General features: G+C 41.4%; 5 protein-coding genes across 10 annotated transcripts; 2 read left to right on the top strand and 3 right to left on the bottom strand.

Annotated features, from left to right (window-relative positions):
* Positions 1-12,207: 12,207 nt before the first annotated feature.
* On the bottom strand, positions 12,208-170,103 carry LOC118104438 (metabotropic glutamate receptor 4). The gene is made up of 11 exons (XM_035151307.2): positions 169,458-170,103; positions 136,105-137,143; positions 78,386-78,602; positions 47,163-47,298; positions 46,781-46,935; positions 45,909-46,049; positions 36,496-36,696; positions 26,488-26,624; positions 24,058-24,993; positions 16,021-16,267; positions 12,208-14,045 (listed from the first exon to the last, which is right to left on the bottom strand). The coding sequence occupies exons 2-11, from the start codon at positions 136,666-136,668 to the stop codon at positions 13,996-13,998; spliced, it is 2,784 nt and encodes a 927-aa protein (XP_035007198.1). The 5' UTR covers positions 136,669-137,143; positions 169,458-170,103; the 3' UTR covers positions 12,208-13,995.
* Positions 170,104-180,530: 10,427 nt separating this feature from the next.
* On the top strand, positions 180,531-189,162 carry nudt3b (nudix (nucleoside diphosphate linked moiety X)-type motif 3b). The gene is made up of 5 exons (XM_035148662.2): positions 180,531-180,855; positions 182,263-182,373; positions 184,740-184,784; positions 184,879-184,963; positions 185,228-189,162. The coding sequence occupies exons 1-5, from the start codon at positions 180,757-180,759 to the stop codon at positions 185,422-185,424; spliced, it is 537 nt and encodes a 178-aa protein (XP_035004553.1). The 5' UTR covers positions 180,531-180,756; the 3' UTR covers positions 185,425-189,162.
* A 1,489-nt stretch (positions 189,163-190,651) lies between these two features.
* Positions 190,652-194,275, bottom strand: rps10 (ribosomal protein S10). Its single transcript, XM_035148674.1, has 6 exons — positions 194,130-194,275; positions 193,542-193,691; positions 192,254-192,428; positions 191,282-191,359; positions 190,981-191,036; positions 190,652-190,736 (listed from the first exon to the last, which is right to left on the bottom strand). Exons 2-6 carry the CDS (start codon positions 193,689-193,691, stop codon positions 190,695-190,697), a joined length of 501 nt encoding a protein of 166 aa, XP_035004565.1. The 5' UTR covers positions 194,130-194,275; the 3' UTR covers positions 190,652-190,694.
* An 887-nt stretch (positions 194,276-195,162) lies between these two features.
* pacsin1b (protein kinase C and casein kinase substrate in neurons 1b) lies at positions 195,163-219,835 on the top strand. Of its 4 annotated transcripts, XM_035148599.2 has the most exons (12): positions 195,207-195,317; positions 202,556-202,753; positions 203,087-203,213; positions 209,617-209,742; positions 212,297-212,453; positions 212,541-212,776; positions 213,885-214,040; positions 214,771-214,946; positions 215,021-215,141; positions 215,943-216,067; positions 216,465-216,661; positions 217,779-219,835. In XM_035148599.2, exons 4-12 carry the CDS (start codon positions 209,683-209,685, stop codon positions 217,886-217,888), a joined length of 1,338 nt encoding a protein of 445 aa, XP_035004490.1. In that variant the 5' UTR covers positions 195,207-195,317; positions 202,556-202,753; positions 203,087-203,213; positions 209,617-209,682; the 3' UTR covers positions 217,889-219,835. The 4 variants fall into 4 exon arrangements, with proteins under 4 accessions (XP_035004482.1, XP_035004511.1, XP_035004490.1 ...); XM_035148620.2 differs by lacking the exon at positions 202,556-202,753 and having other exon boundaries at positions 195,192-195,317; XM_035148591.2 differs by lacking the exons at positions 202,556-202,753; positions 203,087-203,213 and having other exon boundaries at positions 195,163-195,317.
* A 3,617-nt stretch (positions 219,836-223,452) lies between these two features.
* LOC118102034 (SAM pointed domain-containing Ets transcription factor) lies at positions 223,453-233,878 on the bottom strand. 3 transcript variants are annotated; one of them, XM_035148159.2, is made up of 6 exons: positions 233,536-233,878; positions 227,092-227,538; positions 226,214-226,414; positions 226,026-226,073; positions 225,732-225,866; positions 223,453-225,164 (listed from the first exon to the last, which is right to left on the bottom strand). In XM_035148159.2, the coding sequence occupies exons 2-6, from the start codon at positions 227,534-227,536 to the stop codon at positions 224,986-224,988; spliced, it is 1,008 nt and encodes a 335-aa protein (XP_035004050.1). In that variant the 5' UTR covers positions 227,537-227,538; positions 233,536-233,878; the 3' UTR covers positions 223,453-224,985. The 3 variants fall into 3 exon arrangements, with proteins under 3 accessions (XP_035004050.1, XP_035004052.1, XP_035004051.1); XM_035148161.2 differs by having other exon boundaries at positions 226,217-226,414; XM_035148160.2 differs by lacking the exon at positions 233,536-233,878 and adding an exon at positions 227,853-228,292.
* Positions 233,879-240,391: the final 6,513 nt, after the last annotated feature.

Raw genomic sequence — 240,391 nt, 5'->3', positions numbered from 1 at the left:
GTTTATGGACAGAGCTGCGTTACCCGTGGATAATGACTTATTCTTAATCTATAGCCTCTAATTGGACAGCGACGAAAGCTTTCAGGCAAACCGTTGTTTTCCCCGCTTGTTTTTATCTGTTCACCTATCAGCACTATGCATACACACCGTAGACGGAGCCTGACACACAGTTTATCACCTGTCCTGCAATTACTGTATAAGTCGGAGGGTCGGACACGTCAGATCCCACCAGATAGAGAGTGTGTTGTGGAGGCAGATGGAGACAGGGCGGAGGAGGAGGAGGAGGAGGAGGAGAAGAGCTCCAGGAAAACTCGGAATGAAAAACATTTATTTTATTTGGCCTCTGAACACACGCGTCCGTGCCTTCTTGACACTTTCTCCTGGTAGTAGCTCTTAGGCAGGTCTATAGGACTTAATATCTATTGGCAGCACAATTTTCCAACCGAGACCAGACAGATAGAGGGGCCAGGAAAACACGTGTTGGTTGTCACGCCGGATAAAAGTGAATGGAGTGAGCCGCAGTGATTTTCTATGCCGTCTAAACGCTCAGATGTAAGCAGAGCAGTTCCCTGGGCTCATTTCCTCGAGTGCTCTCCACAAGTTTGTCAGATTTGTTTGGTTTTTTAGAAAGCACGAGTTGAATTGCTTCAGAGTGCTCGTCGGGTTCCTTCGCAGAATCTGGCTCTGAATCGTTTGAAAGGCTAAAGATTGTTGTTTTTACCAGACACCAGGCGATATATTAGTTGGCCGATATGAGCCTTAAACAAACAGATTTGTTATTTCACGAAAATACAAAATGCAGAAAAGATTTCCATCTGTTTAAATTTCTATTTATTTGGTTGTGTCTATATTATTTATAGCAAAGTTTACTGTTTAAAAATATGAAGCCTCAGTTATATTTCTTAAGAATCATTGCCATTTAAATTAAAATACATGTATTGGCTGATGTATCAGTATCAGAAAATGTTCACTTCCTAATTTCAGCCCCCAAAATCCATATTGGTCAGGCTGTATAGTTTTTACATTTCAGTTTGTTGTATATATTAAATAAATGTAATACTGTTATTCACTGAGCTGCAGAGGTGTTGGTTTTTCTATTTGTTTAACAAGGCAACGCTCTTCTCATCTAACTCTCGAAAGCAGAAAGAAAGCGGATAAGCAGATTCCCAGAATGATGAACTATCCCCATTGAAGCTATTTTTAGACACAGTGCTATCATGGCTCTGTGGATGTCAGTGTTGGTCAGCCCAGTATTGCCAACAAATTTTGTAAACATGAATTCTCCCAAGAAGAGGATTTCTCTGTTGTTAGCACCAGCAGCAGCAGGGTGTCACTTTTTGGTTTTCGGGAAACGTCTGGACGAGAGCGAGATGAATTTCCATGAAATTCAGTACAGATGTCTGCAATGCACACAATAAAATGTATTCTTTGTTTTCTCTGTGCCACTGTTTGTGTGCAGGGGGGCTCGTTGCATAAGATTCCAAAACAAATCATCCTAATCCCTCAGACGCTATGCAGATGGTGGTTGATAATTAGGAGGCTGAAATATGTCACTTTTATGAGCATCGCATTCGGCTCTGCTGTACGAGGGCTCGGCACAGAAAGCAGACTGTGTCCTCTTATTGCTCACATGTAATTGACACATCAGTGCGGACTGGTGTGGTTAAGATCTTGATGAAAGATGCAGTGTGGTTATTGTGAGTGTTCCCAGTACCTCCACAGAGAACCTCTCATTGGGGCTCAGCAGCTCAGCTCACAGCCTAATCAGCTGTTTGTGTTTGGCTTTTGATCCGTGCAGGATTTCCAGTTCCATTAGCTTTTATCTGTTCCCTACAATTATTGTTCCTGAGTTCAGTTTGTCTTTTCCTGTGAAATAAGAAATACAAATATAACGTCTTTTATTTTTTTGGTCTCGATGATCGTGAGAGCAAAGTGTGAAGCCCTGAGGCACGAAATGATGTGAGAGGGAAGGAGGAACTTTGTGCTCATCAAGAGTCAAAACTCAGAGAGATTAAGTTTCACCTTCTTTACATTAGAGGGACTTAGTGACTAATAGCATTTGTCTCAGGTTGTTGAACATTCTTTTAAAAAAAAGCAAAAGTGTTGTTTTTCTTGCTGCTGGGCAAAAAACAAAAAAATACAGTATAGGTAGTTATTCCCACATCTTTAAAGTGTCATTAGTGTGTTGTGATAGATCAACTGTGATTTGAAAAGTTTAAAGACTCGATCTGAAGCTCAAACCAATGTTCACAATAAGAGGATTTTCTGTGTATTCATTTGTTTGAAGAAACACTTTCATATGGAGGAGGTGTGATGAGCAGATTCATTTATTTTTTTACAAGCAACACATTTAAATTCCACTACTTTTAGATATAGAAAATAATAAAGGAACCAAATCATTCCTGGAGACAGCTCTGAAAAACTGAGACATCAACACTGAGAAACACAACTTACATTGAATATTGGGCTCACTCTGCAAATGTCCAGAAAACAGGACTCATGATTAATGCTTTCGTCTCTGTAACTGAGTGATGTGTAAATAAACAACTCTTTCTAACAAGTGTCGATATCAATTGATCATAATTCATGCATTAAAAAAGTACATTTCAACATTTTTCAGCCTGATGTCTTATTGTGAAAATGTGTAATTTCCAGTGGAGCTTTAACTATGTCAACAACCACAGACGCTATATAAAGATGGTCATCAAATTATCTCGATCGCCCCCTGGTGGATGGCTGCAGTAACGGTCACTAATCCCACCTCCTCCATGTTAGTGGATGGGATATCGATCGACTTTTTCTCAAAGATGGTTTCCGTCATTTGAGGTAAGCTGACACTGATTCGCTATCGGTCGAGTGTATCGGTATTTAATATTATTTTTACAGCTTGTTTAAAAGCCCAATTAATCCCTGTCTATTGTTTATAGTTTGATTATTTTTCCTGTTGAATAAAAGTGAGCCTCAAAGAGAAACACAAGTACAATTTGTTTCCAGCCTCGCCTCATCCGAAAAGCAGATATCTCAGAACAGATACTTTGAGACATGATCAAAACAAGTGTAGCTGAGTGTCGACCACATTTGCTGAAGTGCGAGCGGTCATATTCGCGAGGCCTTGCACACTGTCTGCCTGGAAAGCCGGGCTGCATTCAGAATGAGGAGCAATTTCCTCTTCTGCATCTCCTGCTCTCTGTGTACATATATTACTGTATCAGCTCCCATCCTCTCCGTGACCAGACAGCCTTCCCCGCTCATAAAAGTACACTGCGGTTTTTTCTAGCCTATGCATCACATTTACTTACAGTGTCATCCGCAGTGTCACTGTGGTGAGGGGGGGTGAGGGGGGACAGCTTGACTAGCTTGCAATAAATCATGGTTTTTAACAGCTTCAGGGATTGGTCTTCACCTCCATCCAGACTTGACCCACTTCTTGGCAGAGTCCACACAAACTTAGTTATTGTGCAGTCCCCTGTGCAAGGAGGCAAATGGGAATTTTTCCTTCATATTATATATCATACACAATCACTGCTTCAATCCAGAACGACTTCTTTGCTCTGCTTTCAGACTGAACTCCGGATCATCTCCTGAATTTACCTGGAGAGGCTGAATGTGAGAACGCAAATGTCAGATTCAGTTGCTGCTGACGTTCTTTCTTCCCACAGCCCCCGATGTAAAACCTGCAGATGAGGTCCGGATGTGAGAAATGGTGCAAAATGTCGTCAAACAAAGAGAATGAGTGAAAATATTCCAGTATTAAAAAGAAAATCCATACACATAGATGATGAATATGTCATTATAAGACAGTGAGATGCGAGAGTTTTTGGAGATAAGGGCTCTGAGCTCAGACTTGACTGCTTGGCCTTAGAGGACGTATACGGTCGACTGAGCACCACTCGACTTTGTCTCTGACATTTTTTTAACTACAAAAATGTCTGTGTCTATGACATTACTGCTATTGAGGAATAGGGGCTGGATATCTGCACTTATTTGATTTCATTTAAGCCCAGAGTTGATTCTTTTTGACTCAATTCTCAAGGATTCAGTTACATCAGATGAGTCACAGTGTTGCATAAAACTTCTCAGACTTTACCGAGGGACCTTAAACTTCGTGTGGATTTAAAAGGTGAACAACAATGTTATTGTTTCCTTGAATACAAGATGTGAAAGTACATGTTTATAAATTGACTGCACTTAACGACTCAAATTGCTTTATACTATGAGTCACATTCATGTAGCTCCATCACTCAGTCCATTCAAATACTGACACCTTGACACATTTTATGGACCACCCACTCTTGGCCCACAAAGCCATTATTGGGTCAAATGTAAACGTCTTGGTTATTCAATTCAGATGTATTTGCAGAGCGCTAAATCACAACATACATTACCTCAAAGCACTTGAGTGCAGTGAAGTCGAGACCTGACAATCTTATAATGAGAAACCTGACATTTCCGGCCATGAGCAAATACTTGGTGACAGTGCAGAGAAAGAAACTCTTATTATTAGAGAGCCAGAAACACAGCAAGTGGATACAGCGCTAAGTAGTTTATTTCACTAAAGTGTATCTCTAAATGTGGGCATTTAAAACCTCCCGTACATTTACTTGAAGCAGAATCTATATGATTGTCGATGCCTGACAGCTCATACCGGAAGGATTAGGATTCAAACCCAATGCTTGAACAAATTACTTCACCTGGATTTTGGTTTGTAGATTTTGATTAACAGCTCTTCTCCTGCTGCCACCAGCTGCTGCAGCACAAGAAAGACAGGAGGTGCGACAAAAGAATGAGATTTCAGCCACACAACCAGAAATTTGACATTTCCACGACAACGCTGCTTATTATTTCCTTTTTGCAATATGCTTCTGTTGATTCTTAGCTCACGTGTGCTTTTCTAATCACGTGTGTATTTGTGTGTCACTTGCAAGCAAAGGATCAGTTTGAATAATTGCACTACTGGTCATTGCAGCATGTCAAAATCTGTTATTTGCGACCTAAGTTGAGATTCACACCCAACGAGGCTTGTCTGCCTTTTACATCATCTTTATGTAACGTTTTGCGCTTTCGTGGTTTCATTTCTTGCCCTCGGTCAAACAGTGGAGTGCGGCGCAGTTTTTTAAAAATATCATCAGCGAGCAGGAAGATCACGTGTGGATTTGTGGATGAGTGCATTCAGAAAATCCGGGAGTGTGCTGTAGCTCGAGGTGAACGAGTATGAGCATAAAGCTTTAACAACATAACAACATCTGTCTTTTCATGGCCAGCGATGTGTAGCATTGGAACAACTTAATTTGTTTCTCACCATGTCTTTTCTCTTTGGCCGGCAGGTATGAGTCACACTGTAATGACCAAGGAAGTTAAAAACAAGCCTTATATGTTTGTGTAATTGCTACACGTGGCTGCAAAGAAACTTATTTCAAATATCCTGGTAGGTCACACTCTCCTGTTAGCAGCTCTGTACGGCTGTATTTAGGTATAATGGGGCTTTTAGACTAATGCTGAGGTCAGCATGCTAACATGCACACAGGCTGTGTCCCGATTTAGGATCCTCAACTCCTCAGTGTACCGCCAAAGCAAAATCCAAATGAGACGTCTATGGACGACTTTCCATATTTGCATCATCAGCTTGTCCCGCCCTTACTATTCCATTACAGTTACTTTGAGCTGCTACATGGGCATTTACATGTGTACACCCGCTGGATATTGCTCAAGAATGGAAGGAAGCATGTCTCAGACACATTTGAAAGAGCATTTGAAATGGCTGAAACCGCTTAGTTGCACCTTTGTGATGCAATGAGGCTTCAAATGCAGCCTCCGAATTGGGAGACAACTTAAGTTACAAAGGTATAATGTTCACAGTGTTTACCATCTTATTTTAATGTCTTGGAATGCTAAAGTTTGTTAAGTCTATTAGCCCTTAACTGAGGCAGGAGCAGCTGAGAGGAATGTCGCTAGTTTTGGTCATAAACTAAATTTTAATCTCATAATGGGGACTGCATGAAGAGATCATCAAAGTTTTTCCACGTCATCCTCTATGGGGACATGAATGTCTTTAACAAATGTTATTCCGAAATACCAGTGTATGAGACTGGAGAGCACGGTTGTCTTCAAAGCGTCATAGCAAACAGTTACTGAGATATTTCAGTCAGGCCTCAGTGGTGGACTGACTCACAACACTGTGTATTTATCAGTGTACGGCTCCTCTAACCCAAACCAGTTATTTATTTAAGAAACACCAAAGAAGACAAATAGGCAGTTCATGAGTGAAAAATTCACAACATGAATATGTTAAAGAATTGAACATGAACAAAAAACAGCCTATGTATAAATATTAATTACAGGAATAACATGTTATAAGAAGAACATGTTGTTGTAGCATCAGCTTGAACATTAACATCCCGTTGTCATCATTTGATTCATCAGGATCCAGATTGGTGGAGTGAAGCAGCCTCCTGACAGAATTACCATACAGCATCATCATGTATTAGAGGTCGGCGGAGCTAAAAGAGAAATGGTGCATAGCCAATGAAAGCAATATTGGCAAGTGAGTGTGAGAGACCCTGGCTGTGGTGCACGAGGCTCTGTATTCTACTGTCACAGTCTTTTCCAGTCCTTGTTAGGATGGCCTAGTTTCATTGTAAGGACTTTACCCACCTCCTCACACTTGATTTTTTTTTTTCCCTCCCTGAGGGATGCATGCTCTCGTCTGGTCCCCCTCCTTCCCTGGAGCTCAATTAGAAACCTCGTCCCACAGTGGACACCACAGACGTGGCGATCGCCGACTGTGTGTTACAGACAGAGGACAGTGTTCTCCTTGAAACCACAGACATGGAGAGAAAGGATGAGTAATGACATCCTGGTTGGCTGTGGATGACACTTACATGTTGTTCGTGATGACGGAAACAGAAAAACTAAGTCAGCAAAGTTAACGAAACCAATTAAATCAGGATCAATTTCATCAGTGGAGTGAAGTTAATGATCACACGGGAACGCATCATCTAAATGTAATTACTGTTTGTAGTAGAAAACACAAAGGTGAAATAAACAACCATCAAAAGTGACGAGTGTGATACTGTAATACATTAATTATCATGAAGATTAGAATAAGTAAAGCACAGTTTTCACACCAAAGAAAGTACTGAAGAAACTCTATAATGTGTTTGCAGCTGATTTCAAGCATAACAAAGTAGTAAATTACAATGAAATGAACAATGTGAAATCAACATACATGCACAACATATAAGTGGCTGATAAATTATAATAATTGTTCTACCAATAAATGAGAAAATGCATTATAGTTTCATTTAATAAAATTCCAGCCAATAATTACAATCATGTACCTCGATGAATAAAATACATTTTTAATGAATTGTTTAGTCATACTCAAACAACAAATCCTATGAAAAGACGGAAAATGGAATATATGAAGTACTCCGTGCCGCAGAGCCTCATTATAGTCCAACACTATAAAAATACATCAAATATTCACACATGTTGCGTCACCAGGATGAACATGTGCTTTATTTTGAGTTTTTGTATTCGTCCATTTCTCAAATAATTTCACAGAAAAACATTTTCCTCCTGTCGAAGTGGTGTTTGCTGAAAGCTGCAGTGCCCAGATGTTTGAGGAAATTATTCATAGTTTTTTAAATAAATTACATAATATCTCTGTAACTTGTTTTCAATGATTTATGTTGTCAGAAGTTCCACAGACACGTCGGGGGAGATTGTCTTGAAAGTACTGAGAACACTGCCTGGTTCATTTTGGTCCTTTTATAGCATAACTTCACAATAAGACAAACACAGAGACACAATAGACTCTGAAAGGAAACAATAAAGAACCACTTGTGTCTTTTTTATCTTATTATCAACTGCGAACTGAAAATCCTTTACAAAGATTGTATTGGCAAATAGGAAATACGTCTTTTATTGTCCTCTCCACTTGCAACACTAATGATATTTGTTGGTCAGGATATGAATTGTATGTTAATGTATTCAATTCTAAATTAAGTCTCTGATACAAACCAGTAAACTAAATGGAAGTGTGGAAAATACAGCTAAATAGAAGGAGGTGCAAAGTTTGCATGAATGACTGAACTATCAAAACATTATTCCTTTTGATTGTGCATTAACTGCAAGATATTCATGAGCTTCTGTTTCCTAGCAACATAGTGTGTGAGCGGGACGAGCTCCAGCAGCCACGTCTCTGATCATTCGTCACTATCACAGACAATAGGTGAATGAAATTTTAACTGAATATTAGAAAAAGAAAATGTGAGGCTTTGATTCCAAACACACACACACACACACACGAGAGCCTTTTGTGTTTTTACGTAATTTCCTTCCACAGGCAGTCCACACTCCTCCTTAGTTCTTTGCCTCATACATATATTCTGAGTCGCTTCTTTCCCACCAGGATTTCTCCTCTTTCCTCCGTCCACAGTGAATCGTTGATGCCTTCGGTTTGGAGAAACCCTCGCCTCTGGATCGTTTCTATTCACAGCAAAGCAGCGGCTGTCAGTGTTGAGTGTGTTTATGATTGTATAGAATCTCTGCACAGCTGAGAGAGTTCAGTCAAAGGAGCTGGGAGGGAAGCATCGCTGTGTTGCCTCTCGCAAACCTGCTGGAGATGTAGGTGCATAAATGTGCTCATTCTGTCACCTGAGGGCAGTTGTATGGTCTCCAGCTGCACAGGGGAACAGTGGATAGGCATTTTATTTGCTCCGCTGTTCATACTGGAACGCAGGATTGTGTCGGCACTATAGCTGCGGCTCAGCCCCCGACCACTACAATCAGATACACTGTAAATGGTTAATGAAATAAAATTGGTTTCTGGTGACTAAAAACCAAAGGAAATTACTTTCTGAGAGCTTTCTTCTGTTGCACTTACACTTTTTAGGGACTCCGACTGTGGCTCAATTGTCTTTGGAAACGGCACCGAGACCATTTGGAGAGAACATGTGAAAGGATTAATAATCACACTGTGATCCGCTGCCTGCGTGATGGGTTCTGCGTACACGCCCCCTTTTTCCCAACTGCTGTGTGAGCAGTATTTGAATTAATTTACTCCTCTAATCTCGAGCAGCTGTCGATTTCACTGTGATCTTGTAGCGATGAAAAGGGGGGTCGGCGCTTTCTCTTTTCCTCTGGATTTTGTTGTCTGCGCTCACATCAATACGCCGCTTCATCAACAACGTGGGCGCGGTCGTACATGCACAGTGTCATTAGTTCATATAAGTCATTAGCCTGTGTGGATAAACCTCTTAACCTCCATCTGAGCTTTTGTGTCTTTCTCTGTTTGCAATTACACAGTTGAGTAGATTGCACTGAACCTCTCGATGGTCTTATCGTTCCGAATGCACAGAGAAACTTGTCTCTGAATGTTCTTTTGCCAATAGGCTCCTGAACAATGTCTCAAATTGTCTTAAATAATCTTTGAATTTATTGAAAAAATGCTGCTTTCAGGCTCAGATGCATCGAAGCAAAGAGAGGACAGCTGCTGGAGGAATAACACAAACTGGGTTTTCCTTCTCCACAGTTGTGAGCTGAAGTCTCTGCTGACTGGAGCTGATGTGAACAATTAGAGTGGTGCCATCATGGTTGCTTGATGTTATATGATTGATTGATAGATATACACATTCAAATCTGCATTCCATAACCCTCCTACACAAAAGACATAAAAAACAAATGAAGGTATAAGGACATCTTCAGAGCCCATCCTCTGTGAAGGCTTAACAACTCCTCTACGGGCACATTTTAAATTCACTCGATTTTAATTTGTATCACACGCATAAATATCACTTCCTCTAAACACGCCTGGTTTATTTCATCAAGATCTATGAATTATTCTCTGACAAATCAAGTAAAATGTTGAAAAATGACTCACGAGGTTAAAAGAAAAAACTGGATCCGTTCCCTGATCCGGTTCCACTCCAAAATTTAAAGGGTTCTCCCTCGACTCATATCATTTCATGTTAATCGGTCTCACAGTTTTGTTGACTAATAGAAAGACAAACAAAGAAACACAGACTGGCTGAGGAACCAACGTGTTAATGTTGACATAATTCACATAATAACTCATGAGTTAGGAGCAGGTTTATGTCATACGCACAGATTATGAAAAACCCAGCCTTCAATCACAGGAACAAAACCCCCTGTAAATGTTAGTCTCTGGTTATTTCCTCTCTTTATAGGTTTGTGTGTCTCTCTGGTCATTTTGCGTCTGTTTGTGTTGGTTTTGCGACTCTGTTGGGATTGTTTTGCCTCTTTTTGTTCTCTCCGACTGTCAAGAAAAGAAATATTGACTGTCACTTCTTCAGGGGCCCCGTGACTTCTCGGGCTCTCTGCTGTTGATGAAAAATCTCCTCCTCCTGGCAGCTGCTTCCCAGTAAACACTCGCCACGCAGCTTTACTGCTTCGGCGGCAAACACATCCATCCCGAATTCCCAAAGCCCGAGGTGACGTCTTCAGATGTCTCGTCACGTCAAATAAATATTTCCAAAACTCATATACATGGCATTTACTGACATAAACCAGAAACTATTTAAACTAAGACCAAAACAAACAAAATCTTGTTAATTTGGTTACTATTCAAATCTTAATTTACCACCTGATTAATTATGAGGTTCGACATGTGTCTTTTAATCAACTCTGTATGTGGTTGTGCTGTTTACTGAATGTTTTAGCCGTTCCGTCTGTGTTTCCTGTTGGTGATAGACTGTAAATAAAGATGGACGCGATGTCACCACTATCCAGAAATGAAGCCAATCCTGGAAACGAACGCTGCCATCTGGTGCTGATGACGCCATTTGGAACCAGAATCTGTGCAAGTAGTCATCATGGAGAGGAGCTGTGAGGTCCCGCCAATACACACACTGTCAATCATATATTTTTCAGCCCGTTTTCATAACACATCCTTTCTTCCACGAGCTTCTGCATTCTTATGCTATGGTTCATAATGTTTTTACCATCCACGCAGACAGTCAGAGCTCATAGGTGAAGCTACAGTTGTGTCATGGGGTTAGGTTCAGGCATTGCCACCATAGATTGACTTACTTCAGTGGGGAACACATATACTTTCAATACTTTTAATGTAACTTTTAAAAAATCTAAATCCTATTAGCTGCTGTGTTTGTAAGAAAAGTCAACCTGTCCCCAACACGTCTTGCGGATTTTGTTTGTGGACGTCTTCCAGCGAAGGGACTCAGTGAGATCCTGGTGGAGCTGATTATGTCTGTTTGTAGGTCCCAAGAAACAAGCCTGAAGTCATTTGCAGCTTCTGTTGGTCTGAGGCAAGTTTTATTTATCGATACTATATTGACCGACAGATTTATTTTCTTAGCCACTCACATCGCTGTAGTGTCCTACATGCAGTATTTCTTGCTCTCTAAAGTTCAGTAGTGCGGCTGAAAATGAAGATGAAGTGAACAGTCGTGGTGTGAGGTTGTGACTTTATTTAGAATTCTAAATATTTTCTTCAAATAATTCCCGGGAGAGAAATGAGCTGTGAGACTATTTTAATAAGACGATTTAAAAGCTTTTCTCTGCATCATTTCACTTAAGTTGTAACATCATTTTGTTGAAACAACAAAAAGTATGTATGTCATGAAAAACCTCGCAGTCTCAGGCCGAACACCGGAGACACCTCATTCTGTCTCGGGCCGTGTGAAGATGATATATACTCTGCTCTGCATGTTGCAGTAATCTGGTGCTTGTGCGTGCATTTAACACCCTCTCTATACAATACCTGTTATTTCCGAGCCTTTTGTTGTAGCGGGCTCGCTGTATCAGGGAGGCGTGGAGAAGATGATAGATCGTGAGAGCTTGCAGAGGGGCCTCGGTTTCAAGTAGCTGCTATACCCATTCATTTTAAATAATTTCATGTTTGCCTTCCACAATCCTCTGTCCTCTCTCTGCTATTGTCAGAGCAATCGTGGCAACATATTATTTAGAGGACGGCCGCCACTGCCTTTTTCTTCTGTAAGGCCGTTAAACTATAGATATTTCTTTAATCTATGTTATTTTCTAGCAACAGGAATAAAACTCTCACAGAGAAACGCTGCCAATCATTTCTCTGAGGATAATGTAAGTTTGCCAAAGTATCATTGTGTTTTTTCCATTCAGGCAGCGGACTGTAGAATACATGAATAGTAATAACAGGTTTGAAGATATTCGTCCTCCGCTCGATTCTCCGAAATCAGACAATCGCTGAAGTTTTAAAACATTTTTAATAGAAATAAAATTTTTGTATCAAAAAAAAAACTAAACATGCTTCAGACACTTCATTAGTTTTCATGAGGTTTTACAAATACATAGTCAGATAGCCAGGCACTGTATCTTTTTGTACATTTTCCCCAGTTTTAGGATATGTCAGGACATAAAGCAGACATCATCAATCAATATTTAATAACATACATTAACTCGCCATTTAATTTGGTCAGCACTCACGTTTTATTCTGCAACACAAATGGTGTCGAAAGTAATACAGAGGGAGGCATGAAAAGCAGCATTGACTTCACAACACAAATGACCCCCACGATATTTCCCCCCAAGACATTAGAGGGCTTTTATACTGCACAAAGCCAACTATTAATCTTTTCAGCGAGCTCAGGGTGATGGATAGAGATATTGTATACTTTTGCAATTAGATTTTCATTTGTTGAAAAGCCTTACAACTCCCTAACACCTCCTCCCTATCAGGAAAGTGCCTGGAGAGGACATGTATAGTAATGAATTTCCTCAGTGGCCGGTCCATTATGGATATCACCTTCGGGGCATATTGCACCGTCCTCTCAGGGGCCCACTTCATCTTAATTCCCCTCCTAATACCCTTACACTACGTGTGGTGGAGAGAGTAGCTGGTGGCAGTGATGGGAGGGTCATCCAGGACGTCTGCTCCCGGCTAAAACACTGTTTATTTTAACCAGGAGCCGCTTGTGTCAATGCACATACAGGTATGCTGAGTGGCAGTCTCGGGCTCGCTGGTAATACAAATCATGGCCTCACTTAAGCACAGAGAAACAATCACTCACTAGACCGTCACCATTTTGAGAACAGTTTTTAAACGCACGATAGGCTCAGGCCCAAACAATTGTTAACAACGCTGCAACAGAGTTTTTAAAAACGCATTCCAAAGATATTTTATTTTTTCATTTTCTTTGTTTGTTTTTTTATCCGGTAGTTTTTCCTCTTTTTTTTTCTTTTAAACAACACAACACAGGATGTTGAAACTGGCATGCTCAAAATTAGCAGAGATCGTCTTATACGTGGAGCCATTCTTGGTAAGTCAGTGGGAACCTGGAAGAAGAAATCAAAACACGTGGTCGGGTACAGCAGATTTGCTGCACTGTTGAGATGATCCCCTTCTCCAGTCCTTTGACTCGTGGGACCAGAATACATTTAGAGATAAAAAAAAACATAAGAACAAAACACAAACCGCTCCTGGTAAATCCAAGCACCACGTTTTCATGCCTTTCCGGTGATGATTAATCCCTTATGACGCCTTGAGAGATTTAAGATTAATTGTAGTTTGCAAAACTGGCAGACAACACCGAGAACACCTGAACATATTCTTCGTTTCAGTTCGGGTTCAGTCGGCGCCGCTCAGGACCGCGGGAGACGTCTCGGAACGAGGTCATCGCTGTAATGTAAACACTCGAAAGGAAACGCTCCATCCTTCAGTCTCCAGATCTCTGCCATGCAAGTATTTTTCATTTTCATGTTTATTCTTCTGAGGCAGACAAAAGATGGAATCTAGGAAATGTAGTGTTATCAGTTCAGGTCCTGTGATTTGTCCGTCCCTGCACGTCTTTGTGGACTCTCCTCACCATGTCGTTTCTTAGGGCAACGCTTCTCTGGTCTCCACCCGTCCAATGACACATCCTCTCATTTATTTTTTTTTCATTTCCCCCCCGGCTGTGTTAAGTTCCCCTGCGTGTTCCCTCCTCCGTCCGTCAGGGTGGAAATCCTGAATTACGATAAGAACCTCTGTCCCTTCCATTAGATTCCGTGGTTGCTGTAGCTGATGTAGGTTTGCTTTGTTGGGAATGCTGAAAGAGAAAAGAAAAAAGGGAGTGAAAATTATGATATGTGGCCATTTTTGCTTAAGATGAGAAGCTGAAGATTTGTGTCCAGTCGCTGAACAGCTCTCGTGCCGCGGCGCTGCATTAAAGCCAATAATTCGTTAGGATCCCTTTGATCTCCGGCCACATTTGAGCCTAAAACACATCCTAGCACAAGGGGGAGGTTCAGCGAGACCCCCCCCCCCCTCGCCTCCCTTTCCTTTAGCTATCAGGCCTCGACTCGCCGCTTGTCTCCCCCGACCGTGTTAGCCGATTCGCTGAGGTGGAGCAGATAAATCCTGACATATCGCCACCAGAATCTCGGCAGTTGTGGGAGCCGGCCCGGACAGGAATTTTTCAATTTCATCAAGCCATATATCCGCGCTGCCAATGACAGTGACAAATGGTGCTTATTCAAATAGCCGTGCCCCTGTAAACGCTAACCCCATCAGGATAAATTGCTGCCGGCTATCAATTCTGTGTCTTTGCCTTCTCGCCACTTACTGTAACAAAAGGCCTTATTAACCCTCCACACAAAAACTTAGAGCGAGATAGGAATTAGTGCCGCGCTGTGTGGCTGCGCTGCCGGTCCTCACAGCACGGTGGCATTGTCACTATTGATGTCTGCTTTTTGTGTTAACAGTACATACGATGTCAGCTCTTTTATTCTCCGGTGAAAGGAAAACATTCCCTCTCTCCTGTTGGTATGAGAAGTAAATACAGTTTCAAAAATGTGCAACAAAAGGTTTGAGTCCTCATTAGTAAAGTCCAGACAGAGGGAATGTATCTGTGCTGACAGACGGGACCCCCGCCTGAGGTGAAGCAGAGGAACAACGCTTTGAACGTTACATGACTAATTTCTGCTGACTCACATGCTGAAGTCATTATTTACTTCACTGGTGTAAATCCAGAGTGTGTCACTGGTTCAGCGCAGCCAGGCTCTGTTGTTGGTAAACACTGAGACACAGAGGAGAACCAGACGCCCCGCTTATTTACAACGTGTTTGAAATTAAACGATTAGTCATCAATTTGATTCTAAATCGATCGATTTAACTAAAACATGACGTAACTAAAACCAAGTGAAATGTTTCTCTGAGCCCAACGGGAGGTTTTCAAATTGATGGGTTTGTCCCAAATTTTCAAATAAGAAATGATATTCTTCCATTTCAAGCTACAGCCAGTGAATGTTTGGCTTCATTAAAAGAAACAGATTGAGTTGTTAAGTCAATAATGAGCAACTTCACAGTTTGAAGTTAGATTGAAATGTCAATGATGATTCATACGACATTAAAATTGAAGTTGCTCATCTGGCTTCAAAATGAGTTTCTTCCTTTATTTTTCATAAAACATTTGATTTTAGTTTAGCTTTTTGCTCTCAAATTAAATTAAAGCAAAATTTTTAATACCACATAGATTATAATGTAATACAGGTTGCATCATCATACTGATAGGTAGGTTTAAATTTAATAAACCCCATTGGGAAGATAAGGCAAAATATTACTCATCAATTATTCAGTAATTTAACAATCATTAAACGCAAACTCGATAAGCAGCGGAAATTAGATAATTCAACCATTTAAAACACTAGTGATTAATGGAAGTTCTACATTTTATATTAGGTCAAAGGTCAGGGGAACATTTAAGTCACTATTCGCCAAAAACAGCGCAATTTTATTACGAGCTTTACACTTAACTAGTCTGCCTATAATTGAAATAACTGCAGATACACAGACAAATTCAATATATCCCTGTTTCAATATGTGAAAGTTTTACTGATGTAGAATAGATGCATTGTTGAGACACAGAACGCCCTCCTGCTCCTCCTCCTCCTCCTCCTCCTCCTCCTCCTCCTCCTCCAACAACAGTGGCACATTTACTGGATTCAGTCGAGTGTTAAATAACACACTACACAGCTGTTTATAAGTAACACTGGGCTCCTCCTCATCAGTATTCATGCTCTTACTTTGTGTTTCCAGGCTTTCACACAGCTCGGTCTTTGCTTCTCCGTTGGGTCTGAGTCCAGCCTTGGGGTTAAATTTGTTGGACATGGTGGCGGCAGTAACCACGGCCTTGAGGCTGCGCGTGCGCTTGGGCACATTCTGCTCGGGGTGGAAGAGAACCACGTAGACTTTGGGCATGTAGAGCAGCCCCAGGGACACCGAGGCGCTCAGGCTCACCGAGATGGTCAGCGTGGTTGTTTGGATGTACATCTGCGAAAAAGGGAAAACACCAAACAGTGCACAACACAATCAGTTTAGCCTTTTTAACACTGGATGTTACACATTTCTCTGTATGGGTATAGCCGCCACGATGACATCTGCTATGTGTCATTCTAATTAGAGCGTCCAATGACCCGTTTGTTGGCCAAGCTGTTGTTGAAGTAGTTTCTACTGCGTCCAATAAAGGCTTCAGAACTATGCCGTGCAAGTGACGTGATTAAACTTGTTTTAAATCAGCATCTCATCTGCTTTTTACGGCTCCTGTGCCGGACCAGCCGCGGCCACCTTGTTTGTTTAATTTTCTGCCATGCCAGTTTTAATATTTGCTATTTGATAACGCCGGCGGATTGGATCCTATTTCTGACTCATAACAAGCGGGCCCATAAAAAAGAAACAAGCTCATGAAAATTTTACACACGGTCAAACTCTCTGATTTGCTTGGGGTATCGTTCTCATCCGTTCCTTTTTAATTGTTTGCAAAGCTGCGTCAAATTAATGAGTCATCTTCGGGGAAGCATTAAAGTAGGAGGAAAGCCTGTGTAATTTCTATACATCACACTATATTGTGACTGCTTGACTGGCCAGCTGAGGGAAATGAACTTGTGTTTGCGAAGTTCCAATGTAATGATACTGCAGAGTGGAGTTCATCCAACCCCCTCCTGCGTCTCTCTGCAGCAGGAGTCCTAACCTTTTGGAGACTGGCACAGACACGTCGGTACAAACACAAATAAAAATGTAAACATAGGAAACAGGGATCAGATGTTTTTTGTGCCCAAATCACCTCAGAACAGACGATCAAGCTCTTTCAGAGAATCCGAGTTTTCACTTGTAACTGTTTTTAATTTGTCACATTCACGTCATATTGTTCGCATCACAACTACACATCAGGAATCTGTAAAAAAAACAACATCCACACAAATGACAGGCTGTTACATTTAAATCGAGTCCAATATGAACACTGACAAAGTCAATTTGCCTAATTTAAGGACCAACTTGTTTACACGTGGTTATGTTTGTTAACAAACCGTGTGTACAGACTGTGCACCGCAAAACAAGAAAGGCTCAATTAGGTGGATTTTCCGGTGTGAATACAAGAGGCTTACCATCTGTGTAAAAGTGGGAATCACAGGAATTCTTCCTGTTCATTCGTTTCTGCCGACATCGCGTGAAAACCGACAAACAGCTGGCTCGGCATTGTGCTTGAAACTTACAGATGAGACAGAAAGCCTCCACTTCCTGTTACATGTTTTCATTTATGAATTCATTGTCAGTATCAGGATAAAACATATTTACTCCAATGTGAGCGGGAGCTGACACTTCATATGAGGAGAGGTTGTTATCACTGGGTTTTACAATGTAGGGAAATGTATTGTTGTTATTCTCAGTCCATAGATTATTGAGCCATATGTTAGAAGTAAAGAAAAGTTTCAGTGGAGTTTCTGTGGTTAAAAAAAGGAAAAACATTTGTGTTGTTCTCAAACTGCCTCAAGCAGAAGCTGTTTTTATTACTTTAAATAACATAATTGAGTTGTGCCTTAATTTGTCTGTCTTCTAAAGGCAGCTTATTAAATAGTTGAGTAAACATATAGCTTATTACTTATTAAATTAAAAAAGAAAAGAGCTACGTGTCTTTTTTTTCCATTATTGACTGAAATTAAAAGTACCTTTAAAGATGGATCATATCTCTCTGGTTTGACTGGGTGAGTCTGTATCAATTGACCCCCACTATAGGTCCCTGCTGGTTTTTCATCAAAGCTGAGTAACATTTTGCTGATGTGCAGATGTGACCTCTGCTTGAATATCCAGTTTGTTTGTATGACGTGTTGCTCTCCCTCCGGACTGGATGCATCTCATCTCAGTGCGGCCTGGTGCCAGGCTGCTGGCCTCAGAGAAGAGTGGAAGAATTGAGGCAGTATGATGGAGGGACAGCTGTGGTGGTCCTCTCCCAGCTGTGGGGAGCGTTAACCAGTGAACTGCTCTGGGCTCATTTCACTGCCGCCTCAGGGACCGACTGTTGAACCCAAGCTGTTACCACAAGAATGAAAAAAACAATCTGTGTTGCCTTTCCTCCAAGAATAGCTTCCTTCTTTGACAAGCTGTTACCGGTTACTTATAGATTCTGTAAGTATAAGTCATAATGTGAGATGACAGAGCTGAAACAAGTATTAAGATTTGTAGTATATATATAAGTGTTATATCAATATCGTAAAAGTCTCAACTATATTTTCCATTCCAATTATGAAATTCTACACTATTTCATCATCATCATCAAAACGTTTTCTCAATTTATTTGTCTATAAAACAAATGAAATGAAACCGTAATTACCAATCATCACAATTTTCAAAGGTGACAAACTCACATGTCTCAAATGAGCAGTTTTCTAAAACCAACGTCTAATTTCCCAGAATTTTTAAAGAAAATTGCAAGTTATCATATCAGTGAATTAAAATTCAAGTCAGAAAATGATTTGAGGATTTTCTTGAAATAATATTTGCCAATTGATTGATTAAATTGATTTTGTAAATATTGTATGATGACAAAAAAATAAATTATCGATGCAATTAAATACATGTCACTGTTTCACATTAAGGTCAAGTAAATGAAAACTTGATTTCATTCTTAATTAAATTAAATTATTTTAAATTATTTTATCAGAGAGAATGCTTAACAGACTTAAATTTAAAAGATATAACACAACTAGTGCTTCACTATTAGTGGCTCTTTAAGGTCAATGTGAATATTGACATTTGTTTTTTATTATTTAAATAAAACCATCTCCCACTGCACTGCCTCTGAGAGTCGCACTGTGTTTACTCACAAGCCGAGTCCTGTTCACTGTGTCAGACCTGCTCCCATGTTCAATCCATTCATTTGTTTCCTCCTGATTGCAGTGCACCTGGTCGGGCACCGGGCGCAGCACATGAAAGAGAGTTCCTGTGTTTCCCACACGCCTGACAGGCCTTCAGCGGAACGTGCCTGGGGCAAGAGGTAACACAGAAGAAGTACAGCCGCATAACATGGGAGGAAAACCACGGGGACCTATGAGTCCATACCGTATCTGACACGAGGAGTTAAAAAAGACCGCACATCACTGGCTTTAGAGAGAGCTCAGCTAAGTGAGAGCGTCTGTAATAACTGATCACATAAGATTAATCTGGGGGTTAATAAATGTAAACAGATAAACTGATTCTATTTTCTACCGGGGACTCGGGAGAGCTTCTGCTCCAGGATGCAAACTATCAAATTCATTCAAACTGCATAATTCCCTATTCTACACGGATTTACTGGGTTATTTCTCAGCATGCAGCACAAATGTTGCACAGAGAGACTTGCTGCATGAGAATTCTCTATAATTGCACACTAATTAAGTTTATAAACAAATAGGAGACCTGGGGGGACGCAATAATATACCTTCATGGGAGAGTGTCATTTATTAAGATCACAATCCTTTGGCCTTGATTAGGTTCACTGCCTGTTCAGCCATTACTGGAGCACCTGGGGGTCAATAGCCGGGACCCAGAGGGGCCGCTGTGCTTTTCGGCCTAATGAACGCAGCGACCGCTCTCTGAAGATGTGGCTCGGCTCTCTCTGTAGCATCGGTCTTCATTATGTATCATTGAGCCGGTGGGACATTAGTGTGAGTAATGCTGTTAATCTGTGGACTGAGGAGAGACAGAGAAGGAAATGGAAAAGGGCCGGGACGAACACCGAGGACGCTCCTGTCCAACATCTGGTCTCGCTGAACTCCCCCTCAACTCCCACTCTTTGTCCGACCGGTGCACCGACAGCAGTTTCGGCTGACACTGCCAAAAGTGTGATGGAAACATCGCAGCGAAATAAACAACACCGCTCAATCCGTCAGTCCATTCATGCACTGCGATGGCAGCGCCTCTTTGTGTGGGCTGATTGAATTTGAATTGAGCCTATTGTTCTGAAGCCCATTTCTATGCAGGCTATTGTGCGACGCTCCTCCTCTGGCCTCTGTCTCCGAGACAACCCCCTGATTTAGACTGTTTCTCCAGGTAAGCAGGTGTCACGTCTATTCCTGACGGCAGCGCACAGTTCAGCGATCGTGCTCCGTAGATAGAGCAGATGTCCCTGTTTGAATGATGGAAGGAGCCTCCTGCGCCGTTCGTTACGTTTATCCCTCCGCCAGATGACAAATAAATGGCTGTGCTTGTAATGCTGAGGCAGAGGCCTGTTGTAAACTGGTGATGAGAGCATAGGCGACGAGATAAGGTAAATCAAGACCCCAGAGGAAGTGGAGCATTTAATTGCTCTGAAATACATGTCAGCGTGGGTTGTGAGGCTTTGTGGGGCCTGTCATTTACAGTACGATGATTACGAGATGCGTTTGCTTTGACATGTTAATTCTTTTAATAGGTACATTGTTTACGTGACCGCTCAGGAAAATCAGTCACAGGTTTTATTTTCTTCCGTATGAACTGTTCAAGCCAAGAACTCCTAATAAAAGAACATGGGTTGTTAGTACCTGGTCTTCAGAACATACATATGTTTACAGGACACGTGTTTTTTTTATTTGGGGATGGGGTAATTTGTCATTTCAATTATTAGAGGTTATGTTTTCACCCCTGTCCGTGTGTTTGTCGATTTGTTTGTTAGTTGCTTTGTTTGTTTGTGTATCAGGATTATGCAAAACCTACGAACAGCTTTCACCGAACGTGGTGAAAGGATGGGAAATGGGCCAAGAAAGAAGTCATTCTATTTCGCTGTGAATCTGAAGCAAGCAGAAAATGCCAGGTCGGCATCGGCGAGCATGCAAATCTATACCAATATGATACCACATGTTTAAAGTATAATCCAGATAAAACTGCAGTTTTTCTTTTCACAGAAATCACGTTTTCATCACAACTATTGCTCTGTACTGCCACTAGCAAGTACTGTGTTTAGATAAGTGGAAAATAAGTGATTCCAGGTAGTGTAGCGTCAGCAGAGCTAGCTCAAATGATTGATTCATGCAGGAAAGTCAGTTTCAAGGGGTGACACTAGTGTTGACAATTACAACACTAGCAATCTCATTAAGAGAAAAACTTACACAGCTTGGTCAAACCCCACGAAAAGACTGTCTCCACCAACTTGATTGATTTATTTTTAGTCTCCGACAGTGTGGAAAGAGCATAAACAAAACACACACTGTATGACTGGTCGGTAACAAGAGGAGTTGGCAACAGACAACACCACAATTGTCCAACTGTCATGTTTTCTTGCACCACAACAAACATGGACAGCGTCCAGCAGCTTGCACTGTTTCTGTGCAGTGCAATGTGTGCTGAGAGGAGAGAAACAGGAAGGATCTGTCTGTCTGACGAAATGCTAAACAAACTTTTCTAGTCTGACTCAAAGCACTTTACACTAGAAGGCGCACTCACCCATTCACACACATTCATACGGTGCTTCTTCATTTCAATGTTTGTTCTATTACAAGTCATTCACCTGAGTGGTTAGTGAATAACCTGCACTTCCTTCTGTGCCACAGACTCTATCCATCCATCCATCTATATATACATCTGTACATACATACATCCATATATATATATATATATATCAATCTGTCCATCTATACATACATACATGCATAAACAGAATATATATGTTGGCTGACATCTGAAGATGTGGCCTTCGACAATAGGAAACTGTAATTGTTGTGTTTTAAATATACATAATAAGTTAATTGCACCATTGCACCACTTCCCCCTGTTGCTCTTGATGGATCACAGTCATAAACTCTACCATCACCACAGAGCTTTGTCATTTGAGGACTTGTTGAAAGGACTGATGCTGTATTTTATTTCTGGGAAGCCAGTCTGTTAAAAGCATTCCACTATGACAAAGAAACGTGCACGGCCTTACTTCCCCTCAACCGTATTAGAGTGTCAAGCTTTTTTTCTGATTCGACACTCAAAGGCCCTTTTAATTTTATATTAAATGTGATTTTTCTCTCTTAAATGCATAAAAGGGGAAAAAGTGGAACATTTCCCTGAAGCTAAATTTCCATGTTTGAGTTTCATTTGATGTTTTACCTTAACGCTTATGGCTCAGGGCAATGGTAGAAGTTCTCTAAACGATAAAAATAGGCCTATCTCCCAGCCATTGTGTGTACAGTTTTCGACAGAATATAAAAATTAATGAGTGACTCATAACATTTGGAGCAAGGAAACTGAGGGTCTTTGATTAGTTTTGTGAGTTTGTAAATCATCATCATTTAAATTCATCCGAGGTACAGAAGAAGAAGACGAAACAAAAAGTAGGACTTCACTTACCCTTTAAAGATTTTTTCTTTTCCCCACTTGTGTTTTACTATTCAGAGCCATGCCAGCTAATGGATTACCTCATCCTCCAAAAAAGCTGCTCAATATCTCTGTGATTGTTTAATTCTCTTTCATCTTCAGAGAGGAGATGGGATGATTAAACAAAGAGCTCGCCGGTATCCATGGCTGCTGTTGACATGCGACTTAGGATGTGCAACACTCACATTAAAAAATAATGTGGGCTTTGTACTTGGGCAGCTTTTGCTTTACTGTGTATTATAATCAAGAATGTAAAGCCATGGTAGTTTTATTGGTGCACAGGCAATTTTTATTGTCTACATCAGTGGATTTATGGGGCACGAGGAGACCAACACTCAGATTCACACAAGTTGAGGCTCCGTGGTGTTAACACAACATGCAACATATGAGAAGACGTCATTAAAGTGCGAGTCACACACTTTTACTAATCATTATTAATGAAATGCAATTGGCTGCAGCAATGTCGGTGTTTTCTGCAACGCTGTCGACTGTATAATTCGATTTTAGGATGCTGAGCATGATGCAATGCACACTCTCCATCTGTGTTTCCGCACAGGTAACCATCGCAGCCAGTTTTCTGGGCCAGGATTCTGATGCATTGTTTCGTGTAAAGGAGGTAAGGATTAATTTGTTGCATCTGTCAGACCCATGCTGGCACCGCTGATAGTGTCCATGCCAGAATGAGGCTTTTCCCTCTTGGCTTCCCTTGTAGCCACTGAGCCCCTTTCGTTTCACGGCCAAATACCTCTTTCAACTGGATATACACATTTCTACTGTGTCATTGTTGTACCCTTTTGGCTTCGACTCATCTGGATGTGCGTTCCAAGCCCCCTCGGATCCCTCTTGACCTGTAGCCTCCCAGTGCTCCCACTGGATGTGATCCAGGTCCACGGTTCACGAGGTCAGGAACATTGATTTGACATGGGAATATGAGTGTGCGCTTGTGTTTATGTAAACAGCTCATGGGTTTCTAATGCACTGTGGCATACAGCCATCACATATAAGTGAGTCACAGGTTTGTGTGCTGCCCACAGAGTTATTAGAGAATGAACTCAGAAAACTGTGTCCACACTTGGAGAGTGTTAGTGTTTTCAAAGTGTGAGACTTCCGCATGACATCCCCCTTTTTAGCTGCTGTTTTTAGCAGCTGAGTTCCATTCACTTCATTTCTGAAATTGCAGTTGTCCTAAAAAAGCATAGTTGAATATTTTGATAGGAAAATAAGCATTTGTTCTCTGTCATGCGTGTGTGATGGAGGCAAAAGTATTAAGATTGCTGAACTGTACCGTTAGTAATGGAAAACTTTTTGAGTAGTAACGGCACAATTTAAACATTAAAAGTCAAAGTACTTACTATACACAATAGTCCCAAGTATAAGTACCTTGAAATGACTATGATTTCAAAGTAATAGTTTCAATCAGTTTTATCAATAGTAGGAGAAGAGATATAAAGCAGAAGTGGTTGTAATCTTACCTTTTCCGTGGACTGTGAAGTGCCAAAGAAGATTGGGATGAATGCCAGCCAAATAATGCAGGTGGTGTACATGGTAAAACCGATGGGTTTTGCCTCATTGAAGGTCTCGGGCACCCCTCTGGTTTTAATGGCATACACTGTACAGGTGACCATGAGCAGCATGCTGTAGCCCAGCAGGCAGATGAGAGACAGGTCAGAGATGTCACACTTGAGCACACCACGAGCCAGCACGGGGTTAGACGTCCTCTGGTCCTCATAGTCAATAATGGCCTTGGAGGGATCAACGCCAAACCAGATGCACACCCCGAGCAGCTGCACTGACGCCAGGGTGAATGTGATGGCTAGCTGGGAGGCTGGAGAAATTAACTTGGGCGCACTCACGGACATGCTACCCTGCTCAAAGATGCGGTAAATACGATTGGTTTTGGTGAGTAGGGCAGCGTAGCTGATGCTCATCCCCAGACCCAAGAAGATCCTCCGCAGGGAGCAGATTCCTACATCAGGGGTTGAAATCATCAGGAATGTTGTGGCATAGCAGAGAAAGATGCCAGTTAGCAGCACGTAGCTCAGCTCTCGGCCCGATGCTTTCACGATGGGGGTGTCGTTGTGGCGGATGAATGTGACCACCACAAACAAAGTGGCCATGATGCCAACTACAGCAATAAGCACGGGGATGACCGCCCACGGAGAGCTCCACTCCAGCTTAACAATGGGGATCGCAGCACAACCCGTGTGGTTTTCGTTTGGCCGCAAATCAAAGCGGCACATCTTACAGGTGTAGGTGTCCGCCTGATACTGATAACCATCACAGCGCTCGCAGTGCCAACAGCAAGGGATACCCTTCACGATTTTCTTGCGCTCACCAGCCTGACAGGGATGGCTGCAGATTGAGGAAGGGATCTGACGGACACCACCCGGCCACTGCATCGAACGAACCTGCGACGGCGGAGAGACACAAAGATATGAAGGGACGTTAAGACAGATGAGAAGAGATTTGTGCTAAGCTGCCTGTATCCTTTAAAATGGCGGTGACAGGTAGTGATGCTTTACTGATCCCAGATGATCCGCAGCCCCGGAGGTCAAGGAAAGTCTAGACAGTTTGGTACTTATTCTTTGGTTTTTGAGCTTGCGCTAAAATATGATTTCATACTACTTGGTTATGAGCTGCAGCAGGGGGGCTGTATCATTTCCCCCCCTTTGAGTCTGTAGCAGGAACTACCACTGTGGTGGATTTGAGGCCTTGGGCATGTGTTTAAAGGATTTGTCTGCCTGCCTGCATCTCTGTCTATGTGTGGACATATTTTGTTACCGCAAAAACATCACAACATGCAATATACAGTCACTAAACTTTAAAGTTGTGAAGTTTAAATCGAAGGGTCGAGGTCGAGGAAGGGAGTCGTCTGACCCTTAATTACCGAAAGCTACAGGGTCAGAATGCCAGTGTGATATTAGGCGCTGTGGAGATAGTCTCTATTTTTATATAGATTCAGCAAAATTTCCCAGTGAGAGGTCAAATTATCTGAAGGGCAACACACAGGAGGAAAAGGGGGACACATTGTTTGCTCTACGGGAAACTGACAGTGTTTCATTCTTCTTGTTTCAGTTGTTTGTTTTCAAAAATCAATACTCAAGAGAAATGAATGATGAATTCGATTTCAGCCGACTCCTCTCTTTGGTGGACCCCTCCCCACCCCCTTTTACAGGCACACTTGTAAAGATAAATTAAATTCCTCATTTAAAACGGTGCCGCTCTCTTTAATGTTATCAATTTTTTATTCAATTGTGACTGCTCATCCAAAGCCGTTAAATGTGTCTCTAAATATGTATTTAATTAAGAACTCAAAGAACGCTAATTAAATATAGCCGGCTTTAGAGTCAGAGCTGGCACGTTACACAGTAGGTGCCCAACCACAGACCTCGCCTTATTCTCTGCATAGCGCATGTTGTCAGAGGGGTACGGCAGACAAAGCTCCTCTCAAGCTGCTTCATGTGTTCAATTGTGCTCTCCTTCGCCCGCCCAAGGCCTCCTCTTCATTTTGTCAAAACATAATTTGTTTGGTGCCTTTATGTAATTTGCAGTTATAATACCGTTACTCCATCACATCTCCTGCCCACAGTATTGTTTTTTGGGAGTCACTGATGCCGTCTGGAGAGATGATATTTAATATGTCTGTCCTTAAGCTTTCATAGCTTTCTTTTCATCACCGCCTGCTCTGTTAATCATTCAAGCGCCCTCTGGATATTTACACCTTTGAAGATGGCACTAAGCGCTATCAAATGGTTTGGGATGAGGAAGTGAGCAAACACGCAGCTGCGGAGAAGTCAAGTTTTTACAGAGGGATTTTTTTCGCTGCGGACGCCAACGTTAACACAACACTTACAAGCAGAATGGAGAATATCTGCGATGAATAGAAAAAGAGAAATGCTTACGTTAAAGTGGAGCTGGTCTGTCCAGTGGCCGATGATTTTGTATTCAGCCGTTCGGTTTTGGATCTGGTACTGGTAGATCTCGTAGCGTCCAGGGGCGTCTCCGTTTTCGTTGAAGAGCACAGGGTTGCCAGCTATGCCTAAACGAGAGATAAATCATCATCATCATCATCATCATCATCATTTACTGCACATGCTATTGTCTGTGTTGTGAGCATGAATCCGTGAAGGCAAACAAATGCGATGCCATTATTATTGCAGTTATTACAGCGATCATTCCAGCACATTATAAACCAATCTGATGTTTCTGGATCTAATTCAATAAGAACATATTTTCAATTACTGTGGATGTTTCCCTATGAAATCTGAATGGTAAGACTCATGGTCACACCGGATGATTTTTGAACATAAGGTTAAACATTCAATGCCAACATTGAAAAACCAGCGCAGGACTTTCTGTGCCTGTTGTGTTTCAAGATAAAATATATATATACGTAGTGTGGAAAGTAACATGGTGAATAGGAATGTGGCGTGTGTCTGACTTTCATGCTGTAACACATCAATCTTTTTCTCTCCAACCATGACCATGATCCTTCTAGACCTCAAATTTATAGAAACCGACATTTATAACTTCAAACACTAATCAGAAGTTATTAGGACCTGAACGAAGGGACGTAAAATAATCATTCATTAATCGTAATCGAGGTAAAAGTAAGAAATAATTGTGATATTAATTTAAAGTCATATCGCCGAGCCCTAATATTTAACATGTAAACCAAGCAGATATGTAGTTGTATAGCTGCCATAAAACAGTCTTACTACAGTCGGCTAATAATACTTCTCTCCCTGGTCTCTTCTCTCTCCTCAACTCACTCAAGGGCTAATGGCCGCCCACCCTGTGTCCTGTGTCATTGTAGGAACTGTTGGGTGTCTCTTTATACTACTGTCAGGTCATGACTTCACTATGCCAGGTACTTGAGACTATGTATGTTGTGGGGCTATGCAAACTACAAGGGCACCATAAACCTCCTCATAGGATAATAACCCATCTCGCCATGTTAGAGAAAGCGAAAAAGAAATGACTGGATCTGCCCATTCATGCAAATCTGCTCAAAATGAATATAATGGGTTCTTCCTTGAGTCAGGCCTCAAGCCTTCACAAAATCGGTTCGGTAGTTTTTAAATAAAGAGTGTGTCCGTGACAAGTAAACCTCCACTACTGGATATACGGCAAGTGGATCATACATTGTACAATCCCTGGTTCACTAGATAGATCTGGGATTAAGAATGGAGACTCCCATCTTTATACGTAGCTAACAAGCTGTAGATGCACGACAAAAACAGGCAGAAGAAAGAAAGTGACTAAAGTGGCCAAAGTGAAAGTGACACTAGTGGGACAGATATGTCGCCCACTAGTCATCAGATTGGGCTAAAGGAAACCAAATAATATACTTCCTGACATAAATCTGCATGAATGCGATGTCAGGCTCGGTGAATGATGTAAAACAAAATCAAATCAGATTATCAGGCTATATTTTAACTTCACGGTGTAGTTTATTGTGGTATTCTGCTAAACTCAAGAATACTATTGTAGAAAGCAAAACTACAATAACAAAACATTTTTGGTAATAGGGCTATCCAAATAAAGCTGCCGTTTGCAGCCAGCGCAGCCTTGTGTCCCTACTGGGTAATGTTCTGTTGGGAAAATATATTGTAAAAAAATTAATTGATTAATTGCTAAATTGAAAAAACCCAAATGACCCTCACTTGAACTCAAACTCACTTTTATCCCCATCCATGGCATCTGTCCGAGCTGTCCTCTGCTGTGATAACTATGTTTAACAATGTGCTCCCGTGTGGTGTTTTTTAAGATGGGCTGTAATGACGTGTCACGGAGAAAGCACACCAAAGATTTCTTTGTGAGCTCCCCAATGCAAAAGCAGATGAGCCTCCATTCCAGCCCAGCAATCTGTTTAATCATGATGGAACGTGGAGTGGTTCTCCTCAGAGGGAGCACGAGGGAAACTTCATGTCTAATTGCTTTTCTCATCAGCTCTCACAAACGTCTATACCTTCCAACCGATGAAAGCCGTAAGCCCTTGCATTTTAAATTTTTTTTTTTCACTGGCTGGTTTATTATTAAGTCTCCCAAAACACAATGAGCACCCCAGTTAAGAACAAGAGGGTAAACGTGGCCAATTGCTGCTGATGGATTTCTGCTGATGAGTATTTTTTTTCCCCCCCTCGCTCTTTGTTTCAACCCTGGAGGATGCGGCGCCCTAATCCACATCTCCATGAGTCAGGCCTGCTGGATTACGGCATTACCTTTTCACTCAGCCTCGCCTGCGTGACAATGCTGCCCACATCACAAAGCAGTCGGTGATCATGGGAGGATTACAGTGACTTTATGAAGCGGAGAAGCATTATGTTTATAGAAACATATTAAGCTCATCAATGGTGTTGCTAAACTGTCATATTTTCCATCAAAGATTAGAATCGTGCTGTTTTCTTCCATTTCCTCCAATTTCCGGAGCTTTTTTAAAAAAGCGTTGAAACCGTCTGACTTTTACTGTCACGGTCGGGGTTATGTGCTCGAGCCTGTAAGTGCTTATGTGGACACCGCTGTCACTGAAAGAGGAAATTGGATGCTGAATGCCACACTGGTGGTTTTTGAGAGAATAATACAACAACACTACCAGCGTAACGCCGCTGATATGATTATATTAAACTGCTTTACGGGTCTTTCGGTCATGCTTGCTTTTCAAATGAAGACCTTTCGGAGATTGACACTCGTGGCTTTGAGCTACTGTACATCTGTAAGTGTGTATGCACACGTTGCACCTGTTACCACTGCTCGTATATAACACACATGTTTAATGCTGGGGTCGGTAATCCTGGAAAAGCTAGAAAGACACTTCCCACCCCCCTCCCATCTTCCCCCTTATCAAAGCTACGCCCCCGTTGCTCGCCAATGTCTGGCTATTGTCTCTGCTTCAGTCGACCACGGGCAGGGTGCAGGCAGGCAGGCGGGCGGCCGACAGACAGGTACACCAACAAATCATTTCATTTTGTTTGGATGAAATGATTGGTTGGGTTTTATTACAATCCTGCGAGGGCAACGGAAACTGGCTTCCTATTGTTTTTTTTTCAAACAACTTTATTTATTGATCGTGAAGAGGATTTGGCAGAAAACCAATTGCAAGTAATTTCAAAGATTTTAAGATTAAAGTTTTAGGTTTGTAATACACAAGTTTATTTAAAAAATGTTTTGGACAGTATGATTGTTGACCTGTTAATCAATTTGTGAGTTGTGAGCTCTAATCACTACGGCGCAGACTCACCAACACAAGATGGCAGCCCCAAGTATCCGGGTTGTTTTGGCTTCATTTTTGTACAGTGGAGACCCGTCTTCCATTTTTATATCCATTTTTATATATCTTCTTAAGCCAGAGGGGCATCCTCTTCATTAAGGTGCATTTTGGGGCAGTATGCTCAACGTGTTGAGTTGCAGATGAGGAATTAGAACCTGTCATGTGGCACAAACTGCTTGTCTAAACAGTCGGCTCACTAGTCAGGTTAATAATGAGCCCCTCCGAGGCCTCTGCCACCACTGCATTGTGCCGCGCTCCACCACAGGCCACTCGTTTGCTCCCTGCTTTGTATGCTCTCAAATAAACGCTGGGGTTAATGGAGTGCTTGTAATTACATGTAATATTTTATGATTGTGGTATTGCTCCACCTCCCTCCTCCGCTGCACACACACACACACACACACACCTTAATAATTACCCAAGTGTGATCATTAATCCAACATGTGCTTGTTCTGCATGGATGCACAACCAGAACACCTTGGTGAACGGCAGCACAGCTTGCTGCCCTCTACACGGGTCATTAACTCTTAATGACCATTGCCCAGGTAAATCATGCAGAATTTATCATGGATGCACTTTCTTTCTGAGTGTTTGTGTTACTTTCCTCACCGTCCTGCCTCTGTCACGACATTTGAAAGATTACCCAGTCACAGCACATATGGTTCTGCTATAATGTAATGTTGCAAATATTAAATTAGCTTAAAAAAAACTTAGTTCAGCATAATGTACATGCAAATAATACGTCTCATTACTAAGCTGCATCATTTCTCCTCCTGAACAGATACACTGCTCAATGCTAATCTCCAACTGTCCTTGTCCTGCCCTTGCACTTTACTGTCAGGTGACTAATAGTACGACTTAACAGTTAGTGCAGATGCTAATGGATGGAGTCTTGCCCTCTGAGCCCCTGAAAGGTGTTTAATGTGAAGCAGCAGTGCAAGACGGATTGAGTGTATTGACGGTGACTCAAACCGTGCTGCAAAGATCTGCAGACTGGAAGTGACTTGAACTTATAACTGAGTGTTACAGGAGAGTAACTCAGAGCAGCTGCTTGGTGACCAACCTGCAGCTCTATGGGGATGAATATCACCTGAATTTGGTCTCATAACAGGAGTAGATCGATTTTTATCAGTAATTAAATGCAACATGTGAAAATAGTGTAACAGCAGCAGCAAGAGAGCTGTGTCGTGATGTCAGAAAACTGACTCGGGAATCGGTGAAGCTGGTTTCAGACTTTACCTGGGGGTAAACTCTGGAGAATTGGCTGCGGAGTTTACCCAGAGTTTGTCTTTCACACATGCACAACACAGCGGGAGGTTTTCTGCAAAGACGCGTTCACAACAGCATCAAATCCTTCACGTTTATTCAGGCGAGAGGTGGAGCAGCCAGGTGCAGCAGAAAGAGACAGGAAGTGATGTGTTAACTCCACTGACGAGATAACGTGATTCAGTTTTACAGCACCAGACACCGGCGTCAGCTCTTATCACCACAAACTCTCTCAACATCTCCGTTAATGTCGTCTACGTGTTTTACACCAAACGAGAAATTTGTTATCTTTTAGGTTTTTTTCCATCTGTTGCGTGTAACCCCCCCCAACTCACACATCTTCTTCTCCTGGATTTCTACTGACTTTATACTAGGAGGTAAGGTCAGACCAGAACAAATTGGGCTCAAGCAGCACTTGAGTGAGTGTGAGAGAGCATTAGCAGCAGGTCAATAAATCTAACCTCAAATAAGGGCATCAGCAGATCCAACTATTTAAAAGATCTTAACTTTTTATTTTTAAAATCAAAGGTCATAAAATGTCATGAAATAGTCTTTTACATCTTTAGAGATCTTAAGTTTTGAGGTGATGACTTATTGGAAATGATATCGGCCCTTGTGCATTTACCTCTAGCTACACTAAGGAGGTTATGTCTTCATCAGCATCTGTTAACAGGACAATGCAAAAACTACCAGATTACCATGACCATTAGTGGAGGTATTATTATTTAATAGAAGGCATCACACTAGAAATTATTGTTATATAATATTATCCATAAAATAATATATCGGTTGATTCAAAACACATTGGCCAGCTCTAATGTTCAGCTTGACGTCCTAAAAAGCATTTTACTTGGTTCGTGCAGATACTGGGATAATGTGATAAGACACGCTCGTAAAACTGGGAAATGGCAAATCCTGTCTTTGATGTGAATAAGCCTGTTTCAAACAAAGTCATGGTTCTCTACTGCAGCTCAAGTAAAAGCTCTATCTGAGGATGCACAGTACATTTCTTTGGTGTGGTCCTTTAAGGTGACAGAAAATATATAAACGTAGCCTCTGGTACAATGAACAGGCTTCATAGTCTTATGATGTTGGATTTTTAGGAAGAACAGGCCTGGGTTTCATGTCAGTATTGAAGTGAAGACGTTTTGCATTATGCGAAAAAATGTGTCAGCTGGAATCATCCTTTTGAGCTGCACAACAATGAGGACGCAGCACATCTTTGACAGGAGAGGAATAGGTGTGGAAAGATGGGAAAAAAATACCCGAGAACTCGCCTTTTATTCCTCACTCGACTGTCCCTGGTGAGAATGACGCTGGAAAGGCCACTGCTTTTCAGACGGCGGCGCAGCAAAAAACACTTTTCCCTGATGTGATAGCGAGAGACATGAAACACTGATGGGAAGCTTCATTCAGCTGAGGCCCCACTGAAGTCTGAATGACTCGTAGCCACACTGAATTAAGAGGTGGGAACAAGAAGGAAGGCAGCTCTAAAGAGAGTCAAACAGTGCATAAAGACGGACTGACGCCGTTTGATTCTCCTGCTTTTATCGGCCACAGCTCTCTGCTGCTGAATGAACGGGGGGAAAAAATAGCATTGAGCTTTTGAAAAGGTGATTTCTAATACAGGAACTTTAAGTTTATTCGTGGAGAAAATGGAGGAAACACACAAATACTCCCAGGCTACCACGAAATATTCCCACCAAATACTTTTATCTGACTTTTTGTCGTCTTCTCTAAAAGGTTATCAGCCGTCTGCTTCTCCCCGTGTCCCCTGTTGAGACACTGACAGTCCACCGAGATATCGCCGATGAATGTTCTTTTTTTCCGCGTCTTTGCTTCTTAAGAACATTTCGACATTTAACCTTTATAAAGTTCCAGTACATATGCAACCTGAGACACAATCCATTTGCAGTGGGTCTGGCTTTACTGGACTCCTGCGAGCTCTGCAGGGAAAGACAATACGAATGAATTTGAGCAGATGTCCAGTAAAAAACTGCTGACAACAGAAAACGTGCAATAATAGATTTTTTTGCTGGCTCTGCCCCAAGAATGAATCATCACGATGGAAAAATATTACCTGTTTTCACAAACAATTTCTGACTGCTCCTTTTTGTTTACTGGTGCGTAACATACTAATATCGCAGCACAGAGAGAAAAATATTGTCTTTGAAAATATAATACACAGGCCAGGCAAGTCCAGTCTCGGCACTTACGTTGTTTTATGTATCTGGACAAGTTCAATATACCGCTGTGTGCTGATGCAATTAGATGGAGTGTAGCATAACCTCAAGGCAACTCCCTCTGGTCAGATGGTGGTGCAACGTTTATATAGTTCGCCTGGTTCAGGAAATATTTTGTTCAATGTGATCAATAGTGCTGCACTGGAGGCCACTTTGTGAGGAACAGCACTTAGTCCTCATTGTAAAACCAATTTTTGTGGATGCAGTTACAAGGGTTAGAGTTATCCATCATTCAATAGGGGTTGTGTTCCGGAATCTAAGGCCAATCACGTAACGGTTCCTACGCGGCTGGAACATACAGGACCCAATCACAACGCAGATTCGGGTGCCTTGTTTCGGTGCTAAGTAGTTATGGAAATATGAACATCACCACACGTGCCTAGTTGACATTACACTTAACTCTGGTGGTGACACATGGTATAACAGCATGTAACCTCACTCTACAGTTAGCTAGTAGCTTCCTCAAATTTCAACACAACAACAAAATGCCAAAAGCTAAATGGTCGAAATTGTTGCAGTTTCACGCAAAAAAGGATTCCGACATCAGGACTTGCAGCAAATGTTTGAAAACAATTCAGCGTAAAAGATAGGAACACGACAAACTTAACGAAGCCTCGGCGTCGCACGCGATACATTTGAAAAGCAGAAGGATGTTGCTTGTTTGCCCCTAGTGGTGAGGAGACAGTTGACAATGAGTTTGGAGCTGAAATATTTACCATATGAAACACTAAAACCTTTATTTAGATTATTGCAGTGGGTTTATATCGTCAAGGTTACGGCACTGGAACCATTTTAAAAGAGTCGATTTATAACCCGTCTCGAAAAAAATATATAAAAAAATAGCCACACTATCATTCCACCTTTTTAGATAAAAATGTGTGTGACTTGTTGGATTTTTACAGAAAAACCTCAAAGAACACAAACATCGGTGCCAAAGGGAGGAAAAAAGCTGCCTTGTCTTCCAGCTGCATCTGAAACTCCTACTCTGAACTCTGTGCCAGACTCAGTGAGGTCTCCAAGGTAAAAGATTATATGCAGAGATGGAATAAAAACATGACATTGAGTATATGCAAATAGGAGACAAGCACATTCCTTTGCAGACAGTTGTGTAAACTTCATGAATCCAGACAGACGATAAGAGATAAACATCTTTTTTTTGTCTGAGGACCAGTGAACACAACATGCATGATGCAAACAGTGATCTGTCAGTTGTTTGTCTGCCACATGCTCTCGGATGCTCAGCCTGTGCAGTTCGGGTTTAAGGGTTTTTTAATGGTTGTTTTATTTTTTTCAGCAAATAATGTGATTTCAAATCAGCGTCTTTACATTGATGAACTCAATTAAGTCCAAACTGAGCTAATATTGAATATAGTGTTGAGGAAATGTTACGTTTATCCTACTCCAGATTTAAAAATGTACACAACCGAACCTAGACACACTTTTCCTGCTTGTTGCTATAACAACATTTATAGAGAAACACACTAGACGTAGGTGACTAATTCACATGGGTTTGTTGTGATAGTAAACACAAATAAATCATTAGCGAGTGACGCATCTGCCCCAAGGACGTCAGTGGATTCAGACGCTGCAGTGGAGTTGGCTTTGAGTAGTTGTCTAAATAAATAATTCAGCTTGAGAGGTTTTCTTTTCTGCGAGACGACTTGTAACAACCTGGAAAGCTGAATTGATCTCATCTGCACTTTTTGATTATTTGCCATTTTGGCTGGGCAGCTGGTGAGATCCACATTAAAGCAACACTATGCAACTTTTTTAAACCTTAAAAATAGAAGCTTTAAAATGAGTTGGAAGATTCACAAACGAATGGAGCCTCGATCGTTCCCATTCCCCGCAGAATGAATCACCACGTGTGGCTGCAGGGGGCGCTGTTGCTCAGTGAAAGTTACATAGTGTTGCTTTAATGTCGCCTACAAAGCTCCTACTGTTCCTCAAACTTGTAAAAACAGCCATAAATAAGCAGAAGGCTACAACTATTTGAATCTTTAAATATTGTAATAAAGCGTCTAACAGTAATTACACACTCTCATAATAAACAGCTTTCTGATTTTGAAGAATTGATATTCTACCAACGCAACATGTAGAATGACAAATGAACTTGACGGGCAGGAGTTAAATGAATAATTAATCTGTACCATCCCTGCATACTCCAGTCTCTATCAAAGAATTTTAATTGTCTCAAATTGCTTTGTGTTAAAGAGGCAGTGTCTATATAATGAAACCCACTGCTGGATCACTGCTCTTTGTGGGAGAGCAGTTCATATTAATATGTGACGTGATCCTGACTAATAGCTGGGTATAATGTGGGGCTACATGGAGGAAATTAAAAACTTACACAACAGAAGACTGCGAGTGAAGACTGGTGGAATTCATAGACTTCATCAGTTGCCAGGTTCAAAGTAATTACTATAATTTAAGATTTGACTAAATATTTGATCATTTTTTTCATGGTATAGTCTCAGTCTACTGGTCGGCCATTTTGGTCCAGACTGTAAAATCTCAACAACTCTTTAAAATGGAGTTCCATAACATTTTGTTCAAACATTCATTCTTCTCAAAGGATGAAATCCTAATGACTGTGGTGATTCAATTCATTTTTCATTTAGCATCACCACCGCTCAATATATTATATACAGAGGATGAATCAAACTGAGGGGACCCATTGTTCTTCTCTTCCATCATAGTAAAATAATAAAATAATATTTCTACAAATCCCTGATTATTTATTGTACATTGACTGTATTAGACATTTATTACAGTGCTGACGATGACTTTCACAGTCTCTTTTTTGTTTTATTGGGTTTAAATATCCACGGTTTGTATGGCCTGTTCAAATTTCTTTAGTTTATGGCACAGAAATGCTACCGTACATCTGTCATTTGTTTGTTTTCATGCAAAAATAGATCATGTTTCCTGTAGCCTGTGCAAATGTTGAAGGAAAAAAGACTCCAACACTGTGACCTTCAAGGTACAGCCTCATATCAAGAGGGCATGTGAAGATGATTTGCCTCTGAAATGTTAGTTAGAGTACCGAGTGTTTTTAAAACCCCACATTAGAATAAACCTCCAAATCTGAAACAAACATAGTCTCTCCGGCATCAATAAACATAACTCACCTGCAAAGTTTAGTCGGCGGATGAGCTTCAGCAGATGAGTGCCGTTGATGGGATCCATCCTAGCGCACAGACCCACTTTCCCTGGGCAGAGCTCCTGGTGCATGTTGTGCAGGGCATGTGCCATTGCATAGACAGCATCGATAACAAACTGCACCTTCCCTTCCTGCTCGTAGTTCGAATCCTTTCCTATCCGCTCCTGATCTGTAAGACACAGACATGTAGATATATATATATAAAGTTGACACATTACACACGTAAACTATGAGTGATTTTGTACAATCATGCAATTAAATGCATTTAAATTAGAGCCCAACAGATGCAGATCTGTGGGAGGCATAGTTTTTTCCAATTAAATGTATTCTAAATAACATAAATGAAAATAAAACATAAATACGACTAAATATACCACAATTAATAAATTGAACACATCTTTATGTAAAATTCATACATAGATGTACATTTACTGTTTTATTCTGTTAAATAAAAAGTTTCCATATAAGTCCATATGGACAAATTGTACTGATTTGTCTGTGAAAGGTTCATATGGTCAAATAAAAAAATCAGCCAACCGATAAATAGCTGAGGCTCTAATTTAAATTATGAAAACTGATCCTCCGTGGTCACCCATTGGCTCATTGTTAACCCGGTCGAGTTCGAGGCTGAGTCACAGCTTCGGATCGGATGTAGTTAAGCGATGGTGTGAATGAAAAAGGTTTTCACAAAAGGGTTTAAAATACTAAATCAGGAAAAAAGATCTGCAATTCTCTCTCAACACAATCACGCAATCAAGATACATTTATTCAGTTAGACACTCGAGTGGTTTCTGTGAGTGGCTCCATCTTAAAGAATGATCTACTTGGGAGTTTGTGCCCGACTCTTATTCGAAATGGGCGGCGCATTTAGTGCCTGTTCCAGACAACAAATATGAATAATGGTACCAGAAAGAAGCAAAGAGTAAGTTGAGGAGACTGCTTCTGTTTGCCAACAGGTCCCTACAGACTTTCATTTTCAACACTTCTCGGCTGTGTCACCATCACTCAGGGGGAGCAGCTCGGGTCGGACCCAACAGCTCAGTGCAAACCAGTTGGACTGAGCTGAACCGTCTGATGGGAGAGCGTGGCATCCGTCCAGAAAGGCACGACAGAAAATGCATCGCTCCTCGCCGAGTCTCATTCTCTCTGTGCTGAATGAGGCTTGCCTCTTGCAATTAGCTAGAAGGTAAATATCTGCATTGCTGCAGAGGAGCGAATCAATGCCAATATCTGAAGTGCAAGGTTTTCTCCCTCGGGGGAAATCTCATCACTTGAAAACAAAAAACTCTCTCTTGTCTGCCCTGCAGGAATACACAGACTTTGCCTCTGAGTGATTTTTTTGCAAACATTAAGTCTTGGACCTACACGTCTATGTCATTAACCTTTAACTACGATGTGCAGTTTTCTATTAGCAACTTCCAAAAAACGGATAAATGCTCCAAATTAATCGAATCCCTGATTCTCGACTTGTTTCACCGAGCGTCCAAATGTGAATTCTGTCTTTAGGGCTATTGCCGGAACGTATTTAGAAGTCAATACGGGGAGAGAGGCAGGAAATGGAGACATCCATTCACAGGACAGGGATAATCTGCTCATGGGCTTAATGTAATAACTTGTGATAGGAGTTTATTAATCCTGGCCCAGGTTGTTTCTGGGCTTTCTGTGATTGTTAATTGCTGAGAGAATGTGGGTTCAGAGGAGGAGATACAACATGCCAATCCGAACTTCTGCTTTGTCCTCACGAGCATCGCGTCTTAAAGCTGCTCGGCTGTATGTGCACAGCAGGTGAGTTCAATTTGGATTAACAATGGGCTAATTACCAGGGATGAGCTAATGATAGAGCTGCACATATTTATATAGCTGCCAAATGGAATCCAGCACGTTAATAAGGGCACAGTGGGGAATCTGCAGGTGAGACTTTAAAAATAATAACTTAAAATCAAGCGTGGCTCAGTTTGAATTAATCATAAACCACTGTATTGAGCAGAAATGTGAAATAACACATTATAGTTAAAATGACAATATGGTAAAACGTGCCCAATTGGTTCGGATTATGTAAAGGTTAAGAGTTTTCTTCAAAAATTACATTGTCGTGCACAATCATTTGGTTATTGAGTGAAATGTCCTTCATAAACCTGAGACTCATTTTCCTTTATTGCAAAACGTTTTTACAAACAAAAATGTTTTTTTGACTAAACCAAGAAACACAGATGAATATAATAAAATAATACAATATGTTTCAATAAATTATTATTATTTGTATTAATAGTAGTAGGTAAAGAAGGTTTTTCATAATAAGACACATAGTTGGGAAATTGGAATGATTAAACATTTATTTTACTTAATCAATGATATAGCTAACATAGCTATTACTATTCTTGTTGTTGTTGTTATAGATTTTGAATGATAAAATGTAAGTAAACATAATTCATGTTGGGATCGTTAATAAACTAACATGCACTATTTACATGTGGTTTACTAATCCTCCTATCTACTGGCTACAGTTTGGATAACCACACACGTCTCAGCAGATTAATGTGTCACTGATGTGCAGAATAATAAAAATCAACAGTAGAAAATATAATGCAAACTGTCCTGAATTCAAATGTATGTTGTTGGATTTGTATTCACTTCTTGCATGAATTCATCTAGAGATACATAAACTAATACTGACTGGAACAAGGTGACAGCAGAACACATTTATATGTCAAGTGTGTTTTAAGGGAATGTCAATTCTCACAAATTGATAAAAACATAAAATTTGAAAATATGTAAACATTCAAATAAATATGCTGTTACGCTTTCTTCCCACTTATGGTTACAGCACATTATTTTTATATAGAAATCTCAAAGGACCATCATAATGATGATAAAGCCGTGTACTATGTGACTTCAATATATTTTATGCCTCGACATTCTGGACATGTGGATCGCAGTGCTTCACATTTTGCAGCAGAAAAGTCATTTATCATGCAACATCTGTCCCCTTAAGGTTCAAGCAATTTCAAATCGCCACTTCAGTCTGAAAAAAAAGCTGTAACCCCCTCGAATCGGCAGAGGTCTCCGTCTGTCAGCCATCTTTCATCCGCCACATCTCCAGCTCCTCCGCGGGCCAGAGGCGGTTTAATGTCCCTGATTATCTCATGAGCTTTTTGAAATGCATGAATTATCGTTGGAGGTTACGGCTCGGTAATTAAGGGCCACGGGGCCTTGATTGGCCAGAGATTGTCACAGTTCGGCCGGCATTGCTCGTGCCACGGGGAATCCTGCGAGCCAGAGTGAGTGTGAGAGCGATATTTCTCTTGCATGCTTGGCAGGCCACCCACTCCAACTTTCTATCGTCTCTCTTCTCTGTAAGCCCCCCCCCCACCACCCCTCCTCTGTCCCTCTGTCTCTCTCTTTCTCCTCATTGGCATTTTGGCTCCCTCACACACACATTTTCCAGGCCGGCGTTTTGCTTTCAGAGAAATCCATTCAAATTAAGCAAAGCAGAAGCAAAGTGTTGGTGTCTTCCGCTCCGAGGTGTCACACAAGACGTTTTGTGACAGTGTGTGTGGGCTCGTGATCTTTGACCCCCTTGTTTTTTCCAGCTTGTGATTGGCCGCAGGACATTTAGTCTTTTCCTGCCAAAGCAGTTGGACAGTCTGTTAAATTAATGTGACACCACTGCCATGTGTGCTTTTATTTCTTTGTCTTTGCGTGTCTATATAAACAGTATATGATTAAACTGTGATTACAGCTCAAGTGCCTTTTTACTTTGTAAAATTCATATTGTCTAACTATGTCTTGTTATATATTTGTTATATAAGACAATAAAGACATAGAACGGAACAGCAAAGCTGGACTTTGGCCAATTACCAAATTTGTTCACAATTGACGAATCAACTCATTACAACATTATCTGTAATCTTTTGAAGAAGAAATTAAAAATATGTTTACATTATGAATTTAAAAGCACATTTCAAAAGCTACAATTTACACTGTAATGACACGTGAGCCAAGGCCCATCAGTCCCTGTATGAAACCACATTTAAATCCACTAGATCCATTATTATCAGAGGAATAAACATAATGTTGAAAATCTCTTATCTCCAGTGTTAAAGAAAGCAAAAGTATTTCCTGGATCCGCCCCCTGATCCACACTGGGTTTTTCTTTGGTTCATGCTGCCGTATCCTTCCACATCATTTGAATCTCTCAGTTAAACTTCTTGCTGATTACAAAAAAGTGCTTTTTTGTTTTCTTTTTATCTACATATGACTAAGCTCAATTAAACTCATCTTGTTTAGTACTATGTACAACCCAGGTCTATGATTTCCTTTGTAGAAAATAATCACCAGTAATTTTACAGTCATTTCCCTCAAATCCTTTTTTTATTTTTTATTTTTGGATTTAACTTCATCAAACAAAAGAATATCCCCCTGCAGCCGACTTGTAACCTGTCCAAAATACCCCCCCTCCCTCCTCTCACCCACTGCATTCTGGGAAAGGCTCCAGCCACCAACAACCCTGAGCAGGATAAGCAGTTTAAAGAGGTAGATGCTCGGATGAAGAAGCAGAGCACACGCTTGCTTTATCTGCATTGCTGCGTTTCCTGCTGCTCCCCCACAATCATTAATACACAGGAGAAATAAAAAGCCTATATGAGACGGCTCCCGCTCCGCCGTACCTCTGCCTTCGACATTAATCAATATCAGTTTTACATCTCCTTCATTCACACATGAAAGACCAGTCTCTCTCTCCCCCCAGTCACTCATGCCCTCCTTATCCTCTGATCACGTCAAGCAGCCGAAACCCACTCAGGACACAGATAAATCTGCAGCAGGCCCCCACGTGGTTCTTTCTCCGCGGGGCTCTTCAGCAGCGGAGAGGCGCGGCCGGTGTCACATTTGAACCTGAAACAAACGCTGCGAGGCAAACTGGGCGAAGCTGAGCCCGTGATGACGCTCAACACTTAGAGTGTCTGTAATGAGAAAGTGACAGAAGAGAGTCTTTACAATGCTGCTGTGGGTACGTGTGTGTGTACATGACGTTAAACCCAGCTGCTCCCAGAGATTATAAAACAGTAAATAACATCAAGTACATAAACATTTAAAGTACAAATACTTAGTCAAAGAGACCAGTCATTTACTTTTATACTGACCTTGACTGGGTATTTGATATCTTACGGTGTAGTGACATTCATTATATCTGCTGGATCTCACACACTCACATTATTCAACATCTCACGACAGATTACATCCTTAGTTCTTATTTTCTAGTTTTAGTCACTTCCACCAAAGAGTTTATGTTTTAATCAGCAGTTGTTTGTTGGTTTATTTGTTTGCATCATGATGGAAAAACTACACAACTGATTTCCATTACATTTGGCAGAAGGGTGTAACTATAGCAAAGGAAGAAACTATTACATATTGATACATGGCGAGATCGGGTTTTCCTTTGTTTTCACTTTCTTATAAAAATTTGGTTTATATCCGACCTGTTTTAAAGATTTACATCTTCTCTTATTTGCATCATTATTTATTCTGCAGTACAGTCAGTGTTTGCTAACACGTCTACCTGTTACAATATTCAAAGATTTTACTAAATTGACCTGATTTGACTTCAATTGAATTGCTTCTGCGTTTCTTTCGTGATATCTCTCTGACTCCAGGGGCGGATGTATAAAAGTCTCTTCAGATTCAAGACTACAAGCATTTGTATGAACAGCAGCAGAAATATGAATCGTCTTTCTGCCAAATGTAGATGCTGGATGCAGATTCTTCCATATTTAACATTTATTCAGTTATACTGAAATGTAACATACATTTACTCAAGTGCTGTAGTGACGTACAAATTTTAGGTTGTTTTAATTTGAGTACTTCAGTCAGACGTACCTTCATACTTCTGCTCTATTACATCTCAGAGGTAAATATTGTGCACTCCACTGTCTGACAACCAATTTTTCACACCTTCCCTGTCCAGTGAAAACCACGTTTCTCTAATTTTGGTCAAATTGAATGATTTTGATAAACTAAAGGTTTAAATGTTTCTTGATCGCTCCAGGCAAAACGATTTTAAAAATAGGAGATATAATTCTCAACCTTAAACATTTCCAGCTGTAAATTCAAACACACTTTAATAAAGCAACATGTGTGATAGTCAAACCTTAAAAAGAAATATTTCTCCTGATAATGATGATATAAGTGAGGGTTTAAATGAAGGGCTTTTACCTAGAGTGGGGTATTTTCAGAGTGGGGTATCAGTGCTTTAACTAAAGTAAGGTTTGGAACGCACGACTTTTCCTCCTGCACCGGAGTAATTATGAGCACGTGCTACGAGCGTTATCCAGGCTGTTGATCAGTCGGCACACTCCTGAACCGTCACCGCTGCTCCCCGAGGAGCTCGCTGATGTTCTCGCCTCAATCCCCACTGGCAGGTGCCCCAGGGTCACTCCTACCCATCTCCAGACTAACTCATGTATCAGTATTATCTTATCCACCTGAGGGTTGTTACCCCACACATAACCCTGCGTGTCATCTCCTCAGAGTGCTTAGCGATGGGATTTACTGCCTGTGAACACAACAGCAGCTGTTGGTTTCGCAGCCCACCTCTGGAGGAAAAGTTTTGGTCTATCGCCGCCGTGTTTGGTGAGTCTGGGGTAGTTCAGCAGTTCGACTTTATTTCTTCACTGTTTGGCCTTAAAATGTTCATGTTGAATCATGAGGTTTTAATTAAATAAATACACCTCATAAACAAAGAGTCTTACCACATTGGGCTCTTTCTCTGATCCCTGAACATTGTCACAGCGCATGTATAAAAATGATGATCACACGATTATATATAAATTGATGTCAACACATCCATTTATTACATGACGTATATTTCAAGATTATAATGCTCTTTGTGGCAGTGGCGAGATTTTGAGCCTTTCACCAACCATATCAACGTTTATGTTTTCCTATATGAAAACTTTTAATTTAACATTGCAGATAAGATATGGAGTAATGTTTTCAATTGAAAAAAATGCTTATTTTCTTTGTTCAAGTTCTATATATTTGATTGTTTTGTTAATAATAAGATTTATAGAGTTATACAATATAAAATGTCAATGACTTTGTCATAAATAGTTTGACAATGACATCTTAAGGAATCGTATATAATATCAACAATTACCCATATCGGTCAGGCTCTAATATAGTTATACAATTCTTCATGGTATATGCAATTTTATTTTATTTAGCATTGGGAATATAGTATATTTTGTGATATACTAAAATCTAACCTAATTGAGAAACGTCACAGATAAACTAATCAGATGGGAAGGTCTACTTGTGGATTATTGAGTTAACTATCAGACAAACTATCTGTCAAAAAAGATTCATAAATATAAAAAGTGTTCATAAATATAAATATGTATCTTAATCATTTAAATATCTGCATTTAAATATTTACATAAACCAGTTCTGCTCACTGATTGGTCTACTGCATAAACATTGCAGTAGACCCATCAACAATATAGCAAAACCCCAGTTACATAATATCACCCAACCATAATGGACATCAGCCTTTACTATTGGAATACAGTACTTTGAAAGCAACGCACTCAGTTGCAAGTTTATTACGTTCAGCTCTTTATAACTAATAAGAGTCTAATGCAACAGCTGTGCTATAAATCCTGAGCTATAAGCTCTGAAGGTTATGACACTCGGTTTTTACTTTGACTGTTTTAGAGATGATATTCAATTAACTTTATTGTCACTCTGGAGGCTGCAGTCTGTGGTGCTGTTGATCTGCGCTTGATAGTGAAATGGGTTTCTGATATTTCATCCAGTCCTTTTATGGGAATGATAAACTTTAAATTCTCATTTAAAAGTCAGTAGATAAACATTGCCCAGAGCAAACAAATAAAACCTGTTGGCTCATGAAGGCACAGTAAGAAAATATACAGGGGGGGTGAACTGACCTGTAGCCTCGCCACAGATAACTGTTGTCATCTAAAGTACAGTTTCCACACACAAAGCCACTGCGTGTTTGTGTTTGTAAGTACCACTGTGTGTGTGGAGAGTACTGCATGCAGATTGTGCGTACACACATCTGGCTCCAGGGCAGCGTGGTGGCTCGGTGGTTAGCGCGGCCGTCTCCCAGAACGAGGATCATTACTCTGATGCACTTGGATTCCCCGGAGTTTGTGTTGTTTTCGCCCTGAAGACACGTAATTCAGTCCGACTTCGAGACACTCGAAATGTAACTCTCGAGGATGAACGTGAAAGTCCAACATTGTATCAGGTGTGCAGACAAAACGAAAGGATCAAGTACGACTGTGTTCAATCAGGAAACGTGTTGACATGGACCTTCGTTAAACATTACCTGACAAAAACATGGTGTAAGGTCAGAGATAGACTTGCTACTATGCCTACATGTACCCATCTTGGCTGCCTTTCCTATCCTGCAGCAAATGACCACTCTGCAAGATGCAATACTCAATAGAACAGTAGAGGGAGATACGTAACGTTTTCATGATGTTCTTGATTTAAGGGCCTCACACACACCTTACTGTGGCCATGGCGTGTAACGTCCTGTGGCCTTGAGTAATATGCAAAGTACATCGTGCAAGGATTTGAACAATTATGCTCACGACAAATCTGCTTGTCTACATGATCTTTTAACTAAAATGATCACGTACATCTTCGGTCAAATGATGCAAATGTTCTTCTGTATGTGTGCGGACACGCTTTATTTTTATCTACGTAACATCTATTATCACTAACGTCCTCAATGTCCCCCCAAGAATCCGTGTGTAATGATGCACAATGGATGTAATCACTCCACTCATGTAATAAGCATGTCTTCGATCATGACGTGCGCTCATCTGCGAGATAAAGCCCCCTCTGGTCCACACTGATCTATTAGTGCAGCGAACAGTGACAGACTCCTTTCAAGTAAATAAACTGGAAATTAAGACAACGGAGGATCCTTTGAGGAAACCCCCTGATAACACAACTCTAATCCTCCTCTTTTAAACAAATGTTGAGCTGCGTAAATTGGTGTTTAAATCTTAATAAAATGTGCCAGGATTTGTTTTCCTTTTCACCTCAAACATACAGTAATGAGCCTGAAGCATCAACCAGACCAGCCGGGACATTCACATGTTCCAGCCACGTGGGGCAAACGCACTAGACTCAGCAGAAAGAAAGTGCAGCGCTGAAAATGAGCTCAGAGATGAACTGCGATTTTTTGAATATTCAACGTGCAGCTGATACACTTTTAATAGGCTGGCGGTGCTGTCAAAACACATTCACCGTGAGCCAAATAAGTCAAGTTCCCTTAAGACATCAAAAGAGTGTTTCCAGGTTGGTTAGAAATCCGAACAAGGAGAACATTAAACAGGGAGAATATCTTACTTGTGCACTTCTTGAGCCCGGACCCTTTCTTCACGGCGTGACGGCTGAGCTTGCAGCTGAAGTTGTTCTCCCAGAACTCCGCGAACCAGATATTCCGTCTGTTGTTCTCCAGCGTTCGGCTGATGAAGTAGCGATCAAACCCTAGACAGGGTTCATTGTCATTGATGCAGTCAGCGCGAGTGTGAGCAGCAGTGTTGCTTCAGTCTGTGAGTCAGAGCTCTCTTGTTTTTTTCATACACCGTTAATTAGTCGTAGACTGAATAGATCAACTGACTTTGTTTCTGCGTTTGATTGATTTTGTTGTTTTTTGACATCTGATGATCAGACGATAAGAGTTGAACACGGCACAGCTCTGTCTCACATTAACATCATGTTTCACCGATGGACTGTAAACAAAGATGGACGACATGACAGCTCCCCAACAGTGAAGCCAAAGCGTCTCCACGTCTGCCCGGTGGTTGGCTGCAGTATGGCTCAGAAATCCCCGCCTCCTCCATGTTAGTGGATGGGAGATGGACCGAATTAAAAAGTCAAAGAACGCATAATTCTTTATCAATTAAGGTAGATCTTATCACACTGATGTTAAAGTTAATTATTATGTTGAATTTGGTTTTAATTAGTTATTTGCTGCAATAAAAATGGGGTGAAACAGCTAAGACTAATTTGTGATTGGTGGAGATCATGTATCAGTTACCGCGGCTCTATCCCCTGATCGCTACTCAAGATGTTGGAATTTGTATCCAGGATATTTTAGCTTCATTTATATATAGCGGGAGGACGTGGGGATACATTGTCCATCTTTATAAACAGTGTGTACACATGGATTTATGACTCATGCAGTTCTCGTGTGTGCACAATGGCCGTCTCTGTACCTTTGATGGACTGGCGCTTGGGCAGGATGGTGACGGCTCCCTCTGCCATCTCCTCCTGGTGCACAACCGGAGAGATCTTTGAGCCCCAGCTGTCCGAGCCCACCCAGATGAAATGACCTGTCTGGTTCGCCTTTTTAGCCGCATGAAGTAGCCGCCTGCAAAGGTGAAGAAACAGATGTTGCAGTGGATAAGGTCAACAACCCCCGGCCAGCTCCACTTTGATTTTTTATTTATTTATTTTTCGCTATTTCTTTCCACAGTGGTTTAGCAGAGCTGCACTGAAGCGGCCGTGTTCTCAGACATGTTTGTGCGCTGTCTGCTGCAGCCATGATCTTCTGCTCTTCAAAGCAGTGTTGTGTAGCTGTTACCAGGGTTTTTTTACCTGATATCATCTTCGTTGGCAAAGATTATGACGACTCTTGCGTTTGGGTTTTCTCTGAGTCGCCGGATGACCTTGTCGAACTCTCCCTGCTTCGGCTCCCGGGGAATCTTGACGGACTGGGAGATGCAAACACCACCTGAACACACAGAGGTTTACAGACATCAGTTTAGAATTTAGAAAAACTGTACAACAATATCTTCACTGTGTCAGAAACATCACGGAAACAAAACTGGTTTGAACTAAACGTCCAGAATGGCACTGTACGTTTATGTTTGTTTAGCTGTCTGAATTTAATTTGAATATATGACAGTGAAATGCTGTAAAGAGTGACTGAGCAGCAGAGGGATAATTGGCATTAAAAAAAAAAACAGAAACAAGCTTTGCTGTTCACCAAGAGATCAATGTCACATGAGGTAGAGTTTAGAAGTATCAGGGAAATGTGTTGTAGATGGTATATTTTTATATAAAGTCTAGTACAAGCCCACATGGATTTAGCAACTTTCATTTTGAAAGGTACATAATAACATCTCTGGTGTTACATGCCCAGTTTTCCAATAATTCCTCAAGTGATCTTTTTGATGATCATTTAATATCATGAAAATGTGGTTCTCAGGTAGAGTTTTGCCCGTTTGCAGTAAACATCCTCCACATTTATGTCTTATTTTTGTTCTCAACTTTCCTAAGAAAGGTGAACATTTTCTTTCTGTTTCCTTTGTCTTCTTATGCCTCTGCGCCGACGACAGCCAGTTGCCAGAGGCTTTATGTTTTCAGGTCGTCCGTCTGTCCCATTCTTGTGAACACAATCATTTGGTGGTCAAAGGTCAAGATCGCTGTCACCTCACAAAACAGACTTTTTGTCTTGTGAATGTTTTACTTTCTGAAACATCTCCAAGGACTCCTTCCAAATCTGGCACAAATGTTCACTTAGACTCGCGAATGAACAGATAGGTCAAAGGTCAAGGCCACTGGGAACTCACAAACCCTTTTTTTGCCTTGTAAATGTCTTATCATAAGAACGTGTGGATGGAATCCTTTCAAATCTGGTACAAACATTCGCTTAGAATCATGGAGGAACTGATTAGAATTTGCTGCACAAAGGTTAAAAATGTGTTTGGCCTGTTGACCATTAAATCTCAAGTCTGCCTTTGAGGAATTGGACTCAAAGTCTCTTGCACTCAAAGATTAACTGATAAAATGTTAGTGGTCAAAGGTCACAGTGAACTCATATGAGTCTGAAAGAAAATGTTAGCACACTGACACTCCACTGGTTGGCGGAGATATACATCTACAGGGCAGTAATTATCTTTTGCTGTATGTGTGAGTTATGTTGAAGTGAATTAATTACTATTTCATGTTTTGGACTTAATGTTCTATTCGTTTTCTTTCCAACATCTGTTAGAAATGAAGTAGAGAAGTTTTTCGTATTTTACTGTGAAGCTCCTCCTGAGGTTTTTAACTCACAGGCACAGAGTATTCATGTGAATGTCCTGCTTCTACACAAATGCAGGAATGCTGTGTTGTTGTCTGGCTCCTTTGCTGTAAAGCCCTGAAAAGTCAGTTCCCAGAAAAGTGTGGCTCTTTACCCAAAATACATCGCAGACACCTGCACAAAATGACTAACCCGTCTGAGTCCTCGCTAACACACACTGAAATGTGTTCTGTGCAGAGTTTGCAGTGCTTCCCCGACAGGATTTCTATGGAGAGACTTACAGAGTCTCAGTGTGACGTGTTCGCCTGACGGATTGTTTCTGAGCTTCCTGCAGCTCTCAGGACATTTAGGACTCGGTGCCAAGAGATGTCTTAGTACACACTGTACACCGTAGATCCCAAACTGCCACGTACTGTACCTGTCACTGTGCTAGATAGAGACTATGGACTCAGAGAGGCTTAAATAACCCTTTTCCTACAGCGGGAGTGACTTTATTTATAGTGTCACATAAAAGTCTGACAAAGAAGTATAACTCCTGCAACCAGCGGGAGATAGTTGAACAATAAACCGAAAAATTTATTCAACTTAAACGTTCATCTCCATCAGGTGAGCCGTTGATTTAAATGCACCAATCTACACAGTGAGAGACAAAAACAGCAAACAGCAGAAATGCTTCTTCTGATTTATGTTGGGATGAGTATAAAGCAGATTACTGTCCCCCAGTGTGTGTGATTTAAAAGAACAAACTCTGTAGTGGAGACTCCTGTCGTTCTGTGGTCTTCCGCCCTGGTACCCAGCGCAATGAGGGGGCAGCTGTCCCAATTTAGCTTTGTGAAAAAGTTTGGACGTCTGAGTCCTCGTGTTGGATGAAACTGTCGTGTGCCTGCACAGCTGTCACCAAATCCTCATTAAGTTTGACAAGGTCAGCGCCAGTCCTCAGAAATGCAAAGAAATACAAGTTTTTGTCAGGAACGAAAAAATTGGCAGCAATCCTGCACGGAGAGCTGTGGAAAGACCGGCTCTGAGAGAAGTGAGCAGCACACGTTCTTCCAAAGAAAATCATTTTCTTTTTATAGAGTAAATTGGTGGACGTGTGTGTAAGAGGTCATGCAAGCTTCTCTTCTCTGTAAAGGTCAGTTTGAAAAAATATCGTAGCAAACTGAATCAGCCCAGAGGCAGATTAGAGCTTGGTCAATATATCGGTCAATATATCGGCCAATATGAGCTTCATATATATGTATCAGTGTAGGTGTTTATGTTTGATTGTATGATGCTAGTACAACACAAAATATATGAGAATAACGCTCCAGTCTAACACTAACCCTGTCCCTTTACATTCAATCAAGCTGTTATCAAGTTATCAATCCTTTAAATATGCCCCATTTTCAAGATCCATGAATTATTCCCGAGGAAGTCTCAATGTTAAAGAAAGTGATCATAAAAAAACAAAATGTTATGAGTTCTTCCCTGACTGATACCACATGATCCTACCAATTCCTGGAAATCTGTTCATTTGTTTTTGTGTATTTAGTTTAAAATCAAACCAACATATAAAAAAGGGGGTGAAAACATAACCTCTCTGCTGGAGGTAACGATGCAGAAAATACTTTTTACATTTGATGTAAAATTACTTTTTTCTTAATTCCAGTTCTTTATTTTGTTGTATTTGTATTTAATTGTATCAATTGCTATTTAGAATAAGGTTATTAACTATCAAATATCAAGATTCAATTTCTTTGTAATAATTGTTTGATAACAACGTTTTTTCATATAAGCCGATATATCGATATCGACGTCGGAATCGGCCCCAAAAAATACCCTAATGGTTTGACTCTAACTTAAATGAATAATAACCAAAACCCGGCACAGTAAATGTTTGACCCACTCTGAGTGGTACAGGGCCCAGGGTCCTGCTCCCAGCAAGTGGACGGCTCTGTCCACTGTCGCCTATTGAAAGGAGGCTTGACGGGAAGGAGCTCTCTCTGCTGCTTTGCTTTGTGTTCTTGGATGTTTGGTGGTTTCCAGTTCTCTTAGTTTTTTGTTTTGAAGTTAGCTTAAGGGAAACTCTACAGCCCCTTGTGTGTGTGTGAGTGTGTGTGTGTGTGTGTGTGTGTGTGTGTGTGTGTGTGTGTGTGTGTGTGTGTGTGTGTGTGTGTGTGTGTGTGTGTGTGTGTGTGTGTGTGTGCGTGTGTGTGTGTGTGTGTGTGTCCCAGACTCCCTCCATCTTTTTGTTCTTTTGGGCCAGCGTCCAGACGGCCAGAGTTTTGGGTTTGTTTGAATTCTGGTTCAGTTTTTTTAGAAATCATGTTCCTGCTCCTCGGGGTATAACCTCCTTTTAATATGCTGCCGGTCACAAGGTTGAGCCAAATGTTTTATTGTGCGTGAAACACATCACCAACAAGAGCTAGAAACTAGAAAACACTTTCACATTCTTTTTACTTTCCTTCTCCTCTTGAAGAGATGCAGAGTCCCAATGAAAATGAAAATTAAACCATACATTTGCAGAACTATTGAATTGTTATTTGTTTGGATATGCTAACCTGCTGCTCTTTGATTCTCATATAAACTTTTACTATTTATTTATTACAACACTGCACACACAGCTTTCAGTATGGAAGAAATACTTTCAGCAGAACTAGGAACGACATCTTCTGCCAGTTTTGGTTCCAAAAAACATATCTAAGGTTTTCTTTAAAAGACAGAAGATCTATTTTTGTTTCACCTCTTCTATTTGGGCTGTTGTCAAGTTTAAGGTTCATCAATTTCTATTTGGGAGGGAACTGCTTGTTTTTCTCTTGTTCGGCCTCATCTGAGCCGGAGCAAGTAATGGATGTGTCCTGCTCACATCATTTTCAGGAGGAACACAACAGACTGTTAAGCCATTGGTTAAAGAACAACACCATTTTGTCTAGTGGGTATTGAAAATGTAAGCATCTCAACACCAGTGAATAATTATGTGTTTAATCCAAGAAGTGATGTGTGTTTTTTTTCCTAAAATATCACTTTAATTGTCCTCTGGCTTCAAAGCCTCTTCCCGTTTATGGTCGGCTGCCGCAGGGCGATTGTGTCTCTGCTGCAGTCGACCCAGCGTTTCATCACTTCAGCCGTTTGTGTGCGATGACCCAGTTGTCCAGTTGACATCATTTCAGTCATTTTGTTGTCTTTTTTTTTTTACTTAAATTGGTTTAGAAAAGTGAGAAAAGTGAAACCGCCGCCATCGCTCTGCAGCTTCTCACATGCCAGAGCGGACGACTTTCCCCCGGTGGCATCTTAACTATGTCTTAACTAAGATTAATGGAAAGCAACAGTGACAAATAGCTGCTGTGGTGTCGGGACGACCGCGGTCATGAAGTCCGTCTTTAAAACAATGGCTGAGCCGCTCTCACTTCCTCCTCTTCCTCTGCTTATTTATTAATAGTGCAATGCGTGATTGAGAAATAAACAGTCAACGCAATTACATCAAATTTTAAAGTCAACACATGAACATTATTTCAATATTTGAATCATGTGGGTATTGGATTCCGGATCACGTCAAAATGGACAAGAGAATTTAAGGTTTGCCACATGAGCAAATAGGCTCAGGGTCAGATTTTGACAGCAGAGGGACGATGGGTTTGTAGAGAAGTGGACACTTGAAATGTCCAAAATGTGAAATGATTCATGTTTTAATGACATAAAGTCATCGGTGAATAAATCCAGGTCAGTCAGTCGGTATCCACTGTTTGGTAAAGAAACTCCAGAGCATCTTCTACATCATTACTTTTCATACTTTGGTCCTTGTGTTGTAGAAGCTCATGGCACATGAATCGTAGTCATGGCACAACAGCAGTCATTCAGGTAGTTCCTATCACATTTATCTTCATTAAAGTGTGACTTATAAATTTGGTTTAACTTAGTTATTAGATGCTCTACAGGGTGAAACATCATGATTGACAGCTGAGACGGTCGAGCCTGTGCATCTATCAGACACACAGCCCCACACCACGATTACTAATGTGCAGACTGTGGCTCCAGATGACATTAAATCAATCACAAGATGGCGGCACACGTATCTGGATTGTTTTGGCTTTGTTTTTATGCAAGAGGAGGAAGTGGAGACATCATCCATCTCTAACTCCAGTCCACGTTGTGAATAATGTCTTAATCCTGCATTTAGACTTACTGGTTTGATGCATGTATACCGAACACACTCTATGTACAAGCATGTGTATTCTGTTTTTCTTTATATCTCACGTTATAGTAAAGTATATGCAGCTCCTTGTAAAGTGATTCTGTGAGTGGTGAAGAAAGATTGAGAAATCCAGGATTAAAATCTTAAAGCCGACAAAGGCTTTTCTCTCTGTCTATATTTTCCACTTTAAGAGCCAATTTCCTGTGTCATTGCTCTCATGTAATAATCTCAGGTAGGATACAGTCATTTCAGCGCTTGTAAAAACAGCAGCGAGTTTGCTCACCTTGCAGCAGTCCTGTAAAACACCGCTTTCTAATTCCACTGCAAACTACGGCGTCCCTGCTCCGTGCTCTCATTTGAATACATTATGTAAAGACCTCTTTGTCAGCGAGTTAAGTTATTCCCTGGAAGTGAGAAAATAATTTTAAAAAGCTAGAAGACGCAGACGTCCTCATGCTGAATACTGATAGCACTAAATCACCAATAATGCAGGAGTAATGAGGACGTGTGTCAGTGGGTTAGTTGAAGGAGGTCAGATAAGAGCGGGGATCACACTGTATGTCAATCTCACTCGAGCGGGGAAATAACACCTAAACCGACACAAGTGAACTATTTTTTTACAAATGTAATGTGAACTGCAGAAAAGTCACAAAAGTTCACGGAAGGAGCTGAAGTGCTGATTGTATTCAAAGAGAGAAACCGGATCCTGGGAGACACAGTGTGATGCCAGCGAGTAAACTTTGCCTGTGATGGTTCTACCTGGCTGCTGCATTTACAACACAAGGACGGATCTTCTAGGTTTGCTGCTGGCACGCTTTCTGTCGGGAGCTTGTTTCTGCGGATGTGTGAGGAGAATTGAAACGATCTCCTCTCGGAAAAAAAAAATGACTCTCTTTTCTTGCCAAGTCTTAACTTTGACCGCCTGTGAGACTCTGACGCGTTTCAGCCCAGTGACGGCGTTTGTTTTTCACAATAAATTTGCAGAGACGTATTTTCCTCAAGCGTGGCTCGCCGTGTTCTTTAATCTGTCATGTCGCCTTCATGCTCAGTTCATGTTCAATTAAACCGAAGAAATACAATAGTATCAGGTCTGAAACACAATTTGTTGTTTCCCTGCTCCGCTGACTTTCCTAATTGTACATCTTTCCGCTGTTATTCGTTCACCACACATGTCTTTTTGTGTGTTTGGTCTGTGGCGCCACTCAAGTAAATAATTAACACGTGAGACGCGCCATCTTGACTCGTGTGTGTTTTTCCTTTTTCCAGCTCTTGACTCTTGAAAGTGCTGTTTCCTGTTTGTGCATTCGAACTCAGACTAATCTTTAACCCACAAAAAAAGGAAGAATTTGAACGGACCGCTGTGTTGAGAGACTCTAAATGTGGATATTTCTGTCATCCTGTGGTTTTCAGATGAGCTTGAGAGCTAAATTAAATTATTTGACCGACTTGTGTGCAGGAGATGTCTGAGTTTGACATGAGCTGTTATGCTGCTCAGCTTCACAATAGAAGAAACCATAAGTAGCAATCATGAAACTGCCAAGATGCCATTTACCTGATAATGTCTGTTTTTTACATCGGGCGAGCTTTTCTTTTCTTTACAGGTCAATGTCAGAACTCTTCATTCAAATGAAACATTTCCTCTATTGGTTAAAAGGGCAACGACTTCAGGCCTTTTTACATGTCGGTGTGAAAACTGTTCAAGGCCTCGATGCTTTTCAGTTTTCGTGCTTTGTCTGTTATCGTCATTTTCCTTTTATAAGAATAATCACAAACACAAAAACTCTTTCTTAGAAAGAGAAGTGCACAAGTCAGTGTGATTTGAGTTGGATGAGGATTTAAAGGTAAACATTAAGGTAATTTACAAAGTTGTGTGATATTTTTCAAAGTACACTGCTAAAATCTTTTCCCTCTTTTACTTAATAGCTTCTCTTGGAAATCTTACAAATATTGTGATGTTTCCAACCACTATTAAATGGTCAAATTCAGTAAAATTCCCTTCACTATAATAATTCTTAACATTTCATCATCACAAAATGACAAATTGTCGTTCATTATACGACTTTGAAAAAGGTATTCAGTGAATGAGAAGTTTTTTGTTGAAAGGTATTTTGAAAGCACTGTATTTTCTATCTTCCAAAAGATACAACAAAACATTTCTATTTGAGTATTTTTCTCTATAACCAGATGAACATATCAAATTTCTTTTGCACCTCACATGCAGCGATGGAAACAGTCAGAACCCGTCAGTGTTTGAAATTTTAACCTTTAGTTCGTATCGTCTCCATCAAGCTAATCACAGTGATTTTTTTAAACACCAGAACAAAGTGCCGCAATGAATCATCCCTCAAAGCAGCAGGGACATTGCGTGGAGGTGGGGTCTGCCACATCCAATTAAGGTAAAAAAAAAAAAAAAGTGAATTTAATTACGGAGCCCTCCGTCAGGACGACTCTTCTGAGAGATCGGCAGAGATATCCCATTAACACATGGATTTGACAGAAACCCCTTCACTGCAATCTTCTTGGCTGTATCATGTTTTTTATTTTTCACCTCTCCTCTAAAGCAAGGGCAGCGCTTTCAATCAAACCAATTGACTTCTGCGTGACCTCAATCCTAAGACTTCAGTCCAGAAATGCCACACACAGACCAGGCTCCGCACACTAAGCCCTGGGAACAGGAGGGTTTTACACTGTGGCCTGCCTAATTGACTCTGTAATAGTGTCATAGTTCAGTGGCACCAAATTGAACTGAATTTTCAAGCGGATACCATGAAAAATGACAAAAAAAGGCCTCGCGGTCCAAGTCCTTCGTGCACAAGAACAGTGTTGATGAAGCAGTTAATATTACACCCTGTATTTGCATCTTGTCACTTATCTTCATTTGGACCTTTAACCGTCACTGTGCAGGACAACATGAGGTTTGACTGCGTTCACATTTATTTCTTGAAGAAAGACAGTTTCTCAGTGCTCACCTTAAAAGCTCAGCTTAACTCGTCTGAGTAGAACAGTAGAACTGCCCGAGCCCACTGAGGCAAGAATGATCTTTGAGTTTGGATCAGGTTCAAGCCTACAAGATGTTCTTACACAGCAAATGTCTGTAATCTGGCAACAAGCGTGCGTGTCAGGGACAAGGACACAAACACACAGTGCAGCCACAGCAATGGGCTCGACAAACAGAAAGCCTGCCAGGTTGGGGTCAGGCTGGGACGGTTCGGACGGGAGAATGTGCAGCGTACGACCGTGACTGTAACATCACAACTAGTCTTTGAGCCAGTCATCATCCGCTATGCAAACTATGCAAATTAGACAGGTTTAATTATTAGAAATTTGGAGGATACTATGTACAGAGGGTGAATGGATCCAGTGTAGACCTTGTATCCAGGTCTTCAACTTTTAAAACGAACACATTTTCAGTTCAATTCAACCCACGTCCTTGGTCCAATTTGAGGCAGTGAGTGCACCACATGACTCACCTGTACACAAAACAATTATCCAAAGATAAAAACATTAGAAAGAGGTCAAATACAAAAGCATATATAACCATGGACAGTCCATGCAAGACTGAGAAGCAGCAGAATTCCAAAACACGTATTGTTTGTACAATAGCTGTTCATAAGTCACTAAACTTCCTTCCACATCTACTTGTTTTATATTCAGGCAACTTAAAACATTCTCCTGATGGAATTGACTCAGACTGTTTACAGAGGACATCTGAGGTTGTTGATAATCCTCTCAGCCCACATGAGGATCTGGTTCCTTTTTAAATGTGCAGATCGTTGTGTTTGACCAAATCTGTTCGAACTGAGGTGAAGGAAACCTTGAAATAAACAAAGCAAATTGATAAAAAAGTAAAGGAATAAAGTGTCTATATTCGTCTAACTAAAGGAGTTCACTTTCTGCTGAGCCTTTTTTTTACATTCACAGACTTCACATATATACTGGAGAGACAGAGTGGGAGTAATTTGGAGGATTATTAACATGCTAATTATTTTTTTTTTGTTGGGGAAAAAAAACGACATCACAGCTTTGCTCTCAACTGGCGAAAAAATGATTCAATTAAAGCTGTTTCAACTAATCATATAATTCTTCCCAAAAAATCCACACTTGTTATATCGGTAGTAATCAACACGTTTAGATCTCAATGACCTTTGTTTCACCCCTCGGACCGAACGCATCAGACGACCGGGATACTCCTCTTGATTCTGTGTGAACAGCCGGGGCCTCTTCCACAGAGAGCGTTTCTCACAACTCTGACCTGTCCTGTGCGAAAAGGGACCGCCGCTCACCAAAAGGTGTTAATTAAAAAGGGGGAGTAGTGGCCATATGGACGAGGCCAGCGAACAGCAGGCTCCCACTGTTTCAGAATTCCACTTTGCTGCTCCTCTGCTGCTCGTCTCACTGTTTCTGTGGACTTGAGGTCATCTGCAGTGACAGGCTGACAGTGATTAGGTAATAGGTCTTCACAGGCCTCTGGTGCTCTGTCGGCTCACCCCCACCGCTCGCAGATTTGGCTACAACGGTTTTTGTCAATCCCGGCTTCGCCAGAATGTGGAAGAGTGACCACCCACTTTTAAAACAGCTCCAGAAAACATTTCTAAAAAATAGTTTTTAGCCTTGAAACCAACCTGACCTGATTTGAGATGAATCCCGAACGTGAAACTTTTAATTTGGATAAAAAAACAATATTGGAAATGGAGGAAAAAATAGACAAAGGCACAAGACTGTGTATATGATTATTTTTAACCCTTTTAGACCGGATGCAACAAATACGTGTGTATGCCTTTAAGACCTGCGTGCTTCTTCTTTTAGAGTTGGCTGAGACGCATATGAAGTCAGACGTGAGTGATGAAATACATCTTGATGCTTTTTTTTTTTTTGTTAGTTAGCGCTCAGAGCAAAAAGGTGTTAAAGTTGTGTTTCAGAAAATGGCTGACAAGTGATATCGAAGCAGAGAACAGCAGAGATTCACAACAATGATGGAAATAACAAGGAGGGGAAATTCAGACCCAGACGATGTTGTGCTGACCGAGCCTCAGAGGCATTTTTGAGGAGGAGGAGGAGGAGGAAGTGGGATCTCGGCGAGTTTGGGAAAATACAATGATTTAAAATGAAACCAGATGTTTAAGCCATCAAACGTTGTTGACTTTGTGTCTCTCTCTGCTTCAGAGGCTGAGAAAGTTGTTGAGAACGTAGGAGTTTCTGTCAGCTCCTCAGAAAACCCTCAGGTTCCAGGTGGTTGTTTTCAAATGATGCTCAGATGCTTAGGTTTAAGAGAGAGAGCTGTTATCCGGCACCTTAGGTCCTATTGGGTTAAGAGAGACTACACATCCCATCAACCATTACAAACCCACATGCTGGCCCTCACTAACACTGCTCTCCAGTACACGACCTGCGCTGCAGTGACTTTTACCCCTTTGAACACAGCACGTTAGAAAGAGAAAATCATGGTTGTTCTGTCGCGAATATAATTCTGAACAATCCACACATCAGGGAAGTCGGTTTTACGCCCAAGAATTGCGGGTAATGTAGTACGACTTGTTTTTCTTAACACGCTGTTGATATCATACAAAATTGTGGCTTCTACAGGAGAATAAGAAAAGATAAGATAAAACTTTATTGATCCGCACACCGGGGGAATTCAGCGTTCAAAACAACATCATTTCATAATCTGGTGGTAAATCTACCGTGGATGGTTATGACGTTCCGGCTGATTTGACCACATTGTTGAGCTCTATTAGTCTTATTGAGAACTTTTTTTTTGTGAGTGAATGCAGTGAAAATATTTGCTGTTGTATTGTGGACGGAAAACTGCAATAACAGTGAAGAGGGTTTTTTTTAATAAGAGAAGCATCAAGAAGCGATCCGCGGCGGCTCAAGAGTATGTTCGCTCCATAATTGATGTGCCACGAGCATAATTTCCCATCATTAGAGAGACCTGTTGCCTGGGAGGACAGCCGCCTTCCCAATGAGGAAAACCCGAGCCCTTAAGCTGCCGGGCCTGAGAAATAACAGAGAATAACAACTGCAGATATATGGATAAAATATGCAGACAACAAACAAGCCCTCTTCTCCCAATTATTATGCCGGGTTGTAGAAATCATATCAGGCATTCTGTTATACATTATGCAGAGCTGGGGCGACATTTTCATAAAAACGTGGCCCAAGCAGTGAAGAATGAGTGCAACCTCAAGACTGATGTGTGGAGTAAACTGTTTAAAAAAATGGCTGAATTATGTGCAAGAACTCTTCAATGCCCGTTTACTGATGACGCTTCCGAATGAGCGCATCTTGAAGAAACCCCTCGGCCGCAGGGGGGAGCAGCGACCTCTGTCCATTCGTCACCTCCTCACCAATTAAACGCCGACAAAACACCGCAGAGGGAGCCGTCGCCTTCGTCTCCTAATTGACCGATTGATTTGGGGACGTTTCCATCAGCCTATAAGATGCTTTTTATGATGCGACGCAGGCGGCGCTGCGTTTCATTTACCGGACCTGCCGATGTGGGGAGGTGATGTAAACACCATTTGCTGGGGATGCAAACCAAAAAGGGAAAAAAAAGTCAAGTGTTTTGTTCTGCTAATTTCCTGTCGCCGCTCAGTCTGCGGAACAGAAATAGACGTAGACAGAAATAATGTAAAGCCGAGAACATTTTCAATAAGATTATAGATATCCAAATATCTGGAGCGGCAAAGGACTCGTCTGTCGTGTGGGAGTTGTTGAAAATAAGTTGCTGTTATTGTTGACGTCTGGTTGGTGTATTGAGAGCTGCCCTGAGGAGGGAACCATTGTTTAGATATCCTCCATTCATGTAGGATCGCCCCCCCCCACCCTTCAGGATAATTGATTTTCTCTTAGTCTTGGTTATGAACAAAAGTTGAAGAATGATTTTGTAGAAAGATTTTCCTCAGTACTGACACAAGGTTGATGACACGTGAAGCATTAAACTGTTTTATTTTCAGTTTCCCCTCTGAGCAAAACGGGTAAAAAAAATTGATGAATCACTCTCAAATTTTATAAGAAATTTATTCCATTTATATTTACTGGTTACTCGTTTATTTCTGTCTGCGAGAATAAAGCTCCAGGAAATTACTTATGTGGCTGTTTAAAGACAAACCATCGTTAATGAGCCAATAACCGGTGACAAATAAACGCCACTGGAGAAAAATAACAGATGAGATGAGACGGAGATGAGCAGCAGCGTCTGAATCATTTTGATCTAAACTCGTCTGAGTGTGTACACATTTGTTTGTTTAGTGTTTTTCCGTTGGTCTAATCCCACAAATATTACTGAAGGGGTTGGTGTTATTTCACAAAGGTCACCGTGTACCTGCAGCATTAAACCTCCTGAGACCAGAATAATATTATTGGTGACGGTATCTTTGGTGCTTCCGGTTCACTGTCTGAAACTGTGCCGAGATGAACGTCACATATTTAATACTATGTAATTTTGGCAGAATAACTATGAATCTATATATTCACGACTCTTCCACTGGTATTAGCTTTAGCTTCATGGGTATAACGAGTTTTGCAAAAGTGTGTGTTTTGCAGTGGATTTCAAAACGATGATGACAGGCGAGAAAATGTAATTATAAATGATAATATGATTTATGTGCAATTAGCTTAATCGGTCTGGGTCAGGTCACAACTCTCAGAGAAGCTGACTGTTTTTTTCTGAAGCAGCCTGAGCGAAGAGGATCCAGGTTTGATACCAAAGTCTTTTATTTCACTGGAACATTCAGATTTTTTTAATTATGTATTTTCACAACACATTTGGAATTAATTCAGTTATTTTTTGGACACAGGTCTGTCTGGAAATACTATGGAAATATATCCTGGTGACCAGAGGGACCACACTCTCAGTCTTGTCCTTCTTCACGCAGACAGATCCTGGTCAAAAAATGTTGGATGGCATTTTGGTTGTACTAAACTATTCTGACATTCAGTGATAATAAAGACAGAGTCGACTTATTCACATTCTCTAAATGTTTCCTGCACTAAGAGTCACTCTGTCCTCAGATGATCACTTTCAGAAGAATTATGAATTTCCAGTAATATAAGGACACTCTATGTTGGGAAGTCCTCTTCATGGGAAAATGGTTTTTAGTCAAATATCCTTGGGACAAAGACGTATGTGCTGTCGCTCACAAAGGCAGCATTCACAAACAGCATTCTGGTATTCAGTGTTTTGTGAGCAGAAAGGAAAAAATATTCCTCTCACCCTGTGATGTTGTTAAGTGCTCGACTGCACCAAACCAATTTTGCATCAAAGAAGCGAGATGAAAAGAATTCAAAGCGACAGTGATATAATTTCCCCCCGAAATCTTATGCAGCAACGTTTTTTCTTTTTCTTTCTGTGCATGCAGCAGTTTTGATTTAAACATGATTTTTCTATTCACCAGATGTCTATAAATATCCCAGTAAATAACACAAACAAGCCGTTTTATAAAGGCTATTTTTTCTTATTACTTTCCAAACTGCACCTTTACAAAACACTAGTCAAGAGCTAATGACCAGTTTCATTTTAATTACCTGCAAGACCAGCTTCGCACACTTTAGATTACATTGTTGACTGCTTAAAAATCCAAAAGCACAAAGAGGACGTAACAAGAAAACACTGCAGAAGGGGCTGGATATGTGTGTTTGCCTTTTTGTATGGGGATATTTCTGTAGTGATGACATAAAACCCATATTTGTTGCATTGTAAAAGGAAATATATATATTTATGAATGATGTATAAAAATGTGTGAAAACACGACAAATGGCTGTTAGTCCAGACACTGACTTCCACTCTTGCAACATGTGAATTTCCTGCACCTACAAAACCACCATACATGTAATTTAATCTAGTTAACGTCAAATAATAATGATTGTTGTACTTTCTCTGATATAGTTGTATAGTATAACACAAGAAAACGAGAATGGAGTTCATACGTCAACAGCCCAGGTTCTTCCTCGACCCATTCCACGTCCTCCCAACAAGTGGCATGGGAATTAGTTCTGTTGCTTTTATGTAATCTCGCTCACAAACAAAACAAACAAACAAACAAACACGCAAACCCCCAAACAAACGGACAGGGGTGAAAACATAAACTCCCGGGTGGAGGTAATTACCTAATATGCATATTGCCACTTTGCTAATTAACTAAGCGAACAATCTCATTTAGTTCCCTTTATAGATAGTGTTGTGTTTGCATCTTTACCTCTTTAAAAATTCCATTCTAGCTTTTAAAGAGAGGAACTCCACATAAAAACAGAGGACATGAAGTTTATTCCTGCGAGCACACACTAATAATTAAAAACCCAAAACAGATAAGAGCATCAGCGCTGCTCTTATCTGGAAACCATCTCCACATCTTGTCCAGTCTACATTAATAAGGCGCGTTCTTATCAGCGGCTCCTGTAAACAACATGCAGGGTTAGTGTCAGGTACACACACATTAGCACAGACGCTCGTGGGAGCTGTCCACGCTGCCACGGTGCATCTCCGCCGGGTCGGCTACACGAACGCTGAAACGGCTTAGCGGTGCCACGACAGCATACAATTCCATGCATGCATATATTACCGCCGTAACGGTGTCGCTTGCCGTGCGCTCAGGGTTCACGGATTCACCTTCGGGGTCCTTGCTCATGCACGTGATGTCTGCAGATACACAGTCAGCCTCTCCCAGCTCAGAACGAGTCCTCTGAATTTCTCTGTCACGAGCCGGGTTCCTCTCCCTCCGGGCCGCCGCTGCAACCCACGTTATTTATTTATCTCTTAATGCACACTGGCACATTAACTCGCGCCCTCAGCAAGAAAAACGTCTCGAACCACTCCTCGCAGACACGGCTCCCGCTCGTTTCATACGGTATAAACAATATGAGTAAAGTCAGATAATGATGAGACTTTAATTTGCCGGGTTTGGCCTCGGGGCTCGCTGAGGTTCTCCTGAAGACATGGCACCCACTCTGCCAGCCCAGTTTATTTCCGTGTGCTAATTTCTCTTTAGTCTGCATAATGAAGTAAATATCCCAATTTTATGACTGAAGGCGAGCTGTGCACGAGCGTTGTATTTAAAGATAATTTGGATTAGCTAATGTGCAAAATAGATTTGCTGCAGCATTGTTTGGAATAGGGATTAAATGTGTGCAGCTTCTACTTTAATAAAACCGTCTGTCTACCTTAAGAAGCCGTCATTACTGCCTCCACATAATAATTAATGTTGTTAAAATACACGGTACTTTTGTTGCACTCAACACAATCTTTACTTTACTTTTTGTGCAAATTGATTAATGATTCCTGCAGATGGAGATTTATGGGCCTAACTCCAACTTTACAGTCAGAGACAAATAAGTGAAAGTACTCTGAAGGAAAAGCTAATTAGCCTGCCGGGACAGATATTCTGCTTCAATCAAACACATGAGACATTAATTTAACAATCTTAAGTGCGTTGTATAAAGCACACGGCACGAGTGCATTTAGGACATGTTCACTTCCACTTTTCTTGTTTAACAGTGAAAAAAAAAAAAGTCCCTGCATCAGGAGCATAGTTCAGAAGAGGATGTACTTAGCCTCTTAATTATTCATGGCTGTGTTCTGGTCTTAACATCCAATAAACCAATCAGAGTGCCGTCTCCCATTAGCTTTAAAAAGTGCTTTCACCTCGGTGGATTGCTATGATAACGGCGGATGTGCCAGGTAGTAAGAAACAGATCTGCGCTGTGTACACGAGCAGATCTATGTGTGTAACTGCGTTTGTGTTGTCGGTGTATTCTACCATCTTGATAATGTGCTCTCAAAAAAAACCCCAGTAAATAACAGTGACACTGACTTCAGGCCAGGTGTCTGTTGGTCAGAGGCACAATCGCTTTCCGCTGCTTCAAGATAATAACGGTGTCAACAACGCGACTGACTGCACCTGGTTTTAGGACCAACACTTCCACTGGCACTCAGACGAGCACAAGTGCATTTGCTATTTAAACAACGTGGAGCGCCGGATGGGGAAATGACAACTGTGTCGGCCTGAAACTAGCAGAGACACTTGGGTCGAGCTCTCACATCGAGTATAAGAGAGAGAGAGGAACCGTGGAGATGCTTTATCTTCGAAGCCTTGTAAGTAATTAGATTAACACATTGCTCATCTACCAGTAAAGGACTTAAAGGAGGAACACAGGCCAAACACTGAACTGATAACAGACGACTCAATGACGTGGCAAATTACTTTAAAGTAAAGAAGTTCTTGTGTAGTGACAGTGTTCGTAAAAAATAAGTTTGTAAAAATATGACTACACCTTTAAATATTGTTTTCAAACTGCAGAACAACATAATTATGCTCCTGCAGGTACAGCAGATTTATTTTAGTCTTATAAGGTGAAGAAGGCTCAATGTTGGCGATCACAACAACAGCAGATTCATAACAACGGCAACAACAATTGATTCTCCGGTCCAGGCTTCTGCGAACTGACTCGTCCTGAACTGAACTTTGGGTAAACAGGCTGTTTGTGCAGCAGCCGTGGTGCAGCTGCAGGTTTCTGAGTCCTGCAGCAGGTCTTTTTTCTTGAAGCAGCTTAATTACTGCAGGTCACTTTTTACAGTTTCAGGAAGAAAACGCTGCAACCTGCATCAGCACAGACCAAACAAACAGCCCCTACCCAGAGGCGGGTTCACAATGAGACACCGCACCAGTTCCTTTAAAGGTTAATGTCGATACCTGGTGGATTGAACTCCACTCAAATCCATTTTTAATCACATCTCTCTCTCTCTCTCTGAATTAATCATAAATCCTCTGTATTTTCTTTCCGGGAGCTCGAAAAAACACAGCAGATCTTAATGTCTCTTTTTTTTGTTCATCTATCACCTGCTGCTCAACGGTTTTATTTGACAGAAGGAAAACCGACTTTTTTGCTTTACACTGAACAGAACCACCCCCACCCCCCATTCTTCAGAGAATGGGGGGTGGCACATCCCGAAGAAACAACTCAACTGCCGTAAGAGAAAGAACGGTGTCTTCCTCCTCTGCTTTGAGATGTAGCAGATGACACATTTTGTAAAGTCTCTAAGCAGAGAAGCTCTTTTACCGATGGGACGTTTCCTGACTAGCACGAGGACAGGCTGCACCTGTTGGTGGGGAACCCTCGCCGGCTCACGGCTGTGTGACTGATGCTGTTGTCAGCTGCGAACAGGTGGATGCACCTTTTAAAATTCATGAAACCTCCGTCGAGCCGCGGCCACGGAACAGAGTGAGGGAAAGTGAATTAAACAGAGCTTTCTTTCTTCGCTCGCCTTTTAGACTTTGACCCAGTCTGAATCATTTGTATATGTTGGCAGCTCGGCCCCATAATTGATGCCATTCATTACAGGATTGAAGGGCGGGGGGGGGTTCTAAGGTAGCCACACCATCGCTGAGAGCAACTTGGACTGAGATGATTGATAGGAGGCGAGCTGCATAAACGCTGAAGTGTTGGTTGCCTAAATGCAAGTGAGTGTTACTCTCTGTGCCGGCTCGGGGCGAAGCCATTAATAAACCCTGCAAATGATGATAGCCGTTGCATTGATTGTAGTTTGCAGCCTCTATTCCACCGGCCTCTGTTGCTCCAATACTTTGCCTCAGTAAACACAGGCATCGGAAATTGTTGACCCGACCTGTCTCCGCCATTGATCACCGCGGCGATGTTGGGGACAGCACATTTGCTTTTTGTTTGTGCAGCTGCTTAATTCATCCGCGGAGCTCGCGGACGGTACAGAACGGATCGAAGCGGGAGGAAAAATGGAAGTATGAGATTAAAAAAATATCGATTTCATCCCTGAAAAATGTGGCAGTATCCCACCCTGCTCCCCCTCGAACCCGACAGACCAGGACACCAGGAAATGTTTCAGGACTAAATCCTGCAGGGAAACGCGTCTCTCGTTAGTGTGATCACAACACAGAGGTATGTGAACGTTGTCGGATATTTTTAAAAAAGGTTTTCATTTTGAGCTCTGCTTCATCAGTGTGACAAAAGAACAGATTCACAGTAACTCCGGGCTGATGGAACAGATGTTTCTCTGCGTTCAGCAAACATCTCCTTTTCTTCCAGCCCTTCAAATCCCATCTTGCTTTGTCTCGCCCACACGTCGCTCCCCCCCGTCTCCCCCTCTCTGTTTCAAGTGACTGTTAAGCGCCTTGTCGTTTGCAAAGAAAACGACATGCCCTGAGTCAAAGTGACATTATGTCAAAGTTTTATCCAGTGATTCCTGCCAGACTAAATCACTCTCGCGCTAGACCTCATTCAGAATTCATTTAGAAACGCTCTTTCCAAGCCCCCGTAACTTCAGAAACACTCTCCAGTGTAATGTCTTCAATAACAATTGAAATCCTGAACGCGAGCCAATGTCTTTCACTCAAGTTTTACAAAGAACGTTGCAAACTTCCACGGCTCTTTAGTGGCTGCGAAAATCTCCCGGAAAACAAAAATGGAGGGATTACGTTCAACTTTTTAAATGGCAACAAACAAATGAAAGGGCTGTTTGTTTTCCCCCCTTCCCACTGAAATGCCTGTCTCTTCTTATACTTGCACAAAGGATCGACTTTCACAGCATTTCCTCAGACTCCCACTGTTTGTCTTGGAGATTGATGGGCGGTGTTACATTTTTATGAAGCTATGAAAGGTCTTTTTTTATTTCATGAAACAAAAAAATGGTTATTTTGGGTTTAAGAGGTGAAAAATGAATAAAATGAGGAAAGCGAAATGGGCCATATTTAATATGCCCAGTTAGTCAGAAAATGCAAAACCATACATACAAAACACATCAATCAGCGTTTTGCAGAGTATAAATCCCAATGGAGTGTGCTTATCTTTTTTTTTATTCCACCACCCGCTTTGAGGAAAACACCTCCACGCAATTTATTAATGCATGGCAGGAGCACTTCTCCTCAGCTGCCGTCGTAAAAGCTCAGGAATAATGCTTCTGACGTTCCCTACAATCAATTTTTGATATTTAGCCCAGCCTACACATTCTCCTGATTTCATCTGGGCTAATGGGACAATTGGAATCCTATTTGTGTCTCACTGTGCAGCCTATTACCATATGGAAATCTTGTTGAAAATACAGCATCACTAAATGAAATTTGTTTGCTGCCATCAAGGATATTTCAGCACACGGCGATCAGAAATTGCCTGGTTTCAGTCGTGTGTGCGTGCCAATGTTTTCCCATCACACAAGGCTCCAGAGCCCCTGTTGAAACCCCCGCCTCGCTAGCACCTATCCCATCACTTCCAAATACTACCCATCAAGCTCCCTGTGCAGGAATGAAAGCACATTTATCCCCCATCAGAGGAAGCACACACAATTTTAGGAAATCATTGCAACTCTGTGACGGTGGGGAACACTGCGGAGCGATAAAATATTATGGAAACAAGGCAAAAGGTTGGTTTTCATTGTTATGGGACACCGAGCGCCCTCCTCAAGCAGATGTGTGAATATTCTGCTTGGGACAATATTACTCATCGCTGCTGTTAAACTTTAAATACAGATACAGGGATGGATCAGTCACAGTTGGACAGTAAATCACTAAATTATTGAGTTTGGCTTCATCATAAGGTGCAATGATCCACATTTCAAACGGGTGCAGGGAAAGTCCAGGCCTACTGGTATAAAATCCAAGTGAATAACCTATAATATGACTGTGATTGGTTAAGATAATCGTTATTTTTTTTTATCGGAATCTGTTCCAAAGCATTTTCACTGATTAGCTTTTTTAAAGATAAATTCCAACTGAAAGGAATAGAGAAGAATCCACTTGTTTTTTCATAGTGTAAATAAAAAGGAATGATGACATTTTGATGAATCAACAGCATATTGTGGATTTAGTTTGAAATTGAAGAACTTTATCAAGTCACTTTATCCAGAACCAGCTCACAGCCTTTCACAATGAGCGAACTAGCTTTTAATTGAGATAACAAGCACCACAGTGCTAACAAGCCAACCCACTAACAGCTAACTAGCTCATAGGCCATAGCAGCATCATCTTAAGTTGTGCTGTTGGCTGGTTTGCAGCAGCAGCTCATGGATGTTATGAATAACACGTATCTAGTTAAAAATGAATAGAAACGTATGGCGAGCTAAAAACAGCAAGGCACATAAACTTTACCGGCTAGTTGTCTTACTTGCTTGGCCATATTTTCTGTATTAACATCGGCGGCCGTTTTGCTCTGTGGACTGCAATGTGAACTAAGGCTTGGTTCTGTCGTCATATTTCAGAAAACAAGCCGACGCAAACCTCGTGGAAATATTAAACCCCCCCCAACGTGTGCACTCGACTGTTTTCAAATTTCAATTTTCATCCACACAACAGAAGAGTGCAATCACACCACTCTGCACACACAGTAAATCAAACCAGCTCTCGCTCCGTGATGAAGAACCCACCGGTTTATGCTAAAGATTAAACTCCTCCGGTTTCAATAGGAAACACAGAAGTGGATGGGTTTTAGCCAAAGCCACTGTTTTTGAGAGGGGAAGAAGATGAGAAGCGGATTAAACAATATTATCCAACCAAACTCTGATCCCCTTTGATTATTTTAGATTTGTGTGAGTATATCCTCCTCTCTTCCTTTGTTAAATCGTATTATTGTCGCTGCTGGAATGACCTAATTTCCCCAAAGGGATCAATAACTCTAACTCAATAATCCAATCTCAAGACTGATGCGGCTCTACTTCGCCTATGGGGGCATGGATTTGGTAATCCAGAAGTGTGCAAATCAGAAACTGTGTGAAAACAGCAGCAGACATCACTTTAAAGGTCTTTGACAGTGTGGGCAGATAAAACCACGGAAACGTTTTGTTCCTGGAAGCAGTCCAGATAATAATTAACAATGTCCAGACGTCCCTCTGTACATTTCAGGAACCCCAAACAGAATTCCTGGAAACATTATCAGCATGGGACAAATAATTGAGTTGGTGGTCTGTTCCCAGAAGACAGGTTTGTCCGTCGCAGCGCTGGGGTCGGTCGTCTGGCCGACAGAAAGCGATGCACTTTATTTCAAAATGTTACAAGATTATTTTCCGATTCAGCGGCATTGATTTGTGTGGATTAATCCAATTAAGAAAGTATATTAGTCTGAGCAGTGGCAGCCGCCCCAGCCAGCGAGGGAAAGACTTCCTGTTGATGTGATGCAACAAACTTGTGAATAAACGGATGTCGCGCTTCTATTCACACTGATTCATTTCCAAGTGACCTCTGGGAAGCACAGTGCAAAACGCACCACAGCCAAAGAAGAACAAAAATCTCATGCAGTTTTTGTTTTACTTGCAGAAACACAGGAAGCATCTTACGCAAATTGGCAAGGAATTAGATTTTGTACCTTCTCCTCTGAGAGGAACCTGCAGTTTTGCCAAAAAGCCGTTCTAACCACAGAGAAAAGTGACTCATATAATGGAGCGACACATTTTCAAAAATCCAGTTAAATAACTGGATTTTCAGGGCTGACACGTAAAGCTGAACTGTTTTGCATAAATTGTTTTCAGAGGTTGTTGTGTCTCAGAGAAAAAAAAGTTTTGTTGATGTGTTCCTTGGAAATCCCACGTTCACAGCTCTACCCTATAAAAGAAAAATTTGTTTTAAGTCTGTCTGTGAGAGGAAGTGGCCGCCACCACATTGCATTGTGGGTAATCAGTGTCTCATTGCCATGGTTTAGAGGCAGCTATAGTGATAGCAAGTGGGGAAGAGGGAAAATAAACTGTAAACATGTTATTGACACTGATAATTCTCATATACAATAACAACATAAATAAATGAAAGAGTGCCAAAATATATGTGTCACTTTGTGGCCACTGTTTTTGGGTCTATTCATCTACACATACATATATTCATACATTCTTTATTCCTCTCATCCTTTAAGAGTCGTGGTGAGGCTGGAGCTTCTCTCAGAGGTGTGTTACCCAGTGGACCGGCTGCCCCCCCCCATCACGGGGCTGACACATTAAGACCTGAAGACAAATCCACGCCCACATTCCCACCTCTGGGCGGTTCAGACTCAACACTTGACCTTCAGACTGTGGGAGGAAGCCCGGGGACCTGGACGGACCCCCCCACAGAAGACCTGGTCTTTAACCACTGCACCACAGTGCCGCCCCGACATCTTTACAATCAAAAGCAAATCCAGCACAACCGCTCTGCCTTGATTTATTAACATCAGTGTTTCTTAAAACTTTCCAAAATGTGTTATATCATCGATATGTTAATTGCTAAGGTTGTTAGATAGAGGTACGACATTATATTAAAATTTTAATATTCTCATTTAAAATTCAGTCCTGCTCAGCAACCCTGCAAAGGTTTAATACCTGAGAAGTGAGTCAAAACGTAATCTCTACGAAAAGACAGAATTCATAACTGAGCTGTACTTTGTTATTATGAACTTTCTCTTTTTTAATTCAAAAATCAATCAAGAGATTATCTTTGAATTTAACACTGTGTCATTTTGCAGCAATGACTGACACTGACTGTCAAACGCCGTTAACTCCTGTATTTATCCAATTAGTGTTAAAATGATCATTTGTAGCTTCAATACCACAATGATGCCTTCGAGTTCAAGATATCATGTTCTCTCGTTTTCATCAAAACTCTGTAATATTGAATAGTACAATATGTAATCCTAACAGAAAGATAATTCAATTCATTTTCATTTCATTTGTAAAGCACCAAACCACAACATACATTATCACTGTGGAGTCGTTCACAAAGGGCTTAATAGAAGCTGAGAACATCTTCTGACAGAAGTGATTCTGATTCGTTGTAATGGAGAGCAGCTGAATGAGAATAGGAATTAGTTTGGAGAATTGTAATCCAGATTAGCTGCATGAGCCGTCCAATTTACATTATTGTTTTACGTTGTCAAATTAAAATCTGTTCTTGCTCTATATGGATTAGATAATTGCAGAGTCGAGCATATTTCAAAATCGAATCCCTCGGTCTTGAACCTCCGTCCGTACTTTTACAATTTTCTTTTTCCATTTCTTTCCCAAATCATTACACAGCCCAGCTTTCAATTTGTTGCATTTTTACAATACTTGAAGTCTGTACTTCTGTAAGTGGATAAAATATTAAGCCCAATAAATGTCATTTGAGCTCAATTTCCTACGCACATGACAAGGAAGCACGTTTGATGTCTTTTCGTCAGGATCCATTATCTGGTTTTTTTCATGTAACTATTTATGTACCATATTAGCTTACCAGCCACTAACCTTATCTGTACCGGTTCACATTGCTCTTTGTGGCCAATTTGTGCAGCCTCCTTCGGGTACTTCAGGATAAATTAAACTGCAGCATCGCCCCCCCATAGCCTCCCCCACACCCTAATCCACTGCTTTGCTTCTCTGTCTTTCTAATTCTCTCATCCGTTTGAATATTTATTAATATGAACCTTTACATCACAAAGTAAATGCTCCCATATCTAAAAAAACGTGTGCTTAAATCCCCATGCTGCACCTGATATATGTATATAGGCCGTCTAACATTTCCTCCGGGTATCTGGTCCTTAAGATCAAGGTCGAAGTGGCAGTGCTTGCTTAAGAAAATTGCCATTTACACTATCTCTGAATTAACGGAGATACATAACCGTTATGTCACTGACAGGAAGCCCCTGAGAGAGAGAGGGGGAGGGAGAAGATGAGTGATGATTATTCAGCCATTCGCTTTGCCCAATTAAGCAATGACACGTAATTGTTTAAACAAATTGCAACAAGACATATCTGCGGCTCTCAGGGGTCATTTGCGTGATGTCAGATAATAAATAAAGACATAACTGGCTGACGCGCCACCCAGGGGTGTGAACCGGAGATTAAGAGGCCATATGGATGGAAGCAGGAACATCACTGACTGTGCTGTGATCTCCTCCCCGGGTGACTGCGGCCACTTAGAATACAGATGTTCTCAGATGTGGTCCTGTTGCTCTGATTGGAGCCATGCTTTTCTCTAATCCAATCACCACAGGCGGCTGCGTTATCCATCGATTTACCTCGCAACCAAAATGTGGCTCTAAGAGGTTTGAGCCACAGTTTGACCACCCTTCACCAAATCACATGATAAGAAATGTGAAAAGTAAATACAACCCCTGGGGCAAAAAAGAAATTGTCAATAAAATAAAATGCATTCTTACTTTTAAATTCAGGAAGTGAAAGTGAAAAAAGTAGAAACATAATAATAACAGTATTCGTGCGTCGTATAAAAGTCGGAGGCCCCGAGGTGTCTGAACTCTTGCATATGACTCATTAATCCACAGATGAAAATAGACACACAAATATCACACTGTTCACCTCTGATCTGAGACATATTTATGTAAAACAACAGTTCTCTGCTAAAAAGAAATCTGGCGTTCACATTTTAAAGTGGCAATCTCAAAGGTGGTGGTATAACATCAGATGTGGTTTAGAACTACAGGTCATAGAATTCTGGTGTCAGCTCATGTTTTGCCAGTTAAATGCCTTTAATGCGAAGCAGCAGGAAATGCTGAGTTTATATGAGCAGTAAGTAAAGACAACTTTTTTTACCTGGAATGTCGCTGCATACACCCAGTTTGAAAATATACTATATACTATATAAATACTGCAATACTTTCATCAGTGGGCCAATTGCTAAATCACCAGTGTGTTACCTCATACAACAATATGATAGGTATTATTTAAATATCAAACATCATCATGGAAGATATTTTTTTAGCTGTTTTCTAAAGATTTACGTTGTGAGCTTAGGGCTGCGAGTTGGTAATGAGGGCTGGACTGACAAACTGTTGGCTTTGGTCTTTTCACTATTGGATTTGTTGACTGAAGAAGAAAATACATTGTCGTTAACTTTGTCCATTACTTAAATTATTTAAAGAAGGAAACTTCGGATAAACCAGCACAACTTAGACAAGAAGAAGTTAATAAAGATTCCAGTATCTAGCTCATGATTTACTTTCTATTACCAGGAATAACCTCAACCCAGTTTGTTCCTCGCATCTACCAATAAATCACCTAGGAGCAAAGCAGAGTTGTTTGTGTCCCCCCCCCCCCCTTTCTTCTTCTTCTTCTTCTTCATCTTCTTCATTTTACATTCCTCCCATGTGCTCCTTCCCCGCTCTGTGGCTAATGCTTGTAATCCTCCTCATCAAACAGGGACGGCAGCTACTCCATTAGCACGGATTCTCATGTTGATGTCAGCCAGGCCATTGGTTTGCGAGGGGAATCTTGTTAGGGCTCTTATTGACATTGTGTTTCATTAACTTGATTAATGACATCTATTGGGTCTCGGCTCCACAGTAATCAACATCTCTGCAGAGAGGGGCTGTCTGCAGCCACAGATGAGACTCTCTGGGCCTCCGCTGCCCAGTGGTCGACACTTGACTGGCCCGTCCGTCTCCTGTTTGTTTCCTAAAGGCTGCACTCACAGAGAATCTTACATTCATAAATACCAAAGTAGTGCGAAGAGCGCGAAGTAGACCCTGGATGACCATTAAAACTTTCCATTTCCTGAGTGTGTTTCAGAGAACAGGCCCTTTGAAATGGAAGAAATGTGTCCATATCGGCCAGGAACACATTAGTTAAGAGGCTCCTATGGTAACATATTTCTAAAGCTCATTCCCTAATGTTTGCTTGAATAGAAATACAATAGGTTCATTGCCAGGAGAACAGCAAGACTTCAAAGAACCCGAACAACCATATAGATCATTTGTTCCATTAATGTCTCCCGAAGTAGTGACGCAACACAAGAAACTAATTGTTAAGGGAACAATTGTGGCTTTGGCTAAAACAATTGTTTGGAATAAAATAAGTACCTCCGTATGATTACAGGACATCTGTTGTCATGGTGACCGGCATCGGCTCTCAGATTCACACGGGAAACAAACAGCTCTCTCCTGTGTTTTGTTGAACAGTTCATCCCACCACAACTTCGTAACAAATATTATGACAAATATTCCTTTTAAACTCCTTTTACAGGAGACTCGAAGTTCTGGACAAACATCCGAAAGGACGAAAAAGACACATTTTCTCACATCGGATGTTTTTCCTGAGCTGGTTCTTACACAGCAAAGTGATTTTTTTTTTTTTTTATCCATCTCCGTGTTTCCTTCATCTGCTTTTACACCCGCTCCCTTGTGGGCAGGTGAGGTCACACGCTGGGGTCGGTGAATGTGAGATGAGAAGCCGCTCACCTCAAATACCCCACGCGGAGGAACAGAGAAGGTCACTGACTCCCAGCTCTGAGCACTGTTTGCCAGTGAGGTGAGATACAAAAAGGAGAGATCAGAAAAAACCCACCTGGAATTCATATTTACGTTTCACCGTCTTGCTTCTCACTCACATCATATTTGCAAGCTCTCTTAAGGGAGCTGGTGCAGCTTCGAGCAGGTGGCTGCTGGGCTGCCGGGGAGCCAAGTCTCATAATTAGATTTTATTTTTTGGGACTATTTTCTTGCTGAATTCAGCACAAATCAGGCAAAGCGATAGCAAAAGTGCAGCCGTGAATTTTCAATATATTTGTAATACAATATGCCAACATTAAGTCAAAGGACACTAATGGCTTACTGCAGTAATGACAGTGTTTTCAATTGAGACATCAAAACTAAATGCTTATCACTTGGCAGGAAATATAACTACAGCTAATATCTGTTGATGTTCTCAGAGCCAATTATTTCTTATTTGACTTGAAAGTGTTGATTGGAGAGATATAAATATATCCACTGTGAGGTGGAACAAACCTGGAATTAACTTCATCTTCAAAGGCTGATTCATTTTATTTCTTTCACGCAGACAAAAACAAATTACCAAATGATTTAGAATTCACACTTGTAGAAGGTTACTGAGAAAACAAGCGACATTAAAACACATGTTGAGCGATAAATATAGTATAATGCTCGAGAGTCAACCGCTGATAAATGTCAGGGTGCAGCACATTAGAGCTGCAGTAAACAATCATTTCCTGCTAATTTAATAGATTTACTGTCTTCTTTTTTTTTGATTACTCGACTCCTTGTTTAGTTTCAAACGGTAATAACATATTAAAATGTTTCCCACCACATTTCAGAGCCTCGTAAACCTGATGATATTCACAAAAACAATAAATCCTCTCAGGTCAGAGGCTGCAAATTATTTAACAACAGAGACGTTGAGCTGAATAACAAAACCTGTGTTGTGTTTATGAAAGGAAAGTTACAAACATTCGAAAAAAGTGTATAAATTCTACAAATTCTGTGCAAAATGATGTTGCACTATTTCTTTGCTTTTCTTCAGCTGCAGGCTAAGTAAGTTTTGGTCGTAGAAAGATTACTAATATGCTTTGATATGATCTGTGTTGTTAGCATGTAGCAGCAGGATCGTCAGTACCAGCCGAGTGGACGTGTGTAGTTTGTGGTTTTTGTTCGAAAAGTCTGATTTAGTTGTTTGCTGTTTGATTTGTGTTTTGGTGAATGTGGTTATCATGTTCTAACCAGTTTGTCCATAATTGAGAAATCTGTATTTCGTACATGTCACCTCGTTGCTGTGTGTAATAAAAATAACCTGACTTGGGGATTTCTCTTTAAGTTGACTAAATATTTAAAGCTGTGAGGTGTTCTTGGGTCGGGCTGTTTTCAAGCATAATGTTTTCATTAGTGATGAGCACGTAACTCTGTTCTTCTTCTTTTTTTTCCAGACGGCAAAGGAGTTCCGTGGTTTTGAAACGACACCGAGACTTATTTTAAGCAACACAAGTTCCTCATTTATTTATACGTCTCTCTTTGAGCTCAACTGTGTCTCAAAAGTTTGCAAGGAAACGAATCCTCGGATAAGGAAGATCATTTCAAATTTTTATAGGTTGTATTTGATTCAACTGAAAATTATCTTTAATAGAATGTAAGGTCAGTTTTTCATTGTTTTCTCATACTTTCTCAGCCCTCTTCTGTGATACGACCACATCAGTCTTCATCCAGACTCATTCCAAACTTGGAAACAATTTGCAGGGACATGCATTTCCTGATTTTTCCACTCTGATAAAATCCCTGGCATGTTTTTCACCCAGCACGACTTGCTCTCCTTCCCTCGGCTGTCCCCGACTCGTGCCTGGGCGATTAAGTGTTCAGGCAGCGACAGACATAATTGATGAACAACCACAGCCGAGTTGGTTTTATTCTGTGCCGGCACACTGCAAACTGGAGACATTACCAGGGCACCTTTAAGACTCATTCTGCTAATTACACTTGAACATAGTCGACAAAAACACACTCAAACTGCTCAGGCGATCTTTCAGCTGAGTAAACTTTGGGAGTAAACGTAAAAAGAGAAGAGGATTTCAAAGATGCATATAGTGAGCAAAATGTTCACTGCCGAACATTTTGACTGAACACATTTATTTAACCTCAATCTCACTTTATAAACAGATGGTTTATATTTGGGGCAAAAGGGACAGACGTGTTCACACTGACAAGAAAATAACTTTTGTTTGTCTGTTATTTAGCAGGACTACGCAAAAACAAATGTGCGGATTACAACAAAACTTTAACTGGAAGGAGGTTTTGGGTCAGGGAATAACTCAATAAGTTTTGGTGTGGATCCAGATCAGGGGGTGGATCCAGGAATTGTTTTTTTCTCTTTGTGAGAAAAGATGCTTTTTTAACATTTTCCTTGATTTCTGAGAGAAAATCGCTGTGTAGTTTGATGCAGATCCAAATAAAATTCTAGTGAATTTAAATGTGGCTTTATCTGAGTGCTGTCTTAGTTAAGACTATGAAATGGTCCTGGTCCCAACACATGTTCATTACAATACCAGAGATAAACAGTAAATAGACCCAGAAAGAATCTGGGTAAAGGAGTGCGAGCGAAAGCCGTCACTGTCCAGTACAGACGATTAAAACAAGGTGTATGTCTAACTACGGTTCTCTGAATCGTGTATCACCATCAGATGTTATATTCAAGCCCTGAATACGACTGCAAACAGCTGAGAGGCTCTGGCTTAGACAGCGAGGGAGACAGAGGAGCGCTGCAGTAATGGTCTGACAGAGGTGTGAGGGGGGGCTGGAGTATCAAAGGTCGCAGGGTGCCATGGGGGAGGGGTGTGGGGGTGTGGGGGGCTTGAATCAATCTCTTTCTGCAGCGATGAAAGGGCATGTTCAAGCTAAAACGGAGTGTTAGGCTTGCACTTCAAAGTTGATCCTCAGAGGGTCCTGCAGCATTGGCAGCCCCTCCACATTACACATGAGTGTGTTAATTATGTAGCATGATTTTTTTTTTTTTACGTAACTGAACGCAGCTTCAAAGCCCCCTTCACATCAATCATAGGCGTGCGCTCCGCTGAGGTCACCCAAGGTTTAGGACCTCCGCATTGTGACTGAGGGGATTGATAATTACCTGAAAACAACTCTTCTTCTCCTGGGCTGCAGAGATGCTGCTTAATGCCAAGAAGTCACCAGTGTCACTCCTTGTGTGTGTCTGTGTGTGTGTGTGTGTGTGTGTGTGTGTGTGTGTGTGTGTGTGTGTGTGTGTGTGTGTGTGTGTGTGTGTGTGTGTGTGTGTGTGTGTGTGTGTGTGTGTGTGTGTGGGTGGGCCGTCGCTTTAAATCTATACTCAACATGGTGGATCTGTGAATGTGTCAACAAACGGGACAAGCAACTGAATCTATAGCAAAGTGTGATGCAGGGAACCTAGGATTTTAACCAGCAGACAGTTTGCTCATCTAGTGGCAGACCCATTTATTAGTTGACTGTCACAGTCGGGAAATCATCATGAATGTAACTGAGAATAAAAAAAAGCATTCTTCTCTCAGAAGTACAATTTATTGAAAAAAACTACTCAAGTACATGTAACGGAGTAAATGTGATGCGTTACTACCCACCTCCGGTATCTGTGTTTACTGATATGCACAGATTTGACAACTTTTATTTTATAGAATAAACAATGTATCATTCCTATTATTGTTATATTTCAATTCACTTTGTGTAAAGGGTTGAACTTACATGTTAAAATTGGGATCCCACTCTGTGTTGTTACCTTCGCTGCAAGTTTGTCCTGCAAATAACTATCATTTGACCCTGTGTTTACATTGTTCTCTGACAAACCAGAATTAAAAGGCTGCATCGATCAAAGCTCAGCTTTGGCAAGAGAAGGGACGAGATGAGGAGATGAGAGGAAGAGAAAGAGACGAGGTGATGAAGATGAGAGAGGAAGAGCAGGTTCCCGCTCACGCTGCCCAGGATTAACGTGTTTTTTACCCCCACGATAAACTGAGCTCATCACATTCCAACAAAGTCGGCCCTATTACTACAGAAGTTTTTGTAATGACTGTGAAACCGAATCAACAACATAATTAGCATTATTATAGCATCATAATATAGCTTCTGTATATAGTGTTAATACATTAATGTATATAAACATTTTCCTCAGGTTTATGTGCTGTACCTAATGTCTTATAATGCACATATGTAAATGCATGTAAATCAGGGGAGTAACAAATTTGTTCCGCTGTGTTAAATATTAAATATTTCTCATTCATTCATCGCTGTTTCCTATGTTCTGAGATCAAAACTAACATTTGACCTCGCTAATTGATTTCCGCTCGCATGTCTCCGGGCTTAACCGATTTTCCACAGTGCAGTACGTTGGCATGGATCGCATCTTCCCACGCTGCGGTGGAAATGATTTACGAGGCCGAGTGCACTCACCGTCCTCCCGAGACTTCTGAATAAACGCATCGACGCCGCTCTCTCCGTAGTTTCCCTCGGAGGCCACGGTGGAGACGTAGTTCCAGCGCATGGCCTTGACGATGTCCACCATGGCCTGGGCCTGGTAGGTGTCCGGAGGCACCACTCGGGAGAAGAAGTCGTAGCGGGTGTTGTCGCTGAGCTCCGGAGCCGTGGAGGCGTAGCTCACCTGGGGTATCTGCGAAGGAAAGGAAATTGATAATATCATGAGCTTGGAGTAGCCTCTAGTGAAAATAGTTTGGGAAAGAGAGTAAAGAATAGAGAGGAGGAGCGGTATTTGTGTAATACCCTCCAATAACAAGGCAATCCAGAGTGCTTTACATGAGACATAAAAACCATTGAGATATAAAAGAAACACGAGGCGAAATAATAACACACAAATAGGATTTAAAAAGAAAACAGAGGATAAGCATGAATGAGATTAAATGGAAGAATACAAATTACAGTGAAGCTACAGTGCGGTGCAAGATGTGAATAAATAGTCCCAAATTTAATTTCATAAAAGGTTTGTGGTGAGCGGAAACATCTGAATTGTTGATTTAAACAAACTGGAGCCGGAGCGAGCCTCAGGGTTCTCAGATATGTGGAGCGTAAAAAAACTAAACGCTGCTGTTTAGTTTTTGACTCCGGGAAGCAGGAGAAGATCTGTCCCCAGGAATCTGAGATTCAAACTAATGTGTAAACCATCCGGTGCTTTGTGGACCAACAGTGGCATTTAAAATTCAGAGAAGAAGGTAATATAGCGATGCTGAGATGGAACGTGGAGGAATGGGATCTAATTTACTGGTTTTAGTGAAGACGTTTTGAATAAGATGCTGCTGGGAGTTTTCAGAGACTGGTAAGGAAACAATATTCGAGTTTGATGATGTAAAAAACATTGACAGGTTTTCTAAATCTGCTGTAATCAAATTTATTTTAGTCATAATATAGTGTCAAGATGAAAGTTGACATCAACTGACAGATTTAACAAACAGTACATCACATACAAAACATCAAAACATACATGACAGGACATCTCCATGTAAGAAAACAGTTTAATGATCACATGACCATAGACGTCTATAAAGATGGACGACGCATCTCTACCTCCTCCCATTCTATGAAGATGCTGCTAAAATAGATCGGCCGCCATCTTGTGCTTTGGATGTCGCTTTGAACCTGAATCTGTGCATAAGCGATCAGGAAATGGAGCCGCGGTATCGAGTTCTCGTCGCTAGACATACTCGACCAAGATCAGTGGTCAATCATGATGTTTCATCCTGTTTTTAAAGCATCAATTAAATAATTAAAAGCAGACTCCCAACATTCATCGGTGTGATACATCTAGAATGAAAGAAAGTACTTTCACGTGACCCGTCCACTAATATGGACGAGGCGAGGTTTGCGAGCTATGCTGCGTCCAGCCACTTGGGACAGATCACTGTCATGTCGTCCATCTTTATGTACAAACTATCGTTAAAAAATGAGACGAGTAGAAATTATAACCAGATTTTCTCGGAACAGCCTGCCTCCGTTTTCACACTCACAACAGAGCCGCTGATCCCGACACCCCACCGAGTCTTTTAACGCCCCGGCCTCCGCGCTCTGCGAAGCTGCGGCACGCGGCCCGCTCCACAAGCTGAGGCGATGAACATGTCAGACTCATGAGCAGACGGCGCTGGCAAACACAAACATGTTTCTTTTACACGCCACTAAAATGTGCTCGCTGGGCTGCTGCCTCTTACCTTTCCTAAAGATAAACAAATAGTTTTTACTTGTCTTTACACTTTCCAGCGCCGCAGGGCACACAGCGGCATTTGTATTAGCAAAGCTGTATAAATGTGAAGAAGTTGCATCATGGCCAGTTTCTTGCTGCTCCCACGGCTCCAAAGATTTTTTACTGATGCGTGTGTTCAAGAAAGAAAAGTATTACATAAGAAACTTAAATAGAGAAAATAAATAGGTCAGCTGCAGCGTGAAGCCGTTCTTGGTTGACCATCATTTTATGTGAGGGTTTTTTTCTGGTGCTTCTTGTTGTTGTGTTTCTCGAAGCAGGAGACCATTTCCACTGAATGCACTGTGTCATTTTTTGGAATTGGGTAAACGGTGTTTGTGTAAATGGAATTGTTAAAATCCCAACGGCACACGGTGATTCACCAAACAGACGGGAGGGGTGTTTCCAGGTAATAACCCACACTGTGCCTTTTTGATGAGGATCTGCCGTCGTGCTTTTCTTGTGGGTCTCTCAACAAAATGAGGGGGAAGGTGCTTTCAGTGAAACACGATCCTAATGAAAAAAACAGCCCGTTCTCCCTCCAGATGCCTCTTTGCCACATGCAGCATTTCATTATCACAGACAGCAGACCTGTAGGCTGGGACACACACACACACACACACACACACACACACACACACACACACACACACACACACACACACACACACACACACACACACGCTGTGGCTCTGCGAAGTTATTTGGTAAAAAATACAATCCAGAGTTTTTCTTGAATGGCTCTTGGCGACGGAATCCAGGTTAACAAAGATGGTGGAAAAGATAACAACATTTTGAAAGATATTGATATAGAAGGGAGCTAATAAATTATACTGAAAACACTGGTGAGTCAGCATGAACCTTTTTGTGTTAGTATGTTAGTTGTTAGCATGTGAGGACACCACTTAAATGGTTGAATGCTGCAAATGTGTATAAATGTCTAAATGGAGGTGCCAGACTATTTACAGGTGTTTGTGTAAATGTCAGATATAAATAGTCTTTAATTTACAAATGTAAACAACAAAGACGTGAATCGTGGTTCAGACTTTCAAGTGTGAGAGCAATCTAAGAGTGTACTTGTTTAGCATATTCAAAAAATATGTTTTAAATAATAATAAAAATTGGATTTACTCATTTATTCTGCTTAAATATATAAATTAAAACACTTAAAATAATGTCTATTGTCTTTCTTAGGATTGTAATGCTTATTGTATGTGGTTTAACGTATTTGGTGTATTTTGTTTAATTGTGTGTTTGTCATTTTTTTGCTTAATAAAATATGTTTTACTTCATAAACACTCACCAGTATTACTTATGTATTGTTCCTATAATACCTAATATTGTATTTACTAACTACTCTAGTGTCAGTTCACCTTCATCATCCATCTCATGTTTTACCTTATGTGTCTGTGTATGTTTCATCTCATCTGTTTCTGTCCAGTTTCATTTCTGCAGGCTGAATCTAAGCAGGTTTTTAAAATGCAATGTGTTCGTACTACTGACAAAATAATGTCTGTTCAGTCAGTTGGAGTTTGCACAAAGGAAATGGAGCAGCTACTCTCAGCTGAGTGTTGAAACTGTTCCTAAATGATATGCTTTACTAAATTGTGTATTTTTGGAGTTTGTTTCTGGCCTTTTTCAGTCTCTGCCACCGCTGCCTTCTCCTTGCGTGTCCAAGTTCAGTTCGAAATATATTCACAAAGACAGGTTAGAGGCCAGAGTCGCTGAGGTACTTCCCTTTAGAACCACAGTCCTTGAGATGATCCGCTGAGTGAGCCTCAGCTCAGGAAAACATGAAATAATGATATGGAATAGTGGAAATAATGGAACTGAGTGTATTCATGGAGGGGACTTTACAAAGAAAGTATAACATTCTTGTGATTGAGGTCGTTTAGAGGAGAAGGACAGAACTCGAATCATGGCCTCGCAGTTATCCAAGTCTGACCAGACTCACTAATATATGTTATGAAGATTTAGAAGGAATTTATATAATAACTCCGGAACGCTCTGTCTCTCTGTGGTTTGCGTATCTGCTGCATATCGGCTTTGTAAAGGGCTCAAGGAAGTAATGTTAAATTTGATATGGACATGTGATATGTTCAATATTAATACACTTTGAATAAACAGGCGACCAGCAGCAGCAGCAGCTCTCTATTTGCAGCAGCTCAATTACTGCAGCTCACTTTTACAGTTTCACAAAGAAAAGCTGCAACCAGCATCACCACAGGACAAATGAACAGGCAGGTCTGCAACAGGCAGATAAAAGTTATGATAAAAGTTATAAAGTGTATTTTATCATAGGAAGTTTGACTTAAAGTCACATTAACTGTCGAACTCCAGCTTCTCCCAAGGGTCGGAAATGCAGCCACCGGTTAAATACAGAATTTAATTAAATATTTTGCTATTTGTTTAAAATTCCCCAGAGAGACTCCTTTCAAATTAAGCAAAGATGTTCAATTAGACAAATGGACTAACGGATTAGATTTGGTTGATCAAAGGACGAGATCACAGCGGCTTCGCAAACATGTTTTTGGCCTCATGCGATCTCAGGTCTGTCCTTAGTAAAGGTAAAGATCTTTTGAATCTTGGTTAATTCATTCAGATTTTTTTTCACGTTTCTATGCCTGATAACATTTGATCTTATCTACTCTCTTGTACGTCTTTTACTGCATCTTTATCTTATTTTTTATTATTTTCTTTCTATCCATACTCGTGTTGTTTTCCCTTTGCCTCGCTGGTTGAGAACTGTGGCTCCTCTCCTGATGTTTTTAATGTGCTACATTAATAAATCTGACTTGAATTCTCCAGTTAAGGCCAAAATCCCGTGTTTTGACTTTGACTCGTGACATTTGTTCGAAGTCTAATCTGCGAAGTGAACCTTTGAACCTTTGGACTAAATTTGAAGAAAATCCCTCACGGATAAAGTTGTTCCTTGAGAAATACGCAGTACTGCAATCAAGACATTTCTAATAAGGTCTCTGAGCCTCCCTGTAATGGTGAGTTCTGTGGAATTAACACCACATTAAGGGGTTTGCTGTCCCCCCCCCCCTGTGTTGGGGATCAAACGGAGACAGATGAGTCCTGCACTGCACCAACTAATCAAGTGTTTCTTTACATCATATGGACAGAACGCAGCTGAGGTGTCCTGCAGGAACTCTAATAACTCATGAGTATGCACAGCATGGTGCCCGGATTACAGTGTCGAGCTTCCCTGTTGTGTGTCTTGCATCTAAAATGAGCGAAAAAGTGCAGGAGCGCGGGAAGAAAAAGTGAATCATCGCTATAAAAAGTGAAAAAAAAAGTGCCTGGCATGTGACATTCTCAGCTGTGACACCCAACGTGCCCGCTTGCCAAGGAACTCAGGCGAGTGAGGCACTGTGTCATTGTAGTGACGATTAGCAGGTACAGATCCGGACTGAAAATAGCAGATCCCTGTAACGCCGTGTCAGTCTGACAATCTGTCACTTCCTGCGGAGGTGACAAGTTGCTGTTTACCGAAAGAGACGTGTAAACTCTGCCGTCACGACCGTAATATTCCATATTCTTGCTTGTCGACCTGAGCCCGCGTGCTCTCGGCATCGGGGGCACCTGAGATTGTGAAATGCGGTGGGAAAAAAAAACAACGCTTATTATACTAATTTTAGAAGAAGTGTTTTTTGCATGTGATTGAATGAAACGAGGCATCGGCGTGTGAATCATGCCCCGGTGCCATATTCCATTATGTCCATTTGACTGTTATAAAAAGCTGTTGGAGCAGCACCTGTCTCTGCTCGTTATTTAGTCGACTGCCTGGATTTCAACACTCAGCTTGAACTCAACACATTCTGAAAATAAATCATGTTACAAGATCCCCTCCCTGAATCTATTTCGTCTCTGGGTTTTATTTCATCCCATAGTTTACCTTTATATCAGATTTATCCTGTTCACATCTCCTTTAGCATCTTATTATTAAACCGTTATTATTTCATCTTTATGTTTTTCTCATCTCTTTCAAGTTTTATCTTTGTTTACCTGCATTTGGTGTTTCCACGTTTCAAATTGATGAGATTCCTGATAGTGTTTCCTCAGTTCCTCAGTTAATAGTGTTATGCTCTGTGCGTGGTTTAAGTGGAGGTACTGGTTTTTATTACTATTATTGTGTAAAGATCTATGTGTAACATTGCTTGTATGTGTTATACAAATAAAATTTGATTGATTGATGTGGACATGCATTGATATTTACAGTAATTCTGCAGATTTACTGTATCAGTCACATCTCCACAACCTGATATCTCACTCTGATAGCTCTGGTTTGATATCAAGTCATTTATTATTTACATTTTCAAGTGTCTTAACATCGCCTAAGGTCATAATGTCTCACTCAGAATTATATTTTTACAGAAATATTGTGTTTCATCCCTTCACATGTTTCCCAGCATCATTTAAAACCTTTAAGTGACTCTCAACTGTTGTTTGTTTTCCGAGCGTCTGCTGAGACAAAGACCAAATGATGATAATGTTTGGACCCGAGGTGTAGGTGCAGTTTTTTTTTTTCCTCTTGTGTAAATTACTGCACGCTGGCATGCAAAACAGCTGACTACATTTGCATCTGTAATTCAGACACCTGACAGATCCTTGCAACCTGCAGTGCAGTCCGACTGCAGAGCATCTGCTCCAGTGACGTTGCATATGGAAAACACGGAGGGTTAAACTTAGTTTATCCTTAAACACTTGGCAGCCTCGCTTCATCACAGAAGAGTTGTGACTTTCAACATCGCACAAGCAAAGCCGAGCTGTTTCTTCAGGACGCAGCTACATGATTAAAGAAACAACAAAACCTCTGAAACTGATTCTTTATATTTCTAATTAATAGTTATCATGGCAATATAAATATAAAAGAAATCTGTTAAAAGCTAAAGCTATAAATGGATTAACCCTTTTGTCAGACAACAGAAGGTTCCCGGAGGACTTGTTACCACTGGAGACACATTTTTTGTGCCAACATTTGAGGACAAATGTGCCCAAACACTGTAATTAACCACCACCACAGAGATGCATCAACAGAGGCACCGAAGAATGAGAGACTATGAGCGAGTAACCATGGATCCAAACCATGCAGATTTTAATCTTTACAGAGAAATCATTTGTTTTAAATGAAGGAAAATGGATTTGTTTAGTCTGTATTTGTGCACGTTTTCTTAAAGCTTAGGTTTAAGGAAGAAACAGACAAAATGGAGAAGTACCACTGGAAACCGTGGGGGTCGGTTTAGCCGTTAGTTCAAGTGAGACGACAATAATGAGGAGGACGTTTCTACTACGGTGGAACTTTTTAAAGGTGAGACTTTGCAAATTGGTGAGAACCCTTCACCACCACCGCCATGTTGTCAGATCTCTCGACTCAGCACTGCCCTCTATTGGATGTATAGCTGGGCAGTGATGGTTACATGCTTTGAAATGGACGTATCTCTTCGTTCATAAGAAAGAATAATGAACCTGAACCATGAACACAAACATGATACTTGTTTGTTTACAAAGAAATTGGACCTTTATCAAATATAATTTTCAAGGTGATGGGTCAGCACTGACATTCGAACATTTTGAGGTCCAAACTATTCATTGAATCGAGAAAATAACCCCACATCGGCTTGTACCACTTCTCATTCGAGGGTCACTGAGGGGTGGAGCCAAACCCAGCTGACATTGAGCGAGCGGCGGGGGTCCAGTCTGGACAGATCGCCATCATATCACAAACATCCAGAGACAAACAACCATTCAAAGTTATATTCACTCATGGCCATTAAGAGTCTCTCTGTGGGACGAGGCTGAAGCTGAACCGGTTTTGGAACCAACAACCGTCTTGCAGTGGGGCAACGGTGCTAGCCACTGTTCCATTGTTAATGTCAAGTGTAATGTTGCCGTAGTAACACTGTTCAAATTATTACTTATAATATGAAGCTGTTTTTCATTCCAACGATTCCCTATTTGTGGGCCAAGCAGTAATTTTGATTAAGTTCAAACTTTCCAGGGGATCCCGTTTGCTCATTATGTTCTTCACTCATGTCAGACGTCTCATTTTAACCAAACTGTCCAATAATGAAAACTCACCTTAAATTGCTCTGAGTCAAGGCTGCCCCTCGGCGTCCTCATTAGATGAAGATATATTTTTAACACTCCAACATGAAAGCATTTGGGGACAAACATTAACCTAATCAAGTCCAATGCCCCGAGGCAGTTTTACCCACATCATCAGCACTTAGCAGCCTCGGCCCGCTCTCTTTGGACGTGTAGAAAAACAAAACCGTTATGATTATCGTACACCAAAACATCTGCCAGGCTCCGAGGTCTGAGCGGCTCAACGTCTGCTTTGTGCCGGTGAACAGTGGGTGTTGACATTGTTTTGCACGGTGTCACAGAGCCACAGAGCAGCAAAGCTTGCAGTGCAGAAAAAAAAAAAAAAGCTCCTCCCTTCCTCCGAGCAGGAGCTTTGTGTTTTGGCTGCAGCACAGCAAAGGGCTGCATTATACCTCAGAGTCAGTGGGCAAACCAGCAGTGGACTCTCTTTATATATATATATATATATGTATATATATATAACGCCTGCAGTTTTCCTCTCCAGCTTCATGCATATTAAAAAAGGGGCAACGTATAAGAACTGACCGACTGCCGAATTCATACTCCAAACAAATAGGTGGGCAGCGTATTACCATAGAGTGGAGACGACCACCTGTGTCGTAGGAAACAAAGGAATGCACTGTTTGGTGCCACCCCCCCCCCCCCCCTGCACGTCTCCTGTGGTGGAATCAGACTGGGCATCGGGCAAACGGGGACAAATCCTGGTGCCAGCAACAACGGGCCGTCCAGAAAAATCCATAAAGTCTCCACTGGCTGCTGTGAACACCAGAGGCTCTGATTGCAGGTTTTGGGGCGTGGGCTCGTTGGCCGATCACAACTGAGTTTCAACCCTCATCCTCACGGCGAGCTAACGTTAGCTCGCATATATCTTACTTGGGTATAGTTCACATGTTGCCTGGGGCAGTTGTTGACATGTTGTCAAACACACATGGGTCGTGTGTGTTGCTTTTCACACAGGATTAACTTGGGATCTGGTGAAGGTTGGAGTTGTATTACTATTAATATTAATATTGATAACTCCACAAGGTCAGTTATGAGTAAACATACCATATGTCTATGTGTTCGTAAAAAATGCGTCCTCTGTCTGTATAAATAAAGAAATAGCTCTGTATGGGAGTGTAGGTGAGCAAAGTATGTGGACTGTATTTATGTTTAGCATCATCAACCACTCAAAGGGCTTCACAGTACAAGTTGCATTCAGCCATTCACACACACATTAGTGCAGCTTCTATTACACACTATTCATACACCGTCGACACACTTCAGAATGCAGACTGGAAGAGCTGGGAATCGACCCACCGACCTTAGAAGTGGACGACCCTCTATATTCTGAGCAACAGCTGTTCGTATATACGTGTGTTTTATGGATACGTGTGTGTTTAGTACCACACGTGTAAGCAACATGTGCGTAATAATATTTGTATGGTTGAGATAATCTGCCCTTTTTTTACATTAGTTATGTATCAATGAGTTTTTTGTTATAAACTTTCATATGAAATATAAAAAATATAAAAGAAATTATATAAAACACAGAAACAACAAAGAACACAACGACACCAATCACATAACAAAACCAGTAACCGTTTAGTTATAATGGGAAACGTGTTTCTCTCTCCTCTAGTAGCTCGTTTTGTGTTGGTGTACTTAGGTAAACTGGTTTTATCATTTTAACATTATGAAATAAAATAAATTTCAATATCTGCAACACAAAACAGACAAATCTCACACACAACATCATCACTCATTTCTTCATATTTTGTTGATAATCTGTGTTCGTTTTCGACTATAGTAATCAAAAATAAACTTTTAAACACAGTTACAAAGTGCTTCTTAAGAACAAAAACTAAAAGTTGAACAACATTAAACAATTCAAACCAACTTAAAGATCATTAAGAAATATATTTAGATCGGAAATATATGACACAAACATGTTGCCCCTAAATTTGCTTAAATTAAATGTGTTGACGAACGGAATCCTTACAGAAAACAACTAAAACTTTAATATTTCTTTTAAGCATCCTCAACATCTCCAATAGACACAAACAATAACTTTGTTCCAGCAGCTTTTCAGTGTAATTCGGGGTCTGGACAGAGATTCGGGGTCTGAGCAGAGATTCGGGGCCTGAGCAGAGATTCGGGGTCTGGGCAGAGATTCGGGGTCTGGACAGAGATTCGGGGTCTGGACAGAGATTCGGGGTCTGGACAGAGATTCGGGGTCTGAGCAGAGATTCGGGGTCTGAGCAGAGATTCGGGGTCTGAGCAGAGATTCGGGGTCTGGGCAGAGATTCGGGGTCTGGACAGAGATTCGGGGTCTGGACAGAGATTCGGGGTCTGAGCAGAGATTCGGGGTCTGGACTTGGCACAAACCCAACGGGAAGTCACGTTCTGTGGTTGAACTCTTTGAGTCAAACACTCCAAATTCACTATCCAGGTTTTCTCCTTAATTGCTATCAGCTGCTGTTGACACTGAGGGGAGATTAAAGTTTCACTTTGTTACTGTCAGGGTAAGTGAAGCAGCAAATAGCCCAAGCCTCCTGAATAGAAAAGCAATTCCTGCATAATGATAAAAGAAAAACAGATTCTCACGGCTGAGGGAATGAACAACAACACAGCACCGAACACAATGGGGACTTTTGGATATGATTCAAACTTATGCGTTATTGCGTAAGAGGCCTGTATAGAGGTGGAAATTAATTCATTATCTCAGCTATTTTCCATGACTTCCACGTCGGCGGTGCCTCGACTCTTCTGCCCTCTGTTTATTTGGATGCACAATAGTTATAATGAGTTTATGTCGACGGTTAATTGAGCTTTAATGGTAAACAGGGGGGGGTCAGATAATGGTGCAGAATTTCAGCGGCTGCCTGATTCAGCCTGCGGTGGAACTATCCACTGTCAGAGTTCAGCCCCGAGAGACAGTGGATATCCCTGAGCATGCTTTAGACCTTTTCATAATATTTCCATCTCTCAGGTTTGACCTTTAATATTTTGACATTCGATTGAATTGTGAGGAGAAGGGCGAGTCCATAACACACAGCTTCTCCTGCTTTGTCTTCCGCAGACACTGACCCCGCTTCAATCATGCAGATCACTCCAGGGAACCAGAGACTCTCCTCATGCCTACTCCAAGTAATAGTAACTCTTCAAAAAGGGGGGGATTGGCGAACTGAGCCGAACCTGCTGGTGATGAGACCATTAAAGATGAGGCAGGGTGAGGTGGTTGCCTCGAGATGTTTGTCCTCAAACCTGGAAAATCCTCGTCTTACTCAAACTCTCCGACACACGGTGCAGCAGGGCTTCATTTGTAAAATGTTCTCCGGCAGAAATGTTCGCTCGAACAAAACCGTTTCCTGCTGTGCTATAAAGAAGAAGAGACCATTCAAGTTTGAGGTGCAACAAAAAGTTCATTAATTGATTAGTTTATCGATAGAGCCGACCGAGACCGATAGGAAGGAAACAAATCCAAAACCAATATGTCTGCCGATATGGATCAGATAATGGTGACGGACATTTTTCCATTTTCCAACATTTTGAAGGCAGAACAATTAATAGATGAATCCAGATAAATCGTGATATTTAACCACAGATGTCATTATTGTTTGTTCAAATAAAACCATGTCCATAGTTACTGAAGCTCAGTGCAGTGTAATCAAACGCAAAAAGCTTTAAAAGGAGCAAACCACACAGTTACTGAGCTACCTTGCCCACTGTGAGTGTGTGTGGGCGGTTGTGTGTGCACGTTTGTGAATGCATGTCTGTTTTCTCCCTAAAGATTTTCCAGATATTGATTTTTTGAGCCTCACCTCTGCTCTGCATGCTCAGATTAGCTCCACGAGCTGTGATCCCTTTGATTTTGTCTGGAATTGATGAGACAAATGACCTTACAGTTACGGAGCAGAGCTTTTTATTTGACCTGCGAGTCTATGAAACATACCACAGACAGAATAAAGAGGAGCTGCTCACATCAGCCTGCATGTTCCTTCATACCTTACTGTTTTAAACAGTGATGTTTCAAAGGTAGAACGTATTTTAGATCACTAAAAGATTCAAATAGATTTTGGGTTGTAATCAAACACCCTTGACAAAAATGACGGAGGAGGCTGCAGTTATGTCTTTACAGTAAATAATCACAGCAGGAGACTTCACTCAAGTTTGCTTTAAGCCTGGCTTTCCCTTTATGTCAATCTTTGAAAAAAGTTTAGTGATAGAAAATATGGTAATCACATGGGAGAGCTTTGAAACGGTCGGCCCTTTCATTGTGACCATATGTTAATGGCCTGTTTTTTTGAAGAGTTCTGCTTACGTAGAAATTCACTTAAGTTGAAGTATAAGCGAAAAGAGGAGAGTTTCAAATTACGTAATCAAAAAGACGGAAGTGGCACAAAGTCAAAGTCAAAGCAGTGAGATTATCTCCCAGACGGCGCAGCACAGGAGAGAGGACACGCCCTGACCATTCGATAACCCCGAGACACAGAGCACCTCTCGCTGTGCAGCTTCGAGAGCAGCAGACGTGGTTCCTTTCACCCGGTAGAGGGCTCGGCAGAATTAAGCACATTTCACCTATAACAATTACCATAACTTAAGGACGAGTGTCGTGCTCTGTGACGCAAGTGTGTGTGTCCTCTGAAGCGAGAGGAACGTTAAGCGTGTGGAGGTCAGAGTGTGGAACGAATTCTCAGAAGAACAGAGGCCACCTTTTTTTTTTTTAAATCTGTATAACTGTTATCTTTCCTTGTGCTTCCAAGTTTTTTATTTACCTAAACATTAACCACAATGTATCAACATTTAAATTCACAGTATTTGAACCTTCAACCTGCCAAATCCGAGTTTTCGGCCTCTTGGTAAAAAAGGCTGTGACATAAAATCACCTTTTAAGTTAACAAGATGAACTTTTACACCTCCTGTAGCTACCAAGCAACATGGCATGAAGTTGTGTGTCTGTAAACACAACATTTACTCCCTTGATGCTTCAGTATCTTCAGCAGGAGTTTGTTCACTGCAAACTCTCAGTCTGCTGCTCAGATCAGAGCAGGTAGAGGAACACGTTCCTTTTCAGAAAACAGATGAGAGGTCGCAGGAAACTTAAACAGTGAATTTATGGTAAATCAATGAGCTGAAAGTCGCAATAAAGCTCTTTAGAGAAAGCAGGAGCTGCGTGTTATCTGTAGGTTATGAACGATCTCTTTCATATCATGAGACGGATTATTACCTCCACACTGAAGGTTATGTTTTTAGCCATGTTAGTTGGTTTGTTTGTCAGAACGGATTTCAACAAAACCTGGTTCCAAGAAAGAACTCCTTAAGTTATTCAATTATTTCCATTTTTTGACATTTTAACCAATTTCCCAAGAGATAATTTATGGATCTTGATCATTTAAAAAAGGTCAATTTAGGGGATTGATATCTATTAGTGTGCACTTCGGTGCAGCTTGATTGAATGACTGTTGAACAAGGGTTGAAGAATGAGCTCTGCTGAATTATTCCAGTTTCCTTTTCGATTATTTTACCTTTTACAGATAAATAAAATACTTTAAACATCCAGAAATGTGGCACGCTCATATACTATGGAGCTTTAATGCTATATTTGTCTTTAATGTTGATATTAACATATAGTTATGTAAAATAAGCTACAATGAATTTAATTGGAGGTTTTGGAGGTTGAGTTGTTAATAATATCATAACTAACTAAAAGGTTAGTTGAGCTGTAAGCAAATATATTTCAGTATATATATTCAATAATGCAATAATCAAGACACGTGGCAGACATATTCAAAAATACCTTCAGTGGCATCGCTCACACCTGACTTCCTCTCACAGACAGAAGCGTAGAGAACTATACACGTCTGGAGAACTAAAAAAGTAGCACAATGATGCAAAGTGAGGCAGCTACATCCTGAGAGAGCAAACTCTGTCACACAAGGCTTTTTTTAAGATTCTCCAAGGAAGCACTTTTCGTCTTCTAAACTTAGCTCCCCCCCATCTGTTAAAGACCTTATGACGAGCGTGTGAGGAATCGTCTCCCTGCAATCTGGGTCTGCATCTCCCTGCGCGCCTCTCTGCGTGCGCCGAGGACGACACCTCCGCGACCCCTTTACTCCGGGTGCTGAAGTTTGTAGAAAACACCAAACCAGAGTTTATCTGTGACACATTGAAAGAAAAAAAAGCCTGACTGCTGTTTTACTGAGGCCGGAAACAACCCCAACAAGCCCCCCCGATAGAAACGAGGACTGATCACCTCCACAAGTAAAATCTACAGCTCCATCTCTAACCGTGATTGAGTCGTTCAAATATCTCAAGGCTACAGGATGAGCGTATCTCCAAGTCTGATCACAGAGGACGTCACACCAGCTCAGGGTTTTGGCAGCTCGGCGTGTCTCAGTCAGTCCTGGTCCGGCCCTGCTGATCCATCACTGAAATCATCCTCACACCATCCATCACAGTCTCATATGGCTCCTGTCGCTGCAAGGGAAGCGTGTCATTCAAACCTCTGAGGGTTATCGAGTGCCGGCTACACTGCATCGCACGCACACACACACACACACACACACACAGAGACACCCACACGCACACACACACGCACACACACACACACACAGAGACACCCACACGCACACACACACACACACACACAGAGACACCCACACACACGCACACACACACACACACACAGACACACACACCTGCAGAATAACAGAGTGAGGAGGAAAAAGCTGGTGAAGAAGATTTCTGCTGACCCTGCCAACTGGGACAGCCACTCTTCTACTCAAACATTACTGACATGTCGGACTTTAATTATTGATTTCACAGCTCCAGCACTGTGGGTCAGATTGTGTTGAGATATTATTTATTTATTCTTATTTAAAGACTTTTTTTATTAGGCTGTGTTCCCAATAAACTGGCAAAAAGTTACTTAAAAAGACATTTATTGTGATTCCTTTTTTTTCCTGCTAACATATACTAGTGTGAATAGCATAGCATATTTAATTTTTGCCATTTTCTGTCATGACAAATGAATTCAGATGAATTACTAATTGAAGTTTCAGCCGTATAACTGAGCATCTAATTGTACAATGTAACTACAACCAAATAGTTAGTGTTAAAATACAAAATATCACACACTTTAAAGACCTTATATTCGAATTTAAAGACAAAAAACTCGTCCTTTTGAGAAAACTCATTTTAAGCCTTGACTTGAATTTTTGCATTTGACATTGACCAAGGATTCAGACCACATAAATTTAGAGACACATGTTTTTTTCTAATAAATCTTCAGAATGTATTAATTTATTCAGAGGTATTCAGCCTGAGCAGTTACATTTTTAATGGCAACTGACTGACTTGTCAAAACAGTGAAGGCAGAGGTGAAATAACATTAATGATGCACGGGTCCATTTAAATGTCCTCAGAGTCCGTCCCAGTGAGTCAGCACGAGCATCAATAGGTCATAAATTACACCTGTGCTCTTCCTGCTGTAACGTGTTGAAGATAAAGGTGAACATCCCGCTGATTTACCACCAGGATAAATGAAACCTATGATTAAAAGCTGATGTGAACACTTGTGCTGAGAGCAACAACAAATCAACCTTCGCCGGTCATTTCGCTCGTGTCATTTTTTTTTTTTTTTGTAATTGCCAGAGTTGAAGAGCAGAAACAGCCTCCGGACGGGGGTTTGAATCCTTTCCAGCATTTGTGCCACAATCAAAACAAATCCGAGCGGCCGGGAACAACAATCCGGCCACATCCCCGTGTCCTGCTCCGCAACGTACAGGACACAAGGGGGGGAACCCGACGCGGTGCATGGCTGCTCATCCGCTACTAACACTGATGCAACCGGTAAGACATCAATGAGGTTCTCACATGATGAAAAACAGCCCCAAGCACAAAGTACCCCCCCCCCTTCCACCCTACGCATCAGCAGAGGATCACAACTGCAGTGAGACATGAGTGAGTCTTCTAAAGACCATCCTGCTTCCAACAAACTGGGAAATCATGCAGTGCCATGACACCTAAGATGTATACAGTATATATAAAAGTGAGTGAGGCATTGCGACAATTGGCAGAAATTATTAATCATGGCTATAAAATAAATGGAAGAGGGTAGAGAAAAAAGGCGATCCTCTGCCAGGTTTCTTTTTCTCTGCAGTGTTGCTTAAAAGGACCCAAGATAAAACCTCGCTTCCCAATAAAATGCCACTTAATGATACGGATACAGAGCGTCCTCATAAAGACCCGGAGACATCATCAATACCCAGCCGTCAGAGTTATTGCACTGCTGGGGGTGGACTGACGGGAAGATATGAGGAATGTTTGCCTTGACCCTGAATTACTTTTTTCTCAAACTGGAGGAGACCACGGAGCAGAGGGTCACGTTCACTGACCCTTAAAATGGGACGTTGCTCGTATGTCAACCTTTAATCCGACGGAGTTCAAACACACAATATTGAGTGAAGGGCGAGTCCAGTCAGTGCTGGAAGATTGTGTTGGTTTATTGTGTTGTGTGGGGTTTACATGTGAACATCTTCAACTTGCAGCTCGCCATCAAAAAACAGGACGAGAATCGGCCGTCTGCAAATGAGGATCATTTAAAAATCTGTGTTTTTCCGTTTATTTCCAACAGTTTTTCTCTGCTTCAAACAATAGACTGTAAATAAAGATGGCTGACGCTGACCCACTATCCAGAAATGAAGCTGAGAGATCCAGGATACGAACGCTGCCATCTTGTGCCTTTGGAGTCAGAGTTTGCACACTTCACAATCTGGGGATGGCGCCGCGGTACCAAGGTCTCGCTGATACCTGAGGTCGACCAATAGTAAGTCAGTTCTCAGCTGTCAATCATGTTTCAACAAATTTTTAAAGCATCAAATAACTAATTAAAACCCAACTTATCCAACAAATTTGCAAGAAAATCTATTTGATAAGAACAACCTAAAACGACACAAACTAATGTGTACTTTGACTTTTTAGTTTCATCCATGTCCCGACTACTTACATGGAGGAGGCAGGATTCATGACCTATACTTCAGCCAGCCACCAGGGGGTGATCGAGACACTTTGGCTTTTTTTTGTAGCGCGCATTCATATTGTCCATCTTTATATACAGTCTATGCTAGAGTCTATATAAGTGACTGTATATTCCATATAAACTTTAAAGAATATGTACTGACACATCTTTACAAACTTGGATATAAATAGATTCCATTGGGATCCAATTCAACTTCAGAACGTTTGTCACATTCATTTTCCGAAAATGAAAATGAAATACTGAGTTGTGGTGGAGTTGACAAGGAGAGTCTACAATTACAAATGCCCTCCCTGCAACATCTGTCTCACTTCACTCAGGGTCAATAACCCATTATGGTCCTCTCATAAAACCAATGGATATGCACAATTGCTCATGAGTCATGACTCCGGTTTTCCCTGCTTCCTGTCTGGTGTGTGACTTTTGAACATTTTTGACTTGTGTCTTTATTCTGAGGTTTACCGATGAAAAACAACATCAGCAGAGCAGGTTCAACTTTAATTTAAATCCACATACGATGGAGTTTGTTATCAAACACATTCAGTTAATGTTCGTTGGAGAATGTCAGAAAGTAAAAAGAGACTTTGTGACGTCTACAGTTTAGCAAAGTGTATTTCATAACAACTGAGCAGCAAAACTATTTACATCTGTCGTGTAAGAATATATAAACTATTACTCAACACACTTTCCAATCACTAACACGCAACTTTTAAAAGTGGAACAGGTTTTATAGCTTGAAAACAACAGAACTACTTTGTGTAACACGGACAAACACTAAAACACAGAACTGATATTTTAGTTTAGTCGATCAAAGACAATGAATCTGACTCTATTTATGTTGTGAAATTATACTTAAAACCATTTCAAATCAAAAATGCCAAACATGATCTTGTCCTGAGGCTCTTTTTTTAAATTGAATATCATCACTGACAATAAGTATTTATCAAAATCATTATTATTATCACAATAAAAGTCACATTATTGCTGGTTTAAAAGTTCAAAGACTGATTCTTGCTCCTGAGGGACGGTTGTGGTTTTAAACTCTTCTTTATGACAAACACTTTTTTCCCATTTCCAATTTTACAAATCAGAAATAAATCACAGTTCAGTCAGACAACTCACGTTCAAACATTTATAGCAGCAGTAGAACAGGTTCAGTGTTTGGCGTCTAGGCTCCAACTTAATCACTCCCCCCATATGATTACACAGGAATGATGGGAGTGATGAGCAAATACTTGTAACCCCCCCGTCGGAGCCTACAGGTGGATGCTGGGATGGTGGAGGGGCTGAAGCAACTGGTAGCAATACTGCAGCAGCAGTGCGAGCAAAGGGGATGATGGGTATGTCACATGATGTGTGTCACATGATTGGAGCAGCGCAGCTCCAGTTGGCTGCCTGAACCAGCTCGCAGGCGTCGCTCCATTCATGTGTTATACCTCCTCACTGTGCTTAGCTACACACTGCATTAACTTTACATCAATATATATTGGACTTGTGTTATTGCTATTGATAAAACTATATCGCAATAACTTTGTTTTACTGTTCGGCCTTTGAGTTTTATCATTTGAAGACGTCTACTTTGCTTTGAGCAAATGTTAAGTGGAATTTTTCACCAAACACATTGTGAGTATAAATAACATATTCATCAATCATTGAAATAATTGCGAACTGAAAACTATAACATGAAATGATTTGTCTATCTAGGTTCCACAACAAAGACGGTGAAAAGGAATTTATAAAGAATCAAACAAAACCCACAAAGCTCGACTCTTTCAGACGAGGTCCTCAGAGACCTTCTTAAATAAATGGTTTAAAAAATGAATCTCATAAGAAGAGTCAGTGAGTGTGTAATGATTAATGGTGTGTGACTGAAGTCCCCAGTCATACTTGCTCTGTTTACGGCTTCTGTGATAAATAATAATCGCATCGGCCTCCTTAGAAGCTCTGACCTGCTTTTTCTTTTACTGTAGGTGACACAACAGAAAATAACCAATGGTAGCATTTGCATTAAAGTATGATTCATACTTCCCCAGGAAAACAGCTTCAGTAAATGTATTCTTTTTAAATTCAATCGAAATCAATTTTTAATCAGAACCATGGCGGGCAGGCTGCTGCCACCTCTACACCCCCGTCTCCCAGTCCTTAGAAAAACTGTCCATTCATCACTGAATGCATCGCAAATTAATTAAATCAGCGAGACAGCGTTGACCAGTGTCCTCCTCAAACCTACGGATCACTTTGTGCCGGCAGGTGCATCAGAAGCTTCAAGTAGAAAAACCCTATTTGTTATGTTTTTTATTAATTTTTTTCCTTTTAATGAAGTGGGAAGCTGCTCGCTGTTAATGGGGAATACATTTGAAATGCAATTATAAAAATTATTCCTCTGATTTTTCCATTAGCATACAAGGTGCAGATGGCAGCCGCTCTGTGTTTGTTAACAATATCCACTCAGTTTGCAAAGCCAAGGAAACTGAAGTAAAAAAGACTTGACTAATGGAGGGCGAGCTACAAGCCTCTATCTCCCTTTCTTCTGGAGTTCAGCTGTGAAAACAGGCTCAGGCTGCTTTCCTCTCGATGGCGATCCAGGCAGGTGGGGGAGGTGGGAGGAATGTAGCTGGTATGAAATGAAACATACGTAGAAAAATAACCCTTTACTTTGGACAATGTGGATTGATTGGTCAGCAAAAGAAAAAAGTGGATATATCGAAGACGACATTTTAATTCTAGTTGAAAGATCTGATATGAAAGGTATGTGGATGGAGGAGGACGGTGGAACTGAGCTGTCAAACTAAACGCTGATTATCTTCATTAAGTGCCCACATGACAGTTATCAGCGGCCCAATTATTCCTACCGCATATCTGTCATCCTCCAGCAGAACCTGTCTGCAAACCGCAAGAGACTCGACTCCCACGCTGCCATTCGCAAACTTGTTTAGTCCAATCACCTGAAAAGATCAGGCCTCCCTGTCGGCCGTCTTCACTGACTCTGCCCCTGTTGCTTTCCTTTTGTTGTTTAATGGATATATGGCTCAATTATTGATGATCGCCGAGTTCTTTAATTATTAAAATTGTGCCTGTACTTGAAAGCAGTGCTGGGGTTAATGTGGATGGTGGAGTGGCTAAGAGAGGGAAAGAAATCTTGAAATGTGATGATTAGTGCCGGCTGCCCACCGATCGGTTTCATGGTGGAAAACTGAAGGGAGATAAAAAATAGAGGTAAACTAAAGGTCTACGTAAAGTATTGTTGGGATAAACTGTATATGTACGATAGGTAACGTCAGCCTCTAGGGCTCTTTAAATCAGAACATTAACAAAACACCTAGTTTAATGACGTAATAATGCAGCGTGGGATTATTGGAGTGGAAAATCTACCTGAAGGGACACAGGCGCAAATCACGTTCACGGATGAGGTCACGTATTAAAGTTTTGTTCATGTTGCGCAGCAAACGTCCATTAATAATCGTTATCCATTCAAAGTGACCAACACAACCAGTGCAACTGCCGACTGGCTAAATGTAGCAGTGTGTTTTCCAGTTGGATATGAAACGTCCTGTTATTTAGACTCTATTGTGGATTTCTTGGGGTTTGAACATCGTTGGAGACGTTTACGATCATGAAAATACACATTGTTGAAGTTGTTTTTAGACATTTCAATGAAGAGTAGTTCACATATTACAGTATATCTTCATTTGCATTAAACGACTATTAGACAATGATATTGAAACCTGCAGTTACTGATTATTTCGGTCTCCCGGTGAACACAATAAACGTGACACTTTTTACTAATTATCCCCCCATGAGGTTGATATAGTGATCCTTTTAATTTCTTGCCTATACTTGCAATTCCAACAGCAATATTAAACATTTATAATAGAAACAACTGTATACACTCATCTTACCATCAAATTTCCATTTATATATATATACTACATGAACATAAAGCAATTAAACAGATAACTTGCACTTTATGTGAGAATCTCCTGCTCCCAGTTTGAATGGACTGTGTGAAGTGGCTGAAGAGCGATTATGTATCTGATGTAATGTTTCTGTCAACGTGACAAATTTAGGTCTGTAACACTGTTTACTATTTATAAGCTGTAAACAGGAATTTAATAAAAGTTTAACTCTATTGTAAGCAGATGTAAGAACATGTAAATTGTTTTTTAATCTACGAATGTGCCAGAAATCCTGGGGGGGGTGCTACAGGCAGTCAGCGTCAGCTCCGCTGGCTTTTAAGTGAGGATTCCTTCGGAGTTCAGGATCGTTCAGGAGTTTTCTTTTACGAGGAACTGAATTATGCAGAGTTCTCCTTCTCTATTGGCGCAGGACGTCAGGAGCGACTGTGAGAGGATCTGTTCGTTTCTAAGGTAACTTAAAGGTCCAGAGTTTAAGATCTAGGTGAAAGGGATCTTTTGGCAGAAACTAAATATAAAATAATCCTACTGGTGTTTTCACTAGTGTGGTTCGTCTTAATTATATGATTTCTTTTGTTTTCTTTACCCTAGAATGGACCCTTTATATTTAAATACTTAAATAAGACGACTGAAGGCTGCCACAGGTTCTCTGTCATGTTTGGAAGGAGAGGGTGAGGTGAGGGGTATTCAGCTGCAACATGCAACTTCACCACTAGATGTCACTAAATTCTACACACTGAACCTTTAAGATCCTGGTGTTCAATGACTAGAATCAGCAGTCTGGTTGCAGCCTAACAGTTACAAAGGTTATAAAACGTGATTGTGATGTGACTTGAAGCAGCGATAGCAGCTTGTTGTGAATACAGTTAGTCATGGTTATGATTGTCTTCTTAAAGCTACAGTGAAATGTATTATACAAATGTAATAAAGTGCAAATAGGGCTTATCAACATTAACCTTGGCTGAAAACCTATGTCCGTGATCCATAGAGATATTGATAAGAGCAGCTTTAACAATATGAAAGTCTGGCACTGCACACAAAGTGTATATCTGAGTGTTTCCAGCCAACGTGTCACAGTATTTCCAGCCAGTGTTACTTGTTCCTGTGAAGCAGGCAGGTGCTGGGTACTTCTCCTAATTGGCATTTTGGCAGCGTTCTGAGCCAAAAGGCAGCGTTCTCAATTACTGAGTAGTTTATCTAGCAAATCTGCCAGAGTGGCAACTCAGTGCATCTGACAAATACTACTAAGTATGATAAATATTATATTACAAATATTTGCAACTAGATACTGTCTCAGCACCGATGCACGGCAGCATTCCGTGACTGTTGCATAGAAAGAGATGATATTTCAGAGCAGGACACCACGAGCAGCAGCAACAATAAAAAAAAACAGTTGCCTTTTGAATGGGGGGGATCAGGATCTTGGATTTATCGAGCTCTCGACACGACCTCTTTGGACTTGAAATACACAAGTCCTTTGATTGCTTCAGCCTCCCTGACATGAGCTTTCAATCAGGCCTTTTGAGAGCAATTCCCCCGGCCGGGCTTTGTCATCTATATTTCAACAATTGTTTGGAGCCCCGATGTTGAGGAGCACTCAGCGACCAATCAGTTTTACCTCCCCTCACCTCCTCTCTTCTCTCCAGAGACAAAAAGATATCCAGTCACCGTCCAATACTGCAAAGGCACTCAATTGTCCACACACACCCGTTTTTTTATTTGCTCTAATGTTCAAATGGTGCTTCAACTGTTGACTAATAAAGTGTTGTTTAAATTTGGGCTGCTGGGTCTGTTTTAAAAACTTCAGCTCCGATACATAATTTTCATTAATTCACTAATTTCCGTGTGCGGAGGGAGGATGAGGCAACAAATAGAGCAAAACAATGCAAAGCAGCGGTGGAAAAGAAACGGGGAGAAGCATGAAGTCAGCAGAGGCATGTTTAAGGTAGATAAGGTGAAGCCAATTGACGGCTCCTGCTCTTCTCCCAGTGGCAAAAGACATTTTTATTGGCAAGTGAGTAAGATAGTCTCCCCGGCCCCGAGAATAAACCAGAGAATTGCAACAGCTGGAGAAAATGCTATTGGTCACAGCCAGTCATAGAAAGTGGAAGTCCCCCGAGCTGCGAGCGGCGCCCGTGAAATTCTGCTTCTCCTCTTTAGAAAAGGTGTGGCACATTTCAAATGAGATCCCTCCATCGCACTTTGAGACAGATTTCACAAAGTAATTAACACGTTCGGTATGACGTGCAGTGTCTTCTGTTCAGCCTGCGCCGACTTGTCAAACGTGTGAGATCAGGATCCCTTCTGTTCTTATTGGATTGTGAGAACACTGTCGATTTAACAGTAGGCACACTTTCTCTAAGTAGAGGATTTTCTTTTTTTATATATATATATCAGGGCTAAATAACTGTATATTGCTCACTATGGCTTGTAGAGCTAATTTATCAGTTGATATGAGCCTTTCATGGACATTTATGTATCTTTGTTTATGTTTGTCGATATGAAAACTTTACTTTTACAGAATAAGCAATGCAGAAAAGATTTGTTCACGTTTTACATAAAAAATGTAATGTTTATTTTCTTATTTCCTTTATATATTTGTGTTTGCTTTTCATTTATATTTGATTTATAACCACGAGGCAGTTTGGAACTGATCAGTTGTTGGTCAGTAGGAGAGGCACTGAATGCTTGTTGCGTTATTTTCGCACAGTACAAACATTGTCTTACGAGTTAATGCTGAATCTGACAGTGGCTGAGATGAATCACACGTGTACGTCAACGGAAAACGCAAATGCAAGATCCACAACAACTGCAAAAGCCACAATTGAACAACAAAAGCCACATAATGGAGACAAGTTGTGATTGTGTTTCCATTGTGTGGCTTCTGTATTGTGTTGTGGATTTTCTTTGTCACTTTTGCATTTTGTGGCTTTTTTCGTTCCTGTTTTCCGTCAATGCACTTGTGTGAGACGTCTCAGCCACCGTGGAGAGAGAGAGAGAGAGAGAGAGAGAGAGAGAGAGAGAGAGAGAGAGAGCTGTCCTCCAGTATTTACTCTGCTCTGACCTCCTCTGATGCAAATCTAACAGACGCAGGCGATTTCAATTTTTTTTTATATTTAGTTAGCAGCAGGTGATAGGATGTTCACCTGCACACACACAAATTCTCCATCTGCACACACAGCCCTCTCTCTCTCTTATAGGGGGTGGGGGGGAAGCGGGTTAAAAAGAGAGATGGATCTTTGGTCATTTTGGTTTAAACGGTATATAGCATATCCCCCTGATCCCCTATTGTTAAAATATCAAGCCTCAATTATCAATGTCTTCATAATAAGGGTTTGATGATCACATCTTAGGAATTAATGGTATTTTATTATATATATATTTACAATATATCTGCCAATGCATCACCATTTTGGGTTTTAGTCCCTAAAACTCACAATAAAATTGTCATTGGCCGCCAGAAATCCATTTCGGTCATGCTCTCCTTGCATGTCAGTGGATGTTAAAGACGCCGGCCTCATGCTGAGCAGGGAAACCTCCATCGTTCATGCTACAACAGGGTTCAGTCAAGGGAGGTTGAGGAAATGTGCCTCACACAGTCCTGGGATGTTTTCCCTGAACACAACAGTTGCTGGCATGATCAGCGGGGCTCGGGCAGCCTGACACACGAGCGGGATTGGCAGCTCACAGCTTGCTCTCTGGACTGGTTGGACGGATGATTAAAACAGCATGATGGGCAGCTTTATAACATAGACCGGGTCACTGTCAAGTCACAGCCTGTCAAGTCTGACAGGAAGAGGAAGGAAGTAAAAAAAATACACTCACAGAGCCACCCGTGGCTAATTAAATCTGACGGGCTGTAGAAAGTGAGTTAAAATGTAATTTATTCATTATGACGTTAGGATGAATATTGAATTTGACATGTTGCAATGTATTCAACCATGTCCATGAAGTAAGTCACGCAAGGTTACGTTAGATACCTGAGCGATATTGTAGCTTCAGCTAACACTGAAATCTGCTATTAACAACGGTTTTATGTTGACTGTGGTGTTTTTTTAAAGATGCCACTGACTCTGCAGCTCAGCTCTGTGAAGCTTTATTGTGTCTTTCAGCTCTTTGTTGATTTTTTATGAATCATAACAATGTTGTGTTGGTTTATCGTCACATTCCGTGTCATTCTACGCAGCTGTTAGCGACAAAAAAGGTGCCCAATGTTTAAGATCTACCCAAACAACGGACAGATAAAGTTAGCAGCTACCTGGTCGTCATGTTTTCAGTAACAGGACTAAAAATTATTTAGAAGCATGTTGATTGCAAAGTAGGTTTTTACATGCAAATTATTTGCTGCATAACAAATACTGAGTACAAATATTAAGAATATACACAAATATATATTAAAATTTTTAAAAAGTAAGAAATGTAAGCACAAGGAGAAGGATAAAGGTACTTAAGGTACAAGAGCAATACGTCAAAGATAAAATATATAGAAATTAATGTAAAATATATGTATGATTTGAAAATATGTACAAACCGTGCAGAAGACAATGTGTAAAGTATGCTAATGCTATTGTTGCTCTGTATTTCTGGATGTATAAGTAAGTGAATCTTTGCTAACCAGAATGGCCTGATGATAGATTTCAGTAGGGTTTTAAAAATATCTCACATTTTTTAAATATGAATACAAAACATAATCCTGTGAGCTTGCTTTTATTCTCTGGAAGACAACAACTTCTGAGTAATGATGTCAAACCGAGATTGGGCGTTAACGTGCTGTGATTTTGACAAACACCTTCATTATAATAACCTAAAAGGTCACATACACCGCAGCAGAAGTTTGTCACTTTTGATTTATCACATTTAGCCGGTTGTCAATTAGTGTTCTGTAAATCCACTAATCACTAATCGTCATTTCAAATCATTAATAAAAATCGGTTACGGGTCTCCTTCACCCTCCATAACTCAGGAGATGCTTCCAAGACTCGATTACCATGTTGTGTGACTGATTAGTACAACCTAATTACTGCAGCCAATTATGCAGGCTGCGTCTCAATCTTTCTGTAGTGGACCCCCCCCCCCCCACACTTTCTTTCTGCCTCTCTCTCCAGTCTGACTGACCCCGGCCCTCGTTCTCTCTTATTGTCTCTCCTCTCTCTCTAATACGTCAGCGGAAAACATAAAGGAACCAGATCTAAACCCCCGAGATAGAGCACAAGTTTATCCTCATATTTAATTTCATATCCGAAATCAGCTCGGCATTTGTTCATTAACACCGAGCGCCGTTCCTGCCAGGAACTCGTGATTTTCATAAGCTCATTAGCGATGGCACCACAGATCATCGGGGTCAGGTTGAGCGATTATTATGCTACAAGTTGAGCAGCCAGCTTATGAAAAATATGTTAATCAATAATGGCTTTAAGTTCGAGCTCTTGCAGCATAATAACCTGTCAGATTTTGCCGTGTTTTACCAAATTAATTAAATCAGGGGGAGAGAATATGGATTCCCTGAGCCCACCCTCCACTTCCCATCGTTTAGCGTTAGTATAAGGAACCATTAGCAACACGAGCATCGCAGCATAGAGTCGCCACAAAGTCCAAATTACAGCCTGCGAGGGCCCGGTTCCTCGCTCATCCATTTAGATAACCTGACCCGGGGAAGACTTTAAATGAGGCGCGGCAGCAACAAGGAGGACCATGGGAGGATTTCTCCTGGTCAGCCTGTCTGGGTGATTTGTGGAGGTGGTCAGGGAAACGCTAAAGGTCCTCGTGGAACTTCAACCTGATTAGAGGGTAACCAATATCATTTGTGAGAAGTAAGCTTCCTCCACAGTGTCAGTAATGACCAGAAAATGAATCCGTGACAGTTTTTCCGCAGCCTCCCGTGTCTCCCGGGTTAAGCTGTGGCTTTGAATAGTGTTTGTTATTTTGGTAAATCGTTCCTAATCCAATGAGCGTGTATTTACAATTGGGTTTTAATAAGATAAAAATGAGACGATCGAGGGTAGCTGTGTTATTTTTGCTTCTGTTTCTTTCGCCGGTTTTCAAAACGCAGACGCTCACTGGGGAGAACATGTTGCCTGATTTCCCCTCACTCATCTTTCCTTCGCTTGTATATGAGAGCGTGTTACGTTTTCATGAGGACAAATTCAAGGGTAAAAAGCATGTACTGTGTGAACTATATGCTTTTTTTTATTATCAAAGCCAAATGTCGGATCAAAATTTCATCAGTGAGGAGAGAGGGGGGCTGAGGGAAGGGTGAGAACTGGGGGAGTTAGCAACATGCGTGTGTTTCTTCTTCTTCTTCTGCCACGGTGATGCAACTTCAACTTCACACCTTCGTTTCAGTGATTCTGTTTGTGTTCACGTTGAATTTACACAAACAAACCAGCAGCTGTGCACATGTCACATTATGGTTTAACTTTAAATCTGCCTCTATAAACATGAAATTAATTATAACATTGTTATATAACAGATATAAAGGGATCTATAAGTGTTTTTCATGTATAGCTTCTCAAAAATGACAATGTAAATAAGCCATGAAGTACAATAGATTATAGAAAAAAAGAAAAGCTATAAGAGCAATTGAAAGATTAATAGTATTAAATTAAAAAAGATTAAATGAATAAAAGAAGAAAGTCAATGAAGAGGGCTAAAAAACATAATAATAATAATTATTATATTTTTCATGAAAGATGCAAGAAAATAAGTGGATAAAATACCGTAATTTCTATAACTCATATACTTAATAAACAGGCTGAAGAGATTCTAATATGTGATATAATTACACTTTTGTTTTATTGTGTTATGAACCTTGTTTCACTGTTTACTGTAGATAAATAATAAAGAGGGGGACTTCAAGCTAAGTGTTGTTATTTCATGTACTTGTTATTATTGCTGAGATGTGGTGACTGTCATCCAGCATCATCTCCACAGCGCGGACCCGTGTGGGGAATTCAGATTCTCACAACAGTGAGTCACGAAGCACCTTAATGTTTTTTTTATTTATTATCTCTGGTGTCACAAGGAGTTTATGCAAAGAACACACCTCTGTGTTTTGTTTTTGACATTTCCCTTTCAGATGAGCAGGAGAAATACCCTCGCACATCAGCAGAGGGATTTAATCATCACAGTTCAGCTTTTTGATTCACACTCTATCCAAACTTCTGCGATCGATACATTTTCTTAACTTGAACGTGAACCAAGATTCTCCTTTTTCAGACAGAAAAGTCCTCTCAGCAAACTCAAGGATTCTATTAGAGCAGATATGAGATTATAGCATGAATTCAAAGGCCGGACTAACTACCTGCACCTGACTAAACTTTTAAATAGTGCTCTGTGTGAGGAAGGAACAAACTAACTGAGTGTAGTCCAAGAACATGTGAAACTGGCTTCCCAGTTACTGCCATACAGGAACTGATGTGCCACTGAGATGCAGCATTAGGGACTGACGTATTTAGTTTTTTACACTGATGATATCATGTGGTACATCTGTGTGGACTGTATTATCAATCTAACGTATTAGTACTCGTGACTTTGTGTTTACTGCTTGAGGTCAATTTGTAAAAAAGTAAATTGAAACATAACAAAGACCAGAACTCGAAGTGAAATGAACCTAAACTATATGTGCTGGTACTCGTGGTTTGGGACAGGCTTCGATTCACTGTTCCCATAGACAATGTTACATCACAGTTAAGGCACTTCTTCAACTTGGATCAGATGAAACTCTCCTGGTTCAATATTAATCTCAAACATCATTCTTTGATAACAAGTTGAAGATATAGGTCTGTACACATTCAAACTTTTGAGGAAGACATTCTCAAGGCGTATTCCGGAGAGAAACATCCACGTTGCAAACTGCTGGTATCGGGTTGGAAAGATAATGGTGTTAAGAAAACTGAAATAAGTGATCTGCAACTACAATCAATTCACAATGTGGTGAACTCAGCAACTGTGGCACCGTGTTATGTCTTCAACTATAGCGACAAAGCAAATGTTAATTCAGCAGTGGTACCTCAAGTATAAGGGTATTTAAGTATTTAGAGCTGGAAAAACTACAACCACATCTTTGACGCTCAAAAAAGAGATGGCGCTGTGCTGCCACTGGCAAGTTCTGTTTTTAGAGCAGTGAAGAAGTGATTTGCAGGAGTGTAGCGTTAGCCAGAGCTAGTTAAATATATCAGCAATATGGCAAAATTTCACACAAGCAAAAATAGTGTTAAGTCGTAAGCAAGACTTCAGTTTGGAGGAGTACTTAGCAGGTTTATTTTAATAATCTGTGGCTGCACTTTCACAGCTATTTGAAGGAAGTAATTGTTGTGTATTCTTAAGGTGTTTCTAGGGTTTTACCCTGAGCGCTGCCGTTGAACAACGACAGCAGCCTTTGCTTCCATACAGGGTTTGTAGCTACAGCTGTTTAAACACGTCATACAAGTTATTTCTTTAGACGCACTGATATCGGACCGGTACTCGGTGTGATGGACGTTTTCCGGAAGCTGGTGAAATGAGAACTCAGGCGGCAGCTGATGTCCGATGCAAAAGAGTTTAATGTAGACTCGAGGAGTCAAGGAGACCAGAAGGTGGAACAATATATCAACGTTAACACCCTTAGCACCCTTAAGTCCTTCCCTACCCCCCTGAATTGCACAGTAAATCCTAAAGTACGTATACCCTGAATCACGTTGTGCCCATACGTTGTGTCCCTGAGCGTAGACATGAGGATCAGCCACTAGTCCGCCCTTCATCTATATGACCTGACCTTGGGTATTGCTTGGAGTGAAGAGATGGTGAACAAATAGCAGATGTAATGTGTGAGGGTCGTCAAAAATTCCTTCACACTACTGGGATGATACTGGGTGGTACTGGATTCGGTCTACGAGGCAACAAATCGAATCAGAACGTCTCTACTATGGGATCGAACATCATCCCGGAGAGTCCAGAGTTTTTTTTATTGTTAATACAAAATGGAGAAACACACTGCGGCAACCAACGTTTCTCACTTTGTAACTCTGCCGTTTTTGTGCTTTAATAACTTTCCTATATAAGCTGTGTGTTGCAGGATTGCCCAAACATCCAAATAACAAATTGTGACTTAACGAAAGAAAAATCCTCAGACACCTAAGCTTTTAATCAAAAAGGTTAGAAACACATGTAGACGTGGCTTCTTCTTTAAGGATTATATTTTCACACACTACACAAACACCGAGCTCAGCGGCAGGAGCGGCTGAAGGAGGATATATAACACCAGCCATGCAGCCCCGCAAAATGCTTGTTCCTGTGCACTGTAGTTACTAATCTCATTACAGCTCATTCAGCCCCTTGGTTCATACAGCTACACCCACCAGTTCCAGGAGCTATCTCAAGAGATTGTGCAGAGAGAGAGAATTAGAGAGGGGCACTTAGCTCTGCTTACTCACTCTCTACCCTTCCACTCTTAAATCCCGGCTCTTGAGAAACACACCGTGGAAAGATCAGATGACACGGCGAGAAGCTCCTTTTCATTCACATCTGCCCCGACTGGAAAAGTGTCACGGTTTCTCATACGGAGCAGAAAGACGGGAGTTACGCAGGAGCAGCTTTCCTGCGAAGTAACGTTGATTTGTACAAAAAAAAAAGGCGACCGGGGCGGCGGCGTTTTCCTGTGTCACACCATCGCACAATTTGTACTCGAATGTGGGAGTCGAGGAGCGACCGTGCGCCCGGCTCTTTCAGGCCGACGCTCCTGCTTTGACAGTTTGTAGCCGCAGGGCACAACCATTGATCCGGGGGCCTCAGTGTTTGAAATGGAAAAGATCAATCAAAAGCAAAAGGGTTATCAGATTGTCTGAAATCTAATAATATGACTCTCACAAGGAGAGCTCGGTGCATCAGTGTAGCCATCGATCCCTTTTTCTCAACTCGCTGTTTCAATTAGACAGCTCTTATCAATGGCCCGTCCATATGGAATAATACCAGCCTAAATAGATCAGTATCTTTTTATGTGCTGTCCGATATTACAAATAGGTCCAATAGCGCGAACACGGCCACCTGGGACGTAAACCTTTGTACCATATTGTAGTCTGTGTGTCAAACGCTGTCCACTTGACGCGGCGGAGCAAACGTGAATATCGGCAAGCGAGAACTTTTTCCAATTTTCTCGCATCGTCCCCTGCTGCAACGTTAAAGATTTCTTCTGTTATCCTCAGAGTGATGGCGAGCGTTACACATTCTGACAGCTGCGATGAGGGGCTCAGGTTGCAGGAAGATTTCTCTGTTTTTAAATTTGTTTAACTTGGGTCTTTTTAGCAAAAGCGTCCATTTGTCACCGAGAAGACATTTTGAAAGAAAGTGGTCCCTGAAGACGGAGTCATGACATCATCTCTTCTCCCACATAAGAAGATGGCACCGAAGAGACAAGTTGAGGGAAAGCCTCGCCGCAGACGCTTCACTCATTTTGTCTTCAGTGAATTTTTTTTGAGGTCGTTCCAAAAAGCATTTATACGCCTTTTGAAATCTGCCACAATAGCGTGGGAATCCATAGTTGTGCAGATACCCTCATGTAAAATCCCCTTTTAATGTGAACTTCTTTTCTTTTCACGGAACAGGGATGAGTCACAAATAGGGCGGCTCAAAATCCATTACCATGGACGCTCTGGGCATGAGCTAAAAGTGAAAACATGGCAACTCCCAGCCAGAACGAGTCCCAAAATAATTAGGTTGACTCGGATTACACAAATGTGAGAATGAGGTATTTCTGTGAGAGAAAAAAAAGGGGAATTCATTATATTCGTGAGACTTTCTTTTTTTTTGCCCAGTATGATTAAAGAAACATGCCCAACAGCTTTTTCTTCCCATTGGTAAAATATGCATTTGCTGACACCTGACAGAAATCTAATGTTGCATTTGACTTCACTCCAGAATAATAACTCTGCAGGTTAATTTTACTATTCACACCTCTCGAACGTGCCGTTGCCCCCCCCCTTCGATTCTCCCACACACGGCGGAGAATTTCTGTCTTGTTTCATTTATTTCACTTTAGTGGATAACGTCTGGCGCGACAACTTCCCTGCGCCTCCCGGTCGGCTTTCCTCACCTCCTGTTGTTACTGCATGTGTCATTTCAGGGACCAAACATGCAGCAGCGAAAGTTATCAGCTCAGCACGGTCTGGTTGAAATAGACCATGACTATCAGCGTCAGGGGGAGACAGACTTAACGTCGGCCTGTTAGCATCTTTCATGTCACTCAGGCTTATCAGCCCCCCCACACACACACACACACAAACACACACTGTGTCAGCCCTGTGAAAACTTTGACCAAAAGACAGTTTTACAGGAAGACGGTACGAGAAGTACGTTTTTTGCCTCGTGTCATATTACGAAAGCTGAATTTTATTCAGGAGGAGCTTGTTTCGGAGAATCGAGTCAAATTGTGAAGATTGAAAGTCCACATTGCATAAAGGGGAAAGTGGTGTAATTACAGATTTAAATGGCTGACGTAAACTGGGAGAATACAGAGCAACGTGTGTGGGTGATTGAATTATATGATGAATTATAGCAGAATCTGTCTCTTCATAGTCATCCACTAACAATTGATCAAACGCATATGGCTATTTGCTGATTTATCCTCCTACACCCATAAGATTAACTTAAGTCTACATGGGTATCCATGTTCAAAGAAAGGAATCATGGTTCACTCTCTTTTCAGTCGTGCATTAAACTCCAGATAATCTCCTGAAATGTTCTGGAGCAGCTGTATATGAGAATGAGTGAATATGAGTTTCTCCCTCCCAGCCCCTTAGTCAAAAGTCTGGATAATGTCTCAGGATGAAAGCGAGGTGCCATACATGTTAAAAAAAAAAAAAACAGAGATGTTTCCACAGCAGAATTCACAGCTCGTCCCTGTTTCCTCCTCCACCTGGACGCCACTTCTCACCTGAACGCTCTGGAAGTGTTCCTGTTGTTCTGAACACATCTGACCCAGACAATCTCCCGCTGTGTTCTTCACATCTAAAAGGCCAAATTTGAAGAAAAAAAAAGCCTGGCCCCAATTGTGCAGACATTCTCCAGAGTTCATTCCTGAAAACGGCTTCCGAGAGGTTATATAGTTTTTTTTGTTCTGAACTCACAATGTTTCGAAGACAAGGGGGAAGACACCGCCTCAACAATCCCTTATTTAACATGAAACTGGCACAAGAGACAGCCTGAGTGTTTCTTCTTGTACGTTTGGGGGTTTTACTGTACTTGGGAGTTGCAGTCGTATAGCAGAGAAAATACCTCCGAGGTCTGAGCATACAACATATAACAGTCTGGGCCTGAGGGACCGTGACCGGCCCCACTGACTCTCTAATATATGTATAAGCACACAACCCACCCCCACATTCATTCACATACTCCTCCTTGATGTAGGAGCGATGACATATCAGACCATTGTTTGTCACTGTCATATTTTCCGAGCCTCAGCATCCATGTGCAGTCGGGTCTCATGCATTTTTCATGAATACCCACTGGAGTTCTTTTATAAGGCCGCGTTCTATAGTCGCCATCACAGTTTGTTTTCTGAGTCTGTGATATGTGGCGGATGGAAGAAAATTGCATTGCCCCCCGATAAAGGCCACGGAAGATGAATACGCCTGACGGATGTGGAAACCTTTCACAGTGGAGCAGATTAATTAGAATAACTAACAGCAAGTCTCCCAACTTATCACAAATAGAGGCAAAAATCATTATATTATTAGTTCACAGCAGAAGTTATGGTTGAACAGACGCACATCAATCTCCGTGATACTGGGGGTCTGCGTCCGACACCCGCCTGACTGGACGGGACGCAGAAGACTGAGGATCACAGAGCGGCAGGGAACTCAATCAGCCGCCGAGACACCCGATCAACTGCATGATGAAAAATACCGTGACAGAGAAGTGCGCAACAACACATATCTGCAGATAAAGAAAACAGAGAGGTGCACATTTAAGCCACAGAAAATAGGGACGACTACCTCCGCCAGTTCCCTTAAATTCCATCAATTTGCAGCACATTTATCTCTTTTACAGCCAAATCTGCAGGTAGAAGCAGGTTTTTTAAAACTTGGGTAAACCAGTTTTTAAAAAAGGCAATTGACCTCTTTCCCATTGCCAGTAGAGGAGTTTGCTTCCCAGTTTGTTTGCCCCCAGTGCATCATGCTGGACCTTGTTCCATGGCCAAACTAGTGCGTTCACCTGGGTGTAACGTTTCCCTCACTTCCGATTTGGAAACCCGAGTCTACTGCAGAGACATTTGACCCGGGAGTGAATGCTGATCGTTCCCATCGCAGGCAGAAGAGCAGTGGAAATGGTAAATGGTCTGTGTGTATATAGAGCTGCTCTAGTCTTGATGACCACTCAAAGCACTTTACTGTACAGTTTATATTCTCATTCACCCGTTCACACACACATTCATTCAGTGCATCTACGGGCAGCACTTTTTCTATGAGGGGTAAAAGGACGACCGCTCTACCCCCTCAGCCACAGAAGAGGTTGTACATATTTGTCCTCTGAATATACAAGATTTTTTTCTTCAATATCCAGGAATTAAAACATGACCTCCTTGGTGGAGATTTTAAAAAGTGGAGAACGTTTCTCAAAAGAAAGTAAAATTCCTCATCCATTTACTCCCACAGGTCCAGAAACATGCTGTTCGGAGAAGAGGCCTAATTAACTGCATCTTGTTCACCTCTGAGCTCGGTTTCTTAAAAAATAAAGCTCTCCCTGCAAAAACGTCAAAAATACAATTATATGCTACATTTATTACTGACAATTCAATTATCATCAAACACAAAGAGTGGTAATTCCCGCTCACAGAACAGTCTCAGCAGCCACATCAGTTAAATGCTGCACGGTGCATTAAAAACGGCCAAATTAGGATCAGACGAGTTGTTACCCGTCAGCAAAACATTTGAAATAAAGTTTTGCCGTGACTGACTTGCAGCATATAGGCTTTGAGGCCTGCGGGCGACAGATAGCGCTCCCACCTCAGATCATTTCCGCTGAATGTCAGAGGTAGCCAGTGTTCGGAGCGACGGAAGGAAAATCTCCTGCCTCGGCATCACATCACACCGAGGTTTGATTTGCTGTCGCGTGTATCTGCATGAAAGCGATAAACATGTCTCATTCCGGCTTTTCAAGGGGTTTCCCCTCCTCTTGTCCTAATGCTGGGATATCGCACAGGAACCTGGAGAATTAGAAAACAGCTGACACACTGTGGTACATATGTTCCAGGGCCTGGGTTCATAATCGATTAAAACATTCGTGACAGCATTATTACATATTTATTTATGGTAGATGGATACACAGTAGGCTGGAAATAAATTGCATGCCGTGCAAGTGTAACTACAGCTGATTAAAATTACATAAGTTCAGGGAGGAAAATAAAACAATTTAATATTTAATAGCGCAAAAATTAAAGTTTTATGTTTCACCTCATCACTGGAAAACACCATTCATTCCTCGATAAACATGTTATCTAATGTCACCGTGCTACAAAATAGACTATAAAGAATTACATTACAGGGACATAAAAATGACGTGGATATAAAATCAAGTCATTATGTTTAGTCGTACATGAATGGAGATGGCCCAAGTATTTACAGATTTAAATATAAAAAAATACCAATTCATTCGCAATGTGTTCACAATGTTTCCAATTGTTAACAAATCCCATGAAAAGCACAAACCCACAATGAGAATCTCCCACTTCTTTCCAGTGTCCCCAGCCCATCTGTTCCAACTATGTTTGTTATGAATGAAGGTGTAAATAGCCAAAGGACGGCATGATGTCCTGAAAACAGCTGCCCACTGTAGTTTCTACAGAACACGGGACTCAAACACAAACAAAAAGTGTTTTTTACCTGTGGATGAATACAAATTTGGTAAATATTTAAAAAGGGACCAGCCAGGTGTGTGTGGGACTGACTCTAAATAAACGACACTCCCGTGTTCATTGTAACGAAGGACTGTGTGAGGACTGTCGCCTCACAGCAAGAAGGTTATTGGTTTGAATCCCAGGTTCGGACGGGGTCTCTCTGTGTGGAGTTGGCATGTTCGCCCTGTGTCTGTGTAGGTTTTCTCTGGGTACTCCGTCAAAAGACATGCAGATTGGAGTTGGGTCGATTGGAGACTGTAATTTGACCAAAGGTGTGAATGCACCTTCCTCTCTGTGTGTTGACAAAGTGGTTCAGATGATGGATGGATGGAAAAATGGTTGGATGGATGTGGAGAAAACATTGAGCTGTAAACTGACCAAGCGAAGGAACAAAAAGCAGATTTTTTTCCAGTCAGTTTCACTCAGAAACACAGAAACAAGAAGTGCAGCTTCATAAACAGGCTAATTATTTTTGGATTGTTATTGTTTTCAAACTTGTTTCTTTCTTTTGTCCCGATGGGTTTTCTCCTGTTTTCTTCTGACAGAGTTTGAAGCTGATTTGACCCTTTAAATATTCAGTGGTTCCTCTTTTTGTGTAAGTGTGTGTGTGTGTGTGTGTGTGTGTGTGTGTGTGATGTTTATAATTTCATAATTGGTTAATCAGAGACTCCATGTTATTACAGTGGGATGTTTTCAGTGGGACTTGTCTGATCCCATGATCCCGTGCTTTAGTTTAGACATAATGTGGTTATTCCTCTAAATTTCACTGTTAATGAATCCCACCGTACATAATATTTTTAAATTAAAGCATAATTTACATTTATTACAAGTGGGGATCTCATAACAACGTTATTCTCACAGAGATAATAGATGAGATCTGGAGACTTTAATGAAAATACGTCAGGGGCGAAAAGCACGAGCAGATCAGACGACTCCTGTAGATTTTATATGAAAATACAGGTCAGACCAACTCTTTGTGGAGGACAGAAAGAAGATGAACAGGATTTATTTTTAATTAACTGTCTGATTCCACCACATTAAGCCAAAGTTGTTCAGACAGAGGGAGGATGTAATGTATTAATTCCGCTGTGGAGATCATGTGATTTTGTTTACACCACACCGGCGTCGGTTCTGATCAGCACGAACTCTCCTGACATCTTCGTCGGTGTCCTATGAGCGTGACGCCGCTTTTTGTTAGAAAAACTGAAAGTAAGAGCAGAACACAAACTTCCTATAGTTCCACTGTCCACAAATATTATGGGATTTTCTTGCCTCGTCAGACTTTGTTGTAACACGGCTCACAAAAAATGATCATCTATTTTTATGAATTTGCAGGTGAATACGGAAACTTCGTCAGGTGGATTCAGGTAATGAATATTTCAACAAAATGTAAGAACTGTAAAAAAAGATAGGAAGCTGGAGAATGACTTTACGTTTTCTTATCTTAGCTTGTCACCGTATTTCTTAGGATCTCACATCATTAAAGTCACAGAAATTAGACAGAAATATCAGTTTCAGGTGATGAACAGAAAATGAATCACCGAGTTGAAAAGCTAATTATAATTTGTTTTTCCATTGTTGTCAAAAATCTCACATCACCATCTGTCAGAGAGAGAACATTGTGTTGATGCCGAAGTCAAACACAGGATTTAACAAGCAGGGCATTGTTTTTATAATGACTTTAATGAGAGATAAATTAATTAAACTAATATTTACGAAGTCTTGAAGGTGATGCTTACGAGACAGAGCGTCAAAAGGACAGATTTAGAGATTTTCCCTTTCTGCTCCACTTCTAGATCAGAAACGAATTTTAATCCAGTGATACACAACTGTAACAACATGCGGATATCCAAGCATCTGTTTATAATCCCTGTGTATCGCCACAACCACAAACACAAACACAAACACAATTTTTCAAAGTCACACTAACACCTGTTCCTGTGTTGTGCCTCTGTTGTGTGAATCCTTTCATTCCTCACGCCGGTGAGGCATTATCCAAGCGACTCGCAGACAAACAGACGCAGCATGAATACAGGCGTACATGCACTCCATCATCTCCTATGTTTAGCTCTCTCACATTGTCTCTCTCTGTCTGTGTCGGGGACGTGAACAGTTTGCACCACCTTGTTGCATCATCCCGCAGCTCTGCCAGAAGATCTTTCTTCTCCAACGTGCGGTTGCCTGTGTGGGTTCGACTGCGCGCTGAAACTGCAAAAACTCCAACACGTTTGATGCACAAGTGTTTGGCGGGATCGAGGCAAATGTCACTCGGTAGATAGTTTCATTATAACATCTACATTCGAGACGTCTCTCCTTCCAGCACGTAGACGGTTCCTGCTTCATATTTGTTGTTGTTGTTGTGCGTTGCTGCGACTCTCGGGTTACAGAACATTAGCAAGCGAGTCATTTGTTCCTTGGGTTTGTCCCTCAGGCTCGGTGCAGATTTAACAGGATACTTATATGTTACCTGTGGCGTGGCACTGCCCTCAAGGCTAAAATCAGGGAACAGAGGTTTCCAGGTCGCAGTAAATATCAGGGATTATTGTCCCTTAAAGATTTGTACATAATTCTGTGCAAGACGTGCACTGACACGTATGAAGCTATCTCTAGGTAGAAATGAAGTAAATCCCTCAAGCAGAGAGGTGGTTCATCCGCTAACATGCACCCCCACACCTCTGGAGCTGTGGGTGTTTAAAGCAACTTAATCACCTCCATGATGTGTGTTTCCAACGTTGTGCTGCAGCTCCGGCAGTTGACTGGTGATGTCAACATGTCAAACTACAGGAGCTGTCTTACCGTCGTCTTAAAAAACGCCATACAGCTGCTGGAAACATCTGTTCAACTGGGACCAACATCCCACAGTACAAACATTTCTTCCTTGGATGGAAGGAAAGTACGTTAAATTTATAATTTGTGCGGAAAGCAAAGACTAGGAGGCACCATCCAGTGGTTCAACCAGGTACTACAGCAAACTACGGTTACACCCCATAACCTCGTTTTCTGCAGTGTATATAAATATATTCTAATCAATGACATTATTGTGTCTCAACAAACCAGGATCCATTAAGAACATGGTTTCGATGAAGAGCATCAATTCTGTCGAGTCTCTTTTACTGGTGAGTGTGATGTTGGAAAAATCTAATCTTTCTTCAGTATTCTGTTACACGCAGAGGGCAGCTGATTGCTCAGTGTATGTTAGTATATTTGGAGCATTTTCATTTCTCTCCACAGCCTGACCACAGCTTTTGTTCCTGCTGAAGAGAAGCCCACAGCGTGATGCTCTGCTCATCTTCCTGCTCACCAGTCGCCACTATATTCGGTGGATTTGAAGGGTGTGAAGTTATGTATCCTTTTGTGGAGAATTTGCGGGGAGTTATTAGTGCTCCTGCACCACGTTGCCTTCGGAGAGGACAGCTCGTGGTTTCTGGAGACTGACAGCATCTGCTTGTGCAATTAAGATTGGACCAGCCTCCCTTTTTCCATCTCATACAGCTCAGTCCGGACCAGACGAAGCACTCACAAAGGGGGTTTTAATACCACAGGGCGGCCGGACAATACCACACAGCACTGCCCTTATCTCAAGGATGCTGTGGCTTCTTAGCTTCAACCCTTCTCATGCACCATCATCCGTCTTGGAGGGACAGTCTGACCTAACCTGGTGGGAATCCACTTCCTCCACCTTTTGATTCTGTTTCATGGATTGTCTGTGGTCTTTGAAACATGTTTTCCAGATCAAAAATATTCACCAACGAGGTCTGCTGTTAGCTTAGCTGTCATCTACGTGCCGACACTGAGGAAAATGCTAATTAAGAATTTGTTTATGTGATAATTGCTGAAACGTGTCGCTTCCTTTTCACTTTGGAATATGATTATATAAATATTATTAGGTGTGTGGATGTTAACATGACACTTCTTCAATTTATGTACAATTTATTTAAATGCAACACGTATATTCATTATTACAGTATCTTTATACGGAGATAAACCATATCTCAGTATAATTCTAACCTGGACCTTGTTTTGTTATGTTCCTCCATGTTACAGATACATTCGGAGTAAATCCCTGTTTTCCATTTCCAAACTGAAGAGTCTTTTTCATCTGGGTGTGGAGCCTTTCAGTTGAAAATGGACAAAAAAACAACGGTACAATAGTTTGCTGTGTAAGAACACAAGTCTGTAAAAGCATCAGCGATGTGGATGCCACCAGGACAGCCACTCTTTTTTTCAGGCCCTTTTCATCTCTGTTTGTAGTGAGAGTTGTGTGATCATTGTACAAAGCAGAATAAATAGGGAATGCACATCTGGGGTTTTTGGGGACGTCCCTCTGGTCTCCAGGCCACTGGAAAGCTGTGCTGCCACACTTTAGATGCATCTTTATTTCCATCATGTACATTCAGCATCCACACATAAACTCAGAAACCATAGACTATATAAAGATGGATGACTCATCCCCTTGTCCTCCCAATATCCAGAATTGAAGCAGAAAGCTGCCATCTTGTGCCGATGACGTCAATTGGAGCCAGAGTGTGCACGGCAGTGATCGGGGGATTTGGATGTGTCGCGGTCTGACCGACACATGCAATCGAACAATCAAGAGTCAGTCTCATTGAAACCGAAATGACCAGATAAATCAACACATCACAGTGTGACAAGAACCACCTAAAATGTTTTTAAAACCCGTCTGACATGTACTTTGACTTTTTAATTTGGATAATGTCCCATCCACTAACATGGAGTAGGAAGGGTTTATGACCTTAACTGCAGCCTGCCACCAGGGGGCAAATGAAACACTTACAATTATGTTGTCTATATTTATTTACAGTCTGTGGTAGAAACATGGCTCAATGGTAAAGAACCAGTGGGATTATGAAGGGCTCATTCTAAGCTAAACATAACAATGCTTAGTTCCAGGTGTTTACACACTAATGAAAACATAATTATTATAAGTACTACTAATAGATCCCTCTTAACTTTTCAAACTGGTCCCTCAAATGCTAGTTAACTAGTTATTTTACAGTTGGACCGAACCTGACCAGGGATGGGTTCTACTCCCTGACAGTTTGCCTCCCCTCTTGTTTCTCACACTCTGGTAACTTGATGTGTGAGTTTCATTAAAAGCTCAGTCGAGAGCGAGTCTGCTGCTGTTTTATCAGCCCGGAAAAAACGAGCTGTCAACAGCCGATCCGCTGCTCCGTCTTATCCAATCACGCACACGTATATATACATGATGTAGCGCAACACACCGTCTCTCGGAGTGACAGTTGAGCGGCGACAGTTGCTGTGGGTGAGACAGCGAGAGAAGCGGCGAGTGATGACGAGGAGGTGGCTCGTTGAGAAATAAGTGAATTCCGATCAGAGACGACAGCTGCACCGGCTTTGTTTATCCAAGGATCACAATATCTTCAGGACTAAAATACAGATTTCTCACTGAATGGTGGTGTAAACACGCCGAGTCACGCTCGTGACATTTGGCGAAGTGTCGTGCTAATAATATGACGGTAAACACGATGGTGATGTTTAAACACATGCTTTTTTCTGCTGGAGGGACTGTAATCCAATTTGTTTACTCTGAGACTGAAAGCAATTGGCTGCATAAGTCCTCATTCGGTTGAGGTTAAATCCATCTTTGTTCTAATCTCACATTTTATCTAATTTGCTAAAAAACGATTTGAGATGTGCATTCGACAAATTGCAGTTTTTAAGATGTAGAAATTAACATAAACTAATCTCTTTGAGTCCAGTCAACTAACAAATGTAGGAAAGAGTGAGATCACAAAGTATTAAATGGTGTTTCCTTAAGTTCTGAACTTTATTGTACGTCCAGGTCAGTCTTTTTTAGGTAATTATATACATGAACAATTGTTGTTTCAAGCAAATCAAATATATTATCACTCTAATTGTCATCACACTGCAAGAAGAAGCAGAACTTGAATCAGAAACTGTGACACGTCGAGATCTGAGCAGAATAGGAATCGGCCCTCGGTATCAAAGCCCCCTGAATCAAACTCAAGTCGTGAGAAACTTGGAGATTCCCACCCTCAGCACTCGCAGCCGCACAGGAGAAATGTTGCCTCCAGTGAAGCAGCTGACAAGATATTGGACAGAATTGATCAGACAGACATGCTGTGTGACTACTTAACATTCCCTGGCCGTCAGAATTCCTCTAATTGCTTCGCTGATGCTGTTCTCTCACACAGAACATGAGCCTGACATTTACCGCTACCACAAGTGGAACCCAGGAGATTGTTATAAGAGGAGCTATTCCTACACCCGTCTCGACACTTTCAACATAAATATCATATATCCACACCTACACATGTCTTTTTTAAAGATGTATATATATACATATACCTTTGTCATTCTCAAATAGAAGTAACTGATCAAGGGAAGATGACTACGTACTATATGTTCTATAAATACAAATATTTTAAGACCTACACCAAATATAGAAATTGTCATGAGAATCTTTTTTAAAGCTCTTGTCTTGTCAATATTAAATACCAAATTTCAGGTGTTATCTCACTTAAACTACAATACTTTGTATATATCTTGTTAACATTGTATACATCATTACTATTTTTATTTTATTTTACTCATGTTAACTTAGGGCTGGACTATATGGCCAAAAAAAATCTAAATCAAAAATCTCATATCAGTCGATATCAATAAATATCACGATAAACGTCAAACTGTTATTGACGTTTAAAGACTCATTTATGGGCAGAGAATGACAAACACTTGATAAACAGCAAAACCTGTTATAGATCCTCCTCTCTGTATTTGCACAAAGCATAAGAAACATATCAATATATATTATATTGCGATAATTATTGATATTGTTTCATTGCCTATAACCTATGTTTACACCACATTACTTATCTATCGCCTTTTTACTGATGTTTTTATCCCCTTTGCTGCTGTTTCCAGTTGAGCGACAAACAAATGATAATCTTATCTTCAATCTTTTCTACATAGCGTATGTTTGAAAGCTTTATAAAAAAATGTAAAAAAATGTATTCCCATGTTTCTCCAAAGGAGGGAACACGTTATTCATTCCATCACATCACTGACACTTGAACGCGACACAGGGCCGTCTCCTGGAGCCTCCCACCATGTGTGTGTTATGTCCCCAGACCCTGGCGAGCCTTGGCTGGGGCCTGTATCCACTGCACGCAGCAGCGTCTCAGCCAGAGGCGGCTTCCATGGGGGGATGCGTTCCCAGATCTCTTCATCATCTGTGGCGTGTTAGACACGTGTGTAATGGTCTTTCTCATGCCTCAGTGCAGATTGTATTCACTCTGCAGAAACTACATGCAGAATTTGATGGTGGGGGGTTGGTGTCAAACGGGTTTCCAGAATTCCCAATAGGTGTACTGGCCTTTTCACGAATAGACGTCCAGACGACACACACACACACACACACACACAAACAGGCTGGAGGCACAACACGAGCACCGGTATGCCCACGTTGACAATGTGCACACACACGCACACGCCGGGGCATGTGTGCAGAGGAGAAACACACCAGCAGAGTTTGTTTGCAGTTCCCCTGCACTGTTTGGCATTTGTAATACTGACAATCACTATAGGTCAAACCAAATTGCCTGTTGTCCGAGGTGTCGTGAAAACAAGTTGGCCTGAATAATTACTCACCCAGCCGCACTCCGGCTGCCTGCGGACCTCTTATGTTTACAGGGGCTATGATTTTTTTTAATCAGATGTCCCCCGCGAGGAGGAGGAGGAGGATAAAAAAATATATATATATATAAGCACCATAACAGGATTTAATCTGATGTTATAGCATCTTGACAATTGATCTCCGCTGCTCGGCCGAGCTGCTTGATAAGAAAGTGCTCCGGCTTCCCGCAGACAGCTGATTATGTTTTGTGGCCACAACCTGTCCTTTTCCCTGTCTGACACCAGTCTATAACAGCAGTGATCAGTAAGCTCCTGTAATCACCAGTGTAGGACTTGTGGGAATGATAAGGATGAAAAGAGCAAAGCTAAGCCTCCACAGACCGGCCCCCCTCACCTCCACAGCTCAATACATCATCTTGTTCAATAATAAACCGCGTCAATCTTTTTGCCTGTCAACAGATTTATTAGGTCACAGTGTGATACGGACGTTTCCTGATGAAGTGAGGATCAGTGGCTTCATCAGCACACGCACCAAGCTTTAGATATCATATGATTCACAAGGCGATTGTATATTTTAAGCCTTTTGTTTTTTCTGTCCTGAAGATAAGCTCAGAGACGTGATTGCATATGTTCGCTGATCAGTAAATCCACCCGGGGGAAAATATTTAATCAACCTTGTGTAGCTCAATATTAAATCAATATCTTTCCATTTTTTTCCCACAGCCAGATTAGCACATGTCAAAGCTAAAGGCATTGACGCACTCTGAATGCTGCCATTTGTATTCAAACCACCGACCTTCATTCTCTAGAAAATAGAAGCGCGCACACGCCTGTGCTTTCCCTTCGCTTCACGCCTACGAGCCTGATTGGTTATTAAAGACTCAACGCATGCATGCAATGAGTGAAATGGCATTTTCATCAAGCTGCAACTAATGATTCCTGACCGTGACCTTCTGGATCGATCAAATCATTATTTTGTCCATTTGTTGGAAAATTCTGATCACACTGCAAAACCCCCAAAAAGGTTTTCATGATACTACATCGTGAAAAAACAACTTAGTTACCGAAATGTGATTTTTGAATAAACTGAATAAAATAATATTTAATGACGCTATGAACTTGACTTTGCTTTATTAAGTTCCTTTAGTTTTCTAAGGTGGCAAAACACAAAATTTTAGGTGAATGTTTTCGTTTGTATGGCAGAAGTTTACTGAGACTGTTGCTTCAAATGTAATGAATCCTTTTCTAAGTAATTCTAACATGGTGGCTCAGGAAGTGGGGCATTTCGTCCCCTTACCAGAGGGTCGTTGGTTCGATCCCCAGCTCCTCACGTCCACAGGCTGTGAGAATGATGTGCAAATGTGACTTGCAGTGCAAAATAGCTCTGAGTGCTCATTAATGACTAGAAAAGGTCATGTCAAATATCTGTAGGAAACCTAGTAACCGGGTGGGAAAGGACAAATACCTGAAGATGATACAAATTATTGTTTGGAAAAATCACTCTAATTTGGTATATTTTAATATTGTGATATCGTTTTTTGAGCAAAAGATAATTAGTTGGCAAAACTTTTCTGGCAAAACTCAGGAGTTTGAGTCAAGCCTCAAATTAAAACCTTATTTCATCTAAACTGCTAATTTGTTCGATATGAATAATTGAGGCTGTTCAAAACACAATGTGATTTTTTTTATCTTTGCCGAACTCCTCTTCCCACAACCTACTTATCTACTTTCATGTGTTTACCCAGAACAACCTTTATGTGATTGTGGCTGTATTCACAAAAAGAACACGGAGGGATCCAAGGCTGCAACTACAAATAACGTTCATCATCTAATAATTATAATCACTTCTATGTTCTTGATGATTTCATTAATAATTTGCTCTACAAAGTGTCAGTAATATGTCCTTCAAAACGTGAACTTGTTGTCTAACAAATAGAACAAACCCAAAGATTTAAAATTCACTATGTGCAAAGACAAAGAAATCAATTCTTTATAAGAATTTTTGATAACTTTGAAACTTGGATAGATAATTAATCATAAGTAAATTAATAACCATTATATTTCACTGGCTATATACTTGTTAAAATAATCTATTCAAAATACTACAAATATATGAAAAATCACATTACATTGAATGAAATAAACTGTGGTCCAGTGTTACAATTAACATGACAAAACTCAATCACTGTTTGACTGCCTTGGCCCCTTATGAGCACAGCGGCTGACCATGTGCATCCCTCTACGGCCACAGGCTACTTCCAGCATGTTAACACAACGTGTCACAGAGGAAAAGTCGCCTCAAACTGAATTCATGAGCATGACAGTGAGTTCAGTGAACTCCAGTGACCTCCACAGTCACCAGATCTGAATCCAACACATGCACCTTCGGGACGTGGCAGAGCGGAAGATTGGCAGAATGAATGGGCCGCCGACAAATGTGCAGGAAAGGATGTGATGCTACTGAATTAGGACGGAGCAGGATCTCAAAGGGATGTTGAGGAATCAATGCCGCGAAGAAGTGAATGTGTTTTTTTGAGAGCAAACGGAAGAAGAGCTCTACCCGCTATTGGTGAGTTGGTCCTAATAAAGTGCTTATTTCATATGCCACCGCAGGCAAATCAGCAGGCATGTGACTGATTCCTGCAGGGAATTGTCCATTGAAGCAAGAGTCAATGTAGAAATTAGTGCATCTATTTCCTCCTCAGTTCATTTCTATATTAGATCTCGGCAACTGTCAAATAGAAAATGAGATTCGAAGGGCTGAGCGAACACCTGACATTTACCGCTCAGATTTATTTCAGCGGGTGTAGTTTTTCCATGCACACTTGTTTCTATTAAGTGCCATTTAGGGTGAAGGGGTGTATAGGCATCAGGTATAAAGGCAGAGAAACTGGTCCAACACATAAAACAGTCACTCACACATCTAGTTTACAGTCTCCAAACTGATCTGACCTACATGGGATTGGACAGTGGGAGGAAACTGGAGCATCGGGGAGGAAACTAACAACCAGCATGAGCTGAACACACAGAAAGAAACACAGGAGGAGACATGAGAGATAAATCAGATCTGTTCCCCGCACAATAAAAACACTCTGCTTTTTAAAGATAATGTTTTCCCCTGGGTAACCATGCAGAGTCGTTGTGTGTCTGTCACACCGCCAGCTGATAATAACTGGTCCAACTTAACAGAACTAGATTTTAAAAGGATTGTGCTGCTTCCAGTGTTTGAATTAAAAGTTGGATTCAGAAGCTGCAGATGGAAAAACAAATCATGGATAAACATGAGGTTGTTTTCCTGTGCAAATTCATTGCCGGCTGGAACAGCAAGAAGGTTCAGGGTTCAACCTTCCCTGGGGGGCGGGGGGGGTTGCATGTTCTCCCTGTGCCCTGTGTGGGTTTTCTCCAGGTAGTCCAGCTTCCTCCCACAGTCCAAAGACACGCAGCTTAGGTTAAATAGGAGCCTCTAAATTACCTGTAGGTGTGAATGTGAGTTATTTGTCTCTGTGTGGTTGTTCGTCTCACAGACTGATACACTTCCTCCCACTATTAAGAAATTAAGCCAAAATATTCCAAATATGAACATCGATGACCCCATTTGATGCCAGAGTCTGTGCAGGACGGCGTCACGGTAACAAGGTGCCACCGATACACGGACTCAACCAAACCTGTAAGTAATTGGGGTAAAAACGACCTAAAATGACATAAACCATCTCGGAGATAAAGTTATGTCCATGTCTCATTGAATAACATGGAGGAGGCAGGGTTTATACATATCTATACATTTGTCTTTATATACAGTCTATGGCAGTAAAACACGACAGGCTGCATGTAAAAGGACCAACCGCCAATGTAATGGACTGTGATGGACTGGCTTTCCATCCAGGATGTAGCCCGCCTCTCACCCAGTGTCTTCTGGGATTGTCTCCACCTCCTGACATGAAACTCAAGGGATAAGTGCTGTAGATAATGGATGGATGATTTAGGAGAACAAATTCCTGGTATGTAAAGGCTGTTATTGTCACACTAAACTAAAGATTTGGATCCAGAGGTCTGAAACCAGGCGAAGTTGTTATCTTGTCACTCAAAAGTATCACTGAGGATGAAATGAACATTGATTCTTTGATACAGCTACAGATCAGCCCACATGGGTTAGATAAAGGCAGCAGGAGGTGTTAGTTCTCATGTGTTTGTACTTGTTTTCGCTGCCATATTCAATGTGACACAAACACACAACTGACACGGTCACAAATTCAAAGGGACAAACCAATTCAATGGATTCTACGCAGTCAAAAAAAATTGGTATCTATTGAAAGTGTACTGAGTCAAGTGGGAATTCACAGGCAGATCTCACACTCTCTGTGTTTTCATGTTTTAAGGAAAATGTGTCTGTTAAAGACAGATTTAATTTCCATATAAACGAACAGATATACACAATTAAACGTGTAAACAAGCAGCCTGTAAGACACACATGCACATATGTGCTTAAAGCCAGACAGACACACACACACACTTAGCCACACAAACACAAGAGTGTGTCTGGCGTGTGAAGAAAAACTGACAGATGGTAGAAGGTCTGGATCTGGATTCCGGATGCACGTTTGTCAACTCTTGAAGATACAGAAATGTTGTTACGTCTGATTTGCACAGACACACAGTCACTTTTATTCGTCGGGATGAGATCACAGCTAAGGCGAAAATATAATTACGGAGCAAAACAATATAATTATACAGGAAAACACGCCACACACAGATCCGACTGAAGAGGCCAGCACTCGCCTCCAGTAATTTGTCTCTTCCGTGCAAGCGAAACAGAGTGAGAAGGAAAGAAAACATGTATCATGAAGGATCACAAGCAATGCAATCAGGAATTACTCCTGATTTAAAACATTTATTTAAGTCACATCCGATCTTGGTGAAACCTCGGGGATGCAGCTCTTATATTCTTACTTTTTTTTCGTCAGAACTTTCAGACAGAGGAGTCACTTATTCATTCAGCAGCAGAACAACACCAGAAGTGGAGAAGCAATAATAAAGATAGTTTTGCAGTGATAGTGCAAGAGAGCGTGTGTGTGTGTGTGTGTGTGTGTGTGTGTGTGTGTGTGTGTGTGTGTGTGTGTGTGTGTGTGTGTGTGTGTGTGTGTGTGTGTGTGCGCCCTGAGCACAAAGATAGCCCTTGGATCGTATTGTATCACTTCCTCCATTACATCAAAGCTCGGGGAGTTGGCCAGCTGCTTTTTAAAAGGATCGAAAATGATGTCTACAACTTAGTTTTTGGAACGAGACGACTGTTCACAACACGCTGAAGCTACTCATGTTTTTCTGTGGTGGTGTGTTAAGATAGTCAAATCAATTTTTAATGATTTTAATGTTTTTCTAATTTCCAATTCATCAGAAGGTTTTGGGGCTGGACCACAGAACGAATCGTCCCATAGGAGAAGAAGCAGTTTAGTGGCACTTCCTCTGTGTTTCCAGTTAAATAGTTCCTTATGTGATTTTTGACTCTACAAATGATTCAAATCTAAATCTCCTCTGTTTTCAACTGGTCATGTAACTGGATTAGGAACCACTGACTTCAAACATGCATGTGAATCAACAGTCACTGCCAATAGTGGAATCAAGCTAACATGTACCCTTGTTCGGATTTAGGATTTGGCCAAATCACCAAAACATCAGGACAGCCAGACCAGCAGTGTGTGCATGAGCAGAATGAAATAACATGGATGAGGCTAAAGCTCCTCTCCTGGTCCGAGGAACAGCGGGTTACCAAGTGTAATAATGTCTGACTGATCGGAATCAAAAAAACCGAGGCTGATACATCTTGTTACTGTATATTAAATATCAACAAAAGGAAGAAAGAAGGCGTGTTGGCTTCATAGCTGCACAAACAGTCAGCATTTTGTTAATGGAGCAATTGGAGGGCAGAGCAGGGTGGGGGGACACACGCTACAGGAAAACACAGAAAATGGAAAAATATCACCTCCCTGAACCGAGCGGGATGATTATCTGCAGCTCCCACAATGACTTACAGTACTGCAGCCAAAATGGCTCTCATTTTGAAATTACACACCAACAATGTCCTGTAGCATCTTTTCATTTGTGCCTCGTTTTCCCTCCTGGACACAACAATGACACGCTCCAGTCTTCTATCACATGAAGAATGTGATATAGTCTCAATGGAAATATGCTTATACTGAAACCTTTAAGTAACAGCAATGACACAATACGACTTGAATGTGCCTGTAAACACCACAACTTTGTGAAAGCATAATGTGTAACTGCATGAACTACAAACATCATATAACAAATTGATTTCACAACAGTTTGGACTCAACTTTAAACACGTTGCATGAAGTTAATCGACAGCGAAGAGGACAACAAAGTTAAAAAGGCTTGGGAGGGAATGACTCGAGTGTGAACAATCACATCGTGGCTGACTGAGTGGGTTTGGTCGGGGCGAGAAGATGCCTCGATGGGCTGATCCCAGTTTATCTTGATTTAGCTGTCATTCCCCCAAACGAGCTGCTAAATCAATTTTGACGCGGGGCCGTCATTCCGCTGTGTCACTCGAAGGTTTATGGGCGAATAAAAACCATCAGAACAAGATGAGATGAAGCATGAAATTTCATGACATCAACCATTCCCCCCCCCGTTTCAAGAAGGCACCATAAGAGGGCCATAACGGGGTTAGGAGAAATATGTCAGAAAGCGGAGGATTGACGACCATAAAAGAAGTCAGATTATCGCCTGCACTATTTATCAGGCTCCTCCAGAGTCTTTAAACTTGTGGGCAACCTACAGGCTGTAAATAAAGATGGACAATGTGTCTGCTGCAACCTTCTAGACGTCCATACACGTGCTCGACCAATCGAGAGTCAGTCTCAGCTGTCAATCATGACATTTCACCATGTTTCCATAGCATCAACTCAGTGATTTAAACCAAATGTACGGGACAAAAATGTAAATTGAACAAAGTGTGATAAGAACAACCTGAAAGGACAGAAATCATTTTCAAGATAAATTTAAGGAAAGTGTTTTTTGACATGTTCCTTTTAGTCTGTTCCATGTCCCTTCCACTAATATGGAGGAGGCAGAGTTTATGACCTACACTGTGATCAGTTGGCGATCGAGACGCTTTGGCTTCACTTGTCGGGGGCAGCTATGTCGTCCGTCTTTACGTAAACAATCTATGGTGCGACCTGTGTTAAAAAGCAGTGGTGAATCTATAAAAAGAAAAAAATAAGGTGTTGTATTAAATAGAGCCATGTGTGCTATAGATTGAAAGGACACTGTCAAATAAAAATAAAAATGTTATATATTTAGAAAAGTATGAACAGAAATGAGAAACAATTAGAAGCAAAGTTAACACGATAAACTTCTTCTTTTACATTTGAGACTAAATTCTGAATTAACACAAAAAGCGTGGATTTCATTTTGTAGATTTTATCAAATTTCCAAAGAAAGAAGACGACATGATATCATGGTTTTGGGGGGAAACCACTGCAGATGTGATGGTTTCATGTCACCTGCTGGAGAGTTGGTGCTACCTGCTGTTTGTAATAACAGTAGTTGACGCAAGGTGACGTCAGAAACATTGACTACAAAGATAACCCAACTTATTGTAATGTCTTATAAGCTGTATACGAAATAATCAAACCTTCACAAAACACCTAAAGTATCTGGAATCCCTTTGAGCGTGTGATGTCACTGCTCATTTAGCTTGACAGGCGTTGATTATTTCGTATGGAAATGTGCTTTTTGTTTCATTTTGAGAACAAAAAAATGTTAAAAGTGATGGATCGTCCCGTGTCAAACATTAACTGCCGACAATTTCATCAATGCTGCGGAAGAGCAGTTACTGCACCGTTTCTGGATCGCACCAATCAAACAGGAATTGATTTTTACCAAACTGGTCCGAAGCCAAAACGTCTGCAGGAGTCGAAGATCAACTGGGGGGAAATAACCGTTAACTTGCTAAAAAGAGGTTGCAACAAAGCAGATGGTGAGCGACCTCTGGGAGGGAGGGACGTGATGTGATGGAGCTGTGACCACAAAACAGCTGCAGAATGGATCAGCTCGCTCATTCAAGGAATCATGAGAGAGGCTGTCAGCTGCTAATGATATCTGCCATCCTCCTCGCAGGGCGCCGTGCGGCTGAGCTTCCGCCAGATGCATATATTTTGAATGAGATCGACAATGATAGCTTTTACCTTGCGAGCTCTGGTGTAATGGCAGCTTTTGCTAAGTGTTGTTTTAAAGCGTGCACACACTCAGAAGTGAGTCACGGCTGTAGCAAATGCACCAGTGAAGGAAAAAGTGAGCAGTTTTAGAATCTGAATTTTAAAAAAAGGGCCAAACTAAAGAAGTACACATCAAATAAATTATTCTAAAAGTGAGTTTCTGTCATTTTAGGTTGTTGATGTATGTTCGAGTGGTAATTTTTCTAGCAAACTTCGATTTAATTAGTTAGTCGAAACTTGCGATTGGTCAAGCAGAAGTATCGGTGGGACCTCGACACAGTGAGATATGTCCCTTTAAAAGCTAAATTATGTACATTTGCAAATAAATTACAAGTAAAATCACGATCTTGGATCATTGTATTGCACTGCAGCAATTGAAATACCTGTAAACACGTTATTTTTAATATATATATATAAAAATAACTTTAAATAATAACCTATATTGTATCTTTTCTGCATTGTTTGTGCCGTAAAATATAAATTTTCATATCAGAGAACAATGTATTAGGTAACAGTAATAACAGACTGTGCATAATTTGTAATCTGCCTTAAAAATGTATTTCTCAACACATTCACATTTGTTATTTACAAGTTTTAACCGGCAAAGCTATCATGTAAAAATAATTCATTGGAAAATAATGCTCGACAGCTCAGGGTCTCGCTCGCAATCAACAATTCATATTGTGTGGTGTTTACCCTGCACTAAACATTATTGGCTGTGCTTTTTCATGACAGTTTGACAGTTCAAACCACTTAAACTGCTTGACCATAATTTCAGCGATGCCGTGCGAGGGCAGTAACAGCCCAGGTCAGAATCAGATGTGAAAACCTTTATGAAAATCCCCGGCAGAGGATATTTGCCGGTGCAAGATGTTCGGTAAGATTCAGACACAATGTGCAGACGCATATCCAATAAGCTCAGTCCGTCGGCTTGTGTGCGTCTCTGGTGGGAAACTCATAAACAAGATCATTAACTCGGGGTAAGAGAAAATGTCAGAATGAGTGGGATGCTGAAGGCCTGTGTGCTTTTGCATGAAAAAGTCAGCCTCTTGTATTTTTCCTCCTCTAAAGTCATTGTTGTTTTGTTTTGTGTTTGTTTTCCCCGGTCTGTGGTCCCTGCGCTGCTGAAACTAACCCCTCCAGTGGACGTGCGGTGGTTTGTCCAGCCAGCAGTAAGCTGTAATGTCAGAACAAGGAGCCGGCAAAATGCTTCCCAGTGAGCATTAAGGGCCGGAGCGCGCTGAGCCTCTTATTGCTGGGTCACTGCCTCTCCATTCTGCTCCTCATGTGCACCACAGAGTGAAACTAATGAAATTTATAAAAACATTTTTTTTTTCTCTTTCAGCTGAACGAGAGCCACACTTTGCTGCAGCGGAGGTGAGAAGAATTATTATAGAGTTTTTTATAAAGATGGACGAGAAAATTGAAGCCCCCAGTAGCTGACTGCATCATAGGACCCTGTCTCTTCCATGTTAACGGACAGGACATGAACCAAACTAAAAAGTAGATGTTAAATAATTTTTTCTTTTAGATGATTTATGTCATTTTTGGCACTTTTTTAATCACCCTGCCAAATGTCCGTGCTCATTTTTACTCGAACAGTGATGCGAGTTGCTAAGTAAATAAATCAGTCGGTCAATATATCGTTAATGAATAAGCTTCTCTGCACAGAAGCTAATAAAGACATGTATACATACACATACAGCATATATACTCACTTTATTTAAATTTACTGTGTTTCAACCATAGACTGGATATAAAGATGGACGACATGACTGTACCCCATAAGTAAAGACAACCTCTCGATCGCCTCCCAGTCGCTGGCAGCAGTATAGGCCATAAGCCCTGCCTTTCCCATGTTAGTGGATGGGACATGGGCCAAACTAAAAAGTAAACTCTGGCCCCAAATTGTGTAATTATCCCAAGATGGCAGCGTTCTTATAATTTTTATCATTCTCCTTGTTTCTGGAGAGCAAGAGGAAGTGGAGCCGCGTCGACCATCTTGTTTCCCAGCTCCAGCAGAGATGAGCAGGTAGCGGAGAGGGGCAGGCCTGTGTTGTCGGTGTCTGTCAACTCTGTGAACTGAATAATGTTGTCATCTGACACGATTTATCTGTGATCTTGGATTACCCCCCCACACACACACACACACACACACACACAATTTTCCACTGAGATGTTCTCGAGCTGCAGCTCCCGGTCCGTGTGCTACAGTTACATAAGGTTGAAGTAAAATATTCATCAAGCTGCTCTGGTCCACATCTGTATGCAGCGGAGTGCTGAGGAAACACTTTTCCGTAAACCTGATAACTACACCGGGGCGGGCGCTTCTGCCGCCGCTGCTGGCTTTAAAGTGGTTTGTGTGTAAATGTGCTTGATTGCTTTTGTGTACGCTTGTATCAAGTGTTTATATACATGTTGCGTTTGAGAGGTGCAGTCATGCACGTGGTTTGTGTGTGTGTGTGTGTGTCTGAGTGTGTGGGTGAACAAGCATACAGCAGTGCACGTTTCTAAATGCCTCACAGTCTGCCTGTCTTCATCAGTATGCTGAGCTGGTATCCGTGTGCATGCATTGCCTCAATTTAAAGCAAACATTTATGTTTGGCTGCAGCGACCTGCTGGTTCCTTTTCTCGCCTGACGCTAGATCGTGCATGCAAATGTGTCGCAGGTTGCAGGGCGTGTTACGAGGCGGCAGTAAAGTTCAAACCTTCCGGGGTCATCAGCGGGTCCTCTAGGACCAGGAGGAGCAGCTGGCATCTGCCTGAGCGGTGGATCCCTGGGAAGCCATAACTCAGGACCCCACCTTGATGACCACACACCACTCTCTATTAAAGTTTTACAGTTTAATCTATATAACTGACCAGACTGCTTTACATCATGTCAGGAGCATACTCTCTTTTTTGATTGTTGTAATGACTGTTATTCAATTAGAGTGGATGTTGATTGATTGGCCCTCGGAAAGCGTTTGATTTTTCAAGTCGCGCGACTCACAGGCCCGAGTGATGGTAACTGACGATGAACTGGTGAGATCTCGCTGTGTTGATCTTCTCAACCTGCCGTCTGACTGGAGCAGCTTTCTGAAACCTCCAGCTGTCTGCATACGAGGAGGCAGGAGAGGGGGACGCTTACACACTGTACACATTGAGGATAAAGATAAAGGAGATCAGAAGAGTCCAAATTAAATATGCAAGGACACCGCTTACGTGCTTTAATGAAGAGAGGGTGAGCGCTGTGCTAATGACCAAAGATTTGAGGCTTCCATGGGAGAGTGGGATCAAGAGCGCACTGCTGGAGACGCTCATTACCGTGTCCCGCACAGACCCTCACCTATGTGAGCGCGTATATTGGCATATTTATTGTGTGGGAGCAATGTAGAGATCATGCACAGGGCTTTGCAGGTATGATTAGATGCACACATACACCGGCTTCCCTCAGATTAATGTTGACAAGCAGCATAACTCTGATGTGGTTTGTAAAAGGGTGGAATCTGAGAGATTAACAACTCATCCTGTATAAACCGTAGAGCAGGGTGGAGTTTGTGGAGCATCATATTACCCAATACACAAAGAAAGCATTAAAAACGTATAAATGTTAAAACCTACCGAAACTCAGAGGCCAAATGATTGATTTTCAAATTAACTCACATATTTACGATGATTTACTGCGACTTTTGTTACCTAACAGTAAATACTGATTTCTCTGTTGGCCAATAAACATCAGGGAATACCAGCTTCTCACAGACAAATCAGTATTGGTGGTTATGCTTTATGATGGACACTTTTACTAAATAAATAAATAAAGACAAGTTGTGTTTTTTATGTTTAAAGTTTGTGGAAAAGAATATGTAAAGTTTCTTAATGTAATTACTAGTATTTGTAAAATATCAGACATAATAATATGTCTTTGTCCTAAGGTTCGATAACAACATCTTAGGAAACAGTGCAAATACATGTATGTTTCACTGCCCCCAGAAATCCATACTGGTCAGACACTATACAGGCAATTACCTAAGTATGAGTATTGCTATAGTATTCATGCAGCAGACATATGCATGAAGTCTCACGTTTTTACCTCCAGACTCACATGTCATTGGCTTCGCTCGTACCTCGTCATCATCGGTGACGTAAAAACACCAGATTTAGACAATAAAATAATAAGTGCTTCCTGATCATGGCTCAGTAATAACATCTGATCACACTGCAGAGCCTCATTCCTGCAGAGCGCCGGGATAATGGTGTTGATCACACTCGAGGGCGGGAGAGGGAGCAGTGCCAGAGTCCGGTCTGGTTCAGTCTAACACAAGAGAGAACGAGCAGAAACAAAAACCTATTTCTAATTTCCACCACCTGAGGCTGTAACTACTTTCATTAATATTCAATCAGCCAGTAATTTCTTCAATGTATCTATTGATCTATGAAATACCCCAAATTCATCAAAGTGTCCATCTCATTGTCTTTGTCTTGTATATTTTTGTCCAAAGACAAATCTGAACAATAGTAAGTTAATTCATGACATTGGAGAAGATGAATTTAGGACATTTGTGCTTGAAATGTTTTTATTGATAAATTAATCAACTTGAATATCATTACGTAGAGTAAGTACCTCTGCCGAGCTCCAGCAGTCCCCTCATGAAACCACATTCAAATTCACTAGATCCATAAAATCCATAAATCATCAGGATCCATGAATTATTCTCTGAGGAATTGGTAAAAAAATGTCAAAAACCAAGAAAACGCCCAATCACACAATGTTAAAGAAATTGAAATATAAATCCTGGATCCACACCAAAATCTAACGGGTTCGTTCTCGGCTCATGTTTCATCCTTCTACCAAGTTACGTGAAAATCCATGCGGAAGTTTTTGCTTAATCCTGCTGACATAGAAACCAACCAACCAACCAACCAACAAATCCTCGTCCTCAGTAATTTCCTCTGATCATCATCCTTCTCTATTTCCCTTTACAGATCTTTGAGGTCTCTGTCACAGGCTGCACTCTGATCCTGTTTTGCTCCGTGTACAATGACACCGTGACAAAAAAAAACACTAAGACAGATGCTTTGACAAGATGAGGTTCAGACGTGCGGCTTCTCCGCTGAGGATTCAAATCATCAACATTTATGGAGCAGCCCGATCAAAATCCAGTCTGTAGTCAGGGAGGTTAAAACCCGATGTGATGACGGGAAACCCGGAGCCGCAGAGGACAGACAGTTAATCAGCCGCAGAGGACAGACAGTGAATCAGCCGCGGGGACCGTTTTGTGACCCAGACACACCGTCTCACCTCGAGGTGTTTATAAGCAAGACGGGAGGGAATAAAGTTTGATTTAGACATGAATTTTAATGCAATATCAAGGTGAAGGAGGGAACTCTCCGGATTATTATCAGTGCTTTAAGTCGGTTTCTGAAGTCTGAGCATTATCTGAGGAAGAATCCCTCGCTCTAATTACACAGAATTTCAATAAGCCACTAACTCGCCCGGGCCCACTGAAAGTAATTTGAGTTATATCTATGCTAAAATGTTTAACTGTCCGTGAAACTGTTTCAAACACACGACGGAACTCTGCGAAACGTAATTCCCTCTAAAGGAGAGAAAGGTGTGTTATTCTGCTGTGAGCCGAGCCGTAAATACCAATCAAACCTTCAATAGTGTAGAAATGGCTATTATGCACACCGTGGCTACAGCTGGACGGGAAATAAAATGTGTTAAATAATTCATTAAATGTCCATGTGCAATGTACATACTTGATTTTTTTTCCCATAGCGTATAATCAGATGTAAACAGCAAACCGATTTGGCGAAGGGCTATAGGGTGAAAATGAAATCAAGACGTATCCTATTAATCACGTCTGTGACAGGCAATACCTCTCACTGCTTAGCAACCAGCTCCTCCAGGGCAATAGTCAGAGAGCTGAGATTCACCAGGGGATTTTCCTATCTAAAGTTATGAAAGTGCCCATCGTGCGGCAGCAGATATCCAACACATATAGTTCTGCTCAGCGGCTCATGTTGTATCAGCCGGCGTTATTAATTATTCACACAGATATATATGAGGATCGATAAAGCACAAATAATAGTTTTCAGTATCCAAGCACAGCTCCTGCATGTTCTGTGCATGTTGGGACAATCTGTCCCAGCGTCTTACCTTAAACAGGCGGAGTATGTTGGCCACCATGATGGACACCGAGCTGGAGGACGCTCCGATGACCCCCACCACCCTCTCAGGTTTGGTGATGATGGGCGCGCCGCCGCCCACACACTTGACATCGGTGCCGTCCTTCTCGATGAGAGCCTGCACGAAGGTGAGCGACTGCTCCAGGGCGTGAGTGTCCCGGGAGCAGGTGTCCAGGATACGTGCTCCCAGTGTGATGTTGGGCAGCAGATTATTGTCATTATTGATGCGGTCAAGGGCGAAGAGCATGGCCTCCAGCCTGTGTATGCCCTTCTCCTTCTTCAGCTCCCCGCACGGCTTGCCGTCGTGCCCTCGGGCGTGCACCGGGAAGAGCCCACCTAAGGAGATGTCCCCGTCTATGCGGATGGAGTTCAAATGTGTGTGTCCTGGCCCTTTGGGTTTGGCAGCCTGGGCGGCCTTCAGAGAGCCGTTGAGTAGCAGCAGCAGCAGCGACAGAAGCAGGCCATTCCTCCGACAGCCGGTCCAATCCGGTCGACACGCCGAGGGTTGAGACATGATCACGGCCTGAGCGCACATCCACCCCTGTGCGACCGAGCCCAGCAATCAGAAAAGAGCAGAAGCCAGGTATTACTTTATGATGGCCAGAGGGTTAATTGCAATACCAGTTGGCACGGAAAAGGCTTCCTCTCATGTCTCCCCTCTCTCGCAGGCATTCAATTAACAGAGAATATGAGCTCGGCTCTTTCACTGCTTGTAATCCAGTTCTCTTCTCCTCTTCCACACCCTCACTCCATCCTCTGACCACGGCGGTGGGCAGCTGCTCTTGCGTCGGCTGTTATTCACACACTCTTCCTGTGCAGATCCTTCACTTGGGGCATCAGGAAGAACAAAGGTGAGCGATAGGCGTTTTTCTCTGCGTCCCTCTCTCCCGCTCCTCTTTCCTCTCCACCTCAATCAGAAGTTTTTAATCTCCCCCGTTCCCGTGGGCAGGGATTTGGTATATGTCAGAGCCCTCAGGCCTGCTTAGGTCCACAGGCTTCACTGCAAATTCCTGAAAGATGAAAAGGAGAAGGGTGGTGAGACAGTGGAGAGAGGAAACAGGGAAAAAAGGCAAATGGATTTATATTGGTACGAGCATTTCAATACCCCTGTTCTTTAACCTTTTTACTGCAGCATTATGTGGAATGAAGAGACTGTTCCGCCTCCGAACTCATTTCTCTTCCCGTATGTACAGTCTTCCTACGTCTACCGCTTTGAATTCAAAAGGTTGCCACGGGCTCTCAGGGCTGACGTGGCAGAGAGAGTCACATCCCCTGTGCTTCATTCTCACCCATCAACCATGTCAGCGGATGAACTTAACCTCCATCACAATAATTTGACGTTCTGTGACTGTTGCACGTCACATTTTTTCAAAAGTCAGACTTATTAATGGCTCCACGCTGTGCTGCTTCCGTTGGAGGGAATAATAAGTTGCTGTTCTGTGTTAGGACTTTGCAATGAAATTGTTATTTTGCAGAAGATGCATCACCGCCGCTGCCGCATCACATATATGTCTTCAAAAGCTGCAAATCATTGGAAACATTAAGGTTTAAAAAGAACTGATAAAGCTGATGAATGTTTTTGTGCCAACTCCAACTTCACCTACGCATTTCTTCTGACTACAGGCAAAATCTGTTACATATATTAAAATGTATTTCATGCGTTTCTCAGAGTCAAACGTACAACAGACGAACAGGTTGAGCCTGAAACTGTGATTATGGTTTTACAGACGGGGAACAGGTTTTATATCCAAAGTAAGAACAAAGGAAATAAATCCACGTTAGGAAATCGCTGCATTAAGATGGAACCTGATTGTAGCAGCAGCCGTTAACACAGCAGAGGATAAAGTACATTTTAAAAACCTGACCGGAGTATTATCCAGATCACTGACTACGTTTATAAAGACAGAAATATTAAGACTACTATTCATTTAGATTTTGATACTTGTATTAAGTGCTAAAAGAATATCCCATGCATATTCCCATTCAAAGAGCACAGTGTGATCATGATCAGCATTTGGGAAACTGCCGCACATGTCGATGTCGTACAATGATTTGAAAACACCGATAGGAATTTATAATGTGATTAGGACGTGTATATCTCTACATAATATGACGAAGGTCGTTTAATACTCATTCAGAGCATAGACTCTATATAAAGATGGACGACACGTCTCTTCCTCCTCCCACTGTCCAGAAATGAAGCTGAGATATGCTGATGGGAAATCTGACATCTTGCGCATTAGGAGTCTGCACAGTCGCGATGGAGCCGTGGTAACAAGGTCCTGCCACAACGCGTAAAATAATGTTTTTATAGCATCAAATAACTACTAAAAACCAAAATTACAGGAAAAATAAACACTTGAACAAACATCAGTGAGATGAGAGCTGTGGCTGCGGGGGTATAGCGGTCATCTTCTACCCAGAGGTAGTTCGATCCCAGTCTTAGGGGGACAGAATGTAGTGTGAAGCGCTTTGAGTGGTCATCAAGACTAGAAAAGTGCTATATAAATACAGACCAAACCATCTTTGAGAAAAAATGAATATGACATGTACTTTGACTTTAAGTTAGGTCCATGACCCGTCCAATAACATGGAGGAAGTGGGGCCAAAGACCTGTACTGCCACCAGCCACCAGGTAGCAGGGGAGCTGTTGTCAATCTTCATACACAGTCCATGATTACGAGTATTGCTTTATTCGGGTTGAGATAATCAGAAAATGACAGCGTCTTATTATTAACTCGGTTTAATATCAGATCACTGCTGCCTGTTGTTTTACTCATGAAGGGATAGGAATATTTCACACATGCTGAAACAGAGCAGCAGGACGTCGATAACCCGAAGCATAAAACCTTTCTCTCGGCTCGATGATAGAAGCTGCACCGAGCTGAATCTGAGGTGGTTCTGTCTGTTGCTTTGCAGCAGTGAGGGGGCATTAAATGCAGATTCTGTACAGATTCAAGTGTCGTGAACAAGCGCGCCAGGTAAATAATACAGATTTAAAACTGGATGTTAAGATTCCTATCTCTGTGCTGTCATGCATCTACGCACTCTCACAGTATCACTCCCACCTTTCCTCGCTTTTTTCCTCCTTCCACACACGCACAACACATGCCTGCTGGATAGACACACAGAATATGCCACTACAAGCTATCTCGCATGTACATATCTACACCCTGTTTGTTCCTGAAGCGGTAATAGGCTCTGAAGGAACAATCTAGCGGCACACAGTCACAGAGCCGGGCTGTAGACATTGGTTTTCCAGCAGAGTGGGTTGAAGCCTTGAAACTGCAACAGCCGAGATTCATTGAGAGCATATTGGAAGTGACAAGGTCCTTTGAATACACCCAACTATCTCCCACTGAGTGAGAAGTAATTTTTCAGAGTTGATTCACTGCGGGTCCACTTTAACTGCTGCAGAGCGGATGACAACTGGAAAGTCGGCCAGCTCACCTGAGCCCCTGCAACCGAATAAGCACCATGCCCGAGCATATCTGACTTTAGAGCAAACGCTGCTGCTGCTGCAGCTGCTGCTGCTGCTGCTGCTGCCAGCGTATCGTGGCAGAGAGGTAGGCAAGATAAGAATAAAAAATACAGCTGTGAACACTGCAGAGTTCAAATAAGAAAATGTTCTACAAGGCTTTTGATTTCAAGACACACGTCATCAGACTTTGTGTTTGTACAGAGAAGAGCTTCACTCTGAAAACCAGCTGACAGAGCGTCACACGTGCATTTGAAAGAAAAAAGATCTTCCACATCACAAGATTACATGAAGCATTATCCGGTTAGTCGCTGTGTTCTGTCTCGTTCCAGATGAATATCTGACAGTGTTTCCTCTCCGACCAGGATGTAGATAATTCACAATCGGAAACATCTCGTTCAGGGTGGGCTGCCTAGATCCTTTGAATTAATCACTTCATTTCATCACTCGGTGGAAATCTATGGATCCCGTTTTAATCAAGCGCGGGGGGTTAGGCCAGACCACTCCTCAGAGTTTCATTCAACATGACACGTGGTGATGTAGTAACCGAGTCGAAAAGTGCAGTATTAGCATACTCAATTACCAATGCATTCAGTGTATAGTGTGTTTCCAGAGCCCTGCTGTAACACACTCTGTGTAACCCACATTCAATGCTGTGGCTCATTTAATATTTTTTAAAGCTGGACGATTCAGTTCTGGTTTTGTTTCTGAATCGCTGTGCTCACAGAGAGAACCAGTCTCCAGATGAGAAGACAAAATGTGTGTTTGTTTACAAATGGCTCACCTCAACAAACATGTGCAACAGAGACGTGAGGAAAATGATTTCCAAAGACAAAATGTCAAAGACAGCTGCAGGAATTACTGGAGATTCTGTCGGGAGAGAGCAACCTTTCCGCAGGTGCGCGAGCGTATTTCAGGATGCAGACTTATGCATTCATTTTAAAAAGGCCGTGCAATAACCTTCGGGCAAATAAGTCTGTTGTGACTTGGCCTCGCAAGGAGCAGCAGCAGCGGCTGAGTCAAACAGCAACGCCTTAATTCTGACAACACCAGAACTGTTTAAAATCATGTTTATTTAAAGGGAGACATGTGGTTTTTATCAATTTTTTTTATGGTTTCTGCATGTTTCAGAAAGTTAAATGAAAGATTTTTTAAAGATCTTTTTAAGGCAATAATGAAGGAGATTTTAGACGCCTGTCAATTTCAACAGATATGAAGGAATATTGCAGTCTCAGAATTACTTACACCTCCCTTACACCTAAAAATAACTATTTTCAAAGAGCAACCAAAGTGCCTTAACATAATGAGGACTGACTCTAATGTCATTAAGACCTAACACCAAATCTTTTTACCTTTTACTGTGCTTTTTAAGCTTTTGTTTTCTTCTTAAAGACCTTTGTTCCTTTGAAAGTCAGTTTAAAGTGTATTAATTAATTTCTCTTTGTTTGAGTTACCTGCCTGGATTCTGATTCCTGGTCCAGAAAAAGAAAACCTGAGCTGTGGGCGGAGCCTGGTTCTATACAAAGGCCAAAGGAAAGGACCAAACCAAGAGCTCTAAATTTGTGTTTTGTCCTTGACTGCTTGGTCCACGACAAAGAGAAAGTGGTGAAAGCCGAGTGTTTCAGACAGAGGCTGAAAAGAGGAGCTGCAGTGATGGACAGGATGAGGTCACTGATGTGTTTTCTGAAGAATAAAGCATGAAAACCTTTTCAAGTGATAACACAAATTAAAGTTAGGAACCTGAATATGAGTGAAATAATAACATTTCCTTGAAACAATTTAAAGATTTCACCTCCTGCACATTAAAAAAGTGTCTGTTTGAACAACTTTATCACAGAAGATTCAACTTAGTGAGAAATGCAATAAATAAATGAATAAAATATGAATCCGACGGTGAACAGAAAGACACAGCGTGGGAGTTGCTTTACATCGTACCCAGTCACTGAGAAACATTCCTTCCTTCCACTTTCCTCAACGCGCTTGTCCTCAAAAAATACACTTCATCCGAATGTGACCAGCCACTTCACCTTTAGACTCCCTCATATTTTTTTATTGCTCCAAATTAGAAATTTCACGGCTCTTGCCCGAGCGTTTTTATAGTCCAATCAGAGCTGCATGAGAAATACAGCTGATATATGTGTACATTCATTTTCAGCGGATTATTCCCCTATTCATTGTCCGAGAGTCGAGCCGCTGCTGGGAAATGAAGACACAAAATGGTCACAAATGTGTATGACACTATCTTCCGATGAAAAATAAAATTCAATAATGTGTAAAACCGTTTAAGGCACAATTTTACAAACTCACAAATGTGTTCCAATCCACACTATTAGCAAACGATGTAAAGACATGTAAAACAAATGCACACAACTTAAAAGAATATGAGTAGATCTTTTACTTCTCAAATTGAAAAATGTTGGCATTCAAAAAGCTTCCTGTGTTAACAAATGTCTAAATATCCTTGACATTCTTCTGGGTTCACTAACACATTGGTAAATGTTTGTGTGTGAATTATTCTACATACGCTGACATTGCTTGTGGTTTGGTGTTATGTTAATACCCACACACAGGTTTATACATGTTGTTTTTCAATTATAGATCACGTCATGCTCATTTGTCAACATCCTGGGTCTAATTCCTCTCCATAGATGACAAAGCCGGCTGGGGGAAACTTCTGGAGAAGCTGTAGCTCTCCCCTCACAGATGGGAAAGGTGGGGCTCTCTAATTGACACTCCAGCGTGGTGGAGCTGCACAGACGATCAATAGGAAGGTAGAGCAGGGCCGCTCGGAGGAAAATGAATGGAGAGAGGAGGAGGGTTGAGATGCAAACGTGGACTGGAGAGCTAAGAAGATGCTGCCCAGAGAGGATGCGTCAGTAAAGTGGATGAGAGCTGCAACGTTGCTCTGTGTTCATATTAGTGGGACAGAGTAATAAGGGCCTATGAAGAAAAGACATTTGCAGAGAGGTATATGGTCATTATAGAATAGAATAAAATCATAATATTGCGAGAATAAAGTCGTATGAGGTCATATTTCATTTTAGGAATAAGCAGCAGGGAGAAGTCATGTTAGCCAGAGTCCTGCTGGATCCAAGCTCGTGATCACCGACCTCATCGCTTTTTTGAGAAACTCCTCAACCACGACCAAGCATTTCCTCCTCCAGTCCGTGAGGTTCTTTCTGCAGAACAGACTCAGTTTCTTGCACAGTCTTTTCAAAGTCCTGATATTTATGATAATGTGGTGCTGATGAGCCAAATTATAAATATATATTATATAATAAGACAGGCTGATCCTCTGATACTCCCCCTCTAAAATCACACGCAGCCTAGAATCATGACTTTATTCTCATTAAGTTACCGCTACACTCTCAAAATCCCTAACGCTCTTCGTACATTTATAGGTTAATGTTGGTTATTATTATAATGAACTTATTAACTTGACTTTTGAGCAGGAAGCTGAAGAACTGCAATAAACTAAACTACTCCCATCGGTGCTCTTCTTCTTCTGTGCCTTCTAGAACAGCTGCTCCGGTCCTAAACAATTCTGTCACATGTTAGTTTCATGCCATTGTTGCTGCTTTGCCATTTTTAGTATCCTATTGTGCAGCAGTATAATGCTTCCCTGCGCCAATCTGTCATCTCCAGCTACATCAAGACTAAATAGTTCATTGTCTCAGGCTGCACTTAACTTTTATTTAAACTTTAGATTAATCGGCTGAAAAATTACTCTTATTAATGCTCCTGTGTAATAAAATAGGAACAAGGTGATATTGTGCTTGCCTCAGATATTCAGTAATAATAAAAAAACGGCGAAAAGCAGCAGATGGGGAAGGATGATTGATGTTTTTCTTGTAAAATGGCTGAAATGAATGATGGATTTTAAGAACAGCTGCTACAGATCGACTGAGATGATACTGTATATCATCAGCGCATGGATCATTATGGTCATATTAAACATAAACGTTATAGAAATCTATACATTGTCTTAAGAGGCAGCGATTTATCACGAAGCATCAACACTTTCCACCCCAGCACAGTTACTGCTTAAGTATGTGCACAGTGAATCTTCAGGCCTTCATACGCCTCCATGCATCACCACAGAGAACGTCTTCATGTACACTGATGCTTTTTTTTGCCAGCTGTCACGCTATGCATTTGAGACAAAGAGCAAATCTCGATACCAGCCCGTGTTATACTTCACAATAGAGAGAAGCCTCCTCCGCTCAGATCTGTGCAGTCGATGCAGAAACGTGGGGTTTCTGCTCTATTATGCTTCAACTTCCTTTTTTTAAAGTGCAGCTCCTCGGCCGAGCCTTGCAGCAGGTGAGCAGGGGTTTTAAAAATTCTCAAAGTAATAAGTGACCAGAGTTGCAAACAGTTGGCAAAGAGGAAAGTACCTCTCGGAGCACAGCGGTCTGATGTGCACACTGTGAGTCAAGTGAAGCAAATTATAGAAAAATAACAGTTTAAGCTTCCAACAATTATCTTATTAGTTCAAAACATATTTTATTTTATTCCAGCTGCGACACTTATTTGGGTTATTGTGCTCATATATATATATATATATATTTCATACAAGCTTGTTTTAATTTAACTGGGCAGGATATAAATGCAACTGAACAACGGAAGAGCCGGGTTCAACTAATCACAGTGAACCTCCACTGTAACTTCTCATCCATCTTTTATATGATTGTCTTTAGAATCCCGAGGGAAACCTGCAGGAAAAAGCACTTCCCCTCTAAAATAATGATCAGTATGAACTTTAGCAAATTTCTACAGCACACTGTGAAGCCACTTTTAGGATCATTTTAGGAGCTATTACATCTATATAATAATTCCTAGAATCGGATTCTCTCTCAGTCTTAGCAGCATGAGTCTGAGCTCTCTGTGGAGCACATTTAGAGGTGGAGGGCTGCAATTAATGATTTTTTTCATTATCGGTTCAATCTGCTGATTATAAATCAATTATTAGTTTGTAAAATACCAGAAAACTGTGACAAATACCCATCACAATTTTCTGGAAACTCCTCAGATTTCTCTCCAAAAGCTGAAAGGTCTTTTAAATGACCGCCACCAAAGAGGTTATGTTTTCATCAGCGTTTTTCTGTTTGCTATTTATCAGGATGATGCAAAACCTACAGAACTGGAGCCAAGGAAGAACCCATTTAATTTTTGCGCAGGCAGATCAAGACATTTTTTTTTATGGCAGTCTCCAACATGGAAGATAGAGCGTTAGCCTTGGCAGAGGTATGGGCTCTCCAAGTGTCCTTCAAGTTTACAATGGTATAAAAATGAAATATTTTCACCAGAAGCCACGATGACAACAGCATCGTAAAATTTGCGGATGACACCGCAGTGTTTGGATCAATCGGCAACAAGTTCTGTGAAAAAAATGTCCCTTTAAATGTCAGTAAGATCAAATAAAACCATGTTTCTATCTTTGGGTCATTTGTTGAAATTGTTGTTGTGCGCATTTCAGAAAACCTCACACAACAACTGCCTCCTCGAGAATCCACAGCACCAACTGCACTCTCTGAGTCGTCTCATGATGTTTTGGCATCAGCACCAAAGCTCTTGTGAACTTTTATCGCTGCACCATCGAGATCGTTCTCGCAGTTTGCATCTCAGTGTGGTTTTTGGCATCCTCGCTGCTCAGAACAGCAAACCGCTCCAAAGGGCTGTAAAAAAACACAACAGCACAAACCGCCGGCACAGAACTACCACTGCTTCATAACATCTAGCACCACTGGCTGCAAGAGGAAAGGCACAAAACATCATTAAGGACGAAAACCGCTCCGCTCATGTTCTGTAGCTCGTCGCTTTCATCTGAGACACGTTACCGGAGCATCAAATCACACAACCACCCATCTCGGTGACAATTTATTTCCTCCGGCGGTCCGGTAGCTGAACAGCTGACGCAACCACATTCACTGCACATTGTTGTGTATCTGATGTCACCATGTATATTATATGTGTGTGTGTGTGCATATTGTGCACCATCTATGCAGGTCTGTTGTGTCCCTGTGATGGTGTCGTCTTTATGTCGAGGCAGAGAGCATTAGAGCACAAGCAGGGGCGTCGCAACAGGGTAGGAAACGCAGGCAAGTGCATGGGGCACCAAGCTGAGACGCCCCCCTCCTTTGACCTACTGCTAAGCCAGAAATTTGATGCTGTTCTGTTATGAAAATGGACGACGCTAGCAAGCATCTCAGAAGCGGAGTGTGGAAGTGTTTTGTACATCTGTTTTATATCAATCAACTCATTTTCTTAATAGAAATAAAGTCAAGTACTAAAGGTTTTCCGATACCAGCCTTAGATTTGCCTAAGTACCAATCCAATACCACATCTTTAAAGTACATTCATTTCACCCGATAGAGCTTTTCTTCTCTTCGTCAGTCCAAAACAGCATTTGTCATTGAAAAGTACTGTTTTTAGAGCAGCACAGAAGAAGGGATTTCTGATAGTGTAGCGTTAGCCAGAGCTAGCTAAAATGTCAGTAATTTGGCTAAATTCCACACGGGAAGTGCCTCATAACAGTAATTTAAAGGAAGTAATTGTTGTGTGTTCCTGGAATGTTAATCTAGATAATCAAATATGTTATATGGAATTCGTATAGAGAGTTTAACATGAACCAAGCCATTCAACAATGATAGTTAGTAGCATAAAGCTGTTAAAATACGTTATATGAGTTGCTCTTTGTTAAATGCACTGGTACCGGATACTGGAAACATCTCTAGTGAATTGAAATGTTTAACCAGGTTAATAACCATGTTCATTCACATTGATGGTCTCATGTCCAGCATGATGTATGTATTTTCCCACCACCAGAGGAGACTGATGGGAAAAGCAATCTCACAAACGATCCCATTCTCTTTCCCTTGACATCTGATGCGTTTTGTCACCGTTAGATTTAAACACAGACGGGGGAGCGGGGAGCTTGAATATTTTAACTGTGGGGCGCATTAATTACAGAAACCGTAAAATGCAGTTGACAGTTGTGATTTATTTAGAACCCTGAGATATGTGGTAAATCTTGCTAAGACACGACATTATGCAATAGCTGACTGTGGCTGTTTGATTTCCCTTCCCTGAGAACCCTGAGAAAAACACGGGTGCAATTTATCTCTGGAAATATCAACTCTGTGACAACCGCACCACAGAGCTGCCCCATTACTGTGCCGGCTACAGAAATTTTAAGGACATGCAAACAAGGCTTATTAGCACGAGGCCAGAGTCGTTCTTTTTGCCGAGTGTAATGTGTTGTTTTGACGCTACCGTAAGTCATTTGGAAGACAAGGTTGGGAAAGGGGGTGGGGGTGGGGGGAAATTGGCCATCCCCTAAATTTTTTGTTTACTTGCTCTCGATGCTTTTCTTCGCCCGGCTAATGGAGGGCTAAGTTCACTGAGCTGCATCCAGCCGGAGATAAATGGACTGAAATGTGAGAACAAGCCCCGGTTCTCCTGCGCTGGAAGAGCGGAGGGCGAAAATCTCACGCGGCTTATAAAGGATGAAGCTGCTATGAGGGGAAACCATCGGGGAGCCAGAAGAGCATATTAAAAATTGTTGACTTCCCGTTCGCTGACTGACTGAGTCGATGACGATCATCTCGCTGCAACGATGAAACACACGCCCACGCATTCCTCAGCTCCCAGTCTTTGTCTTTGCACAGTCTTATTCACTCAGCCTCCTGTACGCTTGTTTAGCTGCTTCTGGGGAAAAAGGGCAGCAACTTTATATTCATCACCACCACCAGGTTTCCCTCCTTTTTAAGCTTTTCAATTCCTACCCATCATCACACGTGCACCTCGGGGCCTGGATTGAGTACGATTCAAGCACAGACTTGAATCTTGAACCTACAGGTTGAAATACAAGCAGACGTCCTGGTCTCTCCGAGCCTCTGGCGCAGAAGGCTGCTCTCACTCACTCTGCGAGCCTGGTTAATGGTCCAGGAAAAAAGATGGCATGAGGTGAACCATCTCCAGCCTCCTGTTGACTCTAAGCGCTGCTCGGTAATGATGCCTAACCTACTTCATCATCTGGCTCAAATGCGCTTATTTTTTAACAATTTTTATGAAAATAATACACACAAAAGCACAGGTGCTACAAAACACAAGAAGAATAGCAAATCGCAAGTACTTTTTAGTATAACCATTGTCCTTATTGCAGCGACAATACAACTGTATGAAACATCAATATATTAAAACTATTAAAACATTAAATAAATACACATAGGGATGAAACGTTATTGGTTTTACGATTAACCACGGTAAAATTCTTATTATCATTGTAACCGCGGTTGATTACCACGGTGTGAGGCTCGTGGTAAAAACTGTTTGTGTCCCACACACAGACGGTCATGCAGCGGTTTGTTATGTGAGGTTTGTTTGTGTTCGTTTGATTCACCCGAGTTTATGAGACACATGTTGAAAAAAAAAGAAGTCCAGCATCTTGCACTGCACGTAGTTCATCTGCTACACAACACGAGACGTGAGGAGCAAGGACATCAGAGTTAAAGTGACTGGAACAATCGGGATTCATTATCCGACACCTTCGATCAATAACTAAAGACACGTGATCGTCAGTTTGTGGCAGAGACACACACACACACACACACACACACACACACACACACACACACACACACACACACACACCACACCACAGACAGGTAGAGAATAATTAGTAATGCATTGATTGATTAATTAATTTTATTTTGGGAGGGGGATGTTTAACAATACAGCGATAATACCTATAATCACGATAATTTTGGTCACAATATATATATTTATGTTGGTTTAGGAAAGTGTGTCGAGAGAGAGGGAGAGAGAGAGAGAGAAAAAATTGTGTTGCCGCTCAACCTACTAAGAATAAAAGGGACAGTTTGGTAGGAATTGTGGGATTTAGTGTTTCATGTACAGTCCTGACGCAGACGGGGACATTATTTGTACCCGTATGACAGACTACAACCACAAAGTAGGATAACAACGCATCATCATTTCCCCTCACGCACGAGCAATTACACAAACCCCTCACAATTGTCGCACTGCACGGCCCTGATACGACTTAAACAGCCTAACATGTTAGAGAGCTGTAGCATGAAGAGAGAAGACGACACAGGCCTCCTCTGCTCAGCTCGTCCTAGAAAGTGTGTAAAGAAGGAGGTCACAGTCGATACCGAAGGCTGCTTCTCCTCAGACGGATTGATTGATTTACTGTATCTGTTGAGCTCGACCCGCCTGCCTGTCAGGATTAAGGAATTTATGTCTCATCAAACCTGCGCTCCTGAGACAACCGCTTCCAAAAGAAGCACTTGAAGCCGCAACATATGGGAAACTGGGGCATATCAGCAAGAACAAGTGGTTTGGAGGTGTAGTCTGTGTTTGGTTGATTTCTCCCAGATAAAAGGGAACGACACAATGTACAGTCGCACGAGCATCAAGCGTCTGAGCGAGAGTCTCAATCTGGCCTCAGATCTGCTTATTGAATCCCATCAGCGCTCTTATCAAAAACATTGTATATAAATTGCAGGGGAAAGAGAAAATTCATCTAAGATTAGAGACATCACCTTCAACTGCTGGTAAACAAAAACACGGGAGGAGCTGCAAACTCTGGGGAGGAAACCCAGCCCCAGAACACCTCTCTTCATCCAGACGAGGAACGTTTATATTCTCGTGTTTCTGGGAAGATGCAGAATGGCCTGATTAGGTGAAAACTCAAGTGTCTGCACCTAAAAGTTTGTGAGACAACAGGAGACAACAGCTCCTCCATGTTCCCGCACTCTTCTCCTTGAACAAAAGTAAATAAAGGAAAAGACTGAGACAACGAGACATCAGACGTTCACTCAACTAACTTCTTTCTGTGCAACAGCAAAAAAGTGGTATGTTGGGAAAAGATAAAAGAAAACTAAAATATGTAAAAATCCTGCTTTATTCCAACTTCCAAAGCTTCAGGCCATTAATTTTAATACAGTCACCTGCTGTGTATATCCCACAGCGGTCCAGTACATCAAGAGACGGGTACAAATCCTCCCTTTTCTCTTAAAACTGTGAATATTACTCGTCTGTACTGTAGCTTAACCCTGGACCAACACACAAAAAATAACATTTAATTTCTATTTCAACTCAGGATGACATTTAATTTAAATTTAGATTTACTTACACGAAATTTGTGTCATTATTTTCTTTTATTATGTTATTATTAGAATGAAAACATCTGATGATATTGTCCATGACATGAGACAACAGCAGTTTGAACGCGTCAACTTGGCCTCTGAGAAACTATAATGTGATGTTTTGACCAAAGAATTTATCAACTAATTTAGAAAACACTTAACTGTATAGATTAATACATAGATAGAATAATAGTTTCATGACATATCCACTGGAAAACTTAGTCAAAATTGAATTGATCAACAGAAAATACACATTAACTGCAACTTAGGGCTGAATGGCTAACTAATGTAATATAATTGTTATTAATAGCAATATGACAAAAGCCCAATATATTTCAATAAAATGTTTTTGCATTGAGTGAGAAAAATATAACCTATGACTCATCGACCTCAGATTTATAAAATGTTTTGCTGTTTATCAAAAGTTTATCATTAACTGCTCATAAAAAACAGTTTAAAACCACAACCGTCACTCAGGAGAAGAAATTAGTCTTAAAGTTTATGGTGATAATTATCAATATCATATCTACCATTTTTAAAGATAATTAATCGATTGACTGAGAGTATAAACCAGCAGATAATTATTGTTAGTTGCACATTATTGTTTGTTTTTAAATGTTCTTTAGAATCTTTACTTTAGCTGTGAAATTGCCCCAAAAAGACAACTCAGAGAAACTTGGACGAACTTAAAAGAAAAAAAAGACTATTTAAATCTAACCAGGACAAAAAGGAAATGAGGACGCTTGTGTTTATTATTACACGTTCAGATTAGAATTTATCATTACAATTATATTCATGCAAAGCAGCAGCCTCATCTGTGTCAGAGCATCTATTGACCAATGCCTTGTTCTTCTGCTTCGCTCTAATTTCTATTAACAGGAGTGTTTTCTTGCAACACCAGGTGCTGGATCTATAGTTTGTTCGACAGAGAATCTTCATTTTATCATGCACGTGGAGAATCCTATTTATGCATAATTGATTCAATTACGCTGCCAGCTCAGGAGTGTGAACACCTGTTCCATGAATTACGCTTCAGACACGTTCAGGGTGAATCCTCGCTGCGGTAAAAAACACCTTTTCATTGATAATATATGTATTGATTTAATTTGTGTGTATTTAAAGAGCTTATTTGTTATTATCCGTCAAACACTCATGTGGACCAAAGGCAAACACTTCTATATCCAAGCTGTTGATCTGTAGCAGCAGATGTTGGCAGCACAGGGACATTTCTTTCCCCAAGCTGGAGGTGGGCATGGACACACATCATGTTAGGCATGGTCAGTGTGTGTCGGCTGCATGTCCTTCTGTTCACCACATTTATTTATCCACACATGCAGCCAAATGGCAACAGCCACTCGTTGTGTCTTGGTTACAGGGGAACAGCGATGGGAATCTTTAACAGGGTTTGTTAGTGAGGACCCATGAAATAATCTGGAAAAATGTGATGGGAACTCACCAGGATCTGAGTTTCATTCAACACAAGTAAAGATGGAGACGAAGTAGGGGTTGAAGATGTTTAGTGGAGACAACTGATGTCAGACTATGACATGAATGTCTCTATAGGGACAGGTGACTGGATAAGAGGGTTAATATTTACTGTTCTGTTGCTTTGCATCTTTTCGCTGTGGTCAGCAAAGTGAGTGCAACCCCATCAAGGGAAGGACCGGTTACACTAAGCTATCTCTATGTCTCGACACGACAAGACGTGATTGGTTTAAATCTATGTTTTTAGCACTTTTCAACTTTAATACCTAGTTTTAACAGTTGTCTGAAAATCTTCTTTATTGCCCCCTGGTGGTGGGCTGCAGCGTAGGTCATAAACCCCACCTCCTCCATGTTAGCAGACTGGACATGGACCAATCTAAAAAGTAAAAGTACATGTTAAATAAGATAATTTCTGTCGTTCTTATCACACAGATGTTTGTTCGCGATTGATAAAGTGCGTGTATTTGTCACAATGGCTCCACAATCACTACTTTGACCCCAAATGATTTCAAAAGAACAAGATGGTGGCCCCCGTATATGGGATGTTTTGGCTTCATTTTTTCCTACAGCAGGAGGAAGTGGAGACGCGTCGTGCATATTCTTTTAGAGTCTATGTTTGTTAGAGCTCAGCCCTATTGAAATCTGCAGTTATAGATTCAGACGGAGTAAAACTGTCGTGACTGCAGATGGAGATTATCCCGACACACAAGTATAACACATCAGCATATGAGTGAGAATAATTCACACGTCTTAACTCCAGGGCCTCTCCTAACTCCGAGATCTTAACTGCTGCGTAATTGCCATATGACACTTTTGAAGACAGCAGGACTATGTGGTGTCAAAACGAGAGTGCGCCAATGAAAAAGAAAAGGGACATTGTTGGAGAAGAGAGACGTCTCCTCCGGAAAAATAAAGCTGCCTCTCAGTCTGCATTCATGCTTCACTTCAAACATCAGTTTACAGAGCCATGCCTTCACAAGTCGCCCTGAACACAGTGGCAAGTCTTCAGGGGCGAGAGGAGAGGATGTCATCGACAAGTTTATAGAGAGCAAACCTTGAATGCTGATGAGATTTTTTGTTTCTCGCCGCGGCAGCAAAAGTAATAAGTCATTTCCTGTGTAAAAACTAAAAAAGCCAAACAATGTTTCTGATTAAGACTTTCCTTGTGCTCTTATTGTGCACGACTAAATGGACGGTTAATTCTCTCCTCAGTGATTTATATATTTTTGTTTGCCACATTATTGTAAAAACTTGGCTCATTCGGCGACATTGTTTTGTTTTACATTGTGCAGCCTTTGCACTGCCTGCGTGAAACATTTCTAATAATTTCTCTTTTTCACTTCACTTCTGGTTGATGGAGACAGCTCTTCTGATGGTGCTCGCCCCACAGCAGCGCGCAGACATCTCCGCTGACCGCTTAATCAGGTACTAATTAACTGACACAACCTTGGAAACTAATTTGTGATTACTTTTCTGTCCACAGTCATAACCCATTATGTCTGTCTAACAAAGATATTTCAGAAAATCCATTTGGAAGATAACGCTGCTCTGTCGCTAGGTGCCGACTAAAAGAGACTGCGTCCAGAAATCAATTTAATTTTTAAAAGTTCGCACCTCTTATTAAAGTGGCGTCCAATCTGCTGTGATGAGTGTGAGCGTTTACCTGCGAGCACAACAACTCACGACCTCACGTCCACAAGCAGCGACGTGGCAACACAACTAATACTGCGAATGTTAAAGATGTTCCTCATGCAACAAGGTGTGGCCGAGATATGAGATATGCATAAATTCATGAACAGGTGGAACAGCTTCCACAAATACCTGAAATGACCTTTCGGCCACAAAGTAACAGTGAGTGCAAATTATTGATGTGAATTTTTAAATACGTGCAAACACTGTGTCCCTCAGAGTAACACCTGTAGATAACATTATGTGTAATATAATTCCTAATGAGGGCGGTGCAGTGGATTTGCACTGACGCCTCACAGCTTGGCCGGGGTCGATCTGTGTGGAGTTGGCATGCCCCCCCCCCTGTGTCTGCGTGGGCTTTCTCCAGCTTCCTCTTCCAGTCCAGAGACATGCAGATCGGGGTTAGGTTATTCCCCAGATAGCATAAGCATGTGGGACACTTCAGGCAATAATGCAGCACTTCTGGTCTTTTTGTGGCCACGGACAAAATGAATGTGAGTCTAAAGTGGCCCACTTGTAAAATAGCAAATGTGGCCCAAATATCCATAAACAAGTGTGGGCCTTCTGTGGCAAACATATGGTGCTCTACAAGGTGGTATCCAGATGTGGACCTGAAGTGGTCCATGTGATAAATGGTGATTATGGCCCAGATGTGGCAAACAGGAGAGGATCACCCAAGCGCCATCATACCAGTATGTGAGCCGGATGTGGGATATCAGCCAAATCTGGGCCAAAACAATTCAGCTCTATGTGTGGGAGACTCTAAATTGACAATGAATCTGAATGTGAATAGTCTCTATATCTTGGCCCTGTGATACACTGGCGACCAGTCCAGGGTGCACCCAGCTGGGTTTGACTCCAGCCCCCACATGGATAAACAGTATAGATACTGGATGGATATATAATGTGCATTATTATCAGCCAAACCAGCACAAACACTACAGCTCTCTGGTTATAGATCATTGGTTATAGATCATTATAGCATCATAATAGGAAGTTCTGCTTCCCTAGAGCCACAGCTCACTTAATGACTGTGCAGCTGATGCATGCTGTAGAATGATGTGTAATATGTGGCATAATTTATCTTATGCGATGCAACGTAAATCAAAAAGCACTAAGAGTCTGCAGCCAGGCTTCATGGCTCTGTGAGGTTGTACTTATGCAAAGTGATGCTACACTACAGTATGACACATGCTTATAAAGACCGTGCTGAGGTGCTGATGTTTAACCGGTAGCACCATGTGTTGTTGAGTATTTTAGTACATTTGCTAACGTGCACTAAACATAAAGACTGATGGGAATAGTTTGGTCAATATGGCTGATTTCTTTTTTCATCAAGATCCTTTTCCTTGGATTCAGGTGGAAATAAAGAAAGTGATAAATATTCCTGGAACTGCCCCTTTTGTTCAAATCTGCCCCAAAATGTGACAGGTTCTTTCTTTAGTGGTGTCACATCCTTCCACCAAATGTTGAATAATTCTGTTCAGTGATTTTTGCATCATCCACCTGACAAACAAACCATCCATCTAAAAATCAAACCAGTGAACAGGAGGGAAACAAAAATCCTTGGAAGAGGGAATAACAACAAATCTTACTTCTTCAGTAAAACAAGTGAATCCAGCTGTTCATCATTTTGATTCTACGTGTATACTCTGTATATATACAGTATATCAACGAGGCTTTCTTCACAGCTGTTAGAGTCTCATCACACCTCACTCACATTACTGTCTACACCACATTATAGACTGCACTTTCCGTATGCATGGAAACGTGATCTATGGCCGTGGAACTGCTGTGCCATCATAACAGCCAAATGGAAAAAACTGTGCAGCCGATAATAAATGTAGTCACACGCACATGAAAACCTTACAAAACATCTCTCCTGAATTTTTACCTTTTTTTGGTCTGTTTAAACTCAGGAAAAAAGAAGGAATCTGTCCACTTAGGTTGTAACATTAACATTCGGGATTTCAAGAATACATTGAGTGAAAATAACGCCAATAAGACAACATTACCCATAAAATGTATTAAGCCTCTAATTAATATTTTATTATATACGATAATGTTTTTTTTTACATGTCAAAGTTTCATATATATGTTTGTATATGTTGTAAATATGTTTTTGTCACTCCTTTTTCCTAGAAATGTTATTTTATGCATAAAGAAACATTGAATTTCAAGGTTGTCACTGTACAACACTGTTTTGCCAATGTAGTCGTTCAAAATGTGTTCCATTGTGTTTCATTACATTCTGAAATGATATTAAAAAACATCCCAGGTTGTTTTCTTTTACACAGTGTATCTTCCAAATACCCAGCAGGACAACAGAGAAATAAGAAAAAGAAAAATCAATACAATCGAACAGTGTGGTCAGAGCGATAGAGAGCGGAGGTGCAGTCCTCTAACTCTTCACTCATCACCTCGCTCAGAGATGCTGCTGCAGCCAAAACTGAACAGATCTCAAAGTCTGGAGAGAATCCGATGATACAGAGCTCCGGCGAATGAAAGCGAAGACAAAAGGAAGTGCCGGTGACAGATCGCCATTCTCTCCTGCAATCACAGTTGTCATGGAGATTGTAGTAACTTGTCGTAATGTCAGGGGTTTGATGTCACTCAGTTGGCCGGTAATGATTTGTGGATGGATTGTAGGTGTGGGAGCTGTGTCTCATTTGAAGCCGTGCGCCAGCAGCACTTCAGACACTTGTGTTTGCCGAGAGATTCCAGCTATTTTATTGCTCCTAATGTGATAATTTACATTCTGCTAGTGGACCCTAATGGATCCAGTGCTCCGCATTTTCCCTTTCTGCTCAGCTGAATAATCAATGGAAATGTAGGTTTCAATCTTTTCTGATCCTACGGAAACTGTAAATGTGTTTATGATGGATTCACTCGCCGTATGAATTACAGTATTATTATTAGCGTCATTATTACTGTTTGTTTTGTATGTTTTTCGGACTCTTTACAGCAGGTGACGCCTCTTTTCTTGCCTGTGATGAGCCATTGTGCAAAACTCAGGGGATTTGTGTTGCTTTTATGCAACACAGGCTGACAGTTTGACTCCTTCAGTCACTAACAGGTACTGAACATCTGTCAAAACAAGCACATGTGTGACCGTGTGACGGCAACAACAGACAGTATATCAGAAACAAAATCAAATGGAGGCTCTATATCACATTTAGAAGCTATAACGTAAAAAAAAAATGATATAAAAACACCTTCAGGCTTTGGTAAATGCAACTTAACCCAATTTAAATATGCTGTTGCTTTCCCTCAGAAGTGACAAATCAAACTTTGCAATAAACTAGAGAGCACCAGCTGCAACCCCCGTCAACATGTTGACATTCCAACACATCGCTACTCGGCTTCCAATTGGCCGTCACTCAACTACCCACCTGCTGCATGACCGTATCTCACATGGTGGCGATGCTAAAGCGTCGACAGCATCTGTCAGACAGACACCTGCCAGAGTCGTCAAAATGGCCTCTGCGGTCGTTCCCGCTGCAGTACTACATTCTGTTCATGATAACGCACAAACACGAGGTGAAAACAACAACCGCCCCACACTGTCACAGCTGGTGAAAAGGCCTCCTAGTCAGCAGCAAGTGAGCGCTCCCACTATAGAAAACCAAACTCAGCAATGTTTCTTTTGCCAGCTATGAGCTTTCAGCCTCTGCTGTCTCTTTAAAGCAGTCACACACTGGCCAGTATTGCCGTGTGCAGTTTAATGACTTCTCGAACCGGGTTTTCTCAGGTGCTGAATTTTTAAATTGTCAAAATACTCACCTGTCACTGCCATTTGGAGCCGTCACCGCTGGCGGATATGAGCAATATGAATCCACATTGCTTTACTGCAGCATCGGCGATGTTGGCAGCTTGTGACAGGACTCAAACAGTTTCCACGAGAGGTCCGATCCAGGCAGGAGTTCACCTCCCACTGCCCCTGATTGTGGGTCCTATGAATTTTTGAGAGTGCATCATGGTGACATATAAAATCCTGTTCCAGCCCCAGTCCATTCCCTTTGACATTAAGACCGGAGCATGCTTCCTCAGAGGAACAACCCGGCTTCTGCCTTTTAATGAAAGGTGTTCGTCATCACCTTGTCAGCAACAGTGTGCGACTATGACAGGTTGATGCCACTTAGTCTCCCTAAGGGGAGCTTCCGCTGTCAGGCAGAATTTGCAGCGCTGCCAATTCACCATGACAGACGAACCAACCTGGACAGGACAAGAGAGCGCAGCCACGTAATGGGCCCTCCAGTTGTCTTCCCCTTATAAAAGTACATTGGGTGACATTTGTGTCTTATTTGAGTCTTATAGCTGCATCTTGTTGTACTGTGCCTGTCATCCTGTGTTTACACCAACAGATGAATCAAGGCATTAATTTCCCCATCAGCCATCAGCCATCGCCCACGCCGTCACATCACAGTCCTCAGACGGCCCTGAAAGGTCAGTGTGGCAGAGATGACCGGTCGTTTCCATGGCTGCTACGAGCGAGTGGCTTCGTTCCCCCCCCCAGTTTCCCTGCAAGCTGTGATTGCTTGGAGGGCTTTGTGGGCGGGCTGGCTGGAGTGGTGTGGGTGGGGATACGGGCCGTGTCTCGCGAGGACCTTTAACAACCTTTTAAAAGCTCTGAGAGGGCCGGCCCTGACGCCAGCCACTGCCACGCAGGAGAGAAATCGCTGACAGAGCTGAAAGGTGCAAGAGGCGGGCGGGTGCACGGAGCAGCTTCCTGGAATGCCTTTTGGGTTCGTCACGTAGCCCTGTGATTCCGGGGAAGATCCGGACATGCCACAACCTAATCGCCTTGTGTAGTTGCTGTGTAATTACAACCCTTTGCACTAAATAATTCACCAGAGGCAACCGCTGAAATAACATCCAGCACTCATGGAATGCTCCTCTCTGAGCTTTTCCACTGGAGCCTATTACACCACTCTAGCCTCTGTCGGGTCAGCCCGGCTGCTGAGATAGTAACATCCTGCATTACAATCATGTGACCTGGTCCCACTCACAGCCCCGCTCACAGGGAGTTAGTTTCACCTGTGAATGTTCGACTGAATTGTCTGATATCATGTTCTGTGCCGCTCATTCCTGTTTCTGTGGGACAGTCATCCATCACCGCACAGAAGAGAGAAAAACAGACATTACCCCAAAAGAACACTAAAGTCACGGGAAGCTTTATTACTCTAATTTCTTCAATAAATCCCTCAGACTTCCTGTCGCGCGCCATTTTTCATCTCGGCGCTGAAGAATGAGTTTTTATGACAGCGAACATGAGAAATGCAAGAGACTCAATGGGCACTGCTGGAGGGGGGGCAGCCTACCCACGGAAGATCACAGCAGTGGCAATGAATGCATCAGGAAACACTGCTGTAGGCGAGCATAAGTCAACGGTGCCTAATGTGAGCCTTTGGTATGCATGATGTTAAATAGATTGTGAAAATGCTCTTTTCATGACTAAGATGGAGCTTTTCATTAATCCTCGAGCTGAACCTGCCTCCGCAGAAGCAACGAGCGTCCCCCGCGGGAAAGACTAAACACCCACGATGGGCTCCAGGGATCTCAGGAGAGCTCTCATACAGCTCGTGGACTCACTCCCGCTGCAGCCGCCCCCTTAGCCGCGCGGGCTTTTTGTGATTCGCATGTTTGCCTGTCATACGTCATGTGTGTGTAGCGTGCTGTCCTACGTGTCTATGTCCCTGAGCATGTATAGTTTTTTTCCGTGTTTGTGTCAGTGGCTTTCAACACCGTGCACGTATGCTTTTGTGCTCCGTGCAGAGCAAAGTGTGGGCGGATGTGGTTGAGGCAGATATCCGCACAACTTATTTCATTTTCTGCCTCTCATGTGTGCATGTGCTGCATTTGGTCAGAGGAGATATAGGTTTTGATTTTATTTTGGTAAAGCCCCTGTTAATGATGCCCACATGTAGGGGATTAAATCAATAGCACGGGGATTCAATAAATATTCACATGTGTGAATGCTGATAAGTCGACGCAAGCTACTTTCTTATTTGCTGTCATGTGAAAAATACAACAGGAATAACTCACACACCTCAATTTAGCACAAATCCCTCTCTGCTTGTTCCTCCACCTTCTCCAGCTTCCTTCCTTCCTTCCTAGGTTGTGTCTTCCATAAATTAAAAATAATGTTTGTGCAAACACACACACACAAACACACATACATATATTTATTTGTAGCCGCAATTTGAAACCGTGTTGGAGCTGCAATTAAGACGGTATATGAAATAAATTGAGTTAACGCCCTCATGTGCATCTACACCAGTGATTGCAAATTTTTATTACATTTTTAATATGTCAACGCCACTAGTAGCAGTAAATGATGCACAACTGATTAAAAATGAACCAGGTTTCACTGTCAAACTGTTACGCTTTCTTAAAAAGACAACAGAGGTTTTTGACGTCCAGACCTACAAGTACTGAAGAGTCATTACTACATGATTGCATGAGTACTCAGAAGTCGTGGGTAGGAACACGCCCTTCTTCCAAACTCGACCTTCATTTCGATCTCGGCTACACACTTGTAAAGTTTCATTACCGCGTCTCGCACGGTCGTGATGCTGTCAAGGTGACAAAATGTGTTCACAGACACACAAACACCTGCCAAACGTAATCAAACCCACCTCTGTGAAGTTCCCTGAAACCGTCGGTGTCTCCACGACCACACTCTGCCACGCACGTGTGACACGCACGCACATAAACTCACAAGGTGAGAACAATACGGGCATCGCTGTTGTGGCTGATAATGAATCACCGCAGGACATGAGAGGATTCTGACTTCACCTCGGTGCCCGCTCATGCTAATTCTGGGGCACGTCGGCCGTGTAGCAGCCACAGCGCTCTCTTCATGTTCTGTCGATTCTCCAGAACCTGCACCACGCTGATCTCATCACACTAAGCACAGCGATCTATTTCTGAGCAAAGCCACTTTTGGGGGGGGATCAAACACCTTCGTGCCAGCCGGCGGAGTGTGACTGCAGAACCGGAGCAGTCCCCAGATGAAGCCCCGGCAACTCTGAAGTCTGGGCTCGTGTTTTAGGAGAACTTTCATCTACATGTGAGGTGAAATCAGCATCTACTCCCATCAAATCTGCATCTTTTTTGCATTTATCCTCTCACTGGCCCAGTCGGGAGCGAGCAGCTGAAAGAAGTGCATCTGCAGAGCTTCTTCTTTACTGTAAGCACCTCACCTGAACTCCACTCAACAAACCTATCACATTAAGGGTGTTTATGGACAGGATCGAGCCGAGTTCAGACAGTGGAATGTATAATTCAGACTTGGCCCATTATGCAGGAAAACATTTAGGGGTATACAATGTTTTATGGCATCCTGACATCTGTGTGTGCACTGGAGCCCTTTGCCACAAACCTTTGGGGAGTTATTCTCACTAGAATGGATCCTATTGTGCCCATAACTGTAATAACTAGAACTAATGAAGAATGTTAGAGTAAAAAGAAGAATCAAAACCATATGGAATTGTCCAAAAAAAAAGCTAATCTGCAAGCCTAGTTTGATTTATTAATGGAAAAAGAATTGAGTCTGAAAGTCCACACGATGACTATTCACACATGATGTTTCAATTATGAAAACAGCGCCTCACCTCTGAAATCTCTCACATCCCCGTGTGGTCGGAACGTACGTTTCTGTTCACAACTGTAATTTGCACATATGTTTAGAGAGAGACAGATAGTGTTCTGTCAACATAACAAGGGAGCGTTGATGATTAACAGATTTGCCAAATTACAAAAGGGTCATACTGAACTTTACAGCAAAACATAATTCATTTTGTTTTCTCAACTGTATCAGCGAGCAGAGCATTAAACTGTCGTGGTGGCTGATAACAGCACAGACAGCGAGCAGCCACACGCACGACTTAAAAGAACGACTGATGAAGTGAACGGTGAGGAACAGGCTCACAGGCAGATGGGATGACAGGCAGGGAGGCAGGTACACACACAGGTACACACACACACACACACACACACACACACACACCGGCAGATATACAGGTAGGCACACACACACACACACACACACACACATATATATATATACACAAGATCTGGTGACTAAGGCAGGTTTAACTACTGACTGGGGTGATAAGAAACTGGAGAAGTTGCCCATTAGGATTATTCATTTGAATTAGCAGAAAATATCCATAAATCACTCTTATCTTAATCCTCAAAATATTTACCATTAACTAACAATTACCAAACTCAAGTGCCAATGCAGGATCCTGTATTTCCCTGTGTTTCCTGGCTCATCATCTTGACTAGAATCAAAGCACAGGGCAGATTTGTGATGTGCTCCGAGGCCGATGGCGTCAAGGAGCAGGAACTTGGCCTGGGCCTCGAGGAGTTGTTTACTGACAAACAGCCTAAACTGCACATTCACTGTGTTCCCAGCTCAACTGCAAACTTCTCTCTCTGCGCTCCAGCCTCACACACCTGCTCTCTCGTTCTCCCACTTGCTGCGAACACAACCCACACCGACTGAACTATCCCTGAAAAGAGGCTGCACTTCTTGTGTAACAATATGAAGTCTCAAACTACTTCTCAAACTTTCTGCAGATTCGTGCCCAGAGAAGATCACAGTGTAATTTGTTTAGTACATTTTAGTGCTTACGAAGAAAAACTGTTTGTAATGTTTGAATGCAAAAATGCAGTTTCCACACACACCTCTGCATGTGTATGACAATGTGTGTGATATAATAACTAGCGCATTGAAACCTAGTGAGTCAATCTACAAAGAAGGATGATGCATCCCGACAACTGCCCGACAGGCAGTATTTATGGCCTATACTACAGCCAGCCACCAGGGGGCAATGAGGATATTTTGGCTTCACTTTTAACAAACTATGAAATCATCCATCTTATACAGTCCTTGCTAGTCATCCATCAAAGATCTGACGATTATCCGCAATGTGCAAGAGACAACGTCAAAAATGAAATGCTGCTCTCTCCACTTCTCGACACAATGGTCTGCTACCACCACCAGAGGGCAGTAAATTGTAACATAGATGCAAAAAGTCCATTGCAGACCCTTGAGGGAGAGAGAATGCTGTTGTGAGATATAAGGACATATATCGCTATTTTTAGCTTAAATTGGTTAAGTACTGCTTGCCTTGCTTGTCCTGACTGCATCAGCCATATCCCAGCAAGTAGGAGCCATGCGTTCCCTTTATAGGCTGCGCTGACTGATCTCGACAGGAGAACAACTCATTTGCAGTTTTCACTTTAGTGTGTCGCAGATCGCGGGTGAAGCCTTGATTCCCGGCCAATTTTTAGGTGAATGCATAAGAACCTTCACTTCATATACAAAGGAGACCAGGATTTGAGTCTATAGTCCACGTGATTGCCATCTGCTGAGGTTATCCTTGATCTCACCATTGTACGTGTTGTGCTTCGTGTGACAAGGTCTTGAGTCCTTAGTCGCATCGTCAGAGTTGAGGCCTTTTGCATTTCTTAAGCCTTTTATATATTCCTCCTCGCTCTTATTCAGGTTTTTTTCTTTGATTTGTCCTTCAAACTGCAGCGTTCAGTATTTTCCTGTTGACAATGGATCAAAGTTTCTGAAACCTGAAATGGGTCGCTCAGAGTGACAGAACCACGGAGAATTAGCATCCACCTCTGCACAATGCGTTTTGGCGTCTTTCAGCCCTGCGACAAAAATCAGGCACACAACGAGTATTTAGCAACTACAGAGAAAAGGGGCTGATTGCTATGATGTGCAGCAGAACATCACTTTTTTGTAGACCTCACATTATTTAACTTCTCCCCCTGCTGTTGTGATTTAGAAGTGGGGTGTCTCACTGTATATAAAGACGGAGGATGTGTCTCCCCTTCCTCCCACTATCCAGAAATCAAGCTATACTATCCCGGATACAAACACGGCCATCTTCTGCATTTGGAGCCAGAGTCTGCTCAGAAGCGATCAGGGGGTGGAGCCACGGTAGCGAACTCCTGTCGATACACATGCTCGACCAATCAGGTGTCAATCAATCAATTGGACATACATCATTGTTATGAGTATAACTAAATGACTAATCCATCTCCCATCCACTAACATGGAGGAGGCAGGATTTACATCTTGATCAAGACACTTTGGCCTCACTTTTGGGAGCAGTCATGTCGTCCATCTTTATACACATTCTATGATCTCTTCTAACTAATAGAAATATCAGGTCCTTCAGCTGCTGAATGCTTCACTATGAGTCCGTCTGCTGTTTGGTGCTGAACACGTCTCATCAGGTAAAGCTGCAGACACAGGGGATAATTCTCTGTGTGGTTCATAACGACGAACGACCCCTTTCACGTTGTTTGCATATTGTCAGCTGAGCAGAGCTGTTCCAGGCGAATTGCGCACAAATTGAATATACAGAGAGCAATGCAGCGAGATCACAGCAGACTCTTGCCTCTGTCCAGCTACGCCCACATTCAGAGGTGGAAAGCACATCCAGGCAGGAGCATCGCTGCGCTGTTAAATTTGACTCAGGGAGAGGTGGTGGTTGGGAGGTCGGCGTTGAGGGAGCTTGAAGGAAGCTGGGGACTATGGGACGTAGGAAAGAAACAGTGATTTCACCTTGTTTGTCGTACACTGACGAGCACACTCCTGACATTTGTTCTCTAATTAACTCTTAACTCAATCTCTTGCACAGGAACAAACAGCAGGCGGACATAATAGGTAATGAGTTGATTAATAGAGGCGCTAAAAAAGGTCCCTCAGGAGGTGGTAGAGACCAAAAACAGAGCTACAAGAGCATGAATAATGAACTTGTGTTCGCCAGGTGGGCGGAAACATGGCTCCAAATCAATGCTATTGATGCTTAGTATGTAAAATACAGAAAACCTCTTATCTTAGACAACTGTAACTGTTACATCTCATTGTTGGAAGCTGACTGAGAAAATGTTTACAGAATCTTTAAGGATCGATTTCATTAACAACGGGTGCTATTTACTTTAGAGCACACGCACACACACTCTCTGTCCACCTGCCTCCTTCACCTCCACTGCAGCTAATGTTTGTTTGGAGTTGTGGTTTCCCAGAATGCCTTTTTGACAAGAGGAAGTGTGTCTGTTACAGTCATTTCCAGCAATTACGGAGCTGCGGGCGCTTGAATACATCTCGCAAAACCAAATACTCGTACACGTCCCTTTTCACTCAGAGTGCAGTATTTTTCCTCCCACTGCATCTTGGTCTGTTGAGGCCACTTATGGTGAAGACAGTCAAAGTGAACGGGAAGGAGTGATACATCTTTTGTTCTATGATGTAGGCCCAGCGCTCCCTGGACAGTTGTTGAACAGTGTTACACTAAGAACTGCTCATCACTTATATATCGAAACGAGATACAGAAACAAGGGATTTTTCTATACACAACTATATAAAATGTATTTTCTTGCTTTAACTAGTTACATTTATATTGTTATATGATATATTTACCTATTTTAAATAAATACACGTATAATTGATTTTCCTTCTCACAAAAAATGTCATCAAGTATAAATACATTGTGCAGAAGGTTCGGGAAATTTGAGGCACTCAGGGAGGTTAGGTCACATTCAAATGATGTAAATAATACTATATATATATATATAGTATACTTTCAATAGTAAAAAATGACTATAACTTGAAGCCTTGTTCAGGGTAATTTAAGATGGTTGCCTTTGGGCTCTTTCTTCCAGATGTTTTCAAGTGATCACATGATGAGTGTGGACAAGGTCACATGATTAGGGTGGAGTCTCATGACAGAGACTGAAGCTGCTCACATACACAATCTACGCAAATCAACAATACAACAAACCAGCAAAATAATATATGTAGAATAACGTATATGTAAATAATTCAGTGATTATATTGTTGTGTAGAAGTGACTCCTGGGTCAAATTGGCACAGAACAATTTGTGTCAACATCAATACTGGCATTCAATCATAACCGAAGCAGGCCGCAGATAAGAGTATCACCATGACTGCTGGAGCTCAGTGAGTACAAAATAATGGAAATTATGACTTTTGCCAATATAAATAAAATCCGGAGACATGTTTATAAATCAGTTAATTAAAAGATTTTTTTATTTTCTTCTATAGAAGCTGCCCCACCTCTGAATAAGGCTGAAAAAAAACTGGCCCATGGCTGAGGCTAATCACTGGTCCCTGTTGTACAGTTAAATGTTTTGTTGCAGTGAGATGATGATTAAACAACCAAGTAATGAAAAAAAAGGCATTAATTGTGCTGCAAAATTCGTGATTGTCAACATGTCTCCTGATCAGTTACACAAATTAATTAGAAAAATACACAACACAGACAAAAAATGAAACATAACATTGGCAACAGCTTCTTTCATTAGTGCTTTCACGTGTGATATGTATATCAAAGTATGTTTCTCTTCTTTCAATATGACCAACATACTATTTATTACAATTAACCTCCACCAAGGCTCAACAGTCACTTTATGAAACCACTTTTAAATTCCCAGGATCTGTATTTTATTTGGATCCGCACCAAATTGCACAAATTGCATTTTTTCCAACTGAGAAATCAATTAAAAGGTGAAAAAAATATACACTGAACCTGCCCCCTGATCTGGATCCACTTAAAAATGTAAATCCCGCTTCCTTGGGTCATGCCCCAACCCGCCACAAAATTTCATGGAAATTGGTTGTGTATAGATTTTGCCTAATCCTGCTAATTTACAAACAAATGCAGATGAAAACTTCACCTCATGGGCAAAGGTGAATGAGCACAGTTTGTAATAAAGGGCAAAATGCAGAGCATGAAGCACTAATGACGCAAACTCTGTGTGGCGCTCCAAGTCAGTCGCGGTGAACCTTCCGAGTTACGTGATTATATTGTTTCATGCAGGTCTGGAACAACAAGCGCGGGACTGTTTGAAGAGATGGTCTTGGGGCCTGTGGGGAACATTAAATGGACTGGAGTAAAGGTGAATGTAACTTGATGACAGATTCGCAGGCGAGAGGCAAGATGCTCTCAAACCCTGGCGTAAGATAATGTGTATAATCTACTGCAGGGATGTTAAGTGCACTCATTTCACACTCCATTTCACACAACGCTGCCCCAGGAAGAATCTGTGTGTATGATGAGTCAGGAAATGCACAGCATCCCTCTTCTGGATCTTTCTGTTGTTTTTCTCCATTGTTAATAATTTGAAATCCTGTTGTTTTTCCACATTACTTCACAGTTATAAATTTACAAGCTAATGTGCAAAATTTGAATAGTATAACCTCAGAGCACCGCACCATCTGTTTTAATGCAATATCCTGGTACAAGGACAAACATTTAATTTCCATCTATAATGGAAAATCTCCGTGAGCGTTGATGGTCTATTACAGACTGATTCGGAATATTATGAAATATTTATGAAACTCCTTATGATGCAAGTTACCCAACACGTGTCCATTAGCTTAAATATCGTCTATTGAAAAAAACATTATAAGACTTAAACGCTCACCATAACAAGAGTAGCAGGCTCCTAATTATGGGATGTTTTCCAGAAAACCTCAGATTATTAATGTAAGAGAGTAATTACTGTTTCTGAAAGGGACAATTTGTCAATGTACGGATTTTTTTTCTATCTTTATTCAAGAATGTGGTCTTTCAGTTTGAGACCAGGAATTATTGATTTCATGTTCAGATTCTGTCATTCAAATAGCCCTAGCTTGTGCTTAAATATCGATCAAACTGTACGCTTGCACTCAGATATTTTGTTGCTTGGGCAGATTTCCTCGAGCTAGTAACTATAAAAAAAGATAGACGCAACCCTGTTTGTTTTTGCTCTACTGTATTTTATGGGAATAGCACCAACAGCGCAAGTGAATACAACGAAGGCTGGAAAAGTAAATGTATAGACACAACACTGGAACTCTATTTGTTGGGGAATTTTGACAAACTTCGACAAAAAGTCCAAGAGCAGAAGAAAATATATATTCAAAAGCAGAGGAGAAATCCCAAAATGCACATAGGTGGTCTGAAAGCAAGGAGACGAGCTGAAGCCGGAGCGCAGAACATCGGAGCGCAAGCAACTAAAATATCAGAATGCAAGCGCACAGTTTGAAAACAAGCAGAGCAAATCGAAGCACAAGCAGGGGCTGTTTGAGCGTTAGTGCAAGGTTTTGAGTGAATGCATTACAAAATCTGAGCGTCAAATTTTGAAATAAAAGACTCATTAAAACCAGATAGGTGCTGATTGGTTTATGTGTGTGTGTGTATATATATATACTTAAATACATAAATACAACATTTTATTTAGCCATGTGTTTACTTAGGTATTTTCCCTTCCTTTCCCAAATTAAGTGACCTGTTTTTAATTTTATACAGGAGGGAAAAAACCTGAGGATGCTGTGTTTGTAGTGTTGCCATGTTTCTCACGTCCGCTGCCTTTAATATGGAATTGTTTGGAAAACCTCCCCAGTGAGCAGATGGCGTCTGCCAGGAGGAGAATGTGGCTGAAACCTGGGCTCTGTACACCAGCACGAGGCTTTGTAAAAGGGGAACAACGGAGGTCTGTCGGGAATTTAACCACGGGTCTGTTCTGGGAAGCAGAGCACAACACGTGTGTTTCTTGCAGTCTTGTTCTTGGATCCATGCGGCAGCTACAGTAAAAGATGGTGTGGGGGGAGTCTCTCTGCAGATTGGAGAACAGGATCAAGCCCCCCCCCACCCTGAAATGATTTCAATCGCTTTGATCATCCATCAAGTGAATGTGATGTGTTCATTAAATGACCCCGTTGCCAACGGCCTGAAATGTAAAGAAGCGTTTGTATCCTCTGGCCAAGCTACAACATGCTGCCGTGTCCTCGTGTATTATTAAGCAAGAGAATGAAGCAGTGCTACAGTATCTCCTCATAGCTGCTTATACACTCTGGCCCATGACATATGAGAACTTAGCAGCGGGCGAACCCGGGGTCTAACGCTGAGTCTGCACTTGCTAAACTAACTTGCAGGACAAGATAAGCCAGGCAAAGCTCGGAAAAGTAAATCTAAGGCTTTCTGAATAAGCCCTGCACCTCTCGCCCGGCTACAATCTACACATATGGAGTATTCCTCCCAATCTCTCTCTGGGGGAGATTTCTTAAGCGCGCTTTGTAGCTAGATCCAGGTAAGGCTATCAGTCACTGCAGTTGTGAGGAACATGCCAACAAGAATAACCCGACGTAAGACATAAAATGTATCCCATGAGAGCTCGGAGGCTGGTGAAACTGAATTAAAAAACCTCCCTTCTGCTGAGTCAGACTCTTTAGATAATTACCCACTGATATGAGGAACATTTCCCCTCTTGGCTGTAAGTTCAGAGGGAATGCAGACAATGGCATATTTGGCTGTAATCACACAGAGCACCCCCTCCACACTTTGAATTGAAGCTATGAGAGCAAGATAGCACAAAGCTAATCTCTGGTCCCACAAAAAAGGCCTGAGGGAGAGTAGCCTGAAATGGAAGCGATATTAATAATTATAGTCTTTACGAGTCAGGTGTAGTTGTTTTGTCTTATAGGAATCTTGACGAGCATCTCCAGCATCGCTTTGTATGCCAACAGACAAACTGCGTACATGCAAGTTAAAGCCCAATGTACGTCCCTGTCAACTAAACGAATGGCCTTGGAGTAACAGCCGTGCATGCTTAAGTAACCTATTGAAGTTTGCTCGGGGGGGGGCAGCCTCACATCAGCACTTCCATACATCGGTCTCCAAATCACGCCTCCAGTGCCAGGAGGGTGCACATCTGCACAGCACAGTGACTGACAATCGATAGTTCTCACAACGTTTACCCCCAAATACCAACCAGCGACAGACACTCACAAAGCACCACCCAGCCAGGAGCCCCCTGTACGTGACTCAACTTGTTCCAGGGCTGAGGGTGGGGGTGGGGGGGGGACACGGAGAGAAGAAGGGAGGTGGGGATGAGATGAATGTGGGGGAGCTGCGACTGTTTGCATCCCGTTGTTGCACAAACTGGCTGGTATTGATGCACAGATCCCCCCTCGATCCCCCTCGATCCCCCGATCCCCCTCCCCAATTCTATCCAATATGTGCTTTTAGAGATGCAACCACAATTGCATCTAAAACCTTGAAGCTGCAGCAGTTGGGATATTGACTCATGCTTTTTTGGGGGGGGTAATCTTATTTTCTGCGACTTGAGGCGTGTGTGTGCGGCGCAGCAACGTCCAAGAAGCTCCACGGACAACGCGTAAAAACAATCAATGCATGCACAGTTCTGGGCGTTGCACTCCTGATAGGCAACGCACATACACACGCATCTACTTTTCAAAAGCTGCCACGAATCAATCATCATTTTCAGGCATTGAAACAGTTTTTTTTTTTGCATGCACCCTCCTTTTAGATTCGCATCGTTTCCTTGTTGACACTACTCCGTCTTGAGGATGAAGTAAATTGATGTCACGACGTTTTCTATTCGAAACACTTGATCGCGGTAGATGACCCATTTTTTGGCAGGTTGGGTGGCTGCACTTACCCCTTCATCCTGCCCGTGCACGAAACGAGGAATCCCTTTTTTTGCATTATAAGAAGTGACCCATATCCAAAAGGAAAAAATCGTATCTTGTCGGCTGCTTCGCTCGGGCTGAGGGGGGGATTTCCTCGGCAATTGAGGGGGAAAAAGAAATAATAAGAAAGCTGGTGGGTTTGTTCTTTCTCCTCTTTCCTCAGATCAACATGTGAACAATGTTTCTCAGTAGTAAATCCAGAGGGAATCCACGCGCAATTCCGAGGCTGCGTCGATGCGCCGGAACCATTGCGAGCGCTGTCCACGGAGAAAGTGGTGCTGAAAGTCTCAAGTCCCCCCCACCCCCCAACTTCTTTAGTGTGTGAATGGGGAGAGAATAAATAAATGGCACGTCCAGGTTCCAGAGCACAGAGCCACTCATACGATACCGCCCCGCCGCGGAGAGGATCGGATTCTTACGGGATAATGAAGCGGAGAGACGCGTATCCCGCACCCGAGGCGAGAGCACTTCCCCCGGCTGATGGACTGGAGAGGGTACGCGCGCTGGAAGTGATTGATGTTGAATGCATCGCAGCACACCGCCTTTATCAGGGAGAGAATGCACCATCAATGGGTGTGTGTGTGTGTGTGTGTGTGGAAGGGGGGAGTGAATGCCAGATTACAGCATGTAATACCAGCAGCTCTACGGCAGTGGCTGCACACACACACACACACACACACACACACACGCAGCCTCTTTTGCATTTGTGAAAGTCTTCAGTCAATCACACACATTCAACTCTTAATAAACTCCAGCGCCATCAACACTTATGGAAGTTAACAGACTCACATTTGATCTCTTCCACATCGTTTACACACGCAGCAATTTTCTCTTTTAGCCCCGATGTTTAAAACGGCGATGTCTTAATGTGCTGATATTCTGTGACTATTAAATTATCTGCAGTGTGACGGCACGGCAGGCAATCGCTTCAATTTCCACGGTGACGACGACAGGAGGGTCCCGGTGTCATTATTTCAAATGTGATGCTTCTGGGTGGACGCGCACGTTACAGGTGCTGCAGTGTGTTGAGTCTCTGCGCGTGGACCGTGACGAATATATCAAGTCCAATCACATGAGTGCGAAAACTCAATCTAGATGCTCGGGTGTGTGTGTGTGTGTGTGTGTGTGTGTGTGTGTGTGTGTGTGTGTGTGTGTGTGTGTGTGTGTGTGTGGGTATCACTGGTGTTGTGGGGACCTACCCCCAATCACATTATGGGGACTTGTCTGCCTTATGGGGACAAAAAGCAAAAATGCAAATCGTTCATTTTTAAGGTGTAAAAATGTTATGGCTAGGTTAAGATTTAAGTTCAGTGACTATGGTTAGGGTCTCCAGGAAATCAATGAAAGCCAATGCAATGTCCTGTGAAGTCATGGAGGCAACTGTGCGTGTGTGTGGTCCAGGTATTACTCATGTTGTTGGGACCTAGATCCGTTTATCAGTCCTATTATGGGGACTTATCTTCCTTATGGGGACAAAAAGCTAGATCCCATAATGTTAATCATTACATTTTTAAATGCATGTTTAAAGGTTCAGGTTAAGGTTAGGCTAAGTCTCCAGGATATCAATTTAAGTCAATAATATGTTCTCTGAAGTCATGGAGTGTGTGTGTGTGTGTGTGTGTGTGTGTGTGTGTGTGTGTGTGTGGTGTCCAGGTATTACTCATGTTGTCAAGACGTAAATCTTTTTACACTTAACGCAAATCATTTAATTTTAAGTCCTAATAAGGATAGCTGCATAAATCTCTGTGTGTGTGTTTCCACTCTGACTGACAGCCACCACATTCTGCGGCAGAGTATCGTGTCCAAGGGCATTTCTATGTGTGTCCAACATTATCCAGCAAAAAAGCAAGAAATTAGTTTTAAACCGAGCATGGAATGTTATTATTTGAGACCTCAATGTGAACGATGGAGGCTTATTTCGGCCATTAACTTTCAGAAGTCTGGAAAGTGTGTCGCAGGAACACAAAGAACTTCCTCATATGTCATTTTAAGTGCAACCTGCAGAAGGTGGCGATTCATTTTCCATGATGTCCAATGGAAGCCTCATGGTGATAATTCTTTCTTTTGCTTCCCTGTCGGCGCAGCTGCTCTTTCTGCCTCCTTGATCTCGGGGTTGAGGAGGCCTTCACGGGTCTGAGTGGGTCACACCTGTGGAGTGTTGGACGGGCTCCACCACATCAAGAGAGGTGTGCGGAGAGGAAGGGGTTGGGAGGGTCCTGTGAGGGGAGTGTGTCAGATCTCAGTGGGGCCCCCGAAGCAGCTGAGCCCCTGAATTTCCATCCCTAACCTCTGCTGGAGCAAATTCCAGCTAAATGACTCCACTGAGTGACGGCCCTGTGAGCTGCCAGGGGACCATATAAGTCAAGGAAGAAAAAAAAAAATCACAGTGCTAACTTGCGCACATTATTGAACAGTGTTTTACAACTTTTTTATTACCCCACATAGCATCAGTGCTCCATCTGTCAGCTCCTCAAACCGTCGCTCTATTTCTGTTTAGCGTAGTTGGCATAATAAGTAAATTATTTAGTTGTGGAGGATGGGAAACAAAAGTTATTTCCACCAGGAGACCCATTCCTGCTCTGCTTTCAGATGCAGTGCACCAGTACGCGGCCTTGAGTCTGCTGGAAGGATAACACAGGACGCTGCCGAGTCCTCCCCGGGCCCACTGTGCAAGGCAAACTCTGGAGATTACTTGTTTCAATTAGCCATGAGCCGGAGAGAATTTAAGCCATGTTAATTCCAGTCACTTGTGAAAATCCCAGTGAGGAAGAAGAACCACTGAGGCATAATCACCTGCCCCCAGACGTCTCTCATTTCATGGATACATTATAGGAATTACTCGACATGTAAATTCCGAGGTTAGGAGATTTTCTGTTTAGTGACGGGATAATCTTTTCAAACTACTTAGTTTAGAATGACCTCTGCTCACGACAACTGGTTTCTGTTTTACCTTCTCGGTTATTATGAGGATTGTTTTTGCCTCTTTATCCAAGACTTTGAAGAGAATTCAAAGCTGCTTCACTAAACGTTGAATTAATCTGCCGAAAGAGGAGCTGCTGTAAAAGTTTTCCCATAAAGAATAACGACGTTGATGAAAAGAAGAAAGAGGAGGAGGAGGAGGAGTGGAAGTTCCTCTGCATCACATAAATAACAATCTAATATGATGTTTGTGTCTTGCATCTTTTTTCATCAACATCTGTGACATCTAAAATTGAACTCTGCGCACACGCAGACTGTATCTGTTGACATTTGATTATATCAAATTGAGTTTCGGACTCTAACACACTCACGAGTTGGAAGACAAGTCGTCTGTTTGAAGCTATATTCTACAGAGATGAAAGAGGCCGGCCAGGGCAGAGAGATCGGCCATATGTGTGAGTGATAAATATTTAACTGTGATTGGCTGACAGTTGTCACGTTTAACTTTTGAACCCTTAAAGCCTTTTTTTTATATAAAGAGGCTGTGTAAATTCTGTCTATGGTGCAGAGTGTGCACAAGGAAAAACAGTCAGTTATAATTCATCTGAAGAATACCTAAATGTTTTAAATCTAAATTATATCAGTCACCACTACTGCAGGATCAGTAGGGTAGTAATGTATTAATATACAAATCATTCATAAAAAACATGAACTGCTTACAGAGGTTTTCTTACGTTATTCCCTTCCTTGTGTGAAAATGGTTCCTTGTTCATTGTTTTTATCCAACACGCTGACATTTTATTCAGGACATTTTTAGTTTTTACAAAACACAAACAGATAAATAACCAAAGTAAAACACAGATAAGAGGGAAATAAACGAACAAAGAAGAAAAGTTCAACTCTAACTATTTTTGATGGCCAATTACTGCTTTTTACTATGAAAATCTTTTCAAAATATCTGATATTTTCACTTCTCCAGTGTTGAAATTTGCTTCTTGTCTTTATCCTAAATGATAGTAATGACAATCTTTTGGTTTTTGAGCGCTGGTCAGACAAAGTACGACATTACTGAAGTCAATTTGCAGTTCAGGATATAGCAGTATGCATATTTTGCTGCTTTACTCAAGCATAGGAATTAAATGTGCTGCTGAAATTATTTATGGCAGATATCACCCCCACAAGTCTTTGTAAATAACTGTGTACAGATGATAGTGTTATATTGCAGCTGGCAGTCAGATGTATGTTTCCACTCCGATGCCAACAATTACAAAAATGAACCATGATGTACAGTATGTAGATGTTTCATGTAGCTCTGATCTAAAAATATAATTTTTATGTGGGTGTGTAGAGTGGAAGCAGACTCATTGCACTTTTCCCCACTGAAACCTCTGAGCCTTTTGAGTTTCTGCTCATTGCTGGAGCATGTATCTGCCATAATAGTTTGAAATGAACCTGAAATAAATGCAGAAAAATGTATTACTTTCCAAGGTGCAGTTATTTACTTTACACATGTGCATTTATGAGCCTGATGTAAGCTTCACCCAAGGAGCACGAGACTTAAGGTCTTCTAAAGCTTGTAACGTCTTTATCACCCTACTTCTATAATTATGACATATTTAGTTGGGATATTTCACTGATTTCATAATCTATAAACATACTGTGCACATAGTTTCTGGGTTATTTTTAGTTAAACGTCAGTAGAAATGAGTTTGGACAAGTTGTAACTGGCATGAGAGCAGCCCCTGGTGGTTAGGTTATGACATTTATTTATTTATTATTCTGTCATGTGAAAACTGAAACTGAAACTAAAAACTGTAATAGTTTTTTTGAAGGCAAATTTGCTATAATCAAATATAATTAACAAATATCTAGCAGATAAAAGTGGTGAGTGACACATTTATTGATAAAATAATGATATGATGAGTTAAAGTACAATAAGAGCGATGTGTGTTTGATTGAAAGTAGATTTTCTGAATGGAGAATGGTTGATATGCTTGTTCAGTCTTTAAATCCTTTCTTTTCCAAAAACATCCAATATATTCTTATTGAGCATTATGTCTGAAACTAATGATTTGAGATTAAGCCTTTTAGCAGAAGGCACCATACAGAGAGAGGCCAAAGTCACTTTAAACCCAGAAAATCACAACAGAGTAAATTGCTTCTCGTGTGTGTGAAGCCGAGCACAATCTATTCTGGCCTTGGGCAGAACAACACAATCTCCTGCTTATTTAGTCATTAACGTGCATATTTACTTGGAGAGAGAAAAGGTGCTCGAAAGGGTAACGTTGCCAATATCTTTGCAGTCTTCGATTAAACAAACCTCAGCCACCGCATAGCCTTTAGTTGTGTGTCATACGTCTGGACAGGGATTGAAGAGATAAAGCACTCAAGCTGAAATCCCCTGGTCTTTACTTGTGCCACAATCAAACTCTGGTTGTGTCTGCTCTGTCTATGTGCCGACATACGCTGCTGTAGGTGACTGCTAACAAGGTAGTTCTCATATAGTTGAGTTTAACTAGCAAACAAATGGGTTTATCAGACTTCTACATTAAATTGTAAATATACTTTAAGGTCTGAAAGTTTTAGAGACGTCTAGCTAATTTCAAACTTGTAACTTGGCTTAAAACATCTAATCAGTGCTAATCAAGACTTTTTTGGTGCTTACATTGGTTGCACGAACAACTAGCTTTGCTTTGCAAGATGAAATCACAATAGCTGTAATGTCATTTCCAAACTGTTCAGTGTAAGATGAGCCAACAATACATTAAGGTCTTATCTCTAAGGCTTTAGTTTTAATAGAAATGGAGAAATGTGTGTTTAGAGTCACTTTATGTCACCTTTATATGTCAAACTAGCTAACATTACAATGTTTTTAGCAATGTTTTTTACTTGGAGGTATATATGATTTGATTTTATTTTTTTATCATGCACCACTGGATTAAAGGCCCAGACGTCTTCTTTATGTGGATATTAGTCGCATATTTACACTCGGTAACGAGCAGGTGTAACTGGAAAAACTAACCTTAGCTAAAAAAAAGAAAACCTGTTTCAATGTTTGAGCTGTGCAACTTGCTCATGCTCAACAAACCCTGCTTTTATCTGCAGTAAATAATATACAGAATATAAAGAGATAACAATAATACAACTTTAATGCAACATTACTCTTGTTTACACCCTTGTGGCCTGTGCCGTTTCTGTCTCAGGACTATAAAGCAGATGTTGTGTCAGATAAAAAGCTTAAACATCAACAGTCTATGATCATTTCATTTATTTTATCAGTCACAGGGGACCATTTTCTGCCACTTCCTTTACTTTAACTGAAAAAAACTCTGTTCTTTTACTTGAGTATGACTTTGAAGGAGCACTTACATGTAAATGTGTATTTTTATTGATACTTTAAATTAATTAATGCATCTGAGTTCTTCTTCCAACTCTGCCACTAACTGGCAACATATTTGGTTTCAAAAACGTTTCCCTGCATGTATAACATCCTTTACACATAGTTTCAGTACAAAGCTGAGTGCAGATAAGCCTTACCTGTATCCACACCCACAACATCTGCCTGAAACAAGTAAATACTGTTAGTACGTGAGACATATTGACCAACATCACTGGCTAATGTGAGGCAGTAATCAGGTTTCATATGATCAGTTAAAAACTTAAAAAGAACTTAATATGTTTCCCTTTATTAGTATTTTCCTGACAAACCTGTACAATGTATAACTGTATATCCTCAGGCCATCGAATCAGATAAGGGAAACCTCTCAGATTTTAATACACAAAAAGGACAATCTCAGTAAAACAACTCCTTCCCAGATGGAGAGACATGCATTAAGTGTTGTAGCGTACGAAGAAGAAGTAATTAGAAGATATCTAATTTAAACAGGGAGTTCCTAGTGACCAAATAATTATTTAGTAAATGTATTTTTTTGTAATTCACAACAATTGTAGAATGAAGTGGCACTCTTATTTTAAATATGACGTATGTGTTTATTGAAAGGAGTGAGCGCCCTCTTTTGGAAAAGACAGGGACTTTATTTCTGCTCCCGAGTGTGTGAATGGTTCACCAGAGACTTGCAAAGAGAAAAATGGTTGCCATAGCAACTGCAGAGAGTAAAAGTGCAACCTCTTGAGTATGACCCTATACACTGTACAGCTAGTTTGATTGTATGAAGCCTGTTCTCGTCCCCCTGAAATAAGACACAGGCATGAAGCTCGGGATGAAACAGATTATAGGATTTGTTCTTCTTACAGTTTTTACATAATATAACCACTATTGAATAATTAATGTGACAGTTATACCTTTGCAAGATAAACTCGAGATGGGCGACTTAGCCTAAACTGCCTGGCCAACAAACATTTGAAAAAAGTACAATCATTAGAGCATCAACTTGTTTCACTATTGATTTGTTGATCGACAAATATTTTAATTGTAATTGATTGTTTGTTATTTTGAAAAAAAATTCTGTTTGGTGAGGTTTAGTTTTTTTACTATTCTGTAATATTTATATTTAATAACATTATATAGACCAAATAAACAATACTTTAATTAAACAATCAGCAAATTATGAGGTTAATAAATATTAAAAACAATACTTGCTAATAGCCCAAGAAATGTATTGCTTTCACAACCTTGCTTTTTGAAAGCAACATTAGGAGTTGGGGTTGGATGTGTAGTGGGAATATCACGTTTTTACCACATAGACTGTTTGGGCTTTTGTAATTTAGCATTTCCATATTATCTTTTTATTAATAACCCTCCGTCAATATCAATATGTGTTAGGGCTGAATGTGAATGCTTACAGTAAATTAAACAATTTATCTTCCTTAAACTGAGAATATTTTGATTTGCCTTCCGGCTAAAGAATATTAAATTTTGTTTAATCATATTTAATTATATGTTACTGTTGTGTGTTTACTGTGTGCAGGCGGCCGGAGGCAATACATCCAATTAATCATATTTTTCTTTTCTTCATTTTGTGGGTTTTTTAATGAATAATCAATTGACTAAGCAACAAACATGAAGTGGTGGAGGCCAGTATCATGAGCAACTGGTGATTGTATCATTGTCCAACACAACAACTGTGCAATTAGTTCTTAAACTTTTCTTGGGACCTAATTTCATTTACCTTTTGCCACTATAATCCAAAAATGCAAAATCTAAACCACAACTGCCCTTTAGAGTAAGTTTTGTACACACAAGTTTGTGTATGTAAGAATATATCACTAAAGTTTGTTATGTGCAAAAAATATACATAACAAACTTTAGTAGGTAAGATTTATTGCAGAATTACTGTATTAGATTGTCATTATATTGCAGGTGCTTGTAATAAAGTGCATTTTTTCCTAAATAATTAAATTAAATTAAATTAAATAATTAATAATAAAAGAGGACTCTACTTATTTATGTATATATAGATGTATTTTGACATTTGTGGTATAAAACTGGTGTTTTTTGGGGCACAAAAAAGTTTTGGGATAGAAAAAGCTGAGATTTGTTTTAATAGACTCGTGACTCAGTTGAAGAGGGAGGTAAGGATTTCTGTTTCTATGGGAAGAAACTGGAGAGGGATCATTAGTAAATAAGATAAGAAGAAATACTATTGATGTCTGGTGGGAGATTGAAATGTTGCAGCAGTGAGAGCAATTAGACTCCAGCAGAAAAAGTACCACAGTATATAAAGATAAAAATAGGGTATGAAAAAGGTTGATGGAAAAACAGGAATCAGAACAGAACAAACAGTTGTAGCATCATGTAAGAAAAAATGCTGATAGCAAATGTAAAATGACATGTAGGCTTGTGAAATAAGTGAATAGACAACTGTAAAAATAATTAAATTGTATTGTTAATTTGTTAAATTTTATTTCATTACCAGTTTGTGGCTATAGTTTTGTCTATTATCCAGTTCAAGTTATCTGAACTCTGTTTTGATATGAAATATTATTGCTGGTCTGAGATTTTCAAAGCAAAGTAAATATATATATTTATAATTTATATCCTAAAACTGTGTTTGTACTTGGCAGCAGTTCCTGTCTCACCCTTCTATCCCTCTGCTGTTACTTCTTTTACTAAAGCTAAATGTCATTAGTTCCAAAGACTTTTATGATGTTCCCTCTCTCTGGAGAACAAGACAAAGGCTGAGAAATGTCCCCTAAAGCGAGAAGACGACTGAAGTGAGTCGAGAGGATTAACGTCATGAGCACATGAAAACTCTGCACTATTTGCTTCCCCGCTGCGTTTGTGTTCACACATGCATTCAGCATATACAGAAGCTCATTACTTCAGCGAATTCATGCCATAAACATTTGTTATTTCCCAATAAAAGATATATATTGTTTTAAGATGCAAATGAGAAATTAATGACAGAATTGTACAAGGACATAATTAGTTAGAATTACACTGTTAATGACGCATTCAAGTGGCTCAAACAGACAAGACAGGACATTGGCAACCTTAAACAATAAAGGTATCAACTGGCAGTAGAGCACATACCTCCACCAAGGCAAAGTGTCCTCTGATCCAGATCCACACCCAAATATAATGGGTTCCTCCTTGGATCATGCACCACCCCTCCACACAATTTCATGGGGAATAAATAGTTTTTGTGTAATCCTGCTCACTATCAAACAAAAAAACATAAAAGACCAAAACATAACATCCTTAATGGTGGAGTTAATAAGGGTGATAATGTTTGATATTATGATATTGAAGATAGTCGCTAACATCCGCTAACATCAACTGGTGGTAGGCATTAATTAGTGCTGTATACAAGGCATATTCTCCATCTTGTCCTATGTTGTAAAAGGGGGATAGTGTTTAGTTTCAAAAGGCATAGAGGTAATGATGTCAGATCTACTCAGCGGCCACATGGCTTTCATAGTGCTGCCATACAAGCCAGTAGCCAGTCAGATTTACCTTTAGCCTCAGCGTACCCTCAAGTTCGGCCTGTGTCGTTGATTACAAGGACAAAACCCTTTATGACCCTAAGGTGCACTACACCTGCTAACGTCTACTGGTATTTGCTAACCTAAATTAATGGGATAAGGAATATTCACCATCTTGTCCTATATTCTAAAAAAGTATTGGAGATATGAAACTATTAAATCAATTAATCTAATATATGATAGTAGTTCCCCTTGGCTAATTTACGCTTATTCTGCAATGATAATCTTATAATCAAATAATGATTTGATGACCATTATTAAAATCAATCTAATGGCTATTTTTTTAATAATCTGATAAATTGTTTTGTCGCTATATGCCAGAAAATAGTGAAAATGGCAAATGTTCAAATGGCTGTGGAGTCAAATTCCCATTAACTTGAATGGGGAAATGGTGTGAGGTTTTTGAACCGTGTGTCAAATAAAACTATAAAATTCTCACTTTTCAGAAAATGAAACATTGATATTCATTCATGCATTAAAAAAAGGGCTTTACACACACATCCAACATTTACAGAGAAGCATCATTAATTTAGATGTAATATCTTGTTATTTAAGCTGCACAATTCTCCACTGTGTTAATCAGTGTCTGCCGTGTAATTGAAGTGACCCAAAACAGTGAATATCGGGCTATAGAATCAATACATGATTGATAATTCTCTTTGCATTCATCAATGCAAACAACCCATACAAGTAGTTGTTAAATTCTCACTTTTCAGAAAATTAAACAGCAAATAATTGATATTAATTCATGCATGAAAAGAATAAAACTGTGAAAATAGTTTACTGATAATCAAACATTTGCTCTAATTGATTAATCGACCAGTCACTTCAGTTTGAACCTGTTGAAAAGCTTAAATGTATAAAAAAAAAAACAGTTTCGAGGATCACTCTGTCGCTGTCCATTACCTGCGGTGCTGAAACCCATAAACCAAACCCTGCGCGCAATTCTGCTATTTCTGACCGCATACTACGTGGATAACGTAACATTTGAATTCTTCACTGTGAGCCGGAACGCGCTTGTATTAATAAAAAAGTCTCTAACAAGTGGCCGCGGGAGCCAGTTGGAGCATCTAAGTGCGGGTTTCCCTCCAGACACAGCGTGGTGTTGCGTGGTTTCAACCCCCCCCCCCACCGCAGATCCGTGCTCCGAATTCTCCAACGCGCGATGAGTGATTTCCTTACGCTCCCCGAGCTGTTAGAGGTTAAAATACGTCGTGGGCGTAGCGGCTCCTTGTAATGGCGACCGTGCCGTAGCTGTGCCCAGGTTTGTGAAAATGAAGCGAAGAAGAAGTTATTTCTTTTAAGTGAAACGCCGAGGTTCCCCGGAGGAGGACTGCGCGTCTGCGGCCGTCGTCTCTTAACGTGGTTAACTCAGCCGTGCTTCTGAACTCCGCTGCCCCCGAGATGATGAAGCTCAAGTCGAACCAGACCCGGACGTACGACGGGGACGGCTACAAGAAGCGGGCCGCCTGTCTGTGCTTCAGGAGCGAGAGCGAGGAGGAGGTGAGGCCGGGGATGCTGCCGTCCGGGAGGGCCGCGCTAACCTTAGCCGCCTCGGTGTCTCCTCCTGTCTTGTTACATCGATCGTCCCCGCGGCTTGTGCGTGTGTTTCGGCTTGGAAACGAACCAACTCGCCGCCGCCTCAGCCTCCCGGTGTTGTGAATTAAATGTGTAGTTTTCAGCGGGTACTCGCGGTTATGTAAGCCCCGTTAGCTGTGCGGGGCAGCAGCCTCCGCTTCTCACGCCGAGCCAGCCCGCTAGCTGCATGCTAACGCTAGCATTAGCTTGCTAACTAGCCGCCGTGGGCAGCCGGCTCTCGGCCAGCGACCACAGCCCCTGGTCCGGGCTGTCCTGAGCGCTTACCGTAGCACCAGGAGCGGTTTAATGGATGGTAATACTTACTTAGATTTATAGAGTGACAGGTGGAGACATTTATCTGCCGGTGCTCAGAGGTTATTTGGCGCGTTTAGGTGACTTGCTGCTAACTGTGATGGTGTTAATGCAACTGGTCCTGCTAGCCAAACACTGACATGTAGCCATTAGCCGTGTTAGCTTTAGCCTAGAAGACCAACCCCTGGTAGTGATACCCGGCTACTTTGCAACACCGTCACTGATCCTTTATAACTCTATATTCACAACACGGATATTTCTGGGCTTTGTAATATTTGCTCAGTGGCAACATCTACACGTTTTGTTGACATTTCCCCACCTGACATCTGTGCTAATGAGCTAATGTGGCTACCTCCGTGCTCTCCCCTCTCAAAGCCGCTGCAGCTACCCCTGCAAAGGGTTATTTGAGATCAGGAGCGATTTGGGAAGCGGAGGTCCAGTCAACAACAACAAGCACAAAGATGGCTTTGTAGTTGAAACATTTTTTTTTTTCCTTTGACCCGGGAAGGAGATGAAATGAGACTAAACTAATTCCTCATTCTGGTGAAAGACTTGTGAACCACATGGGCTGATTTCAGGAAACATCAGTATGACCTGCACGTAGCTCCAAACTTCTTCTCCTTTTTTTTTTTTTTTTTTAACCAGACAGTGTAATCCAGCAGATCGACAGTCAGCCAAGTTTCAGATTTACCACAGCAGACTGACACCGTGAACTGGAAAAGGAGCAAACCCAGTGATTCATAGCCCGAGCCACTGAAAACAAGCATGACACAGCGAGTTAACTGCGTTCACACAGTATCCAGCGACACACAACTTCAGAGATAGATCCAGTGTAGCACTTCAAGTGTCGGGGGTAGTTGACAGGTTGCTGTTGTGTCATCCGTTGGGCTTTATTACCAACACAGATTGCTAAATGTATCACGCTCGTGCAACAGTGCTTGTGTAATGTGAACACACATCAACAAACAACGTTATGTTAGATGTTGGTCTCTGAACTGTCTTGCATTGGATGCATTTCAGGTGCTGCTGGTGAGCAGTAGTCGACATCCAGACAAGTGGATAGTTCCCGGAGGGGGGATGGAGCCGGAGGAAGAGCCTAACATTGCAGCAGCTCGAGAAGTGTGTGAAGAGGTCAGTTGTTTATAATTTTTCATTATTACATCTAGTTTGAGTTTTTATTTTGGGCCCTATTTTCTTTTTTTTACCAAGGCTGCCTGTATAAACTTTACTTGACCCTTGTATTTTAATCATGAATGTGAAACATCCCTTTCTAGTCTCGGTTTATTGTTCTGAGAATGGATTTCCATTCACGGCGTGGCAAATTGGTTTGAGCATAGGCTCATGCAATGTTTTGTATTTCATTTCTATTAAATCATATCTGTATTTAACGCTGGGCCCTAATACCTTGCTCTCAAAGCCCATTTTGTCAGTGCAGTCATCCTGTTTGTGCGGACAGAGAGAGAGCCTAGCAACGCGTAAGCTGTATCATAGCATCATGTTTCAAAGCAGTGTTAAGGTGTCAAATAAGGTTACACTGAGATTGTACACTGGCTAACCAGAGGTGCCACTGCGGCGCTGTCCAATCGTCAAATGAAGGAAAACAATCGACTTTCATTGTTCATACAGTTTAGATATTTCTATTTTTACCAGAGCAGCCTTGTTGCGTCATCTTGAAGGACAAACTGGACATTTGTATCTGTGCAGGAGATGTGTAGCAATTAGTCAACAGCTCTGAAGCTCATTGGAAATCAATATCCTGCTGATGCTACCTATGTTTTTTTTCCTTAAATCAGGAGGCCCTTAAGGGGCCATGCTGTTTATCGCCTCAGCATTTTCATCAAAATGGCGAGAGGGCACTGAAGACAGTAAATTTTGCCCGGCTGTCAGCCCTTGGCGGGTCACTGACCATATAAAGCTTCTTCTCTTGTGTGTGATCCATCACAATGATGGACGCTGATATCATTTCTTATCCTGGCTCTTGTAGTGTGGTTCCTTTGGCGGTCCCAGGATGCTGTGCCTTGCCAACACATTTCCACAGGGTCAAGAGCAATGTCACATCACTACTGAAGTTTGTGGAAAGTGCTGAAAGACCACAATCAGGAACTTTGTGGCGACTTTGAGTGGTTCTCGATGCATCACCGCGTCCTGTGGCTTTCTAAGCCTCTTATTGGACGGTGGTGTAACAGGACATATCCTAATCCTTACAAGCTCATTCTAATGACCATATGAGTGGTGAGTGATTGCTGGTGCTTATTGGTTTGGAGTCTTTCCAGGGATGACAGTGAAAACACAGCAATCTGGAGCAGGCCCAAAGTTAGAGCTTCCTTGTTAGTCACAACCTCTGCTTATCCTTGGTAGTCAAACACCCCCAGCCTTGCATCGTGAAGACACAGGACAGCGTTGCATAACTTGTAATTCAGCCTCAATGCTCTACATCTTTTTCCAAGTCGATGACCAGTGGTTTCGAGTTACACGAATGCTTGAGCTGGGAGACATTTTCCATCTCATAAAAACATACAGGTTGACTTTTGGCCTATTACTTAATCCTTGGCACATCTTTGGGGTTTCTAGAAGTGAGCCTGGTCGTGTTTAATATGATCTTAGCTGGAGGACGTAAGAGTACAACACTGAGTCTGTGGTACAGTGCATGGAGTCAACATTTATTTATAGACTGAAACTGGAACCTGAAGAAGAACCTTCAAAGATGTCAGCAAGTGGCCTGGCTCTGTGTCTAAATCTAACCTGCTATTCTCCTCTGGGAGTGAAGATCCCAATTTCTTGTTATTAGTATGTGTTTAAAGGGAACAGGAACAGAAGAGTTCATGGTGTCCGCTCTGAAGGAAAGCTGATGACATGGGGCTTAAGTTTTATGATCACGGAAATTGTATCCGCGACTGACGTGTTCTGGAAGCATCTCTTAGAGAAGTGGTCAGTGTGTGACAATAAGCGAGAAACGAACAACTGTGTTGACAGTTGTTTTACAGCACTGCAAAAACGATTATTTGACATAACTTTCTCTGTGTTTGGATTGGATTCGCAACATTTCTGTTTTTGTCTTCACTGTAGATCAAATGTTTAAAAAGTAGACATTTGAAGATATTTCCATGCAAACGAGTTTCATCTCGCCTTTGGCTAAATTAAACGTCACTGCACTGAAATGTGACGTGAGTAAACTGAATGAAGAATCAGTAAATCGAGTAAAAGAGTTTGTGTTTTGTTATTTTTTGTCCTTGTGCATTATTATGTGGATTCAGTTTTCCCAGAAACTGGATGGAGTGAATTTGCAGGGGATAAAAACAGTCTTATGATGTAATGTAATCCACTGCAACACAAACAACAAGCACCAGAAATACCTTGAATAAAGATAAATCAACAACTCCGCCCCTGTCTCTACAGGGCTTTTATTGTATGAGCCACATTGGATTAAACCCCATAACTTCATATTTAGAAAAATCCAGTGTTTAATCTCTTTTAACATTTCCTTTTTTACTTCTCAGGCCGGTGTGAAGGGGACTTTAGGTCGCTTAGTTGGAGTATTTGAGGTGAGCTGTTTGCTGTTAACTTATTTTTGGTCTTCACATGTAAACACACACTGTGTTTGCGAATGAGAACTGAAAATGTGATGATCCCCCACAGAACCAAGAGAGGAAACACAGAACCTACGTCTACGTTCTTGTTGTAACGGAGGTGCTGGAGGACTGGGAGGACTCTGTCAACATTGGTAAATCACCTTATTTGTTTGTGACAAAGTTCTCAGGCCGTCACATGATGTCAGTGGCTTTATTTGTCTCGCCTCAGCCTCAGTAATATCACAGTCGAGGGATTTTATTGCATGTTTGTTGGAGCCGGTCATAACACCAGCTTTGTTCCTGCCCTTGTGATTTTCACTTCTCTGCTGAGTATAGTGCAGATAATTATGATTACGATTTTTTTTTTCTCCTCATGTCCTAACTTGCTCCACAATGATGTGTTGTTTTGTCAACAGGGAGAAAAAGGGAATGGTTTAAAATAGACGAAGCCATGCGAGTGTTGCTGTGTCACAAGCCCGTGCAGGCCACCTACTTTGAGGCGCTCCAGGAGAGCTGCCTCACCAGTAACGGAACACCTTTGGTGACCACGATAGGTGGGGACCTCTCCCCTACCTACAGCATCAATCAGAGCTCCGTCTCTGGCATCAGATAACTAAAACCATAACTCTGACACCCCCTGGAGCTTTTGAGCTTTCGCCACCACTTGCGCTCTTATTTGTGTCTCTTCTTCTTCTTTTCTTCTTCTTCTTCTCTTCTTCTTCTTCTTCTTCTTCTTCTACTCTTCTTCTTTTCTTTTTGTCTCAATAACATGGTTTGCCTTGCCAACTCCTTTGTGCCAGAACTGTGGCACAGACTTGATGACAAGTGTTGGGTGAAAAGTCTGAAACACTTTGTAAATGTAATTTTGGACCCCCCTCCCCCGCCACCTCTTTTTGTTTTTCTTTTTACTGACAACTGCATGAAATGTCCTCTTGCTCCCTTCATTCTCTTTCCTTAAAGCGCCCTTAGCGTGGTGTTTATTGAATGCAAGAACTACTTTTTACTGTTGTAATGTAAAAGTGTATACTTAGTGCTTAAGCTGAAGGCTTTTGGTGGTCTTTTTAATGTCTCCTCCATTTTTCTTTGGTTATTTCTCTGTGAATGAATGGGCCCATTAGTGTAGTCTCTCTCTCTCTCCCCCTGCTGTAAGGATCAGAAGTGCTGTCTGTCTGAATGAACAGAATTGTGGGAAGTGACTTGTCTTGCATGAGCACCGTTGTGTTGCGTCACGCTCAGTCGAGTGACCTGATGCTGACCGCGACAGATTTGTGGTGAAGTCTTTTGGATTATTTGGAAACGGTCTCTTCATTTTGCTACTTATCGTGGTTGTTGATGTCTCTTTTATCAGAAGGATACGGCCCCTCAGTAGTATTTCAATTTCAAGTGCGCTCGCTCTTATTTGGGGAAACAACCCAAGCACTACAGGTTTCGTTCTCAAACAGAGCGTATAGACTGTGGAGAGAGTGAAAGAATTTCAACATATAATGTAAATGAACCACCGTTTTCCTCAGTGTCTTTACCTCCTTTTTAATCCCATTTTGTTTTCTTTCCTTTGTTTTTTGTTTAATGCTTTTCCTGTGACTGACTACAAAGTCTTCCTCCACATACTTAGAAGGTAGAAGCGGTAGATTTCAATTATCATGGACTTGTAATTTCAAAATGCAGCACATATCACTTAAGTTATTAAACCCATTTCCGCATTTTACTCCTCACATTCAGTTTGGTTAAAAGCATTTGTTTACATTGTGTTCGTAGCACAGGTGACGTTAGTGGGCACTTTTTCTTTTTTTTTTACCCTTCTGTCCTTAGTATTTAATCTGCATCCCCAGAAACACTCAAAACACCTGCTTGACATTGAAAGTAATGGAATCTAAAATGCTGTCTTGGGCAAGATGCAGAACAACAAGCCTTGTACAGTTTGAGACCTCGTTTTTAACATGTAAAATGCTTTTGGATACCTTTTTTTTTTTTCTCCTCTCTAACGTCTGGCAAAAGTCTCTTTAACTGAGCTGCGTCACTTGGCCTCTGTGGCACGAGGCAGCTGGCTCAATACTGTGAAACTGGAGGCGCTGTAGATAGCATGTAAGAGGTTTTTATTGTAAATTGTTTATTTCTGTATAGATCAAAGGTGAGAGTACAAATGACTAAACACATCTTACACATCAGTGAGTGCTACGTGTCATCGAGGCTGGAAGAATTGATTGAACCTCTCGCTGTTGGTTCTGGAGCGGTTTGGACTTTTCTCTTGAGATAGCGAAGAGAACATCCGAGGATAGACGAACGGGGAATGTGGCTGAGATCGTACATGCGAGAAAAGAGCCTATAATCAAAAACTCTCAAATATTCTTCAGACCAAATCTAATTAACGTCAAGAGATTAGTGTTTTTTTGCTTTTACTTTGGCCAAGCTACGAAAAATTGTTTCTAAACCTCCTATTTAGTTTAGCACCTGCTGTCTTTTTAAGCCAACAGCTGTTCCACTGGTTTTCAGTATATTTCCCTCAGAGTGATTCTTTCAGTAGTTTCTTTCCCAAAAGCTCAAAGATCATTCTGTTATTTTCTGTCTATATTTAAACCTGCAACAGCTTATTTTTTGGCCACTTGGGGACATTGAAACGAGCTTTAAACGCACATCCAACATTTACAGGGAAACATTAATTGAGACACGTTTGTGTCCACCTGTTAAATGTAATGGTAATATACTGTTCTTGAAGCTGCCCAATTCTCCACTGTGTTAATCAGTGTCTGCCGTATAACTGTAGGCAGGTAACGTACAGTTGAGTTGTAGCCTTTTCATTGAAAACAAGCAAACGCTATGAGAATTGAAGTGACCCAAAACAGTCAATATCAGGCTAGATTGATGATTACATGATTGATAATTCTCTTTGCATTCATCAATATGTGTATGTGAGCCACTGTTGATATAAAAGAAACAATTTGGCTTTGAAGGTTGGGAAAGAAACTACAATTCCTGTGTTTTACCATCTGTTCATGTCTAAAAATCATGGGAATTGCAGTTTTGGTTGCAAACATACGAGAGCTGCCCGTTGTCATGATTCAGGAACTGCCTTTGTGGGCAATAACATGGAGAACTGAAAGCTAGTGGACTAAATGCTAAACTAGATAAGAGACTGATAAGACGTGGCGAGGGCCGCGGTGACTTCACCTTCTCAGCGAATTAGGCTTCACACAAACTCCTCAGACCGGCTTGTGATAATCCAGGAATGAAACAGCTTTTTTTCCCCCTAAATGACAGTGAAGGTGAAAGAGGTCTAAAGTCTCCTTCACAACAATGAGTGACTTTGAGCTGGTTTTACTGCTGTGTATCAGAAAGGTGCGGTGGCCAAAGTCCTGCTTTACGATGCCCTGCCTGGCACTTCCTTTGAGATTTTTGTGTTGATTAGCGCTTTTAGTCTTCATCTCAATGTGCTATTAGACTTTTAAGGGGACAAACCAGTTTGTGGCATGAAAAACCAAACTTAACCCTCAGTAATTGGCTTAATGGTTGAATTCACTCTCGGTGGTTTGATGTGGGCGATAGATACTTGGCAAAATGAATGTGAGGAGGATTTCCACAAGTAACAGCCAGTGACTTGATTATTAATGACCACTTGTTCTTTATCCATATTTTTTTTTTTTCTGCTTTTTCTTTAATCCGTTGTGTTGTTGACAAGCTAATGTCTTGTATATAGCTAACACAGCCTCCTTACAGCCGGAGGACGCACTCTGGCTTTTGGTCAATAAGGATTAATTAATTGATTTTCTTTATTTTATTTTTTAAACGACTCCCCTTCAACTCAAAACTCATGCTCCGTCACAAATGGAGTAATTCAGGCGGAAGTTCAGGAGGGCATTTGTGAAATGAATGTCTCCATATGATTAACGTTAAGATGGAGCAAACAATTCTACCCTTTTCTATGATATTGAAGCTTGTGAGCTTGGTTAAAACAGGATTTATTAGTTAAAGAACAATGGGATCCACTGATGAAGTATATTTATCGTCATGTCCATTAACTGGCCCCATCTTGTGGCCAAAGCAAAAAAAAAAAAAAATGAAAAGCACATCACTAAACGGCTGAGGATTGTAAAAATCAGCTAAATTACGAATATAAATTTATTTAAACAAAACATTGCCCCCAAGATACTTTGCAATTGAATAAGAAAATGAACACGTGCACTTGTAGCTGTCAACCTCAGCCTCGAAGTTACTCGCAATTGTTTTCTCTGAAGTGTGTCACTGGAATATTCTTTTCCTCTCTTGTCATTTGGGACTGTGGAATTAAACCAGTGCGAGAAGACTGAAGATTGTAATATAAATGTGCCAACAAATAAACACCAGTATTTCACATTCAGGCCCGTGTCTGTGAGAATTTGTATTTTTTGTCACACAAATACATGAAATGCTCTAATAGATGATTTTTAGATTACATGCTGACCTATGGGGTTGCAACTATTGATTAATCTGAAGTTTTCCTTAATTGTGTAGAAACAATAGTGGCAATTTACATAACCCAGAGTTGATTGAAATTCCTGCTTAGTCAAAAACAAATATTCACTTTACAATCAAATATCAGAAGAAGCACCATATTTTCACATCTGAGATGCATGGACCAGCAAGTTTAAGTTTTGCTTAAATGTGATTAAACTGATAAATTGTAGCAGATTATTTCCTGTTGATTAATCACTGCAGCTCTGATCTACTTTAGATTATTACAATGAACTTTGCTGCAGGAATTAACATGAAATGATCTAATGTGCATGTGTATCAAACAAATTAAGCTGCAATGCTAATTTATGCTGCAAATGAACATCACTGATGTTTTTTAAAAGATGGATTTGATATATTTTCTATGTCTGTTAGTTACATGGTCACCAAATCTACTTTAAAAAGGTTTGATATGAGCAAACCAGGCAGGTGCAATAAAGTTAAGAGCAAAGTGAGGGAGCTGGTAAGAGGACAGTCAATGTAACCACACAGTCCTGGTGATTAAAATACCTCAAGAGACTCCAGGTTGATCCACTACCTGATCCAACACTGACCACAGCCTGAAGCCAGATACATGAAGCCACAGGCCTTTTCTGCACTTGGCCTTTGACAATTAACAGCACAAGAATAGTTGTGAATTGTAATTTATAGTAACTTTATTGCAATCAAGTTACATCCTGGGACAACAAATCCTGTGCTTTCCCCACAAAGTCAAAATACCTGTTGTGATAATGGCTATGGAGTTTTCTGTTATATTATAGAACAGGCAGAGAGTTTCTAATGATTTACTAGGTCCTGAATGCTGTTCAGAATACATATGGTCATACAAGCCAATATATGAAAGTGATGAAAAATCAGCAGGGACGATATGGCCGCAATATTAATCAACATTTCTTCCTGCAGTACAATAATGCCCCCTGGACCCAGTGTTGGGTATTAGATGCATTAACCAAGTAAATGCTCAAATTTAACGTCCTTGCTACTTTGCCAGCAGCACTGAGTCTTTGCTACAGGTCAGATGGTGCAGAGTAAAATTCTGTTGAAAACCTAATAATGCATCTTTTGATATAGATCTTCTTACAGCAGAGACAGATACAGTTTATGATTAAATGCAATTTAAATTCAAACACCTTCTAAGGTCCATGGTGGTTCAGAAACTGAACTTAATGTTTTTATTAGGTAATTCTGACTTAATCATGTTGTATATATTTTAGTTTAAACCTGGTCACTGTCATCCCCATATACCAGCACTCACTCTTAATTCTTATATCTGCTGCTCAGCATCAAAACAAGATCACAGCAGAACAACGCAACAGTCACCACGATCACCAATAATTAAATACAGACACAAAAGGTTGTATTTTGATTTTTCTTTATTGTACAAAGAAACAGTGAAATTTACTGAGGCTGCTGTCCTCTGCCACGTCCAAAGCCACCCCTCTGCAACAGAGAGCTTCTGTCAGTACATCACTCAAACCAGGTTTATTAGCAAAACCTTTGATAACTGCAATAAAACAATATGTAGCTTCCTGACGTTCCTTAATTTAAACAGTTTAAAACTACAACTGTAAAAAAATATATAATATTTGATGTAGAAATCAAGTCTAATTTCCCCTAACAGAACAAAGTCCACGATTTTCTTGTAGCAAAAACACTTATAAACAAGATTAAGAAAAGTACTTACAAACTGGAACTCTGTTGCAGCTCCTGCACCGGCCTCTGCTTTCTTGTCAGAACCAGCTGATGGAGGAATCATGAACAAGTCAGCCAATGACATTCATCAATTCACACTTCTAACACATACAGCACAGAGTTTAAACTTTGTGTTAAAACCTGCAACTGAAGTTCTCATCATTCATCTATTGGTTTATAAAATTCAATATATCTGACAGACTAAACGAAAGACATTTTGAGATTTCAGTTCAATTTATACAAGCCAAGCACATAAGCTGAAGAGGATAAGTATTATGGGATAGTATACGTACGAGGTGCTGCAGATCGCCTGTATGTGTCTCTGTCAGCCTCCCCACGGTTAAGGCGGGCTGGCCTCTCTCCCTCCATTCCTGAAACAAGAAAAGAAAAACACATTCAATTTACACTTTGATTAGAGTTTCTTTCACGTCACAAAATGGTGAAAGAGAATTTTGTAAAATGAGTGAAAGTTCATTTCAATGATTTTAGTACCAAGGGTCCTAGCTAAATACGTGTTTGACAGAAAGATTACTAAAACATCTGGCCTCAAGATTGTGCAGATTATTCATGACCAACCTAAATTATTTGGAGAATTAACCTCTCAGGATGTTTGCTAAACCCTGTGATTTATTTATTAGTACACATATTTCATATGTGAACTGAACTGATGAAAACCTCTTCATTATTAACCAGATTCAAGAACTAAAGAGGGAAGATCATTGATGAAATAACCAACTGCAGCGTAAACAATCTGCTTCCTGTTCACACCAGCATGCACATGACCAGTGAATGGTCACGTGTTTCAGGCATGTTAGTACAGACAGACATTATTTCTGATAGAGTTAAAATCTTTTCTCATGCATTGATCATTTGTTTTAAAATGTTTAATTAAAATTGTATTTGTGGATGCATCCAGAGATTTAACTGGTGGATGAACCATCTACATGAAACAACTGGAAAGAATCAGAGTTGCTGAAGTCAACATGAGCCACAGCTGCAGCCCTTTCTCTCTGTGCAGTTAAGCTCTTAGGTATGTTTCCACTCAGCAGGTTTACATCAGCAGATAATGATCTGTTGTGTAGTTATGTCTGATTCCAACAGTTACCATCAGTGTACAATGAATTCAATGTCTTCTGAACAGAGAAGAATTAATATAACAGTATGTGTGAAGTTATCACTACCTGTGTTCTGTACATTGTGATAATGGCTTTTCAGAAACACCACAACTGGCCAAAGCCACACAACGTGTACACAGGGGCACTTACCCTTGGGCCTGGGCCTTGCGGCCTCAGGGCGGGTCTGGCGGCGCAGAGTGGCGGGCACGATCTCAGGGGGAAGGTGAAGGAAGTCTCTCAGGTACTGGATGCCCTCATTGGTGAGGTACCAGTAGAAGTGACGCCAGGCAAACTGCTCCTTGACGTACCCACAGGACTTCAAGGACTGAGAAAAACAGGCCGCACAGTATTAAAACACTGTAGATGCTACCACAACAAATCACAATCAAAGTCCGTTGATACAGAGGATCTTTAAAGTCTTGAGTTTTCCCCCTGACGTGTAAATAAAACGAATCTTCATCTACATGTATTTGTGGCCTTTACTACATCAAGGTGGCCCCACATGCCCCCCCCCCTCAACAGCACCACTGAAGTGACTCTGCTCCTCTGCTGTTTTCTAATCACTAACACTTAGAACTGATCTTGATTTAAAAACGTACTGAATTCATATTTATGATCCTGGATAAACGGGAAGTCGCTTCTTCTGCAACGACGAGGTTAAAACAGTGCGTTGTGTCATAATCTGCAGGAGGAACTTCTCTTCTGTCTGCAGGAGTGTGTGTGTGTCCACTCGTCTCTTTTACTCTTCACACACAAACTTATAGTTTCATGTATTAAGTTATCGTTGGATCCTGACTACGATCGTTCCGGTCACTTTAACCCTGATGTCCTGCTGTTTTGTGTAGCAGGTTTAAACATGTGTCCCATAAACTCTAAAGCGACTCAAACAAACAAAGTAAATGTGTCCTAATAACTTGTGGTCAGTGATGGTGTTTATGGTTAAAGTGTAAAGCGAGCGCCGGAAACAGACTCCGACAGAGACACAAGGCGACCGGAACTTTAATGTGCCTCTGTCCTGATCCTGAAGCAGCGCTGGTTATAACTATTCAATGAAGGAACATCGCTCAAAACAACATGATTTGAGCGATGTTCTGTCACTCCATCATCATCCACATCTGCATCGTGGTGCATCTAAGAATGGAGACATGTCCACACCTCTAGTTTTGGCATAGCTACAATCGATTTCCCATATTATGTTCTGTTGGCTTGAACTTGCAAATGTGAGGAACAGTTTCCTTACCGTTATAATCAATCCTCCAGGTGAATGAAAAGTGAATTGACACTACAAATAGTAGTTTACCCGCCAAAGAACAGCCCACATTAAAATATGCTATAACATAAACCTGTTTCCTTGTCACAGCTAAACTCAGCAGCGTTCTGCCAAATACACACAATCCACAGAGTCAGAGTTGAACCTTCATCCTCACTAGACCCTCACCTGCATCGCTTTCATCACATGAAGGTTGGGCACGTTCTTGTCCGTGAGCTCGGGGTGGTTGGGCAGGTGGACGTCTTTCTTGGCCACCATGACGCCCTCCTTGAAGAGAAGCTCATAGATAGCAATGCGATTCTTCTTGGGCATCAGCATCTGCGAACAGAGGAAACGGGTTCAGGCGTCAAAGAGTTCCCACACGCAGCATGCTAACGGGCTAGCTCACCTAGCACGGATCGAGCTAGCGACCGAAGGAGACGGTGCAGAGAAGCTACGGGCTAATGCTTGATTTGATTAAAAATGTATATTAACGTTTACAGAGTCACGTGCTTGAAAGAACACTTTAATAAACGGTAACGCTGCTGGAGGAGGCCTGTGTTTCAAAGAAAAATGGTGGCCAGTTCGTGAACCATCACTCTGGGTGACTGCTCCACTTCTAAGTTTAATATCCGCCGTTTAAAAACATTTGGAGCCGAAATTCTTCAACGTTTCCCCGAGTGACACAAAGACCAGTCGAATATTTAACGTTAAAGTTTCGCAGAGACGCAGATGAAGCAGATTTATTCAGATTTAAATCGCCGGGTCTTTCTTTACCTTTCCACTTGTGAGGGGACCGGAGCCGGAAGGAACGACTGTCGTTGGTGGGAAAGGGTTATTCCCTGCGCTCGGGCCCGGAGGGGAGTTGCTGCCCCCTGCCGGTGTGGAGGAACACAGGCCGTCTGAATGATGTAATATCTCTCAAAGAGAGAAACTGGAAAAAAACACATTGTATCTTTATTTTATTTGATCTATTTGTGAATATCAAACAAAAACACACGTATCATTCTAGATTTTCATCCGTATTTCACAAAATGAGCACAATTTATCAACAATATCAAAACAAAGCCTCAAGGTTATTCTTTAGCAGAGATGTTCATGATCTTGAAGTGTGTTTCGTTCCCTTAGTTTGGAAGGTTTAAGGAATGTTAGGTACATCATTACTATTTTATTAATTGATTAATTTTTAAATTTGTGTTGTAGTCTGTCAGGGAAAAATATTTTCCAGTATCATGTTCAGGATTTAAATCCCTTGAGTTGCAAATAGAAACAGGTGCAAAAGTGCAGTGCAAAATTGTTCATGGTCTAATAATTCAGATATTGACCATACATTTCCTGAAACTACTCTTTACAAAATAAAGACTTAATCCTGTGTAGTATATGGCTCTTGGGTGTAATGATTATAACATACATAAAGTGCATGTAGTATATCATGTCACTTATTGCCTTTTTCTTTACTCGGCCTATCTGAGGTCTTTTGTAAGATACATTATTACCTTTATTTTGTATTTATTTAATGTTATTGTATAGTTTTGTACTACAGGCTACCTGCTTCTTAATTTTCTCTATAGGCCTATTTCCCCCAATGTTTTGCACTAATATATTTTGTTATATAAGCAAACTCCTTGTATGTGAAAAAACTAATTTACACTATTTAAAACCTTTTATTAATATTGTTGTTTTTTTATCAACTTTGTGCTGTGTGTCATTTCATTAACTATTAAATTAAAATTTAAAAATTGTAAATTGGCGCCATACCTTACAGCGTTTGTTTTGAAAGAGCTTCCGGGAAGTCATGTACTCGTCGTGGTTGCCTTGACGCGAGCAGCCCGGACCATCCCCCATCTGGCGGCTCCTCTCAGAGACATTCACCGGCGGTGAGAGGACGGAGGCTGAGGCTGCTGATGAAGACAATGATCACATTTTAAACAACGCACGCAGGAGCTGGATTACATCTTCATCCCGGTATGTGTCTCTTTCTATTCCGTGTCCACTGCTGGTTTGTTGTTGGTCCAATGGGTTTATTCAAAGCTTCTTATATCGCTGAACGGTTACGAACCCTGTCGATGAGAGGAGGCATCTGTTAACCACTGATGCTGCAGAGGAGACACGATTAAAGTCCATGATGTTAACAAATGAATCGATTTGAGAAGGAAAGTCTGAGGATTAAGTCTCATTTTGGCTTCATGTTTGCACAATAACAACCAGCAGTTTAGGGTGAGATGCAGGAGATGCAACTCAAACCACAACCAGACTGTAAACTCCTGCTTTGTGACACCTCTAATACAAAATAATGCAGTGCAATGTCAGTTTGACTTGTGAAAATTTGCATTTAGCAGCATTTGCAGTGTGGAATAAAGCTGTGATGCAGAGAGGAGCCGGCTCAGGCTGCAGCAGGGCACAGGGAGGGATGATGTCCATAAAGTCCCACAGCTCGTCTGTGCAGGGGAAATCCTGTGTTTCCTCCACACCAGCACATTTCTCTGATTTATGGCCGGAGTAGAGCAGCTGGTGGTGGATCAGGTCTGAGCTGCTGGGAAGTGTCGACCTCCATCTCTCACTGCGAGCGAGCTCTGTCCACGGTTCTGAACTCTGATGGACAACCGATGCAGCTTAAAACCTCAAAGACACACAAGGAGCACGAATTGACTAAACATAGAGACACCAAACGACTTCAAAATATATGAAATAGCTGCAAAGAGACAAAAGATGAACACAAATTTACTCAAAACTAGAAAAATGATATTAAACAGGTGCAAGGACACTCAAATTACCCACAAGAAGACACAACAAACACCTGAAAGACAATAAACAACATTAGAAAGACACAAAATAACAAGGCTAAGACACAAATTTTGATACTAAATGACAACAAAATACAAAAAAAATTTCAAAATTGAAAAAACAGCTACAAACTGACACAAAATGATCACAGGAAGAAACAAAACAACAAAGAAAAGACACATAATTAACAACACAAAGACACAAAACAACAATGTAAAGACAAACAAACCAAACAACAATAAAGTGACTTAATACAGCTACAAAATGACACACAATAACCACAACAACACACAAAACTACGAAGAGATACAGAAGAGCTACAAAGAGACACAAAATGATGACAGGAAGACACAGAATAACAACAAATAGACACAGAAGGAACAAAAAGTGTTAATACTTTGATACAAAATGACCAGGAAACAACGACAAAATATGCAAAACAGCAACAAAGAGACACAGAATGACCACAGCTACACAAATCCTCTCACTCAGTGTGTTTGCAGACTGAATATAAATCCCCTCCAGTAAATGTTTGTTTAGATGAAATCATCTCGTCTCGTTTCTGTTCCTCGAACTCATCAACCTGCAATAACGTGACTAGAACAAACACTCTGCTGCTTTCAGGACCATTTAGAAACATTGTGAGTCAGTGAAGTGTTTTTCTCATGAAACACAAACACAGTCATCCCAGTGCTGGACAAACTTCTGCTCTATTTCCCGGAAATCTCATCGCTGAGTGGATCCGTGTGTGTCCCTGTTTTTATTTGAGCGGGTGTCTAATTGGTTTAATTCATGTGACAAATTAGGAACACTCATTTCATTTGCTGCCCTCCTGTCTGTTTATGGAGGAGCAGTGACAGATGAGGTGTCATTGCTAATGCAATTAATTAGACTAAACCCTAAATCCTGTTTTTTTTTCTTTCTCTGTATAAATAAATTTGACCACGTTATTCCCAGCGGGGCAGAGACACAACAGTTTGCTTTCAATTTCCATTTGTTCCTACAAGGCTGGCACGTGACAGCTGGTGCTCACCAGCCCCTCCTGACATTAGATAATTGAAAGAAAGCGATTATTCTTCTCCACACGTCCCTTTAGCCTTTGTAATGGCCTCAGACGTCCACCGCTTCACGTCTGGGTTGAGGTCAGTGCAAATGAAAAAAAACATTTTTTATCTCAGCTCCTTTTGAGAATTACTATAATATTTTACAAACTCACGCTGGAACGTTTAACTTGAAAATATGTGTATAAATACTGGCTCCAAATCTAGAGAAAGTTAGTGAAATATAAAATATATTCTATATAACTAATATTGTATTGATTAAAACGTTATTTTATTTGAATGAATGATGCATGTCATTTGGTTTAAGTGCTGCACTTAAGTCAGGTGGTTGGGGAAACCCTGATGGAGACGTCATGTGAGTCTGCTCACGCTGACTTCAGGCACCGGCTCCAATGAGCTTCGTCACGGTTCACACTGTCGTCATTATTATGGACAGAAAGGGTTTTATCTTCCAGTGTCATCGAGTTTCCATCAAGTCTGTGTTCGACTGGTTATGCTTCTTTCAAAACTTTCAGCAGTTCATTTGATTTCATGCATCGTTTCAAATCAAAAGACTTTGAAGTTATAATTAATGTTAAATGAGCCAAAGTTTTGTATTTATATTAAAGTAATGAGATAAACGTAATTCCACCATTTCTTTATACAATCCTCGTATTGTATGTAAAATCAAAGACGGAAGCTGATGATTAACACGGTCGAAAGGATCCTACATCCAGGATCAGAGGCTCGTCCTTATCAGCCGAGTGGTGAGAGAACTGGGCTTTTGGCTTTGGCTCGAACTGGAAGGTAACTGGAGCCTGAGATAGGATCCTCTCAAGGCATCATGGGAAAAAGGCAGGGCTGCATTTCCTGAAAGGCCTCAGGGGTCTGCACCCCATGGTCCTGTCTGTCCAGCTGATACCACACATGAATAGACTCGGGGCTTTTTCACTGTGTGATGGTGCGATTCTGTAGGAAAACTGTCAGAGGTGTCGTTATGTGGCGGTTCAGGATCAGATAATACGTAAGAAAGCAATCGTTTTTTTTTGCAAATAGACATAAAACAAAATGATGATAATCTGTTTACTTCTAGAATAGTAATTTGGACTTGTCATTATCATACAAACACTCATGTCTTTGGATCTATAAATAATACTATACACACATTAATGATGCAGTCAGCTGTATTCACCACAAAGACAAAAACCTAAGCAACCAACTGCAGAGTTGACAACCTGCTTCATAATTAGATCTGCATGCACATGACCAGCGCATGTGAACGCTCATGTGATATGCATGTCCAGGTGTGTTTGAATGACGGAGAGATTTCCTCTGATTGATATGGACGGAGATCATTTCCATTTTAACAACAAAAACATGCACCAGTGTGGACGTAACCTTAGAAACACCCGTCCAGACACTGATTAAAAATCCCTGCTCGTGTGTCTGACTCTGCACCGAGCCGACAGATCCTGAATCAGCAGAATTTAATAAGCAGGTTTTAGCAGCTTCATGCCAACACACCCTATGTATTCAGCTCTTATATTCTGAGCTTTAGCTGAGTCCAGGTCTCTAGAGAAGCTATAGTGGCCTAGGTTATGAAAAAACACGAAAGAGCCTCTCTAGAGTCAGTTTGGTTTGTCTGCTCTGGGCTACTGTAGAAACATGGCAGTGCAACATGGGCGACATCGTTAAAGATGCTACTGTAGATTTAAAGGTTTCAATCTCAGGGAAGAAAAACACAACATATATTAATTTCAGTTGATTATACACTAATGAAAATGTAATTATGAATATTATATTAATTTTTCTACCAATAGATCCCCTCAAATAACAAACTACACAATAAACCTGTAAGGCCTCTTCTAATATTTATACACTGTCTTCATTTTTAATTACCTGGTTGCTGCCAATTCTTCAAAAGCACAGATGGTTCTGCTGCCAGACAAACTGAAGTCTCACCCTTCAACCGCTTTGGTCGTTAAAAGTCAAAAACACATTTTTATTATTGTCATTACAGACTAAGTTTCAACGTGCCTCAGCCTCGTGTGTCTGCTGGTGAGCGTTTCAGTCAACAAAGTGATTTTCGTACAAGTCGTTGTGGGTCCGCGTCACGTGTCGTGCATGTTTCCACTTTGCGGAGCGTAATAAATCAGTGCGTATCTCCGGGGCATCTCTGCAGTAGAGATGGTGCATCGCAGAAGCCATCTCGCAGGAACAAGGGAGGCTATTAGAAGTTGTTGGCTGCAGGTTTGCCTTGGTCCTCCGAGGCTCCGGCGTGTCAGATTTATGGTGCCGGTGAAGTGCTTCCCAAACAAATGAGGCGGAAGGAAAGGGAGCTTGATGCTGCCGTGTTTCAGGTGCTGTGTGCAGGTGTTAATGTGATTTGGATGTTGATGATTATTTATTTTCCCGAGTAATAGATCGGTAATTTGACAGATTCAAATGACAGATAACAGTGAAAACACAGTCTCTTCAAGTTGATGGGCCTGAAGATGTTGTTTTTTAATGGCCTGTGTTGTTCCATGAGTCTAAAACTTCAAAATAATTAGTTTATTATCATACCAAGGACAAAGGAAAGCAGCAAATCCCACAGAGAAGCCGAAACTTCGGGAAACCTTCTAGTTTTGTTTGCAAAAACGTCTTAAAACGACACATTTTCTATCAATTGACTGATTGATTGACCCTTTAGGTTGAAGATGCATTCGTGTATTGATTACAGCTGCACCCATTCCAACCTGTCGTTTGTTTTAGGATTTCGAGTTACCCAACGTGGATTTAAAGAGTGAGGAAAACAAGCTAAATACCAATTAAACACATCAAGAAAAGAAGTTAAAGTTTGTCAACTGTTTCAGTTCAGATTGTGTCAGTATTGATGGATTTTTGTGTGTTTGCCAATGCAATAAAAATACGATATTTAATTTATACCTCGTACCTGCATCCTGTTTCCTGTGAGTGGATCTCATTTCCAACAGCAAGAGGAGTTTTCATTCATCAGAACAACAACTGAGGCTTTTTGTGTAATGTGTTTGTGGTTGAGTGTGTGTGTGTGTGTGCGGGCGTGTGTGTGTGTATGCACCTCTCATAGCTTTTAGCAGCTGCAGTGAATGAGTCGCTGCATCTCGCCCTCAGAGATTCCTGTCTTGTATCAGCTTCCCTCTGTCCGGGGCTCAGAGTGTGTGTCAGTGTGTTTGTGTGTGTTTGTGTGTGTGTGTGTGTGCACTGTGTCTCCAGCAGCTGAAACCAGGGGCTTCAATAAATGCCCTGTCTAGTCCGCTGCTCTGCACTAGGCATCAGAGAAAAAAGAGGTTAGCGATTACAAAACAAAATGGGATGGAGCGCAGTGAGCACAGAGGTCCCTCCACACTCGTCCTGGAATATTGATTGAATTCTTTTAACCCTGGAGAACAAGAAATTGGTTCTTTGTTTCCAATCGTTCACATGCATACAAATGTCCCAGCCAAGTCTCACAGATGTGAGAGACAAGAGGAGGTGGTCATATAAAGCCAATGATTGGTTGATTGGTTCGTATTGCATCAAGTAGTCTATCCATTTGAATGGAGATGTTGATTTTGTTGCCACTGGAATATTACTATGGTTTTACCACCAGCAAAATGAACATCCTGAACATCCAAACATTATATCATTTGAGGCGAAGACTACAAGTAATCCTGTGACTCACTTCAGCTTCTTTTCCTTGAGGAAATCTTTCACACCTGTTAGTTTGGTTCGGACTAAACTGAAAAATCCAAAGATCCAGACCAAACAAGCAGATAGAAATTACATAAATAGAATATAAAGTTAGAAAATGAAGAAATACAAGAGTAAAGGCTACTGTGCAGTGTGTCAAATATTTTCTTGATTATCTATAAATCTTTCTGATGTATATAAAATGGAAGAAAATCATGAGGAAAAGGGCCCATTTAACTCCCGACAGTCGAATGTGACATCTTCAGTTCTTTTATTTATCTGTTGAGCAACAGTCAAAAGACCATTATGAATCATCTGTGATGAAAGAAAGCACCAAGTCCTCACTCTCTGGAGTTAAAGAATGATTATTTATTTATATCAAATAGTAGCTGATTAGTTTTCTGTTAATTGAATAATCAATTAATCAACTTACTGATGCAGCTTCAGTCGTCAAATATTTGTGTCTATGGTCGAACAAAAACAAGATTAATGTGTATATAAGTAAAACAGTCACTGAACTTTATAATATATTTAATTTAATTTCCATGGAAACCCCATATTTCCATCACGCAGAATGCCTGATCATCTCCTATAGGACGAGGAGCAACACCAGTCCTGCAGCGTGCGCACTTGTCGTAAATTACTTCCTGCAATAATAGGACCAAACACCGGGGTCAAATGAAGTTAGGCCTGTAGGGAGGAACATGATTAGATGACACACAGATGGCCCGTACTGAGGAGACGAGCATCTGTCTGCGTGGAGAGACAAGTGGCTTCATTTCTTTCAGGACTTTTCAAGGATTCCAGGGGACAGGAGAGAGTCATGGCAGCGTGTTGTGTCCTCCTGTTTGAGGCTCGTGTCGTACGATGATTGGAGAAGAGATCGGCTGCTTCAGCTCGAAGCTTGTGGCCAATATAAGAGGACACACACACACACACACACACACACACACACACACACACACACACTTTGTCTGCTCTGACTCCTTTTATTTTCAGCACTGCACCTAATTACGAAAGAGCTTTGTGGATTTGTGTGTTGTTGGGATTCATTTTCATTTCTGGGAAAAAATTAAATCCTCCTGACCTAACTGTGGTTTTCTTTTTTATTTGAATCCCCGGGTGGAGCAAATCTGTATTGATCGAGTGAATCAGTCTGTTTCCTAAGAAAGTAGGATTACGTAAAGACCACAGGGACCACTTGTTGGAAAGATGTTGTGTGGGTCAGGGAGGAACACATTCATTTTGGTGCAGATCTGGTGAGATGAGTCGGATCCAGGAATCCTGTTCCCTGCTGAGATCAAGGATTTCCCAGCAAAATCAACGAGGCAGCTGTTGTCAGCTCTAGGACTGGATAGAAAGACTAAGTCTACATCCATGCAACCATGTTGTGGTTTGAAAAACGTCCTGCTCAAACTGAAACTGTCCACATGAATGTTTTGGCTCTGTAATCCATGTCCATACTAAAACGCCAGAACACGGGACACGGGACCACTCATGCACTCTGGGCCTCTATAACAACAATGTGTCCTGCACATGTAAACAGTTGTTTCATTGTAAAATGCAGAATTTAACTACACAGCAGCTGTTAGCAAAGACAACAAGGTCAGGAACTCTTGTAAGAGATTATCCATGTTGCGTTCTACACTGGTAGCTGTGGCTAACGCTGGTTGTTTTCTTGGGGAGGAGGCAGAACAAGCTTCTTGTGGAAGCTGTGGAAGCAGGAAAGAGGACGGAAGATGGAAGCCATGAGTTGATGGGCAGTGATGTGCCACCGAAGGGACGCCTACCGGCCAGTGGTGTGGTTAAGCATTGCAGCAGCTGAGTAAAGGTTGGGTACCACCTGATGACATCAGCTCTTGGCCGGTTACACAGTTACCTCATCAGGTAACCGGAGATTGCACTCCAGCAGGTGTACGGTGCAAGCACGGATATTAATGAAACAATCCGGCATGTTTAGGGGAATGATATCTGGGAATATGTGCAATTTGGTGCTAATCCAAATAAAAATCTAGTGATTTTAAATCCGACCCCTTAAGGGCTGAGGTATTGTACGTGGTTACAAGGAATGTGTGTGACAAGGGAGAGCCCTCAGTCTCCACCCTTCCTTGCAGCTAGCTAATTATTGATGGTCTAATACGCCTTCTCAGGGATCTGTCAAAGTTCAGTCTCACAGTGTGTGTGTGTGTGTGTGTGTGTGTGTGTGCGTCATGGTTGCAGGTGAGCAGAGACGCTCTTTAACTCTCGGTCTCAGGTGTCGATTCTCCTTGAAGCTGTCAGACAATTACTGGAAGTGACGCTGTCGAGGACCGAGCGGCCGAGCACCAGGTGACAGACCAGGTTCCAGGTAAAACTGTTCCTCTGATCTGTAATGACACGTCTGGATGTTTGCTTCTTACACCGCTAGAGTTAAGTTAGCAGCCGCGAGCTTCCTTCAACTGTCTTCTCTTTGTTTTCCAAGTTCTCTGACACTTAACAGACGATGCAGCTCTGAGTTGAAAGTTACCACAGTGGAGAAAATCATCTCAGATTCCGTTCACGCAGACGTCGATCTTTGTCTTATCTGACTGAGGGTATGGATTTGTTCTCGGTGTCTTTTCTGTTTTGCGTAACCTTGAACATCCCTGGAACATTTACACAAATAAGAAGCATCCAGCTCCCTCTTTTATTTGTCTTCTCACTCTGCCGTTGCTCATCTGAGTTTCTGTTTCCTCCGCAGTCACCTTTTGCGCTCGCTGATCAATTTGGCATTGATTGCACTGTAAACGGCTCTAGCTGATAAAAACAGGATTGTTGTACACATGGGTTAGTCAGCGTGTGCTCAGCAGTTGTATTCTTGAAGCTACATGAATAGTTCAGAGAAAAAGGAACGAGATTCAGCTTCCCCACCGTCGGGCTGCCGTGGATTTGACAAATAGGTTTTCAGCTGCTTGATTTATATTTCTTTTTACAGTGCATTCTCTCGTTGGACTCTCTCTTCTTAATACAGTTACACAGGTTTATATCAGGGAAATGCACAACAGCACCACTTCTTCCACTGGTGGTTATTAAGCAACACCACCCGAGCAGCAGAGGGATGTTTCAGCATCGCTTCTTCAATGATGATATCACATCTGTTGATCTGTGCAGATTCTCACAGTTCCTCCTTCACATTTTTATTGTCCTGCAACATTTGTTATTCGCAGCCGAGATGACAGATGAGGATGCAGGGTATGTTTTTCAGAGCTGGAATTGTTTATCCTTTGTTTATCGCAGCAGTATCAGTGGTGATATTATTCTCTGTGAAAACTGGGGATAAGCGTATTGATTCACAACATAAACACACAATAACACCACATTTGAAATGAACTCTCCCACTGCTGTGAAGGTCAGATTGCTGTGTAGATTAGAGCCCGAAGAATTTATCAGTGGGCTGATACAAATCAGCCGATACGAACCTTTCACAGACATATTGGGTTCTGCTTTTATGTGAGCAGATATGAAAACCATTGAAAAATGCAGAAAAGATGTATCTGTTATATTTACGTTAATAAATTACGTTTAGTTACTTAATTCAAGTTCTATATATTTGGTTGTATTCTCTATATTTATAGTTATTTATAATATAGTTTGGTTAAACTGTAAAATATCATGACGTACGGTGCGTAAAACACACAAACTACACGCAGTCAGCGGTGCAGCTCCCTTACATCACCCTCTTTGTTTCATGATCTAATTGTGTTGAAAATGACATGAGATTACCTCAAACCTTAAAGAGTTTGTCCGTGTGAGTCGGCTCGGTCGTCTCACCTATCTGTTTACACAGCAGTGTGAATTATTGATGAATGTGCCTCTATATATAGGAGCTGAATCTGATGAGGGCAGCAGCAGCATCACACCTTGTCCTGAGGGAAAGAAAGTGCTGCATTTTGAAAAATGTGGCCGAGATGTCTGTTTGTGCCCCGAGGGTAAATCCACGGACACTTGGAGAGGATGTGCGTCTTGGTCGTGGATATTTGAGGATAAAAAACTTCAGGACCGTAGATATAAAGACGGATGACATGACAACTGTCGCCAAAAGTGAAGCCAAAGCCGTCACGGTAGCCCCCTGGTGGCTGGCTGCAGTATAGCTCATAAACCCTGTCTCCTCCAGGTTAGCGGATGGGACAAAACCAAAAGAGTTTAGCTTCACGAGATAGTTTTCTATTACTTTATGTAGTTCTCATGACACTGATGTTTGTTCAAGTGTTCATGTTTCTGATAAGTTTGGTTTTAATTTGTTATTTGATGCTATAAAAACATAATGATTGACAGCGGAGACTGAATGATGATTGGGTGAGTGCATGTATTTGCGTTACCTCGCTACCTTGACTCCACCCCCTCAACACCAGTGCAGATTCCAATTGTGAAAGATGGCAGCTTTTGTATCTGGGATATTCTGGCTTCATTTCTGGACATGGGGAGGAAGCGGAAATGCGTCGTCCATCTTTATTTACAGTTTTCCTCCATTAGACTGTCCTCCACTTATATTGTTATAATATATCTACTTAAGAGGACTCTGTAAAAATATAGATATACTGGTGCAAATATGATATTTGAATGTTGGCGTTAAACAGTACTTACAAGAAAATAAGTGATTCTTAGAAAGGTATGATTAATAAAAACTGTAGTTGAAGAAGCCAAGAAATCCTGACTTTTAAAAGAAACTTCTCCAAAAACACTGGATCCCACAATGCAACCAAACGTCATCTTCATCCTCCTCATCCTCACGTCTGTCCTCCTCCTCACCTGCAGCAAACTGCTCGGAGAGACGATCAGTTAAAAGAGACAATCTGTCGTCCCCTGTGGTCTCACGGTGACGGTGGGGTTGTCAGGGAGGTCACAGTGACCGACGTCTCCCTCTGTTGTTCTATAGCAGTTTTTAGAAAAGCACAGGATGTGTTCGATAAGGGCCGAGCTTTAAAATGAGGAGAATCAACCTGGTGAAACGTCTCAGTAACTTCCTTCTTTCTTCTAACAATGGTTTTGTTCATGAATCTCATCGATTTATACATTCATTTGTCTCGGTGTTTTACTTCTACGTGCCATAAAGTTGTGTAGCTTCACTTTTGATCTGAACTTTATGACCAGTTGTGTAATTATTAATCACTTTACGGCTGCCGTGTCAACAGCACAGACCTGCTCTCTGACCTTTCGTTCTCAATCTGAACCGTTCAAGCTTTATCTGTCCCAGAGTTACCTCCGCCCTTCAAATGCTCCACTTGATATGTCGTAACCTTCCATTACTTTAGTCTCCACCCGGCTGGAGCCTGCCGGAGGAAACTGTGGTGTATTGACATGGAGGAAGTTTAAGTCTTTAAGCTTTCAAATAACATCCTGGTAGCACCGGAAAACTGAGATCAGCCGCCCACTTATAATACTAGTAATAGGTAACCAGTCTTCAGAGTTGGAACTTTTGATGGAGCTGCAACTCTCTCGCTCTGCTCATTGAACCCCCGCACGTCCACACTACAGCATCTCACCCACCCGCCCTACTCCCCCCTTTAGCTTCCTCCCCCTGGCCTGCTGCTCCGTCTGAGCCTGTCAGCCAAAGCACCACAGGATTATCCCTCGCTCATTGAGAAAAAAACACACACACACACACACACACACACACACACACACACACACACACACACACACACACACACACACACACACACACACACACACACACACACTCAGTCTTTTCCTGCAGAGTGCTCTCTGGGCCAGCAGTCCTCAGATCTGAGATCAGGGTGACCGGCTCCTCTTCTGCTGCTGTGCTCGCTGATGCTCCAGCCAGTCAGAGAGGACGGCGGTGAGCAAAACCAAAAACGTATACAGGAGAGGAGGCGAGGAGGAGGAGGAGGCGGAGGAGGAGGAGGAGGAGGAGGAGAGGGGCTGTCTGCCAGAGGAGCCCACGTGTCTCTTTTCTCCTAGCTGTAGCCTTAGCCGCTGTTCATGGAGGACCAGGGGTAAGCTTTTGTTGCTTTCTGCAGAGGGGCTGCGTTCTCCCTCCTTCTCTCTCTCTCTCTCTCTCTCTCTCTCTCTGGGTGCGTTGACGGCCTTTTGTCTCCGGGGTTGTGACTCTCTTGACGGGTCGATGCTGCGAGGTTGTGGTGATGTGTTTTTCTTTTTGTTTTTTGTATATCTGTGCACTTGTTTCAGAGGGATGGGGGATTCCTGGTGCTCTTGTCTGTGAGGATGTTGAGGCTGCAGAAGAGGAGACAGAGTCAAGAACGAATCGAAGAAGGGAGAAGGGGCTAAACCTTGGATGGTGCTGCCAATGTTTAGGGGGTTTTGTGTGTGGATGTGGATGTGGGCGTTGTTTGTCTACATTGAATAACTCTCTGGAGAGTCTCCTCCAAATCAATCAGAAATACAGTCAGATTCCTGTGTCTGTCTCACTTGTTGGTTGTGATGAAAAGTGGAAGAAGCCAGTCAGCGGTTGTCTTCCTGCCTTTATCTGAAGCTCTACCCTGAACAAAAGCCCCCTCTCTGCGTGTTGCTAATGGATTAACCAAGCATGATAAACACCCACTTCTCCACCCCGCGCTCCACGCTACGGTTGGTTTTGCCCAAAGCTCTCGGGTGAGATTTCCTCCGATTGACTGGATTTTTAAATATTTTCTCATCACTTCATTGTGAAAAGTGTTGATCCATCCGTCGGTTCACGTTTGACCCAAATACCCACACAGCTCCGGCCCCTCCCCCTGACCTCCTATCACAACACAGCCCTGCTCCTTCTCGCTCTATTGTTTTGTTGTGGTGTCTCTTCTGGATCAAACTCTTCTTCATCCGCAGCTTTGTCCGTGTCAAGGTTTTTTGTCGATAAGGAGATAATAACAGTCCGTTACTAATCAAATAACGGTTTAAGTTTCGAATTTGCCATAAAAAAATAAACAAATCAAACAAAGTCAAACCACCAGCACCACAAAACCTCACTAATTAACATGTTACATATATTTCTAATCAGGACCAAAATCCCTTTCAAAGTTTTCTTTTACTTCAGATTAAACAAAATGATCTTTTGAGGATAATTTCCCAGCAAACTATGGATTGTTAAATGAAGCAATGAAATTAGAATGAGTTCCAACCACTCACAACAGATCCTGATCAAATTCTCAAATTAACCATGTTGTTACCTCGGCCAAGGAGGAAATGTTTACATCTGCGTTTGTAAATTTGTTCATTTTAGTTTTTTTAGCAGGATTATACAAAAACTACTCCACCAGATTTCCATGGAACTTGGTGTAAGGGGGAAACAGGGGCCAAGAAGGAACCCATTGCATTTTGGCACTTTCTTTAACAGTGCATGACAGGGTGTTTTATTTCATTCTCACTGATTTCCGGGGGGAATAATTCATGGATCTTCAGATGTCAGTCAAAATATCATTTCATATCGTATTTGAAGAACAATACAAAGATGTTACAAGAATAAAACAGAGACTGGTCATCTCCTACCCATTATGATTTGAACACACTTTGTGAATCTGTGACAGTTAAATGGTTTAGTACCTTCGTGAAATTGCTGTCAGGCTCTTATTAAAGTCTGTCTGTGTCTTTTATGACATTTTACTCTGAGTCTTTGAAATCATATACTTCACTGCCATCTTGATCGTCTTTGTGACTTTGAAAATCAATCAATTTACCTTTTTTGTCTCTTTGAGGTCCCTCTGTGGTTGTTTGGCACCATTTTGTGATCGTAATTAAGTACCTAAAGTTTATTTACCTTCCCCAGAGCAAGTGACAAAGTGTTATAAACAAATATGAAACGGTTTTCTAACACTACAAAGCACAAGGTGAGATAAAGGCTGATTTCCATCTCTTTTGTTTCTTTGTAGACATTTTTCTTTTCTGAAGTAATTTTCTTTTTCAGCTTCTTTGTGGTTTTGCATCTCTTTGTAGTCACAGTGGTTTGTTTTGCACCTTTTAGCTCATTGGTTTCTACATTTCTTTCTGGTCATTTTGTGTCTTTGTAGTCGTTTTCCAAAACAAACTGTCTCTTCAAAGATGACCTCTTGACCTCCTGGGCCCAGGCACAGCAGCCTGTTCAGTCAAACATACAGTAGATGGATGAGTAGGTGACGCAGGGAGGTGGACAGATTGATCTGATCGTTTTCGATGAAGGAAAAACACACAGTTAGCCAGTCGGATGTCTGTGTAACGTGAATAAACTTTAACTTAACATCATAATTTGCGTCCGAGTTGCATCAGGTAGATTTTCATCTGCAGTGGTTTTGTTTTACGTTTTAATTGAGAGACCTGTAGCAGCCAAAGTTACAAATATGTTCAGTCACAAAGAATCTGGGCCATGAATAGAGGTAAATTATCGAATAACCTTCACTTGCATTTAGCCGGCATGGTTAATTGTTTCCAAGCATTTTGCATTTAAAATTTCACGTGCTGCTTTTCCCCAGTTACATAAATACTTCCCCTCCTCTAATTAGGATTAAAACTGTGACGTTGTGATCACATGAGCTGCAGGAATAATTACTCAGTCTGGAAGTGATGCGACGAAACCAAAAGATGAATAAGCTTGTTTGTTTTTTACAGCGACATGGACCCAGACACCTGGTCTTAACATGTGGTCTCCGTGAGATCCGACCCCGAGACGCATGCAGGGCCACATGTTAATGCCAGGTTGTTCTTATAACCAGATTCATCAGCTCAGGAGGTGTTTAATGCGTCTCACGTCTCCGTCTGTGTTCACACTCCTCCGTGCTCATCTTCTCTTCTTCTCTTCATAGTGCATGAGGAGCGTCACTCTGCTGCAGACCGCCACAGCCTGAAGCCTTCCTGCCAAATCTGGGACCATGTCTGGGGTGTTCGAGGAGCCCGGCAGCCAGGAGGAGACCACAGACAGCTTCTGGGAGGTGAGGCAGCAGGCGGGGGGGGGGGGACACCTTTTTTGACAGATTAGACCTGACTGGGAGCTGACGCTGCCAAGTGATGAACTCCCTCTGAACCTGCTCTATCTGGGGGGGGGACACATAGATGTCATTCATCAGCTGCGTGTCGGCACAGATTTGAATGCACACGTCTGTATGTAGCAACAGCTTCATGGTTAGTGTGTAATCACATACACAGACCTCGGAGTCTGATCTATTCACAACACTCACCTGTAGCCTAGTCAGAAAATAAGGGAAATGGCTGATACGCGTCACTTGATCCTCAGACGTTGTGTCTGCGGGTCTCGAGGAGTCTGAACTAAGTTTCCTCAGGTCTTATTTGTCACGTCTCTGCCCTTATTGGGATAGTTTGACGAGGTTTTGATTTGTCGTTGTGTCCTTGTTGTTTGAGTTGTTTGAGTTTGTTATTTGCTGCAAATATTTTTTGTAACATCCAGCATTTTCCCTAGTGTTTACTACTCCTCGTGTTTATATGACCAGGTTTTTTTGACCTTGCCTTTGCTTCTGTGGGTTTGGATACCTCTGCACGATTTGACTGTACCTGTGTACTGAGCCCATAACTCTAAATAGAACTGTGTATGTGACCTGTCCCCGTGTGCGGTCTGTATTTGGGTTGTCTGCCTTGACATTAGAAGGAATAAAAGACATTTATTTAATTAAGTTCTTGAAATGTTTCCCTTGCCTGACAATAACATTAATTAAATAAAAAATGTTCGATATTGTTGTGGGCAGATATTAAACATCTCTTATTACAAGTGAGACTTTGTCAGTCACATAAGGAAAGAAAGAAGTAGTAGTGTATGAGAAGCAGAGCGAAGGGAAAACTTGCTTGAAAAATGATTTAATCATCCATCAAAGCCGAGGCAGAGTTTTGTCGATTGAATAATTGATTATTTGTTTGAGCTTGTGTGTTGTACGGGGGTTTCTCCCACAGGATTACATAACCAACAACATTTTTCAAACACATATAATTTTGCTGTAATTTGAGTTCCCAGAAGTCTTTTCATTATATATGAGAGCTGGAGACTGTTCACAGTGTAAACACAAACTGGAGAGACACTGTAGCTGCATGTTGGGACACGCTACACGTGGGATGGATTTACTCCGCAGTAAAACACTTCTCTTCACACACGTTTTCTCCTCAGACTCGACTGTGTGTGTGTTTTATCCTCATCATGTCCCTTTAGCCGAGGTGTCTGCTCTCAGCACACGCTCACTACATCACAGCCGAGCTGCTGCAGTGCCGCCTCGGCTAATCGCTGACTCGGCTCTGCTGGAGCCCAGAGCTGCTGTGGAACACGTTTAGTCCACGTCTGTTGAGGGCATTGTTCCGTGAGGAGCAGGTAAACATGTAGTTTTCTTCCAGTGAAGACGCAGCAAAGATTTTCCCCTGTGTCATAAGGGTGTGAGATGGATGCAGTGAGCTGTGGTTGGCTCTGTATCCGGGCAGAGCCAGCAGCTCTCTGAGAGGCTGCTGCTCCTGCGTCCATGGGGTTATAAATTATATGAACTTAAAGGGGTAGGTCACCGAAAAATGGAAATTTACTCATCATATACTGGGTGAAGAGTCCACAAAACACAATCCAATCCAAAACCATCCTTCTTGCCCACACACCCCACTGACATTTATGGCATTGCAACTCCCACACACACACACACACACACACACACACACACACACACACACACACACACACACACACACACACACACACACACACACACACTCAGTTTATTCAGTGCATCACCTGCAGGCTGAGACGAGACAATAGCAATAGCCATAATCTCCATAACATTATACAAAAATCCACATTCTAATTTCCAAAGCAGCAAATATGATTTTAAGAGAGAGCATGAATAACAATTTAGGAATTCAGATTTTCTCAAATCGACCCCGACAGATTATCTTTATCTTCAAGCACAGTTGATAAATTGATTACTCGATCAAAAGAAGATTAAATTGGCAATTAATATATATATATATTTAATGGCTCTGTCTTGTGCTCTTGGACTTTGTTATGCTTTACATCGATGACACTAATCTAATCTTCAAGCAGGAAGTGAAAGTACTTTAATTCGCTGACACAACTCTCATGCTGCTCCCGTTAATATGATGCAGCAGCCTGTCGACTTATCTCAGATCAGCTGCTCTTCCACTTTCTTAAGTTTAAAAACTCACACAGCACCTCTCACGCTCTTTAATTAACAAACAGGTTTTGTTGCCGTTGGTCACAGCCAAGATAGACTTCATGCTAAGCTACTTAACACACAGATGTGGAAGTGATATTGATCCTCTCATCCGACTCTCAGAAAGACGTCAATCTTTTCCTTCATCATATTTGAGGAGCGTCGAACAGTAAATCAATACCTGACCTCAGATCAAATACCAGGGCAGAGCCAGAGGCCGAAACCGTGCAGCGACCAAAGAGAAAAAACAAATGAAACATGTGAAACTAAAAACAGCTAACGGTCAAATAAAGTTACAGAAAGAAAGAGATATTGTTTTTTTTCCTGTCAGGTTGGAAACTACAAACGTTCAGTGAAGCGGATCGACGATGGTCACCGGCTCTGCAACGACGTGATGAACTGCATCCAGGAGCGTGCCAAGATCGAGAAGGCCTACTCGCAGCAGCTGACCGAGTGGTCCAAGAGATGGAGACAGCTGGTGGACAAAGGTGAGACGATTGCGACGTCTGGAGGTCGTTTGCCTTGATTTAAAGCCTCAGTGTTTTTGCTCATCCCTTCGTTCCTCCGCCGTGCAGGACCTCAGTACGGCACGGTCGAGCGCGCCTGGATGGCGGTGATGACGGAGGCAGAGAAGGTGAGCGAGCTCCACCAGGACGTGAAGAACCATCTGATCAACGAGGACTTCGAGAAGGTGAAGAACTGGCAGAAGGACTCGTACCACAAACAGATGATGGGAGGATTCAAGGAAACCAAAGAGGCAGACGAGGGCTTCAAGAAGGCTCAGAAACCGTGGGCCAAGAAGCTAAAAGAGGTGAGGGAGTGAGGTTTCACTGATCCGCCCATTTTTAATCCTAATGAAAAACAGGTTCCTGAGTTCGTTTTGAATGTTTGAGGTTTTCTGCCACGAGTGATGAATGAGATTTGTTGGTGGTGTTGACAGTTTTGAGAAATTACCGCAACATTGTTTCTGAGATGATGTGTTGCTGTTGACTTTCTCAGATATAATTTTTTGGAGCGACAAATTACATTTCTTTACAGTTGCTGAGTCACAATTCTCAAAAGTGAGTTTTCATAAGAGCAGCACAGCAGCCGTCGATGTGACTGAACTCACTTTTTACTTTGAGACAAAACCCATTAAAAATGAATAAACTGTTTTCTCGACAAAGTAAGCCACCAACCAACACTCTCATTCCATTTTGCATTTTTACATACAATTATATGCAATACAAAATTACTATAAGTTAGACTGTGATTCACTACATCTAAAAATAACTCAACAGTCCCTTTAAATTCAATCAAGCTGCACCGATATCGGTTCTGCAAATATGACGGATTGTTTTCATCAAAATCCATGAATTATTCTCTGAGAGATCGATACATATGTAGAAAAACACCATATCTCTCAATGTTAAAGAAAGAAGATGTGAAAGAAATCCAGATCCGCTCCAAAATTGAATGGCTCAAACATCATCCTTTAACTAAGGTTCATGGAAATCCGTGCTGTAGTTTTGGCAAAATCCTGTTTTCAAACAAACAAACCAACCAACAAATGGCCAAGGGGGTGAAAATTCTACTTCCTCGTCATAGTTAATCAATTAGTCGATCAATGGAAAAATAATCGGAAGCAAAAGTACAAATACATCCTCGTTTCAGTGTCTGGATTTTCTGCTTTTCTTTGTCACGTGTTAGTTAATTGAATCTTTGAGTTGTGCACTGTTGGTCAGACAGACCAAGACATTTGATGAAATCTTTCACACTTTTCATACATTTTAAAACCAAATGATTAATCAGTTACTCTTGAAAATAATATTTAGTTGCAGCCTAATTTGATTTATGCTTGTTTCATGTATATTTATTTATTTTCTCCACATATATCTTTCATACAAAAAGTTTAATTTATGCTGTGTCTCCCGCTGCAGCTGGAGGCTTCCAAGAAGTCGTACCACATGGCCTGTAAAGAGGAGAAGCTGGCGTCCATCAGAGAGGCCAACAGTAAGGGCGAGGCCTCGGTCGCAGCCGACCAGCAGAAGAAACTCCAAGAGAAATTGGACAAGTGCAAACAGGATTCACAGAAGGTGAGAACTGCAGCTCCGACAGATGTGTGGGATCCACTTCACGCAACAGCTATTTTTTCAAAAGAACAAGTCAAAGCTCAGTGGCTATTTAAAACAAAATGTACAGCTGGTTTTTAGCTATAAAGGCAGCAGGGGTTGAGTCAGCGTAAGATTGTTATCTCCCCCCCTCACTGCTTCCACACGAGCTGTTCTGTGGTGAGGTGGACTCTGATCCTCAGTGACGGCCTTCACCTTCACACTCATGACTTAATCTCGTGCTTAAAGACACATTTAAGGTCAACACGCTTCACTTTTGACCCCAGAGATGGAAAAAAAGGAAGACGTGGTGAAGTACGGCGGCGGAGACGTCTCACACAACAGAAAGCACGAAGGCAAAAGCCACTAAACAACTACGAAAGACACACAACAGAAACACAACTATAACGTCAGTCAGTTGTTGACAATGAAACGAGCAGAGTTATCTACTGTGGTCAAGTCATGGATGTCTGAGTCAAGGAAAGAAAAGACAATTTACCGCAGTAAAGTAAATCTGTACGTTTTCACTCCTGCTGTAATTGTGTGTTTCCGTGTTGTGGCTTTTACTTTCTCGTTTTCTGTTAATGTGCTTGTATGACAAGTCCTCACAGCCGTTAAAGGTTTAGACATTAGTACAAATAAATGACCAATCACTTGTGAAACATTCGCGGTCACGCTGTTGAGCGTTCGTTTTTTGTTTCTGTCGTAAAACAAGGCGAAGGAGAAGTACGAGAAGTCTCTGGACGAGCTGAGTAAGAGCACGCCTCAGTACATGGACAACATGGAGCAGATGTTCAACCAGTGTCAGCAGTTTGAAGAGAAGAGGCTGAGCTTCCTCCGAGAGGTGCTGCTGGACGTCAAACGCCACCTCAACCTCACAGAGAACCAAAGGTCCGAGACGTTCAAAAACCACCAAGACGACGAAACCCGCTCAAAACTCACTCTGAATTCTTTTTTCCCCACAGTTATGCTACAGTATACAGAGATCTTGAACGCACCATCACGTCAGCCAGCGCGGAGGAAGACCTGAAGCTGTTCAGCAACATCCACGGCCCCGACATGCCCATGAACTGGCCCCAGTTTGAGGTACAGAAATGTCTTCGCAGGCTCATGAGTACAATGTGAGGACGTGATATCGTCCCTGGACACCTGCAGCATCCCGTCTCATGTGCTGCCAATCACACGTGTCACATTTGACATGTTTGACAGGAGCAATAAAGATGAAGATGAGAAAAACACTCAGCTTTAACACAACAGTAAATATATAAAATTACCTTCATGTACATTATAATGTTATTTTTGTTCAGAGAGTTCAGGTTAACGGCCATAACCAATTTCTGGTGCTATTGAATTATACATTATACTTACACATTTGTTATTTTGTTATTATGATTCATGGGCGGCTGTGGCTGAGGGGTAGAGCGGTCGTCCTCCAACCACAAGGTCGGCGGTTAGATCTAGTTTTTCCCATCTGCACGCCGTAGTGCCCCTAATAGTTATTGGAAGTCCCTTTGGATAAAAGCAATTTTGTTTATAAAATAATACTAGTGAGGGTATTTTAAATAAAAGAAACAACACAGCAACACAACAAATCACTAGTTTTAGTGTATTTACTTTTTCCTAATAAACAATCCCCTGAATAAATGGCCCTGTTCACACCTGGTATTAGAATTTGTCCTGAATGTGTGATCGGATCTCACCTCCCATGCTCCATATGCAAATAATCACGTTTCATTTCTGCTTGCAGAGACCAAATCATGTCGCTAATTATAACAACAAATATATGTACACAACCTACTGAATGATACACGGTTTCACTGATTCATTGAGAAATAGTTATCACTCAGGGCAGAAATAACAAATCTCAATCCAATGGTGTTTTCACAGGAATACAACCCAGATCTTTCCCACAGCATCTCGAAGAAGGAGAAGTCAAAGAAAGGCAGCGATGGCGTCATGCTGACCAACGTCACAACAGCAGTGGACCAAGTTCAGGCTGAAGACCGCGGAAGGTAAAACATATTCACTTTTATACTTTGTGTGTCTTGTAACATTTCTGATTCTCCAAATGTGAGCTTCACTGTCTGATACAGATTTAATATTTGTAAGCTTCTCGAGAAAAATGTAATGGATTTCCTTCTTTTTATTTAAAAGTATTTATAAATTATCTTTTAGGAATAGAAAATACTTTGCTCACATGTGCAAAAAGTGCTATAAAAGGTACTTTAAAAACACAGCATGTCACATCATATATTACTATTAATAATGAAAGCAATACCTGTGTAAATCTTTGGCTATTAAAAAGAACAAAAAAAAAACTACACACTGGAAAGATTCAATAAAACCTATAAACTGGCAGTAATGAAATATATAAATGGTTAATTTTCTGCTGAACTGTGTTGTGTTCAGTGTCAGCAGCTACGAGAAGAACCAGGCGTTCACGGCCTCCACAGAGTGGTCGGACGAGGACCAGACGGCACCGGACTCGGGCAACGACACCAACGGAGCCGTGAACCCCTTCGACGAGGAGGCGGGGACGGGCGTGAGAGTGAAAGCGCTGTACGACTACCACGGACAGGAGCAGGACGAGCTCAGCTTCCAAGCAGGTGAGAGTCGTGCCCGGGGACTCCTGACGTACGCTGACGGTCACAGGGTTGATCCCGTCACGCGCGTTGAATCGCTGCCTCAACAGTTTCCACTCAAGCCATCGTTTAGTTTCCAAGCACGGTTCCTATACTATATACTATACTGTATATACACTAGACTACGATTCTGACACTGATCCAGCTGAATTGCAAAAGCAAAACAAAAGCTATAACCAACATAAGCAAAATGCAGTTACATGAAATCAGGAGAAATATCCAGCTCCACTAGAGACGAACAGAATCTTAGTGTTTTGTCATATTTTACCCAAGAATAAGGTTTTAAGGATTTTTGAAGGACAATGAAACAATAAGAAGCAATAATTTAAATTTAAAATATATATAGAGGTCAGTAGAGCAAATTCCACTGCTGAGGCCCAACAGTCCCCTTCCTTTCAATCAAGCTGCACCAAATTACACACACTCATAGATAGCAGTTCCCTAAATGTGCCTTGTTATTGTCATCAAGATCCCTTAATTATTTCATGAGAAATTCCCAAAAATATAAAAAAGAAAGTGAAGATGAGAGTATTTCATCAAAAAGACCAGTTTCACAGTCTGAGGGAAAGTCACGAATCCAAAACTCGTGGAACCAGAAGCGAGAGCAAACATCAGGGAACAGAGCAGGAAAGAAACTGAAGAGAGGAACTGGGAGGACTGGGAGCACGAGACTAAATACACAGAGGACGATTGAACACAGGTGAAACACATCAGGAGTGGACAGACACACACAGAGGCAGGAAATGGGACAAAGACAGGAAGTTTCAAAAAAAGCAAGAGAGAAAAACTTGACAAAGTAAAACAGGAAATAATAAGTTCAAAGTCCAAACAACTGGTGTATAAATCCCAAAACCCAGTCCAAACAGAGAATTTTAAAAAGTCTGAGGAAACAACCAACAACTTCAGCAGCTTCTTGGAGTATGTGAAAATATGTAGAAGCATTTCAAATTAAGTAAAAACTTAACTCGACTTAATACCCTCCTCTTCCGTAGATTTATTTAAGGATAAACTGAAGTCCCACATGTTTTTTATCATGTGATTTCACCCTGCCGCACATCTCTGTCTCCTCTCATCGATGAAGGCGACGAGCTGATGAAGCTGGAGGAGGAGGACGAGCAGGGCTGGTGTAAAGGTCGTCTGGACACCGGCCAGCTGGGTCTGTACCCGGCCAATTACGTGGAGCCGGTCTAACCTGCTCCAGCTGAGGACGCTTGTCTCGTCGGAGGGGACAAACCCAGACTGAACCGTCCGGTCATGACCGCACATTGCCAGAGACTTTTCAAAGCAAAGCTTCCTCGTGCTCTCGAGGCTCAGTCGCCATCGCAGCGCTCATCACAGACGAGACTGAAACCGAATCACCCACAGACTCCGCAACCCAAGCAAAAACATCCGAGTTTCTTTTTGTGTGTCGCTGTGTTTGATTTCAGCTGTGATGCTAACATGCCATACAGTATGTCCTCTCATCTTATTGATATGGTGTCGTCACTGGTGCCTGGACAGCGGGAACGAGCCATGCATTGTGCATTTCATGTATATATTCTAATCTCTTTTTTTTTTTTACAGTCTGGATACTTGTACAGTTTTCTTCCTTTGTGAAATATTTACATGTTTAGCTTCATGGGAATAGTTTGACAATTTTTGGGGGGAAATGTGCTCATTTGCTGTTTTAGATGAGAAGATTGACACCACTCTCGTGTCTGTGCGATAAATATACATCAAATCAGTTTTCATACAACAGTCTCCTTACTTTGAACATGTGCTTTTCATTTTCCATAATTTATTTTTGCCACCGATCTTTGCTATAGTCTGATATTTTATGTGGTGTCTGTCCCTGCTTTTATTTATACATGAAATATATATGAATTTTATTTGCTGCCCATCTTAACCAGGATTCCCCGGTAGAAGATACATACATATATCACTCAATTAGACCTTCCTGATTAAATAACGGCAGCACGGTGGTGCACAGTATGGATGTTCTCCGTATGTCTGGACCTCATCTCAAACTGGTTAATTGGAGACTCTAGATTGACATATCTGTTTGTCTTTGTTGGCCCTGTGATGGCCTGACGCCCCCGTCCCTTAAAGGATAAAGCCTTGTAGATGATGGACTTACAAAAACTTCTGAAATTGGTCCAGTAGATCGTCTCCGCTGGCAGCTTCAACACGGTGGGATGGGCTCCAATGTAATCCAATGGGGCAACTACGACAGTCCACAAAATGTCCACAGAAACTCATCAATAAAATGCTCAAAAGGTTATTCTGGATCTTTGCTAAGGGTCTGACAACATTACAAGTGTTACTTAGCTTAGCTTAGCATAAAGATTGGGAACAAGGGAAAACAAATCTTCTCATCGAGTTCAACTGTCGGCAAATGAGCGTAAATAAGCATAATTCTCAAAAATGTTGCTCTATAAATTTAGTCGTTTTTTGCTCCATTCCACAGCGTATCACTGTAATTGGAAAAACGAGATAAAACACTTCGCCCTCTGTAAAAAATACAAAACAACCTCCCTGCAGTTTCTCTTTCTCAGCAGAACTTCTCTTTGAAATGGAAATAGATTCTCCACCACACTTCTGCGAGGATTGTTTACATTAGCCTCCGCTCCCACTCGTCTACGACAACGTGGCTGTTCAAACTTTTCTCTTTCATCGACTCGCTCCTCCTGTTTTGTTCCTACGTGAGTTAATAATTTAGACGCCCACAAAACCTGCCCGGAAAGTCACACTCGCTCACGGCTGTATTTGTATGAAGATTAGCCTCATCTCACAACAAAAGTTTTAATTTGTCTTTTCTTTCTACTTCCTGCTGAGACCTGTTTGCTATGAGTGAATGCTACTGACTGTGTATTATCGGCTTCCGGCTCTTATCTCTGTGATTATGTGCATGCTGATGCTCCCCAACACTGTTAACCGCTCTGATCTGAACTGATCCAGTGCATGGCCTCCATTTGTTTCCACTAAGTTATTCACAGATTATGGATTAAATTAAAATTCTCATCGGGATAATAATGACGATGATTATAATAATGCCATTGATTTGAATTGTAATCAGTTTCACTGTGTTCTAAAATACTGGCTGTATTACACTGGAAAGAGAAAATTGTTGAATCAATAAAAAAAAAAAAACACTGTCAATTGATACCACACAAATTAATTGTTAAAATTAAGTTTATATTGACACAATTATTAACTTTGGAAAAAATCTAAATTCATTTGTTTTTAATCTATTTTTTTTACTATTTCCTTTTTTTCAATGTACAAACCTTTGTTTTTTGTATTTTTTATTGAACAACAATCTACATTTTAATCAGGAAAACTAAATCAAATCTTTATTTGTTGTCTTTTTTAAGTTGGTAAACAATTTTAGTTTTCTAGTGTACGTCTTTATATTTAAATATTTGGGTTTTGGTCAGAAAACCTAAATCAAAACTTAAAGGTTCAGTGTGTAGAATTTAGTGACATCTAGTGGTTCAGTTTCACGTTGCAGCCCACCTCACCTCACCCTCCCCTTCCAAACATGAAAGAGAACCTGTGGCAGCCTTCAGTTGTCATAAAAACTCAAAAGGTGTTAAGTTTGTCCAGTCTGGGCTACTGTATAAAGTATGTATATATAAATGGCCCATTCTAGGGTAAAGAAAACAACAATTTGTACAATTTAGATGAAACAAACTAGTGAAAACTAGTTATTTTATATTCAATTTCTGCCAATAGATAATTTCCACCTGAATCTTACACACTGGACCTTTGAATGAACAAAGATTAGAAGTGGATGTGTCAGTGCTCTACATGTCATATGAGACCGGTTCCGTTACTCTTGGTAACCACGAGCGTTGGCGAATACGACACCAACGGTTGTTCTCTACTGATGCAGACGGAGAGAAAGCTGCAGCGAGAAAAACGCAGACAGAGGATCCGTCTCTGAAATATTGATGAGACGGTTTCTGCAGGGACGTGGGTCTTGTTGAGGTGTTTGTGCTTCTGTGTGCTTTTTTTAAAAAAGAGCTGCTTCCTGTGAACACTGGCTTCGGAGTCTGGTGAAATGAAAATTGCCTTATGCCAAATTCTGCCACCCTGCCTCTCCAAAGACTCTCTAAACCATCACGTTCAACAAAGTGAAAGGAGCTCGCCACAGAATCCGACGCCAGGTCGTCCAGCTCAGTTTACACCGACGCTGCACCCAGGCCCTTTTTTCACTGATTTTGAAAAGACCTCCGCATCGTAACTGTCTTAGCGTTCATTGTCTTTGACTGTATTTGAAACAGAATGGGACTTTTTTACAAGGGTTCTCTTAAAGTAAAGCTACGGCTGCAGTTGAGTCATATTTTTTAAGAAAACGCTCCGTTTTTCTTTTCTGCTCACGCTGAACATCGAGCTGCAACGTGGAAGGAAAAACGATTTAGGGCTTTCTCTTTCTTCAGTCATTTCCAAACTGTAGTGCCTGTTCATGTGCATACGCAACAATAAACGATGTCATCAGAAAACTCTCAGGCCCAAACAAGCCTCTGTGATGACAACGTGGAGAATTCAGAGATGTGTCGAGTCACACAACAGCAAAACTCATCAGTGAAACACACACAGTTCATTATGTCATATTTTATATTACAGTTTCAAGTCGGAAAAAGTTTGGGAACAACAGCTTTAATCTCAGATGATGCTCTTTCTTTTAATTTTGAATTTTTATAATTTTGTTTTAAAACCTCTATATTAGGACTGCAATATGACCAATAATATGTGATATGTAATTTAATAATAAGATTTAAAAAAATTATCATGATATATGTCACATTCTTATTTCCTTTAAGTTGAATGATTTTGGCTCCTGAGTGACGGTTGTTTTGTTAAACTTGTTCTTCACGAGCAGAGAATGACGAACACTGAAAGTAGAACAATTAATTAGTAGCTGCAACTGTCGTAAGTAGTGAAGTAAACTTAAAACGCTTAAATCGAGTACATGTATCTTGAAATTGTACTTAAGTACAGTACTTATACTCCCTCTCTTTTAATCTGGCCTGTGAAAGAGTTAAATCCAGGTTGCTGCTGTGTCCTCCTGGGTTTAATAACTTTTATGAACACTTTCTGGCACTAGAGGTCAGCAGTAACCACACTCAGAGGCATGAAGTCACCGCATTCCCACAAACAAACACAATCATTCCTGTAAATTCAACACACACACAACTGCTTCCAGTTTTCAGACGTCATCCACAGACCAGCACAGTTCCCACACGGCAACAGGACAGGCCCTTTTCCCCATGGGACCTCAGGCCTGTCAATATTACGTCAAAGATAATGAGCCTCCTCTTTGTGCTGTGATAACTGAATCAACATTTGTCCACTATTGCAATTCTTGTCAAATTTGTGGTTATTATTTGTTTATATGTCGGTTTTTCTTTCCAGATGACGTAAAAAAAAGCAGCTGTATTTACTTTGTTTAATATATCTTGTGGTCGAGGGATTTTTTTTTTTATTCCCACTGACACATCTTGGTGTCAGTTTGACAAACAGACAACAATTACTTTTATTTTTGCTATTTATTTACTTTTTTAAGTTATTGTCTATTTAAAATGAATTGTGTGGCTTGAAGTCAGTGTACAGGTCGAACCTTTTTTAACAATACATGTATTTAAATAGCCCAACTTGATGCATATGTCAGATTTCATTCCCCCTTAATATGCCTGATTGATTTCCATGGGACAAGTACCATAGCCCACCCTTCCACAGAATTCCAATAAAATCTCTTCTGTAGTTTTTGCGTAATTCAGCTGAAAGTCATATTTTTGTGGTATTTTGGGAGAAGATTCCCTGTTGATGAAGCAGAAATAAAAGATTTCCCATCTAAAGTTTTGTTGCATTTTGTTGCAAACTTAAAAAAATATAGAATTAACTTTGATGTCAACAAAACTGAAATTGGATATGAATTTAAGACATTTCTAAGACTTGATGTTTGCAGGGTGGATGCAGAATTCAAATGAATGTTGTTGATGGTACAACATGGGATGAGGCCTGTTAATAAACTATTAGTCCTTGCAAGTGCCAAAGTCACTTTGTCTGACAGGTCTGTAATTTGTGTAATCCCTGTTTTTTAACTTCTAAACTATATCCTGGCTTTCACACTCTCAACATCCACCTGTCGACTGACACGTTAACTCTTCCTGATGCTTTTTGTAATTGATGTTTCCCGCTGTGAGATTTGAAACCTGTGCAGTTAATGCAGAAGTAATTTAACCCCCCGACTGAAAACCAAGAACAAAGGTTTCTGTTTTTTTTCCCCCTTTTTTGAATCTGCACGATTGAACAGCTCCATGTCGCTCGAGGACACGTTTTCTTGGCAGGAATTCAGCCTCTGGCTCACTGCATGTGAGGAGCAGTTATGATAAAGCTTTAAAAAACCTGTTGGATTTTTTTTTTTTTCAAACCGGGATCAGTTGGTGAAGATAAAAATGTCAACAAACGCACAAAGCGAGTAATTGCATCATGATTGCTGAGCTTTGCAGAATGAATAGAGAAGTGGGTTTGGTTTGGTTTGCACAGAGATGGAGCTGAGTCGACAGCACACAGGTGCACGTGTGGTTAGAAAATAACGATTATTGAGGCTGTGTGAGGCTCAGGTATCGTGTCCCTGCTCAGACAAACACTGAGGATCTACATTTGGTTGGAATTTGTTTATAGCAGCAAGAGTGTAAAGTGTGAACACGCAAAGCATTTGAAAATAAATCTGAAATAACACATGTTTTGAAATAAAGTCGTTCCACATCTTTTCAAAATAGAAAAACATATTCAATATACTTTTTATTTTTTGTTTTTGTCCATTATTTTAACATTCAGGGTTTTTCTTTTATGCACAGTAGCATTTTTCACTATGAGCAATTTAATTCCACAACATCCAGACAAAACTTACAAAGATAACAACCGACTCGGTCCTGTTTGGCATGATAGATGTTTGTCATGACATTTATCTGGAAGGACTGGTGAATGAAAATAGACTTTGTAAAAATAAAAAACCTGCTGGACTCAAATAACAAGACTCCGAGCCGGCAGCTGATTATGAGCTAAATCCTAACATCGGCAACATGATCAGTATGACAACACCAGCAGGTTCTTGTTAAGCAGATAACATTTATCATGTTTATAATCCTAGACTGTTAGCATTTATTAGAAAGTGCTAATTAGCACTACAACACAAGGTACAGCGGATAATGTGATTTACAGATATTGACTAAAAGGCCCACGAAGAAAAGTCGGACAATCCCCAAAGTGAATTACTGCTCATGCTGAGGAAGATATGAATATTTGTATTATTTATTCATTTAATCCATCAAATTATTACTTTGATATTTCAGTATTGTGCTAACATTGTCGTTCATGGATCCACGACAACAAATATAGATTCATTTGTAATTTCGTGGTCTGTTTAGTGTGTTTGTATGTGTTTTATTATTCATTCTTTTTTCTACATATTTTATTTAAAGCAGTTGGATTCTCCATGATAAATGTTACATAACGTAAAATGCAGTACACAGCAGAATAAACCATACGATATAACGGCTCATCGGTAAAACAGTTTTCAGGGAATAGATCCCTCTCCAGCAAGTTACGGCTCAGAAAAAGAAGAAGGAAGTGAAGTGGCATTATGAAAACAGTCATGACAGTTATTTTAAGCATCCTCCAAAAGATGTCACACTTCAGATCAGATAAGGAAACAGAAAGTGTGACTGTTCTGTGGTTGATGAGTTACGGGAGCTGACTGTTTAACAACCGGGACCACGCCCAGAATAAAAGTAAAACAATCCCAACCACACGTTCAACTGTGGCAGAGAAACTGGCTCCAATTCAAACATGGTCAAGATGAGTCAAATGAAAAAAACACAAAGCAAACGAGCGATGGGGCGTTTTTTCCTGAAGCTGGTACGCAGGAGCCATCAATTCTGACTGTTTGCTGAGTGAAGGATAACTGAGAATCACATTGAATCAACAGGCAGATCATGCAAATGAAAAAGCAGTGCATTAAAGTTTGTCTCTGGTTTTTTAATCAGCGGGTGTTTCATTCTGCAGCAGGAAGAGAAAAAAAGAGAAAAAGCCTCAGCATCCACCTCGTCTCGCCTCCTGCTCTCGGCCCCATGCACAGATAAGCAGCAGCAGTTGTCCAGCGCTGCAAGTGGAAGTGTGAACCGTTGGGGTTTGGTCAGTGCTCGTGTTCCCTGTCACCTCAAGTGTTCAAGTGCATGACAGGACATGGTGTGTCCTTTGGATTTTCGTAGGTTGCCGTCCGCTGCCACTCTGCTGCGGCCTCACACCTGGTGAACAAACTGGTACACCAGTCTCTGGGACACGTCGGGCTTGCGGATGATGCCCTTCTTGTAGTACTGACGTATGGAGCGGCTCAGCTTGTCATAGTTCATGGCCGGTCGATTCTTCCTGAGTCCCCACAGCCGCGCAACGTGAGCCGAGTCTTCGATCTTAAAAATACCTGGTGGGAACCGCAAGAGATTCGTTATTCGTGACGGCGACAAGCCAGAAAACACATAAAAGATTTTATATTTACTCATAACTTGCATTTCTTTTATTTCTCTTCTTTTGTGTAAACCAGCAGTCTCATTGTGGTTTGACACCATAAAGGCCGAGAAGGCGCTTTCGTTAACAAAATGCTTTTGGAGACTGATTGATTTTATTGTGCTATCAAACTAGAAATATGCTATGAAATCGTATTCTTCATTTCAATTCATTGTACCGATGGGCCAGAATACATTTTTGTGCCTAAATACATCAAACTCATTAATAGCTGATCAATTATTTTAACACTATTTATTGTTTATTAATTTGACAGTTATAAGCTGTGCTCTTTTGATATTGTATGTAATAAGCTGTATGTTGTATTTAGTATTTAGTATTTGTGCATCATTAACACATTGGAAGTTGCTGGACTGGAGAAATCGGTGAAAAGCAGTTCAAGTTAAAATTGAGTCACTTCAGGAGTTGAAGTGTGAGCTGAAGCACTAAGTCTTATATGCGTGTAACAAAAAAAACATGAGGGAACCTTTTTCTTTATTGAGCCAGCGGATGCAGCGTCCGTAGCTGTGAGGTTTGAGCAGCAGCTCCCTGAGGAACTGCCACAGATGAATGGGCTGACCGGAACAGGACGAATCTGCCTCAGACCAAAGCTCCTCGACGCCTGCAACAAAACAGCAGGTGGTGGTTGAGGCTCATTGTGCGGTGACCCACAGAGAAAAAGATGCATCCTCTGGGGGACAAGTGTGTGATTTGTGCTACTGTGCATATGTGCAAAATGTCTCTGCACCTCTGTTTTATTGCAGAAGAGAAACTAACATACCTGTAGTTTTGGTTTCTCCAGCTGAACATCTCTCTTTCATCCAGGCGGCTATAAATAAAAGAGAAAGATGATTACTTTGAGAAATTAGGATTAAATGATGCTTATACCTCCTATACAGCCACCCAAATACACAAACTAATACACACACAATCCACAGCAATCCACGATAAGATAAATATCACACCCACTACCTGACTTCCATATGTCCAGGTGTGCGTGCAGCGTGTCCCCACACTGCGGCGAACGCTGGCGAAACTCCTCCTCGCTCATGGCACAGAGGTCCTTTCCCGTCAGCTCCTGGAAGGACTTCCCCGCGTGGGGCAGCCTGTACAGATGTTCGGTCCACAGCAGCCACTTCTGCACATTCCCCGTGTGCCACTCTATGGGGTCTGAGAAAACAAAGGGACGTGAGTATGGCGAGAAAACCACCAGCTGCCACGACAGTAAATGACCGGGCTTTGAGATTATCATCACATTCGGGTCAAATTCCCAGTTTGTGTGTTATGTTCAGGTACTTTGGCGTGTAATAAATCTACTGTAAACACAAGGTGTTTTTATGGCGCCTCGTTTCTAATCAGCAGAGCAGATGACTGGGGATCACATTTGGTTTATGACAGCAAGAACTCTTACAATACATAATGCTTCGTCTTGTTTGCTTTGCATGAGCGACCTCGCCCTAAACACTGTGTACACGTCGACTGGCAGGAAAAGAACCATCGCTGTCACAGCCCAAGAAAGCTCCAGCGAAAGGTCAGGATTACACAGATCCTGGAGCAGACAAACACGGCTCTGCGTCAGCGAGGATATGATTCAACAGATCTGTCGCCTTTCCTGGACGCTCCACACAACCGCGTGTTGATTTTGGGAGTGCGAACCAGTGGCTTAAGCATCTCTGAATAAATATTCTTTAACCTGCAAATAACTGACAAGATTTTGGGATGAAAAATGCCTTGTTTGCTTTACAGATCTGTGTCTTTTGTCAGTTATGTGTGTTTGTACTGTAACGCCCCGCTCGAGGATTACAGGCAACAGGAGCAGGTGTGGTGGAAGGCGCCTCCTGACGTACCTGGGGTGATGTTGAGCAGCTTGCAGGCCGTTTCGATGTCCTTCAGCACTTCTCCCACCACCATGCTCTGCACCTGCTCCAGAGACCGCTCCTCCTCCTGGCCCTCCAGCCCGGGAGAGAGGCCCTGTTCCTGGCTGTCGATGACGGGGCACTGCTCCGGTTCCTCCTGTGGCTCCAGATGGGTCAGTGGTGCGGGCGCCATCGGGGAGGCCTCTGAAACCTTCACCAGCCACGTTGCATCTTCGGTGAGAAGCATGTCGAAGCACGAGGGATAGAGGCCCTGCAGGCCACGCTCCAGGGCCTCCACGTTCGGTTTGGTCTCCCCCAGGTCCCAGGGGTCCCCGGAGCCCCTGTTTCTCTCCAGAATGGCGAGGGAGTCCTCCGTCATCCCAATCCGGGGCCCGTACACTGTCCCATCTGGTAAACTTCCCACTGAGTTTGACATGGCTGGTAAATGAAGATAAAAGAAACAGAAGAATCCACATTAAACCTTTTCTAACCCGTTACCTGCACAGGTTTCCTCTCAGCGCTGCAAAATGTTGGTTAGAAAAAAGAGTCAAATTATTCTAAAGTTTGCGATTAGAAAAAAAACGACAAATCTGCCTGTAATAGAGGCACTTTTAAAGATGTATTAAGATGTTTTGATGATCTCATCAAGGATAATCCTGGCTATAATGATCCTGATAATCCTGACAAAGGTTTGCAGCATTCAAGCAGTTGCAAATTTGCAAGCGGCGGATTTAAGACAAAAAGACAAATACCTTCCCCAACACTCCTGTCTTAACGGTTATTTAGCTGCTAAACCAGCATTTGTTTAAGCTTCGTAAGAATCTCCATGAGAGCAGCTGCAAGCAAGACTTCCTTCTGGTAATGTGCTCTGAGCAGAAGTGAGGCGCTGATGGTCGTCGCTCTGTAAAGACCCCGAGTCCAATGGAGACACCAGGAGAACGACCCTCAGGAGAGTGAAAACACACACAGGGCTGACAGGCATGGGGCCAACTGGATTTGGCTGAGTCTCTTATTTGTGGGTCAGTGGCCCAGAATGGCCGACGTCTCGGGGGCAGGTGACTCGCATTGAGACCAGAAGCCGCTCCGGCTTTCAAGGTGCCGTCTCTGCAGCCCTCCGTCTCCACTGTCAGCTGGAGATTTTAATCAAACGGAGGTCAGATGATGTGGAGAGGAGAGGGAGCGGGCGCCCAAAACCACGCGTGCAACAAAAAGGGTTTTGTTTGGTGAAGACTAAACTCAAAGGTGCGGCAGCTTTTTTTTCCTCGCAGGAAATTGCCATCATAAGTGTGTGTTTTATGGACGTCAGCTGTTGTAATCGCAGGGTGAATTCGCATATGGCACAGCTGGCATATGGGAAGGCGCAGGGCTGTCACACACACCAGGTTATCAGTGGTTGTAGAGGAGGCCACCGGAAAGGAAGTGTGCTCCCACCGTGCACATGTTCAAGGAGAGTCACAGCTTTATTTGTCAAGAGGCAAAGAAATTAAGAGTCTCGTAAAAAAGGTGACAAATGTTAAACTACGCCAAGAGTTTAAAATTCAATTAAGTGACAGTGAACTTTTATTATAGGAGGAAAAAGTGCCTGCAGATTGACAAAAAGAGACAAATGGCTTATTCCATATCCAAAAGGTGACATGATAAAAAAGTGTTTAGGTTGTATTTTGTTGTGTTGTGGGGTTAGGGTTAGGGTTACACATTTCACGTTTCTTTTTCCTTTAGGTCACATTAATTAGATTATCTTTTCTTTTAAACTGGAGCTATGGGAGTGATAATCTTCCTTCTATGGACGTTGAATGAGTTTAAAGTTCTGGTAAAAGTCCGGGTTTGATCCGTGTGTTTGTCTGTTAATTACTGTTATTGCTCTGCGACCAGGTCGTCCTTGTAAAAGAGATTTTTTAATCTCAATGGGACGACCCTGGTTCAATAAAGGCTAGGATCAAACAATTGCATTTTCTTTTTCCCTGCTTCTTTCTTCTTTCCCTTCCTGCCTCTTCTTCTCCGCTCGGTTGGCAACCAACCAACGTCAACGTGCATCACCGCCATTTCTACACATTCTATGTTCCACTCTACTATTCTTTGGCGTTTCATTACTCTAAGGTTAAAGAAGAACTTTCTTCTTTGTTCTTGTTTATTGTCGCGTCTCTCTCTCTCTCTGTATCATTGACCGTCATTTGTTTTGAATGCTGTTGTGTTGTTTTGCTTGTTGTCTTTGATGTGACTTTGATTTTTCCTCTTTGTGAAGCACAACACCAGAACGGCACTACGTAAATAAAGTTCTTCTTCTTGTTCTTCAACTTTTTATAAGCTGTTAACAACTGATGAGAAAAGTTTATATACTTTCCAGACTTCGCCAAAGATAAATGAAGTTATCTTCCCTCCCTCCTTCTAGGTCTTCTCTTTAGTCCTCAACCCCCCACTGTAAGACCTCCACCCCCTGTCTTCTTTTTATCCCTGAATGTCTCTTAAACTATCAGCCACTCTCCCTCTCACTCCATCAGAAGTCAGATTAAAAGCCACTGGTATGCCAGCCAGGCCGCTGGGTGTTAACTCTGCTCTGTAACAGCTTGCGCTAAGCCCATTAGCAAAGCAAATTTAGCCATATTACCTTCTTCCAAAAGGAAGAGGGGGCACAAGAAAAAGACACAAACACACACCCCCGAGGAGAAGGATTAAGATCCTGACTGATCTCTAAATGAGTTTGGTCAAGACGCTGATATTCATTTCAGGAGCATTAGAGCTTGCTCCATTTACTCAGCAAAGTCAGCCTTTGACACCGAGAGGGAAAGGACTCAGGACTTCAGGCCTCCACGCTGGGAACCACATTTCTTCTACATGCTTGGTCTCATTTAACATGAGGATGGTGAGGTTCCTGTTATCGCCTTGGATTTCTTCTTTCAATCCATTGTTACTACATCATTTAATGTTTTCCAGCAGAAATTCCTGCAAAACGAAATCCGACTTCTAAAAAAAGGCAAAGGTTTTTGAGCTTTTGATGTTTGAACGGTTGAAATCGGTTGAAGTATGCCGGAGTAGTCAGTGATCGAAAAAGAAGAAGAACCAACAGTAAAGAAGATTTTTAAAAACTTTGATCATGAGCTATTCATGAATTTTATTATTTTTTTCACAGGAAAAATCGGGATAAAAAAGTTAAAGAGCTCGAAATCTTCACTTCCAGACAAGTTGTAGTACAATTCTACCAATTTAGCTTAAAATGAACCCCCCAACTCATTCATCATTTTTGCTACAGAAGTCAGCCGAGTGTTTAGATTAAAGTTAACGAGTAAAACACCCAAACGTGTTCTCTCTAACCTGGAGGATTTAAAAGACCAGAAAACATCAGACCAGACTAAGTTTGAGTTCTCAGCTCGTCAGAAAAAAAAAGGTCTTGTTTTGTTTGCATGTGGAGCTAAAGGAGTGTGTACAGCCAGGCGTGACTATGTGAACAATAAAGGGAGATTTTTGGTCTCCTTTGTTTCTCATGGGAAACTTGGAGCAACTTAAGAAGTCACACTTCCAAAGATAAACGGAGTTTCGTGGTTGTGTCAAGCTGCTTATTGCTCAATGTCACGATCAGAAAAACCTGCAGGTTGGAGAAAAGATCTTATTTTATGACGACACAGACGAGTGCAGGTGTTCACTTTTTAAGGTTTTTGTTATTGTTAATTTTATGAATTTTAAATCAAAGTTGATTCTGTGTTCTCTTTTATTGCTATTTACATGATCTATACTTGACAGACTGTTGCTAATAATAATAATAATAATAATAATAATAATAATAATAATAATGACACTTTATTTCTATAGCGCCTTTCACAACCAGAATTACAAGTTGCTTCACAAACATAAAATGAAAAAAAAAAAAAAAAAGAAGAGAAAAGAAAAGAAGAAAACAATAAAATAAATAATAAACTGTTTTTTACACGGAAGCACCTAAACGCAATCAATCAAACTTAATTTATATTCTGTATGTTTATTATTTAATTTGAATCTCTTGTTTTTCTTCCCCTGACAGGTTACACTAACTGCCAATGGGGGATGTCGGGCTGGTAGTCAGGTGCACTGGCTTCAGGCCAGTAACCAAGGAAACACTGAACCATTACACAGGATTCCGAAACACAGGTGGCAGCACGAATCTCTGCCTGTCTGACTGACATCTCTCAGTGGATGTCTGCACACCACCTGAAAATCAACCTTGATAAGACTGAACTACTTTTCCTTCCATGGAAAGGCTCTCCCACCCACGACCTGACTGAGTGTGACACTCCACAGTCATCTCTCCCTTACTGCCAACATTACTGCAACAACCTGCTCATGTAGATACATGCTGCACAACATCAGGAGAACATGTCCCCTTCTCACTCAGAAGGCAGTGCAGGTTCTGGTCCAGGCTCTGGTCACCTCACGCCTAGACTATTGTAACTCCCTCCTGGCAGGTCTACCTGCTAGTGTCATCCGACCTCTGCAGCTCATCCAGAATGCAGCAGCTCAACTGGTCTTTAACCTAAATTCACTCACACTACTCCGCTCCTCTGCTCCCTTCACTGGTTACCAGTGGCTGCCTGCATCCGTTTCAAAACTTGCGTACCGTGGTGCGAACAGATCGGGTCACAGTCTACGACCAGGACATGGTCAAACCTTACACCCCAGCCTGTCCACTCCGCTCTGCATCTGCCAATCGGCTTGTTGCTGCCTCACTTCGAGCTAAACACTCACGGAAATCACGACTGTTTGCTGTCCTGGCTCCTAAATGTTGGATCAGGACAGCAGAAAGTCTATACATCTTCCGCCACAAACTAAAAACACATCTCTTCCTACTATACCTTTAATAAAAATAAAAAAAGTAGCACTTTCTTGAAGAAAATTTAACTTTCTTGATTCTTGTTGTTCTGGGTTTGTACCCTCATGGGTGAATACACTTATTGTAAGTGACTTTGGATAAAAGCGTCAGCTAAATGAAAATGGAATGGATTCTGCTGTTGGTCCAATTAAATTTTGACAGTGGTGTCATATATTTATCTTGAATGACGCAGATGATAGATTTCGTGCAACTTTTATTGGAGCCTAAGGCAAAGTGCTGATGCTGCTGGATTTAAACTACTGATAATCGGAAAACAAAAAACAAGACTAAGATTTGTTTAACAGTGATATAGAAATCTTAGGATGGAGACTTCATTTTTATTCCCTTCTGCTAATTTTATCATAACTCATTAAAAATGTAGACTCTCAGTGGAAACATGGCGACAGACTAAAGCTGGATTTATATCTCTGCATTGGGAAATAAGTCGTAGAGGCAGCTACATGTGAAGGATCTAAAGGGAAGATGAGAAAATATGAATCACTCTGGGACGGTTTGGCTTTTGTTTTAAAGTAGCATGAAACATTTAATTTATTCTTCCTCCATGCCAAAAATATTTTCCCTGCCGTCCCTTAGAACGTCAGAGCTGCTTGTGAAATATAATATTATCCTCCCCCAAACCGGCTTTGTAAAATAATGTCGAGGAGTAGGTTAACTTTACAGGATAGCTCCGACTGACAAATTGCATCCACACCTTTTGTTATAACAGAGCAGTTAATAAGTTTTAAATATATGCCTGGTTGTAGCTGCCGTATTTAATTTCCAACCTCAATGAAAATCATGAATAAATATCCTGTCTGAACCTGGATATTCGTGACAAAACTATTTTGGTTATTTCGCCCTATCATTGTGTTTTTTATCACGAAACCATCAACAACCTCTGAGGCGCTTTTTATCTCACCACATTCTGTTTTATCTTGCTAAGTGAAAGCTAATATGTAATCGTATGTGCACTAGAAACAAGATTAATGTTCAAACAAACAGGGAAAACAAAACAAAATGATGCATTAATAAGATACGACAGTTTTTATTCAACTCTCCCTGAATGATTATCTGTCAATAAAACAACTTCACTTTCCCAGATATGCTTTTGTTTTCAAATCATGGTCGTCACCTGATGAGATTAAATCAAGATTTATTGTCTATTGTAACCACGCAGAAAAACATGTATAACCGCTTCTAACTTATTATACAATATTTGATCATGATTATTTGATGATGTCTCTTCTTCACACTGTGAACAGTAAAGTTTCTAACCTAACCCGACCTCTAACCAAAAAACTAAAATCTGATCGTTTATGTTATTTAAATGTGTGTGAGTTGTGTGTGTGTAATATAGTTAATATTGCACAGAAAATATATGGAGAAATAGTTAATCGTGCACAAAGAAGATGCTTTTTATTTTCTCTGACAGATGAGATAATGTTGATATTATGAACATAGAAAAATAGAACATTTGATTTAGTTAATTGAAAACCACACCCAGTGTCACACAAAACTAAAATTTCCTCCCTGAGATAACATTTTAATTAAAATAAATAAAAAATTCAAGACTCTGTGTGAGGAATGCGTCTTCTTACCGTGGCGAAGATGCTCTGATGACCAGAGGCAAAGACTTGACTGGTTGATGGTGGACGTGGTTCAGCTCTGGTTCTGCTCAGGATGAGCGATGAGCCTTTGTCCCGGGCGCTACCCGAAGACGGAGGTGCAGCAGGAGGAGCGGAGGGCACCCCTCAAATCTGCTTCCCCTTCTGAGGACAGTCACAGAGCCCCCAGCCCAGACGACTCTCCCAGGCTTTTTAACAATTAACCTGAAAGTCACAGCCTAAAGCACAACTGCAAACTTTTAACTTCCAGAGATAGCACCTGCTGGGGGTGTGTACAAAGTGAGAGGGAGCCAGAGAAATTGACTGGGCGAGAGAGTGCAAAGGAATCCCAGCTACATTGACTGCAATTTATATTTATAGGCCAGTTGTGTTTACTCACCCACACATCAACTGTGTGTGGGTGTGTGTGTGTGTGTGTGCATTGTAGGGCCTAAATCTGTTTGCACAGTCACATTATGGGGACTTGTCTTCCTTCTGGGGATAGAGTATCAGGAAACTAATGAGTTCAGGACTTTTACTTAACTTTGAGTATGAATAATAACAAAAAGAGGACGTTCGCTGTTAAAAAGATTTTAACTCACCTCCAAACCGCTGAAGCCTCAGATTTACTTGGGCTGAAATAAATATTTTCACAGAGGAGGATTTGATGCTTTAAGAGACGAAGTCTTTGAAGATCAACATGGACCAGAGAGACAATTAAAATAATGTTTCAGCTTTTATGTGAATTGCTTTAAGATTGAAAGTCTTAGAGTAGCAATACTACAATGCAACATACTGCATTATAAGTAACAGGTATTCAAATACTCAAGTAAAAGGGGTTTTATATCATCTTCAAAATGGACTTAAAGTGTCTTAAACAGTCTTATAATGCAGAATGTTTTGTTTTAGATGATATTACTGACATTTTTTTAATGAATGCTATGAAAAGTATTTAAAGTATATGTATGTCTTTTCACTTAATCTTCACCCTCCCTCACATGATTTAGTTTAGATATAGTTTAGTAACATTGTGAGTCCTCGGCACAATATTTACAAAGCCTCATCTAAAGTAAATAGTACGTATTGCCGTTAAATAGCTAATTATAAAACCTCCTTTCAAATGTGGTTTGAATTTACATACAATTAAACACTTTTCTTTTTACTTTTTAACAATATGTCCATGAACCTCCAGGTCCACTACCACACTTGTTCCAGAGCTTTTGACCCTGTCACACAGTCTGTATCAGCAGATTGAGTGAACACTTTTAGGACCTCTTTTAGTTTTATCATCATTATTATTGATTCAGTGTTATCACGAGGCCTTTTTGTTACATTATAAAATTTACATCACACCTCATGAGGTTTTGGGTCGATAAGGTTTTTGTCTCATTAAGTGACTTTACATTAACATTTAGAATAAGACTTGAAATTTAGTTGCATTATGTGATATCGTACCCAACAACAAAGCGAACAAGCACATAGTGAGATCTCTATCGCTTGCACAATACAATATTAAATATTGACCTTAATGTGGACGGAGAAACGTCGCCACCGCAGCTCCACTCTGAAAATATTTCCATATATTTAGAGTGAATGACTCCTAACCACAAAAGTTGTAAAAAAAAAAGTCTGTGGTGAAAGTCTGTTTGCAAAGTTAATCGTAATTAAGAAAGTGTTTCCTTCCGAATTGCCCTCTGCGTAGTTAGAGTGTTTAAACAATGAAGCTCTGTGAAAAGCATGGAAATAACAGGTGTTGGTGAAAAGGCTTTGAAAGGAAATGAACAAAACAGTGGTCACCCACAACAATAAAGGTTCTCACTGCATATCTAATCTTTCCCCTCTAATCGGGCTCTTAATTCACCCTGTAAATCTCTAAATGGCTGCTCTTCTGATAGCACCTAGTAAAGCTTCAAGTTTCTCTTTTTCCTTTTGTCATGTTTTCTATTCTTTCCAATGAAGGAGCTAGGAGTTAGATTTGGTCGGCCACAGTTCTCAATGGACTGATTGTGAGCGGCAGAGAGGGCGTGCACAAACTGCGTCAAGACATCTCAGCAGCACAGTGTTTAAAGACACGCCAAATCAAACTGTGAGCCACGGCTACCTCGTTTCATTGGACAATTTGGCCATAACTGTTTGTACTTGTGTGTGACTAATGCACGTGTGTTTCATATAAATTATATTTATGTATGGACTCGTGGGTGCATTCATTTGCGTCGCGTGCATTCACATTTTACGACATTTAACTGTCTCGTAATTAAAGCTGGATGCTCTTGCTAAAACAAATAATTACAGCTACCTACAGTGTGTATGAGCTGCATGTGTGTTTGCTTTCACCCACATGCAGCCAAACAACAAAATTTGCATGGCAGTTCCTTTAACTAGTGTTTGACCTTTTCTTTGGCTCCAGAACAGCATTTGTCATGGTTCAGTGTGACAATGTGCTCAAGGAAACTAACTGGAAGTCAAATACGGAGCCACAATTGGCGCAGTGTGATGTCGGCGAGTCTTGATTGTGCAGGTGTCACCGCCGTGCACAGGTGTCAGTGATCCACCTGAGCTGTTTGCGTAAAGTCAATAAACAGGAGTCACTTTCCTCAGTTGAGTTACTGATGTTACATGTGAGTCAGAATAGGATAAATTGCTTTATCTCAACATTTGTAACTGTTTTTGAAAGATGTTCAAATCGAAAATCAGGCTGACATAAGATGATATGATATATGAGATAAAAATAGATAAGACAAGACAAGACAAGACAAGACAACATAAGATAAGATCAGATCTACCTTTGTTGATCCTCTGTAGAGAAAATTCAGAAATGACACGGCAGCACAAGGAAGTAGCAGTGCAAGGGGAAGATGTAGTAAGAAATAAAAATGTGAATAAAAAAATAAACTAGAAACACTAAATACAATAGAAGTAGAAATAATACTATCTATACAAGGCTGTTTTTTCTAAAATGGAAATATCAGATGGGGATCAGGCACAAAATGTGCAGCAGTTCTTTCTTTCAATATAGATTTTAATATTTTAATGTGAGCCCACTTTTTTACGACCACACGTGGCATCATGTCGGCACGTTCCACGAATAAATGCCAACTGCAAATATATAAATTAAATCCAGTGCATTGTGAGCAGTGGAGCTGCATTATACTGCTTAATCGTGGAAACAGAGTGAAAACAGTGGTGCATCCAACTGTAACGTTTCTCCTCAGAAGTTCAGTTATTAGGTCATGATTCATAACATCCTTTTTCTGAAGAGCCACTCCAACATCCGGGCAGCGTGCCAAGGCCTTTTCCTGCTTGTGCAACAGTGAGCGCTGCGGATATATGCGGGATCCTGCAGTGATGTGCGACAGCCCGCAGATCTGGGTCAACCACTTTAAGACACCTGGAAATCAGAATTATAATGCAGCGTTAGGCCAAGGTACAGTAGCATAGCTGTAGGGACGACAATGGGGGCAATGCTGTTAGTCCACAAAGTTTAAATTAGTTCTGTCAGTTATCTAACGTCTACTTGACGGACTGACACACTCTTACACATGCTGGGACCTATAGTGTTTGTGAACTACAGTTCGGCCTACATGTTTAGTCAAATCCTGACCACATGTTTCTTTGTTCTGGAGACGAAGGAGAGCCTCCAGAACTCAGTCTCCCAGGGTGCTTCAACTTCACACCGAGGTGTGAAAACCGACCGTGGACTCAACTTTCAACCACTATTGGTCACTCTGGGCCCCATGACCCATGAGGTCACCAGGCCAATATAAGCCCAGTTCCCCCTCTCCTCTGGCTCTTTCTACTCAACTCTCCGAGAGGAGAAGTGAAGCTCTCCAGTTCACCTCTCTTTCTGCTCAACTTCCAAGCTCTACCAACCTTCAAGCAGGCCTAACTGGAGCAGACTGCTGAAACCTTCCAAAAGGCAGCGACGCAAGAGCCTGCCTAAGAACTTCAGCACATCGCACAGCAGAACCACAAACACAGGAGCCACAAACCAGCAAGACGACTTCACTGGACTTCAAACAGCACCAATCAACCTTTTTTCCCTTTTCATGGACGGGTAACACAACTGGGCTTAACAAATATACTAGGCTAAGCAAAGACTGTTTTTTCGATTCCGTGTGATGTTTATAAGTTTGATTTGTGTTGCTGGGATATTTTGGTAATACGTTATTTGAAAGTTAATGTTAGTTATGTTATGCTCTTCACAGTCTTTCTTTGCATGCAACTAGCTACTTTCTCTAACCTGGCACCAACACACACACACACATCTGACTCGGTGCGTGCCGACAGAGCCACTAAGCGAGCATCAGAAAGGAAATACCTAAATATCTAAACACCCTGACGACCTGCTCACTTATCAGTCTCTTCTCTCCTCTTTCTCTGCCTCTTTTTCCACAGCCAAAATCACTTTTTACCAAACTAGAATTCAATCCTCATTTTCTAACCCTAAAAAACTCTTCTCCATCTTTTCCAACCTCCTTGACCCCCCCAGTCCCCCTCCTCCTTCCACCCTTCTACCAAGCCACTTTGTCAACTACTTTACAAAAAAGATAGATGACATACGCTCCTCATTTTCAAATCCACCTTCTGTAATTACATTTCCTTCAACTTCTTCTTCATCCCCTTTGCTTTCCTCTTTCACCCCCCTGTCTCCCAATCAAGTTCTTACCTTGGTAACCTCCGCCCGCCCGACCACCTGCCCCCTTGACCCAATCCCATCTCACATTCTCCTGTCTATCGCTCCTGACCTTCTTCCTTTTCTCACTCATCTTATCAACACTTCCCTGTCAACTGGCTGTTTCCCTAACTCTCTGAAGGAGGCAAGAGTAAATCCTCTCCTGAAGAAACCCACCCTCAACCCGTCTGAAGTAAACAACTACAGACCTGTCTCTCTTCTTCCCTTTCTCTCCAAAACTCTCGAGCGAGCTATCTTTAATCAACCCTCCTCCTATCTCCACCATAATAACCTTCTTGACCCTCACCAGTCTGGTTTCAAGGCAGGCCACTCAACTGAGACTGCCCTCCTTGCTGTCTCTGAGCAACTTTACACTGCTAGAGCAGCCTCTCTCTCCTCTGTCCTTATCCTTCTAGATCTCTCTGCTGCATTTGACACAGTGAACCACCAGATCCTTACTTCCTCCCTTCAGGACCTGGGTGTCTCAGGCTCTGCTCTCTCCCTGCTCTCATCCTACCTCAATGACCGCACTTATCAGGTAACTTGGAGAGGATCTGTGTCGGAACCTTGTCCTCTCACTACTGGGGTCCCTCAAGGTTCCGTCCTGGGTCCCCTCCTCTTCTCGCTTTACATCAACTCTCTCGGCTCTGTTATTCACTGACATGGCTTTTCCTACCATAGCTATGCTGATGACACCCAACTAATCCTCTCTTTTCCCCAATCTGAAACACAGGTAGCAGCACGAACCTCTGAATTAACGTTGACAAGACTGAACTACTTTTCCTTCCAGAGAAAGGCTTTCCCACCCATGACCTGACTATTACCTTTGACAACTCCGTGTTAGCTCCCACCAAGACTGCTAGGAACCTGGATGTGACACTCAACAGTCATCTCTCTCTTACTGCCAACATTACTGCAACAACACGTTCCTGTAGATACATGCTGCACAACTTCAGGAGAATGCGCGCCCTTCTCACTCAGAAGGCGGCACAGGTTCTGGTCCAGGCTCTGGTGCAGGTTCTGCTCCAGGCTGTGGTCATCTCACGCTTAGACTATTGTAACTCCCTCCTGGCAGGTCTACCTGCTAGTGCCATCCAACCTCTGCAGCTCATCCAGAATGCAGCAGCTCAACTGGTCTTTAACCTAAATTCACTCACACTACTCCGCTCCCTTCACTGGTTACCAGTGGCTGCCCGCATTCGTTTCAAAACATTAGTACTTGCGTACCGTGCTGCGAACGGATCGGGTCACAGTCTACATCCAGGACATGGTCAAACGTTACACCCCAGCCCGTCCACTCCGCTCTGCATCTGCCAATCGGCTTGTTGCGCCCTCACTGCGAGCTAAACACTCAACGAAATCACAACTGTTTGCTGTCCTGGCTCCTAAATGTTTGAATGAGCTCCCCAATGACATCAGGACAGCAGAAAGTCTATACATCTTCTGCCGCAAACTAAAAACACACCTCTTCCCACTATACTTTGAATAAAAGTTTGAACTAACAATTTAGTAGCACTTAAATGGCACTTACTTATAGCACTTTGTAGTTTGTCTATCTTGAAGAAATTGTACTTTCTTGATTCTTGTTGTTCTGGGCTTGTACCCTCATGGTTGAATGCACTTATTGTAAGTCGCTTTGGATAAAAGCTTCAGCTAAATGAAATGTAATGTAATGTAATGAATCCCTGACATAGGTGATACCCAGACTTTACCTTGAGTATCACAATGAGGTTCACGTTTGTGTGTTTGCAAACTTTCGTCCCTGGAAAGACAAATGGATTTCCCTGAATTCTAAACCATAACGACAAGTCAAGGCTAAAGATCTTAACAGTACATTTGCATTTGTTGCTCGTCTCCATTACAACCCATGTGACGACCTGAACTGTCAGTTTTCTCTGAGTCTGAGATATCGTGGATACCATCCAAACAAACAGTGTCAGGTATAGTGCTGGTGGGAACCCAGTGGGTGTGGACCCATTTTCACACAGGCGTAAGTATTACAACTGCAAGACCAAACAAATAATGCTTAAGGCCAGTTTTCCAAGGAAAACACGTAATTTCCTTGCCAGCTCAATGCTGTAAATCACTGAGAAGCACTGATCCCTTTCCTCCACTAAAATGTGAAATAAATAAGTAATTCTCAAAATATACCATTTTAAACTGAATTGAAATGAAGTT

The sequence above is a fragment of the Hippoglossus stenolepis genome, chromosome 3, assembly GCF_022539355.2.
Source record: "Hippoglossus stenolepis isolate QCI-W04-F060 chromosome 3, HSTE1.2, whole genome shotgun sequence".
In the NCBI taxonomy this organism is placed as follows: Eukaryota; Metazoa; Chordata; class Actinopteri; order Pleuronectiformes; family Pleuronectidae; genus Hippoglossus; species Hippoglossus stenolepis.
This window is presented reverse-complemented; position numbering and strand designations above follow the sequence as displayed.

Excerpts from the sequence above, each read along its gene's own strand:
- LOC118104438 (XM_035151307.2), bottom strand. The coding sequence starts at position 136,668 with ATGTGCGCTCAGGCCGTGATCATGTCTCAACCCTCGGCGTGTCGACCG. Across the intron at positions 46,936-47,162 it reads GCCAACGAAGATGATATCAG|GCGGCTACTTCATGCGGCTA; the intron begins GTAAAAAAACCC and ends TCACCTTTGCAG. Across the intron at positions 16,268-24,057 it reads CTTCACAGTCCACGGAAAAG|ATGTACATCCAAACAACCAC; the intron begins GTAAGATTACAA and ends CCTTTTTCGCAG.
- rps10 (XM_035148674.1), bottom strand. The coding sequence starts at position 193,691 with ATGCTGATGCCCAAGAAGAATCGCATTGCTATCTATGAGCTTCTCTTC. Across the intron at positions 192,429-193,541 it reads ATGTGATGAAAGCGATGCAG|TCCTTGAAGTCCTGTGGGTA; the intron begins GTGAGGGTCTAG and ends TGTTTTTCTCAG. Across the intron at positions 191,360-192,253 it reads CGCAAGGCCCAGGCCCAAGG|GAATGGAGGGAGAGAGGCCA; the intron begins GTAAGTGCCCCT and ends TTCTTGTTTCAG.
- LOC118102034 (XM_035148159.2), bottom strand. The coding sequence starts at position 227,536 with ATGTCAAACTCAGTGGGAAGTTTACCAGATGGGACAGTGTACGGGCCC. Across the intron at positions 226,415-227,091 it reads GCTGCTCAACATCACCCCAG|ACCCCATAGAGTGGCACACG; the intron begins GTACGTCAGGAG and ends TTGTTTTCTCAG. Across the intron at positions 225,867-226,025 it reads TGGAGAAACCAAAACTACAG|GCGTCGAGGAGCTTTGGTCT; the intron begins GTATGTTAGTTT and ends GTTTTGTTGCAG.
- pacsin1b (XM_035148591.2), top strand. The coding sequence starts at position 209,683 with ATGTCTGGGGTGTTCGAGGAGCCCGGCAGCCAGGAGGAGACCACAGAC. Across the intron at positions 209,743-212,296 it reads CCACAGACAGCTTCTGGGAG|GTTGGAAACTACAAACGTTC; the intron begins GTGAGGCAGCAG and ends TTTTCCTGTCAG. Across the intron at positions 215,142-215,942 it reads TGAACTGGCCCCAGTTTGAG|GAATACAACCCAGATCTTTC; the intron begins GTACAGAAATGT and ends GTGTTTTCACAG.
- nudt3b (XM_035148662.2), top strand. The coding sequence starts at position 180,757 with ATGATGAAGCTCAAGTCGAACCAGACCCGGACGTACGACGGGGACGGC. Across the intron at positions 180,856-182,262 it reads GGAGCGAGAGCGAGGAGGAG|GTGCTGCTGGTGAGCAGTAG; the intron begins GTGAGGCCGGGG and ends GATGCATTTCAG. Across the intron at positions 182,374-184,739 it reads CTCGAGAAGTGTGTGAAGAG|GCCGGTGTGAAGGGGACTTT; the intron begins GTCAGTTGTTTA and ends TTTACTTCTCAG.